This window comes from Bos grunniens, chromosome 10 (genome assembly GCF_055505025.1).
Source record: "Bos grunniens cultivar Pamir isolate PY7600 chromosome 10, Bosgru_T2T1.0, whole genome shotgun sequence".
Taxonomy (NCBI): domain Eukaryota; kingdom Metazoa; phylum Chordata; class Mammalia; order Artiodactyla; family Bovidae; genus Bos; species Bos grunniens.
The window spans coordinates 91,699,198-91,952,851 of record NC_141174.1 but is presented as its reverse complement, the minus strand read 5'-3'; the positions used below and the strand labels follow the sequence as shown (position 1 = coordinate 91,952,851).

General features: G+C 39.2%; 2 protein-coding genes across 10 annotated transcripts; one reads left to right on the top strand and one right to left on the bottom strand.

Annotated features, from left to right (window-relative positions):
• Positions 1-450: 450 nt before the first annotated feature.
• On the top strand, positions 451-77,427 carry JMY (junction mediating and regulatory protein, p53 cofactor). 2 transcript variants are annotated; one of them, XM_086323099.1, is made up of 11 exons: positions 451-2,016; positions 27,851-28,024; positions 42,726-42,876; positions 46,355-46,524; positions 50,432-50,597; positions 51,091-51,278; positions 55,493-55,579; positions 62,879-62,974; positions 64,125-64,722; positions 65,741-66,051; positions 72,154-77,427. In XM_086323099.1, the coding sequence occupies exons 1-10, from the start codon at positions 979-981 to the stop codon at positions 66,046-66,048; spliced, it is 2,976 nt and encodes a 991-aa protein (XP_086179225.1). In that variant the 5' UTR covers positions 451-978; the 3' UTR covers positions 66,049-66,051; positions 72,154-77,427. The 2 variants fall into 2 exon arrangements, with proteins under 2 accessions (XP_086179225.1, XP_086179226.1); XM_086323100.1 differs by lacking the exon at positions 62,879-62,974.
• Positions 77,428-102,366: 24,939 nt separating this feature from the next.
• Positions 102,367-236,172, bottom strand: HOMER1 (homer scaffold protein 1). Of its 8 annotated transcripts, XM_086323102.1 has the most exons (11): positions 228,486-228,508; positions 226,935-226,958; positions 189,236-189,392; positions 182,154-182,285; positions 178,495-178,587; positions 172,229-172,321; positions 170,329-170,468; positions 126,593-126,749; positions 122,602-122,712; positions 121,913-121,993; positions 102,367-105,761 (listed from the first exon to the last, which is right to left on the bottom strand). In XM_086323102.1, the coding sequence occupies exons 1-11, from the start codon at positions 228,491-228,493 to the stop codon at positions 105,573-105,575; spliced, it is 1,185 nt and encodes a 394-aa protein (XP_086179228.1). In that variant the 5' UTR covers positions 228,494-228,508; the 3' UTR covers positions 102,367-105,572. The 8 variants fall into 8 exon arrangements, with proteins under 8 accessions (XP_086179228.1, XP_086179229.1, XP_086179233.1 ...); XM_086323103.1 differs by lacking the exons at positions 226,935-226,958; positions 228,486-228,508 and adding an exon at positions 235,802-236,172; XM_086323107.1 differs by lacking the exons at positions 226,935-226,958; positions 228,486-228,508 and adding an exon at positions 235,802-236,172 and having other exon boundaries at positions 102,367-102,589.
• Positions 236,173-253,654: the final 17,482 nt, after the last annotated feature.

Sequence of the window (253,654 nt, the reverse complement as noted above, 5' to 3'; positions counted from 1 at the left end):
TGACAGTGTATCGCAAGAGTGTTAAGGGGAGAACCCAACTGTCTAGGGGATCCCGACAAAGTTTAGCACACAGCTCACGTAACGTCACGGCGTACTTCTTTCTGAATATGGGAGTTATCCCCCCGAAATGGAAGAAAATGTACACTTGAGGGTCCCTCTGAATGACTGGAGTTCAAAAATGCTCAGTTCCTTCGCCTTTGTCCTTCTCTCCCTGGGTTTGGAGGCCACCTGTCCCGCAGGTCACACCTGCCACTCTCGCTGCGCGGCTCACCGGCTCCGGACCCGAGCCTGAGGAACAGAAGACTCGCGCGCGCGGCCGCGAGCGGGCGGGGGCGGGAGACGCGGAGGGGCGGGGCCGACGCGCGCGAGCGAGGTGTGCGCGCCGCCGCCGCCGCGTCACCAGCGTGCGGCACGTGCCCGTGTTTACGTCCCTCGTGGAGCCGCTACGTCAGCAGCCGAATGGCAACATTGTGGCGATACTGAGGCTCCGCGCTCAGGAGACGCGTCCCTTCGTCAGGCCGGCTCCAGGCTGTCGAGAAGAAGAGGAGGAGGGGCGCGGAGATCCGCCAGGGCGAGCGGCGGAGGCTCGCAAGCCCAGGGCCCCGACCACCCACCCGCCCGCCCGGCCCCGCGCCACCCGCGCCTCACCTCCGGAGCGCCGCAGACTCAGCCCCGCGGCCTCGCTCGGGGGGCGGCCCGGGCGGGCGCGGTTCTTGTAAACAGACCCAGCCGCACGTGACCATGTGAACTACCTGCTCTGGGGACGCGCATTGTCTTTCCCGCGAGCCGCGCCACAAAGGAGCGCGACGAGTCCCAGCTCGGAGAGACAGGCGAGCGAGCGGGGAGAGCCGGCCGGCGCGCTAAGATGGCTGAAGGCGCCCGGCGAGGGTGAGTGGGGGGCGCGGCGCAGCCAGCCGGCGAGTCCTCGCGCGGGCAGGGCCAGCGGCGCCTTCCCCGCGGCCTGGCACCGGAGCCACCATGTCGTTCGCGCTGGAGGAGACGGTCGAGTCGGACTGGGTGGCCGTGCGGCCCCACGTATTCGACGAGCGCGAGAAGCACAAGTTCGTTTTCATCGTAGCCTGGAACGAGATTGAGGGCAAGTTTGCCATAACCTGCCACAATCGGACGGCCCAGAGGCAGAGGAGCGGCACCCGGGATCAGGCGGGGGCGCGAGGCGGCGCGGAGTCAGGCGCGCTCGCATCCGACGGGACTCGCGGGCCGGGCAGCCCGGCGGGCAAGAGTCGGCCCGAGGCCACTGCCTCCGCGACTCTGGGCAGGAGCCCCGGGTCCCGGAGGCGCCCAGCCTGGCCAGAGGGCAGCTCTCCGCGGAGCGCGTGCAGCCTTCGAGGGGACCCGCCGCTGCGGAGTCCGGCCGGCAAAGGGGCGGAGAGTCCTCTCCGGAGCCCAGTGAGGGCCAACCCCAGCCCGGTCCGGAGGGCATCCGGAGGCAGAGATGTGGCGGGGTCCGCCGCTGCGGCAGCCCCGCCGGCGGCCAAGGAGGCCCCGATGTCAGTGCGGGTAGTGAGCGCCTGCGGGACGGTCACCGAGGAGATCGAGGTGCTGGAAATGGTGAGGGAAGATGAGGCGGACCCGGCGGCGCTGGCGCTCTCGGCCGCGGAGCAGCCGCCAGCGGCCGCCGAACTGGAGTCCCCGGCCGAGGAGTGCAGCTGGGCCGGGCTCTTCTCCTTCCAGGATCTGCGCGCCGTGCACCAGCAGCTGTGCTCTGTGAACTCGCAGCTGGAGCCGTGCCTGCCGGTGTTTCCGGAGGAGCCGTCGGGCATGTGGACGGTGCTGTTCGGGGGCGCCCCGGAGATGTCCGAGCAGGAAATCGACACGCTGTGTTACCAGCTCCAGATTTACCTGGGCCACGGCCTGGACACCTGCGGCTGGAAGATCCTGTCCCAGGTACTGTTCACCGAGACCGACGACCCGGAGGAGTATTACGAAAGCCTGAGCGAGCTGCGGCAGAAGGGCTACGAAGAAGTGCTCCAGCGGGCCAGGAAGCGCATCCAGGAGGTAAGGACCCAGACTAGGCTCCACGCATCGCTTTTGGCTCCTCCACGCTGCCGCAGACTGGAGCTTCGGTCCAGGTTGTGCGCATTTGGGACACTTGTTTTCCTAGCTAAACAAGGGGACAGGAGGGGGTCCTGACCTTTCTTCCCCTTCATTCCTCTCAGAGGTGGGAAAAACCATGGCTTTCCTTAATTTGGCCTCTGAAGGAACTTGGGTAAACCTTTAGATTTACGCCTCCTACGTATAATGTAAGTTCTATAAAGTGCTCTGTTTACTACTAAGTAATGGTAGTAAAATTAAAGCCACTCAGAAGAAAGACGTCCCATAAATATAAGCTAAATGAGTGATTCTCTTTGTCCCTAAAGTTCTTTCCAGCAATAATTGCCCGGATCATTAAACTTACTTTCCTGGTGTCACGTTCGTTTATTGAAAATGATTTGTCTTATGAAGTAAAATTGGTCCGTTTTTTGTCTCCAAATGTGATTTGGCAACTTTGGCAAATTTTAAATCATTTTCCTCCAGATGAGTGGCCTGTCCATGGACTTTTATACATACCTTAGGAGTATCTCAAGCCTTTAAGGAGGGCTCGTGTTTCACTTATTTTAGGGAGGAAAAAGGTCTTGGGCAGGAATGTTTATTATACTTTTGGACTTGACTAAAAGTAGTGCAGGCGCTTATTTTCAAACGAATCCTTAAAATTCCAGGAAATAATGGGAAAAGGTCTGAATGGTTATACATAGGGAGCTGTACGATGTGTAGGATGTATAATTGGAGGTCATGTGTACTTAAGAGCCTCTGCCGGAAAACTACTAAAAAAAGTATTCTCGTTCTCAAAGCAATTATTTTTATTATTGGTACCAATTGAGGTTGGAGTTGGGTTGGGGAAATGCCTCTTTTTGTCGTGTTTATATTCTTTGACTGTGTTTACATACTACTGAAATCTTGTAGTATGTGCCGGGAAGCAGGAACCTCCTGATTTCTTCGTAGAATATTCTCTATTCGGGATTTAGGAAATAATTCTTCCTCACTTACTCCACAGTGCTTTCTTAAAACCTGGTGACTCCAGGTTTTCACTTCTTCCTGTTAAGATTACTTGATGCTAAACATCACCCATCATGATGTGATCCCGTAGTTCTAGAGATCTGTTTTTATTTCCATTTTTATCATCTTACTTCTGGAGTCTTTGTTCTATTAATACCTTAAATCATTTTTGGAAGGAAGTGACAAATCTTAAATAGTCATGTTCTCTTTAGAGTTTTCATGGTGACCTGTGTTTCCTTTAAACTGCAAGGACAAAGTTCGTGCTTCTTTTGCTTGTTCTACAGGTATATATTATTATTTTTTTCTTTTTACTGTTCTATTTTTTAATCCCTAAATGTTGAAGATATGTTTGGTTTTAATTTTTTTGATACTCAGAAAAAGTAATTATAGTTTTGTTTTTTTTTTTCATTCAAATTGGGTCAAAAATGAGGACTGCTGAGAAATAGTTTTCTAGAACTCATGTACATTTTGTTATAAAGATTATTTTTCCTAATTAAGGTTATATTGACTATATGTTTTATTCTCTTTAACAGGATATTTAAATTTTTTGTAGAGTTATTTTGGAGGAGGGGGAGCAACTCAATAAATGGGGTTTATTTTAAGTTCATTGAACATTAAATACATAAATTCTGGGTTCTTCACATAGTTGACTGAATAGTATTTGAAAAATAGCTATCAGGAAAGGACAACAGATAGGTTCAATTATAATGCCCACCCTGATTTCTGCTGGTAGGCTATTTTGGAGGAAATTAGGCTCAGTAGGAGGAAAGGGTTGCATGATTAATCAGTGATGTCTACCATGAGTGTGACAGTGCGAGTGTATGGTATAACTGCCGTATATTTCTTCTACCTCATCTGCTTAAAATTTTGCCGATTGAATAGCTTGCAGCAACATTCTTTCAGGTAGAATCTTTCCAGAAGTTGTGTCATTTTTTGTTATCAGTTCTCTTGAGTTAGTAATTATGTCTAAATCAGTGTTGGTTTTTGTTTTTAATTTTCAGTCTCACAATTGTCGAATTAACCATAGGTTTTTTGAAGCTAAGTAATATGTGGTGAATCAGACATAGGTAATATGTGGTGAATCAGGTATGCGTTGCGCGATCCTTTGGTCATGTTTTTTCCTTTTTAAATTTCTCTGAGTCTATTTTCCAGTTCTTTATCTACAGTCTTCCTTTTCCAATATATTTAAAGACCACACCAATTTGTGTTCAAAATGTCAGTAAATTGTTGAAGGAGAGGTTTGTTTTATTTTTTTGATAGGACAGACTGTACAGTGAGATTGTAAACTTCTCAAGGTCACTGGCCTTGACAGTATCTTGGAATTCTCTTCTTTGCCACCCCTAGTTCAGGGCCATAAATCTTGTGAGCACTCTTAATAGTAGTGAACAAAAGACACCAGTTTTTTTAAAAGATTTGGAAGAAGTGTTATTTTAATATAAAGTTGTAAGTAATTTTTTAAGTTGATAAATGTAAATTCCTCAAGGAACCCTGCTATTTATAAACTAGGAGAAAAATCTGTTTAAACTATAAAAACATAACCACCTAAATAAGGAGTGGTTATCTGGGGTTGGTGAATTTCCTGTGAATTGAGAGGAGCTATTGATGGACTTTAATGGAATACCTAAAGTGGTGTGCAGAGTTCATATGCATAGGCATATTTGTAGTTTTGGAGAGAAAGGCTGAAAGGTATTCTTCAAAAAGAGCCTTAAAATCACAATTATAAAGTATCTACTTCATAAACTTAGGACATAACCTCTTTTGGAGTTTAGTTTTGGGACTATGTTTATGGTTTATATGGGGTTGTAAGAAGTACTCCTATATCTGTCTTGTGGAGTATTGAAGTATTTACTAAACCTTACATTTTCTGCCAAAAGTTTTTGTTAATAGTTCACAAATTTGGTCAACTGACTAGTTTGTAAGGAGGTAGTTTATACAATACTAATGAAATTATTTTTAGATGAATTAAGAATTGTAGATTGTATACTACTTCGGCCTTTAATCTTGAGTAAAAATGAAATGTAAAATTTATTCCATGGTAGGCTTGTCTTGAACTTTAACAAGGATTTACTGTAAGTAGTGCTATTTATATAGCAAGCACTCAATCCCTGAATGAATCAAGTGCCATCAGGACCTCTTGGAATGGTTTCAACAGTAGCTTTGGTTGTTGGTTAAAAGTTGAGTATTGTATTATAAGCCATAGTATGGTTTACCCTTTGATGATTTGAAATAAAAGTTTCAGTATAAGGACAACTATTGAAATCATTGTGGTCCTTTAAATAGTAAACCTTAACTATGATGATAGAGTTGATTAAAATCTAAAAATCAGTGCTCACTTTGAAATTTATTATGTTTATAGAATTGCTCAATTCTAACTTTTCCAGTTGAAACCACTGAGAGAAGCATGTGTTTTCAAAAGTAGCCATGTAAGGCACACAGTAGACAGAGACTACCTTGTGTTTGGGGTCAGAAGGATGTGGGTTTAGGTGAGTGCTCATCATTTCTGTGACCTGTTTAGTTATTTAACCTCTTTAAAACAGAGAAATGGGGGAAATACTTAAAGGATTTCTGAAGATTTAAGACATTATGAAAAAGTGCCTAACAAAGTGTGTGGCGTCCAGAAAGTGTTGTTTCAAGGGAATGTAAATATTTATTGGCACTATTTTAGGTGTTGGGTACTTCACATTACCTGTCTTCATCCTCGATACTATTTTTTGAGGCAAGTGATGTTTTACACCTGTTTTACTGAAGGAGAAGTTGATTTGGCCAACTTTAACCAGTTTTTTTGGGGCTCCAAAATCACTGCAGATGGTGACTGCAACCATGAAATTAAGAGAGTCTTACTCCTTGGAAGGAAAGTTATGACCAACCTGGATACCATATTAAAAAGCAGAGACATTACTTTGCCAACAAAGGTCCGTCTAGTCAAGGCTGTGGTTTTTCCAGTGGTCATGTATAGATGTGAGAGTTGGACTGTGAAGAAAGCTGAGTGCCGAAGAATTGATGCTTTTGAACTGTGATGTTGGAGAAGACTCTTGAGAGTCCCTTGGACTGCAAGGAGATCTAACCAGTCCATCCTAAAGGAGATCAGTCCTGGGTGTTCTTTGGAAGGACTGATGCTAAAGCTGAAACTCCAGTACTTTGGCCACCTCATGCGAAGAGTTGACTCATTGGAAAAGACCCTGATACTGGGAGGGATTCCGGGCAGGAGGAGAAGGGGACGACAGAGGATGAGATGGCTGGATGGCATCACCGACTCGAGGCACATGAGTCTGAGTAGACTCCGGGAGTTGGTGATGGACAGGGAGGCCTGGCATGCTGCAATTCATGGGGTCGCAAAGAGTCGGACACGACTGAGCGACTGAACTGAACGAGCTAAGGAGTGACTAAACTCAGATTCAACTTCGATTTGTCCTCATCCAAACATATGCCTTTTCTGCATGTTTCTGCATGCCTTTTCTGCTTTTTTTCCGTGATGACATTAGAAGGGATGTCAGTCTCCACTCCTGAGAATGGGAGCGTGGCGTCAGTATTTTAAAATCTAATTGGTTCGGTAATGCGCTTTTAAGGTAATGCATTTGTTTTATTTCCAGTTAATCGTGACAGGCTGTAGGGCATAGTCCTCACGTTATGTTTTAGAAGCAGGTTGCCTAGGATGCCAGGATGGGTTTATGTTAGACCAGAGTGCCCAATCACTGTTTTCCTTTGTGTTTTAAAATGACTCGTCTATAAACAACTCCTGACTGGAGTTGTTCAGCAGAAGGTCAAGGAGCTCTGTGAAGATTGTTTACTTATCATTTCCCTCCTCCCATTTATGACTTTACTGATTTTCCCAGGAAAACTAAGATTAGCTATAGAACTGGAGCACTGCTAAAATCCCAACTACAGACAGTCCTCGACTTAAGGTCATTCAGCTTTAAGATGATATGAGTGAGATACCCATTCAGTAGGAACTGGACTTCCTCTCCTGGGTTCCATACTCTTTTTTAACACTGGGCAGCGAGTGGTCACTCCCAGTCAGCCATGCGATCACAAGGGTAAACAACCATTCTGTGCTATACAACCTTTCTGTTGTCACGTCAGTACAGTATGAAAATCAAGCACTTGAGATATTCAGCACTTTATTATAAAGCAGACTTTGTTTTAGATGAGTTTTGCTCAAGTATAGAGTAACGTGAGTGTTCTGAGCATACTTAGGCTAGGCTAAGCTATAATGTTCAGTGGGTGAGGTATACTGAATACAGTTCTGACTTAGAGTATTTTCAACTTATGATGCGTTTATTGGGCAGTGACCCCAGTGCAAGTCAAGGAAGATCTGTTATACTTGCTGTATACTTGTTATATATATACATATATCTAATATGTCACTAGAGAAATGACAGTCTTTTAGGAGCCCTAGGATGCTAGTCTTTGGGCCAGTGAGCCACGACCCATGATTATGTATACGTAGTAGAAGCAGGCTGGGGAGGGACATAATGTACTCGGTTGCAGTGGAGAGAGAGCCGTTCCGCCTGGATAGTTACATAGTGCAAACTGCTCTTTTACTATAAAACACAGTTATGGGATAATGAAGCTAAATGAGTTTTGTGGGATTCCTGAAAATTATGATGAAAGACTTAAAAGCTGGAAGTGTTAAAATAATGACTTAAATATTTATCGTTTTCGTCAATCCTATGCCCTAATAAACTTTTGGCCATTTTTCATATAACTGGAAAAAAAAAAAAGATAGGTGTGGGAAAAAAGTTGAATATGTGCTTCTGTGTTAGTCTTTCTGTAAAACAGAAAAATGGAGGCTGGTGGCAGGATGGAAGCCTTCCCAATAAATAATTGATGTGGTGGTTTCTCTGCTTGCTATTTGACATCACATGATGCCTGGCCCACCAGATATTTCACAGACATGTTTCCTCCTTGCAAGAACAAGGCCAGCTTGGACAAATATAATACTTCTGTAACGTGAGTACAAGGGTGTGTGTGTGCATGTGTGTGTGCGTGCGTGTTGAAGGGAGAAGGTGAGTGGGAGGTTTGGTTTGTCAAACATAACAGTTGTTATGGTTAAATTAGCAATCTTCATTCCCCAGATCTTCACATTTAACTTTAGTCTCACTGTTCTCCATTGCTGCTTTATTTGGCCTTTTATTGACTGTAGGGTATTGTTGGAAGTGGTACTTGAAAGCGCAGGGTGACTTTCCATTGATGTTTAGATTTATGTGTGCTTATTTTTTTTGTAATGGGAAATTTCCCTATGGCTCTTTTTATTACTCATTAACAGGCTAGCATTTGCTCCCTTTGAAGCCGCCCAGTTTCCTTAGCTGTCATAGGAGAAAAATTAAGTTTTAAGGGTAAGAGACAGGCAGTGAAGACAGTAGTTCTTGGTGCTAATTGCTTTTTGGTATAGGTGGTGAAGTTCATTTGGCTTTTCAGGCTTCTTATAGGGGACTGTTAATGCCAACTAGGCTTAACACAGAGTGTCTAAGTTATTAAAACTGTGTGGGGCAGAGAAGGATTCATTCAGCAAAAGGCTAGAAAATTTTGTGAGTTGTTTTTCCTAAATATCGGGAACTGCCTTTATCCTTGTCCTTGAATTTTAAATTTTAGTTATAATTAGGTATAATATATAACTTCAAATTATAGTGATGCTTTTGTGTAATAGGCTGTGAAAGAAATATCAACCTTGTGGGCTAGACATTTTTAGAGAATGGTCTTAAGGAAAAAGGAAGTTCATTTAATGATTTATTGTAGCGTTTAAGATTATAGTGAGGGTGATGGCTTGGGACTTAGTTTATTCAACCAGTATTAGTGCATTCATATAATATAGCACAGGGAGAATACAGTGATAAACAGGAATGGTCATTTTCCTCAAGAAAAATGTTTTAATTAAAATTGGTCACCAACTTGCTGCTGCTAACAATTAGTTGAGGCAGGGTATACTTTTAAAGGAATGTCTCACTACACTATCTTAATTAGTGCTTAGTGGGAAGAAAATTTACTGAACATGGCTCAGGAGAATCTGTGTTTTTGTCCTAGTCCTGATACTAGTGGCTTGACCTTATGCTGTCACTTACTCTATTTGGGCCTTAATTTCATGTTTGGAAAATGAAAATACATTGTTCTTTTCCTTAAGGATCCAGGGCAGTTTACAAGCACAGTATGGCAAAAGCTGGGACCTGGTCCACCTGTTTTATGTACTTGTCTCCAGGTTTGGGTTTCTCTGCAGCAGGGTGACTAAGACATAGCACTTTTAATGATGCTAATAGTTTCTTTCAGTACAGCTCAGTTCCGTTGCTCATTCGTGTCTGACTCTTTGCGACTCCATGGACTGCAGCACTCCAGGCCTCCCTGTCCATCATCAACTCCTGGAGTTTACTCAAACACGTGTCCAATTGAGTCAGTGAATACCGTCCAACTATCTCATCCTCTGTCATCCCCTTCTCCTGCCGTCAGTCTTTCCCAGCATCAGGGTCTTTTCACAGGAGTCAGTTCTTCCATCAGGTGGCTGAAGTCCAAAGTTTTGGAGTTTCAGCTTCAGCATCAGTGAAGCTGAATGAATATTCAGCATCCAGTGAATATTCAGGACTGATCTCCTTCACAATGGACTGGTTGGATCTCCTTGCAGTCCAAGGGACTCTCAAGTCTTCTCCAACACCACAGTTCAAAAACCATCAACTCTTTGCTGCTTAGCTTTCTTTATAGTCCAACTCTCACATCCACTACTGGAAAAACCATAGCTTTCACTAGAGGGACCTTTGTTGGCAATAATGTCTCTGCTTTTTAATATGCTGTCTAGTTTGGTCATAACTTTTCTTCCAAGGAGCAAGTGTCTTTTAATACCAAGGCTGCAGTCACCATCTGCAGTGATTTTGCAGCCCCCAAAGATAGTCTGTCACTGTTTCCATTGTTTCCCCATCTATTTGCGAACAAGTAATCTCTGGGAGTTGGTGATGGACAGGGAGACCTGGCGTGGTGTGATTCATGGGGTCACAAAGAGTTGGACACGACTGAGCGACTGAACTGAACTGAACTGAACTGAATGGGACTGGGTGCCATGATCTTAGTTTTCTGAATGTTGAGTTTTAAGCCAACTTTTCACTCCTCTTTGACTTTTTCATCAAGAGGCTCTTTAATTCTTCTTCACTTTCTGCCATAAGGGTGGTGTCATCTGCATATCTGAAGTTATTGATACTTTTCCCAGCAATCTTGATTCTATCTTGTGCTTCATCCAGCCTGGCATTTGTCATGATGTACTCTGCATTTAAGTTACATAAACAGGGTGAAAATATACAGCCTTGATGTACTCCTTTCCCGATTTGGAATCAGTCTGTTGTTCCATGTCCAATTCTAACTGTTGCTTGTTGACCTGCATACAGATCTCTCAGGAGGCGGGTCAAGTGGTCTGGTATTCCCATCTCTTTCAGAATTTTCCACAGTTTATGGTGATCCACACAGTCAAAGGCTTTGGCATAGTCAATAAAGCAGAGTAGATGTTTTTCTGGAACTCTCTTGCTTTTTCGATGATCCAACGGATATTGGCAATTTGATCTCTGGTTCCTCTGCCTTTTCTAAAACCAGCTTGAACATCTGGAAGTTCACGGTTCACATATTGCTGAAGGTTGGCTTGGAGAATTTTGAGCATGACTTTACTAGCATGTGAGATGAGTGCAATTGTGCGGTCGTTTGAGCATTCTTTGGCATTGCCTTTCTCTGGGACTGGAATGAAAATTGACTTTTTCCAGTCCTGTGGCCACTGCTGAGTTTTCCAAATTTGCTGGCATATTGAGTGCACCACTTTGACAGCATCATCTTTCAGGATTTGAAATAGCTCAACTGGAATTCCATCACCTCCACTAGCTTTGTTCATAGTGACGCTTCCTAAGGCCCACTTGACTTCACATTCCAGGATGTCTGGCTCTAGGTCAGTGATCACACCATCGTGATTATCTGGGCTGTGAAGATCTTTCTTGTATAGTTCTTTTGAGTATTCTTGCCACCTCTTAATATCTTCTGCTTCTGTTAGGTCCATATCATTTCTGTCCTTTATTGAGCCCATCTTTGCATGAAATGTTCTCTTGATATCTCTAATTTTCTTGAAGAGACCTCTAGTCTTTTCCATTGTATTGTTTTTCTCTATTTTCTTGCATTGATCACTGAGGAAGGCTTTCTTATCTCTCTCTGCTGTTCTTTGGAACTGTGCATTCAAGTGGGTATATCTTTCCTTTTCTCCTTTGCCTTTCAGTTCTCTTCTCAGCTATCTGTAAGGCCTCATCAGACAACCATTTTGCCTTTTTTCATTTCTTTTTCTTGGGGATGGTCTTGATCACTGCCTCCTGTACAATGTCAGGAACCCCCGTCCTTAGTTCATCAGGCACTCTGTCTATTAGATCTAATCTCTTGAATCTATTTGTCACTTCCACCGTATAATCGTAAGGGATTTGGTTTAGGTCATACCTGAATGGTCTAGTGGTTTTCCCTACTTTCTTCAGTTTAAGTCTGGAATGTGGCAATAAGGAGTTCATGATCTGAGCCATAGTTAGCTCCCGGTCTTGTTTTTGCTAACTGTATAGAGTCTCTTCATCTTTGGCTGCAAAGAATATAATCAGTCTGATTTCCGTGTTGAGCATCTGGTGATGTCCATGTGTAGAGTCTTCTCTTCTGTTGTTGGAAGAGGGTGTTTGCCATGACCAGTGTGTTCTTTTGGCAAAACTCTCTTAGCCATCTTTGCATGAAATATTTCCTTGGTATCTCTAATTTTTTTGAAGAGATCTCTAGTCTTTCCAATTCTGTTGTTTTCCTCTATTTCTGTACTCCATTCTGTTTCCTTCATTCTGTACTCCAAGGCCAAATCTTCCTGTTACTCCAGGTATTTCTTGACTTCCTACTTTTGCATTCCAGTCCCCTATGATGAAAAGGACATCTTTTTTGGGTGTAAATTCTAGAAGATCTTGTAGGTCTTCATAACCATTCAACTTCAGCTTCTTCAGCATTACTGGTCAGGGCATAGACTTGGATTACTGTGATATTGAATGGTTTGCCTTGGAAATAGAGATCATTCTGTTGTTTTTGAGATTGCATCCATGTACCGCATTTCGGACTTTGTTTACTATGATGGCTACTCCATTTCTTCAAAGGGATCTTGCCCACAGTAGTAGATATAATGGTCATCTGAGTTAAAATCACCCATTCCAGTCCATTTTAGTTCGCTGATTCCTAAAATGTCGATGTTCACTCTTGCCATCTCCTGTTTGACCACTTCCAATTTGCCTTGATTCATGGACCTGACATTCCAGGTTCCTACGCAGTATTGCTCTTTACAGCATCGGACATTACTTCCATCACCAGTCACATCTACAACTCGGTGTTGTTTTTGCTTTGGCTCCGTCTCTTTACTTTTTCTTTCTTTAGGCTTTGAAAAAGGTCTAATTCGTTTTTTAGTACATGGGGGCATTAAAGCAGGCAGGAGTGGTGTTTCCGTTTTTTCTGTTTATTTTCTTTTCCTCACTTTGTTACCTGTCTTTAAGGTGGATTTTGATGTGAGTGCTTTTCCCTACAGACTTTATTATTAAAATTGCTTTCCCATCAATGTTTTGATAACTTGCTAAAGTTAAATTTACAAAACCAATGTCTGATTACTACCTGAAAGTCTTTCTTCCCCTTCACCGTCCTATCTAGGTGAGTCTGTCACCTCTTTGCTGACTTTTTGTTGTTGTTTTCTTTACTGACTGTTAACAAGGTCATAACTGGAATGACCGATGTGTAGAGACTTGTGTGAGGCCCTAGTTTTTGATGATCACAGTGAGTGAAGTGAAAGTCACTCAGTTGTGTCCGACTCTTTGTGACCCCGTTGACTATACCTCACCAGGTTCCTCTGTCCATGGGATTCTCCAGGCAAGAATATTGGAGTGGGTTGCCATTCCTAGTGATCACAGTAGCTAACCTTTACTAAATGCTTTCTATGGGTTGGGCACTGTGCAGAGGTCTTTAAATACATTAACTCAGCATGTTGATAGGAGTTAAGAGGTAGGGTTCAAGTGAGTTTGAGTCCTGGCTCCTCCACTTAATAGCTTTATGAATTTGGGCCCACTTAATTCTCTTAAATGCCTTAGCCTCCTCATCTGTAAAGTGAGGAGAATAATACTACTGCCTCATAGAGTGACTGAAAAGTAGCTTTTCTGTAAAGTACTTAGTGTCATTTACTCAATAAACACTTAATGTTAACTCTTGTTAGTATTAATCTTCATATCAACCTGAGAGGCAGGGATTTTACAATAGAGCAAACAGGTTCAAAGAAATTAGATAAACTTGCCTAAGACAACATATGCATATATGAAAACCAGGTTCAATTGCATACCTGATTCTAGCCAGTTTTCTTAACCACTGGACTCTCTTCATTCCTGTAGAAAGGGAATGAGGCTAACTGATAAACTTAGCCTTTGTCAAGTTGAAATACATGGTCAGTGTCTTCATCATTGGACAAAAATATTGCAACAGTGTCTGGCTGATGAGTGTTTCTGCAAAACCTTGGCTATGTTGTCTATCATTGGAGAACACTGTAATCCCAAAGGAAGTGAATTTAAATTTGTACATGTATTATACATAAAACTTTAATGTGAGACAGAATGCATATGTCTCATACAGACTCATAAAAATAATTTTCCTGTAACCACAAGAAGAATAAATGTTATACTGATATTTAATCTATTACAAATTCTGTTCTGTATTAAGCTAGCTAAGGGTGACTTGGTTTAGATGGTATGATAATACTTTTAAGAAAGTTTATTTTCTCCTCTAAACATTTCCTAATACTTTTTCCTTCCACAGTAGTAACAGGGACTTTGGTGTATTATAAGGTAAGACCTGAAATCTACCTCCTTTCTCTTGCTGTTTATTACCATTTCAAACAAGTAGTGCATAACTTTGAGTAGTTAATATTGAACTCCCTTTTCTGTCATAATTATACTAATTTTTCTGGCTACGCAGGGAAGGAGGGCAATTAAGTATGTTGACTCTCTTGATTTATTTTTAGTTGGAAATTCTCCCCCTGCCCCTTTTTTATTAAGTGTTGTGAATTTGGGTGTTGGACTTGCTAACTGAAAATGAAAGGTGGTGACAAGAGGGTTAGAGGGAGTTTGGGATTGACATGTACACACTGCTATATTTAAAATAGATAACAAACAGAGATCTACTGTTATAGCACAGGGATCTGTACTCAATACTGTGTAATGACCTAAATGGGGAAAGAATTTGAAAAAGAATAGACACATGTATTATGTCACTGAATCCCTTTGCTGTACACCTCAAACTGATACAGCATAGTTAATTAACTATACTCCGGTATAAAATAATAAAAAGAAATGGAGGATTAAGAGAGAAGGGAGCAAGAATTACTTTAGCAATATCTAAACTTGAAAAACATGCATTACTTTAAGAAAAGGAAATTATGTGCCAGTTCACAGTGAAGCCTGTCAGAGTACTTGATTTTGTAAAGTGTTAATAAAAGATCTCTGGCTCCCTGAAGAGCCTTGGAGTTAGGTCTTGAGCAGGTTTTACTTTATATGTTGAGTCTTATGAGACCTAAGACTTGGGGGGAAAAGTATTTATTTATTTATTTTTATTGAGGTATAATTGATTTTCAATATTAGTTTCAGGTATATAAAAGGGATTCAAAATTTTTGTGTATTCAGATCAGATCAGATCAGATCAGTCGCTCAGTCATTTCCGACTCTTTGCGACCCCATGAATCGCAGCACGCCAGGCCTCCCTGTCCATCACCAACTCCCGGAGTTCACCCAGACTCACGTCTATCGAGTCAGTGATGCCATCCAGCCATCTCATCCTCTGTCATCCCCTTCTCCTCCTGCCCCTAATCCCTCCCAGCATCAGGGTCTTTTCCAATGAATCAACTCTTCTCATGAGGTGGCCAAAGTACTGGAGTTTCAGCTTTAGCATCATTCCTTCCAAAGAAATCCCAGGGCTGATCTCCTTCAGAATGGACTGGTTGGATCTCCTTGCGGTCCAAGGGACTCTCAAGAGTCTTCTCCAACACCACAGTTCAAAAGCATCAATTCTTCGGCGCTCAGCCTTCTTCACAGTCCAACTCTCACATCCATACATGACCACTGGAAAAACCATAGCCTTGACTAGACGGACCTTTGTTGGCAAAGTAATGTCTCTGCTTTTGAATATGCTATCTAGGTTGGTCATAACTTTCCTCCCAAGGAGTAAGCGTCTTTTAATTTCATGGCTGCAGTCACCATCTGCAGTGATTTTGGAGCCCCCAAAAATAAAGTCTGCCACTGTTTCCACTGTTTCCCCATCTGTTTCCCATGAAGTGGTGGGTATATTCCATTAAAAGTTACTATAAAATATTGCCTATATTCCCTCCTTGCTGTACAGTATATCCTTGTAGCTTATTTATTTTATAGACAATAAATTTGTACTTTTTAATCCCCTTAATTCTATCTTGCCCATCCCCCTTTCCTTTTGCTCATTGGTAACCACTAGTTTGTTCTCTGTATATGTGAGTCTGTTTCTTTTTTGTTGTTATGTTCATTCATGTATTTTTTAGACTCCGTGTATAAGTGAAATCATATATATTTGTCTTCTTCTCTGAGTCAAGCATATTATCCTCCAAGTCCATCCATGTTGTTGCAAATAGCAAAGTTTCATTTTTTTAAAGTGGCTGAGTAGTATTCCATCGTATATGTATTTCATCATGTTTTCAGTCTTCCTAGACCCGGAAGATTGGTATCATTCAGGTAAGGGAAAGGTAATAGACTGGTTATGCATAGCGACAAGTTGGGCAGTGGTTAACGGCTTGAGTTAGGCCGCAAGGATTCACACTTTACCTCAACCTTTCACCAGCTCCCTAACTTTAGGCAGGTTACTGAGCCTGTGCCTCTGGTTCTTATTTCTGTAAGTGGCCATAATAGTTATACCTGCATCACTGATTTGTAAATGCATACTGATTCAGAAATGTTAAATATCAAGTTTAGAACTTTAGAACTATGGAATCATTTATGCATTAGTTTCTGCTTTCTCCTGTTGCTCCTACACCTACTTTAGTTTAATCTCACAATTCCATCCCTGGACTTATTTTAGCTCTCCTTCAATGTCTTCCTTGCAAAGTAGCCTTTGTAATACTTGCTCCCAAGCATTACTTTGCACATCTTCATACCCAACTCTTAGCTGTAATATACACACATCAAGCCAACCTCTTGTATTGCTAACCATTGTCCTGTAACAGAGCCCAAATCCTGGTCTTCAGTATCATCTGTTTTCTGGTTAACCCGCCAGTTAATCTCTTTCTTTTCTCTACATGAACCTTTAATTATTCTAGTCAAGCTCCTTTACACATTGTTCACTGAACTTACCGTACACTATGTATTGTATAATAGGAAGGACACCTTCCTCCCCGGCTCATGTTGTCCTTTTTTGGTTTAAGTTCCTTCTTTCCAGAGCCAGGTCAGGTCCCCCTCCTGAAGAAAGTCATTTATGACCACTTTCAGAAACCAGGACTTTCTGTCAGAAATCCAGAGATCAAAGACGCATTATATTACATATGGTTCACATCATTCATGACTGCTTTTCTGGTTTTTCTCTTTATGGATTCCCTCCTACCCCTTAAAATGCATTGTAAGGCCCAGGAGACAAAGGTGGGTTTGCTGTTATTCTTTTCTAATGCCTCAATTCCCCCGTGTTTCTGTACTCAGTGGATGGTTTTTGATATGTTATAAAGTTGGTTTCTGTATATGACATGTATACATGTACCTAACATTTTAATTAAAGGTACTTCCTCCCCAGAAGTAAAATGAAATTTGCCACTCATCTATGAAATAATCTGAAAACCAGTTTTCAAAATAGTAGCCCTAAATACTTTCCAAAATTGGATTTCAGCATTAATAGTCCCTAATAAATAATCAGTGATTACCATAGTAATAAAAATGATTCAACACTTGTGCAAACCAAGAACAGAGTTGAGCAGTGTGCTCTGTGTGAAAATGTATGTGGTGTTGGTCCTTCCTTGTCATTGGGAAAACCAGTGCCCTAGGCCTAAGGGAAATGCCCAGGACCACAGATCCAGGTGGATTGCTGGGGCAGGCCTCCCTCTCCATCTTAGCACCTCATTGCTAGTTTTGCATTACCCTTTTCCACAAGCAGATAATTATTTGCATGTCTTAATAATAATTTAAAGGAGTGTTCTACTTATTAGGCTAATGTGTTTAATTAATGCTGTATTATTTGTAGATTTTATGTTGCTTCTTAAATATTTTAATTTAAAAAATGAGGCACTCTTGGGTTTGACACATTAAAGTAGGAAGAAAGTTCTGAGACTCAGGGCAGGAGAGAGTTTAGCTTCTAAATTTTATACCCAGGACTTGACAAATTATCTGAGGGTCTTCAAGGATAGTGGCAGTCCTATCCCTTAGAGGAGGGAACAGCTACCCACTCCAGTATTCTGGTCTGGAGAATTCCATGGACAGAGGAGCCTGGCAGGCTACAGTCCATGCGGTTGCACAGAGTAAGACATGACTGAGTGACTTTCACTGTAATCCTGAAGTCAGAGAGCAGGCTCTATAACTGATTGGCACCCTGCGGGAGGGGGACTCAGTTAAGCACAGGAGGTGCTTTCTTCCTTTCCCCTATATTTGTAACTTTTCACAGGGTTAAAAAGCCAAAGTTGAATAGGACTAAAGAAGGGAGTAAATGGCACAAGTTTATTTTGTACTTTCTCTGTTACAATGGTTATAGGGAGTCTTGAAAGAAATTTTTTAAAAGCTGTTGTCACTGACTCCTTTTAGAACCTGATGAAAGTTGTGGGGTCCTTGCCCTAGAGAAACTTTGCAATAAGCTGAGCTTTGTTTCAAATATCAGAGTAGGTTAGGAGCTTAGTTGTTATCAGAATTAGACTGGGGGAAACAAAAAAGGTGTCTGTTAGGGAAGCTGGAAGGAAGGGAAAAGAAGTGTTCTACCTATTAGGCTAATGTGTTTAATTAATGCTGTATACAATTCTGCTTCGTTTCTTTTAAGTGACTCAATAGAGCAAAATGACATTCTAAATAAATTGCATGAGCGATGTGTCAGATTTTGAAACAAGTAATCAGTTTTTTACTTTCTAAGCCCTGTTCCTGTCTGCCCTCCTTTCCACTGCATCCTGTAATGAGTATCTCTGTTTTGTATTGGGTGCACTTGAGCCCTTCCAAAATCACCCTTTGTAGGCATGTTGTATTCTCATAGGTCCATCTGTATTCTGACTCAGTTTGTATCCGTCAGTGAATCTTCTCAAGTTTAGCAAACAGTATTCTCTCCATTTTAAATTCAGGCCTTCTCTATACATCTATCTCAGATATTCTTAATCCTAAGTAAGCTAACTCTCTTTCCAATTTCTTTCTACTCTTTTTGTGCATATTATTTATAGCACCTTTTACATTTCACAATTAATAACCTGCAAATATCCACAGTTCAGTTTATTTAATCCCTGTATTTAGTCAGTTTTGGTTAGCAAAATAGAAAATTAAATGCGTTATTGTAACAGGTTGTGATTATCTTGTACAGTTGAAGTCTTTTATCATGGATTATAGGAAATGGTTTAGACTAAACAGTCTAATGCTTAGTAAGTTGCCTCTTTTGACATTTTAAAATTCATTTCCTTTAAGATTATTTTCAGATACTTACATTAAAATAAATTGCTGATTGAAGCTATAGTTGGTTTTTAGGTAATCTAATGTTGGAAAAACGTGAAACTTTATAGCTAAGAAGACAAATTAATAAATTAGCAGTGTTAGGTGAGACGCCTTGGGCTTCTCTGCAGGAGTATTAGTTGGTGCATAATAGCTTTGTAAAGTACCGCTCTGTTTGTTGATCAAAGGCATTTGGGAAATATCTAACTGTTAATATTTGAGTAGAATAACTGATTTTCTTGTGGTCGCATACCTGTGTAGAATCCGATCGTGATCTAATTAACAAGCGTATGGTGACAGTGTTTTTGTGTCGGTGCTGAATAGTATCTAAACTGTTTGGTGCCTTCATGTACTTTAGTGTCTGTAAGAAGAGCTCAGAGAAGCCCAGCATCTGAGGATTGTCTTACTGTTGAGTCCTCTCGTTCGATTGCTTGTAAATGGCTTGGAGAACTTTTATTATTGAAACATCTTTTTTAACAGTTCTGCTATTCCTAGGACTTGGTAGAAAAGTCAACGTAAGTGTTCTATTTTCAAGTGGAATAATAGAGAAGGGGCTTCTTTCAATGTACATTTTCTTGCAAGGAGAGAATTATTGCCTTTATTAAAACAATAAAAAGATTGTTTAGGGAATTCTCTGGTAGTCCAGTAGTCAGGACTCCATGCTTTGTTTGCTGAGGGCCCGGGTTCAATCCCTGGTCGGGGAACTAAGATACCACAAGCTGTGAGGTGGGGCCAAAAACAAGGATAGTTTATGACTCATTGTATAGTTAGCCACTGCTTTGTTGCTATTACACACTCATGTGAAAACACTCCCCTCCCATTTTATTGTCCTGTCCTTCCTTAATCTGGTTATTTTATTTCAGATATGTTGCAGCCTTGGTGTTAAGCCTAGGAGCATCTTTGCCACTAATTAGAACTGATTTCTAGGACTTGAGAAGAGTGTTTTGATTAGAAATTGATTTTCACACTGCTGCTATTACTTTCATAATCTTCCTTTTCAGCTGTAGCTTAAAATAGATGGTTTAACACATGACTTAGGTACTTTTGTAGGTGAGCAAAGGAAGAGAAGCATGTATCATTTTCATATTTCTCATACTTTAGCAAAAGTTGTATGTGCAGTTTTAGATATTGTGGCAAAGGGTATAATTTAATTTTCCTCTTTTCATGTGTAAGCCAAGATACTTTCGGGGTGGAAAAGAAATAGGCTATAAGACTTTCCTTTTTAAAAAAAGTATATTTACTCCATAGATCATGATTGAAAGCTGGAGTATAAACCCAACTCCTTCCCTGATCTTCTCATCCCCTCAGAGGAGCCACCCGTAAGAGTTTCTTGTGTGACTTACAGATTCAGTTTCATGCATAAGGACACAGACAATACATAGAGATGTGTCCTATTTTCTACTTTTAAGCAACTCAGATGGTAGCATGTTATTAACATCTTAGTTTTCTTTTTCCTGTAACAGTTTCTTCTAATGGCTAAACAATGCTCCATTGAATGGATTTGGTTTGATATATAGGTTTTTTCCTGGTCTTTTGCTGTTTAAATAGTGTATCTTTTCCCACATGTGCATATGTATCTATAGGATAAAATTCTATAAGAGAAATTGCTGGGTCAAAGAGAAATATGTATTTTGCTTAAATTGCTTTTTGTAGAGGATGTATCAGTTCACACTGTTTGAAACAAAAGAAGGTGGTTGCTGTTTGTTTCTGTTGGTGCAAAAGTGAGTGTGGTTTGGGACCCTGAATCGTGGATCATTGTACCTCGGCTCAAGCACGTCTGTGTTCATTAGAACAGGAGCCATTGCAGTGAGCACGCTTCTGCCAATGAGAAATAAGTCTGTTTATTCCTATAGGCTAAAAATCCACGGTTTAGAATTCCTTGAACTCTTGGAAAGCGTTTTCTGCATTCTGCTGGTTGTGGAAGCATTTTCCCTGCAAAAAGTTGTTGAGATGCTTGAAGAAGTGATAGTCGGTTGGTGAGAGGTCAGGTGAATATGGCAAATGAGGCAAAACGTTGTAGCCCAGTTTGTTCAACTTTTGAAGTGTTGGTTGTGTGACGTGTGGTTGGGCGTTGTTGCAGAGAAGAATTGGGCCCTATCTGTTGACCAACGTTGGGTTTAGGCAAGGCAGTTTGGGGTGCATCTCATCGATTTGCTTACCATACTTCTCAGGTGTAATGGTTTTGCCGGGATTCAGAAAGCTGTAGTGGATCAGACAGGCAGCAGACCACCAGTGACCATGACCCTTCTTTGGGTACATGTTTGGCTTTGGAAAGTGCTTTGATGCTTCTTTTCAGTCCCACCACTGAGCTGGTCATCACACTTGTCGTATACAGTCCACTTTTCGTCTCGTGTCACAATCCGATTGAGAAATGATTCATTGTTGTCGCATAGAATAACAGAAGACTGTTTTACATACAGTAATGTATAGGTTTCAGTGCTATTCTGTCAGATCATCCCACCCTCTCCTTCTCCCACTGAGTCCAAAAGTCTGTTCATTATGTTGGTGTCTCCTTTGCTGCCTTGCATGTAGGATCATCAGTACCATCTTTCCAGTTTCCATGTATATGCGTTAATATGTGATATTTGTCTTTCTGGCCTACTTCACTCTATGTAATAGGCTCTAGGTTCATCCACCTCATCAGAACTGACCCAAATGTGTTCCTTTTTATGGCTGAGTAATATTCCACTGTGTATATATACCACAGCTTCTTTATCCATTCATCTGCCAATGAAGATCTAGGTTGCTTCCGTGTCCAAGCTGTCATAAATAGTGCTGCAGTGAACATTGGTATACATGTGTCTTTTTTTCCTGCTGTATGATGCAGGGCACCCAGAGCTGGTGCTCTGTGACAATGTGGAGGGATGGGGTGGGGAAGGAGGTGAGAGAGGGGTACAGGATGGAAGGGACAAATGTATGCTTATGGCCAGTTCGTATTGATGTATGGCAGAAACCATCATAATATTGTACCTCCAATTAAAATTTTAAGAAAAGAATAAGAGAAGATGACACTTCAGAAACGTGTTTTTGTTTTTTTTTACTTTGTAGTCAGCTCATGAGGCACTCACTCACTGAGCTTTTTCACCTTTCCAGTTTGCTTTAAATGCCAAATGACTGTACTGAGGTTGACATTGAGTTCTTGCGCAGCTTCCTGTGTAGTTGTAAGAGCATCAGCTTCGATGATGCTCTCAGTGGGTTGTTGTCAACTTGTAGTGGCCGGCCATCTCACTCCTCATCTTCAAGGCTCTTGTCTCCTTTGCAGAACTTCTTGAGCCACCACTGCACTGTACATTCATTAGCAGTTCCTTGACCAAGTGCTATTGTTGATGTTGTGAGTTGTCTCTGCTGCTTTATGACCCATTTTGAACTCAAACAGGAAAATCGCTCAAATATATTTTTTGTCTAACATCATTTCCATAGTCTAAAATGCATATAAACAGCTAGTAATAATTCATTAGGAAAAAGCATAAAGTGAGAAATGCATATTAAAATGATGTATAACATAACAACATTTATTTAAGAATGTATTCCAGTATCAAATGGCGAAGTTCAACAATGCAAAACCGTAATTACTTTTGTACCAACCTAATATATCCTTTTAAACCCAAGACTTATTTTCAAAACTTTTTTATCTTATCCATGAAAGTTTTATTTATTTTTTAAAATTAATTTAATTGGAGGCTAATTATTTTACAATATTGTGGTGGTTTTGGGTGTACATGTGTTCCCCATCCTGAACCCTCCTCCCACCTCCCTCCCCAACCCATCCCTCAGGGTCATCCCAGTGCACCAGCCCTGAGCACCCTGTCTCCCATGAAAAGTTTTAATTTGTGATTTATTTTGCAGTATGAATGAATCTTCATTTGTTCAAGAGTAATTTCTTAACCTGTTTGTTGTTTGTTTTGATCTTGGAAATTGTGTTGCAAATATTTTTCCCTTTGTCATTTATTTCTTGATTTAGTTATTTATGTCTGTAGCCAGTTGATTTTGCTCTTTGCATTTAAATTGTTGACCCTGCAAGAATTTATTTTGGCTTCCCTGCTGGCTCAGATGGTAAAGCATCTGCCTGCAATGCAGGAGACCTGGGTTCAATCCCTGGATCAGGAAGATCCCCTGGAGAAGGACATGGCAACCTACTCCAGTACTCTTGCCTGGAGAATCCCATGGTTGGAGGAGCCTGGCAGACTACAGTCCATGGGATTGCAAAGAGTCGGGCATGACTGAGCTACTTCACTCAGAAATAAGATGGGGTCCAACTCTTCTTTTTTTCTGGGGAAATGACAGTTTGTCACAAATATTTCTTGAATGATTCTTGCTTATCATGCAGTAAACTTTCATATATCTGAACTCTTTATTACTTCATTGTACTCAATACTTATATCATATATTTATAATACCTGGGTAGGCCATTACCTTTCTCCACATTTACTCTTTATAAGAAAAAAAAATTTTTTTGTGTGCTATTTTGTCCTCTTTATTTTTCCACTTGAACTTTAAAATTGGGCTTTTCCTGTGCCATAGAAGTATCGAGGTGTTTTGTTACCATATGAAATTTATAGATTCAGTCTTCCATTTATTTACATAGTCTTTTGGTACCATAACATTTTATTTACATGGCTCTTAATAGATTTAAGTTTATTCCTAGGTATTTTTCTGTTTTATTACAGATGGAATCCTTGCTGATTGTTTTGTATTTAATATGAAAGGGCTGTTGGTTTCTGCATATAAATTATAACAGCTTATTGAATTCTATTTCTATTGTGATTTTTCAGGTTATTCTAAATTGGATTGTAAATTGCCATTTTGTAAATTAATAGAATTCTGTCAGAAGAACTGGAATATCTTCATTATAATTTCATCATTTCTTTGCAGTAGTAAAAGGCCAAATTATAATTTTTTAAAAAACAAGCAAACATATCAGAATGAAAACAATTAGATTATTTTAATGGCCATCACTTTTATTTTTTATTTGTTCAATATTTTTTGTTTATTCTTACGTAATGTATTTGTGGGAAGTGGGGGGATTGGTTTTAAACATTCAGTTTCATTGAATGGCCCATGTGTTGGAGATAAGATCTGGCCAGTGCTGGAGATAATGCCAGACTGACTCTGTCTCTTTGGACCTGTCTTCTAAAGGTGAAGATCATTCTATGGTTGGCTTCAGTAGTAACTTTTTTTTTAGAATAGCTAAAAATGCTTTAATATGGAACTGAACCATGAGAAATGGGAATTTTGCCTTAATTTTGGTCTGAATAGTGCTAATTGAGCTAAAATAAAATAATAGTTAAATAGAGAAAGAGTGAGGGAAAAATGATTTTAGGTACAAGAAAAAATGTTAATATCGTAATTCTAACAAGTTTCAATTTGAAGATGCGCTACATAATTTGTGTACTTTACTGAGACTTTTGTCTCACATTATAGTTAACGTGGGGGCTTCCCTGGTGGCTCAGACAGCAAAGAATCTGCCTGCAATGCCGGAGACCTGGTTTCCATTGTTGGGTTGGGAAGATCCCCTGGAGGAGGGCATGGCAACCCACTGCAGTATTCTTGCCTGGAAAATCCCCACAGACAGAGGAGCCTGGTGGGCTACAGTCCATGGGGTCGCAGAGACACGACTGAGCGAGTGCTTGGTGGGCATGAATGTGGGCATAAAAGGTGTTTACTGAAGCAGTGCTTCTCAAACTTTGCTGTGCATTCTCATCGCTCATTCTGATTCTGTGGGTCTGGAGTGGGCCCTGAGGTTCTTTATTTCTAACCAGTTCTCAGATGATGCTGGTCCCAGACCATGCTTCAAGTAACCAGGTACTAAATGACCATCACTTTGATATGGTTTTTAGATAAGTTGAACTATGTAAACTAAACATTAAACAGATCCCATTGATCAAATGTATCATTCTTTTTTTATCTATTCCATAGATGGTTTCCCTGCTTATTAGAAATGCTGCATTTACTGACTCAGTGTGGTGTCCTGTTACTAGTGCATATGCCCTACCTCAAGGAGCACGATGACACTCTGCCACCCTCTTCCTCCCATCCAAATTTCAAATCTGTGACACTTCAATTCATGTAATTTCTTAAGACTGGGTGGTGGTTCTTCACCTGCGTAGGTGTTGTTCTTCACCTGTCTTCACTTCCCATCTTTCAAGATCCACTTCAGATCCTAGTTTTCGGACATCTGTTTCAGCTGCTTTAGCCCACTCTGAACCATCTTTTCTCTAACCTTTTACTGTCTTTTACAATCAGTGTTTTACTTCTGTCTCTCGGTTTGCTTCCCTAGTTAGATTGTAGACCAACTAAAGGTAAAGGTCTAGCTTGGGGACATTGTGCCTTCCCTTTATGACCTCTTTTCATGATATCTAAGAAACAGTTTGGACACTGTCTCTGAATTTGTAAACTTTGTTCTAAAAACCTGTTTCTATTCCTGTGTTCTTTGTATCAGTGAAGACCAAAGATCTTAGAGTCAAGGGGAAATCCAGTCTTTTAATAAGTCCAGTTGCCTTTACCTCCAAAGCATTTCATGAATCCGTGCTTTTCTCTTCCTCCAGTCTAAGCTTACCAGCAGCTTTCACAGACCAACCTAGAGGCTATGAACTAACCTGTCTGTGTCCACTCTGTTGCCCCTTCCAGTCCGTTCTCACCACTGTAGTATAACTCCAGTCCATCATGTATGCTAGTGTCTCCAGAATTGTCTTTCATATGCTGCCTTTCTCTGTCTACTCCAATTTATAAACCTTATTTTATCCAGGGACAAGTCACTATGTTTTTCTGACCAAGTGTTCCCTTTACACTTTGCCTGAAAGAAAGTGAAAGTGAGACTCTCAGACCCCGTGGACTGTACAGTCTATGGACTTCTCCAGGCCGGAATACTGGAATGGGTATCTGTTCCCTTCTCCAAGGGATCTTCCCAACCTAGGAATCAAACCCAGGTCTCCTGCATTGGAGGCGGATTCTTTACCAGCTGAGCCACCAGGAAAGCCCACTTTGCCTAGTTAATCCCTTTTTACCCTTCAGAATAACAGGTCAAGATTCCTTCACTTGGGAAAGTATTCCTTGATGCTTCCCTGGAACCAGAGAGATTTTTGAAGGAAAAACAAAGCAAATGAACAAACCTTTGACGGCATCTCTTTGCTTTCAGCATAAAGCAAGATCGGCACTTGGTCTGACCTTCTGTCTTCATCTGTTAATCGTTTGTGTGTTATCAGTTGTTAAAATCACTGATGTTTGAATTAATTCTTTTTGTTTTAGTAGGCCTCTATTAAAAACACAGCAAACAAAACCAGCCTACCAAAACTACTTGTTAACAAAGCAGAAAGACATTGATTGGTCCAATCACTTTAAAACACTAGGACTTAATAGGGGTGAAAATCAGTGTTAATTGGATATTATGGATTTATTTTTAATGATTTTTTGTTTATTTAAAAAATAAAAGCATGCATACAGTGAAATATAAAACTATGTCTTTAAATAGGTTTGTTATCATCATTTAAAAGTTAATAGACTTTGTTTGGAGAAGGCAATGGCACCCCACTCCAGTACTGTTGTCTGGAAAATCCCATGGATGGAGGAGCCTGGTAGGCTGCAGTCCATGGGGTCACGAAGAGTTGGACACGACTAAGCGACTTCACTTTCACTTTCCACTTTCATGCATTGGAATAGGAAATGGCAACCCACTCCAGTGTTCTTGCCTGGAGAATCCAAGGGACAGGGAAGCCTGGTGGGCTGCAGTCCATGAGGTCGCACAGAGTCGGACACGACTGAAGCGACTTAGTAGTAGTAGACTTTGTTTTATCACCTTCAGATTTACAGAAAAGTAATGTGTTTTTATATCTAATAAGTCATCAAACCTAAGGTTACCTAGATTTTGTCCTGTGTTATTTTCTAAGAGTTTTATAACTTTGTATCTTGCATTTCTGTGGTCCATTTTAAATGAATTTTTGTGAAAAGTTTAAGGTCTGTAGATTTCTTTTTCTTTCTTTCATACATGGATATCCATTTGTTTCGATACCATTTGTTGAAAAGACTGATCTCTTCATTGAATTGTCTTTGCTCTCTTGTCAAAAGACTGCTTGACTATTTGTGTGTGGGTTTGCTTTTACATTCTTCCACTGATCTGTTCTTTTACCAGTATTATACTGTCTTGATTACTGTATCTTTTATTTGGTGGGGGGGCACTTTTTTTAATTGAAGGATAATTGCTTTACAGAATTTTGTGGTTTCCTGTCAGACATCAACAAGAATCAGCCATAGGTACACCCATGTCCTCTCCCTCCTGAACTTCCCTCCCCACCCCACCCTTCTAGATCGTCACAGAGCCCCTGATGAGTTCCCTAGTCATACAACAAATTCCCATTGGCTGTCTGTTTTACATATGGTAATGTAAATTTCCATGTTACTCCCCATACATCTCATCCTCACCCTCCTTCCCTGCCCCCATGTCCTTCGGTCTGTTCTCCACCTTTGTTTCTCCATTGCTGCCCTAAAAATAAATTCATCAGTACCGTTTTTCTAGATTCCATATACATGTGTCAGTATACCATATTTATATTTCTCATTCTGACTTACTTCACTCTGTATAATAGGCTCTAGGTTTAGTAACTGGTGAAGTTGAATGGAGAGTGTCAGTCTCCTCACTTTATCGGTATTGTTTTGTAGGTATTTTCTTGAAGAGACCTGTAGTCTTTCCCCTTCTACTGTTTTCCTCTATTTCTTTGCATGGTGACCAAGGCCATCCCCAAGAAAAAGAAATGCAGCAAGGCAAAATGGTTGTCTGAGGAGGCCTTAGATAAATGATGGAAAAAAAATTTATATAAATATGGAGAAAGCTACTAGATACTGGAAAAATTTTTTTTAGAGTTAAGAGTAGGCAGATAGTATGGAATTCCAGAATACCAGAATATGCAGAGAACTGGAATAACCTAGAGACGTAGTTAGAAAAGGATGTGTCAGGCAGTGGTCTTGTAGTAAAACACATGAGTCATGGAGATGAGTGATGCAAGCAATCAGTGCTTCTCATTCTCTCTTAATTCCACATTTCAGAGTCCTAAAGTCCTGAGATGATAGCCAGTTTGCAAATGTTTACAGGCTATTCCAGTTGGATTTCTTTGCAGTGAAATTTTCTTGTTCCACAGCTCTTGGATAAGCACAAGAATACGGAGAGCATGGTAGAGCTTCTGGACTTGTATCAGATGGAGGACGAAGCCTACAGCAGCCTTGCAGAAGCCACAACTGAACTCTATCAGTATTTACTGCAGCCGTTCCGAGACATGCGGGAACTTGCTATGCTACGAAGACAGCAGATCAAGGTATTTTTCTTAAAACCTAAAATGTTACCTATTTCGTAGTTCTCAGTCTGGCTGGCTATGCATTTTAATTATTAGAGGAGCTTTTATAAATGTAGATATCTGGTCCATTGTTCCCAAAGATGCTAGTTTGGTAGTTTGGTGTTACACAGAGCCTGAATACCTCATTTTAAAACCATCTGGAAAGGTGACTGTGCTGAGTGGGCAGGGTTGAGAGGACCTTGTCTAGTCTACTCTTAGACTTCTTTAGCAGGAGTTTTGGGAACATATGTTTTGGGAGGACCTTTTTAAAAGTTACAAGGCTTTAATGGTAGAGCTTTAAACTTCATGACGTTTGATTTTTGTGTGTAAAGTAATACTACATTTTTTGAGGTGAGTGTTAAGGGTTTGGTTTTATAGCTGACTTCAAATCAATGTTGCTGTTTAATTCACATGAAAATATTGCTGAACTAGGATATTAAAATTTTTTTGCATAATGGGTTAATTTGGAGCATTATTTAATAAATTTATATGTGAGAAATTACTAATTATTCTGAGAACCTTATGCTTGGGGGCAAGAATGAGTGTGTATTTGAAAAAATATAACAAAGTAAAGCATGTCTGTGTTTCTTATTCCCTTTAATGAATCAACATGGAGCCATACAGACCATCACATAGTTGGTGTTGTTCGCCTTTATTAATAATTTTGAAAAATATGGGCATTTTGGAAAAAATGGCAGTTTTATCATAAACTTGGCATTTTGGTTAAGTGATAAATAGTAACTAAGAATTTTTAGGCACTACAGTTTCCTTCAATTTTTAAAAATGAACTGTAGAATTTTTGCCCATTGAAAACTTGACTGGAAGGCCAGGGATGAACTAGAAGACATGGAGACCCCATCTTCTTCTAAACTAAGTTGCAGTGCAGAGCAGACATACTCTACACAGCTGAACATTGACTATCAGAGTCTATGTGAATTTTTGCCTTCATATTATTAATATATCATGATTTGTATAGGAGAAGGAAATGGCAACCTACTCCAGTACTCTTGCCTGGAAAATCCCGTAGACAGAGGGCCCTGGTGGGCTGCAGTACATGGGGCCACTAAGAGTCGGAGATGGCTGAGCAACTTCACTTCCACTTTCATGCATTGGAGAAGGTAATGGCAACCCACTCCAGTGTTCTTGCCTAGAGAATCCCAGGGACGGGGGAGCCTGGTGGGCTGCCGTCTATGGGGTCACAGAGTCGGACACGACTGAAGCAATTTAGCAGCAGCAGCATGATTTATATTGAGTATTCACATTAGCAAATTGATTGAACTGCCATGTCAGACTCTGTTGTCCACTAGCATCACTTACTACTCCATTTTTTTCTCCTGGGAAGCAGAATATGGGTGAGGTGGACAAGACAATGTATTTTTTAAACTGATAATATTTTCAGAAGTAAATATGGTATTTTACTGCATTGGTCCTCTGATGCCTCTCAACTATAATGATGAGCTAGAAAGAGAACAGGAACAAATTTGTGCCAAAAATTCAACTACTTAGATATGGACACATTTCTTATAGAAATACAAATTGTCAAAATAGGTTCAAAGGAAAATAGAAAAAATTTGGAAGCTCGATATTAACAAAGTTGAATTCATAATTTAAAACCTTGAGGTAAGCATTATCCAAATCAAATGACATTACAGAGAAAAAGAAAACTACAGATGAATATCCCTTATGAATATAGATGTAATAATCCTTAATGTAATATTGAAAAATAGGATTCAGTAATATACCATGACCATGGTTTCTCTCAGAAAGACAAGATTGGTTTAACATTACAAAAAGTAATCAGTGTAACTCACAATATTACCAAAGAAAAAAAATCAGTGTCTGTGGGTGCATAAATGCATTTGATAAAGTTCATTGCCCATCCATGGTAAAATTTCAGCAAAGTAGGCAGAGAAGGAAACTTCCTTGACCTGACAAAAGTGAAAGTGTTAGTCAGTTGTGTCCGACTCTTTGCAGCCCCATGGACTGCAGCCGGCCAGGCTGCTCTGTCCATGGGATTCTCCAGGCAAGACGACTGGAGTGGCCAGCCATTCCCTCCTCTAGGGGATGGATCTTCCTGACCTGTCTCTTGCATTGCAGCAGATTGTACTGTCTGAGCCCCCAGGGAAGCCCATCCTCCACCTGATAAAGGGTATTACGTAGAGCTCATTTAACATCGTGTGTGATATGAGTGATTGAGTTCTTCCCCCACTAAGATGGGTAACTAGACAGAATTGTCTGCTCTCACAACTTGTGTTCACTATTTCTCAGGCATTGGGGGAAAAAGTAAAGCTTTTTGTAATTCATAGATTATGTGATCATACATGTGAAGAATAAGAATCTAAAAAAACCACTGGAAATAATCTAAGTTTAGTTACAAGGTCAGTACTTAGAAATTCAGTTGTATTTTCTGTCTTCCAGAAATGAAACTGAAATAGAAATTTTTAAAAATGCTTGAAATGTTTAAAGATAAATTTTATAAAATCTATTAAAGGACTGTATACTGAAAAATTATAAAATTTTGCTGAGAGAAATTAAAGCATACCTAAATAAATGGGAGATAGACCATGGTAATAGATTGGAAGAAAATCTATTAACAGTAGTCAGTTATATTCACATGTCAGCTCTCAGTGGATCTGTAGATGCAAATTAAAATTCCAGTAGGGTGGAATTTAAAATAGACCTGTGGTTACATATTCAGTTAGTTTTTCAAAAAGGTACCAAGGCAGTTCAGTAGGGGGAAAGAATAGTCTTATCAACAAATGCTGCCAGAAGTGGATATCTATATAGAAAAAATGAACCCTAGTCTTCCTTACGTTACACCATACACAAAAATTAATTTGAATACATCTTAGACTAAAACGTAAATCTTATAATATAAAACTTTTATAAGCAAACTGCGAAAGGTTTTACAGTCTTTGGGAGGGAAAGGCAAATGTTTTTTTAGATACAATGCAGAAAACTTGGGCCGAAAACTAATAAAAAGAATGATAAATTGGACTTCACTAAAATTAAATATTTTGCTATTTGAAAGATTAAGGAAATGAGAAGGCAGGCCATACACTGAGACAAAATAACTTGTAATATCAATGTATCTGAGAAAGGAACTATGCAACTCAGTAAGATAAAACCCCCAAATTTTCAATATGAGCTAAATATTTAAAAGGACACAAAGAAATGGCCAATAATCACATGCAGAGATGCCCAACACACTCACCAAGGAAATACAGATTGATACCAGAGTAGGACACTGTACACACTCACCTAGGAAATACAAATTGATACCAGAGTGCAACACTGTACATACTCACCTAGGAAATACAGATTGATACCAGAGTGTGACACTGTACACACTGATTATTCAGGTGAGTGTAATGGAAATATTTTGGCCCTCCCAAATAGTAATGAGGATGTAGAGTAACTGGAATATTCATACATTGCTAATAGGATTTTAAAGTGGTACAGCCACTTGGGAAAACAGCTTGACAATTTCTTCAAAAATTAAACACCCTTGGGTGTGGTTCCAGTACCTGCCATTTATACCAGAATTCTCAGATGTTTAATGGCAAAATAGCTTTCCAGATCATGGTTCCCCATCTGTGGATTCAGCAACAGCAGATCTTACAGCACTGTAATATTTGTCAGGGGAAAAAATCTGCATAGAAGTGGACTCATGGAGTTCAAACCTATGTTGTTCAAGAGTCAACTGTACATATCTTACAACTCAGCTGTTTGTCTCCTAGTTACCTATACAAGAGAAATGAAAACATCTGTTCACAAAAGAAAAAACTTGCCAGTGTTTGTGCCAACTGGATTCCTGGTAGCCCCAAACTGGAACAGCTCAAATAACCATCAATAGGTGAATGAGTAAATAAAATGCGGTATTTCCATATGATAGAATAATATTCGACAATGCAAAGGTGGTCTTCCCTGATGGCTCAGTGGTGAAGAATCCACCTGCCAATGTAGGAGACGCAGGTTAAATCCTTGGGTCCGGAAGGTCACCTGGAGAAGGAAATGGCAACCCACTCCAGTATTCTTACCTGGAAAATTCCATGGACAGAGGAGCCTGGTGGGTTACAGTTCATGGGTTCGCAGAGTCAGACATGACTTAACAGCTAAACAACAACACAAGACACAGCAACAGAGACACACCTCAAAGTCATGCTAAGTTGAAGAAGCCAGATACAAGAGAATATATACTGTGTGAAGGGATGGATGGCAAGGTGGTACTGGAATATTTTGGAGGTGACAGAAATGTTTTGTATCATGATTGTAGTGGTTGTTTCTTGGGTTTACGGCAATCAAAACTCATCAAATCACGTACTTTAGACAGATTGATTCACTTGATTATATGTAAATTAATTAAATCCTGATTAAACAGCTTACAAAAAGTTGTGCTGAGCGAAATATGCCAGACACAAAGTATAAACTACGCCTCCATTTACATGGAATTCTAGAAAATTGTTCTGAGGAGTTGTTGCCTGTGGTGGGGCCGGGGAGATTGTCTGAGAGGAGCAGATGTAACAGTCCTTTGGAGAGATTGATGTATTTTAAATCTTGATTATGGTGGCTGTTAACATGAGTATAAAACTTTGACAAAATTTATGTTTAAAACATGGGTACATTTTGTTGTATATAAATTATAACTCAGGTAATTTTTTAAAAGAGGAATGAGCAAAATGTACAAGTTTATGTAGAGACACAAAATGAGGCGATCAACATAGCCTGAAGACATACAGTAAAAGAGGGATTAGTGAGCTTCACTATTGAAGAATAAGAAGTCAGTAGGAAGTGAGTATACATGTTTGTATTAGAGATTGAAATTGAGACTATTCCATATATATATAAGAATAGGAATGGTATAATAAACAGGCATAGTACTTGGGTTTTTAGACCCAGTAAATTATTCAAACCTTATTGAATCACCAGCCCAGCACCATGTGTGGAGGCCAATAAGTGTCATGGCTGGGACTGGAGCACATTTGACTGCAAAGCCTGTACTATTAGTTTTTCCACTGGGTGTGAATTGTTTGGTATGCCTCAGGTCTAAGGATTTGTAGGAGAGAAGGTATGGTCAGGACCTAGAAAGCTGTATCATCCCATGGAGTTTGACCTTTACTCTTTAGCCTCATCCCTTTCAGAAGCTCCCAGACTTTAATGTACTGGTTCTTTAACATGTGAAAAATGTGAGCCCCAGACAGGGAGCGTCAGTATTGTTAGAAATACAGATTCTTAGGCCTTACCTCAGATACCCTTAACCGAAACTCCAGGGAAGAGCTCAGCCATCTTTGTTTTAACAAGTCTTCCTGGTAAGTAGGACACACTGTGCAGTTGAGAGCCGCATGTCTAATAAAACCTGAAACAGCTGAGGCTTGGAGCACACTGAATTCTGAGATACCTTCACTCTGGGCCTCAGCTTTCTCATCTGTAAAACAAAAATTAAACTAGATGATCCTTGGGGAGTTACCTGGGGGTCCAGTGACTAGGACTTTTCACTGCTGGGGGCCAGGGTTTGATCCCTGGTTGGGGAGCTAAGATCACACAAGCCGTACAGCATGCCGCCCCCCGCCCCCCCCTCCCCAAAAGAGAGAGAAGCTTAAATAAATAAGTAAAAGTAAATAAACTAGATCCTCTCTAGATTTTTAAAGACACCCAGTGTCTTAATGAGTCACAGTGAGTTCACCTACTGATAGTCTTCCTGGATTAACCATAAGCACTTCAAACACATTGTCCAACTTATTTTTAATAACTTGCTGAAAGCACATAAGTTAAAAACTAGAAGGCATCCTCAGCTTTTCCCTCCCCTTTGCATCCAGTCATATCATTTTGCAATTTGACTATTTTCTGGTTGTAATTTGAATATACTCTTCTTCCTCTACCCTTCCCCTCCCCCAGGGAAATCTGTAGATGTCTTTGTGTGAAATAGAAAAAGACACCCATCTCCACACTATTCCAACAGACAAGTGGGCATATGCAGCAGTACAGATGGCTTGGCCAACCTCCTGGTTTTGTGCAGCGTGCAATTTTTACGGCATTGGACCACTATATACTCTACTGTGTACATTGTGAAATATATAGTGCTTGCTTGTTTTGTTGTTCAGTTGGTAAGTTGTGTCCAACTGTTTGTGACCTCATGGAGCCCTTTGAGCCCACTAGAATCTGTCCATGGGATTCTCAGGCAAGAATACTGGAGTAGGTCGCCATTTCTTCTCTAGGGTATCTTCCCTACCCAGGGATCGAATCCACATCTCCTGCTTGTCAGGAGGGTTCCTTACCACTGAGCCCCACTATACATTATATGTAAGCACTATACACATAGTGCTTACCACTGTACGTTAAGATACTTATCTCTCACCTGAACTATTTATTGATTTCCTTATCTTTAGATGCCTTTTACCTTCAAAAATGCATCATTTCATACTCTTTCCTGAGGATATTACATTTTACATTTACTTTGAATGTAAAAATGCATGAAATACATGATGCCGAATCTAATTATGTCATCCTGTTAATCAAGAGTCATATAACTCCTAGGCCTGGAAAATTCACATTAAGATCACCACTACATCAGTATACTGACAAGTTTATCTTTGCATTTGTTTTACCCAAGAATCAGAGTGCTTTTTAAAAAATTACTATCTCAACAATAGAAGTAACACTTAAGCATCTCATATAAAACCCAGTATCCAAGCTAGTAATGTACTTTATAATAAGTAATTCCTTGCCAAGAAATCTGTGTTTATAAACTAGTCTCACTATCCTAGCTACCTAAACTGACACATACTTTTTTCCATGTTAAAAACAGACACTGTTTTCTTTCTGGCCCTGAAATTGACAACAGAGGAGTCACTGTTTTTAGCACATGACCCAGCTGACCAGTGCTGTGCATCTTCGGATTCGCCAAGTTAGGAAAAGAACTCAGTATCCTAGCTTAACGTCTTCAGTACAATAAACTATAATCACATTTTTAAACAGTAGGCTCTAGCATTAGCTACTGAGTTTTAGAAGTCAGTGAAAACACAGCATTTAAAAAGCATAGCATGTTTCTCTTCTGTGTATTTGGGTATATATGTGCGATGAAGGTAAAGATAATCCAACAACAAAGTACAGGTTATCTCCAAATACCAGATTTTTTATATTTTTTTATTTCTCATTTCTGTAGAGTGTTTAACTATGCAAGTGAAAGTTTCTATCTTCATGATCTGAGTTAAGATTTTTGAATTATGAGCACTGCTTATTCTGTTTATTACATTTTCTGTACCACAGTTGGGTTCGTTGGGATCTAACTGGAAGATCAAACCAGTTATTTCAACAGAGAACCATAAGGCAGCTCTCAGGTACCAGAGTTAATTGCAGAAACGGCCACCACTCCTAGGATTGGGGGTTACAAAGGGAAAAGGTGAAGGATAGGCCCTATGAAGCTGACCTCTGAGGAAGAAGACTGCTGTTTGAGAGAACCAGATCCCTGGGGATAAAGCACTGATGGACTGGTGCTGCTTTGTCTTGGGCACACACAGTGAGGCCAGTTCTGCAGAGCTTAAAAACTGCAGACTCGTTTCTGTTAACTTCTTGAAGAAGGTACTAGATGCTGAGATTAAAAAGCGAGACTGGAATGATGATCACAGAACAGCAAACAAGAAAGTCAAGTGACAAAGATAGGAAGACGCAAGGTGTCTCTTTCCTTCAACTCTGAAATCTCCTCCAGCCCTTCCTCCTGGCAAAGGATAAATGTGGTTTTCAGAGCCCGAATCCTAGCATCACAAGGCAGAAGGCTGAACTTGGAGGTGATAGAATCCAAATACATTTTGACTTTCAAAGTCAGTGAAAAACTGTAGCTAACCTAAATTACAGTCTTAGGTATAATAACCAGACGGAGTTTAGTCATGTCATTGAAAGGGACTTCTGTCATAACATGCTGAATAAGAATTTAAGTTTTGCTGCAGTGATCAATTTATTAAATCCTTTTTTCATATTTGTGAATCTTTTGCTTTTTAACTTGTTTTAAATTGGAACAAATGAAAGCACAAAACCTTGATGGTTTTATTACAGAAAACAAGTTTTCTAGACTCTTACATGCAAAAAGTCTAAATATGCCACCTACTGCTGAGAATGCCACAGTGGCTTCCAGTTGCTTGTCACGTGCGGCACAAGCTCCAGAGCCTCCTCATGGTGATCATAGCCTACTTGTCTAGGCTTATCTTCCTCTACCTTCATCTGTTTTACCTGAACTCCAGGTAGGCTGGACTGCTCTCTGTCCTTTACCATACATTGAACTTAACTTGCCTCAAGGCTTTTCTCAGGTTAATTCTTATCTACAGCACTCATTTTGGGTGATTCTCTTTTCCCATATCCTCCCCATGTAACTGTCAAAATCCGACCCCTCCTTCAAATCCTTCTGCAATTTATGGACTTCAGTAAAGTTTGTTTGCCCTGATCCAAACAGCTAAATGTGTTCAAAGATTATGGTATCATAAATTCAGTTCAGTTCATTCACTCAGTCGTGTCCGACTCATTGCAACCCCATGAATTGCAGCACGCCAGGCCTCCCTGTCCATCACCAACTCCCAGAGTCTACTCAAACTCATGTGCATCGAGTTGGTAATGCCATCCAGCCATCTCATCCTCTGTTGTCCCCTTCTCCTCCTGCCCCCAATCCCTCCCAGCATCAGAGTCTTTTCCAATGAGTCAACTCTTCGCATGAGGTGGCCAAAGTACTGGAGTTTCAGCTTCAGCATCACTCCTTCCAAAGAACACCCAGGACTGATCTCCTTTAGAATGGACTGGTTGGATCTTGCAGTCCAAGGGACTCTCAAGAGTCTTCTCCAACACCACAGTTCAAAAGCTTATTAGTTCCTCTTCACTTTCTGCCATAAGGGTAGTATCATAAATTACTTTTCAGAAAAGGTTTTAGTTAATTTATAGTTCCACCAGCAGTATATTATGTGTCTCTTGTCTCACCGTGACCTCACTAACCCTAGTTAGTCTTGTTTTTAATTTTTGCTTAGTAATTTTTCTAAATGGTTTGTCATCCTACCATCTAAAAACAATCAGAAGGTTGTGTGTTCATGTCACGTTGGGGTCAGAGTGGCTTTTTTTAGAGGCTTCCCTGGTGGCTCAGATGGTAAAGCGCCTGTCTGCAATGCAGGAGACCCAGGTTTGATCCCTGGCTTGGGAAGATCCCCTGGAGAAGGAAATGGCAGCCCACTCCAGTGTTCTTGCCTGGAGAATCCCATGGACAGAGGAGCCTGGTGGGCTACAGTCTGTGGGGTTGCAAAGAGTCAGACACAACAGAGCAACTCCACTTTTCATCTAAAGACAGCTGTTCCTCCCCTCTTCTCTACCAGTTTATTTTTAACTGGGTTCTTTCTTTTTTACTTGTTATTTTATATTGGAGTATAGGTGCTTTACAAAGTTGTGTTATTCTCAGATGTACAGCAGAGTGATTCAGTTGTACATAATACATATATCTGTTCTTTCTCAGATGCTTTTTATAACTGGGTTCTTTCTTCACAGGAGAAAACATAGGTTCTCCCTCTAACCTGCTCCATGGCCTCCCATTCAAATAAAGCGTAGTGCCTACCCTTAATAAGCCTTATTCCCTTCTCCTATTCACTTACACAGATTTCTGAAAAGAGAGTATTTACACATGTTTCTATATCTCTGTCCTCCTTAAAAACATGTATGGAAGTGGAATTTTATTCACTCTTTCAGGAAATATTTTAGATTACCTAGTTCATGCCAGGCAGCGTGCTAGTGAAGAGCAAGCAAGCAGAGATACTGTTCATTCTTTGCCCTCACGGAACATTCAGAGTGGGAAGCAGGTGATATAAAATAAAATACGAGTGTGATAAGAGGTAAGAGCCAATCTGATCTCACGGAACACAGCCTTGTCTAACTCAGTGAAACTAAGCCATGCTGTGTAGGGCCACCCGAGATGGGAGGGTCATGGTGGAGAGGTCTCACAGATTGTGGTCCACTGAAGAAGGGAATGGCAGACCACTTCAGTATTCTTGCCTTGAGAACCCCATGAACAGTATGAAAAGGCAAAATGATAGGATCCTGAAAGGGGAACTCCCCAGGTTGGTAGGTACCCAACATGCTACTGGAGATCAGTGGAGAAATAACTGCAGAAAGAATGAAGGGATGGAGCCAAAGCAAAAACAATACCCAGTTGTGGATGTGACTGGTGATAGAAGCAAGGTCTGATGCTGTAAAGAGCAATATTGCATAGGAACCTGGAATGTCAGATCCATGAATCAAGGCAAATTGGAAGTGGTCAAACAGGAGATGGCAAGAGTGAATGTTGACATTCTAGGAATCAGCGAACTAAAATGAACTGAAATGGGTGAATTTAACTCAGATGACCATTGTATCTACTACTGTGGGCAAGAATCCCTTAGAAGAAATGGAGTAGCCATCATGGTCAACAAAAGAGTCCAAAATGCAGTACTTGGATGCGATCTCAAAAACGACAGAATGATCTCTGTTCATTTTCAAGGCAAACCATTCAATATCATGGTAATCCAGCCTACACCCCAACCAGTAACACTGAAGAAGCTGAAGTTGAATGGTTCTGTGAAGACCTACAAGACCTTTTAGAACTAACACCCAAAAAAGATGTCCTTTTCATTATAGGGGACTGGAATGCAAAAGTAGGAAGTCAAGAAACACCTGGAGTAACAGGCAGATTTGGCCTTGGAATATGGAATGAAGCAGGGCAAAGGCTAATAGAGTTCTGCCAAGAGAACACACTGGTCATAGCAAACACCCTCTTCCAACAACACAAGAGAAGACTCTACACATGGTCATCACTAGTCAACACTGAAATCAGATTGATTATATTCTTTGCAGCCAAAGATGGAGAAGATCTATACAGTCAGCAAAAACAAGACCAGGAGCTGACTGTGGCTCAGATCATGAACTCTTTATTGCCAAATTCAGACTTAAATTGAAGAAAGGAGGGGAAACCACTAGACCATTCAGGTATGACCTAAATCAAATCCCTTCTGATTATACAGTGAAAAGTGACAAATAGATTCAAGGGACTAGATCTGATAGATAGAGTGCCTGATGAACTATGGATGGAGGTTCGTGACATTGTACAGGAGACAGCGATCAAGACCATACCCATGGAAAAGAAATGCAAAAAAGTAAAATGGCTGTCTGAGGAGGCCTTACAAATAGCTATGAAAAGAAGAGAAGCGAAAAGGAAAGATATAAGCATCTGAATGCAGAGTTCCAAAAAATAGCAAGGAGAGATAAGAAAGCTTTCCTCAATGATCAATGCAAAGAAATAGAGAAAAACAACAGAATGGGAAAGACTAGAGATCTCTTCAAGAAAATTAGAAATACCAAGGGAACATTTCATGCAAAGATAGGCTTGATAAAGGATAGAAATGGTATGAACCTAACAGAAGCAGAAGATACTAAGAAGAGGTGTCAAGAATACACAGAAGAACTGTACAAAAAAGAGCTTCACGACCCAGATAATCACGATGGTGTGATCACTCACCTAGAGCCAGACATCCTGGAATGTGAAGTCAAGTGGGCCTTAGGAAGCATCACTATAAACAAAGCTAGTGGAGGTGATGGAATTCCAGCGGAGCTATTTCAAATCCTGAAAGATGATGCTGTGAAAGTGCCGCACTCCATATGCCAGCAAATTTGGAAAACTCAGCAGTGGCCACAGGACAGGAAAAGGTCAGTTTTCGTTCCAGTACCAAAGAAAGGCAATGCCAAAGAATGCTCAAACTACTGCACAATTGCACTCATCTCATATGCTAGTAAAGTCATGCTCAAAATTCTCCAAGCCAGGCTTCAGCAATATGTGAACCATGAACTTCCAGATGTTCAAGCTGGTTTTAGAAAAGTCAGAGGAACCAGAGATCAAATTGCCAACATCTGCTGGATCATGGAAAAAGCAAGAGAGTTCCAGAAAAACATCTATTTCTGCTTTATTGACTATGCCAAAGCCTTGGACTGTGTGGATCACCATAAACTGTGGAAAATTCTGAAAGAGATGGAAATACCAGACCACCTGACCTGCCTCTTGAGAAACCTATATGCAGGTCAGGAAGCAAAAGTTAGAACTGGACATGGAACAACAGACTGGTTCCAAATAAGGAAAAGGAGTACGTCAAGGCTATATATTGTCACCCTACTTGTTTAACTTATATGCAGAGTACATCATAAAGAAACGCTGGGCTGGAAGAAGCACAAGCTGGAATCAAGATTGCCAGGAGAAATATCAGTAACCTCAGATATGCAGATAACACCACCCTCATGGCAGAAAGTGAAGAGGAACTAAAAAGCCTCTTGATGATAGAGTGAAAAAGTTGGCTTAAAGCTCAGCATTCAGAAAACTAAGATTATGGCATCTGGTCCCATCACTTCATGGGGAATAGATGGGGCAACAGTGGAAACAGTGTCAGACTTTATTTTTGGGGGCTCCAAAATCACTGCAGATGGTGACTGCAGCCATGAAATTAAAAGACGCTTACTCCTTGGAAGGAAAGTTATGACCAACCTAGACAGCATATTCAAAAGCAGAGACATTACTTTGCCAACAAAGGTCCGTCTAGTCAAGGCTATGGTTTTTCCAGTGGTCATGTATGGATGTGAGAGTTGGACTGTGAAGAAGGCTGAGCGCCGAAGAATTGATGCTTTTGAACTGTGGTGTTGGAGAAGACTCTTGAGAGTTCCTTGGACTGCAAGGAGATCCAACCAGTCCATTCTGAAGGAGATCAGCCCTGGGATTTCTTTGGAAGGACTGATGCTGAAGCAAAACACCAATACTTGAGCCACCTCATGCGAAGAGTTGACTCATTGAAAAAGACTGATGCTGGGAGGGATTGGGGGCAGGAGGAAAAGGGACGACAGAGGATGAGATGGCTGGATGGCATCACCGACTCAATGCACATGAGTTTGGGTGAACTCCAGGAGTTGATGATGGACAGGGAGCCTGGTGTGCTGTGATACATGGGGTGGCAAAGAGTCGGACACGACTGAGCAACTGAACTGAATTGATCTGAAGAGGTAAGAAGAAAAGGTATTTGTTACACTGAAGAGCTTATACTGGCTATAACATTGAGCCAGGGAAGACATCCATGAACCAGTAATTGAGCTGAGATCTGAAGATATGGTGGGAATTCATAGGCAGAAGGAGTTTGCCTGTACTCCAGAACTGTTGTTGCCAAGTTCATGCTGTTAGGTCCGTGAATACTGGTGTTGTATCTACTTGACCCCTAAGCAGTGCTTGATAGAGTTGGTTTCTCCTCCATTAACTCTTCCGACTTACGTGTTGTGATTTCTTACATGAGCTGATTCACTGTCATTGCTTTAAATGTCTTCTACTGTGTCAAGGGTGTGTGTATGCTAAGTTGCTTCAGTCGTGTCCAACTCTTTGCGACCCCATGGACTGGAGCCCTTCAGGCTCCTCTGTCCATGGGATTCTCCAGGTGAGAATACTGGAGTGGGTTGCCATGCCCTCCTCCAGGGGATCGTCCCAACCCAGGGATCAAACCCACAGTTCTTATGCCCCCTGAATTGGCAGGTGGGTATTTTACCACTGGCGCACCTCGCAAGGGTATCCAAGGGTACCTAGAGTTAAACTTAACATATGTAAAATGAAATTCTTGACAATTCCATGTACATATTTTTTCTTGGTAATCCTGGAATCATTTTTCCCTCTATTTGGAAGACTGTTTCTTTAAGGAGCAGTGTATTATATACTATATTATATAGTATTATATTATATACTATATTGTTGCTTCGAGACTAAATGAAATCTTATAGACTGTTCTTTTGATTTCTGTTCCTTTAGTTGTACTGTTTAAAGAGTATGACCCTCATTATTTCTACTTTAGAAATTTGCTTACTTGATCAGTTTTTAAGTGCACCAGGGATGGACTAACATTTTTCACTATAAAGTTTTTCCCGATCATCCTAATATTGGTGTTACTAACTTAACTTTAATTTTTAATCTCTTTCTCGGTATGTGGTAAAACACTACAGAGTATACAGAGGGTCTGTGGCTGTTTCCTGAACTGTACCTTTACTCCATATTAACATACCTGTGTAGTGCTTTTCTGTACTTTGATATTAATATTGTTACTTCTTTGACATTCACCTGGCATATCTCTGTCCATTACCTGGTTTTCAACTTTTCCTTTGTCCTTTCATTTTAGCTGTGGCTCTTATAAATAATATGTAGCCAGTTTTTCTCTGTTACTTACTTATTGCAGAGTCCTTCAGTAGGCAGATAGGCTTATTTTTTATATACTGTCAACCTTATTTATTTATGTTGATGATTAAATAAGTACTTTATTGGCACAAATAATTCTTAACCTAAAAATATAATTATCATAAAGGAGGAAATAAAAATTTTCCTGCACCCCAAAATAGTCAAACATTTTGTTCTGTGTTCTTCATTTATATATATATAGAAGAGAGAAGGCTAAATAATCCAATAGAGGAGGAAAAGGGAAACAGGTTTCTGTATTAACTGTCTTCAACATTCTTGTTAATTTAATTGTTTTGTAAATTGATAGCATTTCCTCAAGAGCAGAGAAAAGTAAATATTCTTTTAGTACCAAGAGTGCCTGACACACAAAGTTCAGTAGATGTTTAAGGAATGAATAGAGAAAGAAATTATTTTTTCAGTTTTTCTTTTTTCTCTCTAAAGATTTCTATGGAAAATGACTACCTGGGCCCCCGAAGAATTGAAAGTCTACAGAAAGAGGATGCTGACTGGCAGCGGAAAGCCCACATGGCCGTGCTGTCCATTCAGGATCTTACCGTCAAATACTTTGAAATAACAGCTAAAGCTCAAAAAGGTGAGTTTCCCAGTACAGTTATCCTTGTTAGGTATTTTTAAAGTGAGTGGAGGTTTTTTTTCTTAATGAGTCGTTTAAATATTTTTTGTTCACAATAGTTATAGAAAAGAATATAAAGACCATTCAATCCTAGCAGTTAAAGAAGATCACTATTAAGTTAAGGTGTATCCTTCCAGTCTTTTTCTAGGCATTATGTGTTAACATATACTCACCTGTAAAATAATTAAAAATAATGGGTATTTGTATAACAGATTACAATTCTGACAGTAAATGTTTGCAGTTATAGGGTTCACAGCTTAAAGGCAAAATTCCCAAGAAGACTGCCTTCCCTTCAGACACTACTTGCAAATTTGGGATGTCCACAGGCCATCTGTACTTCTAAACAGTAGACTACAAATTTAGTGGTTCTGCTACAGCCCTTTTAAGTTTGAAAAATTCACTACAGTGACTCAGAGAACTCAGGAAAACATAGTTCCCATTACAATTTATAAAAGATAGAAATCAAGGGTTTCCCTGTGACTCAGTGGTAAAGAATCCGCCTGCCAATGCAGGGGACACAGGTTCTTATCCCTGATTTTTGAAGATCTTGCACACTGCAGAGCAGCTAGCCCCGTGTGCCACGACTGTCGAGCCTGAGCTCTAGAGCCCGGGTGCTGCAGCCACTGAAGGCTGCACACCCGAGAGCCTGTGCTCCACAGTAAGAGAAGCCACCTCAGCAAGTGCACCTCTAGTGCACCGCACAGGAGAGCAGCGCCTGCTCGTGCAGCTGGAGAAAGGCCCGCACAGCAGCGAAGACCCAGCACAGCCAAAAATAAACGAGGAAACTTCTTTTAAAAAGATAGAAATCAAGCCAAATGAAGAGATACATATGACAAGGTCTGTCTGTCTAGGTCCATTTCTTCCAACTCCTTTCCATAGGAGGCCACAGAACTCTTTCCACCACTCTCTGAGAAGCAGTTTGAATTATTCATATTCATATAGAGCATTCTACATTCATAATTTTCTGCATTACCTTCATATTCCTGAGCTGTTGGAAAATAATTTCCAGTGAAGTGAGCAGCAGTTAGGTGGAAAAATACATCTGTCAAGAGATGTTGGTAGACAAAGTATTGACTAGCTCTTATAGTAGGTAACAACATGAGACTGAATTAGGACAGAAACTGCTCTATATACATAGCCCTTAAGTGGAAAGCAGAGAAAAGGCTCCAGACTATTTTTGCTTTTACAGAATGTTTAGCTTTATTAAGTTGTGATTACAGATTCCGGTGAAAATCAGGAGAGTAGCAGACTAGGTATTTAAGTAACTAGTTTAACTCTCCTTGATTTTTAAGTCACCAAAACTCTTCAGTTTCATATATCTGTGTTGAAGGTGTTGATAATGCCACCATGCCTATTCTATAGGATTGCTAGGCAGATAAATAGAATATATGGAAAAAGTACTTTGAAATAAACATAGCATTGTGTTAATCTGAGTGATTGTGGTTGTGTGCATGAGGGAGAGAAGAAACAAAACAGACCACGTATTTGGTTAATATTGCTATGTAAAGTTGAGAGAAACACTTGAGTACATATTATCCTCTCATTTAATTTCCACAAGTCTTCCAAGGAGGTACTGTATTTCCTTATGTTTATCATTCAAGGGAATTTAGCCCAAGAGCAGGTAAGTTTCTGCCTTAAGTTACATGTTGATGGGTACAAGTGAGAATTTAACTCCAAGCTGTCTCCTAACCCACTGCTGCTGTTTTTGCCCCTACATTGCACTGCTGTATTGATACTACGGTTGCATAAATATTGTCATACATTTTTTTAAAGAGATAGGCAGAGATTTAAAATGGCAGAATCATTTGATATGTAGGCAACATAAGTAGATGTTATTTGTTAAACCCTAAAATTAAGGATCAGATTAATGTACAAATATGTTAGCAGTTAAAGGCCACAGAAAAAGAAACCAAACGAACTATATTGAGAGACAATTCTGAGTAAGTAGATTGCTCATTTGTCATAAGAACTCAATAGATTTTTAAGACTAAGTCAAGAAATAGTAATGTTCTTGAATGCAGATAATTACCAGGAACAGGTTCCAAGTTGGTTGCATCTGGTCATTGGGACTAAGGGTGGAGGGAGAGAGTTGAGCCCAAGAAATTGTTCTTTCCACTTTCAGCTTCTCTGTACAATTTTAATTTTTAAGTATGTTCTAGTATCTTGCCTGGAAAATCCCATGAACAGAGGAGCCTGGAAGGCTGCAGTCCATGGGGTCGCTGAGGGTCGGACACGACTGAGCAACTTCACTTTCACTTTTCACTTTCCTGCATTGGAGAAGGAAATGGCAACCCACTCCAGTGGTCTTGCCTGGAGAATCCCAGGGACAGGGGAGCCTGGTGGGCTGCTGTCTCTGGGGTCGCACAGAGTCGGACACGACTGAAGTGACGCAGCAGCAGCAGTATTACTGTAAAAAATTTTTTTAATTTCATGAAATTCTGAGGCAGATGTTATTGAGACACTTTTTGCAAAGAGAGTTATGATGTAGTTGAAATACAAAAGTATTAATCACTTAACCTCTGAGCATAAGAAACTACTAGAGAATGTATATTGACCTAAAGAGTATATTAGATACTTCATAATCAGATTGCCTGCCTCTTTTATGTTAGTTAAAACATGTTTCTGACCTGTTAATCAGAAGGGACATAGAATGGTTGGATTCATTGTATAAGGACCCAAGATGAGCCAGCACCACACTGTTATCAGTTAAACAGTTAACTGATGTCAGTTAAAACTTATTTAACTGGAAGATATTATCTGTTTGAGTGTCAAGAAATGTTTCCTGGATGAGGCCTCTGTTGTGGCAAACTGGAAGTTTTTCTTTTTTTTTATGGTGGCCAGAAATTGGGTGTCTTCCTTGGGGCTTAACTGTACTCCAACAGTAACCTTAGTGGCATAAGTGTCATGATAATGTCTAGACACTTATTTCACCCTATATCATATCATTGAAATACATTTGAAGAACTCAAAAAGGTACATGAATTTAAATAATTTTTAAATAACCTTTAATAGTTATGGTTCTGATTTCAAGTAACATACCTCAGAAAAGGTATGAACCTTCACAGAATAAAGTTTTATAGAAATTGTGAAATTTAATAATACTGGAAAATGTGAAAAGAATATTTTTAAGTAAGTTTTAAAATTAACCTGAAAACTTAAGTTTCATCTTGAGAAAGTTATTTCTCAGGATGATTATTTAAAATTCTTATTGGAGACATTAGAGAAAATCTAAGATAGTATTGATTTATATAGGTTATACGTATTTTATCATGTTATAGGTAATCTGTCATGAACCGGTATAGGTAATTTATCATGAGGGTAGGATTTATGTGCTTATCTTTGAGTGGGTGATCAGTGTGATCTTAAGACTTCCAAATTCTTGAGTATCAAGTTGTTTCATGTCTTAATGTCTCAATGTCCTTTTTAAAATTATCAATAGCTGTGTATGATCGAATGCGAGCAGATCAGAAGAAATTTGGTAAAGCGTCATGGGCAGCAGCCGCTGAACGTATGGAAAAACTTCAGTATGCAGTTTCTAAGGAGACTTTGCAGATGATGAGAGCTAAAGAGATCTGTTTGGAACAGAAGAAACATGCTCTAAAAGAAGAGGTAACAAAAACCATGGGAAAGATATATTTAAAATTATTTTTAATTAAGATGTGCTATATTTGGTACAAGACTTAAATTTTTCTGACCCTCCTGGCAGCACTGTCTTCATGAGGTGATGATAACTTTCACATTGGGGCCTATGATAGAATTCGAGTTATTGCATTTTCATAGCATCTGAGCGTGACTGTAGGCAGCAGTTGTTAACAATTGTTAAAAGAAAAAGGGGCACTCATTTCCTATCTCCCCTTCAACTCTCACCACACCTTGGCAACTATTTTCTCTCTTTAGATTTGCTATTCTGGACATTTTATGTAAATGAAATCATAAGACATGTGATTTTTTTTTAATGCTTTTCACCCCACATAATATAATGTTTTCAAAGTTCATCCATATTGTGGCATATTTCATTGCTCAGTCTACTTCTTTTTCAAATGATACACCACTCTATAGTTACACCACACTTTATGTGTTCATCAGTTGATGAACTTTTGGGTTCTTTCTATTTTTAGAGCTCTATGAATAAAGCTGTTATGAACATTTTAGACAAGGTTTTCCTTTATCTTGGTGTGAAATGCTATTTAACCTATTGAGGAACTGCCAGACTGTTTTCCAAACAGCTGTACCATTTCCATCCTCATTAGCAGTGTACAAAATGATAGAATTTCTCCACATGTTTCTTTACATTATCACTAATACTGTCTTTTTTGTTTTAGCCATCCTGGTGGGTGTGAAGTGGTGTCTTGGGGTTTTGATTTGCATTTCTCTGATGGCATTTATGTCTAGTATCTTTTTGTGTGCTAAATTGGCCACTTATATGTCATCTTTAGAGAAATTTTGATTCAGATCATTTGCCCATTTAACTTTTTTTTTCATGGCCTGTGGATCTACTGGAAAGCTAGGAAGCTTCATAATTTCTTTACAAATTCCAGAGACAAGTCTTTTATCAAATACATGATTTGTAAGTATTTGCTCCCATTCCGTGGCTTGACTGGATTGGCTTCTAATATGTATCTGTGAAAGTTGTACATTCTACTCTAGAGAAGAACAAAATGTCATCACTGTTTTTATTAATATAGCTTTATGTAAAACACATTGCTTTATGAATGTGCATATGCATGTCTAACTCTTGTTTAAAAAAGACTGTATGAGGTAATCTATAATATATTATGGCTCTGATCTAGAAAGAACTTTTGTTAATGGATTTATTTTTCCCTCTTCTTTTTTGCTACTATTGTTAAAGGAAAAGTTAGAACTTGTTCTGAACTTTTTCACACTATTCAGAATCTCTTACAGATTTTAGCTCCATCTCTTCTTCATCTGAGGCATTTCCACTCTAACCTTCTTTTCTATTTAGCTTTCTCCTTTATGTTTCTAGATGTTTCTCAAGTTCTAGAACTTTAAAACTTGAAATACTAGCATTTTATTGACTCTGAAATAGAGTGCTACTCTTTATCACACTGACTAGCTTTATTCTAACCAGGATGAATAGTACTAACAACATAGGGTGCCTAAAAGAGCTGCAGAGAGTTAGGTTTATAACTGTTTGCCATTGCAAGAACATTTCTTACTGGAATTGGTCTCTTGTGGTAGACGAAGGGCGAGGCTGAAATGGGCCAGGGAGTTTGGCATTTATCAGTGGGGTCATTTTCCCTGGGGTCATCCCCGTACCATAATAGTCTGTTTTGAATGTTCTGGATTATGTTTGAGTTCTTCAAAGGATTTGGTAAAACTGTTTTTACCAAAAGAGTTCCAGAAAAAACATCTATTTCTGCTTTATTGACTATGCCAAAGCCTTGGACTGTGTGGATCACAATAAACTGTGGAAAATTCTGAAAGAGATGGGAATACCAGACCACCTGAACTGCCTCTTGAGAAACCTGTATGCAGGTCAGAAAGCAACAGTAACTGGACATGGAACAACAGACTGGTTCCAAATAGGAAAAGGAGTACATCAAGGTTGTATATTGTCGTCCTGCTTTTAACTTATCCTGTCATCCTGCATTTAACTTATATGCAGAGTACATCATGAGAAATGCTGGGCTGGAAGAAGCACAAGCTGGAATCAAGATTGCCAGGAGAAATATCAATAACCTCAGATATGCAGATGACACCACCCTTATGGCAGAAAGTGAAGAGGAACTAAAAAGCCTCTTGATGAAAGTGAAAGAGGAGACTGAAAAAGTTGGCTTAAAGCTTAGCATTCAGAAAACTAAGATCATGGCATCTGGTCCCATCACTTCATGGCAGATAGATGGGGAAACAGTGGAAACAGTGTCAGACTTTATTTTTGGGGCTCTAGAATCACTGCAGATGGTGATTGCAGCCAAACGTTTACTCCTTGGAAGGTTATGACCAACCTAGATAGCATATTGAAAAGCAGAGATGTTACTTTGCCAACAAATGTCCGTCTAGTCAAGGCTTTGGTTTTTCCAGTGGTCATGTATGGATGTGAGAGTTGGACTGTGAAGAAAGCTGAGCGCCAAAGAATTGATGCTTTTGAACTGTGGTATTGGAGAAGACTCTTGAGAGTCCCTTGCCTGCAAGGAGATCCAATCAGTCCATCCTAAAGGAAATCACTCCTGAATATTCATTGGAAGGACTGATGCTGATGCTGAAACTCCAATACTTTGGCCATCTCGTGCGAAGAGTTAACTCATTGGAAGAGACTCTGATGCTGAGAGGGATTGGGGGCAGGAGGAGAAGGGGACGACAGAGGATGAGATGGCTGGATAGCATCACCGACTCGATGGACATGGGTTTGAGTGAACTCCGGGAGTCGGTGATGGACAGGGAGGCCTGGCGCGCTGCAATTCATGGGGTCACAAAGAGTCAGACACGACTGAATGACTGAACTGAACTGAACTGAACTGGACTTAATACAGTCCATGGAATTCAGGCCAGAATACTGGAGTGGGTAGACTTTAGCCTCTCTAGGGGATCTTCCCAACCCAGGGATCGAACCCAGGTCTCCCGCATTGCAGGCGGATTCTTTACCAGCCCAAGAATACTGCAATGGGTAGCCTATCCCTTCTCCAGTAGATCTTCCCAACCCAGGAATCGAACCGGGGTCTCCTACATTGCAGACAGATTCTTTATCAACTGAGCTATCAGGGAAGCCCTGATAAATTATGGGGAGATGTTTTTAAAAATGTTGATATGTTACATCTCCTTAGGTTATTTTAAAAACAAATACTTCTTCCAAATGTGACAGTGGTACATTCCATGATACAAAGCTGAACTTCGAATAACTTTTAAATTAACTTTGAAATATTAAATATCACCCGGGGAAGCAAAATCCTATTTGATTAAGATTTTAACTACACTTTAGAATAAGTACTATTCTTTTTAATTTATCTCCTTTTTAACTGAGTCTTGATTATAATGATTCTCACCTCTTTTTAGGTCACAGACTCTTCTGCTTGTAAATTTGAAAGCTAGAAACACTGTACTCAGAGGAAAAAAATACATGTACACACAGCTTTGTACACAAATTTAGTAGGTTGTCAAGTCATCTGTAACTTAAGATGACTTAGGTCACCAGTCACTTCCCTGGTGGCTCAGAGGTTAAAGCGTCTGCCTGGAATGTGGGAGACCTGGATTCGATCCCTGGGTCAGGAAGATCCCCTGAAGAAAGAAATGGCAACCCACTCCAGTACTCTCGCCTGGAGAATCCCATGGAGGGAAGAGCCTGGTAGGCTACAGTCCATGGGGTCGCAAAGAGTCGGACACGACTGAGCAACTTCACTTCTAAGTCATCTGTACCTGAGCCATTGACCCCAGATTGTCTGCTGGTGTTCAGTTGCTTCATGGATTTACCCTGTCTGATCAGTTAGAATATATTTCCAAACATAACTTGATTTTTTGTTCTCTCCAACTAGATATGTCCTTATTTTTATTTTCAATGCAGATGCAGAGTCTACAGGGCGGTACAGAAGCCATAGCTCGATTGGATCAGTTAGAAGGTGATTATTATGATCTGCAACTTCAGTTATATGAAGTGCAATTTGAAATCTTGAAGTGTGAAGAGTTACTGTTGACAGCACAACTGGAAAGCATCAAAAGACTTATATCAGGTATGATGTGTATCTAACAACACAAGTCCACAAAAATACTTCTGAACGAATGATGGAATTTCCCCATGTATTTGTTTGCTTGCTTAGGAAAAATGTACATGGATACTAGCTTTATTTCTTCTGTTGAGGCTAAAAAAACTTAATGCAAAGTCAAACAATGATTTAGTAGAGGTAGCAGTTCAACTATGATCTTACCTTTGTAAAGTACTTTCTAACTTGCTTTGTTGCTTCAGCCAGAATCTGTACTCTCAAATTTTTAATTTGGGAGACAAGGTTCATAGCTTCTTACATTGAACACTTAACTGTGTGCCAGATAGTGGCACACACATCCCCTCTCTGAGATGTATTTCCCAATAATCACAATTTTACAGAGAAAGTCAAGAGATAATGGCTTTGCTTGAGGTTACAGAATTAGTGAGTGGATCAGAGTTACTCTGTCTGGCTCCATAGCCCATGCTCTTAACCATTGCCCCTTGTTTCTGTTTTGTAACAGAAAAGAGAGATGAAGTAGTATACTATGACACTTATGAAAGCATGGAGGCCATGCTGGAGAAGGAAGAGATGGCAGCGTCTATGCATTTTCAGAGAGAAGAACTACAGAAACTTCAGCAGAAAGCACGCCAGCTGGAGGCAAGACGTGGACGGGTTTCGGCCAAGAAAGCATACCTCAGAAATAAAAAGGTATAATTGCTTGACTGTAACCTTAATTTACATCTTGCTTTTATTCACTACTTAATCCTTGACCCATATCTAATAATTCTAACCTGATTTGTCACTAATACTTGCATATATTTTAAAACTGAGTAAGAATAATGTCTTCTCAATACTCGAGCCATTATATTGACATATGGTTGTTAGAGAATTACCCTCTTAAACATGTTAGAACAACCAGTGGTGATGTGCTGTTTGCCTCAGCCACCCAAAGGTGATTCTGCTTGGGCATGACTACAGGACTCTATGTAATGCAAATCCTGGCTCCTTTTTATTTAAGGAGGCCAGGGGTGCTCTATAATTAAGTTGACTGGTTCTAACCTCACTCTTCAAGGAAATTTTTATTTATGTATAAAAGAAATTCAAAAAGGCAAAATGGTTGTCTGAGGAGGCCTTACAAATAGCTGAGAAAAGAATAGCAAGGAGAGATAAGAAAGCCTTCCTCCCTGATCAATGCAAAGAAATAGAGGAAAACAATAGAACAGTAAAGACTAGAGATCTCTTCAAGAAAATTAGAGATACAAGGGAACATTTCATGCAAAGATGGGCACAGTAATGAATGGAAATGGTATGGACCTAACAGAAGCAGAAGATATTAAGAAGAGGTGGCAGGAGTACACAGAAGAACTATACAAAAAAGATCTTCATGACCCAGATAACCACGATGGTGTGATCACTCACCTAGAACCACACATCCTGGAATGCGAAGTCAAGTGGGCCTTAGGAAGCATCACTACGAACAAAGCTAGTGGAGGTGATGGAATTCCAGTGGAGCTATTTCAAATCCTGAAAGATGATGCTGTGAAAGTGGTGCACTCAATATACCAGCAAATTTGGAAAACTCAGCAGTGGCCACAGGACTGGAAAAGGTCAGTTTTCATTCCAGTTCCAAAGAAAGGCAATGCCAAAGAATGTTCAGACTACTGCACAATTACACTCATCTCACATGCTAGCAAAGTAATGCTCAAAGTTCTGGAAGCCAGTTTTCAACAGTATGTGAACCATGAACTTCCAGATGTTCAAGCTGGATTTAGAAAAGGCAGAGGAACCAGAGATCAAATTACCAACATCTGTTGGATCATCATAAAAGCAAGAGAGTTCCAGAAAAACATCTGCTTTATTGACTATGCCAAAGCCTTTGACTGTGTGGATTACAACAAACTGGAAAATTCTTCAAGAGATGGGAAATACCAGACCACCTTACCTGCCTCCTGAGAAACCTGTATGCAGGTCAAGAAGCAGCAGTTAGAACTGGACATGGAACAACAGACTGGTTCCAAATTGGGAAAGGAGTACATCAAGGCTGTATATTGTCACCCTGCTTATTTAACTTATATGCAGAGTACATCATGTGAAATGCCAGGCTGGATGAAGTGCAAGCTGGAATCAAGATTGCCGGGAGAAATATCAATAACTGCAGATATGCATATGACACCACTCTTATGGTAGAAAGTGAAGAAGAACTAAAGAGCCTTTTGATGAGAGTGAAAGAGGAGAGTGGAAAAGTTGGCTTAAAACTCAGCATTCAGAAAACCAAGATCATGGCATCTGGTCCCATCACCTCATGGGAAATAGATGGGGAAACGGTAGAAACAGTGTCAGACTTTATTTTTTTGGGCTCCAAAATCACTGCAGATGGTGACTGTAGCCATGAAATTAAAAGATGCTTTTTCCTTGAAAGAAAAGCTATGACCAACCTAAACAGCATATTAAAAAGCAGAGATATTGTGCACTGGGACGACCCAGAGGGATGGTATGGGGAGGGAGGAGGGAGGAGGGTTCAGGATGGGGAACACGTGTATACCTGTCGCAGATTCATTTTGATATTTGGCAAAACTAATACAATTATGTAAAATTTAAAAATAAAATAAAATTAGAAAAAAACAAACAAACAAAAAAAAAGCAGAGATACTACTTTGCCAACAAAAGTCCATCTAGTCACAGCTATGGTTTTTCCAGTAGTCATGTATGGATGTGAGAGTTGGACTATAAAGAAAGCTGAGCATCAAAGAATTGATCCTTTTGCGCTGTGGTGTTGGAGAAGACTCTTGAGAGTTCCTGGGACTGCAAGGAGATCCAACCAGTCCATCCTAAAGGAAATCAGTCCTGAATATTCATTGGAAGGACTGATGCTGAAGCTGAAACTCCAACACTTTGGTCACCTGATGGGAAAAACTGACTGATCTGAAAAGACCCTGATGCTGGGAAAGATTGAAGGCAGGAGGAGAAGGGGACGACAGAGGATAAGATGGTTGGATAGCATCACCGACTCTATGAACTTGAGTTTGAATAAGCCCCAGGAGTTGGTGATGGACAGGGAAGCATAGCATACTGCAGTCCATGGGGTCGCAAAGAGTTGGACACAACTGAGTGACTGAACTGAACTGATAAAAGTGTGTACCAATTTAATGTATAGTTTTCATTCTTATATTAACTAAATCTGAGGTAGGGAAACTTAGCCGTATAGATTCTGCACATTTAAACTTAGTCTCTTATCTGCTGTGAGTGATCACACCATATAGTCAGAGGTCTCCAAACGGTCTTGTTCCCTGCCCTCCCCTTTCCCTGCCCCCAGACCCCCAAGTTCAACAGCTGAGGTGACAGAACTGCAGGGGAAAGGAGGAGTGACAGAAGGCTGGCAAAAGAGGAAATTAGAAACACTGTTCTGAAAATAAAGATGAACCACACATACTGTACAGCAGATCAAGATGACTCTCTGTGTAGCAACACCCCACATTCCTTGTCTGCATATCAGCATTCCCAGGGTCACAGGCTCCCGGTTAATCTGGCATCCATGATAGAATTCCACACCCAGGGGTAGTTCTTTTGCTACAAGTAAATCACACCCTGCCTGTCCTCTTAAAAGAACAAAGATGATCTCTGGCTGTCCCATGAGGACTTGAGGTCTGTCCTTTGTGATTGAACTTTTCAGGAAGAATAAATAGAAACAACATTGTTCTTTTATATCTTAATTCTCCTGGTAGCCAAAAAGCATTCTCATACTTGAACATTCCCTTATCCTATTTGCTGTAACTATTTATTTCACTGCAAAAATGTTAGTGATACTTACTATGAGGTATTGCTTTGGATCCTGCCGGAGTTACTGGGCAAACGATGGCATATGCAACATATCACCTTTCTAAAATAAAAATAAATAATTTTGAAACACACCTGAGCTCTGTTCTAGATAAGGAGTTATAGACTTGTATCCTCGTTGTTAGAACCAAGGGAACTAAGTCTGCCCAAGGGAAAGTGGCTAGTATGGCTCAGAGATAGAATTCTATCCAAGGTCTGTGTGACTTGGAAGCCTGAGCCATTGTATCACTACATCATGTCACTTTCCCCTGTGGAGATTGCCTTGGAGAGGTTCATTTCATGATCAATACTTTTTAGGCAATATAGTTAACCCAGTGTGGGTTGAAGATAGGAAAGTGATAAAACAATTGCTTTAAAATATAGCTTCCTGGCTTGAAAGATTACTCATATATGACTTAATGAGGTTAGAAGAGTGATCTTTTGGTATAACTTTGAAAGTGTTGGAAATTAATGTTAACCTTTGTATCTCTATAGGACCAGAGAAAATGAAGACAGCCTGGTACTACTGGAAAGATGCCAGATGATAGGATAGTGCATTATTTTGTAAAGAGCACGTATCTCTTATTTAATATATTTTCATGTGATTAGATTTAGCATATCTGTATTATACTTTCTTATCTTTAAGGTCTCTTTTTAGCTTTGAAATCTACCTATGCCCAGAAGATTCAGATTTCATGATAGCGTTTAAACCAATCCAGGCAAAATCATGTTATTTAATTCATCAGAGAGCACTTAAGAAACAGTTTAAGAGTTATATATCCATTTTTGTTCAGACTATTTTAAAGAGTATAATAATACTTAGAATCTTATGGCCTAAATCTTCATATTTGAAAGAGGCTTTTAAGATTCCTACATACCCTTCCACTCTACCATGGCCATTCCTCCTCTTCCAAAAAAAAAGGAGAAATCAGGAATTCTGTAGTTTAATAAGTCTTTTAAGATACTAATTTATGCTGGTTTATGCTGCTTCATTATTCCAGGTGAGAAACCAGAGGTGGCTTACTTGATATTTTATTGTGTAGGTATATGTTAAGATTAAATTTTAATTTATTCACTTGTATTAAAAAACACATTTCATGTATTTTTAGGAAATTTGTATTGCAAAACACAATGAAAAATTCCAACAGCGCCTTCGGAGTGAAGATGAATATAGAACCCACCACACAGTACAACTAGTAAGTTTGCATTCTGGAAAACTTAGAGTAAAACTTTGAATTTTATGTATCTCAAAGTGAATAAAATCTATAGAGATTAAGAAAATGTTATAGGTAGATGGGAGCATTAGTGGGAAAATTGGTTCCAGGATACCTGCCCTGCCCGCATCCCTCAATCCCCCAAATCTCTAGATGCTCCAGTCCTTTATTTAAGATGGCATAGTAGTTACATGTAACCTGCACACATCCTCCCCTATTCTTCATCTCTAGATAACTTATAATACCTTATACAGTGTAAATGTGATGTAACTAGTTGCCAGTGGGCAAATTCTTTGAAATCTGCTTTTTGGAACCTTCTGTGTATGTTTTTTTTTTTTTTACCTGCCTGCATATTTTCAATCCAAGGATGTTTGAATCCAAGGATGTGGAACCCACAGATTCAGAGGGCCAATTATGTATATACTTCATTATAGCACAGTTTCCCCTACCAGTAAAATCCCACACAAGAATGTTACGTTTGTTACAGTCTGAATCAACATTGACATCATTACCACCCAGAGTCCATACTTTATCCTTAGTGCTTGTCCATTCTGTTGGTTTTGCCAAATATATGATATGAATCCACCATTACAGTATTGAATAACGTATTCACTGAATGTGTTCACTGCCCTAAAAATTCCCTGTGCTGCACCTCTTCATACCCCTCTTTCCACAAACTCCTGGCAACCACTGATCTTTTTGTTTTGCCTTTCGCCAGAACATTTAATTGGAACCACACACTTATGTAGCTTTTCATATTTGCTTATTTAACTTGTAATTCACACTTAAGGTCCCTCTGTGTTATTTGCAGGGCATGGCAGCTTATCTCTTAGCACTGAATAATACTCCATTGCCTGCATGTACCACAGTGTATTTGTCCATTCACCTACTGAAGACGCCTTCCTTCCACATTTTGACAGTCAGGAGTAAAGCTGATAACGGGGGAATGGTTATGTGTGTACATTAAATTTTCAGCTCTTTTGAGTAAATTGTAAAGAGTATGATGGGATCTTACAGGAAAAGTATGCTTACCTTGTAGTGAACTGCCAAACGGTCTTCCAAAGTGCCTACCCCATTTTACATTCTCACTAGCAGTGAATAGAGTTCCTTTTACTCCACATCCCTACCAGCATTTAGTGTTGTCAGTGTTTTGGATTTTAGCCATTGTAGTGACTATGTAGTGATACCTCATAGCTGTTTTTAGTTCGCATTTCCCTCATTGTATGATATTGGGCATGTTCTCACATGGCTTATCTGCCATCTGTACTTCTTCTTTAGTAAGTGTTACTTTTTCATTTTTAATTAGGTTATTTGTTTTCTTCAGGATAATATCCCCTTTCAGATATATCTATTGAAAATACTTTCTCCCAATCTGTGACTTGCGTTTTCATTTTTTTTTTTTTTTTTAGCCTCCCATGCCCTCCCCACCCTCAAACCGTAACTCGCGTTTTCATTTTTTAACAGTATCTCCCAAAACAGAGTTTTTAATTTCAATGAAATCCAGCTTACCAAATCTTTGTTTGATGTACCATTGGTGGTGTATCTAAAAAGTCACCACCAAACCCAAGGTCATAAATTTTCTCCTATGTTATATTCCACAAGCTTTATACTTTCCCATTTTACATTTAATTCTGTGATCCATTTTTAGTTAATATTTGTGAAGAGTGTAGGGCTAAATTGTCTCCCCCCTCCCCATTTTCTTCTTTTTTAAATGTGGATGGTTAGTTGCTCTAGCACCATTTGCTGAAAAGACTGCAGTTATTCCATGGAATTTTCTTTGCTCCTTTAAGGATATGTTGATTATATTTATTTGTGCTCTCTATTCTGTTCCATTGATCTAGATTTTTTTGCCTCCAAACAGACTTTAAAATAAGAGCTGAGATTTTGATTAAGATAGCACTGAATGTATAGCTCAAGATGGGAATAGTTGAAATATTAACAGTAGTGAGTCTTCCTATACATGAACAGAGAATCTTTTTATTTAGTTTTTCTTTGATTTCTTTTATAAGAGTTATATAACTACATATATATGGGCTTAAAGAAAGGAAAATCACTAGTAGGGAAAACCACTAGACTATTCAGGTATGATGTAAATCAAATCCCTTACGATTATACAGTGGAAGTGACAAATAGATTCAAGGGATTAGATCTGATAGACGCTATGGATGGAGGTTGGTGACATTGTACAGGAGGCAGTGATCAAAACTGTCCCCAAGAAAAAGAAATGTAAAAAGGCAAAATGGTTGTCTGATGAAGCCTTACAAATAGCTGAGAAAAGAAGAGAAACGAAAGGCAAAGAAGAAAAGAAAGATATACCCATTTGAATGCAGAGTTCCAAGGAATAGCAAGGAGAGATAAGAAAGCCTTCCTCCCTGATCAATGCAAAGAAATAAGAAGAAAACAATAGAATGGGAAAGACAGAGATCTCTTCAAGAAAATTAGAGATACCAAGGGAACATTTCATGCAAAAATGGGCACAATAAAGAACAGAAATGGTATGGACCTAACAGAAGCAGAAGATATTAAGAAGAGGTAGCAAGAATGCACAGAAGAACTATACAAAAAAATATCTTCATGACCCAGATAATCACGATGGTGTGATCATTCACCTAGAGCCAGACATCCTAGAGTCTGAAGTCAAGTGGGCCTTAGGAAGCATCACTACAAACAAAGCTAGTGGAGGTGATGGAATTCCAGTTGAGCCATTTCAAATCCTTAAAGATGATGCTGCACTCAATATGCCAGCAAATTTGGAAAACTCAGCAGTGGCCACAGAACTGAAAAAGATAGGTCAGTTTTCATTCCAATTCCAAAGAAAGGCAATGCCAAAGAATGTTCAGACTACTGCACAATTACACTCATCTCACACGCTAGCAAAGTAATGGTCAAAATTCTGCAAGCCAGTCTTCAACAGTATGTAAACTGTGAACTTCCAGATGTTCAAGGTGGATTTAGAAGAGGCAGAGGAATCAGAGATCAAATTGCCAACATCCATTGGATTATTGAAAAAGTGAGAGAGTTCCAGGAAAAACATCTACTTCTGTTTTATTGACTACACCAAAGCCTTTGACTGTGTGGATCACAACAAACTGGAAAATTCTTAAAGGGATGGGAATATGAGACCACCTTACCTGCCACCAGGGAAACCTGTATGCAGGTCAAGAAGCACCAGTTAGAAACACATGGAACAACAGACTGGTTCAAAATTAGACAAGGTGTACGTCAAGGCTGTATATTGTCACTCTGTTTATTTAACTTGTATGCAGAGTACATCATGCAAAATGCCAGGCTGGATAAAGCGTAAGCTGGACTCAAGATTGCCGGGAGAAGTATCAATAACCTCAGATATGCATATGACACCACCCTTATGGCAGAAAGTGAAGAGGAACTGAAGAGCCTCCTGATGAAAGTGAAGGAGGAGAGTGAAAAAGCTGGCTTAAAACTCAGCATTCAGAAAGCTAAGATCATGGCATCCAGTCCCATCACTGCATGGCAAATAGATGTGAAAACAATGGAAACAGTGACAGATTTTATTTTCTTGGGCTCCAAAATCACTGCAGATGGTGACTGTAGCCATGTAATTAAAAGACACTTGCTCCTTGGACAAAAAGCTATGACCAACCTAGACAGCATATTAAAAAGCAGAGACATTACTTTGCTGACAAAGGTCCATATAGCCAAAGCTATGGTTTTCCCAGGAGTCATGTATGGATGTGAGAGCTGGACCATAAAGAAGGCTGAATGCCAAAGAATTGATCCTTTCAAACTGAGGTGTTGGAGAAAACACCTGAGAGTTCCTTGAGGTGTTGAAAAAGACTGTTGAGAGTCCCTCGGACTGTAAGGAGATCAAACCATTCATTTCTAAAGGAAATCAGTCCTGAACATTCATTGGAAGGATTCATGCTGAAGCTCCAATACTTTGGCCACCTGTTGGGAAGAACTGACTCATTGGAAAAGACCCTGATACGCGAAAGACTGAAGTGGGGAGGAGAGGGGGATGACAGAGGATGAGATGGTTGGATGGCATCACCGACGCAATGGACATGAGTTTGAGTAGGCTCTGGGAGTTGGTGATGGTCGGGGAAGCCTGGCGTGCTGCAGTCCATGGGGTCGCAAAGAGTTGGACACAACTGAGCGACTGAACTGAATGTAAATAGTGCTGTAGGTATAATAGAAAAGGTTTTTTATTCCAGCAGTTCATTACTGTTTTATTAGAAAGCAGTTGGCTAATAGGCTTTTATACTAGGTTAGCCTAATTTGTGGAGAAGGCAATGGCACCCCACTCCAGTACTCTTGCCTGGAAAATCCCATGGACGGAGGAGCTTGGTAGGCTGCAGTCTATGGGGTCACAAAGAATTGGACATAACTGAGCGACTTCACTTACTTTCATGCACTGGAGAAGGAAATGGCAACCCACTCCAGTGTTCTTGCCTGGAGAATCCCAGGGACGGGGGGGGCCTGGTGGGCTGCCGTGAAGTGACTTAGCAGCAGCAGCAGCCTAATTTGTGGTCAACCCAATATGTCGACCCTATATCCTACAATTTTCCTATTTTTATTTCTAGTCACATTTTTTTTGGTTCTTCTTTCAGATTTTCTATATATACAGTCATGTCATATGCAAATAAAGGCAATTTAGTTCTTTTGAGTGCAATCCGTATACCTTTTATTTATTTTTCTTGTTGCATTCACTAGGATTTCCAGTGTGGTATTGAAAGGAGTGGTGAGAGATTTGTCTTTTCCTGCTCTGTTAACAAGAAAGCTTCTAATTTGTTGTGATTGAATGATGTTAGCTGCTGCTGTAGGGTTTTGATGTTATCCCTCAAGCTCATTATGGCACACAGCTAAAACTCTTGAGTTTAAAACATAAAAAGTAACCAAACTACCCATAAGCTGTAAAATAATCTTAAATTAACAGAAAATTTATTGTATTTTTATTTTTCATTACTGTTTTCGGGTCAAGAGCTGCTTTGTAAGGAAAGTCAGACTATGGGCCAGCTAAAGAATTCAGTGAATAAGAATGCCTCCTGTTATCACTATTGGCACCTACACTGTCTGCTTATTATTAGATTCCACACTTAGAATGGGTTTCTTATTACATGAAGATTGTGGATTCTGATAAAATGCCAATACTTCTGTGAATGGAGTAGCTAATTAGCTTCTTAGAATGAATGAGTGTCCAATCCTTTCTCAAATAATTTTATGTGGCAAAGATGAGTAAAAACGAGGAAATTGATATTTGGGGAAATCTCAAAGATAAATGTCATCTGCCTCATGTTAGTAATTTTGCCTACTACTGACTTTGGGTGGAATACCTCATTGTAGGAGAAAGAATCCACCTTTCTTTAACATGCAAAGCTAGAGGATAATGAAAGTTGGCTTAGATCAAATCTAATTTTAAACCACCTTTGTCAATCTACAGAGGCATACACACACACGTGTATAGCTCATAAGTTTTAACTTTCATGAGATGAACATATGCATGCAACCAGCACCCAGGTTGACACAGTGTTAACAGAAACTCAGAGCTCCTTGTGTCACTATCTAATAAGTATCCTCTACCTACCCCCAAAAGGGTCAACTGAGTGATTAATACACACCACTTCCCGCCCAAAGGGTAGATTATCTTCATTAAATGACTTGCCAGTAGCTAGCAAGGGGTGGAAATAGGGGGTGATATTCAACCCAGGCCTGTTGGTTTCAGTCGCAGTAATACTGTGCTCTATGAAAAGTCCATATAAACCCATTAGTTCATACCTGAACATGTCTGAAACTTTGCATTTGGGGTCTTTTAGATAATAGTAAGATCTGACTCGATATATCTGCTAACAGACCAGCAATATGATTGACCAGTATTATTTCTGAATTTCAACTATTTCTGAAACTCCAACTATTTGTTTATTATGTTTAGAGATGCAGATTCACAGTTTGAAATGCTGAGTATCTTTTAGATAACTTCTCAAGTACTAAGCCCTGTATGCATTAGATCGTACCCTCTAAGTACAGAAAACTCTGTTCATCACTGAGACAAGGCCTTAGAAGACCCTTTGTCCCCAAGAGTTCTGTGGCCTGTATCCCAGTGTGGGAAGGTATATGCCCACTCCCATTCCAGGTGGTTACCACATGTGCATATGAGAGTTTTTCATTCCTTCCTTCTGCTGGCTTAGGTTTGTAAATGGAACTGAATACAGAGTAGGGGTGAGGAGTTGGAATAAGTTCTTATCTCACTGTGTCCCTGAGTCACTTTGGGCTTTCCTCTCTAAAGAAGAGAATCTGCATGGGATCTTTATTTCTTTTAATAAACTCAAGTCATATCTTTTCAAATTTTCCCATCTGGAAACCTTAAGCATTATATATGGCAATCTGGACTGCCTGACTTAACCTACCAATAAATGGCTTTTGCGAACTCTCCCAGTGAGAGCCCTCTAAAGGGAAAGGGTCTACTTGACCTGCCATAAGAAGAGATGGAAGAATGTTCATCTTTACTCACCCTTGCCCCACCCTAATCATGAGTCCAGAGGCTGATTTCTATACAAAGGATCCAAGCCACCTAAGCAGGAGATAAAAGCAGTCTGTCGTGTGTGATAGTGCGCCCCTCTGGGGAAGTGGTTGGCTGTAGTAGCGCTCTTCAGTGCATTCCATCAGTGAGAGCCACGTATCTGTCACTTACTTGACCTTCAGTAGTGAGGCTGTCAGAAACACTCCTTCTAGTCTTTAACCTCCTGCCAAGAATTCCACTTTCTTTCCTCTAGGAAGAGGAATTCATGTTTAACTTGACCAACATTGGGTGGATGATAGTGTATCCCCAGTTTGGGATTAGGGAATGGGAAGGGGAAAAAATGAATGAGATACTAAGACACAGATTTGTAGCAGGAGGAACAGGTTCAGTAATAGTAGACATTATCTGCAGAACACCAGGCTTAACCTATATATAACATCTAAATTACTAAGTGGTTATTTTTTATTTTTAAGGTCAACTATTTGAGTTAGCAGAACATAGCAGCTAAAGCTAGAACCGCAAATGTGAAATATTTTTCAGTTCAGAGAAAATATTATTTTACTTTGCAGAGTAAACATCTTTTAATTGGTATTACATGCAGAAAGTGAAACAGTTTCATTTCTATTAAAGCTAACAGTGTTTCATGCCACAAAACATTGCTTAACATAGCATTCTTTGGAGTAATACAGCATTTATATTGAGAGAACTCTCCTTTTTTTTCTATTAATGGTAAAATACAGTGGGACACATCATAATGGAATTACTATTAATTTTTTTTTAACCAGAAAAGAGATAAATTACATGATGAAGAAGAAAGAAAAAGTGCCTGGGTTAGCCAAGAAAGACAGAAAACACTGGATAGACTTCGAAATTTTAAACAGGTAGTAAAAGTGTGGTCAGTTTATTATTGTTCATTGCTTTTTAAACAGCTACATATATACTCCTATTGTAATGTCTCTTATGAGAAAAACTTGATTTTCCTTTTGTTATTTAGAAAACAGTTACAGTCATGGCAGTCTTGGTTACCATTTCAGTGGTATAAGAGGAATAGTCTGGATTCCTCTTGAGTTTAATAAAAGTTAGCTAGTAACTAACCATCCATTTCAAGCATCAACTTGTTATTAATTCTGTGCACATCAGCCTGTGGTAGTAATCTGACCAGTGGGAGAATTAGAAGATGGATCAGCATACATGAGAAATGCTTTAGAGCTCTGTTGCCAAGCTAACTGTGACTCCAGACACGGACACTACTGCAGCCAAGCATTTCCTAGGAATGTGCTTAAACTCAGTAGTTTTAGTTCTTAGCAGCTACTCAAGAGCCTTACTTCTCCTCTTTATTCTGAAGGATCTCCTTGCAGGAGAAGGAGGCTTTTGATCAAGTGAAAGAGTCAGGTGGGAATGGGGTCCTTAACAAAGGGATAAGCCTTGTATTAAGAAAATGTTGTTTACCAAATGCATTATGGCTATGTTTTACATAGTAAAAAGATTGGAGCTCTGTGTACCAGTACTCCTAACAAATTTTATCATTTTCTTTTTTTTTTAGTAGGCTGATTCTCTTGTCATTTTTTAAATTTTATTGAAGAATAATTGCTTTACAGAATTTTATCATAAAATGCATATATTGTTTTCAGAGCTTTAAAAAAAATACCACTTAACCATTTAAGAACATTAATGTTTTAATTTTTGTCTGAGCATTTGGAAAATACATGTAAGAAACTAAGAATAGTTTTTTAGCAATAAAATAGCATATATATGTTTGACATCATTTGTTTTGGATTTTACATTGCTAATATTTTTCCAATTAAAGTAGTACTTTTATTACTAAAGGTCTTTTTATAGGGATTTGATAAGCAAATAAGAGTTTAGTGATAATTTTTTGTAAGGTATTACATTTTGATGTTTGTTTTTCTGTATATTTTTCCCTGAAAAATCACAAAAGCTCTAAAATAACACCTTGCATTAGATGGAGAAAATAAACAGTCATTTGTTCATAAATTCTAATCTGACGAGTTATAACTTCTGATTTCTTAGAGATACCCAGGCCAGGTCATACTTAAATCGACCCGATTGCGACTGGCTCATGCAAGAAGAAGAAGTACAGCCAGCCCCGTGTCCTGTGAAGACCAGTGTGACAGCCTGCCAGGAGTGCTACAGGTCGAAGAGAAAAGGGAGGGACTGGACGAAGGAAAGGCCAAGCTCGGGTCATCACAGGCAGCAGACGCCCAGAGCCTCACCCCACCTGAAGGTCATCCATCAGCACAACTTGAAGCCACCTCATCACTTCCCAGCGGCTTTACCGCTGACCTGCCTCCCCCTGTGTCTTGTCCACTGTTAAACACTGTTGACTGCAAAGCAGGCTCCGTCCCAGCGGGGCCGCTCCCACCTCCTCTGCCTCCCACGCCTCCCCCACCTCCCCCACCCCCCCCGCCCCCACCTCCGCCGCCTTTGCCTGTGGGTCAGGACAGCGCCCCCGAGACCCTGGAGAAAGGCCTGCCCCAGATGGAGGGGAGCGAGAAGAGGATCCCAAAGTCAGCCAGTGCCCCTTCAGCACATCTCTTCGACAGCAGCCAGCTCGTCAGTGCCAGGAAGAAGCTCAGAAAGACGGCTGAAGGCTTGCAGAGGAGGAGAGGTGAGTTAAAAACAGTTCATCTGTTGACTGAGGCATATAGTTAAAGACCATTTTTGTCCTCAGACATTACAAAGCTTTAAACATTATATTTTTGAACATTATTTGATAGCAAACAGGTTCTCAAGGTCTCACCTTGGCAGAATTCTTACCAAACCATGTGTGCAGATGGGTGCAGACACGAATAAATGTGGGCCTGCTTGAGCTCTTAGGCATGTTTTTAAAATTTTATCTTTTGACTTGATCTCTTTGGTAACATATTTTAGGTGGCTCCTTTTATGTTAGAATCTGATTTTAAATCTCAGAAATATAAGAAAATGGAAGCTGTCTGGTCAGAATAACATTGGAAGATTCATTTGGCTACATATTTATTGAGGACCCTGGCATGTTGTTGTATGAAGAAGCAAAGAAGAAAAGGGCATTTCAGATATGCTTCATAAAGCTGTTTTTCAAACAGTGAATAATTTTGGCCCTTAAGGAGCTTTAACTTTCATGGAGAGATTACTTTATCTGTGTATTAAATTTTAATCTAAGAGACCATCCTGTAGGATATTTCTTATCATAACCCAAGTAGAATATCATATGTGAAAGTTATTTAAAAAAAGAAAATAATCACCATAATGAGCCAGAATTTAAGTTTCTTTAATTAAATGTACAGTCCAGTCACTGTCTGAATTTAGATTGGATTTTTGTATTATGGAAACCCTTTAGGAGTCTCAACCATAATATTACTAAAGATCACCCCGCTCACAGCTCCCCGTCGGCTCTCTCCTCTCACACAGGAAACAATAGAAGTACTAGTAATGCTTGACATGGAATTTGAGTCTTGGAACTTTTTTTTAAACAAACTTACTTAGTGTCCCCTGTGTTCTGACAAAGTTCTGTCCATGCTCAGTGGTCCCTTCTGTTGATGTGCTTTCAGCTTCCTGGGCTGTCACAGTCCTAAAGGCTTAAAAGTTGTACAGTTGCCAGTCTTAAGCGCAGTCCTAACTAGCTGTTTGTTCTCTTCCATTTTCTAAAGTGAGCTCACCTATGGATGAGGTACTAGCTTCCTTGAAGCGTGGTAGTTTCCATCTGAAAAAGGTTGAACAGCGAACTCTGCCTCCTTTTCCTGATGAAGATGATAGTAATAACATCTTGGCACAAATAAGAAAGGGGGTAAAATTGAAGAAGGTACAGAAGGAAGTCTTGAGAGAATCCTTCACACTTCTGCCTGATACAGACCCTCTAACACGGAGCATCCATGAAGCTCTTAGAAGAATCAAAGAAGCATCCCCTGAATCAGAGGACGAAGAGGAGGCTTTGCCTTGCACAGACTGGGAAAACTAACAAGTAAATGGCCTTACTTTTCTTCAGTAGTGTTCAGTATACAGCTTTTATATTGGATGATGAGCTCTGTCAAATTTCATTGCATCTGAGGGTCATTTTTTACTATATAGGTCAGTTAGAGCCTGGATCATAAATTTGTAAACTTTAGGCTTTACTTCTGTAGTTTCCGGAAACATAACAAGAAAAAATGCTTTACAAAGATGTTGCTTTGTAAATGCTGTGTTTTTTTATATCCTGTTCATTAAAACATTTTTTCAGTATAAGCTATAATGCAAGTAAAAAGGATAGTCTTACTCTAGTAAAGTGATAGTTTTACTCTAGCTTCAAAAAAAAAATAGGAAAAGCTTTTTCTGACTTAGATGTTTCAGTTGCAAACTGTTATGCATATTGAATCTTGATATTTTGTTGGTTTCCCACAAAGGAATCTAATTGCATTGTCTAATTATTTAACTTTCAAGCCTTTAAAGTTTATCATTTATGACATCATAATTACTGCATTATCTATATAAAATTGTATGAATATCTTATTGAGCTACCCCTGTGGCTGTTGGTATTCTCCCAAGGTGATAGAGTTTTCCCCAGTACATTTTAATAAGCTAATTTGTATAGTTATTTGGCACAAATTATGCTAAATATATAGAATTGGTAAAGATAACACAGGGGTTTCCCAGGCAGCACAGTGGCAAAGAATCTACCTGCAATGCAGGAAATGCAGGAGACATGGGTTCAATCCCCGGGTCGGAAAGATCCCCTGGAATAGGAAATGGCAACACGCTCCAGTATTTCTTGCCTGGAAAAATCCATGGACAGAGGATCGCAGAGTTGGACACGACTGAGTGACTGAGTACACACACACAAAGATAACACATGCTATAAATCAAATAGTATATTGAATTGGTATGACCAAAACTGAAATGCCTGTACAGATATGAAATATGCACGTATATTCTATTAATCATTATGTTCCCTTGATGGAATGTTTCTATAGTCTTCACTAAAAAGGGGGAAGTAGGTGAGGTAGAGGAATGAGAAACTTATCCGTAGCACAGTTATTTTACAAATCCCGGTGCCAAATCCTAAGAATTACCAAGAGAGTTTATTAAAAATGCAGATTCATGGCCTTCATTCCCAAACATCCTGTCAGAGTAGTACTGATACATACGTAGTCATGCATCTGGATTTTAAAGACTTACTCCAAAAAAAAAAAGAAACCCCAAAAAAACAGAAACTGTCATTAGTTCTTTAAAAAATATATTGATTAGATGTTGGAAGATACTATTTTGAATATGTCAGAATATTACTAAAAGCAGTTTTATCCTTTTGTGCTGTCAGAAAAATGTTCTGCTTCTTCACTCCCAACTCTGGCCCTCCCTACCAGCACCTGCCCCACTCAGCAGCTTGACAAAAGCATGAAGACTCGGACAAGTGGCCGTGTGTAATCTGAGTGTGTTCTAACCAGCATTTGACAGCAACACTGTCCTGCTGTGGCCATGAGTCTTGGGACTGGTGGCATCCTTTTTTCCCTGTTAGGTGTGGAGGCCTTAATTATTAGTCACGTACTGTTTTTGGATCCCCAAATGATTTTAAGCTCTTTGTGCTTGTATGCTGTGCTTTGTAAAGGAATGTGAACATGTCCACTCATTGTGTGAGTGTGTCTAGAGACTCATATGTGCCTGATTGGGAACCATCCCCACACTGGGTGATTACAAATTGTGTCCCACTTCACAATGCTTGCTACCCATTCCCTTGTCCCTTTTAGCATGTAGCCTCTCTCAATAAGCTGCTAAACCTGTCCAGAAACTACCGTGTTGGCGCACTGATGACATAATCCCACAGTTAGAACTTCACATAAGCACGCATTTCACATATTCAAGTGGCTTGTATGTTATTTACAGCTTTGGGCTGCTAATTACCTTATATCAGGTGTTAAGAATATGTCCATAATGAATTTGTTGTTCAGCTGCTAAGTCATGTCCAACTCTTTATGACTCTGTAGACTGCAGCACACCAGGCTCCTCTGTCCTCCACTATCTCCCAGAGTTTGCTCAGATTCAGATCCATTGAGATAGTGATGCTATCTGTTAGGCTGGTGCAAACATGATTGTGGTTTCAGACTGTAAATTTTAAATCATAACTAGGCTTAGACACATTATTAATCAGAATAGGAACCATTACAATCAATACATTTTTGGCAATGAGAAATACGTTTGTTTATTCCTAAAGTGTAAAAATCCTTGCTTTGGGATTCGATGAACTCTTGGAAAGCATTTTCTGCCTCCTGCTGGTTATGGGAGCCTTTTCCCCGAAAAAAGTTGTTGAGATGCTTGAAGAAGTGGTAGTAGGTCCGCGAGAGGTCAGGTGAACATGGCGGATGAGGCAAGGCTTTGTAGCCCAATCCGTTTAACTTCTGAAGTGTCGGTTGTGCGATGTGCAGCCAGGTGGCGTCGTGCAGAAGAATCGGGCCCTTTCTGTTGACCCTTGCTGGCTGCAGGTATTGCAGTCTTCAGTGTATCTCTTCGATTTGCTGAGCACACTTCTCAGATGTACTGGTTTCAGTGGGATTCAGAAAGCTGTAGTGGACCAGACAGGCAGCAGACCACCAAATACATTTTTTGGTGCAAGTTTGACTTCGCAAAGTGCTTTGGAGCGTCCTGTCAGTCTAACCACTGAGCTGGTTGTCACCAGTTGTCATATAAAATCCACTTTCCTTTACACTCTCAATCCAACTGAAAAGTGGTTCGTTGTTATTGTGTAGAATAAGAGAAGATAATACTTCAAAATGTTTTTTGGTTTTTTTTTGGTCAGCTCACGAGGCACCCACTTCTTGAGTTCTTTCACCTCTTCAATTTGCTTCAAATGCCAAATGACTATAAAATGGTTAATGTTGAGTTCTTCAGCAACTTCTCACGCAGTTGTAAGAGGATCAGCTTCGATCCTCTCTGTAAAACTTGTTGAAGCACCACTGCACTGTATGTTCGTTAGCAGTTCCTGGGCCAAAGGTGTTGATGTTGCGAGTTGTCTCCACTTCTTTATGACCCATTTTGAGCTTGAATAAGAAAATCAGTTGAATTTGCTTTTTGTCTAACATCATTTCCCTAGTTTAAAACAACAAGTAATGTCATTAGCAAAAAACATAAACCGAGAAATGTGCATTAAAATGATATATAACATAACCACATTTAAGAATGTATTCCAATACCAAATGGTAAACTTCAGCAGTGCAAAATTGCAATTACTTTTACACCAACCTAATAACCATCCTCATCCTTATCATCCCCTTGTCCTTCTGCCTTCAGTCCTTTCCCAGCATCAGGGTCTTTCCCAATGAGTCGGCTCTTTGCATCAGGTGGCCAAAGTATTGGTGCTTCAGCATCAGTCCTTCCAATGAATATTCAGGACTGATTTCCTTTAGGATTGACTGGTTTGATCTTGCAGTCCAAGGGACTCTCAAGAGTCTTCTCCAATACCACAATTTAAAAGCATCAGTTCTACAGTACTCGGGCTTCTTTATGGGCCAACTCTCACATCTGTATGACTATTGGAAAAACATAGCTTTGGCTATACAGACCTTTGTCGTCAGAGTGATGTCTCTTTTTTTTAATAGGCTGTCTAGCTTGTTGGCAATTTGAGCTCTGGTTTCTCTGCCTTTGTAAATCCAACTTGTACATCTGAAAGTTCTTGGTTCATGTACTCTTGCAGCCTGGCTTGAAGGATTTTGAGCATTACCTTGCTAGCATGTGAAATGAGCACAGTTGTACAATAGTTTGAACATTCTTTTGCACTGCTCTTCTTTTGGGATTGGAATGAAAACTGACCTTTTGCAGCCCTGTGGCCACTGCTGAGCTTTCTAAATTTGCTGACATATTGAGAATGCAGCACTTCATCTTTTAGGATGTTAAATAGCTCAGCTGGAATTCCATCTCCACTAGCTTTGTGCGTAGTAATGCTTCCTAAGGCCCACTTGACTTCACCTCCAGGATGTCTGGCTCTAGGTGAGTGACCACGCCATCGTGGTTATCCAGGTCATGAAGCCATTTTGTTGAATAGTTCTTCTGTGTATTCTTGCACCACTTAATCTCAAGAGCTTCTGCTAGGTCCTTAACGTTTCTGTCAATAGTAAATAATCCTTTGAAAGTTGCCTAGAATCTTCCTGTTTTGGTTGATTGTTCATGACTGATACATAGTATAATGTTGAGAGGAACACTGAAATACTGCCAGAAAATGCATGAGCTGGAACAGCTAAAGACTAAATGTATCCTGCGCCAGAAGCAAACTATAGACTAGTTGTAATCCCTTCCAGTTGAGCAGCCATTGATAAAGGGCTATGTGTTACTGCCTGTGGGTGGTCTTAGTCATTTTTAAAAGCTCTGAATTTTTAGGTACTTTTCTACATATGGCTAAAAGGCTGTAATTTGTATTTCCTATTAATTGGTTTCTTTCCTGTAGATTTAAAATAATATAATTATGTACTTGTTTTTGAAGAACTAATTTCTTAAAACTTTATTAAGTAAAAACTTAAGGTCCTGGACATGCTTAGCTTCAGCCTCCTCTAAAAGCTCATCTTAGATCTATCTAGCCATAGGTAATAGTATCCTTGAAAGGAATTTCTAAACATAAGGAAATATATGTATTTGAATAGATTTTTTATTATTTGCTTTGTTTCCTGTAGGGCCCTTCTTAAACTTAGGAAATAACTATAGCAATGTTGTCCAATAGAAATATGTGAGTCAGATTTAAAAAGTTAAAGATGATGGGCAAAATTGATTTTAGTAATATTTTACATGATATATTCAGTATAAAATTCCACAGTGTAGTTTAGATTTTTTTTTTTTTTTTTTTTGGTATGGCATCTTTAATAATAGCACCATCTCAGTTTGGTTGCCAAGTATTCATTGGTTAAATTAAATTGCCATACCAAAACAACCACATTTTGCTTAATGGAAAAATATTTTATACAAGATTTTCATTTAAACCAAATTAAAATCAGTTTCTCAGTCATACTAGACACATTTCAAGTGCTCAAAAGCAAAGTGTCAGCTTTTATTTGACAAACAGGTCATATATATATTTCTCATGTGTCGTGGATCAGTGCATGAGTTTCAAACACAACTATTTCGAATTTTTAAAAGTGCTGCTGCTGCTACTAAGTCGCTTCAGTCGTGTCTGACTCTGTGTGACCCCAGAGACAGCAGCCCACCAGGCTCCCCTGTCCCTGGGATTCTCCAGGCAAGAACACTGGAGTGGGTTGCCATTTCCTTCTCCAATGCATGAAAGTGAAAAGTGAAAGTGAAGTCGCTCAGTCGTGTCCAACTCCTAGCGACCCCATGGACTGCAGCCTACCAGGCTCCTCCGTCCATGGGATTTGCCAGGCAGGAGTACTGTAGTGGGTGCCATTGCCTTCTCCAAAAAGTCCTGCTAAAAGCATCCATTTAAAGACCAATACTAACGCTGTCTTCTAAATCTCATTATGAAAACTCTCTCTGATGTACTTAAAGATGGCTTTTGATAGTTCTTATTATACTGTCAGTTTATGAGGTAAAGATGTTAAATTTTGTTTTTCTTTTTTGTGTATAAGTTTGACATAAAATGTTAAGAGTAAAAGGAAGAAAAGTGAAAGTGAACCTAACATACAGTCTTTAAAAAATACTCTTTCCCCAGCTTTATTGAGAGTAACTGGCATACATCACTGCGTAAGTTAAAGGTACACAGCATAATGGTTTGATGTACGTATATTGTGAAATGATTACCACAGTTAGTTTAGCTAACCTCCATCTTAAAAGAAAAAGAAAAGTATTCTCCTTGTGATAAGAACCCTTTTAACAACTTGCCTATATATTACAGCAGTGTTAACTATAGTAATCTTGATGTGCAACCTTCTAACAGTGATTAAGATCTGTTATTTTGTTTCTCATTTTTATTTGATGTTTTCTATGCATCATCTGGTATAAATGGTCGTTTATAATGGCCAAATGGTATAAAAAGGCCATTTAAAAGAAAAAACCCATCATTGTTCATGCTGGATTTTGCAAAGATACAAGGGAACATAATACACAATGTCTTTCGTAGGCCATTGTTTTTTAATATACTGTATTACTCTGTACACAGGTAACTCAACGAAAAAACACCTACAGTTGAACATTGGCTCTTGAAAAATTGTAAACATTTGGTTCCACGATTGGATTCTATTAGATCCAAAATGCATTGGCTCAGTGGTGTGAAAAAGGAAGCACAACGGGCAAGTTACCACTTTTCCAGTCATTCCAGTAGATGGTGGTTAACATGAGTTTTAGATGTGCAATGTTCCTGACTGCAACGAAGAAACGGCCTTCTGAAGATTCCTGTTTTTAAGCACCTTCCCCACCTGTCCACCCGTTTACATCCCTGTAGTGGCCAGTAAAGCTCGGGGTCGCTGTGAGTTGGAAGAAACACTGGGTTGACGGATCTACTGTGAGCTGTGTTGAGACTGCTTTAAAATCTATTGTTCAGTGCACTGAATAGTCACCTGCCCAAGATACAGAGCTTGTTCTGTATCAGCTTAAATAGTGTGACCCTCTGAAAAAGAAGTTAATTGTGACAGCTATAGGGTAGGAATTGGAAGAATCAGATGGAAATGCACTGACAGTTCCCACATTATTCATCTCCAAGGGATTTTCATAAAGATGCTTAGCAACATCTGAAAAGATACACGACCATGGAGATACACCTATAACTGTGTTTACCACAACGTGATACATTTAACATGGCATATTTTTAGAAGCCCACACATGTAACAGTTTGTAAAGTTTCAAAGTAAAAATTTCCATGCTTTTAAATAGCTCTTCATAATTGTGAATTTATAATAGTTTGAATTTTATGTGCAGCTTTGTTTATGAGAAGCAATACTTTGTAATTTGATAATATTTCAAATTATTTTTAGCCTTTTCGTTTGAACTATTGCTTGATTACTGTAACTCAACATGACTTTCCTATTGAGAATCAAAAATTAGGATTCAATAGTAGAGATGCAGATCTTAAGTCCTGCTAACACAGACCATTAAAGTTTTTATTTTTATGTTCCACAGTGGGAGAAAAACATGCTCTACAAATGTGCAGAAAGTAGACAGGCAGAAAAGCCTCTTTGACTGGCATTTCACTCTTCACATGCTTTGAGTTGAATTTCCGGAGACAGCCTTCGTTATTGTCAATAAAATTTTAAACGTGTATGTAGCTCTAGGTGCCGATTTTGCTGTAATGGAGTCCTGAAGAATGCATGGAGCTGACATGAATTCTCAGCAGGACTGCTGTGGGCTTGAATGAAGGTAGATATGTTGGATCCCAGTTTACAGTACTCTGTAAGTGTGATTCTGTATAAGACAGGTCTTCACTGGTACGTGAATGGCTAATGTACCAAAATGAACTTTGAGGCAGTTCTCTAGCCTAGACCCAGAAAGCAGTCCTGGAGTAAAAGTCCTCCAACGTATCTGTGTTGGTGATCCTGAAGAAAAATTACACTCACACCTTTGTCACTTGAAAATGCTATTTCTTTTAAAATAATTATGGAGATAATTTTCTGTCAACAGGTTATATTAAAAAAAATCTGTTTAAATGTTGAAAATATATTTATTGATGAGACTATGAGCATTGTCACAATATATTGGCTTTATTCTAGCATCATTCTCACACCTTGTCTGAGAATATTAGAAATACAGACTTAATATAGTTAACTCAGTCTCCTGATTACAGTGGAGGTGGGTTATAGATTTTTGTAACAAACCTTCAGCAATGCATTGAAACATGCCTTTTAACCTAATGATTGATTTGATTGATATATTTGAAAAAAAATATTTTAGCACATTTGCAAATCTTAAATCATGTATCAATTTTATGCCTTTGAATGCTTGTTCATATCATGTTTGGGGGGGGGTTGTTTCATTTATTGACATTTAGAAAAATACAGAAGGATCTGGTGTCATATTAACAGCAGAAGCTCTGGAACTTTAATATGTCTAGAGGGAATTGCTACCCACTTAGTGTTACAGCTGGGGTTCCATCAAGAGGCAGTACTCCCTTTTAAAAGGGTCCTGTAACCTGTTTTCCCGAGCCATGTTGTAATAAATCTCTAGCAGATGATGCAGGGTGTTCAGATCCATGTGAATCCTTGAGGAATGAATCCATGGCTGTAAGCACAAGCCACCCTGGCACTCTGCGAAGGTTGTCCTCATACCTGAAGATAGGAGGTTAAAGCAGAATCTCACTAGCAGCCCCCAATGGCCATTCTCTGGTAACAACTTTCTCCAACACATCTACTTCCCCTCCTCCAGATTCAGGTTCCTCCTTCCACAAAATTCCATGTTACTGGAGGTCATCAACCTTCGGAGTTCTCACCAATAATAGAGTTTCAGATAACTGCAGTCCGTTTGTCCAGTTGAATCCTCATGTTAATTAAAAATCAGTTTCAGAGCCCCCCAAAATTTATATCAATGTAAGTATGGTTTCCTTTTTATCTTTGCCCCTAAAAAAATGAACATCTCTGCCCTTAGTATTAAATTTGTATATATTTAGGTAGGACGGTGCTTATATATGATCATGTTTCCAGTTCCAAATTTGCCCATACCACTAATGTGGTTTATTTGACAGTTATATTGCTGTTAATATATCATTTCCATATCAAAAATCCCCAGACAGCTGCTTGCTTGTACTGAATCAATGTATAAGTTAACTTACCAATCTAGTCTCAACTCAGTATACTTAAAATAGGGAAACAAGTAGGTGGTGACTTAGTTGTTTGGAGGTTAATGTTACTGCTCACTTGACTGTCAATTTTAAATATTTCTTTTACTAATACAACTAAAATTATGTACATATAATCAACGAGGCCTGTATAGAAAAGGTATTCCTAATGATTTAAAACCCTAAGGGTACTGTAGTGTAGCAGCAGTATGTGGAAGAAATATTTGGCTAAAGAATTTTAAAAGATGAGAATTGCTCACTTAATGTATATTTTACAGGCTTACTGAGTCTGTGAGCAGCATAGAAACAATCATTCTTTAGTTCTTCACTGCAGAACTGAGACATTTCTATAAACGCACAGCTGTAACTGTTGATCAGGAGTAAGTATGGAGGAGTATTTCCACAGTGAAAAATACAGGGGCTTCTCTTACTATATGGACACACAGAAAATTTATTACTCTGTATAATGAGGGAGGGAAAAGAAGCCTTGTTTCTACAAAGCTGAAATATGTAGCAGTATTTGTTAACTCAAGGCATGACCTCTCTCTGTCATAAAATGTGTTAGATTTGAAAAGCATACTTTGGCCATAGCAGACACTAAGAATTAAAACTCTTCTATCAGTGGAACAAAAATGAATGGGCAGCACTTTCTCTGTTTGAAATGGGACCAGTATACAGTTAATACATTCAAATTTATACATTTCCTAAGACTGTTTTTAAATTGCATTCATTGTGTATATAAGAAAAGCCTTTTCTTTCACTAAATACAAGGTTTTCTTTTTAAACCTTTATAATTTTTTTTTAAACCTCTATGACATCAACCTGTAAAGTGCTCATTGGTTACAGGCCTTATCAGGGAGTTGAAATTTATATACATAATACCAAATTATTTGTAAAAAGTCTTTTTGAACAGCTATAAAATGTTTAAAAACTGTGGCAGATGCAGTTATCACACATCCACTTGATAGTGAAAGCAGAAACCCAACAAGTTTTACCTAATTCTTGCACTGAATTTAAATAATATAAAGTTAAGTTAAATGTGCATTTTAAACAATTTATTTCTCATTTATTGGTTAGCATAGAACAATGCTTAGTGTTAGAGAGTTGATCACAAGATTGGTTTTAGAAGGAAGACGGTAAGAAAGCAGAAGCACCTTACTGGGGAGCATGTTGCATTCATTTAGTGCTACTGAACAATTCAGTAGTGATTTCTGAACTTTGCTGCAAAGTGCTCTTTATTTAAAGCACATAGAAAGAGTCTCTGCTTAATTGCTTTGTAAAGTGAAGCAATGGTATTTTTTATCCTATAAATATAGTCTAATTTAAAAGTTTTTCCTACAAAATGAGTTTATATTGCTGCCTAAACTATCATCTATGTAAACAAAGGATTTTTAAAAAGGCGAGAGAGGGAGTCTGGATTGTGAGAGTGTGTGTGTGTGTGTTTAATGTTTGTTCATTGAATTATTTCAGAGATATGTTCATTCTAAACATTTCTGTTTTACCCACAGTAAATGTACAGCTTGATAGTGGAGGGATTTAATTGACTGAATTCCAAATCCATAAGTGTCCAAACACACGAAGCGCACCACTGTGAGGTGCGTGTGCATAAAGCGCTTCTGGGGCTGACGCACTAAACATGTTACCAACGCTATACTGACTCTTGAAGCAGCTTGTTGTGAGAGTAAGGAGGAAGTTTGGGGTTTTCTGGTCAGGTGTGACTAAGAGAGGCTCCAATTGGTGAGTTCAGGAAAGTCTCTGGAAAGTGATTTGAGATGTATAGAAAAGGTATGGGTGTTGGTTAAAGAGTTCAATTTTAAGAAGGGAAGTTTTGTTTTTTAAACTTGCATGTTCTATGGTTAACTATCAGCAAGTTATTCTAGCTTTTCCCAATACTAATAATATTGGTTTTAAGAATTCTCCATAATCACAAGATGACGTTATCCCTTCATTTGTGACCAAAGAAGGGTAGACAGTACAACCCATGCAGGTGACTTGCTACTTCCTCAACTTGGACAGGATCCCCACTGCGCCATTGAATTTCTTACTGTACTGTATGTCTTGCCAAGTGTGAAACCATAATATATAATTTATGAAGAACTGAAGGCTACCAATCCTTTTGCATGAATAAAAAGCCCATTTGGGCTCATGAAACTGACATGTCTTTTAGCCATTCCGGTTAAATGAAAATTTTAGTGGCAAACCAGTTCACCACTTACTAGCTTTGTGCAATATTACAACGGCAGAGGCAGAACACTAGCACTTTGTGCTTGGCTTTCAGGATGGCTTTAACACCATTACACTAAAGTGGACACTGTACAAAACGTATTGTAAATGGCAGCTCTTGCAGATTTACAGTACTTAAGTATGCTCAGTTAACATTCTAAAGTATTAAAAGTACAGAGGAAAAAAACTAAGCATTTAGAGCAATACTACGAGATCTTTGATAATGTTCTGACTGTTGCCTTTTGCTCTTTAGTGCAACTTTCTGCATTGTAATGACTGTATTGCTTTGTATTTCATGTTTTTTACACTCATGACTTCAGAGTTAAGTACTTGTACACCAAGTATTGCAATCACCTTTCTCTTCTTGTACATGCAATGTAACAACATACAGTTTTGGTGCTTAACAATATTCTTTTTTTCTTTAATAAAAGATATTTATTGAGTTAAGCTCATTTTGTTTGTTTAAAATTACAGTGGTGGTATATAATGTCACTTCCTTTCTAGTAAGAAGGAGCAAGCTATACATTTGTTTTTACATGATGAGCAGGGTTCAGACTCTCCACCTCTGTATCTCTGCCTCTTCCTGACCACTATTTGTAAGAAAATACAGTTTAGGAATGTTTTTAGCAGTCAGTTTGTGATCATCTAAGTTGGGGATGAAATTAAAAGACGCTTACTCCTTGGAAGGAAAGTTAATGACCAACCTAGATAGCATATTGAAAAGCAGAGACATTACTTTGCCAACAAAGGTCCGTCTAGTCAAGGCTATGGTTTTTCCAGTGGTCATGTATGGATGTGAGAGTTGGACTGTGAAGAAAGCTGAGTGCCGAAGAATTGATGCTCTTGAACTGTGGTGTTGGAGAAGACTCTTGAGAGTCCCTTGGACTGCAAGGAGATCCAACCAGTCCATTCTGAAGGAGATCAGCCCTGGGTGTTCTTTGGAAGGAATGATGCTAAAGCTGAAACTCCAGTACTTTGGCCACCTCATGTGAAGAGTTGACTCAATGGAAAAGACTCTGATGCTGGGAGGGATTAGGGGCAGGAGGAGAAGGGGATGACAGAGGATGAGATGGCTGGATGGCATCACTGACTTGATGGACGTGAGTTTGAGTGAACTCTGGGAGTTGATGATGGACAAGGATGCCTGGTGTGCTGCAATTCATGGGGTCGCACAGAGTTGGACACGACTGAACTGAAGTTGGGGAAGATTGTTGTCTTCACATTTAGTAACAAGACTCTGAACTAGAGCCTAGTAGGTTCCCTGAGCTGATGCTGCCTTGCTGCAGCCATGACACAAGAGGCACGAGTCTAAATGGTCCTTCATTAATGGACTTGGGTCTCAGATTCCACCCAGGGCCTGAATAAGGGCTCCAGTCCCTCTCTCTACCCCACATAGCCCAAGTCAGTTTCATCTCCTTGGATAATTGACTTTTTGTAGATGGCTGTTTTTGTTTATTTTTAATCAGGGCTTGTCTCTGCTTGAGAAGATCCACATTCTTGTATTACATCCTTTTTTCCTTCCCTTCTCCCTTCCCCAAGCCCTCATTTATAAAATGATGGGCCAAGTAGGAAATGGCACTTTTTCCGGTCTCTAGGGTTAAGGGAGCCATTTCTCCCAAGGAAGGACCTCACTCCTTTGTATTCCCTCCATAAATGTGTACGAAATAGAGGGCTTTGATTACTAGATGGTTTTTCTATGAGAGTTTAGAGAATGCAGTTAATAGAAGTGCTTTAGCCAAAATGATAGAATATCACATTCAGCCTCAAATGAATGGACTTAATTCAAGTCTCAACACAGTATATGGCAGTCCATCCTTGTGAAAATCATGCTGTGGCTGGTTTGGAATGGGCTTACTGGGTGACCTACCTGGACAGCTGGAAACCTCTCCTGGAAATCTAGGCCCTATAGAATTCCTTAGTTCTTTGTAATGCTGTCATTCATCCTGACCTTGCTGAGTTCTATAAACTGGTTGAAACTTCATTAATTCTTTGCTGCAGGAAGCTGTGTGGAAGAGGTTTAAAATTCTTTGATGCAAAACCACCGACATTCCATCACATTCTGACAGTTACTGAAGATTTAATCATGTTTCCCAAACACTCTATCCTTCTGCCAAGTGGATACTCTTTTCACAGACACCCACAACTTGGCTGCTCACCAGGAACTTAGTTCTTCCTCACTGCTGACATCTCGTGATCTTAACTAATAATCTTGGTTGTTCACAAGAGTTCACCAGTTTTACACTCTCATTCTCCAAACTCCGCTATTTGTCAACTTCTTAACCTCTGACAGACGGCTGACCCCCCTCATTCTTCTACAGTTCAGACAGGTCTGTCTCTAGTCATGGTCACTTCCTCCTTTCCCTCATTCCTGCCTCTTCCACCTGCTCTTGCTGTTGCTATGGATAACTACTTCATCATCATGTACTCAGGCCAGGAAGCATCTCCACCCTGTCATTCCAATGGCCAGGACTTGCCTACTGCCTCCATGCTGGTTAAGGAAATCCTTTACCAATGCTGCAAGGTTTTCTGTAGGTCTCCTAAGCCTACCCCTAGTATCTACATTTTTATGCTCAGCTCATGCCTTTCCACCTGCACACATGTCTGAAATGTTCTTTTGGAAAGCAAAGATGCAAAAGGAATCTAATCTACAGAATCTAATCTTCACAAGTCATTTGAGGCATAACAAAGGGATTTAGGTATTGTCTGGGTGACAGCTACTAAGTGTCAGGGAGCTTTCCTTTAACCCCACTCCCTCAGTTATTCCCTACAGCATCTTCAACTTCCTCTCCACCCTAACCCTGTTAGGTGCCAGTGTGCTCAGGATTCAGTTCAGACTGAGAAGAGTACTTCATTTTAGGTTAAAACCAGGTCTGAGTCTCCCTGTGTCAAGATGCACTAGAGAAACTCTTGATCACTAAAAAATTTCAAGGATAAAAACAGTATCAAAGACATTAAGATGTGACTTCAAATAAAGTCAGTCCAGAAAAAAACCATTAAGTTCAAACCTCTTGAGAGGCAACTTATTTTAAGACATAAATGAGTTATAGAGCAGATTCCTTTGAAGTGCTTTGAGTACAACACAGGGCTAATATGCTGTGTGGATTTAGGAACTTCATTACCTGGAATGTAGTTCCCACGAGGAGCATCCTGGGGACACACACATGGTCATATATAAAACTCCTAGACCACTGTATGTCTCAGTTCCCATGAGGTCTCCAAGTTGTAGACGCTTTGGTCTACAGCAACTCAGACTCAGCCTCAGCAACTTACCTGTCTTAACGTGCTGTTACAGCTAGAAAATTCCCAGTGACTGCAGCCAGTTTGAGTGGTTTCAATCCTGAGTAAATGTCTTAGTCTACTTATATGGTCATCTGGAGCCCTTTTATATTGAAATAATATTTCAGAGTTCTTTTATCAAATCATTGCAAGTCTATAATACTGGTTTTTGAGGAAAAGCCTTAAGCAATTAAACCTACTGTCCAATTTCTGTCAGAATAGTTTATTATCAAGAACAATTAAAAAGTTATTTATCCCCAAGGGCACTGAACTTCTTCCACCAACGGATGTTTTGTGTAATTGAAGATGATAAATTTGCAAACTACAAAGAAATATTGTTTGTAACCATTTTCCAATGGAGAGAAAATGAAGTCTAGCAGGAATCAATCATACAGTTATTCCTAAAACTTCTTATGAAAGATTTAGAATAAGAAGCCTTCCTCTGAATTTTTTTGCAGATATTCTATAGTGTGTAAGTATATATTTAAGCTAGAATAATAAGTTAACCTTATTGACTTGGGGGAGGAGTAAGATGAGGGAAAGTAGCCAACATGGGCATTTCGCGATACAATCATATTCAAAATTACATTATGCAGAAGCCACACTATGGTTCTACTGGAAGCAGTCCAGTTGGCAACAACAGCCCATAAATGTTTTAGGCCAAGATTATCTTTTTCATGCTTTAAAGACACAAAGCTCTGGAATCTTCTTTAAGTGAATGTTGAAGAGTTCCAGGGGGTCAAATCTCAATTTAAAAATTCTTTGGTCTCACTTATAGGCCACTTTGTGACCCATTTCTTTTCAAAAATAGGATGGCCTGCCCCTACAAGTGTGTGGGTCAGTGCCAAGTTTGTGAAGCAGAGGATTAACTCTTCCAACAGCCATAAGAAGATGCAGCAGTAATTTCACTGTGACGCAGCACTTGCTAAAAGGTTTTTCCATTTCAATTAGGAATTTCAAAGAGATTCTAAGCTTTGGTGTCACAGTAAGGTGAGTCATCAGAAGGTAACGCCTAGAGCATTACCTCCCCAACTCCAGCAGTGCCTTCACTGCACTATATATAAGCAGGCTGATTTTATGTTTTGGTTTTCACAGATGGTTGAGATGAAGCAATGAGTCAGTATTGCTAGACTTTATTCATTGTCTTAGTACTTTCTCTGTCTTCTTATTCTCACCTTTCCTTATGTTTCTAAATGATATTTGTCTCAATGATTCCCAATTTTATCTGTCCCGTATACCTCTTCTTGGGCTTCCCTGGCTGCTCAGCTGTAAAGAATCCACCTGCAATGCAGGAGATTTGTGTTTGATCCTTGGGTCAGGAAGATCCCCTGTAGAAGGGAATGGCAACCCACTCCAGTATTCTTGCTTGGGAAATCCCATGGACAGGAGCCTGGTGGGCTACAGTCCAGAGGGTTGTGAGAGTCGGGACACGACCAGTGACTAAACCACAACCACCACCACATCTCTTCTCAGAATACTAGATCTGCGTGTATTCAACTGCCCAGTGATCTCTTGACTGGATGCTTCATACATTTCAAATATAACATGTCCAAAATGGTTCCTGTGACCCCCACTCTGTTAAAACCTGGACCCAACTTGTAGGGAAAGAGCAAATTAGCCAAGATGGCGTGGTCAGGTTTTCTTGCCCCACGGCCTCTCAGTCTTGCCCCGCGTTTTGTAAGTCATGATTATGTAACAGCTGAGCTCACACACAGCACTGCACGTGTGTGTCACAGGGCTCACTTCATCATGGCTGCTTTGTGCTGTAGGCCTGTACGAGCTCACCTAAAAAGCAATGGCATTCCTGCTGGCTCAGCCACGAGAAGCGAGGAGAGAGTGAGCCTGCTGCTGCGGCTGCTGTGCCAGCCAGGAGAGAAGACGCGCCTCTGCAGCTCCCACGGCTCCTTGAGTTTTCCTGCAGCCTCTTGGCTGGCGCCTTGCCTCCCTTGGGTTCAGAGAACACTGTGCACCAGATACAGCAAGACAACTGGGGGCACGAACAGGATCAGCTGTACACAAGTCTTCCCAGCTTTACCTTTTTTTTGTTTTTACACTTCATCCAGTTCTGCGATCCAGAACCTGTAGGTACTCTTGCTGCCTTTCTCACCTTCAGCCTCCTTATCCAACGTTGGAGTCCCAGCCACCCTGACTCTGGCATTCACCCACTGCGTTCTCTGTCCCTTACCCTCCTGGTCGAGACCATATACCTCTCTCAACCAGGCTACTCCTTCCAACTTGTTCTCCACCCAGAAGTGCTGAGGACATGTGTCTCCACTGTATCAAACCCTCTGTTCCTTCCATTGGACTTAGAATAAAACCTCAACTCTCCTTCCTATGGACACAAGGCCGAATGTGATTCGGTCCTTCCTATCAGCCTCGTGACTTACTCAGCTCCAGCACTGTGTATCACTGTTCATCACCTTGGGGCCTATGCCCAAACTCTCCTCTGCCTAGGATGTTCCTTGTCTTAGTAAGGCCAACTTCTTTATGTCCCTCAAAATTCTTATGTCCTGATTTACAGTATGTGTCCATTTTTGGAGACCTTAAAAATAAGGTCTTTAAGGTGGGCCTTATTCCACTGTGACAGGTATCTTTATGAAGTGGGGAAATTTAGACATAGACACATATATAGGGAACTTGATGTGAAGGGATGTAAGGAAGAGATGGTCCCTCTTTGACCCAGTTGAAATGCGTGTATCCTTGGATCAGGGGAGGGGACACATGCAAGGATGTTTATAGGATGCATTGTTCCTAATAGCCAAGAACCCAAATGTTCATCAGCTGATGAATGGACAGACGGATACACCCCTAAAATGTAGTATGGTCATACGATGGAGTACCGTAGAGGAAAAATGAAGGTAGCTTCACAGAACAGTTTGGACGAATCTCACTGACAAAAAGTTGAGCTAAAAGCAACACTATCTAGTATATGATTCCAATCAAAAGTTTTTTAGAAATAAGCAACACCATAGTGTCTAGGATGTTATTCAGGTGGTAAAACAATAACCCAAAAAGCAAAGGCGACTGGCACAAAGGTCATGAGAGCCATGCGTGTGGGGGAGAGGAGAGCTCCATGGCTAGAAAGGAGCACAAGTACTGCTGGGGGGCTGAGCTTTTCTTTTCGGCCAGAGCAGTGGTGAGGGGGGGTTCACTTTATAATAATTCAGTAGCTGTGCATTTATGTTTTGTATTTTTCTGATTATGTATTACATTTCCAATAAAGGTTTTAAAAAACCCTAGTGTAGAGTTCTTTTCTTAGAATTCTAGAAATTGCTTTTAGAATTCAGTTGCCAAAAACTTCTCTCTGCAAAATAATTTGCATGCTCGCTCTACAAAACAATGAGAACTATGTAATCTAACATTTCACTTTTTTCCATTAGTTGACAGGAAATCAGAGCCAAATGTAGTATTCCAGTGGAAAACCCAGTTTATCTCAGACTTCTTATCTACACAGCTTCTTTTAATTGGCTTTTCCTTTCATCTCTCTAGGTATTTTCGTATTGTAAGGTTCCTCTGGGGAAGTAGGTGGGGAAAATCTTTTGAAACTTCATCAAAGAGAAGAAAAGGATTTTGCAACAGAGCATAGCATCGTGGCTAAGAGCAGGGACTCCTGAGACGCTTGCTAGATGTGCGTCGGGACAGGCTACCCTCTGTGCTCCCGTTTGTTCATCTCCAGACAGTAACGGTGAGAACTTCGTGTGCTTGTTGTACGGGTCACATGAGTGCAGACAAGAGTGCTTCACATACATGCATGTTGGCTATTACTATCTGGAATATCTGATACAAAAACACTTCACAGAGAACTACAAAGATTGGAGTAGTTTAGAAGCAAGGACCTCTGAGAGCAGAACAGATGCTCCTGGATAATCTGAGACAGCAGCCATAACCAATACATTTCCTTCTTCCAGAGAACATAATTTCACTTACATGACACAAAATGTTATGTAACAGGCAACATTTTAAATTAACAAAATCCTTACCTTCATGTTTATGCTTTGTAATGCAGCTGAAAAAGTCAGAATTTCTATTTCCCAACTTTCTGTGGAAAGGCAGACCTAAAGAATCAAAATATAATCCAGAATTATAAAGAAGGCCAACATACTTCTAGTTAAATATGGTGGCTTGAAATGTGTTTATTGATACTCCTAAAGCCCTAACATGGCAGTTCCAAAGGAGTAAACAAAAGAGGAGAAAGTTATGGACAAGGAAAGTCAGTAAGGGTTTGAGAGATGTACGGAAGGTAAACGACCAGCGGGTGGAGGAAGCTGACCTGGACGTGTGCGGGGAGACGCTGGGGGCCTGGCAGCACCCGACGGGCCAGCATCACTGGGAGGCACTGTGCAATCTGAAAGGTATGGATGAAGTGTAAGGTGACAAGGGAGAGTATGGTGGGAGTCTCAAATAGCCCTCCTACCTCTGAGGCCCTCCTCCCCCACAGCAAGAGTCTAGAGGCTCATCCCCTGGATAAACTGAGCCAGAGAAGATGTGGTCTCAAATAGCAGGTCCAAGAGGAGGGCAGAGGTAATGCTGAGCACTGGAGGAGGCAGTTACAACCTACCTTCAGAACTACAAAGCCCCTGGCTGCCTTCTTCAACCTGGTCCTGAGACAGCCCTCAGCTAGGCATCTACACCCACCCTCCCCAGAGGAGTCTGGAAGATCCCTTTCTGGAGAAACAGAATCACCCCAGGGACAAGACCAGCACGTGGTGATATTTGGGTGTGAGGAAAGATGGAGATTTATCAAATGACCAAAGCTGGCCTCCCACCCAGTCAACCTAGCCCCAAAGCCACCAATCCACCAGCTGCAGCCTCTTTGTCCCTTTAGAGCTGCCAGGATCTGCCTATAGAATGTGAACAGACGGCTTTGAGTCACGGACATTTTCAGAATGTCTCCACACAATGGACAGAGACCACAACAAACAACGTTACTCAGAAAACAGAATTCAGGAAGTAGGAGGAAAAATTTTAATTAATTTTGCCAGAAAAAAATAAGGCAAAATACCGCATCCATGAAACAAGAATGTGTTGCAATAGAAAGGAATCATCTGAGAACAAGAAATGACAGAAAAACTATGATAGGAGACGTTACAAAAGCAATACCAGGTTTAAAAGAGAGGCAAGGAACTCTCAGAGCTGAATAAATAGAGAGGGAGATAGAAAAGTTAGAGGATTAATTCCATGGGGTTGCAAAGAGTCAGACACGACTTAGCACCTGAACAACAATATCTGATTAATGCTAGAAGAGAGAAGTGCAGGGGAGAAAATTACTAAAGAAACCATACAAGAAACTTAACAGTTTTGTCTGCCACAATTTGAGTGGGTTTTTCTTTCATGTGCAATAGAATGATTCTCAGATGGTCCTCCAAGGAACATTCCAGGAAGACAAGGACCCAGAAATACTCCGCGGGGTGGACGCTGTGGAGATTACCGGCTATCGTGGAGGGAGCACTTTTTGCAGAGCCGTGGGAATAGAAGCCACAGTGGAGAAATCTGAAGGACAAACAAAAAACTAGGCAATGGAGATAATTCATGAGCCCACAATTCTTTCACAGGTTTTTCAATGAGAAGGGGAGAAATCAACTGACAGTTCTAAGGATTAAGGGTAGATGTTTATTTTTATTTTTTGGCTGCGCCAAGTGGCTTGTGGGTAGTTCCCCCAACAGATTTTGAACCCCGGGCCATGGCAGTGGAACTGTCAAGTCCTAAACACTGAGGGAGAGAGGGTATATTTTAAGGTGAGAGAGACTAGGGCATGAAAAGAGTAAAAGTGACTTGAAATACCAATTGTATTCTTGCCTGTTCAGGTAAGCACAAGCCTACCTTTACAATTAATAAATCAATGGAAAATGGAGAAGAAAATTAATTCTCTACTTCACCTTTGACTTCAATGATGGGAGTGATTTCAATTCGAGGGGAGAACAAGCTTTTTTGTTTTCTTTTTTTCTCAAGTATCCATCTCAGTTCTCCATGACTGTATATAGATTATATATGATCTATAATCTATTGTATATGATCTATTCTCGTCATTGATGATGTTCAGTTGCTCAGTCGTGTCTGACTCCTTGCGACTCCCTGGACTGCATGCAGCCTGCCGGGCTTCCCTGTCAATGGTCATTAATGAACTTTTCTAGAGAAAGTTCCAACTCTTCTCCCACAGTTTTTCAATGATGTCTTGCGTCACTATTACACGGGTTTGATTAGTCCACATTTAAGGTCAGTCCTTGTGCCGTCCACTCGCTCAACAAGTAATTTAACCCTTCAGCGTGCTGACAACATGCCCTGTAGATGCACAGGTGTCTGCGATGTGTCACAGTGCTCAGAGGAGGGGCTGGCTGGGCACAGTGTTTTGCCCACCGCCCCCTGCCCCCCTGCCACCTCCCTAACCCCCCACCACCCCGAGCTCCGAGCCCACACACAAAATTTGTTCGCTGCAGCCAGGGTACACATGGCCCTCAGGACGAGACAAAGGGACCCAGAAAACGATACCATGCGGAAGGGTGGGGCCCACGACTGCCAACAGTTCCAGAAAGCGCTGTTGCTTGGTGATCCAGGAGCCCCCGCCCCAGAAGTGGGGGCCGCTGATGTTGCTTCTTCAGCTTCTAACAATCCAAAGGCTTCCTGTGGAAGTTACCGTCCTCATTCTACCAAACTCTACAACTGACCTTCTGGGGAATCTACGTGAAGAGCATGTTACCAGCACACCAGGCAATCACAGGGCCAAGGCCCCTGCGAAATCACACAGCTCATCTCCCCGAACCAGCAGGGGCATCCCAGGTGCTGTCCAGGCGCCACTGGGAAGCAGTGTGACAACCCCTGAGGGGTCTCAGCCCCGTGAAACCCCGCTCCTGTCCAGGCACCAAGAGGTCAGGTGTGACAGGAGGCAGCTGGGGACGTTGCTGAGACCTGGGCCTGCCAAACTCTAGTTTGGAAATTAAAGCCATGTTAGACTGAGTGTTCGTGGAGCTTCCGGAAAAAGCCTAATTTACTCCCTTGGCCGTGACTGCTTCACTGGAAGAACCTTTAATCAAGAATCTGCTGTGATAAATGTTCTCTGTATGAAGCATCTGCTGTTTCAGTAGCCATCAAGGGGAAATATATGAACAGTAAAGGGAGGAGTAATGAGCAAGAAATCTTTCCCAGTCACAGAAACTGCTTCTACCCAAGAAATAATTTCTGTTCTATTTTTTCCAATGCCAATAAGAATGGAAATGTAACACAGTCCTTTCCACCACGGAACAGGCTTTTGTTATTGTGGCCAAGTTCCACAATAATCCTAAATGCCTCGCATTCACTCCCATGCTGAGGTTTGATCCTTACGTTTCCTCACAGTAGGCCACAGCTGAGAATTTGTGGTCTTTCTCTCAGTTGGAATGCAGCAATTTTACAGCTTTCATTAAAAAAAAAAAAAAAGTGCAACAGGCTAATTAAGCTTAGACTTAGGATCTGGCTAGAGATTTGAGGCTTCACTTTTTTTCAGTAAGTGATAAGCCAGTGCATTACACTGGAGAGACTCCTGGAGAGCGGTGATTTTTAGTCCTGCTTGTGCTGTGTGTGCTTGGACCAGTCCCTTACCCTCTCTGGGCCTCAGCTTCCTCCTCTGGGAATTTGGACAGAATTCCTGAAGTTCCTTCCAAATCTCACATCTGGTGATGCTGTAAGTGGTGCCAACTAAAACTGGTCACTCCATGTAGCCTATAAAGAAGGTGCCCTACAGCTTTCTGCTTTCCGAGTGCTAAGTCACTTCAGCAGTGTCCAATTCTTTGCGACCCCATGGACTGTAGCCCACCAGGCTCCCCTGTTCATGGGAGTCTCCAAGCAAGAAGACTGGAGTGCGTTGCCATGCCCTTCTCCAGGGGATCTTCCTGACCCAGGGGCTGAACCCACCGCTCTCACGTCTCCTGCATTGGCAGGTGGGTTCCTTACCACTCTAGCACTACCTGGGAAAGCCCTCTTAGTTTCTGAGTATACATTCAAAATATAGAAAGGAATCCACCTCTGAGTAGACACACACCACCTTGGACAGAGTAAAGGAAGAAATCGGTGTTGCTAAAAAGACAAAAAGCGGTTCCCCACCATGTACTTGCCTTTGCGGAACCAGCTGGTTCTCAGGACTCAGAGGGCTGCAGAAGGGCTGGGAATAAGCAGAGCTCAATGGCCCTGCACACCTGGCATCGCTCCTAAGGCAGTTCTTTGCTTCGGGCTTTACCTGAAAACAGAAGATAAATTCTTTTCCTACAAATTCACATATGCTGCTCAGTAACTCAAGGGCTTTCCAGAATGTTTAAGAACATTTTGGGTTCATTGACCCTTTTTTGACGATATGGCCATGTAAAACGAATCTGTGCCCATTATGTGTTTTAAGTCTCAGGTTGAACAGTCAAGAGCTTACAAAACAATTTTCCCTGATAACTTTGAGAAACAATTTACCTAAGTTGTAGTCATTTAACGGAGAAGGAAATGGCAACCCACTCCAGTGTTCTTGCCTAGAGGATCCTGTGGACAGAGGAGCCTGATGGGCTGCCGTCTATGGGGTCGCACAGAGTCGGACACGACTGAAGTGACTTAGCAGCAGCAGCAGCAGCAGTCATTTAAAGTGTACATTTTGATTAACGTTGACAGTTGCATCCGCCTGTGAAACTACAGAACAACACTTCCTTCCACGGTCCACAAGCAACCACTGACCTCCCTCTGTAACAGTAATGGATTCGTTTGCGTTCTTCAGAATACATCGTATGTAATCTTGTGTCTGGCTGCTTTGATTCAGCTTAATACATGTTACCACATGCACCAGTTTGTTCCTTTTCATTGGTCAATAATAATTCATTGTATGGATAGAAAACTCTTCATTTATTCATTTACCTGTTAATGGGCATTGGGTTGTTTCCAGCTTGGGGTTATTGGGAATAAAGTTGCTGATACAACACTCTTCTGTGGACATGCTTTTATTTCTCTTGAGTAAGCAGCTAGGAGTAGAATGGCTGGGTCATATGGTAGGTGTGTGTTTCAAAAGGTCTTAAGTTTTTGAGACAATAAAAATGATTTGCAGGCCATCTTTGCCCTTAGATAGTAGAAACTTGAGAGTTTTCTTCAAGGCAATGATTCTTAACCTTTTCCTTCCCTGAATGTATTGAATATCCTAAAGATGGAAGGAGAGGTTGGAAGAAGTTATAGACCATTTTCCTCTTTTGCAAGGGAGGAAACGGGAGCCTGGGGAGGCGAAGGGTCAATAGAATCGCAAGGACTGTTAAAACTGTTGGCAGGTCCTGTGTGTGAATAACACTGAAGGGCAAACACAAGTGTGTGAAATTGTTCACGGATGGAAACGTCATGAAAAACTGCACAGTCCTAAGACCTGGCTCATACTGTCAGAGTGAAACGATCCAGCCATCATTTACACTGGATGACATATCTTCTCCACCTAAAATCTGGTGGAAAAAAATCATTTTTAGCACTAGCTTCTCACCAAACCCCAGAAGCCCCTGAGACTTAACAGACGTGCAGAGATCACTTCTCTCAGGCCAGCACTGCCCACTAAAGGACTGGGCCCTTGAGTGGAGCAGATCAATGCCACTCTGGGCACAATTTCACACCTTCACCAGATGCAAAACCACTAGTAATGAATTCATTCAAGAGGAATCCAGTGTTGAAATATTTGTTCCTTTTTTCATTCTTGTTTGCAATAAAAATGGAATTAAACCATTAATTGACCACATCTCGTTCTTAATCCAAAACATAAGGCTAACAAAATTCTAATTAACAAAAATCAATTTATGTGTGCTTTCTGTTGTCAATACCATGCATAATTCTTGAAGGGATATTTATAAAGTCATCTTTAGCAGTAACAATGAATCTTACTTTAGACAGGATGCCACTGGATGCATGACATTTTAAGTACTGTAATCAGGTAGGTCAGAAAATATGTATTTAATAGAAAAAGCATGTCATATGTAAGTACTTGACCAAAACCCAACAACAAGTAAAATTACTTTCATTCCTCTCAGAAAAAAATACTTTGAGAATATGTGATATGAAAAGAGTGCATTTGTCAAGTCTTTCTTGGTATGACTATTTTTCACAACATAAAAAGTGAAAAGAACTGGAATGAAATTAGAAAATTCTTTGACCCAAACAGTAGAGAGGAGGAAGTAACAGCTTATCGAAAAGCTGTCTCAATTCACATTTACAAATTCTCAAAGGGAGCCTGGGTTCTGCAAAGAGAGCAGAAGCCCCCATCATCATGCAGTTGCTTTCAGAGCTCAGAGATGAAGTTGAATCTCAAAAGCATTTTTGAGCTTTCCATGCTGCAGATTTTCAAGGAATCCTACCTATTCTTGCTCTGAAGAGCTGCTGCCAGCTCTCCAAGTCTGCAACAAACCCTAACCTAGGGTTTAGACAGGGTGGCATGAAAATCTTCATTTAAAATCTGTGGACTCCAGTCAGGCTCAAGTGGAAGGAGTTCTTTACTAGTGACTACATCTGGGGAAAGGCTAAGGAGGCTCTCTAGGCAGTGGAAGGGTTATGTCATCACCTGTGTTACCACTGACCTCCTCATTTGACCCCAACACCAGCAATCCTGGGAGTCTTTCCAGAGGAAAAAGGAGGCAGGAACAGGAATGCTCTGTAGCATGAGTGCCAAGCTTCCAGAAGCCCCAAGGTCTGGTTTTCCAAAAACCTGTCCCTGAGGCTCCTCTGAGTCGACAGGAATTAATCTATCCTGGCTCGAGTGGGAAGCTGTATTTGGAGAGCTGTTCAATCACTGAATGCAAATTTCCTCACACGTATTTCCCCTATTGTGTATAAAGATTTCAGGCATCAAGGCATTAGATGGGAGGTGTGAGCACTGCATGGATTCTTAGCTTTGCTTTCTTTAAAATCCCAAACTGACAGCACAGCCCTGGGGTCAGATGATAAATCAGGCAACAGAAAGGACTGAATGAGTCTTGGTCAGCAATTTAGGAATCTTCCTAAGGACCCTGTTCTGGAGATTCCAGCAGTAGCCACCAAGCTCCAGTCTTGTTACAGCCTCTTAAGTGAGCAGTCACTCCATTTTTTGGATTATCTTTCTACTTCTTTTTCTCTCGTTGTTGAGGTCAGCAAAGAAAAATATGCCTCTTAGAGGAAAAACAGGAGTCACACCCATCAGAATTCAAACTAGACTCCCTCCTTTGCTAGTTATATGATATTGGGTGACCACTGGTTTCCTGGGGTCCCTGGGTGCTTCCCTGTGAAGAACGACAGCCCTTCCCAGGACTGTTGCAAGGACCAAATGACTTGATGTTCAGGGTCCAATACAAGCTCTGTGGTTAATAAAAGCTCTTACTCTCCTCCCTTGAAGTTACTGCTCTTTCAAACAGAATGCTATCAATTAAAACTGGAACTATAGGTTTGAGACATCTTGATTTGATGATCAAATCATTAGCTTAAAGGAAAGTTTAGACCGTTTCCCTCTTCGCAGGAACCCAAGCTAGTGTTCAGCAGGTGCTGGTTGAGGCCCCCAAGCTACATTAAGTCCTTACTGAGTCCTTCCATTGAGCCTTATTCAATGGAGAATCTCAGCCAACTCTCTGTTCAGGTGGCTCAGCACCAACTGAGTTGGGAGAATTAAAGCAATGATGACTGGTGACTGCCTTCTAACCCAGCATATGTGGCTTAAAGATTAAGTAAGTAGCAAGGAGAGGAAAAGGAGAATTGCATGGCGTACTCTTCACTCTCTGAAGAAGGCTGCATTCTCCCCAGGGGCCAATCTTCAGCAGGACTCTTGGGGAAAACTTTGGGCTTGACAAACTCTCTTTCAATAGTTCTTTGGAGGGGAAACTAATACTAATCGTTCTCATTGGTGATGGGAACAGTGGATCCTGACACCTAAAAAAGAAGTGAGAGTCCAACAGACGTGACAAATGAATGCACGCCCACAGTTACGGACTTAGCAGTACAGGGGAATCGATGCTCTTATTTACTTCTGTTGAGTTCTTGCTTGTGATAGGCAACAGTCAGAGTGAGAAGCTTGTCATCAGTTCTGACATGAAATATGGAGAAAAAAAATTATATCAATGACTTGTAAGATTAGCGGACATCATTCTAACCAACATGGCCATGAAAGATATCGGACAGACGAAAAAGGAAAGCTTTTTATCACTTCACTAAGGTTACCTTGTTTTCTTAAATGCTCTATATCATCAAGCAATCACATGCTTAAGTTTTGCTGTTGTTAATATATGAGTTGACTATTGAGAAAAAGAGCTTCCCTGGTGGCTCAGCTGGTAAAGAATCCACCTGCAGTGTGGGAGTCTTGGGTTCGATTCCTGGGTTGGGAAGATCCCCTGGAGAAGGGAAAGGCTACCCACTCCAGTATTCTGGCCTGGAGAATTCCATGGACTGGATAGTCCATGGGGTCGCAAAGGGTCAGACACGACTGAGCAACTTTCACTTCATGAAGAAAAAAGATGCCCTGATTATTCAACAGAATGAACTTTGCAAATAATAAATGAAGACAGCAGTTACTGACAGACCAATGGTCAGCCTTAGACATACAGGTTAAAAAAAAACCCTGAAAAATTATGATGACATATCCTTTCTGCCAAACTAAAAAAATATAAAAAGATATGGAGTAATTTATTATAAAAATATAAGTAACATCAGACCAGTATAACAAAACCAAACTACTGATAAAACAAACAAACAAAAAACAGAAAACAGAAACTAATAAATAAGGGCCAAAAGGAAGAAAAAAAATCTAGAATTCTAAGAATCCCTATCTGAGGAGCCCTACAGCAATTAAGCCCAAAATCTGGTCTTGAACTTTCTGGCAGCCAGGGTGATAAAGGAATAATGGATTTATGTAGTTGTTAATGCTTAGAAATAAGAAGCCCAGGCCAAAAGAACAAAAAAATATTTTAGTCTTAATCTCTGAAAATAAATTGTGAGAGATCTTTTCTTAAAAGGGGAACTGGGTAAGATAGTGGGGGGGAAAATCCTGACAGCTCCTTGGCATAACATGCAGAAATGTTCTCTGCATACATGAACCACGATCAACCTTGCAGGAGCACTACGGAAATAAGTAAGGCTTTGCCATTTTAACACGAATTAGGCCCTGGCAGAGGGAATCTTGACATCTTCAGGCAACGAGAACATGGCCTCAAGTTTGGACATGAGGAAGATAACTTCCTGGATAATAAGAGATATCTCAAAGAATTTTAGTTTGTACCCATGAACTCTCCTGGGCTGGATTCTATTGATTTAGTATTTTAAAAAATGAGTTATCAATTTGATTATCTGGTATCCACTGTTAGTTCTCTATTTTGGACCTTTCCTCATAGGCTCGTCTAACTGCATTTTCTCTGCACACTCGGTTATGTGTCAGTGCTTCCAGGACTCTGGTCCTGTCCTCCTTACCCACCTTCATCCACTCGCCGCTTCACCAATCGCTTGTCTTCTGGTAACTTTCAAACTCATCTCGCTAGCCTGCACTTACCTCCCAAGCATCAGGTCCGTACAGCCTCTGGAGGAGCACCTCAGGGTCACCAGGCACTGCAGTTACCTTTCTCTAGACCCAGGCTAGGAACCTAGCGCTCTTCCAGTTATGAAGTCCCACAATGTGTACTGCTAGCGGATACGTGTTCCCAGGCCACAGCTAGACTGTGCAAACAATATAATGTTATTCTAAAATACCTTCTGTATAGCAGCAGAAACAGTTTTTGTCAACTTAAGATAAACCCAGCCAATCAGAATTCCCCAGCTGAAACCACCTCCTCCCTGCAATTACAATTAAGTTCACCTCATTATCAAGCACTCGGGGGGCTAGGGAAATGCGGGTCCTGGTTACTGAGCCACTTGTGCTGATGCTGCATTTGCTTACACAGCTGGGTCCCTTCTGGCCCTGGTCACTCGCATGCTTCCAAATCAGCATCCACCAGTGTCCATCTGCTCGCTGGTGCCACATCCATGCAGGTGACCTTCTGTCTGATTCACTGGCTCCTTTGCTGGTGGCACGTGACTGCTTAAGGGTGAGGCGGGGAAAATCCTCAGCTCCTCCCTTGGCCACCTTGGACCCCCAAGAAACCTCCAGGCAAAGCATGGAAACTGAGGTAGTTGGATGTCTTCTGCACTTTGGTTCTCCATCCTCTCTGCAGACTCATGTATTTGTTTGCTAAACTCCGATCTCAGGCTGGTGTGTTGGGAGGAGAGGCACCGCTCAGGCCTTCTTGGTGACTCTTACCACCCTCTCCTCACCTCTCTCCCTTCAATTCCTCTTCCTTGTTTCATGGGGACGGGGGTGTCTTTTTAAAAAGGTATCATTCAAGGGGAGAAACCCAAAAGTAGAGAGTTGACTCTCTCTTTACTACAGTAGTGATCCAATCCCAAGGGCCAGAGAAGAGGATGTTTGTGCTGTTGCCTGAACTGGGGGGCGGGGGCAGGGGCAGAGAGAAGGGCTTCCCTGGTGGCTCAGTGGTAAAGAACCCACCTGCCAATGCAGCAGATGAAGTTTGATCCCTGGGCTAGGAAGATCTCCTGGCGAAAGAAATGGCAACCTGCTCAGTATTCTTGCCTGGAGAATCTCATGGACAGAGGAGCCTGGCGGGCTACAGTTCATGGGGTTGAAGACAGTCAAACACGACTTAGCAACTAAACAGCAACGAAGTGGGGGAAAGGAGCAATAAACGCCAGAAAAGAAGCAGAAATTAAAACTTTCAACATACCATCTCAAAACACATCTCTTGAATATCTTTGGTATTTGGTTCAGCTATTTTCACTTCATTTCCATTTTCCTATTTTTTTTTAGTCTCTTACCTGTATTGCTACAATTGACATGTAACATTGTGTGAGTTTAAGGTGTTCAACTGATGATTTGATACATGTATATATTGTGAAATGATCACCACAGTAGGGTTAGTTAACACCCCATCACCTCACATAGTCTTGAATTTGTTCTTGATTCTGTGGCCAGTGACTTCCTTTCTCTAAAATGTAAATCTAGTCCCATTACTTTCCTCCTCTGAGGTTTTGGTGGCTTTTCATTCCCCTTAGGAAAAGTCAGAACTGCAGAGGACACACGCTAAGGTCCCATCTGGAGTCTGTCCACCCATCTGCTCTGGTGCTCCAAGCTAAGCCGCTGAGCAGGAGACTGAATTGGAGCCCACAGCTCTGTTCTTGTGATGAGCCTTTCTGCTCGGCTCTCCACCCATCCACCTGATCTTCGAAGTAGATGGCTATTTCCCTTTTATATCTCGGCTCAAAGGCCCCCTCCTCAATGACTCTATCTCCCTACTCCTTGCATATTCCCCAGAAGTTATAACTCCTTTCATGATAAGGTTCATGCTGTATTGCACCTACTGGCTAACACGCTTCCTTCATTTTAGAGAATAATCTTCTCGAGGTAGGGGATGTGTCTTACCATCTTTGCACTCCTAGGGCCCAGCACAGCTCCTTGCGACATTGCAGGTGCTCATAAAATGTTTGACTCAGTGAGCAGCCACCTGGTAGGGGACGGATCAGAAGCAAAGCCACCATTAAGGTGACAAAGGACTCCTGGAAAAGTGAGTCTTATAAAGTGAGGTTAAAGTGAGTCTTTAAACTCCTGGGACACACCACAGTTTAAGCATCTTCTCATTTCTCCTTTCCTTTTTAAACTTATGTCCTTTTTTCCTGCTTTGAAGGCTCTAAGCAGAGCACTTTGAGTTTTAAACTGTCCTGCACACACCTGGGGTCCTCCAGGCAGACCCAGATGCTGGCCTTGGACAGCTGGTATACCCAGTCACTATGCAAAGGCGAACATTTACACCAAGAGTCCTCTCTTCTATGGCAGTAAGCATGTTCAGTCACTCAGCACATTTCCAAGAGCAACGACTATGTCCGAAGCTTGTTGCTAGGTGTTGAATGTAGGATTCAGAAGGATTTTCATCAAGACCAGTTAAATTTTTTTGTGTGAATTTTAGTTTTCAGGAAAGGCTATTTATCCAGAGTTCATTCTTACTACGGACATGAGAGGGACTGTGGAACGTTTGGTAACTGGGTAGTAAACAATCTTGAATACCTCTAGCACTTAACAAAATAGCATCAGGGTCTGAAAGAAGGGGCAGAACAAAAAAGCAAGTAAATACGGAAATGCTTAAATAAACCGTCACCCATCCATAAACTCAATACACTGAAGGAGTTAGGAAGCATCAGGCAAGCCTATGTGTACTAACCTGGACAGATCTTCCCAAGAGATTAAGAATAGCAATTGTGTAACAAGACATACCATTTGATAAGATTGATGTACCGCCTCCCCTCAAACACAACTAGTTATTTCTATAAGCACATATATACTGTATACAAATACATATAAAAATGCTAAAGGGCTGTACATGAAACAGATGATAGTAGTAATTTCTAGGACTGGAACTGAAAGATCAAGGGTGACTTTTGCTTTATCTGTATTATTAAAGATATTTGCAAAAGGAAAGCATATGTGAACCACTTCCATAATTTAAGTGAAAAATAAAAGTTTTCCTTACAAAGGAGAGAAGCAGAGAGATAAGTATTCAAAAACATAATGTTTTGGAAAGAAAAAATGATTTTTCTCATTAAGTACTACTCGTTAAATATCGTGAGTTGGTGAAGTTTGTACCTGCCTTCTTACAAAAGGTCTGCTGTGCACAGTTCAGACACGATGCAGTGGGAAGGGAGCAGGATGAACAGGCCAAGGACCTGTGCTCTGCTCCATGCTCTGCCTCTTACTTGGTTCATCTCTTAATGGTGCTGCATCTCAGACTCTACAAAATCGATAAAATGGGGATAACAAGAACACTGAAGTCACAACACTGCTGTGAAAACTGGTTGTGAGCTGCTGTGAGAAGGACATGTGCCATAGACAGTGATGTTCTGTATATTATATATAACCCGGGATTTTAATGCACAGGACATAATCTAAAATAAAGGCTCTGCCAAAGGAGACCAGGACTAATCACTACATAAGAACAATATGAACAAAAGTGGTTTAAAAGGAAGAGTTTATTTGACAATTCACAAGTGATTTGCAAATTTTATGGATTAGTTGGAGCCAAATTTGAAAACCAGAAGCTCCTCTTTTCTTCCTGGAATATCTAACATGCTCTAATTTGTTGCCTAAGTAGTGCAAGTCATGTCTACTCAAGGAATTCAAGCTAATTTTAACTCAAACTAGAAATAAAAATCAAATATACCATACAGCATTCTAAAACCAAGTACAGAGAATATTTTGTTATTGTTGTCCTTGTTTGAGATCATTTATACCAGAGATAATTTGTATACAGTGACCTGTTTATGAATCAATATGAAAAAGAGTAAGGATCATTTAAGATTAACAGAAATATTAACTCTCTAAACTTTCTACAGCAATGAAAACACAAATGCCATCTGGTCCTAGTGGTGAATTCAGTATCAAAATAACACATTTAAAAAAGATACATGTAATACACTCAAGCTTCTAGAACTTGACTTTGAGGAGAGGCGGCTCAGCCACAGAAAAGGTAATAAGCCAAGTTCTACTTGGAAAGAGTGACCCCCCTCCCCATCCCTATAGCTTTTTAGAAATGACAGCTTCATGGAAAACCAATATATTAACAGAATGGTATGTAGCATTTAATTTAATAATACGTCAATAAGAAAAGTGAAGCTATTTTCATAAACAGCATTTGAGGTTTACAGAAGACAGATATTATCGTATGTTGATCCTATTTCTATATTTTGTTTCGGTTGCACAGTTTTGAGAAATTTCTGATTCACATTAAGAAATGGTAGTGGTTCTTTATTTAATAGTTCACCTTGAAATACCAAGATGCTCTTCAGTTTACCAGAGATATGTTTATGCTTATGTTTATGTTGGCATCTGCACAAAAACAATTAACCTGGTGCTGATGTTTGCCAGATTTCAACGTTTTAGAAGGTTATAAACTGCATATCTGAGTTTGTTCATTTTTAATTTTATGTTAAAATATATCAAGCAAATATTAACGAAAGGTCTCAGCAGAACATACTTGGAATATCATTGGCTCAAGGCAAGAGTTGATATGTCAGCGTTTTGAACCTCATGTGAAACCTGGCTTTCTGAAACTCCACCCTGGGCTTCCACGAGTCCCCCGCTCTGGCCATCTACTCAGCTCTCTTGGTCATTCCTTCTGTTTCTTTCCAAGCTCTTGTCTTACACCTGGCCCCAAGTAACATTTTCATCTTGTAATCACCCCATTTTCCATGCCCTCAGTTATAATTACATATGCTGACAATCCTCAAATAGCTTATCTCCAGCTCATCAATTTTTCTCCTAAGCCCCAACTAGAATCATATTTCCACTCAGATATTCCACAGGTATCTTACACTTAAAACAGATCTAACCCATCATTCATCTTGTTTTGTCTTGCCTTCACCAAAACTAAGCCATTCCCCATCTTGAATTCACTGTCTCAGTAAATAGGATTGTTCACCTGGTCGTCCAACTCGAGAGAGCTAGGAATCAGCCTGTATTCTCCTTTATTATTTTTTTTTTTTTTTGCCATCTACTGATTCTACCAAGAAGCCGTACTCATTCTATCTCCCAAATACTCTCTGAATCCATTTCAACTTCTCTATTCCAGCAGAGCCACATAATGGAGCCTCTTAACAGAGACTACTGTGATCTCTAGAGCTATCTAGACTCTATTTTCTTTCTTTGGTCATGCCATGTAGCATGTGGGATCTTAGTTCCCCAACCCGGGATCGAACCCATGCCCCCTGTAACGGAAGCACAGAGTTAACCACGGGACCACCAAGGGGAGTCTCAATACCTAGATTTTTAAACCATGTATTTTAACACTACATTACTTCTCTACAAAAATACTCCTTCAATATCTCCAGATTATTACAGAATAAAACCCAAATCTTTCATGTGCTTAAAAAGTCTTTCCTGATCTACCCTTTGCCTACTCTTCAATCGCTATCTTTTGCCATACACCCTTCCCTAACACCCTATGTGTCAGTATACGAACGCATTCTAATTTTCTGAATGCCTCAATGCTTTCATCCATCCAAGTCTTTGCACATGCCACACTCTCGACAATTCCCTCACACCCCTTCTTACACTAGCTAGCCCCCTCCTCCACCAAAACTCGGTTGGGGATCACCTCTTCTGGGAAAGATTTCTTGACTCTTCTTCCCTCTGGTCCCCCTCATACTAGGGCTCCTCTCTATCATAGCATTTATGCTCTGTGAGCTGTGTTCTGCACCAAAGGACAAGCATCTCTCCTTGCGTTTCTATTCCTGGAATAGAGCAGGTGCTTAACAGATGTTTTAGATTATTTATGTTTTAGGTTTAAGAGAGTTGAAGGCACAACTTAAGAGGCCAATGGATCACTTACAGGTCTATTAACAAATACTAACCCCACAACTGTGATTTCCCAATGAGATGGCACCTTGCTCCATAAGACTTTTAAATTATTCTAGTTCAAACCCAACCCTTTCTTAAAAGATTAAAGATAGAGTTACTGTATGATCCAGCAATTCCACTCCTAGGTATATATTCAAAGAAATGAAAGCATGGCTCAAATACTTGTGTATGAATATTCATTGTAGAATTACTCACAAATGCCAAAAGGTGGAACTGGTCCAAGTATCCATCAAAAGATAAATGGATAAACAAAACGTGGTATAGCCATACAATGGAATATTACTCAGCATTGAAAGGGAATGAAATTCTGATACAAGCCACAGCATGGAAACTTTGAAAACATTAAGTCAGATGCAAAAAAGACACAATACAGGATTCCTTTATATGAGGGCTATCCCCCATCTAAAGTACCCAGGGCCGTGAGTTACTTTTGTGGCTGATGGAATGTCTTGATCAACCTGAAGAAGCTTTAACTTATGTGGAACCAGAACTGGCCACAAAGTTCCCCAGTGCTGACTGCAAAACCCACATCCTGCTTAGCTACTAATTTAGTGCTGGGGGAGGAGTTTTACAGGTTTACAACTTATTTTGCTAGGAACTTTATCACGTAATTTGTCTCCCCAAGACCTTCATAAGTAGTTTGCTACTTAAATTTTACAGACTGAAATTCTGCATATGAAAGTTACTTTCCTTGGATTATCTGAAGTCTATAAATTAAAAAAAACTGGAGAGTAAAACATACTGCTAAATATGACACTCACAAAGTATGACCTGCAACTGACTGACAGGCGTTGTGAACACCAAAGGAGGCTGCAGGAAGAAGTTCAAGAAAAGCAAATACAAGATTTATAGTTAGGAAGTGTCCTAACAGAGATATTATAGAGAGGTAAGGCAGGCAAGCTCGAGGGGAAAACTGTACCAGCAACATGAACAAGATCTCCACCTTCGACAGTGGACAGGATAGCCAGACTGACTGCTGGGGAACACAGCAGGTGCAATCATTTGGGCCTTTCCCCTGCATCCCCCCTCCAAAGGAACACCCCTGGCAGGGACCCTATATGCAGAAATGAAATATCAAACAGTTAGTGCAGTGCCTGTCACACAGAGGATATTCAACAAACACCTATTTCTATTTGCTTTCATATTGAAGTTGTTGAGAAAACATTTACTTCTAGCCCTGTTTTCTGAAACAGTCATTCCACTTAAGGTATAATAACCCAAAAAGTCATATATACAAGTCATATAGATATGACTTACTATATATTTATGCATATATAGTAACATAGTTATAAAACACAGACAACAAGATAAAATAATGAATGTAGTTAGAAAAAATACCCACAGAAGAAATTTTTCTAAAAACAGAAAAATTTTTCTATATTACAGAATGGGCTTAATTTTGCATTTACTAGGCACCCATTGTCACTTAATTTGGTTTTATTAGGAGAAAGCAGAGTAATCTTTCTGTCCCTGGGTAAATCTGACGTGAAAATAATTGACAAAGTAGGTCAGAATGCCACAGAATGCTGAGTTCTGAACGTGATGTATCATATTAGGTTATAAATCCTGACAGGCAAAAATGAGAGGATCTTTTGAAAGCCTCTGAAATTCATTAGGGCAATCCCAAATTGTTGAGTTAAAAGCAGCAGCAAGGTAGGAAATAGCACTTTACATTACTCTGGCTATCCTGATGTGTCTCAGATTAAAACGGAGGGCATTATGCTCCTACTCTTTGGCTGGTCCTGGTTTCACGAAAAATATCCTCTCCTCTCCCCATACTCTCCTGGTATCCTCTGGAATGTGTGCTTTAATCTAAAAGATAAAAAGGGTACTTACAGAGATCAATGAATTGACTAGAAATCTATTGGGAGCTTATGGCCTTTTCCTATTCTGGGTGCAATTTCTCTCCCTGGATCACCTGTTTTTGGTAAAAACAACTCCGTTCTTTTTTATCTAGTATACTAAGCAGAAATCACGTGGCAGTGTAGTGCTGATCAAGTCTTTTCTTGAGTAAAATTGTTAGTTATTTGAAGCTATTTTACAATATATAAACAAAAAGAGAAAAACATTCATTTCTTCAATTCATTAACTATGCTTATTTCTGTGACAACGATACATCAGTTTCCCACAGAGAAAAACTGCCATAAAAATTAAAGGTCCAATTGACTATACTCCAGTACAAAATAAAAGGCTAAAAAAAAAGGTAAGGTCCAATTTAACATGAATATTATTAAAAAATACATTCACACAATTTAGAGTAAGGTGAATGATAAATCTGTTTCCATTCCAAAATGATCCCTTTCTAGCAATTTTTAAAATGTTTTCTCACATGAAAATTATCTTTACAGCAAATACTGATTATAGCATAGTATCTTACTGGAGAAATGTTTTTCTTACATGTGTCATTCTCAACCACTTCTTACCTGAAAGTTTTCCTCTTTAAGATTTATATAAATTAATTGACTTCACAAAGGGTAAAGGAACAATGCTAAGAATCCAGAAGAGAAAATTTCAATGAAGACCATTTCATGGCTTCAATCACAATATCAGGATGTTAAAGTCATTTGATATCAAACAAAAGGATTTCTATAAATAAGAAAGACAATAAACCACTGCCACCAAACAAGTATTCCCTCCGTCTCGCCTCCCGATCCAGAGCTGTCAGAGAGGCAGAAAGGAGAGAGCGGCCGAACACACTCCAGGGTTACGTAAGACACGGAAGGCTGGAGCACGCATGCGGAAGAACACATTTAATTTTAACAAGGCAGACAAATGAGTTTTAAAAGGTGGCGGTGGTTCAGTTGTGAGAGTCTCTTTTAGTTCCACTTGAAAAAATGGTGTAAGTTTTTCCTCTAACTGCTTCTCAATCGTTCAATGACAGCAAAACATTAAATCTATGGCGATGCTGGAGTTCTCCCATAGGGACAGAAGGGGTGCAACTTCATGGCCTTTTGTAATCTGCAGGAAGAAAGAGGGAGGGAAAAAGAGAGGAAAAAGAGAGAGGAGAAACAAAAACTAATTTTCCAGGCAGGGAAATACTTATAAAACCTTTTATGTCAAAGTTAGGATTTCACAACGTAACATACTAATGCAAAATCCAGTAGCACCTGTAAGATTTAAGTAAATGCTGCCGTTACTTAAATGCTTCTTTAAAAACATCTGTAAAAGACTGAAGGAGAAAAAGATAAAGTACATTCTTCAGAGAACAACAAAGGTATTTCAAAATAAAAACTGTATTTTTGTTTTTCTTTTTTTCAGTTGTTTTTTTGTACAAGAATTCAGTCATCATATAATAACTTATACACAATGGGATCAATCTCTGCTCTCCCTCCCTGCGTCACTTCCAGTCCACATGTTCAGGCTATAGCCCCCCAACATTATTTTCTGATAAATATATTACCACAGTTTGATCTAAATATAGATACATTATATAATATTTGTCTCTGGGAAAAAAATCAAATTTTAATATGCAAACTTTTATTTATATAATACAGAAATGGAGAAAATGACGGTAGGCACACGGCCTAATTATGACTTGTAGATGATGATCTCTAGGTACTCTCCTACTGTAAATGAGTGTTTAAAATAGTCTTAATAAGATTTTATTTATATGTGCATTTGTGTCCACCTTATCCCATATACTATACATGTCCAAAGACAATCTGGGAATTTAAAGGTGCAGCCCTCAAGAAATTGTTGAAATCACTAAAAAAAAGAAAAAAAGTAGACTCTATTGGAAAGGAAAAAACTCACAAAATTTCCAATTTTAAATTTCATATCAGTAGGAAAATATTAAAAATAATTTTCTGTATATACATATGAGTATATGTATATATTGAATTACACACATGTCTCATATATCAATACAATTCAAGTGGAGACATTTTGGTGACTTATTTTCCCATTAAATGACAACTATGTCAAAATTTAAAAATATCTTATTACATCATTAAAATAATTCACTTACCATTTCAATAGCTAATACTGTTTTTTTTTCTTTAATTTTTTTAACTCTTCATAACTAAATTCCCTGATCCCTAGTGTTAAATCCCCTATTTAAATTAAAATATGGTGCTCTGTACTCAGAAACTGATGGATAAAGTCACATCTACTTCAAAATTCCATCAATCAAATAAATTTTATTACCTGATTTATCAGAGAAATGGCTCTGAGCTTGTGTACCTAAATTATCCTCCCTACAAGAAATAGGTGAGGAAAATACCCTAAAATAGATGGAGGTACATGATATTATAGCACATATAATACATGATGATTAAGTGTCTGATAAAAACTTTTCAGAGACACCTGAAAACTCACTTTAGAAACTAACTTTAGAAACAAACCATTTATTTTTCACTCTAATATAAATTAATATGTATGTATTTATATACATACACATACATATATAAAACAAAATTGTCTGGTGTTGAGTAGCTGTGTGAGTGAAAAAATGGTTACAAATTGATTAATCAGCTTAATTTTGTACTTAACAATTCAATTGTTTGGGGGTACAAACAAAAAGTCAGTGCATTTGTAGACTCCATGGAGTCAATACTCAAGCATACACTTTAAAAAAGAACCCTCCTCAACATCACAAGCATTGTACAGCAAGAATATATGGACTCTGATGCAATTCTTACTCCATAAGCAGACTAGACAGCACTTGACTTACTTTTTAAAATAGCTCCTTAAAAGAAATATATAAAGAAATGCATGTTTGCTAAAAGTCCTTTAAAATTACATCAAAACAACATTAAAACCTGTTCACTGAGGAGAGCCCACTGAATTGAATTCCTCTTTTGAAATGCCTAGTTAACAGTTTAGAATATTGCCTTATGAGGATTGACTAGAGATGTGGTTGGTGTGAAGACCCAGACAGAGTAAACGGCTCCAATCCCAATAGTCCTCTGATTGGCTGCTTGATGGAAATGGATCGCCTTTAAAATAGCTATACACCTTAAAATGATCTATAATAAACAGTTCCCCAACAACCATTAGTATTTGTAAATTGAAATGCATTAATCATTCAGAAAAGATTTCTTGCAAAATATATAAATAAATGTAACTGCATATTCTGTAAATATACTTAACATTGCTAGACCAGACCGTCAGTGACGGGCTGCTATGTTTCAGTACTGTGTGTCAAATTTATTAGAAATTTAAAAAGAAAAATTTTGGAGGGACTCAGCTGCCTTCATTAGTTGGCTTTAAAATGTGTAATAAAATGGGAGACAGTATCTTCTCATAAATACATGGAATCGATATGGAAAAGTAAACTATACAGCAGATAAGATTAGAGAACACCAGAGTGTATCAGAGCGGTCACCAGAGTGAAATATCTTCCAGTATAAAAAAAGGAAGAGCTCTATACACCCAGTTATAGTATGTTTCAATTAAAGATGCAGCTCTCTTTCACTCCTGGCAAGAATTAATTGGTAATGGCACTGCCTTTGGCAGTGCAAAAATATCCTGAGAAATTATTCAGATTACAACAAAAGACAGGGCTTTCATCACTAAGTTTTTGCACAAAACACAGCTTTAGATATCATAAATAAATTAATTTAAAAAGCAGATAACCTTCACTGTGTTGAACACAAAAAGGGGGATGTGACCCAGACATTTGTTAATTCTCCCATTGGCTAATATCAGAAAAAAAGATTGCATTAAGTGTCTATTTATAACTTTCTAGTTAACTATGGCCAATAATATACATGGAGGTAATTTGTAGTTCAAGTTTTTCATCTCTTTTTTTTTCCCCAACTAGCTACAAGCTGAATTCTAAAATTTACACTGAAATATACAATTCCAATTTTCAAAAGATCCTCCTCGTGGAGAAGAGATATTCAAATTTTTTTTGTGCAATCTTGATGTGGAGCCCAAACAATCCTATGAAGAGAGACAGTATCTTTTTTAATCAATTGGCACTGAAATTTAACTTTCCTTAGCTGCGTTCTAGTAGCTTGGCCAAGTTATCTCGTAATTCTGTTAGTTCAAAGATTTTTCCATCAAGGATTTCTAACAGGGTCTTCAGGTTATTGCGAAAAGCTTCTTGTTCATTCTGACTTTTCTCCAGACGTTGCTCTAAGTCAGACAGTTGTCCCTCCAGGTCTTTGTTCCGAATTTCTACTTCCTTTAGAAACAAAAGTGTGATATATATATATGTGTGTCAGTTGAAGATTTAAGAAACAATATAACTTTTATTATTAGAATACTGTGATAAGTCCATGCAGTTTGATAATCAGGATGGGCTTCTGAATCTCAACACAATGTAAGGAGGTTTTCAGATTGTGCCATCTAAGAAATCCATGTAGTTTTACTGACTGGCTGCTCATGAATCCATCTGTCCCCGAGCACAAATTTCCTCCTGCCTGCTTCATGAAGGCAACGTTAGTCTAAGTACTTCAAATACCAAGGTGGGGCTGCTGACCCATTTTGTGGATTGGGTACGTCTCATTTCTATTTGTGCCCACCTCCTTCTCCTCACACACCACTGTTAGCAATCTCAAGTGAAAGCAGGCAGAAAAAAAAGACAAATTAATTTTTTCTCTTTCTTGGCAATGCTGGAGAAAGATGACTCTCTCAAATAAGTTTTAGGATCCTCTGAATATGTTAATTATGCTTCGTTTCACCTCAGTATCAAATGAATGTGTATGGTAGAGAACATAGCTTACCTGTTAAAAACTGTAGTGAATACCTGTACATGTAAGAGAATTAGACAAAAGCAACTCCAGTATACTGAGGATTAAGGGAAGAAAACAACGCCAAAAGGAAAGCCAAAAGTTCATGACAACAAAAATTTTTTAAACTTTAAAAACAAATGCCAGAATTCCTGGCGTACTTACAAATGATTTATAAGTTACTATATACTATATCTAAAGGATAGTAGATTTTTAAACAGTTACTTAAAGCATCTGGTACATGTTAAACGAAAATAACGGAATTTGAAGCAGTGCACTAACGACAAGGAGGCAAAGCTGTGTGTGTGAAGGTGAATGACGGGAACAAAAGAGCACACAGAAAACAGGAAACCCTCTGGTTGTTGGGGCTACGTACACTTCTTTCCAAAATCCACTCATCCTACAATGCCTGCAAAATTAAATTCTAAGAAAAATAACTGGAAAACTGATTTGAATACATATAGGAAAGGAACCATTGAGTTAGCATTCCCAGCACAAAAATACATTCACATGTTTAACCAAGAGCAAGCCTCAAGCAAAGACACCACAGATAAGTCGCAAGAGCCTGGGAAAATATAAAAAGAGGGATAGTGCGGCTGTAACGACTTTTAAAGAAAGAACTTAGAGATTTCTAGTCTAAAGTATTTATTATTAGATGTTAACCAGGTTTCTAATCTTTTCCCTTCAAATCACCTACAAGGTGAAGATAAGTAAACTGACAGCTGATTCTGAAACCAATAAGATATTTATAAATTCAGAAGCCAAGTTCATGAAGTCTCAACCATAGGGGAGTAAACAGACCCTGGGATCAAATGTAAGAATTCCACAGCACGCTCTCTGACCTGCTCAAACAAGAAGCTTAAGATTAGAATGTTTCCAACTGTAAAAATAGACCAAATATCATTCACAAGAAAACACCCACTTTACCAGGCATCGCCCAGTTTGCCCTCTAAAGCCATCCTTAAAAAGTGAAAGGCTTCTTTGTTCTCCTTGCCAATCAATGAAACAGCCAAACATTTTCAGTGGAAACAAGCAAAACACCAAACTCCCCCAGCTATTAAAACTGCACTGTTCTTTTCCAGGACTCTTGTGCTCTAAGCCATTTCTCCGATTGAAGGAATTTCACCAGGCCTATAACAAAAGGGATCCAACATGATGCTGTTGGTGCTGTGGTCTATTCTGAGGCAGAGAATAAGATCCCAGAGGAAGAACAGACAATGTAAGATCAGGATGAAGCAACCTGGTTGGTGGCATGTCCCAGTTCTATCTTCTGTCTATACTTTCCAGCCCTTCTTCGTAACTTTCACTCCCCCTCGCAACTCATTCTTCTGCTTATTATGATTTTTGTGCTCCTATTTCCCTTTCTTCTTTAACTGATATGTGAGTATGTGTCAGGGCACCAAGATAAAGCACTGATAAAACACTGAGGCCAAAACTTGCTAAATCCCTTTGAGTGCTTTCAAAGGCAATAACTGAAAGTATAAAATGCTAGTGGACAGAAGGTCATGCTCAGTATTTGTTAGATATGGAGCCTACAACACTTGAGTGATTAAAAAATTAAACAATTATTACCGCCATCAATGGGACCAGGTCAGGTTCATTTTCTGTAAATTTGAATCGTGCATCATTTAATCTAAGTAAAAGCTACAAAATTTGTCTTTATTGATATCTGATTCACATCTTAAACTCTTACTAGATATATTACTGTCCAATTAGATTATTAAGCTTCACAGAGATCAAACATGATCATACACAGATCATCAAAATAAATATTAATAATTTAACAGAAAAATGACTAAAAGACACACATATTTTGAAGAAGAGTTACTCAACAATTATTTACTGAGATGTCTTCTAAGTAACTAGGCTCTGAGAATGAAAGTCTCTCAGTCGTGTCCGACTCTTTGTGACCCCGTGGGCTACAGCCCACCAGGCTCCTCTGTCCATGGGATTCTCCGGGCAAGAGTACTGGAGTGGGTTGCCATTGCCTTCTCCAACTGCAAATGTACAGTTACCTATAACTAGGAGATATAAGCACCAACTTCTCGTGGAGATACTTCTCAAGTTCTTACTCTAACTCTTTGCAGAGGGCAAAGCAGGGTTGAGGGGGAAACACAGAAGAGGGAAGAGGAGAATGAACACCCAAGACAACTCTAATAACCCAAAGAAGGAGAAAGGCCACTCAAAGTGCCAAGACGCTGGTAGAAAACAAAAGTCCTGGTGGACCAGAGCAGCCTCCACGAGGCAGCCTCAGTGTACACAGGGCCTGAGGAGGCAACCTGGAGAGGCAGGGTTTCTGAGGAGAGAGGGTAAAAGCAACAAAAAGGGGACTTCTCTGGCAGTATGGTGGACAGGAAGAAGAAATGAAGTCACTCAGTCACGTCCAACTCTTTGTGACCCCATGGACTGTAGCCCGCCAGGTTCCTCTGTCCATGGGATTCTCCAGGCAAGAGTACTGGAGTGCGTTGCCATTTTCTTCTCCAGGGGATCTTCCCGACCCAGGGATGAAACCCAGGTCTCCCGCGTTATGGGCAGATGCTTTAACCTCCGAGCCACCAGGTGGACAGGAATCTGCCTCAATTCCTGGTCTGGGAAGATTCCACCAAGAAGCCCCTGCACCACAGCTGCTGAGCCTGTGCTCTGCAGCCGGCAAGCTGTACCTCCTGAGCCCACGTGCCACAGTTACTGTGCCCACGTGCTGAGCGCCTGCGCCCAACAGCAGAGGAGCCCTTGCTCGCCACGACCTGAGAAAGCCTGTGCACAGCAGGGAAGACTCAGATCACCACAAGTTAAAAAAATAAGAGACCCTTAAAAAAATAAGAAGAGAAAGAGACCCCGGGGGATAGCTAATCCTAAAATAAAAGGTCCTTCCACTGGGAAATTCATTTAGAAAGTCCAAAAATAATAACATGAGCAAAGGTATACCAGGCAGGCATTGTGACAGCCATAGAAAAAGCAGCAAAGAAAGATGCCTTCAGTGCTAAAAGCCGTAACACAATGAAGACACAACAATTATGTTTATGTACCAAGAAACAAGTAGCCATCTCTATAAAGTAGAAACTACAGGAGCTGTAAGGATACATAGAAAAAAATACACTGAAAAGAGTTGTTAATATGCTCCTCTCAATATAGGACAGATCAAGAGGAACAAAAAAATGGTAAGGATATAGAAGGCTTAAATTACAAAATCAATAAAGAGCATTCACGAGTTGATCATATGCCAGATTACATTAAAAAAGTGGTAAATTATGTAAAGCAGAAATTACATAAACAAACCCTTGTAATTACAATGCAGTAAAACTAAATCATAAAATTAAAAGACCCTTCCACCAGGATAATAAAACATGTTCCTTTAAACATTTCCAGCATGAAAGGGAAGACCAAATTACAGAATTTCAAGACATAATGACAATGAAAATACTGTCATAATTTATGGGACAAATTAAAGCAATGATCAGAGGAAATCTATAGTTTTAAACACAAATAAATAAAAATGAAAACAAAGGAATTAAATTCCCCTTTCAAAATGCTAGAAAAAAATTAAAAAGTAAATCAAAGCAGGAATAATAAACAGAGGACTAAAAATTCATTAGGTAAAAGACAGAAAAATAGTAACACTGATTAATAAGTCAGAATTTCATTTTTCAAAAAACTTAAAACAGACATGAAAGTGAAAGTGTTAGTTCCTCAGTTGTGTCCGACTCTTTCTGACCCCACGGACTGCAGCCCCCCGGGCTCCTCTGTCCATCTAATTCTTCAGGCAAGAATACTGGAGTGGGTTGCTATTTCCTTCTCCAGGGGATCTTTTGGACCCAGGGATTGAACTCAGGTCTCCCGCATTGCAGGCAGACTCTTTACCAACTGAGCCACCAGGAAGTCTAAAATAGACATACTATTACTAAACTTAAGAAAGACAAGGATAAAGAACTATATACAATAAGAAAGTATAAGAGTTTCCATTGAACATCTGAAAACGCAGATGAAAAACTTACACAGGCCAATATCTGCAGAGGAAATAGAGAGTAATCAAGGAATTAAAAAAGCTCCAGGCCCAGACAGTTTCAAACGGGGGTTCTCTTAAACTTTCAAAGACTAGATAATTCCAATATGACATAAATTATTCCAGAGCATAAGAAAATAAAGAAAGCATCCAAATTATCTTATGAAGCTAGTATAACCTTGACACCCAAATCGTATAAATTCAGCCCCCACCTGAAAAAGGAAAGTTACAGACCAATATTACAAATGAATATCAAGTAAAAACTATAAATAACAGGGAACTAAAATCTGACACCACATTAAGAAAATGATACACCACAGCTAAGTGGTATTTATTTTAGGAACGCAAATGTGGTTCAGTTTTGGAAAATTCATTAATAAAATAAACTATATTAATGGATCTGGGGAAAAAATTATGATTATCTCCATTGGTACTAAAAAAGCTATTAACAAAAGTTAACTCTTTCTTGGTAGAAACACTCAAGAAAATGGGAATAAGCCACTCTCATAATATGATACTGGTAAAGCCAAAATTTCAACTAATGGAAAAGTATTAGAAACGTTTCCACTAAAATCAGGACAAGATAAGTCTGTCATCTCCACTATTAACACTGTACTGGTATTTTTAACAGATGTAACTCAACAAGAAAAATCAACAGAGCCCTAAGAACTAGAAAAAAAGAAGTAAAATTATCTCTATTTGCAGATTATTTGTTAGTGAATAGATGAAATAAATGACAAAACTAGTTCAAACAATAAAATAATTTACTATGGTAGCAGGATATAAAATTAGCAAACAGAATTCAAAAACTTTCATATACATTGATTTTATAAGCAATAATCAAAAGATACAATGGTAGAGAAAACCTTATTTTCCATAGTATATTAGAAGATAAAATAATTACAAACAAACAAGAAACACTCCAAATTCACAGGACGAAAGTTTTAAAATGTTCCTGAAAAACACAAAAGTAGACATGAACAAGTAAGAAGACATCCTCTGTTCTTGGATAGGATGGAAACCTCATGAAGATATCACTTCTGCTAAACTAGCATTCTAAATTTTAAGCAATACCAATGATATTTTTCTTACAGAGCTAAGTGTTTTGTTGACACTAAGACTGGTACTAAAATACATATGGAAAAAACATGTTAAGAATACATTTAGAAAAATGATGAAAAAGAAAAGCTATGAGGGCTGGTTGACCTTATTCAATATTAGAATATACTGTAAAGCCTCTACGAGCAAAGCAGTGCGGTACTAGGATGCAGGAATAGATATGAGTGACTTAGTAGGACAGAAGAGAACGTCCAGATATAGACCAAGATGCACACGGAAGTTGAATATCTCAAATCTCTGGGAAAAGAAGATAAAATTTTAAATAAATGGTAAAGAAATAACAAGACAGACATTTGAAAAAGGATAAACTTAGATCCGTATCTCACACCACACACAAAGGACAAACCCCAAGGGAATCAGAGATCTAAGTGTAAAAAATGAAACCACAGAAGTACTAAAAGGAAATATGGATGGATTCCTATATGATCTGAGTGTGGAACAGAGTCAGAGCAATAACCAGGATTTTACACTCCAGGAATGGAAGCGGTCAATTTTCATTCCAATCCCAAAGAAGGGCAATGCCAAAGAATGTGCAAATTATCGCACAATTGGCTCATTTCACAGGCTAGCAACATAATGCTTAAAATTTTTGAAGTTAGACTTCAACAGTACATGAATGAGAACTTCCAGATGTACAAGCTAGATTCAAAAAAGGCAAAGGAACCAAATATTAAATTGCCAACATTTGTTGGATCATAGAAAAAGCAAGAGAATGCAAAAATAAATCAGCTTCATTTAACTATGCTAAAGCCTTTGACTGTGTGGATCACAACAAACTATGGAAAATTCTTAACGAGATGAGAATACCAGACCACCTTAAATGCCTCCAGAGAAACCTGTATGCAGGTCAAGAAGCAGCAGTTAGAACCACATATGGAACAACAGACTGGTTCAAAATTAGGAAAGGAGTATGTCAAGGGTGTATATTGTCACTCTGCTTATTTAACTTATATGCAGAGTACATCATGTGAAATGCCAGGCTGGATAAATCACAAGATGGAATCAAGATTGTTGGGAGAAATATCAACAACCTCAGATATGTAGATGACATCACCTTTATGGCAGAAAGTGAAGAGGAACTAAAGAGCCTCTTGATGAAAGTGAAAGAAGACTGAAAAAGTTGGCTTAAAACTCAACATTCAAAAAACTAAGATCATGGCATCCGGTCCCATCACTTCATGTTAAATAGAGGGGGAAATAATGGAAACAAGTGACAGATTTTATTTTCTTGGGCTCCAAGATCACTGCAAACAGTGACAGCAGTCAGGAAATTAAAAGACACTTCCTCCTTGGAAGAAAAGCTATGACAAATCTAGACAGCATATTAAAAAGAAGAGATATCATTTTGCTGACAAAGGTCCATATAGTCAAAGCCATAATTTTTCCAGTAGTCATGTATGGATGTGAGGGTTGGACCATAAAGAAGGCTGAGTGCCGAAGAATTGATGCTTTTGAACTGTGGTTCTGGAGATGACTCTTGAGAGTCCCTTGGACTCAAGGAGATCAAACCAGTCAATCCCAAAGGAAATCAACCCTGAATATTCATTGGAAGGACTGATCCTGAAGCTGAGGCTCCAATACTTTGGCCACCTGATGCAAAGAGCCGACTCACTGGAGAAGACTCTGATGCTGGGAAAGATTGAGGGCAGGAGGAGAAGGGGACGACAGAGGATGAGATGGTTGGATGGCATCACCAACTCAATGATGCCATGTTGTTGTTGTTCAGTCGCTCCACAGAGGATGAGACGGTTGGATGGCATCATTGACTCAATGGACATGTTGTTGTTCAGTCGCTCCACAGAGGATGAGACGGTTGGATGGCATCACCGACTCAATGGATATGTTGTTGTTGTTCAGTCGCTCCACAGAGGATGAGACGGGTGGATGGCATCATTGACTCAATGGACATGTTGTTGTTCAGTCGCTCCACAGAGGATGAGACGGTTGGATGGCATCATTGACTCAATGGACATGTTGTTGTTGTTCAGTCGCTCCACAGAGGATGAGACGGGTGGATGGCATCATTGACTCAATGGACATGTTGTTGTTGTTCAGTCGCTCCACAGAGGATGAGACGGGTGGATGGCATCATTGACTCAATGGACATGTTGTTGTTGTTCAGTTGCTCCACAGAGGATGAGACGGTTGGATGGCATCATTGACTCAATGGATATGTTGTTGTTGTTCAGTCGCTCCACAGAGGATGAGACAGTTGGATGGCATCACCAACTCAATGGATATGTTGTTGTTGTTGTTGTTGTTGTTGTTGCTGTTGTTGTTCAGGCGTATCCAACTCTTTGCAACCCCGTGGACTGCAGCACACTAGGCTTCCCTGTCCTTCACTAACTCCCGGAGATTGCTCAAACTCATGTCCATTGAGTCAAGCTAATGACTCAGCTCTTTGCATCAGGTGGCCAAAGTATTGGAGCTTCAGCTTCAGCATCAGTCCTTCCAGTGAATTTTCAGGACTGATTTCCTTTAGAACTGACTGGTTGGATCTCCTTGTAGTCCAAGGGACTCTCAAGAATCTTCTCCAACATCACAGTTCAAAAGCATCAATTCTTCGATGCTCAGTCTTCTTTATGGTCCAACTCTCACATCTATACATGACTAATGGGAAAACCACAGCTTTGACTAGATGGATCTTTGACAGCAAAGTAATGTCTCTGCTTTTTAATATGCTATCTAGGTCTGTCACAGTTTTTCTTCCAAGGAGCAAACATCTTTTAATTTCATGGCTGCAGTCATCATCTGCAGTGATTTTGGAGCTCAAGACAATAAAATCTGTCACTGTTTCCATTGTTCCCCCATCTATTTGCCATGAAATGATGGGACCAGATGCCATGATCTTTATTTTTTCAATGTTGGGTTTTAAGCCAGCTTTTCAACTCTCCTTTTTCACCTTCATTAAGAGACTGTTTAGTTCCTCTTCACTTTCTGCCATAAGGGTGCTGTCATCTATATATCTGAGGTTATTGATATTTCTCCCAACAATCTTGATTCCATCTTGTGCTTCATCCAGCCAGGCATTTCCCATGATGAACTTTGCATATAAGTTAAATAAGCAGGGTGACCATATACAGCCCTGATGTACTCTTTGCCTAATTTTGAACCAGTCCATTGTTCCATGTTCAGTTCTAACTGCTGCTTCTTGATCTGCCTACAGGTTTCTCCGGAGGCATTTAAGGTGGCCTGGTATTCTCATCTCTTTAAGAACGTTCCACAGTCTATTGTGATCCACACAGTCAAAGGCTTTAGCATAGGCAATGAAGCAGTAGTGTTTTTCTGGAATTCTCTTTCTTTTTCTATGACCCAACAGATGTTGGCAATTTGATCTCTGGTTCCTCTGCCTTTTCTAAATCCACCTTGAATTAAGAGTAAACTCCAGGAGATGGTGAAGGACAGGGAAGCCTGGTGTACTGTAGTACAAGGGGTTGCAAAGTGCTGGACATGACTTAGCAACTGAGCAGCAGCAACAGAGCAATGAAAGAAAAGAAGGATACATTTGACACTACATAAAACAATACCACTATCTCAAGCAAAGTCAGAAAACACTGACAAACTGGGAGGAAATATTGGTAACATATAATTGCAGATATATAAAGAACTCTAGAAAAATTTTCAAAGAAGGATCAAAATTCTATAGAGAAAAGGGCTAAAGACTTGAATACACAATCTATACAGGTACAAAAAGATACTGAAACGGCCTCTAAGCTTATGAAAGATGTTTAATCTCACTCATAATATGAGATACACCAATTAAAACTATCGTTTCTCACCTAACATATATTGCCAAAAGATAAGAAGTCTGAGAACACATTTTGTCGATGAGGCTGTGAGAAATGGGCACACGTGCTGATGATACAAGGGAAAAGCAGCAACACCCACGATGGAGAAGAATGTGACAGTGTGAGCTTCTCACTTGGAAATCTTGCTTCTAAGCATCTACCCTATAGATACACCTCCAACAATAACAAAATACCTATGTACAAACGCACTACAGTACTCTCAGAATACTGGAGACAACCTATATATCCATATAAAGGAGTATGTTTGAAAAAAACTATCGCACATACCAATGAAGTAGTATACAGCCAAACAAAGCATGAACAAGATCTCTATGAACTGACAGAGTGATTTCCAGGACATACCTTAGATTAAAAAAAAAAAGTGTGTAAGAGTTAAGAGTGACTAGAGTATGTTACCATTTGTGTAAGAAAAAAGGGGAGGGAATAAAAAAACAGACTTATCTGTTCATTTGTGTAAAAAGAAACACAGAAAGAATAAGTCAGATAATGAGACTGGTTACCCACAGGGGCAGATGGGAATGGGGCTAGACTGGAGTGGACAAGATGACACTTCTTGAAAGATATCTTTCTGAATAGTGCTGACTTTTAGAACCATGTTTCATACACTCAGTGTCTGTACGCTAAAGCACTTCAGTTGCGTCTGGCTCGCCAGGCTCCTCTGTCCATGGGATTCTCCAGGACAGAATACTGGAGTGGGTTTCCAGTATTTCCTTCTCCAGGGGATCTTCCTAACCGAGGGATTGAACCTGTGTCCCTTATAACTCCTATCTTGGCAGGTGCATTCTTTACCACTAGCGCCAATTGGGAAGCCCCAAATGCTCAGTAAATGCATACAAATACAACACAAATAAGAATGGGGAAGAACTAAAATGGAATATAATAAGATACAGATAAACATAAATGTACTTTAAATGAATAACCAATTGAAGAGGGGGAGTGAAAGAATCTAATTAACTTTTGAACACAAGTTAAAAACAAAAAGAATACTCATCTAGTCAGTAGGGCTGTGTTTTTGTTGTTTTGACAGTGGTATGAACTAGAAACTACTTTCTTAAGCAAAAGAGCTTCCCTGGTAGCTCAGCTGGTAAAGAATCTGCCTGCAATGCAAGAGATCCCAGTTCAATTCCTGGGTTGGGAAGATCCCCTGGAGAAGGGATAGGTTACCTACTCCAGTATTCTTGGGCTTCCCCGGTGGCTCAGTTGGTAAAGAATCCACCTGCAATGTGGAGATCTGGATTTGATTCCTGGATTGGGAAGATCCCCTGGAGAAGGGAACAGATACCACTCCAGTATTCTGGCCTGGAGAATTCCATGGACTGTATAGTCCATGGGGTCACAAAGAGTTAGACATGACTTAGCAACTTTCACTTAACTTCTTAAGCAAGCAAGTAAATGTATTATGGTTTCTTAATATTGGGGAACAGAGTTATAAACAGGAAACTGGGGAAGGCTAAAATGAGTTCCATAGTACTGGACTGCAATGGGAGGTACTGATATGCTTTCAGGGTCATTTTTTTTTCAATATAGTTATTATAATGGACATAATGTGATATGTGCATATTTCTATCTCTGATAATTAAGAGGGCCTAGACACAATGACTGGAGAAGGCAATGGCATCCCACTCCAGTACTCTCGCCTGGAAAATCCCATGGACAGAGGAGCCCGGTGGGCTGCAGTCCATGGGGTCACTAAGAGTTGGACACGACTGAGTGACTTCCCTTTCACTTTTCACTTTCATGCATTTGAGAAGGAAATGGCAACCCACTCCAGTGTTCTTGCCTGGAGAGTCCCAGGGACGGGGGAGCCTGGTGGGCTGCCATCTATGGGGTCGCACAGAGTCAGACACGACTGAAGCAACTTAGCAGCAGCAGCAGCAGACACAATGACATCTCAATAGCAAAAAGTATATTTAATGCCCAGAACCTGGTTTCTAAACACCAAACTTTACTAAAAGAAAAATTTGTCTGAAGAAATAGCTAATTTCAAGGCTGGAACTGAGAAATACAAGATGAATCTAGAATATCTAGTTGAGTTAAAACACGAAGTTCTTTAAAAAATGATAGGGTCACATCCAAAGGACACAGAAGCAGGATTAAAAAGGTTCCCCCTTGCCAAATCTGGGACAATTTAACGTCAAAATAAATAGACATGACAACTAAATGCAACTTGTGATCCTGGAATGAATCCTGGACCAGAAGAACAATTTTTAATATTCTGTTATAAAGAGGACAGTTTTGAGAATTAGAATAAAGTCTTTAGATAATTTCTTGATTTTGATGGTTATGTAAGAGACTGTTCTATTCTTAGAAAATACACATTGAAGAGGTTGTCATACTAAGTGAAGTCAAATATCATATGATATCGCTTATATCCAGAGTTTTAAAAAAGGGTACAAATGAACTTATTTTCAAAACAGAAACAGAGTCACAGATGTAGAAAACAAATTTATGGTTACCAAAGGGGAAAGGATAAATTGGGAGACTGGGACTGACATACACACACTACTCTATATAAAAGAGATAGCTAATAAGAAGACTCTTGAGAGTCCCTTGGACTGCAAGGAGATCAAACAAGTCAATCCTAAAGGAAATCAACCCTGAATATTCATTGGAAGGACTGACGTTGAAGCTGAAGCTCCAAAATTCTGGCCACCTGATGCAAAGAGTCGACTCACTGGAAAAGACCCTGACGCTGGGAAAGATTGAAGGAAGGAGGAGAAGGGGACGATGGAGGATGAGATGGTTGGATGGCATCACCGACTCGACGGACATGAATCTGAGCAAACTCTGGGAGTGGGTGATGGACAGGGAGACCTGGTGTGCTGTAGTCCATGGGGTCACAAAGAGTTGGACATGACTGAGCAACTGAACAACTGTAAAGCATGGGGAACTCTACTCAATACTCTATAATGACCTATATGGGAAAGAATCTAAAGAAGAGTGGATATATGTGTATGAATACCTGACTCACTTCGCCGCAAGCAGAAACTAACATAACACTGTAAATCAAATACTTCAATAAAAATTATCTTTAAAAATTATATGCAAGAAAAAGAAAATATACATTAAAGTGTTTAGAGGTAAAAGGATATCAGATTTGGAACTTATTCTCAGCCATTTGGAAAAAAAAAAAGAATACAGAGAGAATTCTATCATAATCAAACAAAAACGAATATGGCAAAAATGTTAACATCTGGTGACATAGGTGAAAGGTACATGAAAGGTACATTATTCTTGCAACTTTCCATGTGAAATTACTTCAAAAGAAAAATTTTAGAAATAAATTAAAAAAAATGAGATCACTTCATTCAGTGATAATTGCTACAAGGAAAATAAGACAGGGTAATATCACACAGCAGTGGGTGGTGGGGAGGCCCGCAGAATAGTGCTTAAATAGGGAGATCAGTGAAATGAACATGTAAGCCAAGTCTTAATTACATTAGAAACCAGCCCATTTGAAGATCTGGGGACTCAGAACTCTAGGCAAGGATATGCCATATACTATAAGGTAAAAACGCACTTCGTGCCTTCAAGATACAAAAAGATGACAATAAACATATTTAAAACTTGTAAGCAAAAAAAAACAAAGGTAATACTAAAAAAAATAATAAGTTCCCCTTGTTCCCTATCAGAAGCAAAAAACGAGATGGGACTAATATCCAGCGGGTGTCCTGTTGTTCCAGACATCAGTTTCTCAGTATAAGTAATTTCGAAACATTGACACCAAGTAATTCTTCAGAAGTTCATCTCAAAGAAATAATGAGAAAGGCAAGGTTTATGTAAAAAGATACATTATAACATTATTACAACTAATGTTGAAAACAAATGATCATCCCTGTAAAAATGTTGGAAGAAAATTATGGTACACCTATGGAGGAGAATACTATATAGCTATATGACATATGCAGCTTATGACATAACATTGTTAGGAAAGCAAGACAAAAACTTGCTATCTATATGTCTCACATAAAGAAAAAGTTATCCACAAAAACACTGAAGGAAGGAAATTCTCAACATTTTGCCTTAGGATGATGGGAGTATTTTTTTTTTCTGTTAAGTTACATTTTTCTAAATTTTTTACAATGAGCATATGTTACATTGATATTTAAAGAAAAAACAACTTGCAAACTAAAAAAAAATCATATCAAAACTACTTAAAATTTTTCCAAACTATGTTTTTTATCCAAATTCATAGCTACAATCCAAACCCATGCATTGCAATTTCAAAGTTCCTCTACCGTTTCAGAAACTAATGATCCCAATTTTTTGGACTGAATTTAAGAATGGAGGTTCAAGAGTGATGGAACTTTTGACATGTAGATGTTTAGGTAGGAGGGACTAGGCCATAAAAGAGGAACTTTCTTCAAACTAGAAAAAACATACAGGTTATTTCGGTGGGTTGGCCTTTTAGAATTCACCCTTGGGTTTTCTGAAAGCTTCCCTGTCCTATTCCAGGTAGGCTGTCTTGATAAGTATTTCTGATATTCAATGAAAAAACAGGTAAGAATTGATAGTCACAATTCTAGGTGCCAGCTGTAAAATTCATTTACTGCTCGATCAATGATGAAACACATTTAGAAGTTTGATATGAATAAATCATTTCTTGGTTTCTCTGAGACAATATAAATGTGTACATAACTGAAAAAAATTTCCCCAAGAATAGTTAGGGATGGCTTGGATGCCTGCCTGCTGAAACGGTGTGGTAATATAGACAGAATAGAGATTTTGGAATCGAAACAAATCCAGTCTTCACTATTTTCTAGCTAAGTGCCTTAATTAAACTTGTAACACCTCTGAATTGCTGCTTTTTCTTTGAAAACGGGGATCCCACACCTGTTACTCTAAGAGTTAGAGCTAATGTATGCAAGTGCTTGGTGGTGGTGGTGAAGTTGCTAAGTTGCTAAGTGGTGCCCAACTCTTGCAACCCCAGGGACTGTAGCCACCAGGCTCCTCTGTCCATGGAGTTTCCCAGGCAAGAATACTGGAGTGGATTGCCATTTCATTCTCCAGGGATCTTCCCTATCCAAAGATGGAACCTCTGTCTCCTGCACAGGCAGGCAGTCTTCTGCACTGCAGGCGAATTCTTCACCCATGAGCCACCAGGGAAGCCCCATCGTGTAAATGCTTAGCAACCACCTATATCAAAGCAAGTAATTAAACAATGGGAGCCAAGCCAAGCCAAAAGAGAAAACCAGCCTGCCTTTCCACCATTTGTTCCAGCCCGGATCATATGTTTCTTATTTTAATTCTACACCAAGTTTTTCTCAAGTTTGGCACTCTCGAAACTTGGGACTGGGTAATTCAATGTTCAGTAACAACTTTGGCTTCAACCTGTGTGTACGCTCAGTTGTGTCCAATTCTTTGTGACCCCATGGACTGCGGCCTGCCAGACTCCTCTGTCCGTGGAATTCTCCACGCGAGAATACTGGAGTGGGTTGCCATTTTCTTCTCCAGAGGATCTTCCTGACCCAGGGACAGAACCCACCTCTCTTGTGTCTCCCGAATTAGCAGGCGGATTCTTCACCACTCGTGCCACCTGGGAAGCCCCAACCTACTAGAGATCAATTCCACCATCTAAGCTGTAAAAATCAAAACTGTCTCCCCACATAGATGTATGTTCTATGTGGGCACAAAACTACTCCTAGTTAAGAACCACTAATCTATGCAGACAGTTAAAATATAGAAACAATATTTAATAGGGCAGATCAAAACAAGCAACTTCATTTTCCTAGACTGCTGAAAGTCAGTGATGGGAGAGAAAGGGGAATATTTCATAGGAAGAACTTGTTTGTTTCATGAAACGTCTCTACTGTCAGAGTTTGTGCTCATTTAACAGGTAGAACAAGTTAACTCATCTAAGCCTTAGTTTCCTCATATGACGCTACATGGATTAAATGCATAAGCAAAGTGCAGTGTCAGGTACACAGTAAGCACTCGAAAAATACTGGTTGTTCTTGTTACAATCTAGGTACTCCTTCCAACCCTAGGTTTTCAGGTCGCACTTGCCAATTTTTGTCCCTAATTCCTCACCCTATACATATTTGCATTTGTTTCTACTCCAAACCTTGAAGTGGTCCTAACTCTTCTTGAGGCTAGGAGGTATAAGAAAAGCATCTGGGCTGACAGCAGGAGAGTCTGGCTGTAATTTTGAAAGAAATCTTCCCTAACTATGGCTGACTACCACTGACACAGGATACATGGATGTGAATTAAGAGTCAGGAAGCGTGCTATTTATGCAGAGAAAAGTGAGTAAAATTAATCAGAGCAAAGAAAGGAAAAGAACACTGCCTTGATTTCCCTGAGGGCACAACTACTGCTGTAATTCATATATTAGTTCAGTGTGAAAAAAGATGCGCAGAATTCCTAAACTATTTGAATATACTCCATTTGAGACATTTTCTTTAAGTTCAGGGCACTTTTATGTTAAAAGTAGACATTTCTAAAATAATTTTACTAAAGACAAAGAATTTATAAATGACCATCTATTATGGTAAGCTACTTAGATGAATCAAGTAATTTTTGAAAAGTCAACCATCAGGCATGAATCAGAAGTTCTAAAAAAGAAAAATGACCAAAAACCTTCAAAACTGAGTTGAAGGGAAAAAGTCATTACTATATGAAAGAAAGATTGATGACTTTCTATGCAGAAATGAATAAAAATTTTATTACAGCTCACCTGTAGTTTCTGAGTCAAAGAGTCCCTCTGTTCTTGTAGTTCTCTGGCATTATCAATTTCTTGTTTTAATCTTTCTATTTCCTAGAAAAAGTAGTGCAATATTTTTAACAACAATATTTTAACTATTTCAAGGAAAGACAAGGCCTTATTTTTCCCTGAAATTACTGTCCAGTCCTTAGGAAAAGGGTGTTTAAAAAATTTCCATTGTACTGATTTCAAGGGATAAATTCATGTTAATGGGTATGCTGTCTAGCACAGAATAATCTGAAGCAACTCAACTCGGTGGCTTTGGTAAAGCACTGCTTAGAAACAGCAATCTGGACATTTTAAGATTGCTTCAAGCTTTGTGGATATAATTCTTTCCTGAGGTATTAAATCTTTTGACTGGAAACTAGAAAAAGCAACAGCTTGTAAAATTCATTTAACTCCTAATGGTTTTCTGTTGATTGTATGAATGCAGCTCTCATACAGAAGAAAAGAGGCAGTATCTCAGTCTGACTGCTTCCCCATAGTTCATAACAAGACACAGCGATGGGGAAAATGTGAACAAGCTGAGTATCACTCAGAAAATTTCATCCTAAAATCACCCCACAACCTTATTGCATAAAATACCCTTAAATTGGATACAGACTCCAGTACTGTACCCATATTTTAGTGAGATTACAGATGAGTGAGAAGTAGCAAATTACCTCTTCCTTCACCTTCAGCGTCTCCTCCAGTTCTTGTATTGTCTGATTTAGTTCTGTCTTATGGGTATGCACTGCATTTGCTTGGCTACTAACACATTCAAGCTCAGTCACCTAAAATCAAATGAGAACATAAACTAAATCGTGACAATTTCACAGGATTTCTTGCTGAAGACATACAGTAAGTCCTTCATAGGTGTATAATGAATTTTGAATCAATATATGAAAATTAACTTTGAGAGATATTAAGACAGGGTAGAATGAGCAGAATTGATTCTTTAAAAATATCAATTTAGGACTAAGGAAAAAGACCAAAGAAGATAGCTACACTCGGTCATGAAAAAGTTAGGAAAACTTAAATTAAGTGATTAATGACAGTAGAAAACCCCTATAATAAAAGTCTTCTTTAAAAACGTTTTCTGAAAACAAATTCAAAACCAGCCATCTGCCCTCCATCTGTAGCCTTTAAATTAAATATGGGTTCTAAAAACTGGCCTTGCAGAAGTGAGAAAATATTCAAATACGGTTCTAAAATGTAAAGGAATCTGGAAGAAAAGATATGCTTAAAATACAACTTAAATCACTTGATACTAGAATATCTTCACATCAGCAGGGTCTCTTTCAGCAAAGGAGAAGAGTTCTCTAGGCAGGACAAATTTCCTGAGGGCCCAGACAGCAGCTTACCTTTCAATGGGCACTTGCTATTTTTTTAAAGAACAGAGAAGGGCACTGTCTCTAAAAGCTATGCCATCCAAAATTAGTCAAAACAGACAGAAGTCAATAGAAAAACACACACCTTATCAAAATCCTCTACATGTCAGGAGCTCACACATTTTGATTGGTTAGAATACAATAAATTGTAGACTATTAAGGAAACAGCAGATCTCTCTCCCTCACATTTTCCAAATGGTGAATTAACACCACATTCTGTCAGTCTTCTCTCATATCATTTTCTTGGTTTCTATTCATGCTCTAATAGCCTTGCACAGACCCTTGTTATACAGGTGTAAACAAAACCAGTGGCCTGCCACTGGACCTAATTATATCCTTTGTCTATTTTTATGTCTTCTGAAAACTGCTAACACCCATCTTTCACTGTGTGACTGCCCCACTAAAAGCCTCTCAACGGCTCATCTTTCTTACAGCATCAAATCTAAACTCTCAGTCCCCCAAAAGCTAGCTGCAAACTATGTAAATATCTCATTGCTCAAGACACCTAGTATGTATGAACTTTCAACAAACCATGCTAATATTCATCTTGTGGATTTAACTAGAATGTCTTCTCTTACCTTTGAAAACCATTCAGAACTAACCAACCCCCCAATACTCAGCTTAGAATGCCCTTCTCTAGAAAGCCATTTCTAGCTGCTCAGTTCTCAGGCTCTCCTGTCTTCTGGCCCACAATTCTGAACATCTGTTCAAAGATCTTGGGAATTTTCCCCTATTGTCTAATATATATTAGTTTTCTTTGTACATTAGGCAATACATTCCTCATGAGCAGTTCCAGTCTTGATAAGGTTGGAGTATTTTTTACTAGATTAACTTTCACCCAGATAACAAAATCATGGGCAAAATGTAAACATCAGCTGTTAGAAGGCCCTGGTGAGTGACCAAATTGGGCAAAAGACCGAAAGGAAGCACCATACAGAGTGAGGCACACATTTACACGTCTTTTTGCCTGAAAGTGCTGTGCAGTTCGGCTGCACTGCCCGACTAGACTGCAAGCAAAAATCTGAGCTCTTATTTTTCCAAAGAAGTCTGAGGAGTTGGGGATGCCTTAGAACAACTGAAGCAAATCCAAATTCAGGGAACTGTATGGAAAAAGGACCTCTTAAAAAGCATATAGACATCCCTCGAATCTTCGGCTGACTTCTGAAGTAAACATGTACAAGTAGGAATCACAGGGGTTCAGGAGTGTGGGAGAAATGCTGGAAGAATGAAAAAGCGTTGAGGTGTGGTAGTGCTCACCACCGAGAAGACACTTTGAGGTTAGTGTCAACACCAAATTAGGTTTCTTAGCAAGCACTTCAAGCTTCCCACTGAAACCCCAGGAGGATCATGCTTTAGAAATAAAGATTTCCAAGGACTCAAAAAATCCCCTTGAATTAAGACCAAAATGGAAATAAACCAAATACTAAAGCAGAAGTTTACACCTTCACAACTTCAAAGTACAGCCAGCCCTCTATACTCATGGTGGATGGGGAACCTATGGATACAAAGGGATGACTGTATTATGCCACTTTACACAAGGAACCTGAGCACTCACGGATTTTACTTCCTGTGAGGTGGGGCAGGGGGTGGCGCACTGGAGCCAATCCCCAACAGATACCAAGGGACGGCGACTCGCTACCAGTAATTTCACTGCTTGCTCAAACAAAAATGGGCACTGAATATTCAGAGGCAGATAACACAATCTATGGGCTCTATAACATCATCTCATTTACCATGATCAATATATAATCAAAAATGACATATGAAGAAATAGGAAAACACAACCTGTAGTAAAGATAAAAATCTCTCCATCTATACACATACATATATACAAAAGCTGAGAGAATTTGTTGCCAGCGCACTTGAAGTACAAAAATATCCTAAAGAATTCTACTCAGACTGAAGAGAAATGATACCTGATGGAAATTCAGATCTACAGGAAGGAAAGAAGAGCACTGGAAATTACGTGAGTAAATAAAAATACTTTGTTTCGTAAATTCTTTAAAATTCAATTGACTACTTAAAGCAAAAAACTCTCAGGGTCGGGGAATACATAAAAAGGATAGCTCCTCAATGAATGTTTTTTGGATTATAAGTCAATTATCCTAAAGTTTTTTTTTTTTTAATTGTGGTAAAAAAACACAATGAAAAACACGGTAAAAATTTATCCTCTTAACCATTTTTAACGTACAGGTCAGTGGTATTTGGAGACCCGGGTTCAATCCCTGGGTCGGAAAGATCTGCTGGAGAAAGAAATGGCACCCCACTCCAGTACTCTTGCCTGGAAAATCCCATGGATGGAGGAGCCTGGTAGACTACAGTCCATGGGGTCTCAAAGAGTCAGACATGACTGAGCGACTTCACTTTCACTTCGGTAGCATTAAGTATATTCACACTGCTGTGAAATAGATCTCCAGAGCTTTCCATCTTGCAAGATGGGACACTATCCTCATCAAACAACAACTTCCCCCTTCCCCTCATGAATTAAGTTTAAACTTAGCATAGAAAGGTATTTACTCAGGTTCTTACTCTCCCTCCTGTCTCTGTTTAACTTCAGTCTTACCTCCCCTGTCATCCTGGTCATCTTATACTCCTCAAATTCTGCTCTGATACTAAGCCCATTTCCTAACGTCTATGGAGTTCACTTCTTTAAAATCATTTTTAAAACAGAAGCTAGTGGCATTGGCTTCCTGTTGGGTGAATACATATACTTTGGATTAAAAAATTCTTTCTAAGAAATTGTTTGGTCTCCTGATATTAATTTTTCTTTTACTGCCCCATATTTGTAGTATTGCCCCATATTTCTAATTAAAGTTTTTATCTTTAACTTTTATAAAGACTTTTCTACCTGTATTTTTCAAATTGTTCTTTAACAAATAAAGTAAAATAATAAAAGCATTATCATTGCTTCAGTGTAATTATATGTCAGTTCAGTATCTCAATTTTCTCAGGAATTGTACAGAGTCTGTATTATTGTTCCTATTTTACAGATAAGAATACTGAGCAGAAAGAGGGCAGTAAGTTACCAAAGGTCAGACAGCTAACAAGTGGCACAACAGGAATGTGACATTGGGTGTTTGGACTCCAAAGCTGTCCAAATTCCTTCATTCTCAGGAAACTGCAGAAAATTGTTTTCTTAACCAATAAACCCACATATAATACAACCCATATATATGTTTTGATAACCAACAAAAGTCTCCAGAAGAGGTCCCTGTGCTGAATCTGCATGTAAATTAAGACACTCTGGGGCTGTCAGTGCTCAGGTTAGCAGCCCCGCACTTACCCGCTTGTGCAGCCGCTCTGCTTCCTCCTGATAGGCAGCGAGCTGCTGCTTCCATTGTTTCACGTTGGCAGTAGACTCCAGCAGCGCTGCAGTGAGTTTGGCATTGTTTCCTTTGAGGGTGGCCAGTTCAGCCTCCCAGTGTTTGCTGATTGCTGAACTAAAGTGAAAGAAAAGAAAATTCCACCCATTACACTGACTGTTGTTACTTCAAAGAGACAGCAGGACTCAGTCCTAAGATTTGGTTTATAATTCAAAAATGTTTCAAAGACTCCCCCCAAAGAATAAAAACACAAATATGTCACTTAAATGCTCCTAGTGAATAAAACCTATCAAATAAATAAATATAAGTATTTCTTTTGAAATTGATTTATTTGATTTATTTAATAAATAAATCAAGTTGATTTATTTATCTTATTCAGAGTTTTTAAATACCCCAAATAGAAAAATCTGCTGCAATAAATTAAACTTGGTACTAACAACTCTGAAAGAATTCTGGTGTCACTTACAGAACAAATGAAGAAACAATTACCTAATTTCACAGAAAAAAAGGTGGTTTCTCTACCTCCTTATTGAACAACTTACTCCTATTAGTGAAATTCTACTAACCTCATCCCATTAACTAACTAGTAATGATAATAGGTTTCTTTAATCAGAATTTTCGTTTTTGAGAAGTTATTTGCATCACAGAGCAAATGTTTCGGTGGATTGATATTTTACAGTAATCTTAATATATATATATAAAAGAAAGCATCGTTTCAATCATCAATATTTCTAAAGCTCATCACCAGTAAGAATACATATCAGTGTATCAAGATCATTTCTGTGGCATTCTTTCCAAACATGCATAACCATCATCCCAATTTTGAAAAAAACATATAAACCCAAACTGAGGAACATTCTACAAAAAAGCTGACTGGCACACTTCGAAAGTGTCAAGAAAAGGTAAGTCTGAGAAACAGAATGGAGGAGACTTAGAAGAAATAATTAAATACAATGTGGAATCCAGATGGGTTCCTAGAACATAAAAGGGACATTGGTGAAAATTAAGATCTGTAGTTTAGTTAATAATATTGTATCAATGTCAATTTCTTGGTTTTGAAAATTATATTCAGATCAGTTCAGTCACTCAGTCATGTCCGACTCTTTGCGACCCCATGAATCGCAGCACACCAGGCCTCCCTGTCCATCACCAACTCCCGGAGTTCACTCAGACTCACGTCCATCGAGTCAGTGATGCCATCCAGCCATCTCATCCTCTGTCGTCCCCTTCTCCTCCTGCCCCCAATCTCTCCCAGCATCAGAGTCTTTTCCAATGAGTCAACTCTTCGCATGAGGTGGCCAAAGTACTGGAGTTTCAGCTTTAGCATCATTCCTTCCAAAGAAATCCCAGGGCTGATCTCCTTCAGAATGGACTGGTTGGATCTCCTTGCAGTCAAGGGACTCTCAAGAGTCTTCTCCAACACCACAGCTCAAAAGCATCAATTCTTCAGCGCTCAGCCTTCTTCACAGTCCAACTCTCACATCCATACATGACCACAGGAAAAACCATAGCCTTGACTAGGCAAACCTTTGTTGGCAAAGTAATGTCTCTGCTTTTGAATATGCTATCTAAGTTGGTCATAACTTTCCTTCCAAGGAGTAAGCGTCTTTTAGTTTCATGGCTGCAGTCACCATCTGTAGTGATTTTGGAGCCCCCAAAAATAAAGTCTGACACTGTTTCCACTGTTTCCCCATCTATTTCCCATGAAGTGATGGGAGCGGATGCCATGATCTTCGTTTTCTGAATGTTGAGGTTTAAGCCAACTTTTTCACTCTCCACTTTCACTTCATCAAGAGGCTTTTGAGTTCTTCACTTTCTGCCATAAGGGTGGTGTCATCTGCATATCTAAGGTTATTGATATTTCTCCCCGCAATCTTGATTCCAGCTTGTGTTTCTTCCAGTCCAGCGTTTCTCATGATGTACTCTGCATAGACGTTAAATAAACAGGGTGACAATATACAGCCTTGACGTACTCCTTTTCCTATTTGGAACCAGTCTGTTGTTCCATGTCCAGTTCTAACTGGTGCTTCCTGACCTGCATATAGATTTCTCAAAAGGCAGATCAGGTGGTCTATGGTTATGTAAAATGCTAACACGAAGGTAAGCTGGGTGAGGGTATATGGAAATTCTTTGTACAGTTTTTGCAATTTTTCTGTAATTCTAAAATTAGTTTTTTTTTTTAATTTTATTTTATTTTTAAACTTTATATAATTGTACTAGTTTTCCCAATATCAAAATGTTTTATTTATTCACCTTTTAAAAATTTACTTATTTTTAATTGAAGGATAATTGCTTTACAGAGTTTGATTGTTTTCTGTCAAACCTCAGCATGAATCAGTGATAGGTATACACATATCCCCTCTCTTTTGAACCCCCTCCTAACTAAAATTAGTTTTAAATGAAAACTTAACATTTTTTCTGAAGTTCATAGAAAAAATTTCATCAAACATGAAAGGACAAAATCAAACAAGTTATTGATTTAACAGGGCTCCTCTGGTGGCTCAAACAGTAAAGAATCAGCCTGCAATACAGAAGACCCGGGTTCAATCCTGGGTTGGGAAGATCCCCTGGAGAAGGAAATGGCAACCTGCTCCAATTTTCTTGCCTGGAGAATTCCATGGGCAGAGGAACCTGGCAGGCTACAGTCCATGGGGTCACAAGGAGTCAGACACAACTGAGTGACTAACACACATTAATTTAACAACCAATTTCTATCTTTAAAGAGAAAGCACTTCCCATTTCTTCTTTTGTGGAATGATTTTTCAGATTCAGATTTTCTGATAAAGTATGCACTGATTCATCTTCTCTAACTGAATATGGATTTTTAAACCATCTACCAATTTTTCCACTACAGACATTAGTTTTATTTAAATAGACTTTACAATCTGACAACAAAAGTCCTATTAAACTAATTTAAACACTTGATATACGCAAGTATCAAACCTCTTAAAAATGAAAGAGCAGAGAAAATGATCTTGAATATTTCTGAAACACATATGTTGAAAATTTCTCAGTTGTAACCTAAGATTATCCTGTCTTTATAAAAGGAAAAAGAACAAAAATAGGAGTGTTATATTTTATTTCTCTGGGTTTTATTTTACAATCTGTAGGTAGAAAAACCCATTAAGAATGTGAAAACTCAGCCTACTTCACCATTATTTCAATCATTATTTGTGTGATATCAGATTAGTCTCTCAACTGTTTTGATCTTCAGTTCTGTGTATGTCAAATGAAGACATTAGTTAACATCTGTACTGTCCAAATGTTAGTCACTAGCTGCATGTGGCCATTTAAATTTAAAGTGCTCAAAACCAAATAGAGTAAAAAATTCAGCTTCTCAATCCCTTTGGGTACATTTCGTACAGTCAATAGCCACAGGGAACTAGTGGCCACCGTACAGGAGAGCAAAAATATAGAACTATCATCACAGAAAGTTCTACATTTCCGTTTTTTGTTTTTTTTTTTTTTCAATTTTTTGCATTCTGGGCTGAACTGTGTCCACTCATGAATGAATATGTTAAAGTACTAACTCCCAGTATCTCAAAATATGTGTATAACTTGGAGACAGGTCTGAAAAGAGGTAGTTAAATTAAATGGGGCAATTAGGGTGATCCTTAATCCAATATGACCTTATAAAAGGTGTCCTTATAAAAGGAGATTACAACACAAACACGCAGAGAGGAAGGTCATGTGAAGACACTGGAAGAAGCCACCTGCAAGCAGCCACCTGCAAGTCAAGGACGGGTCTCAAAAAAGAACGCCACCAACAACTTGTTCTCAGACTCCCAGCCTATAGAAAATAAATGTCTACTGTTTAAGCCACCCTGGCCTGTGCTATTTGTTAGGCCAGCCCTAGCAAACAAACTAACACTATGTATAGCTCAAACACATTATGTATCTAAAGTACTGTGATTCATAATAAACATATATTTTAGTTCTGTATCTGCCTCTTGAGAAATTTGTATGCAGGTCAGGAAGCACCAGTTAGAACTGGACATGGAACAACAGACTGGTTCCAAATAGGAAAAGGAGTTCGTCAAGGCTGTATATTGTCACCCTGTTTATTTAACTTCTATGCAGAGTACATCATGAGAAACGCTGGACTCGAAGAAACACAAGCTGGAATCAAGATTGCCGGGAGAAATATCAATAACCTCAGATATGCAGATGACACCACCCTTATGGCAGAAAGTGAAGAGGAACTCAAAAGCCTCTTGATGAAAGTGAAAGAGGAGAGTGAAAAAGTTGGCTTAAAGCTCAACATTCAGAAAATGAAGATCATGGCATCCGCTCCCATCACTTCATGGGAAATAGATGGGGAAACAGTGGAAACAGTGTCAGACTTTATTTTTGGGGGCTCCAAAATCACTACAGATGGTGACTGCAGCCATGAAACTAATAGATGCTTACTCCTTGGAAGGAAAGTTATGACCAACCTAGATAGCATATTCAAAAGCAGAGACATTACTTTGCCAACAAAGGTTTGCCTAGTCAAGGCTATGGTTTTTCCTGTGGTCATGTATGGATGTGAGAGTTGGACTGTGAAGAAGGCTGAGCGCCAAAGAATTGATGGTTTTGAATTGTGGTGTTGGAGAAGACTCTTGAGAGTCCCTTGGACTGCAAGGAGATCCAACCAGTCCATTCTGAAGGAGATCAGCCCTGGGATTTCTTTGGAAGGAATGATGCTAAAGCTGAAACTCCAGTACTTTGGCCACCTCATGCGAAGAGTTGACTCATTGGAAAAGACTCTGATGCTGGGAGGGATTGAGGGCAGGAGGAGAAGGGGACGACAGAGGATGAGATGGCTGGATGGCATCACTGACTCGATGGACGTGAGTCTGGGTGAACTCCGGGAGTTGGTGATGGACAGGGAGGCCTGGTGTGCTGTGATTCATGGGGTCGCAAAGAGTCGGACACGACTGAGCGACTGATCTGATCTGATCTGATGGTTCCTAGCTCAATACTTCCCCCAAACCCTTTGAATTTCCTAAGCAAGAAGAGCAATGGGAGTATCTTTTTAATAATATGTGGTCTTCTGTCCTTAGTTTCTGAAACTGATCCAGAGCCATAAAGGTGAAATGCATCTTGTTATTCATAAATAAAGCCCTGTTCAGCCACAGCTGAGTTTATGTTAATGAGGTGACTTGGGGGGATGCCCTAAAGATGGGGGTACTGAATGCTAAGGGAACCAACCACATGAAAAGAGTTGGAACTTTCAGTCTCAATCCTAGATTACTAGGGAGGGAAGGGGGACTGGCGACACCAACGGCCAATGATTTAATCCATTATGCCTGTGTAATGGAGCCTTCATAAAAACCCAAAAGGATGAGGTTTGGAGAGCTTCCAGGCTAGTGAACCAGAACGCATCCATGTGCCACTCTGCTGGGCCCTGAACCCCACAGAAGGGGTTCCTGGACAGAAGTTCCAGGAATCCTCGGGTGAAGGGAAAGGCTATCACTATGGAAAAGCCACAAAGCATGGTCAGGACCCTTTTCCTCTATGGAAACAAAGCCTTAAGCCATGGGAGAAGGGGAAAAAATCTTGTTACCATCACCCTCCCAGTCACAGATGAAAACCTGCGGTAGCTAGGGGAAAAGTAGGAGAATAAAACCCTAAGATAGCCCGTGAAAAGGACAAGAAATAGTCTGAGACCGTTAGAGTTCTCCAATCTTGGGGGAAGGGGCAGGAAACTCTTGCATAAGACTCTCAAGTTTACAAGGCTGAATTCATCTGCTACTTGTAGGGACAGGATCACTGAGAAAACCCTACCCTGATACCCTGGGATTCAGTGCCTGCCCAAGATTGAGTGGATGCGGAAAATTGAGACTCTTAACCTATCCTCTACCATCAAGCTGAGAGCAGCCATCTACTGGGGGGAGGTCAAGAGACAGACCCCCTCTGAGGCAAGGGTACACAGGAAATACCAAAAGCTGAGGGAGGAGCAGAAACAGGAAGAAAACCTTCTAGCGATCAAATGCCAACTCTATGCACAAAGAAATGCTAGACATGTTTAAAGCCTGTGATGCACTGTGGTAACCATAGCAACAACATTCCAAATCCAGGTCAACCCCTGAGTAAACCAGCTTAACCTTCATACAAACAGGCTATCAGAAGAGTCAGGCCCATCTCCAGGAGGAAATACTATTTATCTTCATTGAATGCCTTGCTTCTGGCAATCAATTAAAAAAAAATTATAAGACATACCAAAAAAGCAAGGGGAAAAAACCTATTGCCAAGAGAGAAAGCAATCAACAGAGTCATACCCATAGACAACGCCAATGTAGAATTTGTCAAAACAAGGAGTACTGTTGGTGGGAATGTCAACTGATACAGTCATGATGGAGAACAGTGTGGAGATTTCTTAAAAAACTAGGAATAAAATTACCATAAGACCCATCAATCTCACTACTGGGCATATATCCTGGGAAAATCACATTCTAAAAGACACATGTACCCCAATGTTCATTGCAGCACTATTTACAATAGCTAGGGGAAGCAACCTAAATGTCCATTGACAGATGAATGAATGAAGATATTGTGGTACATATACACAGTGGAATATTACTTAGCCATAAAAAGGAACAAATTTGATTCAGTTCTAGGGAGGTGGATAAATCTAGAGCCTGTTATACACAGTGAAGTATGTGTCAGTAAGAGAAAAATAAATATCATACATTAACGCATATATATGGAATCTAGGGAAATGGTACTGGTGAACCTATCTGTAGGGCAGCACTAGAGATGCAGACATAGAGGAGAGGCTTGTGGACACAGTGGGGAAAGGAGAGGGTGGGATCAACTGAGAGAGTAGCACTGAAACATTCACATTACCGTAGGTAAAACAGATAGCCAGCGAGAGTGTGCTGTATGACACAGGGAACTCAGTCTGCAGCTCTGTGACAACCCAGTGGGGTAGGATGGGGTGAGAGACGGGAGGGAGGTTCAAGAAGGAGAGGACATATGTTTACCTATGGCTGATTCCTGTTGATGTATGGCAAAAACCAAGACAACACTGTAAAGCAATTATCCTCCAATTAAAAATAAATTTTCAAAAACAAAGAATATGAAATAGCTACGTTAAAGGTTTTAATGGAAAAGGAGGATACACTATATTGTCAGATGTTGAATTTCAACAGACGTGAAAACTATAAGAGTCAAATGGAAATGCTAGAAGTAAAGAATATAATAGAGACGAGAATTCTTTTGACAAGTTCATCAGTAAACCTGACATAGATACATAAAAGTCAGTGAACTTGAATCCAGACAAATAGAAATTAGCCAAACTGAAACACAAATAGAAAAATGAATGAAAATAAACAGGGCATCTAAGACGTGGGACAATACCAAACTATTCAACCAACGTCTAACTAGAATCCCAGGAGAAGAGAAAAAAAGGCTGAAGAAATACTTGAAGAGCTAATGGCTAAGAATTTTCAAAAAATAATAAAATACATTAAATTACAAATACAGAAAGCTCAAAAACATGTTACACACAGAGGAACAAAAGTAACAATTATATCACAAACTAAGTAATTCAGAAGACAAAGGAGTGACATTCCTGAAAGAAAACAATTCTCAACTCAGAACTTTACACACATAACTCTCTACATGAACGTGAAATAAATAAGCAGCTTTTCAGATAAACAGCTGCTGAGAGAATTCATTATCAGCAGACATATACTATAATATTAAAGAAAGTTCTTCAGGTGGAAGACTATGACAAAAAATCAAAACTTGGATGTCCACAAAGACAGGAAAATGTGTGATAATGATTAAAATGAAGAGAGTTATCATTAAAGGTCTAAGGCGACCCAAAGGGGAAAAAATAGTCTTTTAAACAAATAGTACTGAAACAACCGGATAACTACACACAAAAGGAAAAACAATCTTGGCTCATATCTCATATTCTATACAAAAATTAACCAAAATGTAAACTTATAGAAGAAATCATAGAAAAATCCATGTGTCCTTCAGGTAGGCAAAGGGTTGCTTAGATACAACACCAAAAAGATGATCCATTTTTAAAAATTAAGAAAAGAGAGACATTCTCTTTCAAAGACACAATTAAAAAATGAAAAGAGATTCTGGAATACAAGAGTGGATGAACAAACAAAAACCAATATAAGATACCACCTTAGCAAGAATGAAGGAGAAAACCACGTGATCATCTCAATTGATGTAAAAAAAAAAAAAGCACTGAAAAATTTCAGCACGCTTTTGTGATTCAAAGCACTCAATAAACTTGGACTAGAAAGAAATTTGCTAACATAAAAAGGCCATATAAGAAAAGCACATAACTGATAGCAGACTCAGAGGTGAAAGACTGAAGCCTTTTCCTTTAAGATCAGAAAATAAGAGAAGCATTACTACTTCACCACTTAAAATTCAATATGGTACAGAAAGTCCCAGCCAGAGGAATCAGGCAATTAATAGATAAAAGGCATCTAAACTGGAAAGGAAGAAGTGAAATGATCTCTGTTGTGGATGACATGATCTTATATGTAGATAATCCCAAAGATTCCACAAAAAAAGCTGTTAGAACAAATGAGTTCAGCAAAGCTGCAGGATATAAAAATCAGCACACGAAAATTAGTTGTGATTCTATAGATACTGAACAATGTGTAAAGGAAATTAAGAAAACAATTCCATTCATAACAGCATTAAGTAGAATAAACTACTTAGGAATAAACTTAACCAAGAAAGTGAAAGACCTGTACAATGAAAATAAGTTGTTGAACGATATTAAAGACACAAATAAACAGAAAGACATACCATGGAGATGGATGGAAGATTGAATATTGCGAAGATGTCAATACAACACAAAGTGATCTACAAATTCCATGTAATCCCTATCAAAATCCCAACAGTGTTTTTTAGAGAAACAGAAAAATCCATCCCAAAATTCATATAGGCATCTCAAGAAATACTGAATAGACAAAACAATCTTGAAAAATCAAGAACAAAGTTAGAGGTCTCACATTTCTGGATCTCAAACTTATTACAAAGCTACTGTAATCAAAGCAACATAGTATGGACATAAAAGCAGGCACACAGACCAAAGGAACAGAAAGTGCAGAAATAAACCCTCACATATGGGATCAAATGATTTTCACATCTGTGGTTGCCATGGCCATTCAATGGGAAAATCACAATTTTTTCAACAAACGGTGCTGGGAAAACTGGATATCCATATGAAGAAGACTGAAGTTAGTTCTGTGCTTCACATCATATGCAAAAAATAACTAAAAATGGATCAAAGACCTAAGCATAAGAGCTAAAACTATAAAACTCTTCATGAGAAAATATATATATGAAAAGCTTCATAACACTGTACATGATTTCTTGGATATATCATGGGCAATAAAAGAAAAAACAGATACATTTGGACTATGGCAAAATTTAAAACTTCTGTGCATCAAAGGATACAATCAAGAGAGTGAAAAGGCAACTTACAAATTGGAAAATAAATTTGCTAAACATATATCCGGAATATATGAAGAACTCCTACAATTCAAGAACAAAAAAACAAGTAGGCTGATCACAACACAGACAAAGGACTAGAATAAACATTTCTCCAAAGAAGACACACAAATGGCCAGTAAACAATTAAGAAGATGTTCAACCTTGCTAGTATTAGGGAAATGCAAATCAGATCCACAGTGAAATATCACCTCACACCCATTAGGATGGCTACTATCAGAAAGGCAGAAAATAACAAATGTTGGTGAGAATGTGAAGAAACTGGAACCCTTCTGCACTATGGGTGGGAATGGTAAAGTTGCTACAGAACACAGCATGGCAGCCCCTCAAAAAATCTGGAATAGAATAACCATATGATCTAGCAATTCCAATTATTGGTAAATATCTAAAATGCATTTGTACGACAGTGTTCATAACCGTATCATTCACGATAGTCAAAAGACAGAAGCAACCCAACAGTCCACTGACTCATGGATAAACAATATGTGGTATATACACCATACATACAGTGGAGTATTACTGAGGCTGGAAATGTAAGGAAACTTTTATACATACTACAGTATGGAAGAACCTTGATGACATCACGCTAAATGAACTGTCAGTCACAAAAAGACAAATACTATATGGTGGTTCAGTTGCTCAGTTGTGTCTGACTCTTGCCACCCCACAGACTGTAGCCCTCCAGGCTCCTCCGTCCATGGGATTCTCTAGGCAAGAATACTGGAGTGGGTTGACATTTCCTTCTCCAGGGGATCTTCACAACCCAGGAATTGAACCCAGGTCTCCTGCATTGCAGGCTGATGTTTTACCGGCCGAGCTCTGCAGGAAGCTCCACCAGGGAAGCCCTAGGCAAAACTAGAGGGACAAAAAAACAGATTAACTAGTTGCTAGAAGCTGAGGTACCAGGGACAGGTTGACTACAAATGAGCAGCAGAGAATTTTGGGGGGCGACTGAACCTTTCTCCACCTTGACATTGTTGATGTGTACACAGCTGCACACATTTGTCAGGACTCATACAACTAGATACTAGAAGAGATGAATTTTACTATATATTATACTTCAAATAAAAAACATCACACAATTAAAAGGAAAAAAAAGTCTTTCTAAGCCCTAAGCACTTCTGAGATCCATCCCCTCCCAAACGCTTTCAGGTACAGAACACTTCCTTACTCTGTAAGATGGCCCACCAGATACTCTTTCTGTGACTGTGGGACTACAAATAACAAGAGCTGGAAAGTCAGGTCTTCTTAAAATGGGCAGAATGGCCTCTAAGCTTCTCTGTGTTTGTTGGCGTGGGAAGAGACTGGGTAGTCAGGAAACAACAGCTGTGACAGAAATAAAAGAGCTGGAAACAAAAAGGAAGGAGGTGAGGGCAACTGGAGATGGCGATAAGCAGCAGACGGGAGAGACAGGACCAGAGAGGCAGAGACGCATAAAGGAAAGGAGTGGGACATGGACAAGCTGCAACCAACATGGATCTGTGCAGGAAGAAACCAAAACAACGCCCCTGGAACAGGAAACCAAAAGATGAACATACAGAGCTTTGAAATACTATAACTTGTTGTCACCTCATATCCTTGAACATGTTCTGAACCTCTAATATATTTTAAGTAGTGATGTCTGGCCACAGAGAAGCTGATCAGTGGGTTCCCATTAACCTTTTTCTTATTTCCTCTGCAGAGCCTCAAAGTACTGCTGAGTGCACTAAAAAAACAAATGCTGAAGAAACTGTCACATCCAATATTTGTATGCATATTGCATGTGAGTACAGTAAACTGTAATAATTTGAGATCTGATAGACCCAAAATGAATACCATAGCAAAGCAGTTCAATGCTAAGTTTTTGTGTTTCTGCATTTTTTAATACTTGTTTCCAAGGTAAATAAGTATGTGTCATTAAGGCAGTTTTGCAGTACCAACCAAAATTTATCTTTATTGGTAAATCTGAATCTTTGGGAACATTCTTGCTTCCTGTACTTTATAAGCTACTCCTTTAATAATCTGTCTTTCTAGAGCACAACTCGGGAAATAAGATGTTTTTGATTTTTTGTCAATCTGCTCTGTTTTCTCTTTACAGCTTCTTTATATATTCTGTTCACCATTCAGTATATTAGAATATCTTCCACAATTTCAGCTTATAATGAATTCTAGAGTAAACTGAAGAAGGTCCACATGTGAGCTATCTCAGATGTGATCAGCCCTTACATATAATATTAAATGCTTGGCACATTCTTGCGATTTTGCAAAAACATTGTTCCTTGCTTTAATCTACAACTCTAAGATAGCACATTCCTCCCTGCCACAGACTGATTTTTAGTGGTAATGAATACCTTGCGATTAATTCTGATACCAAAATTTTTAATTGACATGTTACATTTCAGAATACCTGTTTAATAAATGTTGGGGTTCTCTAGCTAGTAATTTGGTCCTTTTTTACAGGTACAATTTTGATAGTTTCACATTAACTGTTCATGAAGAAACTGTTTAGCTGGACACATCAGAGTCAGAAGAGATTCTGAAATACCACTATGATCTCATGTCTGTAGCTGGACTAAGGGCAAAATAATTCTTTATTCTTGTGACTGTTTGGTAAAGTTTCCCTTCAAAAAGGACCAGCTGGTTTCCTGTTGGCTTCAGCTCTAGAAGTCAGATGAGGGAGTTCAAAACACTCCAAAAACATCATTTGAAACGTTCTTTAAACTGGAATTTTACTGTTTTTCTTTATCTAACATCAGAAAGAAAGTAGTAAACTTCATTAAATTAGTTATGTAAAATCTAAAAGAAAAAGTTGTTCAAAAGTACTAACAGATGTAACAAAATGAGAGTCTTAGGCACAAACAATGCACTTGTTTAACCTGTGGAATGAACCCTATACGTGAATGGTTAGTTACAGGACTGAAGAAAGCTGCCTTTCTTCCATACTTCCTGGTCGGCATCCATTATCAATCTCTGAAAAGGCAGTTCTTTGTATATACTTCCTAATAATCATGTTAATTATGTAAAACCATGAAAAATATCCAGAGAAGCTTTCAAAAGAGAATTTAAGAACAGGTTGCAACAGGCTTACTTCCTGACATTAATCTTGGTAGGGAGGTCACTCCCTCACTGTGAGAGTAGGAGGGCTGATGCCAGCACCCCAGACGCTGCTCGGTCTCAGGACCTGCCTGTCGGTTTCTCTCCTCACTGCCCCTCCACGCCCAAGAACACAGAAGCAGCCTATCTGTGTCCCTAGGAGCTCTCGTGCCGGCCCACTGGACCCAAGTTAGTTCCACTGAGAAACAAATGCTTTATTGATACAATATGAGTTATCCTTTTAAAAAAAGGAAAGAAATACCTTTTAAATGAAAGGAGAGTAACTCTGTATTGTTTATAAACAGTATTTAAAGAAACTAGTATACTAAAGGATTTTTCTCCTAGATACAGCTGAAAGCCTAAATTTGCCTAAATGCCTAACAAGTTGCCTCTCCAAGCTGACTGTAATTCTAGCAACTTCCTGACCTTTATGCTTATCCTTGCCAGATGGTCCCATTGCTCCATTCCTACTCTCCTTTAGGCGCCTGCCTCTAGACTGCTGCCTCCTCTGACCCTTGGCTTCAGTGTTTGCCATAATAATCTCCCAAGTTTTACTTTCCAGCTCAGATTCCTTCCCTGTCTCACAATCCATTATCTCTGCACAGAGCCTGGTGTATCTGCATTAACACACAATACAGAATGTGATGGCTTCTGGCAAACAGATGAAGACGTGGTTGCCGTGAAGTTTTAAAGACAGATCTGTCAGGAACCGGAAACCGCATGGTCACACTTAGGAAACACAGTGTTCAGTACGGAATTGGAATTTAAGTATTAAGGCTTTTAATAAACAATGGCTTGGAAGAAAATCTCAGAGACAAGAGTAAAGTCTTTAAAGAAACACTGTATCACTAATGTTATTGACAGCCCCAAAAGACAATACTGGGTTGAAAAACTGGACATAAATTATAGAATCAAAGTGAATCAAACAGTTGGACTCTGAATTTGATGAAATTATAGGAACTTTTAAACCATTTATTTTACATCCATTACATACGTACCAAAATCTTAACATAGATATGTATAAATACATCTGAAAGAGCTGTTATAGTAAATTTAAATTGACAGTGTTTTTTTCCTGGTAGTATGTAAGTAACAGTGTTGTCTTATCAAAGGACTGTGTAGAATCAGCTAAACTACAGAATTTGGCTTAGTTCTGGTAAAGAAACTGAAACACCATTGACTTTTCCAAGGAAATTAATCTGAAGCAAATTATTTCAAAATGTCTGATGCATAGCCGTATCAGTTTGTAGATAGAAATTTCTAAGTTGTGAAGAATTCTGTTAAGACTCTGATGCTGGGAAGGACTGGGGGCAAGAGGAGAAGGGGACGACAGAGGATGAGTTGGCTGGATGGCATCACTGACTCGATGGACGTGAATCTGGGTGAACTCCGGGAGTTGGTGATGGACAGGGAGGCCTGGCGTGCTGCGATCCATGGGGTCGCAAAGAGTCAGACACGACTGAGAGACTGAACTGAACTGAACCAAGAACAAACTGTGAAACAGTGATTAAAAGTTTAGGCTCAGAAACATCAAAAATTAATACAATGTTATAATTACATCTCAATTTTCAAAAGGCACAGGCTCAGAACTCTGTTATTGACATGGTTCAAATCATGGTTCCAGTCATTTGCTAGTTGTAGGACCTCAGGCAGGTAATCAAATCTCACTGCATCTGTTTCATCATCTGTAAAATTAGGATTAATACTAACTCTTCTCATTGATTTTTGAGGAGTAAACAGCCCAAATAAAAGTACCCTTGAAGAAAGCACCTAACGGTCAAATGTTAGTGCCTTTTGTATATGTACAGGCAATGAAGAATCCCGAAAGAATCTTCAGCGAGCTATAAAGCGAAAAAGATTTAACATTAAATATTTCACAGGAGACATTTTTGATTAATGATGTAAGTAACTTAGATATAATGCAAGGAAACCACACCAGGTGTACACGCCATGACTTCTGCTGGCACCCTTGGGTACTGCAGGATACACTATTTATAAGTTTAAACCTTTGGTGTAGACCTAAGAATAAATTTATCACGCTAATGAGGAGTAAGACAGTAAGTTAACAAAAATGATTGTCGTAAAGTGGTACAGTTGATTTCTGACTGTGAAGGGTGAGAAGAGAGGGTATAAGGGAAAGGAGAAAAAGCTATCTAGTGGGCCTACTGCTAGTTCATAAATGAGAAAAGAATTTACTCCAGGTGATACTATGAATTATGCATCTATTACCTTCATGCAAGTCATACTTGTGTTGGTTTCCCTCTTATAAAAACTGATTAGTGACTAAAAACTTCCATTGGAAACTTAGGCAGAACTTGATGTTAGAGTATTCTATTGGAGAGGTGTCTTCAGGGAAACAGACTTATATACTAAATAAAGAATTATGTTTCTCTTATCTCTTATGAATACACATCTATCTTCTACAAAAAAAATGAGATCAATTAATATTAAGCCTGTCCTTTTCTTTATAGGGTAAGAGCATTATAATCAAACTTTATTCAAGAAAGAAATGAGTATTTTTATCTGTCCATCCATAAGTTTTAGAGGCTAATAAGATGCCTTTTTTCTTGCAAAGTAGGTCTTAAAGTCCATCCTAAAAATTGTTCAGCACAATATTTAGTATTGTTGAGGAGAAACATTATGAGTAAAAATCACAGTACTGGCAGAATGGAAAAGACGCTATTAACTGAGACTTTGTCAAAACTAAAATTGAGTAGAAATTATTCAGTAAATATATTTACTGAAAATATAACTTTCAATAAAATCTGATTTCTAATTTCTTGTTATAAAAAATTTCATTCTTTTAGAAACCCACTGTAATCAATAATTTAACTGACCATTACTTGATACTCACAATCAGAGAACTTCTGCATCTCAGTCTGCTGTTGTTGTCTAGGCACTAAGTTGCGTCCAGCTCTTTTGTGACCCCATGGACTGTAGCCCACCAGGGTCCTCAGTCAGTCAGTTCAGTTGCTCAGTCGTGTCCGACTCTTTGCGACACCATGGACTGCTGCACGCTAGGCCTCCCTGTCCATCACCAACTCCCGGAGTTTACTCAGACTCACGTCCATCGACTCAGTGATGCCATCCAGCCATCTCATCCTCTGTCGTCCCCTTCTCCTTCCACCTTCAATCTCCTCTGCCCATGGCATTTCCCAGGCAAGATAACGGGGTGGTTTGCCATGCCTTCCTCCAGGGGATCTTCCCGACCTAGGGACCAAACCTACGTCTCCTGCACTGGCAGGAGGGTTTTTTTAATCACTGAGCCACCAGGGAAGCCCCGCATTTCAGTTTAAATTTGTTTTAAAAAATACAGAGTGAAGTAAGCCAGAAGGAAAAACACCAATACAGTATACTAACGCATATATATGGAATTTAGAAAGATGGTAACAATAACCCTGTGTACGAGACAGCAAAAGAGACACTGATGTATAGAACAGTCTTTTGGACTCTGTGGGAGAGGGAGAGGGTGGGAAGATTTGGGAGAATGGCATTGAAACATGTAAAATAGCATGTATGAAACGAGATGCCAGTCCAGGTTCGATGCACGATACTGGATGCTTGGGGCTAGTGCACTGGGACGACCCAGAGGGATGGTATGGGGAGGGAGGAGGGAGGAAGGTTCAGGATGGGGAACACATGTATACCTGTGGGGGATTCATTTTGATATTTAGCAAAACTAATACAATTATGTAAAGTTTAAAAATAAAATAAAATTAAAAAAAAAATGAGGCCAGAGTCAAAAGACATAACTTCAAATCACTTAAGTTTGAATTGTAGTATGAACAAAATTTTACTTGCAACTATTATTGCTTTTTAGTTGAGGCAGATCATCATTAACTTCATTTATTTAAAGTATATATGAGCTATGTATATCATATGGAAAAGTAAGGGCCCTGATCAAAAGAATTATGCAAATGAACTTTAAAAAAGGGAGATGGTACTAAGGCAATATAGCTCAGAATTCCTAACAGCTTAGTCTGCTCTGATTGACTATTATCAAGACAGACTTTTTTTCTATTTCCCTCTAAAGTCTGCCTACTCAGCCTGGATGGAAGCCAAACTCCAAGAACCAACTTTACTGGCCAAGCTGATGAAGACTGGCTGTACTCCAATTTCAGATTAGTTCAGCAAGGGTCACCACTTTAGCAATAGGAAGATGATACAATTAAAATCATCGTCAGCAGGGTATTTGCTTTGTATTGTTTCTCTAGCAAGTGACAGATTTGAACATATCCATTCCATAAACTTGAATGTCCCTTGCCCTAACACTTCTTCTGTAACCTGTGACTTTGAAAGATTTTTTGTTTGTATGAAGCTATCACATATGATACCAAGATCAGTGACGTGGGCTTCATATGCACCAAGCTTAAGTAACTGAATTAACTGTCTATTAAATGTAAATGTTGTTATGGATGGGGACTTTCCTATATAACAACAGAGCTAAAACTTGAATTAAGAGTCCTGCCTTAATGTTTTTCCAACTAAACCATAATGCCATTTTTCACATGTGCTATTCCTCTGCTCTGTTATTTATAATAGGCTATATGCAGTCATATTTAAGGCTGTTGAGAATGCCATGCAAGTGAGTACCTTTCAACTAGCTTAGAATGTGGATTAATAAAATTCCATAATTATCAGATCTGTTGTTGTTCAGTCACTAAGTTGTGTCCGACTCCGACTCTGTGACCCCATGGACTGCAGCCCACCAGGTTCCTCTGTCCATCGGATTTCCCAGGCAAGAGTACTGGAGTGGGCTGCCACTTTCTTCTCCAGGGGATCTTCCTGACTGAATCCATGTCTCCTGCATTGCAGGCGGATTCTTTACTGCAGAGCCACTGGGGAAGTCCAATTATCAGATTATATCAATACTTGTCAGGAATGAAATGAAAATGAGAAAGTTGGATCAAATTCTTGGAGAGTCTGATAAAGTATGAATTAAACAGATTTAAGTTATTATTCCAAAGGCCTTCAACACCACAGCAGAATTTGCAAAACATATTTTGAAATGGATAATGGTTATAAATATGGACTGGCTGATACAGTAGGGTCTCCATACTTCTTTTTGAGGATATGAAAACAACAGACATCCCGGTCACTACACAACTCAAAATCAAAAGACTTTATATTATAGAGATGTTCTACTTAAGTTTACATGAACATATGAATATCTGTGTAATAACTTCAAGGGCATTCTGTTATTATTTGCTACGCTCTTTTCCACAAATGAATGCAGATTCTACTAAATCTAGGCTCTTGGCACGAAAATATGCCTTGAGGTTTACTTGGTTTATAAACGGCTTTCAGAAAATCACCCCAAATAACTACATAGTTCAGCTTTTATTATATATATTATGTTTCCCAAATTAGTAAAGTTCTTACATAAATAACTTATGGGCTGGTAATGACTGATTTTTTTTTTTTTTTGCTTTTCAACTAGTTAAGTTATATCACTGTGACTGTTACTGATTTTTAAAAAACAAATTAAAGACTTATAATCCCATGGTCACTGCAGCGTTACTCACAATAGCCAAAATATGGAAACAACCTAAGTGTCCATTAATAAACGGTAAAGCTGTGGTATATACACAATGAAATATTATTCAGCCACTGAAAATAAGCTGGAATCAAGATTGCCATGAGAAATATCAATAACCTCAGATACACAGATGACACCACCCTTATGGCAGAAAGTGAAGAGCCTCCTGATGAAAGTGAAAGAGGAGAGTGAAAAAGTTGGCTTAAAACTCAACATTGAAAAAACGAAGATTATGGTATCCAGTCCCATCACTTCATGGCAAATAGATGGGGAAACAATGGAAACAGTGACAGACTTTATTTTTTTGGACTCCAAAATCACTGCAGATGGTGACTGCAGCCATGAAATTAAAAGACACTTCCTCCTTGGAAGAAAATCTAAGACCAACCTAGACAGCATATTAAAAAGCAGAGACATTACTTTGCCAACAAGAGTCTGTCTAGTCAAAGCTATGGTTTTTTTCCAGTAGTCATGTATGGATGTGAGAGCTGGACTATAAAGAAAGCTGAGTGCCAAAGAATTGATGCTTTTGAACTGAGGTGTTGGAGAAGACTCTTGAGAGTCCCTTGGACTGCAAGGAGATTCAACTAGGCAATCCTAAAGGAAATCAGTCCTGAATACTCATTGGAAGGACTGATGCTAAAGCTGAAACTCCAATACTTTGGCCACCTGATGTGGAGAGCTGACTCATTGGAAAAGACCCTGATGCTGGGAAGATTGAGGGCAGGAGAAGAAGGGGACGACAGAGGATGAGATAGTTGGATGGCATCACCGACTCAATGGAATGAGTTTGAGCCAGCTCTGAGAGTTGGTGATGGACAGGGAGGCCTGGAGTGCTGCAGTCCATGGGGTGGCAAAGAATCAGACATGATTGAGTGACTGAACTGAACTCAAAAAGGGGTACACGCTGTCACTTGCCACAACATGGATGGACCTTAAGGACACTTAAGCTAAGTGAAGTACGTCAGAGAAGACAAATACTACATGCTATCACTTTCATGTAGAATCTAAAAACGGTGAATGCAGAGAAACAAAGACCTCAGTGGCAGTTACCAGGGCACTGGGCTGGGGGAAAGGAATCAAGCTGTTGGTCAAGGAGTACAAACTTCTGGCTCTTAGACAAAGAAGTTCTGGGAATCTAATAAACAGCAAAGTGATTATAGTCAATACTGTATTATATACTTGAAAGTTACTAAGAGGTTTTTGAATGTTCTCACCACAAAAAAGAATTGGTAATAATGTGACCTGAGATAGGTGCTAGCTAACACAATCATTTGCAGTATGTATAAATGTATCAAATCAACACACTGCACACCTTCAACTTATACAATGTTACACGTCAATTATATCTCAAAATGGAAAAAATTAAGACTTAGGAGAAGCTCTATGTAAATATAGATCTGAAAAGCTAGGTTCCACGCTAAGTTTTTTTTAAGGATTATATTAAAATGATACGACTTGTGGCAACTAACTTAATAGACAACTTAAAAATGTTAATCTTTTGAGAGTATAAACACACTCCCAGATGCATTTTTGTAAAAGTGAACAGAGAAATTCAAGAAGGAAGACAAATTTAGTTTAGATTCCATTTACTGATACCACTTAGGACTATATCACAGATGATATTAATAAACAGTGCTGAATTATGTTATGAATATATAACCCAGCCAAAAGTACTTCTTTCTTAAAATTTTAGCCATTGACAATCATGTGACAAATTCTATAAAATTTAGGAATTTATATATTTTGGCTCTTGATTTCTATTTGGAGAAAACCAAACAATCAAGGAAGTATTAGTTTGTTTTCTATCAATGCATTGAGTGCGTGCTAAGTCACTTCAGTTGTGTCCGACTCTGTGAGACTCTACAGACCATAGTCTGCCAGGCTCCTCTGTCCATGGGATTCTCCAGGTGGAATACTGGAATGGGTTGTCGTGCTCTCCTCCAGTGGATCTTTCCAACCCAAGGACTGAAACTGCATCTCTTATGTCTTCTGCATTGGCAAGCGGGTTCTTTACCACTTTCTAATTTATTTAGTCATGTGATTTTAGTCATTTTCATGCTTATTGGATAACAAAAAAGGCTATTGGTTTGTGTAATTTCTGAACTTAATTCAAGCAATCAGTGATAAATCAACGGCATTTATTGCTTTATCTAATATTGGGGGATATAAATGTATATGATATTTGTCTCATCCTCAAAAGAATTTCTACCCTAATTAAAGAAAGAAACAAAGCTCTAATACATAAGGGACAATTAGCCGGTCACCTGAGTCAATGAATGTATAAAACACCTATGTGTTTACACTGCACAATAATGCACACCTACTACATGTCAAGCATTCCACCATGTGCACTCAAGGATAAATAACCAAGCTTACGAGCTCTGGAGTGGAAACATCACTATCTTTTCCTATTTGCTTGCTCTCAAAGCTGCAGAGTGAAAAATCCTCTTACTTTCTCCATCCCAGTTTTTCTCTGCAGATTCTTCCCACTGTCACTACCAAGACCTCAGGTGAGGGGACTACACACCCAAAGGGCTCCAGCCAAAGTCAGGCGCCCCTCCCTCTGCCTGGGCTGTTCCTTCCCCACTCTTCAAGGCCGCTTCTGAAGGCTGCCTGATGGCTGACTCCTCAAGGAGGCCTCGTCTTTCGATGCAACATATCCCCACCTGTCCTCTACCTTTGATCTCTTCTTGTATGATACTTTTCATAACAGTAATTATACAGTTATTTAGTTATTTTTCTTGGTCTCCCAACTTAAGTTTAAACACCAGGGGAACAGAGACATCTGTCTTGTACACTGATGTAGTCATAGTATCCAGCACTCAGATATCTCAAAAGAATATAAAAGGAATCATGAGATCAGAGAGTGCTGAAGTAGCTATGAAGACAGTTGGGGCTCTTTGGGCCTCCCAGAGCACTCCATGAATCACTATCTCTGCATCATCACCATCACCACCAAATACATGTTCTACTGCCTCACAAAGATCCTGAGGGCAATCTTAGTCCCTTTGTCCCAACACACAGACAAGGTCAATAAATGATTTCAAATGCACATTTAAAATGACCTATTAAAAAAAATGATCTAAAGATGGGTAACTTCCAGAAATAGCTGGTCAAGCTTAGTTTGACCATACTTTTGCATGTGGCTAATGGTAGTTTTTACATATATAATGTTTTAGCTAAATAATTCCTAATCCATGTCATTATATGTGCATATATATACATACATATAAAAACACTCTGAAAAGACCATTGTGCTTTCCAGGTTTTCCTAATCTCTACACATCTTTAGAATCACTGGTTTAGAGTACAGCTACTTTTAACCTCTTTACCTTTAGATAAAATTTAGAATGTACTTTTCAACTATTCAAGGGCTATGACCACATTTTGCAGAGTACTTTGAAGCTATTTACAAGTTTCAACTCTCTGTTCTCAAGAAATGATGTTTGTTATGAGACCCTCTCTAGATGCTACTAAGTTGCAATACCCGTACAGGAAAATCCAACAACTCTTAGGAAAAGTGTTTCAAATGTTTGATCATGTCATGAAGTCTTTGGAAACATAAAGGTTAGCTCTAAGCAGCATTAAAACCATTAGGCAGCTACCTGGTAAACACCCAGATTATATTCTTTAATGATATTATTAGATCAATAAACTGAAGAGCAAAGATATCACATACTAAGTAAATTTAATTAAAAGATGCTTACTCCTTGGAAGAAAAGTTATGACCAACCTAGATAGCATATTCAAAAGCAGAGACATTACTTTGCCAACAAAGGTCCGTCTAGTCAAGGCTATGGTTTTTCCTGTGGTCATGTATGGATGTGAGAGTTGGACTGTGAAGAAAGCTGAGGGCCGAAGAATTGATGCTTTTGAACTGTGGTGTTGGAGAAGACTCTTAAAGAGTCCCTTGGACTGCAAGGAGATCCAACCAGTCCATTCTAAAGGAGATCAGCCCTGGGTGTTCTTTGGAAGGAATAATGCTAAAGCTGAAACTCCAGTACTTTGGCCACCTCATGCAAAGAGTTGACTCACTGGAAAAGTCTCTGATGCTGGGAGGGATTGGGGGCAGGAGAAGGGGATGACAGATGGCTGGATGGCATCACTGACTCGATGGACATGAGTCTGAGTGAACTCCAGGAGTTGGTAATGGACAGGGAGGCCTGGCGTGCTGTGACTCATGGGGTCGCAAAGAGTCGGACATGACTAAGTGACTGAACTGAACTGAACTGATACTCATATAACGGAGAAGGCAATGGCAACCCACTCCAGTACTCCTGCCTGGAAAATCCCATGGACAGAGGAGCCTGGTAGGCTGCAGTCCATGGGGTCCCAAAGAATGGGAAGCGACTGAGCGACTTCACTTTCACTTTTCAATTTCATGCATTGGAGGAGGAAATGGCAACCCACTCCAGTGTTCTTGTCTGGAGAATCCCAGAGACAGCGGGGCCTGGTGGGCTGCCGTCTATGGGGCGCACAGAGTCGGACACGACTGAAGCGACGCAGCAGCAGCAGCAGCATACCCATATAAATAACCCAAGTCTAAGATTCCTTAATGATTTCCATTTGCTTGCAACTATATATCATCAAGAATATCATAATATCATGACTATACTCACATACAAGCATACACACAAACCTCTATTAAGATATCTGTCAATGTAAATAACTACAAAATCAACAAGACCCTGTTGATTTAACCTGAATACATAATATATTCTCAAATAAATTAAATGCCTACAGACCCACCACTCACTGGTGAATTTCAACTACATATTCAAAGACTATTGTGCCAAACAACAAATGAATTTTAATTGTCATCTTTTTCAAGCTTGGTCTCCACATGGCTTAAAATTTCTTCAGGATGAATTAGGGGAAAACTGGGGCAGAGAAACAGAGGATTAGAATCAAATTCTAATTCTGATATCTATAGATTTTACTAGAAAAACTCCCTATCTTCCTTACACCTCAGGCTTTTTTTTCCCTGGAAATGGAGAAATTACATGTTTTACTTCTCATGAGACAATTGTGAAATAAAATGAGATAAAACTATAAAAAATTAAAAAGTATAAAATATAAGTTTAACTATTTAAACTCACTTAAGGCCCTTTAATGAGGCTTCCCTGGTAGCTCAGAGGTTAAAGCGTCTGCCTGCAATGCAGAAGACCAGGGTTCGATTCCTGAGTTGGGAAGATCCCCTGGAGAAGGAAATGGCAACCCATTCCAGTATTCTTGCCTAGAAAATCCCATGGATGGAGGAGCCTAGTAGGCTACAGTCCATGGGGTCGCCAAGAGTTGGACACAACTGAGTGACTTGACTTCACTTCACTTCAAGGCCCTTTAACAAACAGACTTCTATACACACTATACCTGGAGAAGGCGATGGCACCCCACTCCAGTACTCTTGCCTGGAAATTCCCATGGACGGAGGAGCCTGGTAGGCTGCAGTCCATGGGGTCGTGAAGAGTGGGACACGTCTGAGTGACTTCACTTTCACTTTTCACTTTCATGCATTGGAGAAGGAAATGGCAACCCACTCCAGTGTTCTTGCCTGGAGAATTCCAGGGATGGCGGAAACTGGTGGGCTGCCATCTATGGGGTCACACAGAGTTGGAGACGACTGAAGCGACTTATACACACTATACCACTTAAGGGATTTGATTTAGGTCATACCAAATGGTCTAGTGGTTTTCCCTACTTTCTTCAATTTAAGTCTGAATTTGGCAATAAAGAGTTCATAATCTGGGCCACAGTCAGCTTTTGGTCTTGTTTTTGCTGACTCTATAGAGCTTCTCCATCTTTGGCTGCAAAGAATATAATCAATCTCATTTCAGTGTTGACCATCTGGTGATGTCTATGTGTAGAGTCTTCTCTTGTGTTGTTGGAAGAGGGTGTTTGCTATGACCAGTGCGTTCTCTTGGCAAAACTCTATTAGCCTTTGCCCTGCTTCATTTTCTACTCCAAGGAAAATTTGCCTGTTACTCCAGGTGTTTCCTGACTTCCTACTTTTGCATTCCAGTCCTCTATAATGAGAAGGACATCTTTTTTTGGGTGTTAGTTTTAGAATGTCTTGTAGGTCTTCATAGAACTGCTTCTTCGGCATTACTGGTTGGGGCATAGGCTTGGATTACTGTGATATTGAATGGTTTGCTTTGGAAACGAACTGAGATCATTCTATCGTTTTTGAGACTGCATCCAAGTACTGCATTTCGGCCTCTTTTGTTGACTATGATGGCTACTCCATTTCTTCTATGGGATTCTTGCCCACAGTAGTAGATATAATGGTCATCTGAGTTAAATTCACCCATTCCAGGCCATTTTAGTTCACTGATTCCTAAAATGTCGATGTTCACTCTTGCCATCTCCTGTTTGACCACTTCCAATTTGCCTTGATTCATGGACCTAACATTCCAGGTTCCTATGCAATATTGCTCTTTACAGCATCAGACCTTGCTTCTATCTCGTCACATCTACATCAAGACCATCCCCAGGAAAAAGAAATGTAAAAAAGCAAAATGGCTGTCTGAGGAGACCTTACAAATAGCTGTGAAAAGAAGAGAAGCAAAAAGCAAAGGAGAAAAGGAAAGATGCACCCATTTGAATGCAGAGTTCCAAAGAATAGCAAGGAGAGGTAAGAAAGCCTTCCTCAGTGATCAGTGCAAAGAAACAGAGGGAAACTGTTTCTAGAAATGGTAAAGACTAGAAATATCTTCATGAAAATGAGAGATACCAAGGGAACATTTCATGCAAAGATGGGTTCAATAAAGGACAGAAATGGTATGTTAAGATAGAAGATATTAACGGAAACAGAAGATGTTAAGAAGAGTGGCAAGAATACACAGAAGAACTAAGCTTCACGACCCAGATAATCACGATGGTGTGATCACTCACCTAGAGCCAGACATCCTGAAATGAAAAGTCGAGTGGGCCTTAGGAAGTATCACTACAAACAAAGCTCGTGGAGGTGATGGAATTCCAGTTGAGCTATTTCAAATCCTGAAAGATGATGCTGTGAAAGTGCTGCACTCAATATGCCAGCAAATCTGGAAAACTCAGCAGTGGCCACAGGACTGGAAAAGATCAGTTTTCATTCTAATCCCTAAGAAAGGCAATGCCAAAGAATGCTCACACTACTGCACAACTGCACTCATCACACATGCTAGTAATGTTCAAAATTCTCCAAGGCAGGCTTCACCAATACATGAACTGTGACCTTCCAGATGTTCAAACTGGTTTTAGAAAAGGCAGAGGAACCAGAGATCAAATTGCCAACATCTGTTGGATCATCCAAAAAGCAAGAGAGTTCCAAAAAAAAATCTATTTCTGTTTTATTGACTATGCCAAAGCCTTTGACTGTATGGATCACCACAAACTGTGGAAAATTCTTCAAGAGATGGGAATACCAGACCACCTGCCTCCTCAGAAATATGTATGCAGGTCAAGAAGCAACAGTTAGAACTGGATATGGAACAATAGACTGGTTCCAAATAGAAAAAGGGGTACATCAAGCAGGTCACCCTGCTTATTTAACTTCTGTGCAGAGTACATCATGAGAAACCCTGGGCTGGATGAAGCACAAGCTGGAATCAAGATTGCTGGGAGAAATATCAATAACCTCAGATATGCAGATGACATCAACCTTATGGCAGAAAGTGAAGAAGAACTAAAGAGCCTTTTGATGAAAGTGAAAGAGGAGAGTGAAAAAGTTGGCTTAAAACTCAACATTCAGAAAACTAAGATCATGGCATCTAGTCCCATCACTTCATGGCAGATAGATGAGGAAACAGTGGAAACAGTGGCAGACTTTATTTTTGGGGGCTCCAAAATCACTGCAGATGGTGATTGCAGCCATGAAGTTAAAAGATGCTTACTCCTTGGAAGGAAAGTTATGACCAACCTAGACAGCATATTAAAAAGCAGAGACATTACTTTGCCAACAAAGGTCCATCTAGTCAAGGCTATGGTTTTTCCAGTAGTCATGTACGGATGGGAGAGTTAGACTATAAAGAAAGCTGAGTGCTGAAGAACTGATGCTTTTGAACTGTGGTGTTGGAGAAGACTCTTGAGAGCCCCTTGGATGGCAAGGAAATCCAACCAGTGCATCCTAAAGGAAATCAGTCCTGAATATGCATCGGAAGGACTGAAACTGAAGCTGAAACTCCAATACTCTGGCCATCTGATGCGAAGAGCTGACTTATTGGAAAAGACCCTGATGCTGGGAAAGATTGAAGGGAGGAGGAGAAGGGGATGACAGAGGATGAGATGGTAGGATGGCATCACTGACTCCATGGAGGTTTGAGTAAGCTCTGGGAGTTGGTGATGGACAGGGAGGCCTGGCGTGCTCAGTCCATGAGTTCACAAAGAGTAGGACACGACTGAGCGACTGAACTGAACTGATACCACCTAAGTGTTAGAAGCCCTAAGGATAGTGCACACAGCCTAATATTCAGAGTTCTGAACTGAAATAAACCGACTATTATGAGATGAAAATAGATAATAAGAACCTACAGGGAACTCTTCTCAGTACTCTGTAGTGACCTACAAGGGAAAAGAATCATGTCTAACTGAGTCATTTTGCTGCACAGCAGAAACTAACACACCACCATAAATCAATTATATTCTAATAAAAATTATTTTAAAAATACAAAGGATCTCTTGAGAAAGAAAATGAAGAACAAAGATGATCTTTCTCTTAGCTGGTTCCATTGAACTTCAGTGAATTCAAAGCAAGGAGTATTATTCCCTGGCCTTTTTAGGCATAATGCTTTCCACAAATTAGTCTAGAATTTGTATTAAACTGTGAATTATGACTCACGGATGAGACATCAAACACTATTTGAAGTGTTAAATGCCTACACTATTATTTCCTACTGTGGCAATATATTGTGTGTATGTTTAATTGTCTCTGATTCTTTGTGACCCCATGGACTGCGGCCCATCAGGCTCCTCTGTCCATACTGGAGTGGGTTGCCATGCCCTCCTCAACAATATATTACCTATTAAATTTTTACTTTCTCAAAGGACAGCATATCAGACCTCACCACTTTCCATTGGCTAATATTATGTTTCAAAGTGAGCCACTATATAGAGCAAGCTTCTTTCAGTTTGCTGTTTATGATTTAATACTACTCAAATCCATTTCCAAGTATAGAAGATTTAACTGTTGTTAAGAGTTTCAAAGTATAAGTCTAGTTATTAGATAGTATTACAGTTCAGAAATTCATCCCATTATAATAATCCACCCAAGGACATTACAATACTATGTGATCTCCTCTGCTAGTGTTCTAATTTTAAATGAGTTTATTGTTGAAAAGTAATAACTAATGAATCACACATTTTGAATCCATAATGCCATCTGGAAGGAATTTAAATAATTTTAATTAAGTGTGCACATAATGCAAAAGCACAGGACACTTCTTGTTCTTAATGTTCTATTTAAAGACGAAGATGGCTAATGACTTCCATAGTCTAGTTTTTTATGTAGCACAGTAACATATCAATGTTCTTAATGATTATAAACTCAGTACTAAATCTCACACCCAGCCACAGACCACCACAAGAGGATATCTTACTCATTTCCTGGACTGAGGCAGGATCATTTCAAGACAATCAAGAGAAAGGGCCGTTTAAATCATTACTCACCCCCGCCTCCCTCTCCTACTTAACCAGCTTAGAGTGATGAAGCAGTTTTCTTGAAAGAATACTACCAGTGGCATAGTCAGAAGAACCAAGTTCACCTTTTTATTTCTGAGAGCTATATGACGGTAAGAACACGTTTTATTTTTAGAGACCGACAAATGATCACAAACCATTATATTATTCACACTTCCTCCCAGGAAACTAGTCTCTCTAGAATTATATCAGGCTCAGGATATATTTTATAAACTGTTCCCATAATAAAACAGGCACTGATGCAAGATAGTTTTAAAGATCTTCTAAGTTTTAAAGATCAAAAAAGGAATACTGTTAAGGTGATGACGAGTGCGGTTATCTTTCTTCATTATTTCTGAAGCACGTATTCACCAACTTTAATGTTTACTTTCTATGACAGATTTGTTAGAAGAGCACATACTATATTAGATGCTACCATATCTGAGAGGAAAAGAAAGTGCTCTACTTTTTTAAATCAGAAAATAACTTTTCAGTATTATATATCATTTTTGATACTAAAAAAATCAGTATGGGCAAGAGAAACCAAGTTCAAAATTATTCTTAAAGAAGCTTTTTAAAAATTAATGCTTATATGTACAATTTATCCATAATGTCATAGTTATTCTCAAACTGTTTAGTTTGTGTTCTTCTCATTATTATGAAGTTAGGATTTCCAAAATACTATTCTCCCTGCAGTGTTAAACATATCAAAGGTGATAAAGAGTAATACACCATGAACCAATTTATATGATTCATATCAGTAATTGATCTGAATGTACACATAAAATGCTTAAGTGAGAGCTTATTATGAAAATGTTGAGAAGAGGGATAAAACCAAGTTAGCTGAAGAAAGATCCCTTCAATAGTTAGCTCCCCTATATAAGTTAAAGAGGGTAACAATTTAAACAACATGAGTGAGTGAATTTGGGGGCATGCATGACAGTAGAGAGCAGCAGGCTCTCTGCTAAAGTGAAGCTTACAAAACTCATCTAAAGCTATTACTTTTTTTTAAGTGAGGAGTTCAAAAAATGCAATACTCTGATTTCAAATAATTTCTTGATAGAAACACACTTAACCTAGGACAATGTCCCATTTTTTATAGAATAAGTTATAAAACACACATTTAAATAATACAGTAATTTAGAAAAGATCTTCTAAATTACTTGTTTACAAATGCCAGATTATAAGCCTGAATTCAGAAATTCCCTTTCACTTGATTTGTCTTTTGATACTGCACACAGTGAAAACAAAGGAGCAGAAACATTTGCTAGCAATTATTTGATAGCATTTAAGAATCTCACTCTGGGAGCCATTATCCAATAATCCACATGCTTCATCTAACTTTGATTTGTAAAACTGGGCTGGTTGGTTTATGTGGAAGAGAAAATGTTGTACAACTACTTTCCAAAATATGTTGCAGGCTAACAAGAATTTTCTATGCATGAGTTTTAGCTAATACTTAAAACATTCTTCATTTAATAATGCAAATTTTCTTTCTCTATTTGCTGTGATGTGAAGCAACTGCTTATCAAATCTCGATTCCTACAGTAATCTTATTTTTAATGAAAATATTACTAAAATTTCACTTCTACCTAATAACACCTAATAACTTCTACCTAATAATAACCTAATAACTTCTACCTAATAATAAGAATTTTATTCATAGCCTAAATTCTGGGCACCTCTTATGAGTTTTTCCTTTAAATTATATCTATTTCATTGTACTTTTCATTTTCTACTCATTAGAAATTGATGGTTTGGGTTACATTTTATTTCTCTAAAAGGCATGAGTAATTAAAACTCAACTAAATAAAAGGGGAAACCAGACACTTTTACGTTAGCTTTTCTTTAATTATAATTGTATAAAAGCTCTTTGTTGAAAAAAAATTAATGCAACGTTTCATGCAGTTAAATTATTTACAAGGATGCTCACTGATAAAATCAAATACAACTTCATTATTCTACTTTCATTTTAATACACCTATAAGTACCCATTTGTAACTATTGGGAAGCACTAGGAAATTTTAAAATAAAATCTTATGTTTGTGGACACTACCAACAAAGAGAGAATCAAAAATGATTAATTCTACACTTTTCTTAGGTACATTTAAAATTTGCCTCACAACATCCCTGTGAGGTGGGGAGTTGAGTGTTCTCCTGTGGTAACAAAAGAAAAAGAGTATCAGATTACACACAGAACAATAGCTGCATCAAAGCCTTAAAAGAAACAGCATCTACTGATCAGTTCTATCTTGAAGTCTAGGAAAATTAGGTTGCTTTTTTTCACTATCTTTATCAGGAATAATAGTTATTTTGATTTTTAAGAGGCAGAAAATTTTCTCCATCAAGGGCTTTCAGGCTTCTGAAAATTAGATTGAGCAAATATAATCACATTTTACCAAAGAGGCAAATACAAGATGCCATGCCAAATCATTTCTTTCTTCCGCTACTCAGAGATACCTTAAATGCTACCTAGGCATCCTGGGGAACTCATACATTTAAGTATCTTCATTATAGGTACTAGTTCTTTTGACTCTTCACAGTTAAATCTGTGACGATTAGAACTGTTTAAAGTGTCCTGTTTCATCCGTATCAGTTACTCTCTCTCAGTCAGGGACTATTTGATCTTTTCAATTAGGATAAACTGCAGATCCTCTTCTCCCATGGAAATGGTGACTCCACTATGTTTCAAAACCAGAGATGGTCACAGAACTCATCTACCGAGGAAAACAGGTTGTCTCCATAGTAGGAAAAAAATCTTAATTGAAGGAAAAAAAAAACCCCAAACACCCTTCCAGTAGATATTAGGATGTAAAGAGTCCAGCTTTCCCATAAAAAGAAAAAATGTTCAAGCAGAAACTTTTCTTAAAGTGGGAAGTGGGGGAAAGGCAATTGAGTTCACTTAGATATGTAACTTTTCTTCTTTATTGTTTCTGCCCAAGATACCTATTTCTCTTCAAAACACTAAAATGTGATATTTGTCTAGGGCCTGACACCTCATATGTCCGGTGGGTTATGAGACCTCTGAGATTAAGAAACAGACTTTCTGACTATGTCTAATGGTGACAGGATGGCTTAGCTACACCTTTTAAAAGAAGCTGAAGAGGCATGAAGAGGTATTATACAACAGCACTGTTTGTGGGGTCAGAAATACCCAGTGATATTATTCTTCATGTAACTGAACAAACTACTAATATTCATCTTCCATATCGCACGAGAAAAAAAATCTATTATTTCACAGAGCCAGAGATGCTTTAGGTCACCTCTTTAATAGTAATTTAACTTGTGAGTAAAGCATAACCTAAAATGATCCAATTACAAAAAACTATTACGTCAAAGGATCAAATATACTTCCTAAAATCACTTTTGCTAACATGCTTTTCCATAAACCTTTAGACGCCAAAGCAGCTATGAAGGAAATATTTATATGCAATTGTGTCTAAGGTTTCATATTAAGTATCATGGAGAACTTTTACTGTCAAAAATTTTAAATTAAAAATAATTTTGGTTACCAAAGTAAATGAGAGTAAAAAAATTTGACTACATTTACCTAGCGACTTAATTTTCTACTTTGTATGCACAGGTAGGTTTTAAACTGTCCTGCAGCATGACGACAACATCTTTATGTTGCTTAAAGGTTAGCATACAAGTGAGCTGAAAAATATATGCATCCAGAAATGCAACCCCTCATAGTAAACTAAGTAGAGCACTATCGGCATAAAAGAAGCACTAATCACATAACTGATCACTTAGCACTATCATCAACTAACATTTCTATAATTCAACAAGGAAAAACGGAGGATGAGTCTTTTCTAGAGTAATATTTACACTAGAAATCAGAGCTATTCGCAATGAGTAACTTACTATGTGCATTTCTATTCATATTTAATAAGCACACGCTTTACATTCATTGAAATAACGCTATGATTCATCCAGTGCATGCATTCCTGATTAGTTGCTCAGTCGCCTCCGACTCTTTGCGACCCCATGGACTGTAGCCCGCCAGGCTCTTCTGTCCATGGGATTCTCCAGGCAAGAATACTAAAGTGGGTAGCCTTTTCCTTCTCCAGGGGATCTTCCTGACCCAGGGATCGAATCCGGGTCTCCCCCATTGCAGGTGTATTCTTTACCGTCTGTATCATCTTTATCTGGTATCATTTTTAAAAGATTATTTACATTCTTTCTTTTTTTAAAAAAAAGACATTTTCATCAGTTGTTTTCTCTTAATTAAAAAATATGAAGAAAAGAGTCAACTATATCACTAACAAAATCAGTTAAGAAGCAAATATACTCCCATCCCCTTGTCTATAAAAGTTCTTCATATATTCTAGAGATAAAAAGCTAGAAAACTGGAAGGTTTCCTATTTTTATGTACGAAAACTGAGGCCCAGTGATGGGCTTTTAAAAAAATAACAACAATTTTACAAGAAACATTCCTCCTCTCAAATTGAGGGTTTTTTTCCCTTTAAAATAAACTATTGATTACCTTTTAAGAAGTAAATATAAGAAAAGCATATTGTTATATTTATCAAAGCATAGATTCTTTTTTTTTTCTTTTCTTTTCTTTTTTTTTCTAATTTTATTTTATTTTTAAACTTTACATAATTGTATTAGTTTTGCCAAATATCAAAATGAATCCGTCACAGGTATACATGTGTTCCCCATCCCGAACCCTCCTCCCTCCTCCCTCCCCATACCATCCCTCTGGGCCATCCCAGTGCACCAGCCCCAAGCATCCAGCATCGTGCATCAAACCTGGACTGGCAACTCGTTTCCTACATGATATTTTACATGTTTCCTTGCCATTCTCCCAAATCTTCCCACCCTCTCCCTCTCCCACAGAGTCCATAAGACTGTTCTATACATCAGTGTCTCTTTTGCTGTCTCGTACACCGGGTTATTGTTACCATCTTTCTAAATTCCATATATATGCGTTAGTATACTGTATTTATGTTTTTCCTTCTGGCTTACTTCACTCTGTATAATAGCAAACCATAGATTCTTAAAGCTACCAATTATGGGAAAGAAATCATTATAATCAATCAGACTAAATAGTAATGGAAAAAAAAAAAACTAAGAAACTAGGAATATATATGAAAAGCCACAGTTGATAGCATACTGAATGATGAAAGACTGAGAGCTTTCCCTCTAAGATCAGAAACAAGACAGAGACGTCCACTCTTGTCACTTCTATTCAGCATCGTACTAAGGTTCCAAACAGGGTAATTAGTCAAGAAAATGAAATGAAAGGCATCAGGAATGGAAAGGAAGTAAAATTATTTCTACTTGCAGAGGACATGATTTTGTATATAGAAAATCCTAAGGATGTTACTTAAAAATCTAATAAAACTAATTAGAGTTTGGCAAGTTTATGTTCTACAATATCACTATAAAAAAAATCAACTGTATTTCTATATACAGCATGAAGAAGAAACAAGAAACAATTCCAATAATAACAGCATCAAAAAGAATACTTAGGAATAAATTCAACAAAAGAAGCGCAAAGCTTATACTCTGAAAACTAAACAACACTGTTAAAAGAAACTAAAGAAGAGCTAAGTGGGAAAACATCATTATGTTCATGAATTGATAGACTTAACATTAAGACAGACTTCCCTGGTGGCTCAGATGGTAAAGAAACTGCCTGCAATGTGGGAGACCCAAGTTGGATCCCTGGGTCGGGGAGATCAGATCCTGGAGAAGGAAACGGCAATCTACTCCTGTATTCTTGCCTGTAGAATTCCATGAACAGAGGTGCCTGGACAGCTACAGTCCATGGGGTCTCAAAGAGTCAGACACGACTGAGAGACTAACACACACACACACACCCCATTAAGATGGCCACCCAAATTGCACTACAGATTCGGTGGAGTTCCTATCAGAATCCCAATTTACTTCTTTATAGGAATTCACAAGCTGATCCAAACGTTCACGTGGAAATTCTAGGGACTCATTATAGTTAGAACAATCCTGAAAGGAAGGATAAAACAGGAGAAAACACATCCCAAATTTCAAAACTTACTACAAAGCTGTCATAATGAAGAACTCGAGGACAGATCAGTGAGATAGAACTGAGAGTTCAGATATAAACATTTATGGTCAACTAATTTTTCACAAGGATGCCAAAAAAACTCAGTAGGAAAAAGAACAGTTTTTAACAAATGATCCTGGGACAACTGGATATCCACATGTAAAAGAATAAAGTTGGGCAATCATATCCTATGTCACATATGGAAATATTCAATCCTACATCATATATGGAAATACTCAAAATTGGCCAGATCTAGATATAAGAGTTAAAAATCATAGAATTCTCAAGGAAAACACAGGTGTAAATCTTTGTGCTTATGGGCAATGGTTTCTTAGATATGACACCATAAGCAAAAACAACAAAAGAAAAAAAAAGATAAATGAACTTAATTAACAGCTTTTGTTAGCCCTGGGTGTTCTTTGGAAGGAATGATGCTAAAGCTGAAACTCCAGTACTTTGGCCACCTCATGTGAAGAGTTGACTCATTGGAAAAGTCTCTGATGCTGGGAGGGATTGGGGGCAGGAGGAGAAGGGGACGACAGAGGATGAGATGGCTGGATGGCATCACCGACTCTATGGATGTGAGTTTGAGTGAACTTCGGGAGTTTGTGATAAACGGGGAGGCCTGGTGTGCTGCGATTCATGGGGTCGCAAAGAGTCGGACACGACTGAGCGACTGAACTGAACTGAACTGTGTTGCAAAGGATACCATCAAGAAAGTGAAAAGGCAACCTACAGAATTGGAGAAAATATTGCTATCCACAAATTATTTAACTTATAAGGAGTTAACATCTAGAATATATAAAGAATTACAACTCAACAACAAAGAGATAAAAACCCAATTAAAAATGGGCAAAGAATCTGAGTAGCTACTTCTTCAGAGACGATATACAAGTGGCCAATAAGCACATGAAAAAATGGTCAACATCAGCCATCAAGGAAATAAAAAGCAAAACCACAATGAGATACCACAGCATACCTACAAGGAGGGCTATGACAAAAAAGAGAAACTAACAAGTGTTGATGATGATGTGGAGAAACTGGAACTCTTACATACCGCTGGAGGGATTTCAAAACAGTGCAGCTGCTTTGCAAAACAGTCTGGCAGTTCCTTCCAAAGGTTAAACATTGAATTACCATATGACCCATCAATTCCACTACTAGATATATACTTGGACAGCTGAAAACCTATGTCCACACAAATACTCATACATAAATGTTCATAGCAGCATTATTCGTAACAATGGTGGAACTTCCAGAAAGTGGAAACAAAATCCAAATGTCTATCAACTGATGAGTGGGTTAATAGAATATTATTTGGAAGTAAAGGGAAATGAAGTATTGACATATGCTACAACATGGATAAACACTGAAAACATCCTAAGTAAAAGAATCCAGTCATAAAATACCACGTATCATGTGATTCCATTTATAGACAATGTCCAGAACAGACAAATCTAGAGAGAGAGAAAGTAGATGAGTGATTGCCTAGGACTGGGGGAGGCAGATCGTGTGTGAAGGGCAAGAGGGAAGTGACTGCTAAGGGCATAGGCTTTACGGGTAGGCAATGAAGTGTTCTAAAATTGTGGTCATGATTGTAGAAACTCTTGAACAGTTTTGGTTGTACCCCGAACCGCTGAATTATATACTTTAAATAGGTGAATTGTCTAGTATGTGCACTGTAGCTCAATAAAACTGCTATTAACAATATTAATGAGTATCAATAGCTAAGTAGACCCTGCTAGAATTAAAAGGAAAAGTAATTCTTCTTCATATGGGTATCTCTGTTAGCTCTGCTCAGGTGAATACATATATATGGGATACTTTTATGCTAATGATCAAGCTGCACCAACTTATTTACCCCTTTCTGTCATCTCAGTGACAGTAAAAGTACATGCGTATTTTTCCACACAACACATTTATTCTTTATCTCTTACATGCCCTAATGACTAGAAACAGTACGCGCTACCAAGAAATACAACTCAACAAAGCTTAGCCAGAAGCTAAGACTCTAGACGGGAGTTCAGCAAGTGATGGCAAATATGCGTTGAACAACGACAGGAAAAAAAAAAAGTGAGACAAGGAGAGTCTGAAACATGATAGAGAAAACAAACCCTCTTGGAGGGTTATGTGATTTTGAAGACAATTAGACTAACTCTGTTAAACTCAAGTCTTAAGTTGATTAGAGTGACTGCTGTTCAAAGACCATAACTAGTTCATTAATATATTTTAGCCTTAAGGTCTTATGAATCTGTAGGCGTAACCCCACACTTGAAGCACTGTACCAAGCGCATTCAGAGCATATACTCTATTTTTGGGAGGAACATCGTTCCCTTCATATGTTTAAAGAATGCCTACTATATACTAATCATCGGTGACATAAATGAATAAAGCACAATCATTGCCCCAGGAGAGACTGAGAGGCTAATGTCAACCTGTATATGTCAGTTTGGAGGCAACAGGGATTTAATAGAGGAGACATATAATTCAGTCTGGAGACATGAAACAGAGCTTTTTAGAGGATATAATGCTGGAACTTATAAGGACATACTGGGGTTCATCAGTTGGTGATCAAGTTAGAGACAGAAGTAGGAGGCTCAGTGGTAAAGAATCCACCTGCAATGCAGGAGACTTGCAGGAGACATGGGTTTGATTCCTGCGTCAAGAAGATCCCCTGGAGAAGGAAATGGCAACTGACTCCAGTATTCTTGCCTGGGAAATCTCATGAACAGAGGAGCCTGGCAGGCTACAGCTCACTGGGTCACAGAGTCTGACAAGACTAAGCAACTAACAACAAAAACAGAGGCGGGGTTGCAAGGAAGCACAGAGTGTGTGTGTGTGTGTGTGTGTGTGTGTGTTTGTGTGTGTATGCAGTCACTCCAAAGAAAAGGGATAACATAAAAAAAACCCAGGGAGCAAAGCCTTGCAGACGAGCAGTCTCATGTTTGCTTGGTTGTAAGCGGAGTGCACGTGTGCTCAGTTGGGTCTGACTCTGCGACCCCATGGATCGCAGCCCACAAGGTTCCTCTGTCCATGGCATTTTCCAGGCAAGAATACTGAGTGGGTTGCCATTCTCTACTTCAGGGGCTCTTCCTGACCTAGGGATAGAACCCACATCTCTTGTGTCTCCTGCACTGGCAGGTGGATTCGTTAACCACTGCGCCACCTGGGAGTGGAGGACCAAAAGCAAATGCGAGTAGCTGCTACAAAATCACAAGGTGATGAGGCTGGGGGGGTCTCATCTGATGACCGTGGACTGGTCTACATACATCATGCCACTGAAATATTTTAAGGAGAGAAGGGACATGGTCAGATTTTTTGTATTTGAGAGTAGTAATAATGCCTATCAGAGTAGTATGTCACCAAAGAGTAAATATCCAGGATTCCAAATCTTCAAATCATATCCTTCCAAATACCACCACCAAGAACTTAATAAGGGCATTATAACAACAGATATTACTAGGTGGGAATTTGCTTAAAATCATTACCTTGGGCTAAACCATATATATTAATAACTCATAAAGATTCCTTTTGAAAGTCTAAACTAGAAACCAGATGGGTCACATAATCTTCATTTCTCTGTTTGGCCTTGTGTTTTAAAAACTGTAGTGTCTTTGGATGAACCATGTATTCCCACAGACCTGGCAATTCCATACTGTCATATACCACACACACATCACAAACGTCACACATTCATGCGACTTGCCTGGCCTCTGCCTCTGTTCACACACTGCTATTCTAGTAGGAGGAAAGACAGAAAGCCAAGCCCAAAGGAAGAGTGTTTTCCCCTAAGTCCTGGAATGTAACTGTCGTCATCACACACCTCCCTTCCAACGGAATCCCCACCATGGTCTTCAAAGACCACAAATGGAGGGAAAAAAGAATATTCAAAAGTCCTCCTAGGAAAATTTTAAAAGTCCTAGGAAAAAGGTCATAATTAATCTAAGATACATCTGTTCCTTTGTGAGCGACAGTACCCCTAACTCCAAGGTAGTAACCCTGAAAATACAAACTAACAATCACAAGGGATGGACTGGTGAAAATTCTTCCCATTAATTTCAGTGGTAAGGCAGAGAGGAAGGGGAAGGAACAATCTCTAATTGGAGGTACGTTAGTAATGTCATTATCTCATATGAATAGTACTTTTCTTCTTGCAAATAATCCATATTAAGTGATAATTCCCAACCAAAATGCTTTAGAAAATATTTATATTTTCCTCAAAATCTTTTAGAAGACATTAAAATAGAATGAAGATTAGTTCTTAAAAATTTAAGATAGGAAATTGAACTGTATATATATATATATATATATATATATGTAAAAACCATGTTGGAGAAGACTCTTGAGAGTCCCTTGGACTACAAGGAGATCCAACCAGTCCATTCTGAAGGAGATCAGCCCTGGGATTTCTTTGGAAGGAATGATGCTGAAGCTGAAACTCCAGTACTTTGGCCACCTCATGCAAAGAGTTGACTCATTGGAAAAGACTCTGATGCTGGGAGGGATTGGGGGAAGGAGGAGAAGGGGACGACAGAGGATGAGATAGCTGGATGGCATCACCGACTCAATGGACGTGAGTCTGGGTGAACTCCGGGAGTTGGTGATGGACAGGGAGGCCTGGTGTGCTGCGATTCATGGGGTCGCAGAGAGTCGGACACAACTGAGTGACTGAACTGAACTGAACTGAATAAACACTCTTTTTCACTATACTTTTATTGCATCTTATTCAAAAATACATGGATTACTTCCAAGTTCCCAGAAAAATGCAGACCTATATACACTGCCAAATTACCACAGCACTTCTCACAAAATGCTACCTATTTACAATTAGTAAAGGAAATTCTGCTATCTCCACAATGTTGAGTTGCACTCTCTCACTAACTGTTTTGGCCTTCAAATTAATTTTGAAAAACGAATTCTAATTTTGAGGTTTGATTTGAGGTAGAATAACAATATTTGTAACTGCAACTATAAGGGGAATCCTACAAGTTATGTTTTTTATCTACAATTTTCTCAATGATAAAGCCCTTCTTGTGAAATCAAGCCCCAGCTTTACACAGTTTTATTCAAACAAGAGTTGTCCACAGAAATTATTTCTATTTTACTATTTTTTCTATAACTATAACCCTAGAAGTTATTCATGAAAAGAGAGACAAATGGCACAGCTGTGGAGAATATAGTACTCCAGAGCTCCTAACAGTTTTTTTTCTGTTTGTATCATGTTCAAATATGTACAAAATGTATTCGAGTCAAGATAAAACACTGCTTGTCTTTTTAACGTGTATATTTTCCAATGAAATTTAGTTTCTGAAAATGTACAAAACTCTCTAATCACAGTTTTAAAAATAGTAGCTTTTGGAAACTGATAATAAATGAAGTAATTAATCTATTAAATACGAGTGGAATAAACCCACTCAGATTATGGTAAAATTGTCATTATACTGATTTAAAGCAAATCAACACACTAAGGAGGAATGATTCTGCGTATATCCTTTAATGAATATCTGCTGGAAAAACACCAAGTGGGAGAAAAATCTCTTTAACAGAAGATACATGCAATACCCCCAAATGCATCAACTCTAGCAGCACCATGAGAATACATTATCTAAACTTTAGAAGAATTTAAATGTAATAGGTGCTCAAAATAGCCAATTTTCCAGTAAGATAATCAAACTTTTTAAAATTTATCAGTATAAAAATAGCTTCATGAACTATTGCTATATACACATATCTGCTCTCAACTCTCAAAAATGTAACAGCAGCTATTTATCACTATATTACTATATATCTGAGAATCATCAAATCACAATGAACAAAATAAAAAATTGCAGTTTTCAGCGTTACATTTCAGTATTACCCTCTAACAGCCCTGGAAAACTATAAAATTAACTATTTCTGAGAGAATTTTAGATAGCTTTATATCTTTAAAAATATCCTAGAGTTCATTGAGAAATAACGAGTCAATTCTAAAATTCCATATAGCTGATACTATGAAGAAAACAAATCCCTCCTGGAATGAGACCACAAAACCATCCTCCATATTTTATATAGATAGATAGATGTATATATTATCAAGCATACAGTATTTTATTTAGTATACAGATGACTCTTGAACAATGCAGGGAGTTAGGGGCGTCAACCCTCAATGCAGTCAAAAAGCCATGCATAGCTTTCCAGGTGGTCCTCTGTATCCTGGGTTGCACACCCATAGATTCAACCGAGGATTGTGTGCTACTGTAATTTTTACTATTGAAAGAAATCCACTTATCAGTGGACTCTGTAAGCTCAAACCTGTGTTGTTCAAAGGTCAACTATATAGTTCATCTAGACTACAGCCTCAAAGGAAGCCCTGAACACTTCAGTGGGTCAGTGTATACCTGTTCAGTCCCAAAAGGATATTATCAGTTAGGTTAAAAAAAAATATTTTCTAAGAAAAAACAGCAATTCAGATAAAACTTAATACTATTTCCCCAAAGAAATTAGTAAACATTTTCATCCTCATAATCTTCCTATTTTACACATCTCCAGACTTTAGAAGTCTGGAGCATTCAAATAAATATACTTTTTAAAGTGTTAATTTATCAGAACTTCTTTAATGAAAATATTTTTGCATAGTTTATAACAAGGACACAAAACAGTACTGTAGCACTTGACTAAGGAATACCGAGCAGCTCATACATTTTAAAATTTAGTCCAGCAGCATAATTTTTAAAAAATCAAAGAAAAGAGTAAATAAAGGTAACTCTATAATGCCAGTAAATAGAATTTAGATATAAAAAGTTGTACTGGCTTAGTAAATAATAAAATACAAAAGTAATTTTTAAAAAGTATTTGTGAATGAAATTATATGCCTGGGACTTGCTCTAAAAATACAAACGTGAAAGAGTGGGTAGGATTAGAAATGAAACAAGACTGGCCATTTTTTCCTAAATTTTGAAGCTCAGAGATAGGTTCGTGGGAGTTCACCAAAGTATTATCTCTTTCAAATACATTTGAAACTTAGTGTAAGTTTAAAGATTAACAAAAAAAATCTTGCTTTTCTCTTTAAAACTAAGTAGTACTTCTTAAAAAATAAATAAAGCTTATAGAGTAAATAAACTATAAATACATTACTAAATTTTCAGGACCGAATGAAAACTCAGGGCCTTCTTTTTGGCATGTTAATTAATGAATCAGTAAGATTTAGGCATAAAACTTAAATTTTAAGAAGAGCACAAGCTGGCTTGCTAAATAGCTATTACTATAATCAACTCAATCCACTTGACGGACTAGATCACTGTTTCCCATATCCTTCCATCTTTTAAAACACACACACACACACATAGATGTTCTAGTGATTTTGCTCCTAATTTAGCAATAAAATGATATCAACCAGAACAGAAGAATGTTGGCAGAATATCTTTTTTGCTGTTCATTCTTTCCTGCTGAAATAAGTACCAAGGAAGAAAGGCAAAAATAAACATTATATGCAAGCCTTAAAAACACAGATTTTAAATGTTTTTTTTTTTTTTGCCATGGTTAAAAAGGATGCTGTATCAAGTTTAAATATTTGTGAGTTTCAGATTTAAAGAAAAATTATTTTAATATTCTTTGTGTAATTTATGAAACATTGATCTTATTTCTATATAGTTTTCCTGACATAGAAACAGCTCTTAAATTTCTGACACAACAATGCGCTTGTTTTGGGGATTAGACTAAAATGTACTGTTAACTAACTTGGTAGTACCTACTAGGATCAAAAGTGCTGAGCTGTAAACCCAAAGTTGTTACTAATAACCCAAGCAACCTAGGACAAATCATCCAACTTCCGGAATGTGTCAAAGGCACAGGCTTTCAAACTTTGATGTTTTACCCTAGAATCCAGCCCACGCTAAAATATGTATGTTCCTGAAACACCGTTTCTTCTCCTAATGTTAAGTTTTATTTTGGTTTTTCCTATTTAATTTTACATTTCATTTTTTTCATAATGAAATGAATAACCTAAGTGGATTTCAAACCACTACAGTTTGAAAAATCCTAGATTACACCATCTCTGAAATCTTTAATGCTATTTTGACATTCTAACTTTAGTTGTAAATGATTCAGTTTTCTGTCTCAGGTAGAAATCTTAATTTTAATCGAGTAACTTAGTGAGTATTCATTAATATTGATTGATATAAAATAAAAAGTTCAGAGGATAAATCTTCTAAAATCCTAAAGTACTTTTTAAATAATAAGAAAACTCTAAGATTGCACAATGCCTTTAATATAACCAAAAGCTAAAATCGACCTGTTAAATTTCATTTTCAGAACTCAAATATCTCCTTGGCTAACCTATATATTCCAGTCAAATAAGCTGTATCTTCACATCAAAGAAAGTAACTCCTACTTGACCCCCAAGAACAGAGAAAATCAATAGATGACCAGTCGCAGTTAGTAATTCCAAGCACTGAAGATTAGAAAAGTAATAAACACTCAGAAAATTCTAGGTGCAAAAAGTAGATTAGAAACAGCTTTACCAATGATAAATACAAAAATTCGTATTTCTTAATGCAACAGTATTCAATGCACATGTCTTGTTTAAGTTTTAGCCAAAGAAATCAAGTTTATAATTATGTTCACTGTAGTTACATCTATTTACTAATTGGATGTGCTAAACAGGAAAGAAATTTTTGCTTTCCTCAATACAAATATTTTAAAAACTGCATATGAATCACATTGTTCTTTAGTAGTAATATGGTTTACTATTAGTGTAAACAGACAGTCTTCGGACTAGATGAACCAAAAATGTTCACACGTTCAGTCACTCTTACAGCTATAGAAACGAGAATGCGCTTATTCTGAAATACTTAGAGCATCGCCTCTATGAAAACTCCAAAATGTGCCTCTTTTATGCAAAATTATTTGCATTTTTAGAAACAAACTGGAATAGCCTCATAGTCAGTTTTCCCCCCTTTCATTCCTAAGAAAAACCTTAAATTTCTTCTTCCTTGGGCTGAGTATGAGGTCCCTCAATGCCTCTAATAAGTTTAGGCCTGTACCCCTAATATTCAACCAATTCAATCAAAATTAAAATTCTCATGAAAAGAGTTTGGAGTATCTCACTTCACCATTCTTCTAAATATGCTAAAGAATTTTATTTTTTTGAACTGGTCCAAAAAGAGATGCATGACAAAGGAGAACTTTTTTCTTAATTTTAATTAAAACTACCTAGGTCAAAAGTTTCCAAAGAAGGATAAAAATAAAGACAATGACTAATAGGTATTTGTTTACATTTGCAGATTCTCAGATCTCCTTACATCCTAAAAATACTCCAACATGGCCAATAATTAGTGTAACTGGTTTGGAATATATTTAGAATAAATCGCATCTTTTTAAAGTATCAAATTCTTTAAAATTCAGAAGCATGTGAAGATTTATCTTTTGTTAGTTGATGTGCAAAAGTAAGTCTGACATTAACAAGTTCATGCTGGAAGTTACACCAATAAACCGTTTCCTTGTTTGAAATCATACAGTGAGATCTCCTCTAAGTGACAGCAAAGCTTAATTTCAGAGTAGGAAACCTAATTTTTAAAAAATTTTTATAACTCTCAAGAACATACATGAAAATGGAAACCAGGTTAACAAAGAGGGTCTTTTACAGGCTGGGTAAAGAAATAAATAGGGGGGATTTGCAATAACATGTTGTCTCACTGAAAAATGATTTGTAGTATAATTAGCTCAGTAGCCCTCTTTCTACAAAGGCAGTGGAGATTGCCCACTCCAGTCCATCTAGGCAACTATAAACTATAAATCAGCAAAACTTCTCTGAAGTTAAGAGTTAAAAAAATAAAAAGTCTGACCTGGAATTTTGACTCAGGGTTGTAACTTTGCAAGATTTATCTGAAACGAAGTGAGTTTGTACACGTTACTTAATCATGACGGCTGAGCTGAATCTGTACCTATGTGTGAACGGCAGTGCGTTCTGGGTGGGTTCAGGCCGCGGCTCCGAGTTCTGCGTCAGATCAGGTGTTCTCTCATCATCTGTCCCGTTGATGCTTTCTGGTGTTAAAGGAGACTGAAGATCCCCACCTGCTGATTCCTTTAAAAAAAAAAGAAGAAAAAAAGGCATGGGGATTTAAAAAGTGTTACAGTTTTGTTAAAATATACAAGGTAATCTAAAAGTTAAAACTGACTCTGATATATGTCACTTATGAAATATGGTCATATTTCAACTGAAATTTGAATCAAAGGCTTAAAAAATGAAATTTAAACAGAAAAAATTTTAAAGCAAAGCAATGCACAAGAAAACTATCTGAAATGATACAATTTAAAAATGTAAACATACAATTTAGAAATTATAGCTTCAAAGAACTAAAAAACTTCCAGGTTATATAAGCAATTAATTGGCTAGATGTTCAAATAATTATTTGAGAAGAAAAAGAAAATAAGACAAAGCTGAAAGATTATTATTTATTATTTATGGGAGGATAGGAAGAGAAAGAATGAAATCTCAAGTTTCAATTTTTTTATCTGCCATAGTTTTCAGTTCTAAGAGTCATTCAGAAAGGTAATTGGAAATATTCCTGTAACATTATATACAATGATGTTAGTGTATTTCAGCTTTTCTTGCCTGCTACTCATAATGAAAGTATTTCTCTTTGCAAAATTTCCTGTTTTATTTCTATCTAAGTTAATTTAAGTTATCCCACTGGAAAAGAGATGGAATTTAAAACAAAGCTCACTCTGACACTTACTCTTATGACTGTCATCACCAGATTATCAGAAATCAGAATGAGGTGTCATTTGACAAACCCATTAACCAAGGAAGGTCCCAGCACAAGATGGTTAAAGAGCAGCTTGGTGGACCCCTTACAATTTCAGACCAATAAAACTTCAAAACTGAAATATTAGGCTAAGTTAGGCAAGAAAATGAAAACATTAGTGTTCAACAGGGGAGTGGCTGGGGATGGTCATAATTTGTCAACCTGAAAGAATGTAAGATCTCCTCAAACAGAAACAAGATGAATATGTGTAATATAGGAAATTGCTTATAACTCGAAAAAGAGGATGATATAAGGAGATATCTAGATTATGATAATTTATATACTTTATGTAACAATTATTACTCATGGAGAAGCACTAGAAAGAAATATGGAAAATATTAATGTGGTGAGATCAACTTTCTTTTCTGGGGCTTCTGGTTTTATACTGCTTTATGTGTTTTATTTCACATTTAAATATTTTAACTAATGGTACCATAATGCTATAAATTATACAAACTATCAAAAGATCAAAAGCCTTCCTTCTTGATTCCACATCCTCACCTATTTTTCAATTATTAATGGAACCTCTAGTTTGACATTTAATTTTATTCCTGTAAAATCTTTCTTCTGAATCTATTGTTTCTATTAACCAATAAGTTGATGCACAAATAGTTTCCAATATTGTGACAACATGAAATTGTTCTACAACAAAGTCAAATCCTACTGAGAGAAGAGTAACCAAAATGACTATCTCTTGATCAATCACGGGCCATATCAATTAGCCTGGAAAAGTTTTAAGCAGCCAGTAAAACCATGAGGTATTCATATCTGGTTTCAATAAATCAGGAAGATTTTTTCTCCAAGAAAGGCCAAACTAAAATAATCCAGGTCAACTGTCCAGTCAACTGCATGCTAGGTTGGCCAAAAACTGATTCAGTGAAAATGACAACAGAAACAAACCGCCTTGTTAACATGCAAGAGCACAACTAGTATTAGCAACGAGGACCTGCTGGAGCTGGTTGAGAAGAGTGTGAGAGCGAAAAGGAGATTAGGGTTAAAAGAGAGAGGAGGTCGTCTGATTTCTGGCTCTTACGACCTTCTGGAATGAAGTAAGAAAGTTGATGAGGCATGGGTGTTGGGGAGGATAGTACTGTTGATGCCACTGAAGCAGACTGTTCTCAGAGACAAGCTAAGGAGGAGAAAAGGAAGAACGGGACTCAGGTTGCTTTTCTTCCAGAGGCTCAAATATTCGCTATATTTAACAAAAGGCATATTTAAGTTACTCTAGATGCTATATCTAAAACGAAAACAAAAGCCCTGGGCGTGTTTTATTTTTAAGGATGTTTGTAAAAAAAAAAAAAATCAACATTTGCTCAGGAGAACAAGAAATAGCTCCAACAGTACATGAGGGCGACGAAACTCCACTGCCCTCCAACTGCTCCAACTACCACAGGGGCAGCCTGAAGAATTGTGTGAAACCTTCCAGAAATTTTACATATGCTAAAAATAGCACTGTGACCCTTGTTTTATTTAACATATTCCAAATATCTAGTTGTTTTTAGATTAAATTCTGTGCAGTTTCCTATTCAACTGTGGTTATTCCTTAAAAACTTTAACTTTCATAAAACCTACATTTTATATCTTTAAATCAAATATCAAAATTAAAAGCATGAAGTATATTTGGCAGAAACCAATAAAGTTCTATAAAGCAATTATCCTTCAATTAAAAAATAAATCATTTAAAAAGCATGAAGTATATCTGCTAGACTACAAACTTTGAAAAAGTAGGGTAATTTCTTTTTAGAAAGGGATTCCTAAGCTAATATAGCTAGCACGTCTATAGTAAATGTTTAAGGAAAAATATATCAAATGATATATTCTTTGATCACAGTGACAAAAAATAAAAACTTTGCATTTTAAAATATGAGAGTACCAAGGAAGCCAAAACTAGAAGATATGACCATATTATAAAAAAAGAAACCTGAGCAAGGATGTAAAAGATTCAGAAAGTGCTTAAGAATTCTCTTTCCTCATTTATGAAGTGGCAAGAAAGCCCTCCCCTGAAAAAAGCAAAAAGCCCCAGAAATATCTTGAATCACATGGGAAAGAAATGATGTTGGCTCCCACTGCAGGCCAGGCCTGAAGGGCGCTGCCAGCAGCCTTCTCTCAGGTGTATGTGCCACAGCAGGAGGGCGGGGTGTCAAGGCTTAGCTCTACTTGAAGAAAAACAAATCTTGGGAAATTGTAGACAATCAAATTTGATATGATTTATGTAAGAAAGATTCACAATCAGGATTAAAGACACATATCTGCACTGTTCTTAATTTTGGGCTTCCCTGGCTCAGTGATTAAGAATCCATCTGCCAATGTAGAAGATGCAGGAGACCTGGGATCGATCCCTGGGTTGGGAAGATCCCCTGGAGGAGGAAATGGCAACCCACTCCAGTATTCTTCCCATGGACAGAGGAGCCTGGTGGGCTACAGTCCATGGGGTCACAAAGAGTCAAACACAACTCTAAGAAAGATTCATAATCAGGATTAAAGACATATGTCTTCACTGTTCTTACTGTGGAGAGCAAATAATTATATGAAGAGAGCTCTAGCAAATCTTTCCTAAGGTTGTAAACATTGTTCTTGTAGTATTTGGTTCAGTAAATATGAAACTTGTCAAATGATACTATGACTAAGAAGGTATCATAGTTAATATATAGGCATTCACTAATTCTAAAGGTATATTTTTGGGCTAGATATGTAACTAATATAGTTTAGGACAGTAACAGGTCTAAATGCAGACCACCTTTCAAAAAATCCATTTATACCAAGAAAATCTAAAACACTCAAGATTTATTGCATTTGAAATGTCCTTAATTCAAATCTCTGACCTTATAGATTCAAGAACCACTGCCCAAAGAGATCAACTGACTGTCATAGGATCGAATAGCTAGTCACAGAGGTTCTAATAATCACTTACAAGAAACCAGTGCCATTTGGGCAAATGCAATTTATTGCTAAAATGAGAATTTTTAAAATTATGACATTTACCAAAAAAAAAAAACAAACAAATTGATTTTCTCTGAATACACACACTCACACACATAGAATCTATTTTTTCTATACAGTGAATTCTAAAAAATCTTGAGGAAAAAGTTAAGACATACTAAATCTAAATCAAGATAGCTACTACAATATGTTCAATGCTACACAACCTGACATATTAAATGGAAAAAAATAAAAAGCCCATGACTTTTGCTTGGCTGCAAACAAGTGATGGAATTAAATAGATTTTTCTCAGTTTAAAAGTCTTAGTCAACTGACAGCTAAAAGTTAATTTTTTTCAACTCCAATGAAGAAACATTTGGATATTATTTAATCATATAGCCCCTTTCTCTATTAAGTTAACTGAAATACAGTATTTTGCAACTGTGAACTGTGTAAGAAATTTCAGGTTTAAAGTCAATCATCACTCTTGATTATATATCATTGACTGTTTAAAAGAGTCCCATGGAAACATGAGGACATAAGATCTCCAACAGAGAAAAAGTTTTAAATTAATGTCTATTATTTAAAGAGAGATGTGAGAGAACCTGACAACTAACACATGAGTCCATGTATTCCTAGAGATGTTACCTGGATGAAGACAACACGAAGATTATGACACAACCTCGTATTTATACAGCGTGTACAATCTTAGCTCAAGAGTCCAAGAGGGAATTGGCTAACTCTGCTCTAAATGCCAGACGCCTTTCATCACAAGCCTTTAGGGAGATGGAAGGATTTATCTACAGCAGTGTTGCTCAAAGTGTGATTCTCCAGATCAACAGTCTTCAGCATCTCTTGGAAACCTGTTAGAAATGCACATTCTAAGGCCCTATCTCAGCCCTTCTAAATTTAGAAATGGTTGGGCCTCAACAATTTGTATTTTAACAAGTCTTCCAGGGGCTTTTGATGTAGGCTTTATTTAATTAAGGCATCTGTATTTTTCTAAATAACACTGTCAAGGCTTTATATCATCATCTTCACCATTATAGTCACATTACAACTCAACTGTTAACATTAAGCCCTTACTATACATTAAGCACTTTGTAATCCTTACTTAATTCTCACAACAAGTTTGTAAGGAAATAACTTATTCCCATTTTATGAATTAAAGAAAATACTAATGTGCCTAAGCTCAGAAAACTAATAAGGGTTAGAGTCCAGATCAAAGCCGAGCTCGAGAGTCTACATTATCGCCATTATTGAACGACATTGTCAACATGGCATTATCATTATCATATTTATTCCACCCAACAATCCTGTAAGGTAAGTAATGTAACATTCATGTTGCAGATGTATAAACAGACTTGGATTAAGCAAATTTTTCAAGATCACATAGTGGCAGAAAAAGAATGTATGTCTAAATTTGACCTGAAAATACATATGCCTATCTTGTCTGCAATACAGCCTTGAATAAAAGCAAAAGCTGTGACTATCTACTATTATCAATTATCACATTTAATCTCTTGATTCCCTTTGCTGAATTCCTGAGTAATATTCTATTCTCCAGGCAGAGTGTTATTTTAATAGATTGGATTAAACCAGTGAAAATCAAGCTCAAAATGAATAGAATCAGGGTGGCCAGAGATTACATGATTCAAAGTAAAACAGAAATATTAATGACCTCTGTAAGGGACTGTCATACAAAAAAAGAAAGGAGAAGAAAGAGAAATGAAAATACTTTTTTCCCCTATTTCTCTAGCTTCTGTAAATTAACAATCAGACTTCAAATATTTTTAAAAGATAAATGAAGGTCAGAATATTTTGGTTCTCAAATGCTAGTGTACTTAAGACATTTCTTTACTCATTGTATTTCACAGCACTTTCCAAATATAAACATCTTCGATTCCTCTGATGAAAGTAAAAGCTTAAAGACATTCCTTCCACCAAAGACAAGCAGGGACCTTAGCAGCAACTTGTAACATTGCCCGACTAATTAAACAAAAACAAGTTACGATTAGAGAAGAGGAACTAAGTACAATGGCAAAGTGTAATCTATTACAATTTTATTAGTCTTTGGAGTATTCTTCTATTGAATGTGCTGGAGCATCCTGCGGTGGCACTAGAATCATTCACTTGAGGAACTAGAGCTCCCAATGTGTGCTGGCACTAAATTTTAAACAGGCTTTTATGTTTAAAAGCATCACTACACTATCAGAGCACTTAGGGAGATTCAAGAGAAGTTTCTAAATGATCATTTATGTTATTCCAGGTCTCTGCAAATACAGAGGAAGAATAATGGAGCTTTGGCTTCAATCCAGAGTTCACCTTTAGCCTGTGAGGAAATGTCTACTTTAAGCATACTTAACAGAGCTCTTCTTTCCTCTGAAAACACTCAAAACTCTTTATACCAGTAGGGTTTACCAAATAGAGTTGGGTGTCAGGGGTGGGGAGGAAGGAAGAGCAAAATATTTTCTACAATGTTCCAATCATTTGGCTAGTCACAACATTCCAAGGCAATCACTATCTACTTCCTTAAAAAAGTTTTATGTAAAACAGCTACTTACTGACATAGTCCACAGAAACATTTATAACATCCAATCCTTCCTGTTATAAAATCTCTTAAGAACACTTCAAAAACAATTACCCTAGAGAAGAACCCAGTATAAAGCTGAACCTTACCCATAAGATTTCAACTGAAATAAAAATTTTAGAAAAGTCTATTATTAAAAAGCTAAAAGTTACTGGCCTTCTCTGAGTCATATTATTACATTAAAACCTTTGTAAAAGTACTGAAATGTAGCTATTTAATGAATTTTATTTGGAGATGTAATTAATTTCCAGCTGAAGAATACAACGGACAAGTAGCAGGTATTAACTAACCCATTAAAGGAAAAAGTGATACTTTATAAAAACCTACAACCTTTGGGTCTCAGTGCTGAGATGTAAATGTTCCAACTGTCAGATTTAAACACATCTTAAAATCAGGTAGAACAAACTATATTGTTTATATATTTTAATTTTCTGTATACTGTGATGACATCTTAAAAACCTTTCTAGTTAGCCAGTTCTTAGAGATAGCAGGGGGCTACGATGGGAGCATGCCTTTTACATGTAAATTAACCAGTCCAGGAAATACTCTTTTATCAGGCCCCTGAATTTGGGGAGACAACATTCCAAGGGCCGGGTGTTAGGCAACTGGGAACCGCCCTTATGGTTTAGAGCCAGTTGAAATCATGCAGACTGGTCAATCCTCGTTGTTCACCCTGCCTGCCATTCCCAAGAGAAACCCCAATGCAGGCTCTAGCCTTGGTTCGTGTTCTCCTGCACTCCTGCTTTCTGCCCGCTGCCCAACCTGAGGCGTCCCTGCTGCCTCCTAGAGGTGTGCCATGCCTCCTGTTAGGGGAAACACAATGAAACTAACCAGCCTGGCCAGGCACCATAGTAACATTTGCATGAATTATTTTATGACAGGAGGTCCTGGTAAGGAAAATGAAACTAACAAGCCACTACCAACTGGAAGAATTTAGGGAAGGCCAAAAGGAGATGTCACCTGTCCCACCACCTCCCAGGATCCTTCTCGCTGCATCCATCTTGCTTGAGCAATGCATGGACCACCAAAAAGGACCCTGAGTCAGAATGATTGGCCAGAGACAGCCAGAAACTAGCCTCATCACCAGAAAACCCCAGACTGTGAGTCACGTGACAGAGCAGTCCTCGCGGGTTTCCTTTGCCTGCTGTGCCCCTTCCCAATAAAGTCTCTTGCTTTGTCAGCACACGTGTCTCCTCGGACAATTCATTGCTGAGTGTCAGAGAAGAGTCCACTTCTGGGGCCCTAGAAGGGGTTACCCTTCCTGCAACATTTCTAGGACCTGTGAGTACAATAAACTTTTGTCTCCCCAAGCCTCTCCCACGTCTCCTCTTGCAGCCACACTCTACTGATTATCACGGAAGACAGAAGACAGACAACAGGGCAATCTATGCTCTTTGTGTACAACTGTTTTCAAGTTGTATGCATATTAGAAAACTGACTTTTAATTACTAAACAGATTTCCCCGCCATGAGATTCTTATACACATTAATATATAAGGGGAAAAAAATCCTTTCTCCACTGCTGCTGCTGCTAACTCACTTCAGTCGTGTCTGACTCTGTGCGACCCCATAGACGGCAGCCCATCAGGCTCCACCATCCCTGGGATTCTCCAGGCAAGAACACTGGAGCAGGTCACTTCATTTTCACTTTCTCCACTAGTACAGATTAACTGAAGAGTGCATTTCTATGTCCACTTTGAAAATCACCTTAACTTTGCCATTATTTTTCTAAATTTATCTCTGGCATAAAGCATATCATCTAAAATGAACAAGGAATAGAAACTATATACCCACCTGTGAAGGTGTACTTGTAAGTTCCATCTTTTCTTGTGATTTCTCCTTTGCTAGTCGAGCAGCTTCTTTAAATTCCTGAAACTTTTCTGCAAACTGAATGCAGAAAGACTACATACATTAACCAAATAAAAATAGGTCTTAATGCCCACTTTTACCCTAATTTTCTTCCATTCTACTGAATAATTGACTTGTATACAAGCAACTTAGCTCTCAAATCAATTACAGGCGTAATATGAAAATGACAGGAAAATAAACCTAAAATCAAACATTAGCATACCATAAAGTACTCTGACAAATCTCATTCAAAAACATCATGATACAACTAAGTTAGAATTTGGTGTCAGCTAGCTTTGCTATGTCCCTCCTTGGTTGTGCAGATATTCTTTACTAAGACCAAGGTAGGGGACGGGGGTGGAGGTTGGGAGTGAAATCAGTAAAGATGGGCACACTGTTTATCACAGAGAAATTTAAATCACCTAAGTGTCCACTCCTAAACATCTCTGTATCTGGAGTAGGCCTTTAACTTTTACTAGGATATTAACTCTTGTATTACCTGAGGCATTTTATTTTCAGCAATACAAACAGCAACATTTATTAGTGTCACTGATTGACATTAGTAGATTTTCATTACCAAATATTCCTAAACAGAAGCAGAAAGGAAAAGCAGGTCCCCACGAAGGTCTTTAAGATTGGTAACAATTTAAAAAATTACTTTTGTGAAATGCTAACTCTTAGGAACTTAAGGTAGTCTAGTAAATAAAGGTCAGGGCTACAAACAGTATCTCTTTATGTACTGGAAGTGGAAATTACTGTCCCATTGTTCTCAGAGAGAATAAGCTAAGGCTACAAAATAACCAGATTTTTCAAAAAACTGAAAACCTTTGTGCAACTTTAAACATCTATTAGAGTTGGCAATAAAAACATGAAATTACAGGTCCCTCTCAAACCTGATAAACCAGCCCCAATTTCACTTGTATCTTGGGGAAGGAAAGCTTTGGAAGGAAAGGCTCATGATATTCTGACCTACTGCAGAGAAACGGAAGAAGGTCAAAATTAAAGCCGTTATAATAACTTTCCTTCTTACCTTAAACTTGTTACCCCCCATCTATAACTTGTAGATCAGGAAACTGAATCTGCATTATTATACTTATCTAATTGAAGAGACTATCATATTACTGTTAAAAAAAATCTGAATACAGAGCTAAAAAGGTCACATTCACATTGTTGGAAATGAAATAAAAGAAAAACCATTATTAGTCTTTATGTAATTTGAACTAGTACATAAAGTTTTTCTTATACTAATTTGGCATTCCAAGGTAGTTAATGTTTAAAACTCTCCTCAACTTCACAAAGACCCAAGCTGCTGTTAATTTTTATAGACTTAGGTTTCCATGATAACAAAATACCACTTGGAAAGCACTCTGACAATCCAAGCATAGTTGAAATTTTCCTCATCCGTCAACCTTAGGAGACCACACATTTCTTTTCAGCGCTCCTGCTCTCTGCATTTTGAGAGCACCTTGTCTACAATTGCCTGCAGAGACTTCTCTGATCTCTTATAATGCTTTGTTTCATGGATGGTTTTTAGTGATAAAAACAAGCCAGAATATTTCCATGCTTGCTTCATTTATGTAAAAGATTATATACTCCTCTGGGGCCCCTACAAAGCACCAACCTTAATCTTCAAGGTAGCTTGGAAAATAAGTCATGATTTTGTTATTTTGGGGCCAAAACATTCTGAAGAGATTGATCACAAGCTCCTGGAGCCAAGTCTGGTGAATAAACACTAGGGTTGACTCCAGGAGCTAATGGGTCGTTTCCTAATAGTCAATCCACCTTCACGATACAGTACTAGGACTCACTACCAGTCAGTGTGGTCAGAAATATACACTAACTTTAAAGAGGAAAAACAAATTCTTTAACTATAAACGCCATTCTCAGAAAAAATATCAGATAAGAGGAAACAATATGATTGACAGATTTTAATAAACTATTTCCTTATCACATTAGCTTTTGCCCATAACTTGAAAGATGTAGTTATAAAAAAGAACCAACTTAATAAAGTAAAGTAAAAAATTACTCAGGTTCAAAAATCATTTCACGCAAGTTTGAGAAATTAATCCACAACCTAGTTCCTTTGTTGTCAGGAAATTCAGCAAGTGTAATATAATCATAGTTTTAATGTTTTTGCTATAGGGTTTAATAGACAATTTCAAAAGAAAAGTTCCAAAAAGGTTCTGAGTAATGGCAAAAATATTAGAATAAATGTGTAATTTCCTGAGGGGATTGTTTATGGAGGGGCAACGCTTAACTGGATGCCTATGTCCCTGCTTTGCTGAAATACTTTGAGGCTAAAACTCATACTTTTACCACAGTTCAAGAAATGTATTTGGAGAATATGGTGGGTGTAAGAGAAACGTAATTAGGCAACACTTGTTTGTCTTAATTATCTTACAGAGAATGACTTATAGTCATCAAGATGAAAGTTAAAACTGTTGTAAAACTGAGCTTTCAACTCTAATTTATATTAAAGAAAAGATAACAAAAGCACTTGAAAACAACGTTCAGGAAGTTTTACAACTAAAACCAAAGGAAAGAAAGATTATTTTAACTACTGAACTATCTAATTATAACCAAGTCAATAAATATTCACAAAAGTGTAAGATTTTTTAAAAAGAACTGATTTTTAAGAATCTAAATGATTTCTATAATGAACAGTTGGGGTTTAAGTTAAGTATTAACAGTGTGCATCCAACAAAGCCTGCTCACCCTGCACTTGAGCAATTTCAGTTCCCAGGTCATCGGATCTGACGTGTACCAAAGCATACATAAAATATGGTTCAGACGTAGGGTTATTCTTTTAACTGCATACTTCAAACAGAGAAGTTGTAAACATAACCCTCTGGGTCTGGTGAGCACTAAATGTGAAGTATAAAGGTGAGCAATCATCCCCTTGATCATCTTGCTATCCTGCCATTGTTTCCTTCTTCTTATAAGCTCTTTCTTTGTGAGAGCCACAAGAACTCAAGATGCTGCTGGTATGAACACTTCATGGCTTTTTGCTTCTATGCAGAACAACTGTTTTTTCCCCAATATTTTGCCCAGGTGATGCTCTGTATTTTTTCAGCCATTCTAGCCATAGCAATTTACTTGGTTGGTTCCAAGAACTCCTCAGGGTCTCTTAGATCTTACTCTCTGTTGTATCAGAGAGCTCAGAGTTATTCTCACCCAAACAAAGCATAAAACAGAATTTATATGTCAAAAAGCTGAAATACCACTATCAGCTTGAGTTTCCACAACTCAGAAGAGTTTGGTGTTTACCTATATTGCAGAACATCAATCAAAGGTGCTACCCACCAAGCAAAGTCCATATTAAAGTGATAATTCCCACCTTTTATTTCCTATCATACCTAGTTAACCACACAAATGTCAATACAACACATGCAATCAATGGTGACTGCATTTAATGTATTCAACAATGTTTCCAGTTAACAGTGGAATCTACTGATCTCTCACTTCTTGCTCTAAAGTCACTACAGTCATTCTGAGAATACCAAAGAAATTTCTCCTACATTTTATACTCTCCATTTTCCATTACATTTATAAGATGTCTGACCAGAAGATGTAGATTTCCACTTGGATCTTATGATTTAACTTACTTTCGAAAGATGATGCTCAGAGGAGAACCCCAGTCCATAAACAGTGTTTGCCCTGCTATCGGCCCACTGGCCAAACTTCTGAGATGTTTTAGTAAATGTCATGTTTGGAGTGATGGTGCTGTTAATTATTGCCTGAAAAATAAAATAAGTATGAGGAACCAGCCAAAAATTCGCAAATAGACAATCAAGCACAGGACTACTCAGTTAGATAAAAACTTAGGATTCCTATTGAGCCACAATGTTAAGTATATGAAGAGAGTTAGAGAAACAGTTTTTAACATTATAAGTGATAATGTGGAAATATGGTAATAATAGAACCATAAATACAAAGGTACTCTTTCACAAATTTCAACACTTAACAAGCAAAATAAATGTTCCTGTAATGCAGAGAATTTTAAAGAGTTTATAATGTGGTCAGTGTCTTCTCTTTGAACATTTAGGATTACTACCTATTAATTCTAGGTGATGTTCATTGGAAGCAAGTAAGGTTTTAGCAGTTGATTATTTAAAAGTAAAGTCTCCCTCCCCACAGCGTCTTACAAAAATGAAGACACCAAATTTTATTTGAAAACTATTTTCTAAAAATCCATCAAGAATTTTCTTAAAGCCAACTTACCTGAAATATACTGTGATACAGAAAAGATTTTCAGTCATTTACTAAGTTTTCCTCTACTCAAGAGCAAAACAAACCCTTAAATATATACTTTGCTGATGTATAAAGTGGTATAAAATCATGTTAATGAGAATCACTATCATTTTTTATTATAATATAGTTCCTTAGAAAACTAGTATTGGGCTTCCCTGTTGGTTCAGATGGTAAAGAATCTGCCTACAATGCAGGAGATCCAGGTTTGATCCCTGGGTTGGAAGATTCCCTAGAGAAGAGAATAGCAACCCACTCCAGTGTTGTTGCCTGGAGAGCACAGAGGAGTCTGGCAGGCTAGAAAATTAGCATTATTTTATTAAATATTAACTTTGCTGATCACTTTAATGAATTTCAACTGTCCTTTACCACATTAACTTAAGTTCATTCAGTCCTTCTGCCAGTACTTCTAAAGGGTAGAATCAGTTTTAGTTAAGAAGTCTAGTGCACTGGAATGACCCAGAGGGATGGTATGGGGAGGGAGGAGGGAGGAGGGTTCAGGATGGGGAACACATGTATACCTGTGGCGGATTCATTTTGATATTTGGCAAAACTAATACAATTATGTAAAGTTTAAAAATAAAATAAAATTAAAAAAAAATGTCTAATGACTTTGTAATTGAGATTGAGATTACAAAGTGATCTCAGTGATAATAAAACAGATATGTTATCAAATCCATAAGCAGTTACTTGGTGCACTATAAAATTCTGAATAAAAAGGAAGCATTTTCAGGACATAGCTAAATCTGTATACCACATGAACAGTAAAAATGTAAATATTTATTCACTATGAGGTATTGATGAAGTTATAATGAGTGCCTGATACCTGTCCTACTAAAGTAGACAGTAAGAGTGTAGTGCCTTGCTTTCTCTCAGACAGTAGTCATGTTATCTTTTGCTACATGAAAGCCCTTCTTCTCAATAAGCATTTTTACCTCTGACAAAATTTATATACTAATATATTGCCTTACCCTTTGGTTCAAAAGCTGTTTTTCCTAGCATGTCATTCTAGATCCTATAAAATGTAGCTAACAATTGCTCTAACATGTGGCCTTAGTCACTCAGTCATGTCTGACTCTTTGCGATCCCATGGACTGTAGCCCCCCAGGCTCCTCTGTCCATGTGATTCTCCAGGCCAGAACACTGAAGTGGGTTGCCGTTCCCTTCTGCAGGGGATATTCCCAACCCAGGGATGGAACCCAGGTCTCTTGCATTGTAAGCGGATTCTTTATTGTCTGAGCCACTTGGTCACAAAGGGCATAATGTACAGGGTTGTCATCAAATGAAAGATTAAGTGGGAAAGAATATACTAATAGTAAGGAATTGTTTGAATATGCAACTTTTTGTGTGTGTACTACTAAATGCCTAGCACAATTCTAGGAACTTGAGATACAACAGTGAGAAGCAACATGATTATGCATTACATTCTAGAGCAAGAAGACTTGGCTGATGAACAAACAAACCAGTAGCTGAGCAATGAGATTTCAGAGAGTAGTAAGTGCTGAGAAGACCACAGACCAGGATGGGATAAAGCCCGAGAGACAGGAAGACCAAGGCTAATTTGGTGGTCCCTGAGGGTTCACCGAGGAGGGTACTTGTCAACTGAGATCTGAGGGTTTCCAAGGATACACACAGGTATCTTACAGCTGATCCTAATAACTCTCACACAGTGAGGCAACCACAGGATTTATAAAGCATGTAAGGGACGTGACCCGTGTGCTGCTGATTTGTTGTTTAGTCGCTAAGTCTAAACTCTTCTTTGACCCCATGGACTGTAGCCCTCCAGGCTCCTCTGTCCATGGGATTCTTCAGGCAAGAATACTGGAGTGGGTTGCCAGTTCCTTTTCCAGGGGATCTTCCCGACCCAGGGATCGAACCTGCATCTTCTGCATTGGCAGGAGGGTTCTTTATACTGCTGCTGCTGGTTACTGACCTATTTTTTGCTATTTCAAATTAACTTCTTTCTGCTTTTATGTTTAAGAGCTCCATTTTAATTTGCTTTCTGAATCTTTCCTTGTCTGCATATGACTTGTTTTGGGATTCTTTAATCAGTGAAGAAAATTCTAAAATAATAGATGATTCTGCATTTAAAATAATTTATTAGAGTTCTTAGAATAGAATACCATTGTAAATCCACTTTTTAAAAATTTAGTTTTTTAAAATTAATACCTATGTCTCTCAATCCCATAGTTCTTTTTTTCAAGGAAGAGTAGTAGAAATGCTGGGTCGCCACTGACATATAGTGCCCTGATTCTGGCCCCCGGCCATGCCGATGTCGGCAGCAGGATTAGAAAACCTTTGAGCAAACTTCACATGCACAGTAAAGGCCCCACGTGAGAAACCAAGGGACGTTTTCTAATCAGGAGCACCTAAAAGTTTTCCCAGCTCACTGTGCTGTGCAGAAACAGAAGCGAGGGTACAAAGAAGAAACTCGTTCATTTGGCTACATCAAATCAACTACCAGTGCTTAACCAAAAAGCTACTTCTATGGGGAACTGTAGTAATTCAACTGAGCTCAGTTCAGTTCAGTCACTCAGTCGTGTCCGACTCTTTGCGAACCCATGGACTGCAGCACTCCAGGCCTCCCAGTCCATCACCAACTCCTGGCGATTACTCAGACTCATGTCCATTGAGTCGGTGATGCCATCCAACCTTCTCATCCTCTGCTGTCCCCTTCTCCTTCCACCTCCAATCTTTCCCAACATCAGGGTCTTTTCAAACGAGTCAGTTCTTCACATCAGGTGGCCAAAGTATTGGAGTTTCAGCTTCAGCAGTAGTCCTTCCAATGAATATTCAGGACTGATTTCCTTTAGGATGGACTGGTTGAATCTCCTTGCAGTCCAAAGGACCCTCAAGAGCCTTCTCCAACACCACAGTTCAAAACCACCAATTCTTCGGCAATCAGCTTTCTTTATAGTCCAACTCTCACATCCATACATGACTACTGGAAAAGCCATAGCTTTGACTGGACGGACCTTGGTAGGCAACATAATGTCTCTGCTTTTTAATAAGCTGTCTAGGTTCGTCATAGCTTTTTGTCCAAGGAGCAGGCATCTTTTAATTTCATGGCTGCAGTTACCATCTGCAGTGATTTTGGAGCCCCCCAAAATAAAGTCTGTCACTGTTTTCATTGTTTCCCCATCTGTTTGCCATGAAGTGATGGGACCAGATGCCGTGATCTTTGCCGTTTTCTGCCGTTTTCTGAATGTTGAGTTTTAAGCCAACTTATTCACTCTCCTCTTTCATCAAGAGGCTCTTTAGTTCTTCTTCACTTTCTGCCAAAAGGGTGGTGTAATCTGCATATCTGAGGTTATTGATATTTCTCCCAGCAATCTTGATTCCAGCTTGTGCTTCATCCAGCCTGGCATTTCACATGATGTACTCTGCATATAAGTTAAATAAGCAGGGTGACAATATACAACCTTGATGTACTCCTTCCCCGATTTGCAACTAGTCTGTTGTTCCATGTCCAGTTCTAACTGTTGCTTCCTGACCTGCATACAGATTGCTGAGGAGGCAGGTCAGGTGGTCTGGTATTCCCATCTCTTGAAGAATTTTCCACAGTTTGTGGTGATCCACACAGTCAAAGGCTTTGGCATAGTCAATAAAGCAGAAGTAGATGTTTTTCTGGAACTCTCTTGCTTTTTGGATGATCCAACGGATGTTGGCAATTTGATCTCTGGTTCCTCTACCTTTTCTAAATCCAGCTTGAACATCTGAAAGTTCGTGGTTCATGTACTGTTGAAGTCTGGCTTGGAGAATTTTGAGCGTTACTTTGCTAGCGTGTGAGCTGAGTGCAATTGCGCGGTAGTTTGAGCATTCTTTGGTGTTGCCTTTCTTTGGGATTGGAATAAAAACTGATCTTTTCCAGTCCTGTGGCCACTGCTGAGTTTTCCAAATTTGCTGGCATCTTGAGTGCAGCACTTTCACAGCATCATCTTTTAGGATTTGAAATAGCTCAACTGGAATTCCATCACCTCCACTAGCTTGGTTCGTAGTGATGCTTTCTAAGGCCCACTTGACTTTGCATTCCAGGATGTCTGGCTCTAGGTAAGTGATCACACCATCGTGATTATCTGGGTCGTGAAGATCTTTTTTGTATAGGTCTTTTGTGTATTCTTGCCACCTCTTAATATCTTCTCCTTCTGTTAGGTCCATACCATTTCTGTCCTTTATTGTGCCCATCTCTGCATGAAATGTTCCCTTGGTATTTCTAATTTTCTTGGAGAGATCTCTAGTCTTTCTCATTCTATTGTTTTGTTAATAGCATCAGTTTAAAAAATAACTAGATAATGGAAAATGTGATAGAAAACATAACTCTGGTATAGCAGGTAGATTTTGTTAAATGAAACAAACCAAAAAAAACAAAACAAACCTTTTCACTGAGTTATATAAGAGCCTCATAATTACAAGCTGCAAAGTACATTCAAAAATGGAAATGACAGAAGCAATAGTTCATACTGCTTCAGAAAGAAAAACACATGAGGATTATTTAATCACAATGGACTTGGGCCTACTATACTTTTATATACCATTTAACTGCCCTCTCTAATAACCACATCTCATCTGTTATTTGGGCTGAGAGACAAATACGAGTTACACAGAACTGAAGGTTCAAGTCAGGGAAAAGAAATGCTTTAACATTCTAGGGTCTGAGATTATAATAATTAACATCTGTTAATTTCACTAAAGTTCCAAAATGTTGCAAAATTATTCATTAAAGAAAACTTCACAGAAATTAATTGCTGCTATTTCCCAAGTCCTATAAATCCTGAGTAAAAATGAAAAGAGGACCAATTATTCAAATAAATACATGTTAGTTACTTACGTACAAGACAAAGTACAAACAGCCCTGAGGTCCTATAACCCAGTTAAGGAGATAAGGGATGAGCACACAGACAAAACAGACTGAAAAGTTGAGCATTAAATTAAACTATCTTTTATTCCCTCAAACACTACACAGTATGTAATTAAAAGCCTAATACTACTAATAGTAACAATAGCAGTGTTTGTATAGTGATTACCATATATACGTTAAGTGTCTTTGCCTAAATTAATTTGTTTAATCTTCACAATAATCCTATGGTGTAATGATGTAGTTTTTTATATTAATTCTTTTCTTACAGATGAGAAAACTGAGACATGAAGACGCTAAATACCTTGTTCTAGGTCATGTGGTTAGGAAGTATTAAAGTAAATATTCAAACCAGATGTTCCTGCTCCAGATTCTGTGGTCTTATCTGTACACTGCACTGCAAAAATTTCCTAGGAATGGAAAGGTCTTATGACATCAGGAAAGCTTGAAGGAGAAGAGACTCATGGCATTAAGAAAGCTTGAATGAGAAGGATGGAGGCCTCATCTTTTTACAGACTATATCCAGGAATTAGTGTCTGGTATTTATCTATGTGTATTATTCAAAATTCACTGAGGAAAAAATGGAATTTCTCCCTTTTTGAAGGGTATACTATCCACCAGGCACTGAGCTACCCAGGCACTTTGCAGATACTAACTCAATCCTTACAACCACTACTGCGGTGAAAACAATGAAACTGAGAGAAGTTAACACACAATTTGCCCCAAATCAAAAACTTAGTAGATGGTAGATTTGAGATATAAACCTAGGCAGTCCATGCTCTTAAACATTTTACTATCTGTCTCTCCTAAAAAATAAAAAGAGGTCTTCTCCCTTCACTTCTCTTCTGAATAATGGATGTTGACTTTATTGTTGAATACTGAATTTAATATAGAAAGACTTCCTATGATTGAGGAATTTTGAACTGCTATTAGATTATAGAAGTATATCTAAAAAGAAGTCTAGTTCCTCATTAGATTACATGCTCAAGAGTAGAAACTGCGTCTATTCCAAGCACTTAGCACAGTGTCCAACAGAACAGATATGCAATGAGTACTTACCAAATATACTGAAATCAAATTTGTAGAATATTTTAGCGTGTAACTCAATATATGCCTGCATGCATGCATGAGTGCTCAGTCGTGTCTGACTCTTTGCGACCCCAGGGACTGTAGCCCACCAGACTCCTCTGTCTATGGGATTCAGCAAGTATATTGGAGAGGATTGCCATTTCCTCCTCCAGGGGATTTTCCTGACCAAGGAGGGATCAAACCCATGTTGCCTGTGTCTCTTATACTGCGGGTGGATTCTTTACCACTGAGCCATGGGGGGAGCCCTCAACTCAATATATATATATATATCAGGTGGTTAATCGAAGTAATTTAGTAGATGAAAAAGTTGCTACCCTAAAAGTTGCTACCCTACTGATCGATTTTGTTTTTTAAAAGGTAGGTTTTAAAAACTCAAATGAAAATGTTTTATTTTACTGTAGATAAAAATCTTCTGAATAAAACTAAAGTGAATACTGTATAGTGAATACTGTATAAAGCAAAACAGCAAGGTTATTTAAAGTAAATGGAACTTACCTTTGAGCCGTCTAAACTGATTATCCTATACACGTTTCTTGTGCTGTCATAGAAATAAGACACAGTAACTGCATGCTTGCTGGTGGGCACCCAGTTCTTCTTTGTGTTTGGGTCGATCTGGAAGACATGAGCTCGAGTGCTGAAGATGGGTTGTTCCCTGCAGGGGAGAAAACAAAATGACGGGCTGAAAGCAGCCAATTTGATTCCACTGGACAAGAGAACATGAAAACTGTGAGGGTGATTCGTCTTAACCAAAAACTCCCACATCCTTGAAAATATAAGAAACTTTCCTTTAGATCTGAATACTCTGGAAGTGTGCAACCATACGCTTCTTTAAAACAATTACAGTCAATCCTTATTGTTTGAAGATTCTGTATCCAAGATTTTGCCTACTCCATAAAGTGCATCTGTTACCATAAACTCCTTACTTGGGGCAGTTTCTTGGTCTTTGCCAGTGACCTCACATGCTCCACCTGAGGCTGATCAAGGCACTACTCAGCCTTCTTGTTTCAGCTCTCATACTATAAACAAGTATCCTTCTTGCAACTTATTCGGCACCCTGAAGTCCGCATCTCTGTGCTTTCTGTTGGTACTTGCACTGTTTCAAACGGCCCCCAAGCACAGTGCCGAGTGCTGTCTGTTCTTAGGTACAAGCAGACTGTGATGTGCCTCATGGAGAAAAAATGTTACATAAGCTTTGTTCAGGCATGAGTGCTTTTGGCCAAGGGTTAATGGTAATGAATCAATGATATATATTAAATAGGATGTCTTTAAATAGAAACATAATCAAAGAAGGCTATTGATTGGCTGATGAAAATGTGACCTGAGGCTCACAGGAACCTAACCCTGTGTCTCCCTCAGGACGATGGTTCAATATCACTAATTCAGTGTTTGTGGTGTCTTTGCAGAACAAAACCATTACAAATAGAACTGACGATGTGCTATTAAAATACAAGTATCTTATATGTGGCTGTCACTAAGCTAAAAGTTTTTACCATTTAAAATTACCTAATTCTGGGGAGGAATTTACTGGGAAAGTTTACACTCAATATAATCTCTACTACATTGAAAAATACAAGGAAAACAAACTAATCCATCATCACAGAATCTTTTACCTAGATCAAGTAAGGCCTTAAATAGAGGTTTTTATAATTACAATTTCAAGAACCAAAACTATTCAAAAATATATATTCAAAATATGATCATTACAGATTTCTTTTACAGTCTGAAAAAAACAAGCATAAAAAAAACTGCATGTAATAGAACCATTATAAAGCAAAATTTTCCAAGTTCTCAGTAAAAATTCTCTTGTAACAAGCATTGACCAAAATTTGGGGGGAGTCCAATTGTTTCTGTCACTTACATAACACTTTTCTTTCCTAAAGCAGCTTAAGGTCCTAAGGAGAATTTTAACTGGTACTATGTAAAGTTAAAATTAAGTATGTTTAAATTTTTCATTTTAAAGAATTAAAAAAAAAATCCAATTTTAAATTTAAAGACACGAAAAGAGAGTATCGAAAACAGTGAAATTAGAAAACAGGCAAGGCAAATTTTGGTCTTTGGCAAAATGACTCTTCAGATTAGTAATAATGGGCTGGGTGCTACATATGCCTCCTGTGATTTACTTTAGCCCTCAGACAGCTGTTATGAAAGGGAGGTACTTTTCCTGTATGTAACCAGGCTCTTCCCAGTTTTATTTCTGGAAACCTCTATAACAACTGTTCTTATGAAAGAATCACTTCTGAAAGGAAGTGAGTGATACATTTTATGCCTCTCCCTAAAAAAATGAAGCAGGAAGTCATCACTTCTGGCTTAACTGCCATTATACACAGGTTCACTCGAGAAATAATTATGAATGATCTGGCAACACACTACACCAGTTGAAGTCTTCCAAACTAGGAGTAGGTCTTACTCCCTTTCCCATCCTCAAAATCTCTGACTTTCACAGTGAGGCTGATGCTACATTTGGGTTATCGTCCAGAAGTCCTGCAACCTCTGATTCTCTTTTCTCATCTTGTAATTAAAGTTTAGAGAGTGCTACTAGTTTTGATTCATAGAGAAATTCATTCACACAGAATTCTATTTATTAAGAAACATAAAGAAGGGAAATAGGCCACTTGTTCTTATTGACTTGATAGTTCTTTTTTTCATTTGACAGGGGGTAAATTTCTAGATAGTGTAGGCTGATATAAGCATGTTTTCTAATACATATGTTTTCCAAAAAAGTAAAACTGTTAAGACAATGATATTGCTTTTGCAAGCCTTATATGACTAATCATCAAATCCTTGTTCAATGGAAATGCAGTTTGAGTCCAACAAATACTTTCACACTATATTAATTCACACAGTGTAATTAATCTGCACAATTATTCCACTCAATTTAATCCCATTCCGAATAAAAGTCTTTAGGGTAAACTAGCTATTTTTACAAGCAAATGACATCTGACATCAACTAAACACACTGCTTTCTTCAATTCTTCTCTGATTTCTTAAAAAGATTTCTGTGATCAAAAGCCTAGCCATCATCATCTGGATGATAAAGACTAGGAAAATAAGTTTACAGCTGATAAACAGTGAAGAGAATTTCAAGAAGTAATGAGGGTGATACCATATGTATCAGGGCACACAAATAGGTGATACACACTTTTACTGAATATCTACTACATGCATAAAACAGAGAGAGAGAGAGAGATGGTCTTTGCCTTTGACATGTTCAACCTGGTGTGGGAAGACGGATACGTTAAACAAATAAAATACTCTTCAGCATGATAGAGACTCTGAAAGTAAGTGGGTAAGGGCTACTATGGAGAAGCTGATGCCTAAGAAGAGCCTGAAACCATGGCACAGTATCTCAGCAAGTGTAGCATGAACCTCAGTGAGTGTGAGTAACTTTGAAGAATGAGGCTAGAGATAGAGAAGTCAGTTCATGAGGGTACCTGCTGGGAACTACTGAGACATGTAAATAGGGAATAGCTTTGCATTTTAGAACAGTAAATTCAGTAGCACTGAAGACAGTGGGTTGGCAGAAGCAGAAGATATTAAGAGTGGCAAGAATACATAGAAGAACTATACAAAAAAGATCTTCATGACCCAGATAATCACAATGGTGTGATCACTTACCTAGAGCCAGACATCCTGGAATGTGAAGTCAAGTGGGCCTTAGAAAGCATCACTACAAACAAAACTAGTGGAGGTGATGGAATTCCAGTTGAGCTATTTCAAATCCTAAAAGATGATGCTGTGAAAGTGCTGCACTCAAGATGCCAGCAAATTTGGAAAACTCAGCAGTGGCCACAGAACTGGAAAAGGTCAGTTTTCATTCCAATCCCTAAGAAAGGCAATGCCAAAGAATGCTCAAACTACCACACAACTGCACTCAGCTCACACGCTAGCAAAGTAACGCTCAAAATTCCCCAAGCCAGGCTTCAACAGTACGTGAACCATGAATTTCCAGATGTTCAAGCTGGATTTATAAAAGGCAAAGGAACCAGAGATCAAATTTTCGACATCTGTTGGATTATCCAAAAACCAAGAGAGTTCCAGAAAAACATCTACTTCTGCTTTATTGACTATGCCAAAGCCTTTGACTGTGTGGATCACCACAAACTGTGGAAAATTCTTCAAGAGATGGGAATACCAGACCACCTGACCTGCCTCCTCAGAAATCTGCATGTAGGTCAAGAAGCAACAGTTAGAACTGGACATGGAACAACAGACTGGTTGCAAATCGGGAAAGGAATGCATCAAAGTTGTATATTGTCACCCTGCTTATTTAACTTATATGCAGAGTACATCACGTGAAATGCCAGCCTGGATGAAGCACAAGCTGGAATCAAGATTGCTGGGAGAAATATCAATAACTTCAGATATGCAGATGACACCACCCTTATGGTAGAAAGCGAAGAAGAACTAAAGAGCCTCTTGATGAAAGAGGAGAGTGAAAAAGTTGGCTTAAAACTCAACATTCAGAAAACTAAGATCACGGCATCTGGTCCCATCACTTCATGGCAAATAGATGGGGAAGCAATGGAAACAGTGACAGACTTTATTTTGGGGGGCTCCAAAATCACTGCAGATGGTAACTGCAGCCATGAAATTAAAAGATGCCTGCTCCTTGGACAAAAAGCTATGACGAACCTAGACAGCTTATTAAAAAGCAGAGACATTACATTGCCTACCAAGGTCCATCCAGTCAAAGCTATGGTTTTTCCAGTAGTCATGTATGGATGTGAGAGTTGGACTATAAAGAAAGCTGATCGCCGAAGAATTGATGGTTTTGAACTGTGGTGTTGGAGAAGGCTCTTGAGGGTCCTTCGGACTGCAAGGAGATTCAACCAGTCCATCCTAAAGGAAATCAGTCCTGAATATTCATTGGAAGGACTACTGCTGAAGCTGAAACCCCAATACTTTGGCCACCTGATGTGAAGAACTGACTCATTTGAAAAGACGCTGATGTTGGGAAAGACTGAGGGCAGGAGAAAGGGATGACAGAGGATGAGATGGTTGGATGGCATCACCGACTCAATGGACATGAGTCTGAGTAATCGCCAGGAGTTGGTGATGGACAGGGAGGCCTGGAGTGCTGCAGTCCATGAGTTTGCAAAGAGTTGGACAGGACTGAGCGACTGAACTGAACTGAACTGAACATTGGACATAGGGATGCTAGTCAGAACCTTACAAAGGATCCCAAGTATTAAAAATAAATATAAAAAGGATAGGAGGTTAGGGAGTGGAATTAAGAAATGAAAAGGGATTAAAGGTAAGTTAAGAAAGCAGAAACAGTATGATTAAGTAACAGTTTGGATATAGGGCAGTGGTTCATCAAACTGGAGTGAGCTGTCTCTCAGGGGACATTTCTCAAAGTCTGGAGACATTTTGTACAGTCATAGCTGAGGAAGACTGCTACTGGCTTCTAATGGGAAGAAGCCAGGGATGTTGCTAAATATTTATAATGCACAGGACAGCACCCTACAACAAAAAACTATCCATCCAAAAATGTCAAGGTTAAGAAATTGTCTCCTGGGTTTCTGGTCTGGGTAACTGAAAAGAAGACAGTGCCACTAGGCAGGACGGTAAACAGAAAATATAGTCAGGAACTGGGGGTTGCTTGACGAGGGAAAGATGAGCTCTCAGTTTTGACCAAGTTCAAAAGCGTACAGGGTTTGCATTGTAAAAACTATCAGGAAGGAAACTCAAAATGTTACTTTCGGGCTCAACAGAGAAAACCAGGCTGTAGTGAAAAGTTTTGAGAATCATTAAGAGAGATTATCACTAGTCTATTTAAGATACATATCAATATTAAGCATGTGGATAAATTTCATTTTAGAGAAAAGCTGCAGAAAGCAGTAGAGAAGCTATACCTGAAATTTCAAAACTCTTATCTCTTAAAGGATCTGAAAAGCACTTGACACAGATTATCCCAAGTGTTCAAGTGGTAATACTATTTCAAATAAACTGGATGGCACTCGTAAATAAAGGTTAGACACACTACTTCCTTAATAACAATTCACACAAAACCAACTGCATCAAATACCAGCATTTTCCAAAGTATGGTCTATGGAACAAAAGTCCTAGAACTGAGTGTTCCATGTTTAAATAAGTACTGCAAATATCGTGTGTGTCCCACTCTGAAACATTTATAAAGCATGTTAATATAAAGTTCTAAGAAGTCCTGCAGTAAAGAAATCCATTTAACCCTGAATAACCAACCCAGCATGCAGCAAAATGATCTAACCCCAGAATTCTTCATGGAACACAGTAACATCTCATAGGACTTAGATTTATAACTACAATATGAGAATGGAAAGATAAATTTTGGGGTAAATACATCTCACCGAAAGCCAATTTATATATTCTACCATCTTTATTGACATTACTGTTACTAGAATATATATATATAAAGCATAACACAAAATCGAGGCCTTTAGTCCTATATAACACCACAGAGTAACTCTCCTAAGAAATTAAACATTAATCTAAAAATCAACTTTAAAAGCAAATAGGTTTTGGCAGGGAATGCTTTAAATGAGCTTAGAGAAACAAAACTAAACACAGACAAACATAGAGAGAGACACACACACACATTTTAATCTTAGAGAATCATCTACTGTGTAATTTCTTCCATCAGTAGTTCACGACCCGTTAAAAGAGGTTACTTGAGTATTTTCCAGAAGGTTCATAAAATAACTCTAAAATTTGGTATAATATAATACATATTATATATAATATAATTCTGGAGATCCTGGGCTTCCCTGATGGCTCAGGGGTAAAGAATCCACCTGCCAATGCAGGAGACATGAGTTTGATACCTGGTTGGGGAGGATCCCACAGGCCGTGGAGCAACTAATCCACACACCACAACTATTGAGCCTGCGCTCTAGAGTCCAGGAGCCGCAACTGTTGAGCTCGTGTGCTGCAATTCCTGAAGCCCGCGGGCCTAGGGCCTGTGTTCTGCAATAAGAGAACCCATGGGGATGAGAAGCCCTCACACTGCAGCCAAGAGTAGTCCTTGCTCGCCACAACTGGAGAAAAGCTCGCAGAGCAAAGACAACCCAGCACAGCCAAAAATAGACAAATAAAATGCTTAAAAAAAGAATTCTGAATGTCGTAATCATGGGCTAAAATTCTATAAGTACTACATACAGTAATGAACTCTACAATTTGATACGGATGTAGAAAATTAGAGGAATGTAAAGACTAGATGGCTCTGAGGAAAATGTAGTGAAATCAGAATTTTGTTTCAGAAATAAAGTTTATTTACACTCATAAAAATTAACATAAACAATTATTGCATTTAACTCTCAGGCATCTATCTGTATGATAAGAAAGGGAGATCATGAAAAACTGAAGCAAAACAAAAAAACTATTTGCCAAGAAAAATAAAAGCTCTAGATCTAGGAATAAAACAAAAAGCTAACATTTGTCATTTGGATAGCTTTAGTTGAAAAGAAAAATCAATGATGATTTTTTTTTTAATTACTACTAAAGCTTATACTACTGCAAATATTAAGAGATTGCCCAATGGACTTTTGTTCTAAGGAAGTGTAAAAGTATGGGTCCAGTAAATACAACCAAGCTCAAGGGAACAGAGAGTAATTATACATTTCCTAGTCTTCTTTTAATACCTAGCTTACAAATATCCTTTTCAGAAATTTAAGTACAATTACATATTGTAGCAAAGTGGACATAAAGAAAGTTATGATTTCAAACAATTCCCAGACTTTCTACTTAATTTTTCAAAAGAAAGTAGCCTGGCAGAGAGATAAGAAACAAGGTAGATGATACCTTCCATGAAGAGTTTGATGTTACAGACACTGCTGGCTAACTATCCACGAACTGTTCCTCCTGGCTTCTTTCCAGCACACCTCAGACGGTGCTCCCTACCCTCCTCCACACGTCTGTGAGCTTCACTAAGATCATCAATGCAATTCCATCCTCCTTGCCAGAAGTCTGCTTAGGAATAAATCCCTTAAGTAGTTCTGGATAATGAGATAACCAGAGAAAGTTTGCTGGAAGCTTCTGGATACACCCACAAAAAGATACACACATAAGAAGGGATGTTCTCTTGAATAATACTGCATTTGCAGTGACACCCAGCCTTGAAGAGTCATTTTAGGACCTTGAGGGCAGCTAGTGCTGTGCTAAGTCGCTCGGTAGTGTCTCTTTGTGACCCCACGGGCTGTAGCCCACCAGGCTCATTTGTCCATGGGATTCTCCAGGCAAGAGTGCTAGAGTGGGTTGCCATTTCCTTCTCCAGGGGATCTTCCAGACCCAGGGATTGAACACATGCCTCTTGTGTTTCCTGCATTGGCAGGTGGGTTCTTTACCATGAGTGCCACCCGGAAACCTGAGGGCAGATAACCTGAGAAGAAAGCCAACATTGTGAAGCAGAGTAGATGGAAAAATCAAGAATCTGGTTCCTTGATTATGTCATTGACTCAATGAATCAGCCTCCAGGCTTTTTATGTGATAAAACAAGCTTCTAAGTTATTCCAGGCAATTGTCATTTTAAAAATCACACAAATGGTAACTGAAGAAAGAGGTGTACATATAGTAAACTCTGAAACAACATGTTCCCCCATAAGATGTGACTGGTGGTCTTCCAGTTCTCCTGGCTGTCTAGCTACACACTGGTCATTCATTAACTTTGCAACACAGACCCACAGTACACACAATTACATTTTTAGGGCCCCATTTAATACTGTAGAGGTAATCAATGGGAAAATTTATAGGACTGACTGAGATGGGTGGAAGAAATATGGAAATCATAAAAGTTCATTATTAATTGACTTTCTGCTATAAGGATTTAGTATCCAAATCTTTTAATCAAGAAATAGCAGTATAACAGCATATTAGAGCTACATAGGCCACTACCAAGAGAAATAAAAATCAGAATTTGTAAAAGCAGCTGCCCATGGGGATGGGGCTAGATGAAGGAAGAGATGAGAAAGCAAACTACACCTTTACAAACTTTTAAGTACTATTTAACTTTTAAAACTTGTAACGAACTGGACTAAAAGACCTTCTTAAGTGGCACAGTGGAGGAAGCTACACTTACATCTCAGTTAACACTAAGAAAGGAATGCTTTAGGGATCACTATCGAAGACTGCCAAAGAATCACAGAACAAGTGACAATTTTTAGCTTGGAACTCAACGAACAGTACATGCATGAAAGCATTCTTCTTATTCATACAGAGAATAAAGGGAGAGAGGAGAGGAGCAGAAACTCAAGGGTGCCTGACTACGGGTCTGCAAGTGCTGAAGGAATGTCCACTTCCCTCCTTCATTGAAGTAAATACACCGGAAGTAGGACAAAGAGCATTCCACCTTTAGCTTGATTTTTGGAATTTGAAATGGAAGGAAAAGCTGTACAATACTTGCTAAGGCCAAAAGGATACGGGCAAGGAGTCGTTGGACGCTAATGACTATTTAACTTCAAATGTGATGCCTGAAGAATTTGGTTTCAGCACAGTATGTCTTCAGACAAGCTGGAGCTCAAGCACTGGAATTTCCTCAAAAGCACTGTCCTATGCTAGTTAATAACATAAACTGTAATTCCACTGGGTTATCAGGTAATTGGTTTAAACCCTCCCCAACCCCACCACCCAGTTCTACTTACAACACAATGCCTCTAAGAGAAATCTTACTAACAGAGTTGATGCTGCTCAAAGATTATGACTGCATATTACCAACTATGTGTTTCTATTACCTGTTATGTAACAGGTGATTACTTACCCATTTTTAATTTTCTCTAAAACACAAACACCACAGGCTTACTCTGAAGTAAAGCCAAGTTTATTCTACTAATGGCTACCCGCACAGTTGCACCACAACAGCGCCATCTAGTGATGCACCCAAAACAAGGCCGCTGTGTTGTTTGGTTTTTTTTCAGGGCTTCCCTGGTGGCTCAGATGGTAAAGCTGAAGCCTCTGCCTGCAATGAGGAAGACCTGGGTTCGATCCCTGGGTCGGGAAGATCCCCTGGAGAAGGAGATGGCAACCCACTCCAGTATTCGTGCCTGGAGAATCCCATGGACAGAGGAGCCTGGTGGGCTACAGTCCACAGGGTCACAAAGAGTCGGACACGACCGAGAGATTTCACTTTCGCATGTTTTTTTAAACTTCCAAGTTTACTACAAAGCAAATACAGAATTGTAAAGGACATTGCTATAACATAAGTATACTGACTTAAAATGTGACACCAATGACTACAAAATGGCTTTTCTGGAAGAATCTTTTTTAAAAGTGTATGATCTGAATTCATTGGTCTTTGAACCGGTTAAGTACACGTTCAAATAAAAGATTTTTTAAGAAAATCATTGTTATCATAAAAATTGTGCATCAGAAATATTTTCATGACATCAAGTATTTGATTTAATTAGCATATCTAAAGAAACTATAATCAAATAAATTAACATTTTCAATTAAGAGTTTAAGATTACTAAATTATATAATTATACTTCAACAGTAACATTGTTTTATACTCATACACCAGCCATCATTTTAAGAGGTTTTTTTTTTTTTTAATCAATCTCAGCCCTTTCATTAAGCCACAGCACTAGTTATTAAAAGATTATAGTACTTATTTTCTTTGGGCACTTCAATCAGTAGCTACATTTAAAAGATCAAAAGTATGTGCTCAAATTCATAGGAAAAGAGCGAATAAACCCACTCAATGTATATATTTAAGCAACAGCTTCAGTACTCAAAGAACCTTAATATTTATTAAATAACTTCCAAGTGACATCATCCTGTCCCACTTGCGCATTTAAAATCCTATTCATTTCAGATAAAATACTTGGTATTTTAAAATATACAGTAACTCAATTACATTTAAAAGTAGCACTGTACTTTCAATTACACTAGACTTTAAATATTCTTCTTTCCCCAGATGATTTCCACTAAATAATGCTATATTCTGAGAACTCACAGAATACAGTAGGGAAATCTAAGGAAATAGCCTCTTGGTAATGAGAATTTAACTCTTGTTAATACATGCGGCACATTCTTAAAAACTCTAAATAAGTAATTTTCTAGTAAACATTCAAATTTAATTTTTATATTTTTGTACCAAATTGTTTCTGACATACTTCAAAATGGAGAAGTGAGGAGGAGAGTAGCAATGTTTATTAGTCAAACTTTTAACTGGGGAGTCATTAAAAATTTTTCCTGGCTTATCATCAAAAAATGATTTTAACATATAAAACATGTTTAATGTTGAACTAGAGGTCCAAAGAAACAACACAGTTGTCTTCTCAAATATGTTATCCTCCTTGGTGCTTTCCAGATAGTAAATGCCACCAGTCCATTCCCACTCTATTTCTCTCTGCAATTCTCATTCCAACAGCCCTTAGGCTTGGAAGTGACTCTCACTTTCATCTGATCAAGTTCCCTCTAGTCACAGCTAATAGTTAGAGAGCCTGTTAGGCTGCAGTCCATGGGGTCGCTAAGAGTTGGACACAACTGAGCGACTTCACTTTCACTTTTCACTTTCATGCATTGGAGAAGGAAATGGCAACCCACTCCAGTGTTCTTGCCTGGAGAATCCCAGGGACAGGGGAGCCTGGTGGGCTGCCGTCTATGGGATCGCACAGAGTCGGACACGACTGAAGTGACTTAGCATAGCATAGCATGAGTGGTCCTCAAGTAGTTCAGCTACAAATCTACCAATGAGCAGCATCCGGTGTTGTATGCATGGGGGCCGCCCATTCCCAGGCTCTCAGAACTAGCTTTGTATTATTTTATTTTTCAATTGAAAAAGGCTGAATTAAATATAACTAAAAATGATTTATGTTTCCAATTTTTGTCAGCTCTTCAGGTAACAAAAATCATAGGCAAAATTCTGTCAGATGCTATGTCCCACTGTGGGGTTTTGCAAAAAACAATCCCTGTAACGATGTGATGCTTTGCTCACATGCATCAGATCTATTTCCCAACAATGGCGTAACAGTTCAGTCGTAACAGTATCGCAAAAGCCCAAATAAATACATTCGCTTTTCACTGACCAAAAATTTGACTCAGCAATACAATAAGCTAGATTTGGTTGGCTGGTTGGTTGTTTACTACTTAGCTTTTCTGAAAATGAATGTACTAGAGGTAAACTTGGAGGAGGAAATGGCAACCCACTCCAGTGTTCTTGCCTGGAGAATCCCAGGGACGGGGGAGCCTGGTGGGCTGCTGTCTATGGGGTCACACAGAGTCGGACACGACTGAAGTGACTTAGCAGCAGAGGTAAACTACTAGAGACAGCTGACTTCTGAACTACCTACAGGAGATAATCACTAGAGATAAAAGAGAACCTGACATGCATTATGTACTCAGAGCTTATGAGAAAACACTGGGTTACAGCCAGAGGGTTATGATCAATTTAATGGGTATTTTAAAAAATGACTGAAAATGTAAAATATCAGAGTATATCACACTTGGTAAGGGTATACTCATTGTTTCATGAAATTCTGGCTAAACATATTTATATTAATTTGTCACAAAGTAGGACTTTTTTTTAAAATTGTGGGTCATGGTCAAAAAGTTTTAAAACTTAGAGCTACAAAATGTTTTTATTCAATGTTCATGAAAACCCTGTGAAGCAGGTATACAACACCCATTTCACAGTACAAAAGCAGAGGTCCCAAGTGACTTCTCCAAAGTCACACAGCTAGAAAATGTTATGAATAAGCATATTTTTAAAACTGCAAACGGAAATGAAGGTCAACCTCACTAGAAACTGAAGAACTGCAAATTAAAACCACGAGTTATCATTTTTTCACCTGTCAAAACAGGAAACCATTTTTTTTTTAATGAAAAAGTTCAGCAATAGAGTTTAAGGAAATTTGATACTTTCAGAAGCAGCTGGTGGGAGTATAAATTAGTAAAGTCTTCCCAAAAACACTTTGATAATGCATATCAGAAGCTTTAAATATTTATGCATATCCTTTGACAGAGCAATTCCATTCTAGGAATTTACCTTAAGGAAATAATCATGAAAGTGAAAGTGGAGAGTGAAAAAGTTGGCTTAAAGCTCAACATTCAGAAAACGAAGATCATAGCATCCGGTCCCATCACTTCATGGGAAATAGATGGGCAAACAGTGGAAACAGTGTCAGACTTTACTTTTTTCGGCTCCAAAACCACTGCAGATGGTGACTGCAGCCATGAAATTAAAAGACGCTTACTCCTCGGAAGGAAAGTTATGACCAACCTAGATAGCATATTCAAAAGCAGAGACATTACTTTGCCAACAAAGGGTTCGTCTAGTCAAGGCTATGGTTTTTCCTGTGGTCATGTATGGATGTGAGAGTTGGACTGTGAAGAAGGCTGAGTGCCAAAGAATTGATGCTTTTGAACTGTGGTGTTGAAGAAGACTCTTGAGAGTCCCTTGGACTACACGGAGGTCCAACCAATCCATTCTGAAGGAGATCAGCCCTGGGATCTCTCTGGAGGGAATGATGCTGAAGCTGAAACTCCAGTACTTTGGCCACCTCATGTGAAGAGTTGACTCATTGGAAAAGACTCTGATGCTGGGAGGGATTGGGGGCAGGAGGAGAAGGGGACGACAGAGGATGAGATGGCTGGATGGCATCACTGACTTGATGGACGTGGGTCTGGGTGAACTCCGGGAATTGGTGATGGACAGGGAGGCCTGACGTGCTGCGATTCATGGGGTCGCGAAGAGTTGAACACGACTGAGCGACTGAACTGAACTGAACTGAACTGATATATGCAGAGATTTAGCTATAGGGATGTATCACCACACTGTTTATAAGCAAAGATTATATCCAATGATCTAAGATCAAACCAATCATGGTGTGTAAAGTGTTTAGTTGCTCAGTTGTGTTGACTCTCTGTGACCCTATGGACACGGTCCATATAATGGACCACATAACGGATCCATATAATGGAATCCTATGTAGCTATTAAAAAACAAAGTTGTTGAATATTCAGTGACATAAGGCATCCAGTATAGTAAATAAAAATAGTTTATATATAACATTGACACAGTATAATTCAATTTTTGTTTAAAAATTTATCTACATTTGAACCTTGCACAACATGGGGTTTAGGGACACCAATTCTTTGCACAGCCAAAAATTCAAGTACAACTTTACAGTTGACCCTCTGTATCTGTGGAGTCAACCAACCTTGGATTGTGCAGTACTGTAGCATGTATTTAGTGAAAAATAATCCATGCATTAAGTGGACCCTCACAATTCAAACCTGTGTTGTTCAAGGGTCAGCTATATATGCATAGAAAAAATATCCATAGAGGATATACTTATATTCAGCCTTGTCCTGCCTTCCCTTCTCCCGATACATAAACCAGAGTGATCCTTCCAAAAGTCCAAGCTAGTATTAAAATATTTCAGGGGGAAAAAAAAAGGAAAGGTTGAGAGGTCAGGACAAACCAAGTAAGACAAAATGAGATGGCAGCTGAAATGGGTATGAAAATGGTGGTACAGGAGACTGTACCATTTTCTACTTTTTTTGGTATGTCTACAACATTTCATAACGTAGAGTTTTAAAGTAATAAAACCTAAATCAGATGAGTCATTGCTCAAAACCCTCCAATGGCTTCCCATCTCACAGCAAAAGCCAAAGTCCTGAAAAGGTCTAATGCCCTTCCATCGCTGTGTCTCCGCCCTGGCTGCATCACGACCACCTGACCCGAAGCCCTAGACTCAGCGGTCTGGCAGGCAGCCCCACTTCGAAGCTGTTCCTCCCGTGGAATCACATCTCAGGTCAGGAGGAAGCACCACTCACAGCATGGTCCCTGCTCCTTCTCCAACCTGTCAGTAGCTTATTGGTGTTTGTCCCAGCCACAGTTGGCCTCCTTGCTTCTTACACGAGGCCAAGCACCTCTTCCGTCGGGGTCTTTGCCTGAAGTACTCTTTCCCCTCAGATCTAGCAACTTCCTTTCCCTCCTCCTGGTGCTTACTCAAGTGTTCCTTTCTCAGTGAGACCTTCCTGGTTGCTCTGTGTAAACACTATGGCCCTTCCTCTCCTCTCCCAGGACTCCCCATTCCCCTTCTTCACTGTTCCCCACAGCATTTATCATCATCTGACATACAACGTATTTTCTTATTTATTATCCCTCTCCCCCAGCTAAAGTGTTATCTCCTTAAGGGCAAGGAGTTTGCCACTTTTTATCAGGGCTGTGGTCCCAGCAACTCAAATACCTGGCACATATTAGGCACTCAGAAAATACTTAATAAATGAATAAATGATTATATATCAAGACATTTAGACTTCTTGGTGGTGGGATTACAAATGACTTATTTTTTTATCACAACTTTTCAATATGTGAACATGTACTGTGTTTATAATTAGGAAAAATTTAAGCAAATACTTTTAATGCAATGTATTTTCTTGCTTTAAAAAAGCACAGCTAGTGGAATGTTGTCTTAGTGATTACACAAACAAATACATATGTAAACATTCACTGAGCTCTAGAGTTGTGCACTTTACTGAACATAAGCCTTAATTTTTTTTTAAAAAAAAGTGAATGACAGTTCACAGTTAAAAGTATTACAGCCAAAGTGATAATGGAGTCATGTAGCAAAGAGATTTGAGGACAATCTTGCCTACAGAATACTTCTTACAAATCATCCACAAATTTCCAAGGATGTAAATTTTTTTCCATCAAATAGGTCTGCTCAGAATTCTCTTTATGGTGTGTAAAAATACCTAGAGTTATCCTGTACAATGATAACCTAAAACTATTTGTGCATCTTTAATTGTGAACCAGCAAGCCTGTCCTAAGAAATCCTGCAAAATATCAACTCTAAGAAAGCCAGTCACCTAACTGGTTCTCCAGCTAACACAGCATAGATGATGATGGATTAACTAAACATTAAGTCAACTATTGGGGCTTCTCTGGTGGCTCAGTTGTAAAGAATCTGCCTGCCAACGCATGAGACACAGGTTCGATCCCTGGGTCAGGAGAATCCCCTGGAAAAGGAACTAGCAACTCACTCCAGTATTCTTGCCTGGGAAATCCCATGGACAGAGGAGACTGGTGGGCTACAGTCCATGGAGTCACAAGAGAGTCAGACACGACTGGTGACTAAACAACAAGTACAAATATTAGCTGAACCAATCGATAAAAGAAAAATATCGATCCTACTAAAACCTTTGTGTTTGGCAGACATTCCATGCTAAGTGGATAATACCAGAATTCCAATTAAGGCGGCCTCAGCCGACTAGTCAGTGACCACTTAGGAAGCAGTTATCTTCAATTCGTCTATAAATGTCATACCCTGGACAAAGTGGTAAAATCTACTCTTAAATCTTTCCTACTCAAAAACAGCCTCTCACCATATGAAAAAGAGCTCTAGAGTCTCAATCAAATGCTCTTTTGAGACATTTGAGAGAAACAAGTTAGTCTTACTTCTCAAAAAGAGAACAGTGCCATTAACAGCAAGGGTATTACAAACAGCATGTGAGCACAGCACATCATCATACGACAATTTTACATCATGATAATAAAAAGAAATTGCTTCAGAAATAAATATGACTAGACAATGGAGGAAAATGCAAATTTTCTATGAATTTATAAGCTAAGACATAACACTTTAAAAAAAAATCACATCTTCCTATCCCCAGCATCCTAAATGCATTCATTCTCTTCTATTATTTTCTACTTTGGCAGAAACGTCAAAGGTATTTAAGAATTCTGCTAACTATCATACATTATTCAAGACTAAAACTTCCCTCCCCTCTATATTATTAATCAGTCAGAAAGCAAATTTCTGCTTATAACAATTGCTTAGAAGAAAGCCTTCACTGGATTAAGATTTAAAGTTCTCCCCTGAATCTCTCAGCAGATTAACAATAATAAACTCCTACTAGATCCCTATAATATTCATTATTTCGTATGACACTGCTAGGGGAAAACCTGCCTGCTTGTTATGCCCAAGCAAGACTACAACTCAACTACTGAAGCTCAGCCACGTTCTCTTTTCTGCTAATACTGATCTCATGTCAGGAGTCTACTGTATTTACTCCTGTTTCTTTTCAACACTATCTTTAACCATCCTGCTTTACCTTGTTCCTGATTTTGCAAATTATTGGAAATTCCCTGTAGTAACTGAAATATTACAGGATATAATAAAAACTGAATAGCTTAAACGTTAATGAATTTTAAAAAGTGATAGTGACCCTCAAAAGTTGAGATTTTAGCCTTTTGCAGTCAGAATGATGTAATAACCCAGCTGTTTCCCTTTTATAAATCAATGAGCATATAAATTAACAACAATTTCCACCATTTGTGCCAAAAGAAGAAACCCATATACTGGATGATTCAAACTAAGAAATTCAAATATGCTACTCTTAAACTTGAAAACAAAAGCTTAAACTTACAAAACAGATGTGTGGTAAAATTTTTGGTTACTTAATCCTCTCAACCTTTGTGAAGTAGTTACTATTATCCTTCTTTTGAACATGAGGAAATTGGAGTGTATCATTTTCTCAAGATGATACATGGCAGAGCCAGCATGCAAACTCAGCCTGGCTCTACAGCCCACATTGTATTCTATACTAACCTCTCGGATGGGAAAAGAACCCTTTTGTCAGGTAAACCCAAGTTCATGGCTGTAAGGAAACTCTTGCCTGGCCCCTGGGCTGAAATTTTGTTGACAGAAGTGGGGTAGTATCGTTACACAACTGTGCTTACTATGCACGTTAAGCACTATTAGAGTGCCTAAGTGTTTTCATGGGATGTATCAATATGTATGGGCATTGGCTCCACTTACCTTTTATTTGTATTTTGAAAACAAGTTGTATTATAACACTCATTGGAATGACAGTGTGGTTTGGAAGAATCTAAAAACTTATTTCTAGTCATGCAAATTACCATAGTTCCTGATCTTTCCTTCTACAAGTTAACTCTCTCATCTGTATTTTAATACAAGGATTTCACCTCTTTAACAAAATACAATAATAATACCAATAGTGATAACAGTGTTAGCCTATCTGAGGTGAAAACATTGATCTTTGAAACTAGAAGTTATTAATTCCAGTGTATCTTGTATCTGCTTCAGACACCAACTAGACTTCATCACACAGGGCAGTTCTGAAAAGGATTATATGACAGGAATAATATGCATATTTTGATAAAAGAGGAACTATACCCTTATAAAAATACTTTCTCCTTTCTCATTGTTTTTCCTATCTTGATTTGGTTTCTTTCTGGCAAAAATATTTACGAATTTAATTCTATCAGCATTTTACTGAACACTTCACCTCTGATAATGGAGTTTTTCCAGGAAAATGTTTCCCTTCACTTTAAAAATGTAATTCCCTAACTAGCTGTACTTGTGGGAAAGTTCTATATACTTTCTGTGAAAGTGCTCTGAACCATTACAGGATTCCTACACACACACACACACACACACACACACACACGACTCCATAAAAGTAAGTTTATAAAGTGGGTTGTATGAACTGCTTTAGGAAATATTAATTCTTTGAAAATGATATGACATCAGACAACCTTTTTCTTGTCAATCATCACCACTAAGTATTCGTGATGTGGACGTAGTTGGGACAAGCACCACAGTTCACTAGGTGAAATTATAAATAGTCAATATAAAATGGGAGATGAATAGAAGACTTCAGTAAACTGACAGATCTTTTAACTTTAGGGCTGCAAAAAAAATTAAACCATTTGAAAAACAGGATTCGGTATCCTCTTGAAATGACTGTGGAAGGTTGAATAATGACGTCCAGGTCCTAATACCTAGAACCTCTGAATGTTACCTTGTTGGCAAAAGGGATTTTGCAGCTGTGACTGAGTGACAACTCCTTAGACGGAGAGATTCTTCTGGATTATGCTAGCGTTAGCACTGGTCGCTCAGTCATGTCCAACTCTTTGCAACCCCATGGACTGTAGCCCTCCAGGCTCCTCTGTCCATGGATTATGCTCGTGGACCCTAAATGAAATCATATGTGTCCTTAAGGTGGCAGAGGGAGATTTAAGTAAAGAAGAAGGTTATGCGACAAAGGAAGAAGAGTCAGGGAGACAGGAAGATGCTACACTGCTGGCTCTGGAATGAAGGAGGCCATAAAACATGAATGCAAGGAAGGCAGCTCTAGAAGGTGGAAAAGGCAAGGAGACCATCCTCCCGCAGAGCTTCCCGAGGGGCCGCAGCCCTGCTGACACTTGCTTTTACCCCTGTGCGACTGCCTTCAGACTTCTGACGTCTAGAACTGCAGGAGAATAAATGTATGCTATCTTAATACCAACTTTGTGGTAATTTATTACAGCAGACATAGGAAACTAATACACTAATACAAATCTTCATCCAGTTAAAACATATTAACCCTCTGCCATTTATAGAATTAATTTATTCTAAATTCAGTTAAAAATAAGTTTCTCCTCATACATCTCAAATAATATATTTACTTAATAAGGACAGAATTACTGAAAAACTAGCATAAAAATCTTAATAGAAGCAACTTTGAATTTATTAAAGCAATTTTAGGCAAGCTGTTTGCCAACTGAATATCTTCAACTGCATGTAACTGGATGAAAATTAAAGCTCAAGAATAACTCTTTCCATAGAAAGAGTTACAGTAATTGTTCAAGGGTAACAAAATAGTTAGTATCCCCATTTAAAACCAGCATGTGATTCAAAGTAGGACTGTTGCAAAATGAAATAGCTAAAAGGTAGAAAAAATGGTAGAGGAAGAAAGTATCAGTAACATTTTGTTGAATTCTGATTACATGTAAGTACCCTGTATAAATTCTCATTTCTATCTCAAGAGAGAGAGAAAAAAAGAGAGAAAAGAAGTTCGGTTAAAAAAAGACTTGGAGGAGGGGGTAGTTTAAATAATTGGCCAAATGTCACAGCTAGTATTGGTATTTCTGATTCGCATCCAAGACTAGCTCCAAAACCCAAGAGCTTTCACCATTCCCTAAGATAATGGAGTCTGACAATGAAAACTAAACTTACGTTTCATTTTTCTTTATTCTTGAATTGCTCACTGACCAATTCAAAATCTCCTAAGCTGTAAATCTTTGCTACTGTCATGCTAACAAAATACATTCTACTTCCTCGTTCCCTCTGAGATGAGCATTATAACTATACAAGTTATTATCTCCATATAAATATTAGAAAATATCCTACTTCTTTCCTTAGGCCCTTCTACAAGAATATTTAGAATACAAAAATTTTCAGCACTCAACAGACAAAAATTCTAAATATCTAACACTCAGAAAATTAAATCTGTAAAAGAGCAGAAAAATCAATCCACAGAAACAGACCCAGAAATGACACAGATGACAGGACTTGTGGACAAGGACATTAAGACAGTTATTATAATGACATTCCACATATTCAGGAACGCAGAGGAAAGTATAGCATGTTAAGGAGACACTTGAAGATATATAAAAGCCCCAAATCAGTTTTCTGGAGATGAAAAATAAACTGGATGAAATTAACAGCAAATTAAACATTGCAGAAGGAAAGAAAACTAGCTAATTTGAAGGCACAGAAATAGAAACTACTTAAAATGAAGCACAGAGGAAAAAAGCACAAAAAATACAGCACCGATGTAATTATTATGGAACAACTTCAAGTAGCCTAACACACAAGCAATTGAAATCCTCAACGATGGGAAAAATAGAAAAAAAAATTTTTTTTGAAGAAATTACGGTTGGAAAATTTACATACTGGATAATACCCTAAAGCCACAAACCCAAAAAGCTCAACAAATGTGAATCACAAAGAAACATGAAAAACTCATACCAAGGGACACCGTGCAGCAAGGAAAGCAAAACAGCTTTCGCAGAACCAAGGCTGAGTTCTCAGTCAAGAGCCAACACCATCTTGCCAACCATACACATGACCCATTTAAAAGTAGAGCTTGCAGCCCCAGTGAAGCCATCCCAAACAGTACCGCACAGGGCAGGCATGAGCCATCCTCACCAAGCCCCACCCAACTTGCATGTTCATGAGCTAGGTAAATGATACCACTGTTGTAGGCCACTACATTTTGAGCGGTCTTGTTATACAGCAAGAGATAATCAAAGCAACGTGCAAAGATCTTGAGTCTGACAAGAGCTTGGCCGTTCTAGAAACTGAAAAACACAGAGTGGCTGCAACACAGTGATAAAAAATACCACCACCAATGCCAGCAACAAACAACAGCTAACATTTGGCATTTTATTTTATGTGCATCGTTCTAAGCAATTTATATGAATTATTTTATCATTAGAATCCTATTGGTATATACCCTTAAAACGCCAACTTTCAAATATGGGGAAACCAAGGCACAGAACAGTTAAATGAGTAGCCCAAGATCACACACTCACGCAGTCTACTCAAGAGCCTACATTATGAACAAAGTCATACTTCCTCTCAAAGGACAGAATGGCATAAAATTAGGTGTAGAAAGACAGACCAAGCCCAGGTTATGTAGATCTTTATAGATCATGTTACAAATTTAACTGTTCATGAGTAATCAAGCACTACGGAAGAGCTCTCAGCACAGTAGTATGTGATCTAATTAATATTTAAAAGATCATTCTGGCTGCATGTGAAGAACAAATTAGAAGGCCATAATGTTTGACACCAAGGTACTCCTTGAGAATAAAACTAGAAATAACTACAATAAAACGGTTTCATTGAAAGAATATGCTGGATGGATCAAGCCAATAATACTGAGCCCCATGATCAAGGTCAACATACAGAAAGACTAAAGCCAAGACACTGCCAATGTGCCTTCTGGTGTACTGTGACAGACAAAAAAAAGAAGTAAATCACAGCCCCCTACGACATATGCTTTGGGGAAAAATTCAAACCTGAACCCGATCAAGCCTAGGTCTAGCTACTAGTTTACCAGAGATAGGAGAACAGAGGAACAAGTTAAAGAACATGACGAGGACTAATATTGCTGTTGTTGTTCAGTCACTAAGTTGTATCCGACTCTTTTGAGACCCCATGGACTATGAGGATATAGCCTGCCAGATCCTGAATGCAGAAAATTCTAGATGGCAAACAAATAAACAGCAAGAATAGGGTAGGTGCTATAATAAGAGTAAAAGAAACTCAAGAAACGTACCAACCAAATGCAGTGTGTAAACCATGCTTGGAGGCTGATACGAACAATCCAGTGGTTAAAAAAGACCGAGAAGGCAACTGTGGAGAACTGGTCACTGATTAGATGTTAAGAAAGTATTAGTGGGGTTTTTGGTATGATAAGGGTATTGTACATATTTTTAATAGTCCTATTCCTTAATGATATATATCTTAGTATTCATAGGGATAATTACATCATGTCTAGAATTTGCTTTAAAATAATGATAAGAGGGACAGGCAATATAGATGAAACAGTATGTGCCACATGTTAATAACTGTTGAAGCTGGGTGATGGATGCACTGGGGTTAATTATACAAACCTCTTTAGGTGTTTGTATGCTTAAAACTTTTCTAAATACAAAGTTTAAATTTTAAAAATGTATGAGTCTATATAAGCTCCCCAAATCCAACCAAAGTGAGGCTGTAAACTCAGGCAGAAATGACAGGCTAATGACCAAGAATAAAACCTCCAAATGTTCTGCTTTTTCCTTTAGGAATATGCAACATAAAAGCAGGTAACTATGTAACCTGTAATTCATGAGAGGTGATTAGGCAGTGCTTCCTAACACTCTCTGGGGGAGAGGGGTCCTGACAACCCCAGTAGAAGGTAAAGATGATGTACAAGGCTACTGTAGCACTAAATAGCCAATCAATTACCCTTACTCATCAAGCAACCTCCTGAGTGCAAGGCTTCGACTATGGCATCTTTTTCTATGAGGAGAGAATGTACTTCTAATGTTGCCATTCCAGTTCATGTATCAGTCCCTTTTACGTTTTCATAGGGTAAATCAGTCAATGGAGCCCCAAATCAAACATGCTGAACAACTAGTAAGCCATTACAATCTGATAATCACAACAAAATATTGTCAATTTTTCGTCACAGAACTTTCTCTAGGTTATTATAAATCCTTCATATAGTAATAGAGCTGTTACTAAAACATACACATTTATAATAATAGACAGTAAACTTTAAATGTAAGAGTTATCACTTACTGAGTGGCTATTAGTACATCAGGCCCTAGATCCTTTGTATACTTTTACTAGATCTTTTGTACACACTTTAAATCTGGATGGGGCACATACTACTTTCCATTCTGAGATGAGGAAAAGGACAGAAGTGATGTATTTAAGATCCCACAGCCAAGATGAAGATGGAGCCAGAATTCAAACCTAGATATGAGGCCAAGTCAAAGAGCCTCTAAGATTGTTAGAACGAAACAGATTCTTGTGGGTTTTCCATGGTTATCAAAATATAATATAATTACCAAATATAATCTCTGTAAGTACAATCACAGAAAACTAACCAAACTGATCACACAGACCACAGCCTTGTCTAACTCAATGCAACTATGAGCCATGCCGTGTAGGGCCACCCAAGATAGACGAGTCATGGTGGACAGTTCTGACAAAACATGGTTCACTGGAGAAGGGAATGGAAAACTACTTCAGTATTCTTGCCTTGAGAACCCCATAACCCCATGAACAGCATGAAAAGGCAAAAAGACAGAACACTGAAAGATGAACTCCCCAGGTCGGTAGGAGCCCAATATGATACTGGAGAAATCACTCCAGAGAGAATGAAGAGTCAGGGCCAAAGCAAAAACAGTACCCAGTTGTGGATGTGACTGGTGATGCAAGTGAAGTCTGAAGCTGTAAAGAGCAATACTGCATAGGAACCTGGAATGTTAGGTCCATGAATCAAGGCAAATTGGGAGTGGTCAAACAGCAGATGGCAAGAGTGAACATCAACATTTTAGGAATCAGTGAACTAAGATGGACTGAAATGGGCAAATTTAACTCAGATGACCATTATAACTACTACTGTGGGCAAGATCCTTAGAAAAAATGGAGTAGCCATCATAGTAAACAAGAGAGTCTGAAATGCACTACTTGGATGCAATCTCAAAAACAACAGAATGATCTCTGTTCGTTTCCAAGGCAAATCATTCAATATCACAGTAATCCAAGCATACACCCCCAACCAGTAATGCTGGAGAAGCTGAAGTTGAACAGTTCTATGAAGACGTACAAGACCTTCTAGAACTAACACCCAAAAAAGATGTCCTTTTCATTATAGGGGACTGGAATGCAAAAGTAAGAAGTCAAGAGATACCTGGAATAACAGGAAAATTTGGCCTTGGAGTAGAAAATGAAGCAGGTCAAAAGGCTAACAGAGTTTTGCCAAGAGATCGCACTAGTCATAGCAAACACCCACTTCCAACAACACAAGAGAAGATTCTACACGTGGACATCACCAGATGGTCAACACCGAAATCAGACTGATTATATTCTTTGTAGCCAAAGATGGAGAAGCTCTATACAGTCAGCAAAAACAGGACCAGGAACGGACTGGGGCTCAGATCATGAACCCCTTATTGCCAAATTCAGACTGAAATTGAAGAAAGTAGGGAAAACCACTAGATCATTCAGGTATGACCTAAATCAAAATCCTTTACGATTATACAGTGGAAGTGATAAACACAAGGAATTAGATCTGATAGAGCGTCTGAAGAACTATGGACAGAGGTTTGTGATAGTGTACAGGAGGCAATGATCAAGACCATACCCAAGAAAAAGAAATGCAAAAAGGCACAATGGTTGTCTGAGGAGGTCGTACAAATAGCTGAGAAAATAAGAGAAGCTAAAGACAGAAAAAAAGGAAAGATACACCCATTTGGATGTGAGTTCCAAAGACAGCAAAGAGATTTTAGAAAGTGTTCCTCAGTGATCAGTGCACAGAAACAGAGGAAAACCATAGAATGGGAAAGACTAGAGATCTCTTCAAGAAAATAAGAGCTACCAAGGGAATACTTCATGCAAAGATGGGCACAATAAAGGACAGAAAAGGTATGGACCTAACAGAAGCAGAAGATAATAAGAAGAGGTGGCAAGAATACACAGAAGACCTATACAAAAAAGATCTTCATGACCCAGATAATCACAATGGTGTGATCACTCATCTAGAGCCAGACATCCTGGAATGTGAAGTCAAGTGGGCCTTAGGAAGCATCACTACGAACAAGGCTAGTGGAGGTGATGGAATTCCAGTGGAGATATTTCAAATTCTGAAAGATGATGCTGTGAAAGTGCTACACTCAAGATGCCAGCAAATTTGGAAAACTCAGCAGTGGCCACAAGACTGGAAAAGGTCAGTTTTTATTCCAATCCCAAAGAAAGGCAATGCCAAAGAATGCTCAAACTACCGCACAATTGCACTCATCTCACACACTAGTAAAGTAATGCTCAAAATTCTCCAAGTGAGGCTTCAACAGTATGTGAACCATGAACTTCCAGATGTTCAAGCTGGATTTATAAAAGGCAGAGGAACCAGAGATCAAATTGCCAACATCCGCTGGCTCATCGAAAAAGCAAGAGAGTTCCAGAAAAACATCTACTTCTGCTTTATTGACTATGCCGAAGTCTTTGACTATGTGGATCACAACAAACTGTGGAAAATTCTGAAAGAGATGGGAATACCAGACCACCTGACCTGCCTTCTGAGAAATCTGTATGCAGGTCAAGAAGCAACAGTTAGAACTGGACATGGAACAACAGACTGGTTCCGAACTGGGAAAGGAATACGTCAAGGCTGTATATTGTCACCCTGCTGATTTAACTTCTATGCAGAGTACATCATGTGAAATGCTGGGCTGGATGAAGCACAAGCTGGAATCAAGATTGCTGGGAGAAATATCAATAACCTCAGATACGCAGATGACACCACCTTTATGGTAGAAAGCAAAAAAGAACTAAAGAGCCTCTTGACAAGAGTGAAAAAGTTGGCTTAAAACTCAACATTCAGAAAACTAAGATCATGGCATCCGTCCCATCACTTCATGCCAAATAGATGGGAAAACAATGGAAACAGTGACAGACTTTATTTTGGGGGGCTCCAAAATCACTGCAGATGGTGACTGCAGCCATGAAATTAAAAGACACTTGCTCCTTGGAAGAAAAGCTATGACCCACCTAGATAGCATATTAAAAAGCAGAGATATTACTTTGCCAACAAAGGTCCGTCTAGTCAAGGCTATGGTTTTTCCTGTGGTCACGTATGGATGTGAGAGTTGGACTGTGAAGAAGGCTGAGCGCCGAAGAATTGATGCTTTTGAACTGTGGTGTTGGAGAAGACTCTTGAGAGTCTCTTGCACTGCAAGGAGATCCAACCAGTCACTCCTAAAGGAAATCAGTCCTGAATATTCATTGGAAAGACTGATGCTGAAGCTGAAGTTCTAATACTTTGGCCACCTGATGCGAAGAACTGACTCACTGGAAAAGACCCTGATGCTGGGAAAGATTAACGACAGGAGGAGAAGGGGATAACAAAGGGTAAGATGGTTGGATGGCATCCCGGAGTTGGTGATGGACAGGGAAGCCTGGTGTGCTGCGGTCCATGGGGCTGCAAGAAGTTGGACACAAATGAACAACGGAATGAACTGAGTGCATATTTAACAGTTCGAGTACCGAGTGAACGCCAGGCATTCTGTTAAGAGCTATGGGGAATTTACAAAGAGGAACTACATATACATCCTATTCTCAGAGAGGTTTCAACTAGAAAAAAATTTTTGTTTCTAACAGAAGACAATTATGTAAGAGTGGAAAGTGACAAATGCCATCGGACAGGTAATAAAAAGTGCTAAGAGGATTCAGAAAAGAGTTTTCAAAATATGACACATGTATAGGAACTTGCTAAACAAACAAGTTTTAGGTTGGCTTATACTACGGGATGGTGTACTGGGTGGTTTATATGTCTTTCTAGAGAAAAGAACACAAGCCAAGCAATAGAAGGCTAGTTTTACCACCACCCAGCATGCCTCAGCTGCTTCACTTAAAAATAACACAGGGACTGACTGACAAGGTTACTTCTGCATCTGAAAACAAAGGGAAACAAAACATTAATTAAAAAAAAAAAAGGCAAAAAAATTCTAAGGCTCTTTCCTCTATGTACATGAGAACTCTACTTGAAAGAGGTTAATATAATACTTTAACTTACATTCAAGTTAAACCCAACATTCTAAGTTACTAAAAGAGGAAAAATGGGCCCTCTGGTGTCAAACAAGTATTTCTAGTGCATAAATGTGACACTTGTGAACTGAAATTTCACTCTACTGCCTAAAATCCTTCAGGGACCCATAATCTCTGCAGCCACATCCATGGAGGGGACATATGAAGCTCCTTAGCATAACTTGACTTGTAGCCCCTAACAGTAACTGGCGAGGGAAGGGGACTATTTGCACCTTTATACTGAGTCTCTGGGACAGCTAAAGGGTGTAGCGGAAACTTCTTGAACACAGTTTACATTAAAATAATCTCATGAGGACTGGAATTTTTGTCTATTATGTTCACTGCAATATTGCCAGCACTTGGAAGAATGCTGGCACATGGTAGATGCTCAAGAAACATTGCTTAGATGAATTAACAGACAAGGCAGCCCCTGCCTTCCTGACACTTATGGTCTAAACCAATGCTATTGTAAGAATTTAGAAACATATTTTTAGGTAATGAGCACTTCTTTTGTGTTTTTTTTGGTACTTAACTTTTCCAAAAGTTATTTAGTAATATTTGGCTTTAAAGCTTCTTGTAATTTGTGAGCATATCTAATAAAAAAGACCCAATCAGATATTTAAATATTCTTCTGTAGACCTAATAAAGATGACCAATAAGATGGCTTAACTATACAGAAGAATTTTCATTAAAAGTTTTATTTATGTATATCTTTTAGAGTTAATTATAGTAGAATAGGTGATTATTCCTGTCATATATAATATTTAAACATCAGCTTCCTTACTGAGAATTAGTATCTTCATGGTTCCATCAAAGGCTCCTCAAATCAAGATATTTCAAGATAGTCAATGAAATCAGAACATTAAGCAAATTAAGTTCTTTGGATATAAAATACAAGAGGAAGAGGGATTCAATGGATACTTTACTAGGACAGAATAAAGTACACAAACTTATCTTTGACCTTCAGTAGTGGTGGCGGTGGCTTGTGGTGGCGGTTGCTAAGTCATGTCCGGCTCTTTTGACCCCTTGGGCTGTAGACTGCAAGGCTCATTTGTCTGTGGGATTTCCCAGGCAAGAATACTGAAGTGGGTTGTCCATTTCCTTCTCCAGGGGACCTTCCTGACCCAGGGCTTGAATCCAGGTCTCCTGCATTGCAGGCAGATTCTTTACTGGCTGAGCCACCAGGGAAGCCTTTTGGTAGTACCAAAGGTTAAAAATTTTTCTCATGCTCTTTATTTATAAGCCAAAAAAAAAAATCCCCAAATTGAGTTTACTACCAGAAAGTTAAACTGTATAAAACTACAGTAATAATAAGCTGTGATTTAAGTAGTTCCTATGTGCCTGAATGTGTTAGCAACTTGCTTGTATTTGATCCTTTAACATCCACACTTTCATCCCTATGTTACAGATGAGGAAACTGAGAAACTTAAGCAACTTGCCGAAGATCACAGAGCTAAGAGGATCAATAATTTAAATGCAGCCACTGGCTGGCTGAAGAGACCTTGCTTGATTTCTAAACTGCTCCGCCTGGATTGTGCCATGCCACTCTGTATCATAGCTCGAGCTTCTGCAGCCTAAATCCATCTCTCAAGGTCAAAAAAAAAAAAAAAAACAACTTTGAAAAATGATGTAAGTCTCATCAATTTAGAGCTTGATGATGAAATTACACTTTATAGAACAAAAGATGAAGTAAAATTTCATTTCAAAGTCTCTGTTTCTTAACTGATTCTTACTACTACAAGAAAAGAAAAATGCTGTTCAATTTGCTACTTAAATTTGATGCTCAATTGTCTGCTTCTGGAGACATATTCCTCCAGCAGGAAAGTTCCCATAAAAAATGAAATGCTACCCAAGTTGTGATGATAGTAAAATCAGAACTAGTCAAGGAGTGCAGGTACTTTGAGTGACTAGAAAGAAACCAAAGCCCACCTGTCCAAAAGGACTAAAGGAATATTTACATTTATCAAGAGTCAGAAAAATAAGTTGGGAGTTGCAAAGCTGCTTCTGAAATGGTAATATTATAGACTGAGTTCTCAGTAGGAATCAGAGTAACCTTCAAGTGGTCATGACAACGAATGAACCTCTGTGACCTTCCTGATATGACAGAAGAAGAAAAAATTCACTAAAGGACCCTTCTACACTCTAGTTCACCATGAAGGCATTGGGCTGTGAAGGTAAATATTAAATGGAGTCCCAGAACTCAGGAGCGCTCCAGGACTTTTCACAGGACTAGGATGCTTCCCAGAGAAAAGACTTCAAATGTTAACAAACTGGTGGCATTCTGGCAACTTAATACTTACTAGGTTGGTTTCCTAAGATAAGAATGTTCTCTACAGAAGGAAAAGGGCCATTTAGGATGGGGAAAGGCGGCATACGAAAATACCTCTGAACAGAACACCACCAAAATCGGACACACCTCTTTTGTGCTTCCGTTTTAACAGAATGGAGGCCAGGAAAGCCCTTCTAACACACAGTTCTCTGCTCCCAGGCACAGCAGCAGCCTGGATTTAGACTGTTTTAACAGGAACACCAAAACCTGTGGCTATACCCCGATATGGGCCCTCCCAACTCCTCACTGTTCAGGGTCAGTCGTCTCTCCCATTGCTCACCTCTCTTCCCAAGGCTCCAAGCAAACTTCATCCTCTACAGATGGCCTTTCGTCATTTTCTAGAATGCACACCCATAAAGGCAGGCTCTTTGTTCACGGATGTATCTCTTACACTTACAACTGTGCCTGACTCACAGAAGCTACTTAGAATAAGTGTGTGTTAATTCATGAATCAGGGAATGAATTGATGAGATGGAGTCCCCCAGCTAAGGAGCTCCCTTCCAGTGTCCTGCCCTTTAATGTACAAACTTAACCCAATCATAACCTTCCACATATCTGTCCCTCCAGTCTACGAGGAAGGCATGCCTCCTATTTAAGGTAATGGCAACCCACTCCTGTATTCTTGCCTGGAGAATCCCATGGACGGAGAGGCCTGGTGGGCTACAGTCCACGGGGTCGCAAAGAATCGGACACGACTGAGCAACTTCACTTTTCACTTCACTTCTTCCTCCTGTGCTTCACATGGCATTTTCTGCCATGACTCTCCTCAGTCGTTATCCCTCCGTACCTTTATTTTCAAATACCCTTAGCTATGGACTCCTTTCTCAGCGTCTAAAAAGAATGCTTAGTCCCATTTTGAAAACAAAACCACAACAATTTCCTGAATGCTACAGCTTGCTGAAGCTCTACCCTATTTCAGAGAAGCTTAGTCTTAAAGGAGAAGCCTACCCTCCTAGCCTCTGCTTCCTTACCCTTCATTAGCATCACCAACCCCTGGCAATCTGGCATCCATCCCAGGCTGCTCAAACTTCTCAAGGTAAGGTCCTTTTTAAAGGACCACTACTTAGCCAATCTGATAGATACTGTTTGCCTCATTTGAAGTTTCCGTTTCCGCCACACTTGATCCTGGCTACTCATTTCTGGAAACTCCCTTTCTTGTTTTTGAGACTGTTCTCTCACGGTTTTAGCTTGATTGCTCTCTCAGCTTCTTTGCTGCCCCTTAAATGACTATTCCCCCAGAGAGGCCTAATCTGCTCTTTTCTATAAATACCCTGAATGACCTCATCCACATTCAAAGTTTCAACCAATGCTTATATATCCTAAAGATTCCCAAAAGCCTAGATCTCTTTTCCTGAATACCAGACCTGGATATTTGACTATAAAACATTCCTACGCAGATGGCAATAAATACAACAGTTTTTATGCAATTCATCATCTCACCTCACTGCAAACTTGCTTTTCTCCTGGTTCCCTACCTCAGCTAATGGCCGACCAAGCCAATCTTCCTGCCCCTCTGTATCGACAGAGTTCACTGTCAACTCCTACAGACAGCACTACTTAAATCTCTTTTAAATCGTGCCCATGTCCTTCTCTACCTTAATTCAAGCCATTATTCCTGACTAAGCTGCTGCAGTTAACTTATTACACAAATTTGAGGATCTCCAAGACCTCCATTCATTTCTCTCTCACGCATATCTCCCCAAGTCTAAAACTTCCTCCATACTGTGACCTGATTAGTTCATCTAAAACACAAGTTGGTATTAACTCTACAAACTTAACGTTGTTCCTTTGCTAACCATCGTGTAAAGCAGTGACTTCTAAGGAGGGGCGGGGGCAACAGGAATATATTATTTGCTCCTCTTTCATTTCTGTTTTTGTTTTATATGTCTATGTGGGTTCCAGAAAAACATCTACTTCTGCTTCATGGACTACACTAAAGCCTTTGACCATGTGGATCACAACAAACTGTGGAAAATTCTTAGAGATAGGAATACCAGACTGCTTAATCTGTCTTCCAAGAAACCTGTATGTGAGTCAAAAAGCAACAGTTAGAACTGGAAGACATGGAACAACTGACTGGTTCCAAATTGGGAAAGGAGAGCATCAAGGCTGTATATTGTCACCCTGCTTAATTTATATATAGAGTACATCATGCCAAATGCTAGGCTGGATGAATCACAAACTGGAATCAAGACTGCCGGGAGAAATATCAACCACCTCAGATATGCAGATGATAACACTCTAATGGCAGAAAGTGAAGAGGAACTAAAGGGCCTCTTGATGAAGGTGAACGAGGACAATGAAGCTGGTTTGAAAGTCAACATTCAAGTGTGGCACTCCCTTCTCTGTGCTCATAAACACAGCATACGTCTCTATCACAGCACTTAAGTCACAGTAATGGAACTTGTTTTTTATGTGGCTGTCTACCTATCTTTGTATTGCCAGTGCCTAGTGTGACTCATGAAACAAATGAAATTATTTAATATTTGTTACAAGTGCTCAAGAGGCACTGTGATAGGGGATAAACTGTGGCAACACCTTCGCTACCTGACACAGTTGAAAGAGTTAAGTGCTCCTCTTTGCTGAGGTTTATTTAGGCTCAAGATAAACTTTAACTGTTAAATTTTAAGATGTGCTTACTTACATTAAGCACTGAGTTTTCTGGTGTTGGTAACAGGGAGAGATTTTTAGAAAGCCAACACTTCATCACCCACCAAATTCTAATCAATTGTCAACAGTGTCAACACATTCTGAAAAATGCCTTATACAAATTCAAAAGCTAAGGCTCAGTGATTCTGGTCAAACACAGCAAATTAATTGCACATATTTATCTTGCTTTTCTGAAACTACACTAAAATGAAAGGGAAGGGGATAAACCCATAACCACAAAGAACAGAAGTGACACCAGTGGATAAGTAATTTTAATACAATTTTCAAAGAAGTAATTTGGAAGAAGGAATAGTACATGACGTGGCAAAGTCAAGGAAACTACTGAGTGAACAACTTGCTGGCCAGAATTTAGAGACAAAGGAGCTGCAGGAGAGAGTGTGAAGTATGGATCTGAAATTAGGGAACTGATTGAAAAGTTTAAGTAACAGAGCAATGAGAGTTTCCTTCCCCCTTCCCACCACCAGAGAAAATTACTTTCCCCAGTAGCAGAAAACAAGGGTGGAGCATTAAGAAAAATGCTGCAAACCCTCCCTTCATGGTTTTCAGTTTACAGTGGGTATATGCCTCCTCAGAGAAGGCAATGGCAACCCACTTCAGTACCCTTGCCTGGAGGATCCCATGGATGGAGGAGCCTGGTAGGCTGCAGTCCATGGGGTCGCAAAGAGTCAGACACGACTGAGAGACTTCACTTTCACTTTTCACTTTCCTGCATTGGAGAAGGAAATGGCAACCCACTCCAATGTTCTTGCCTGGAGAATCCCAGGGACGGGGGAGCCTTTGGGCTGCCGTCTATGGGGTCGCACAGAGTCAGACACGACTGAAGCGACTTAGCAGCAGCAGCAGCATGTGCCTCCTAGATATATAATGGTGTACACTTCGCTCTCAGAATGCCAAAAGGTATATATATTGGAAGACCGTCTTTTAGAGAAACTGAACGGTCTTCAAGAAAAGACCTACAGCCTCAGAGACTAGATTTCTACTTACTGACACCTGGAAACCACCCAAGAAGCTGGCCTGTTCACCACCTAAATGCCTAACATGAAGCCCACTGGTGACAGGACTCACTGGGTCACTGACAGCTTCTAACGGGCTTTCTAGCATCTTACTCTTAATCACACAGATGGGGATCACCAGATACTCTAGGCAAGTTTAGGATCATGAAAGAAGAAACCAAGCAAACAAAAAAGGAACCCCAAAGAAAACTTAGGGAATAGAAAACAAAAGAATCTCAAAAAAATCTACTGCCTCCTGGTGGACATTCTCTGCATAAAACTCCCCACCTTCAGTGTGCGAAGAGTTGAATAGGATGGGATGTCACTTAGGTAATTAGGTCACTAATCAGTTGACTTTCAACTAATCAAAAGGAAGGTTACCCTGAGTGGTCCTAACTTATTTAGGTGAGTCCTTTAGAAGATGATAAAGCACCGAGAGGGGCTCCTCCTGCTGGCCTTGAAGACAATGCCGCTGTGAGTTCTACTTGTTGCTGTTGCTGTTTAATCGCTAAGTTGTGTCCAACTCTCTCGGACCCCATGTACTGTAGCCCACCATGCTCCTTAGCTGCAAGGAAATGAAATCAGCCAACAACCATGTGAGCATTCAGGGAGATACTGGTCCACAGATAAGACTCTTGCCCCAGCTGCCACCTTGACTGCTGCCTCGTGAGACCCTGAGCAGAAGATCCCGTGAAGGTCCCTGGACTCCTGAGTCACAAAAGCTAAGGTAAATCAGTGTTGTTTTACAGCCACCAAAATTGTGGTAATTGTCACACAGCAATAGAAAACTAATACCATAGCATGTGGACAAACTTAAGGGTATCTAAGTAGGATAAACAGACAGAAATTACACTTCCTCCAAAAGCATAAAAAGTTCAGGAGTCAAAGCCCTGCCAGGTAGTTTCAAAAATAATACATTCAGAAATGCCAGAAAGCAGAACTCACTCTGCACAGGGCTAACTGGTAAGCATTGCCAGAGGTAATCAGGTTTAAAGACACAGAGATTAGTTTCAAGTGGATCTTTTAGCTTGTAAAAAAAAGAGAGAGATTAAAAGGTTCAACCAGAGTTTCTCCCTTTAGTTCAAAATTACAATTTCTTACAGCTTGCAAGCAAAGAACAAAAAGGTTTCAAGAATCACTGAAGCTTTTGAATGGACAAAAGTTCTTCATGTATATGCTTCATTTTTCAAATGACACTACGTAAGGTCCTTGGACCAGCAATATCAGCATCACCTAAGAATTTAATAGAGCAGCAAATTCATGGGCCCCACTTACAGACCTACTGAATCAAAAACTCAGGCTGAAGTCTAGCAGTCTGTCTTTAACAAGCCCTCTAGGTGATTCGAATGCAAGTTCAAATTGAGAACCACTAATCTAGTGTTGGAGAAGACTCTTCAGGGTCTCTTGGACTGCAAGGAGATCCAACCAGTCCATTCTAAAGGAGATCAGCCCTGGGATTTCTTTGGAAGGAATGATGCTAAAGCTGAAACTCCAGTACTTTGGCCACCTCATGCGAAGAGTTGACTCATTGGAAAAGACTGTGATGCTGGGAGGGATTGGGGGCAGGAGGAGAAGGGAACGACAGAGGATGAGATGGCTGGATGGCATCACTGACTCGATGGACATGAGTCTGAGTGAACTCCGGGAGTTGGTGGACAGGGAGGCCTGGTGTGCTGTGATTCATGGGGTCCCAAAGAGTCGGACACGACTGAATCTAGTGTTCATTTCTGCCAATGCCCTGCCATGCTCTCTGGTCTTCCTTCTTGAGTCAAGAGTTTTCAGCACAGGGTTTTGAGAACTCTGGATATGAATGCCTTCAGGCAGGACACACTCTCTTCACTTTGCCACGGTCTCCACCAGTCCTTACTGACTTCTACCTTATACATTTTCTGCTCAGCCAATGATAACATTAGAGTTTGGGACCTCGGGGGGAAAAATTCAGAAAGAATAACCATTTTAAAACTGGGTATGATATGGCCCAATGGACTTCTATGAATTCTAGGGAGTTAAACAACTTACAGCTGTCTCATGACTCAGAAATTGTACTGCAGCCTGTAAGTGACCCTTGCACTTGCAGGTCTCATGGTCCAACATTACGTTCTAGGAAACATGCTTTAAGATAACATCCCAAGCGCTCTTATTCCAGACTGAGCTTCTCAGAGAAGTAGACCCTGCCAACTTACGTGGTCTTGAGGCTCATTCGTTCAACAACTATAAAGGCAGTTAACAGGGCTCTGACTGATGGAATTTACACTTTAGAATCGACTTTGGAAATTATACAAAACACATGTAATAACACTTCAGTTCATTCATGAGAAAGACGTCAGTGTATTCAAAACAAAAGGCATTGAGCAGAGATTTGAGTACACTAAAATCAGAATATAGTTTCTTTCAGGACCATCTAAAAGGAAAACAAGATATGTTTAATTAAAACTCATTGTCAACTAAGATACTAAGCCTACATTAGACTCTTTTCCTTTTTTAAAAAAACTGAGGTGGAGAAGGAAATGGCAACCCACTCCAGTATTCTTGCCTGGAGAATCCCATGGACAGAGGAGCTTGGTGGGCTACAGTCCACGGGTCGCAAAGAGTCGGACACGACTGAGCGACTTCACTTTAAAAAAAACAAACAAACAAAAAAAAAAAAACTGAGGGGTTAGAAACCCCACTCTAAATGAGTCTTGGGCTTTCCTGGTGGCTCAGTGGTAAAGAATCCACTTATCCTCAATGGTAAGTAACCACTGCACCATCTTTGAAAACACTTTTCAGGCTAGCTTCCTACCACATGAATAGCCTATAGTTTACCCACAGATCATATACTAAATACCCCCAATATACTAACATGCCACCAAGTAAAACTAAGTAGCAATATTACCATAATGTCTTACTTCCCTCACATTAACACAGGCATAGCAATAAATATCAATTCAGCATTAATAAAATACTAAATGAAAGCAACAATGAAAATAGACAACTAAAATCCCATATGTTATCAGTTGAGTAAGGAAAAAGACAGCCCACAAAATCTAGAACCATTTTTTTTCAATCAACAGAACCTCAAGAAAGATAAAAGGGTGATTTGGGAGTCTTCCCATTCAGCTGAATGTATACAGATCCCTGATTCTGTAAACATCAAAGGAGCTGGCAGGGTGATTAAGCAAAGCAAAACACATGAATTTTAATGTTAAAACCCATGTGACAGAGATTCATACCTACAGAGTAAGACAGAAAATGGCAGTTTTAAAAGATAAGCAAAAGGGAAGCACAGAAAGGTAAAGGGATAGGCTAAGTGTTAGTTGCTCAGTCGTGTCCAACCCTTTATGACCCCATGCACTGTAGCCCGAGGGGCTCCTCTGTCCATGGAATTCTCCAGGCAAGAATACTGGAGTGGGTTGCCATGTCCCACTCTAAGGGATCTTCCCAATCCAGGGATCAAACTTGGGTATCCTGCTTTGCCGGCAGATTCTTTACTGAGCCACCAGGGAAACGCAAAGGGATAGGCTAGGCTCACTTGAATATTATTATACAGTTGGTTCAAATTAATAGTCCTAAGCTTAGTCATGTATAGATTTACCTTCCACGAAGGAACACGGACAGAAATTTTCTAATGTGAGTACTTTAAGCTCTTTGATAGTCAAATCCACTTAAGATAACTTCCCAGAGACCTTTATTAAGAGCCTAATGAGGGAAGCTGAAAGCAACTAGGGCAGAGAATTCCAACTCACAAAAAAGCCTTATTCAGAATAACAGTTCTAGATCTCTTAAATGAAACAGAAAGAAGGAAACACAACTTAAGACTGAGGCATGCTTAGAACTAAAGATGAAAGGGTCCAACAATTTACCATGGAAATTTATTAAAAAATAACTGGTACATCCAACTTATCCCCACCTGCTAGGAATCAGGATTTTCTGTACACTAAAAGTGGGGTCTAATTCCCCAGAACCTCTCAACTTACACTGTACATGTGTGCTTTGCTATGATCTAGGTGCTTAGGACAGAGAAGGCAATGGCACCCACTCCAGTACTCTTGCCTGGAAAATCCCATGGATGGAAGACCCTGGTAGGTTGCAGTCCATGGGGTCGCTAAGAGTTGGACATGACTGAGCGACTTCACTTTCACATTTCACTTTCATGCATTCAAGAAGGAAATGGCAACCCACTCCAGTGTTCTTGCCTGGAAAATCCCAGGGACAGGGGAGCCTGGTGGGCTGCCGTCTACGGGGTTGCACAGAGTCGGACACGACGGAAGCGACTTAGCAGCAGCAGCAGGTGGTTAGGAAATGCAATGCACAGTATCCAGAGAGACATGAACTTGGGCTACGGCTATCACGGCCCTCCTACTAAAGACAGGGACAAATGAGGAGCAAGTCCTGCAGATGGGATGGCAGTCAGAGCATCCTCTCCTCAGCCCTCTGGACCCTGCGGCACGTGACCACGTGCATCTGGACGTGCATTAGACATGACATAACAAACACGACTTAACCTCACAAAGGAGCAAAAGCTGCTTTGATAGCTGTTTAATTTCTGTCTAACTCTTGTTCAGTAATTTTTTAAAAAGTCCTCGGTTCTTAAAACTGCTCTGCCTTGAGGAACTGGTGCCAACTCTTTTCAAAGGTAACATGCAAAAGCTTCATGTTTTATGAAAGCACATTAAAAGAAAATGTCCAAAAAGCAAAGCGATTTTTTTAAAGCTAATATTAGGTGTTAAAGGATTAAAGCGATTTTTCAAAAGTGAGAGAAAGTGCAAAAGTAAACTGTACTATGAAGAGAAAGCATTGAGTAGACTGCTAATTTTTCGGATTTTAGAATTTTATCTTCCGATACAAAACAGAAAACTGACTTTTTGCCATCTGCCAGTAGCTTACCGTTAAAGAGAAAAGATAGTTATGTGTAAATGAAATCCAGATCCCAAGTCAAACGTTTGTTTTACATATTTGAAATTTTTTTAGCTACACCAAAGCCATATTGGGCTCACAATTAGTCACTGGGGAGAAGAAACCTCACAAGAAAGAATACTTTGTTTTTTTTTCTCTTTGCAAGGTCATGAAAAAGCAATTCAGTTTTGTGCCTGTAAAAGTAATTATTAATTATACTTGTCCCTGTAAAATTAATTCTAAATTATACCTACCAGGGAAATGAGATTTTTAAAAACCTTTAAAAAGAAAAAAAAAAAAAGAAATCAATAAAAAATACAAGTGAAGGGTAATGACAAATCACACAATAAAATATAACACATACACATGATTAATTTCAATCTCTTCCCTAGAAAATACTGCTTAAAACAAGCAGCACCAATTCTCATCAATTTCATCTTTTTTATCAGACATTTTATTAGGGAGCACAGAAATGACCAATAGTGTTAGACTTACAATGAAGAAAGGAAAATCAACTGCAATTAAGAACACAAGTTCACTGATAAATGTCTCTTTTAACAGTGATAATGGATGTCCTAATTTTATAGTATAGAGACAGATGTTGTAAAAATTAACATTTTAACCTCAAAGACTCAGTCTTATATGATTGTATTTATATGTTAAAGACCACCGAATGATTAGCCTTTAAAATGTTAATAGCGCCACCCGTGTGCTCCCAGTCTCGGGCAGAGTCGGGGTGGGGGGTGCCTTCAGGGCCGGTGTTTGCCCTTTGCAGCCGGGGAGGAGACAGACGCTGTTTCTTTTTGAAAAGCACCCAGTCGCAGGCCTGAGGTGGCAGCACCTCAGGGTGGCCGAGGGCTGGGGTCCGCTTGGCCTGGGGGCCCTGCTGGTCCCTTCCTTGGAGTCTGGACCTGGGAGGCTCCCGACTGTTAAAAGCGCCACCCGTGTGCTCTACTTGAAACGCCCATTAAGTAAGGTTCAGAAACTTCATCTCAATTCTCATAGATGGGCTAAAATGAATATAAATACTGCCTTGCCACATGGATTCTTTTGAAATGAAGGTACTTAATGAGCATGAAACCTTACATCATCTTAAAAAGTACTCAACTTTTCGAACCTCAACAGAGAAGCACTTTGGATTTCCAGGGAAATCTCAATCATTCCACAAACACAATGAATCTTGTGTACTACAGGGCCACTTTCCTGTGTGAGCCACGGGTCATTACAAATGTGCAGCACAGCCAGGAACTGCACAGTTCACTCAACTAAACAGAGCCCGAGAAATAAAGCTATCGAAAATGTCTTATATTCAGTCGTTTAAAAATTACATCAAGAAACACTTAAATATTTGGAACTCACTTTCCCTACTCTTCCATCCAGTGCGTCTGATTAATCAAAAATGACAAAACACCATGGATTAACTACAAATAAATATTTCAACTAAACATCATAGGTTTGGAAAATCAAACCCACGGCAATAGCAATGCTGGACCTTTTGAGACTCAACCACCTTTTCATCTGAAACATTTAATCACTTAAAACTAAACTCGGTGTACAACTATGTACAAAGCCACTTTTGTCCATCCCTTAACTGCCATGAACAACGCTCCAGGTAATTATCCTGAATGCGCTTTCACGATTCTCCAAAACCCTAAAAAGAAGTCACACTAGTCAGATTTATAGAGTGCCTTCACTTCAAAATTATTAAATACACTATTGTACTGAATCAAAATGAAGAGATTCCCCTAAACACACTCTTTATACATTTACATTTTGAAAGGGATTTTTTTAGTGTATACACTTACTTGTCCATGATAGGTTTGCAAGTTGGTTGTGAAAGTTTAGTAATTCTAGAGTCAAGGGAAAAAAAGAAAATTACAAGTGAAAGACATAAAAGAGGATCAATAAGGATATTTTTTAAAAAGGATTAATGGCTATATAATGTAATTAATCAAAAATGAGACACCTTGTTGGGCGTTTTTTGGGGGGGTGATGTTTGTGATTCCTTGTTTTTTAACTGAAGCACAGTTGATTTCCAGCGTTTTGTTAGTTTCAGGTGTACAGCAAAACATCAAGACAAACCCCAGCGGAGGGATGTGCTACCAAGACATGTGGCCGTAAGCGTGCAAAGGTTAAAGACCAAGAGAGTCAAAGGAAGACTTTCCATTCAACGGGCTTGAGGAGGGAAGGCAGGGTCCCTGTTGTTTATTAATTACATAACCACATCCTAACATGCCACCCAATCAATAGTCTCTCACTAGTGTCTGACTCTTTGTGACTCCATGGACTGTAACCTGCCAGGCTCCTCTGTCCATGGGATTCTCCAGACAAGAATATTCGAGTAGGCTGCCATTTTCCTCTCTAGGCTCTCCCGCATTGCAGGCAGACTCTTTACCATCTGAGCCACCAGGAAATTCCTCAAAAAAGAAAACACCAAATACATCATCTTCCACTTTCATTCTGTCTCCCAAATGATCCCAGCTCTAACATTTGCTCCCCTCAAAAGTCAATTTCCACAAATATGTAAAGTAACCAAGCTTGGCTTGCTGATACCCTCTCACTAACAGCTTCGTGCAAGTGCTCAAGTACCATTATCTTGATACTCCTACCCTCAGCTTTGTACTCTGCTGAAAATGTAACTATTGAGAAAGTTTTTGCTTTCATTTTAAAACTCTAGGATCTAGTTTTTGACAAGACATTATATATCTTATTTATAAGTAATAATGTCCTACATTTTGGAATGATAACACAATTTGCTATGCCATACAGAGATCATGTTACCTGTCAGCTGAGAGTGGATGTGCTAACCAGCCCATCACCACAAACCTAGAAAATAAAATTTCTCTTCCTCCTTCAAATCTTGGGGTGGGGCGAAGTGGGGTGGGGGAGGGCGGTGCTCAGATAAGCATCATCAACCCCAATACTGAAGGAAAGAGAAGCTGGGAAGCAGGGAGCAAACTGCAGAAGCAAAGTTAAGCAGATGGTAGGATTGGAGGTGGAACAGACTGACATTTTTTCCACTGCCTGGAAGTGAGTAAATGTCTGTGGGCCCTGGAGGAAAGCCCTGAGGGTCCACGGCTGTTATCTGTGCCTGCATCATTAGGCCAAGGGAAAAGGGGATGGAGCCACAAGAATGAAAGGAAGTAGGAACAAAAAGGAGCCAGTTAAAAGTCCTCACTATGCAGAACAGGTGGTTAGAGATTAGGGTAAAAGAAACAGCAAGAGTGGTCTCGTTCATGCATAACACGCTACCTGGAAAAACCCCGAAAACAGAAAAGGAGTTCTTTCAAATTTCAATCAAGAGTGAGGGCTCCATTACTCCATTAATATATTAAAAGATAAACCTATTCTCATGGAAGTTCTCATTACAAGAAAAACAGGCTTTAACAATATGACGGGATGGATGTTAGCTGGATCTATGGTCATTTCACAGACACAGGCTCCCACATGCTCACGGTTACGCTGTACATCTTACGATAATACAATGTTGTCAATTATACTGCAATAAAACTGGGGGGGGAGGGAAACCCATTCTCAAAACATGCAAACTCTTCTACTCTTCTTATAGTGGATAGCCTCCCAGTAGGTCGATACATGTAAAATTACAATTCTGTTTAATCACAAGTCAAATAACTTTTTAGCATACAAGGCAAATCTTACCAGCAACTCCATGTACCCTTTAATTTACTTCTTGGGGAATTCCAAAACATTCTCCTTATCTCCATGCAATGTGTATGCCAGCAAGAAAGCCCTTTTTAAACTCCCAAATTCACTATTCCATGGCCCTTCTGAGTGTGTGGCTCTGCTGGGAACATACCGTGCTGCTTCCTGCATTTTGACCTCTGCACATAAAATTCACTGCTCCTTAAAAAAAATAGTCCTACTCAGACAACCACACACCACCCAACACCATCCCGCCTCTCCTAACACCCTGGAATTTTCCAGGCCTGGCTGGCTATGCACTTCCCCTACCAAGTCATGCTTCACTGTCCAGCTTTGGTGTTTTCACAGGATGCAATGTACAAAGCCAAAATGTAAATATTTAAAACTGTTTTCTCAACCTACTTCCCTGACCCTTCACATAACTATTTTTCTTAAAACACTCCAGTGGTTCCCAGAGCTAAGAGCAGTGTTTTTCAAAATACCATTGCTAGTCCTGGGATGTTGGCTCAATTTATTGCGTTTCAACCATTGCGCTTTCTTAGAAATAGAATAGAAAATACCAGAGTGCATCACACAAAGGGTGTTTTTTCATGATATTTTATCATTTACATATGTGTGGACTAGGTTGTAAGGTGAAAATGTATATCTTACTATAACGGGTCACTGTTCAAAAGAGCTTGAAACAGACCAACTTTTGTTTGGTCCACAAGGCCTAACCTGAGCCCTGTGTAAGACTCTGGGCCTGTCTCTTGCTGTACCCCATAAAGCCAAGTTCACCACGTCAAATTATTTTGCAGTTCCTTGTCTTAATTCCTGGACACTCAGAGGCAAGTCTGGGTCAGTCCCTTGTGGGGTCACTGCTTCCTTCTCCTGGGTCCTGGTGTGCACAAGGTTTTATTTGTGACCTGCAAGAGTCTGTTTGACTCTTGAAAGTCCGTTTGAGCCATGAAATTAAAAGACGCTTGCTTCTTGGAAGAAAAGCTATGACTAAACTAGACAGTATATTAAAAAGCAGAGACATTACGTTGTCAACAAAGGCCCGTCTAGTCAAAGCTATGGTTTTTCCAAAAGTCATATACGGATGTGAGAGTTGGACTATAAAGAAAGCTGATCGCCGAAGAATTGATGCTTTTGAACTGTGGTGTTGGAAAAGACTTTTGAGAGCCCCTTGGACAGCGAGGAGATCCAACCAGTCCATCCTAAAGGAAATCAGTCCTGAATATTAATTGGAAGAACTAATGCTGAAGCTGAAACTCCAATGCTTTGGCCACCTGATGCGAAGAACTGACTCATTGGAAAAGACTCTGACGCTGGGAAAGACTGAAGGAGGGAGGAGAAGGGGACGACAGAGGATGAGATGGTTGGATGGCATCACTGACTCAATGGACATGAGTTTGAGCAAACTCTGGAAGTTGGTGATGGACAGGGAAGCCTGGCGTTGCAGTCCACAGGCTTGCAAAGAGTCGGACACGACTGAGTGACTGAACTGAACTGTCTTAATGCTGTCAACCACACCGTTCCCTCTGCCTTGAAGGCTATTTGTCTACAAGGCTCACCTGTACCCAGTTTTCATTATTTAATATGGATTACCTCCTCTATAAAAGCTTTTTTATGCTTCCCTCAGCAGTTAATGCCACACACACACTTACTTTGTATCTCTATGATATCTACGATTCAGTCCTCTAGACATTCCACTGTACTTATTAATTTTAGGCTTGACCGTTGACCCAACTTCTAAACAATAAACTCCATCCATCTAGTCAAGGCTATGGTTTTTCCAGTGGTCATGTATGGATGTGAGAGTTGGACTGTGAAGAAACTTGAGCGCCGAAGAATTGATGCTTTTGAACTGTGGTGTTGAAGACTCTTGAGAGTCCCTTGGACTGCAAGGAGATCCAACCATTCTAAAGGAGATCAGCCCTGGGTGTTCTTTGGAAGGAATGATGCTAAAGCTGAAATTCCGGTACTTTGGCCACCTCATGCGAAGAGTTGACTCACTGGAAAAGACTGATGCTGGGAGGGATTGGGGGCAGGAGGAGAAGGGGACGACAGAGGATGAGATGGCTGGATGGCATCACCGACTTGATGGACGTGAGTTTGAGTGAACTCCGGGAGTTAGTGATGGACAGGGAGGCCTGGCGTGCGGTGATTCATGGGATCACAAAGAGTCAGACACGACTGAGCGACTGAACTGAACTGAACTGAAAGGAAGGGGCACATTTTACTAGTCTATGTATCAGCAGCACTGAGCTGCTCCATATGGCACACGATAGAGGTTCAAAACAGGTAAAATGAACAAATAATTAAGACTTCCATCTAACTTCTCTGACGTTAGAAATGTCTGAGTGGTTGCCCTTGCAACAATGCCCATTCAGATTGCAGTGCTGGATCGAGACTTCTGCATCTTAGCTACAGTTCCCGGAGAGCAGCACCTAGTAGCCTGAGACAGAAAGAGATGTCCGCTTCGCTCCCGGTAAAGAAGGTTCAGATTACAATGTGGCAGCACCCACTTCCATGTTTCAGGAAGTTATCTGGGGAAGGCAGAGCAGAGGGTTTCTCCAGGCGTCCACCCACAGATGAGTTAAGTCAGAAACAGTATTATCAACCTTATTGGCACGGAAAAAAATCACATTTTAAAAATAACTCACTCTTAATAAGACAGGGGAGGGGATTTTCCCTTGTTGAGGTCAATAAGCTGGCAATATGAGCTACGCAAAACAAAAGGTAGCATGAAATACCTCATCGAAATTGTATGATCTCTGTTGCCTACTCTAATCATTCCAAAATAGCTCCTGACTCACTGCTCTATTTAGGAGATACTACATGGAGGACTGGGGGTCATACCTAATAGGGACTCCTCGCTGGGGCTTGGAAGCTTTACCTAGACTTTACCTAACATACACGCTTTCATTGTTGGGGGTTCTGATACACCTGTTTCACAAACCAATCCTTCAACTGTCTTAACTGTAATAAAACAGTTCAGGCAGCATCCAAGACACTTTGACAGATTCTGCCAACTGTCAGTTTCAGCTGTTCTTTTCCATTTCCACCATAGTTCATAAACTCCTATTACAAGAGCCTTAATTTGTTTTTCTGCCTGAACTAATCACTCATTTTCTTTAAAAAAATTGTTCCTTTTGTTTCAGTTTTGCCCCTAGACTCGCAATTATATCCAAAATTAAGGCAAACGTAAACTTCTATTAGACCTAACATTAGTCAATAAATATATTCATAAAATGTGAAACTCTTCATCCACAGTATTAAAGTTTTAGATACCAGAGTAAGTACTTTAGGATTGCCTAGGTAAAACTTTAAAGGCCATTTAAAGCTCTGTTTCCTTTTGGTTTAAGTAGGTGCAGGAGGCTATGCTTATTCCATACTTACTAGGTACAAACACCGACCAAGTGTGGAAACTTCCACAAATGCCTTTCTCGACAACTCAGATGAAACAAGTCACTGTTAATGAGAAAGCCATAGCCCCAGATACAGACTTGCAGAAAAATTATGCCATAAATATTTGTTCTTTTGCCTCTCCAGTCAACTTTTAAGAATTTATTAAGGACAAATAAGCTAGTTTATAAATATATTTTATTACACTTTAGTATGTTAAGTGTGTGGGACTTATTTTCATGCTTTAAAGACCAGTGTTCTTTGTATTAAGTTCCTCTCAAGCTTCTCTTAGTAAAACCATGGACTTAGTAAAATCATGGAGCTTAAAGGTTGTGGAAAACTGATTTTCTTTCACGATGCTACCACTCCACAGCCTACAGAGAACTCAGCCTTCAGCATGAAAAACTGCCACTTGATTTTTCTTCTCTGACACATTTTAAACAGAAGGGCTGCAGACTCTCAAGGGAAGCCATATTTCAAAGATTCTGAACAGTAGTATTTTTCAGTATTTTCTCTTATTAAAATTGGTACAATTCATCCAAAACATTTTTCAAATGTCATTATTTTCCAGCTTACATGCTTAACAACTGCTTAGAGAAAGCAATCTCTCCATCTGAGAGATTTGCTTTAAGAAACAAACCAGCAATTACAAAAACAGAGGAGAAAGAAATAATTCATTTTTACAGACTGGGAAAAAAATGTAAAACTCACCTAAGACTTTCATTTTACAGATAAAAAAACAAGAGTCCACAAAGGTCAAGCAATCTGCCTCAGATCACCAAGCTACTAATAGCAGCACTAGAAATAGAATGAGGTATTTTAATTGCTCTTCGTATCCCAAATCATGCAAGTTATATATATTCTCATCACTTTGTCATTGAAATTTTACAAACAAGTATTGCTCTTTCTCATCAATTCCTGATGAAGGATTCCTACCACACATATTCTTAACACTTTCAAACTTATTCAAGTTAATAAACTTCAAGTTTTAACTCCAACAAAAAGGGCAGTACTATTAAAAACTTTCCTCTGAACATTTTAAGAACGAAACTTTAGATATGCACACCCCTAAACTCTCAGTGCATTTCCATGTCTATCTTTTCAATCTCTGTCCTTTAACTACACTTCAGACGTCTTTATTCAACCATTAAAAAAAAGAAAGAAAATTCTGGAAGTTCCTCTTTGACAAAAAGCATTGGAAAAAAAAATCTATCAATGAAACAAACCAGATCATTACTCCATTAATATATTACAGATATCTGGCTTAAATTAGGGAATATCACAAGCATTTTATCAAGTTATTGCGTAAAGAGTTAATAAAAGGCTGAAAAAATGCACTCTTGTTTGACTTTGGATCTGAAAGAAGGTGCAGACCTGACACTGTTCACACAAACTGAACAGCTGATCCTAAAAGCCAAAAAACAGAGAAAGTGAACAAGTTCTTTCAACAAAAAGCTGTTTCCTATTCAGGCTCTGACGTCCAACTAAGTGCAGGGCACTGTGGAGTCCTTCTAAGACTCTCAGATTTTCATTTTAATGCCCCCAGTAAATCAATTCTATAGATTTTTGCTTTGGCTACTCAAGGGCAAAACAGAGGGCACAGTGAGAACAACAATTTACCCTGGATCCTTTTCAAGGACTAGACTCTAACCTACCCATTACTTTATAATCGTCCTTTGTGCCCCTGATTATTCTCAAAGTACTGAGAGAATGCGGGGCTTCTCTTTAAAGACACCGGCAACAAAACCTAAGACGACACGACTTTGTATTACAAACTGCTGCGGCACTTCGACCAGGAAAGCGCAGAACGTGTGGTCTTCTTAAATATCAGTCATAAAACTATATTCTGGTTACAGTAATAGACGTATGTTCCTTAATTACGGCCTCTGGTGTCACGCTACAAAAACAACTTTTTAAAAGGCTAACACACCTATATTTTTAAACTACAACTAGCTTAGCAAGGTGGCAAATATGTTTGAAAAACTAAAACAAAGACAATTCACCACCACCGCTCAATAACACACAAACATAAACAGACTCCAAGGGGGTTAAGCACAAAAATCCTTACCCCATTTTGCCCAATGAAAACTTGCTTGTAAGTTCCTGCTCTTATGCTACGGAATAACTTCCAAATGAATTTCTCCGTCTGTTGTTTCGCAGTTGCTTTTCCACCCCCGAGATCCTTTTCTGGAGGTATTTCAATGTAGCTGAAAATTCAGTTAGTTCCCTTAGGTAAAATTATTTCTCTCTGGGAAATACCAAAACGTTCGAACAGAGGTGGCATTTGCTTATTAGAGTTAAAATGCTGCGCGGAGGAAACAGCGGTGAACTTTATTCCACAAAACGAATCTACGTGTCGGAAAACGCAGAATCCAGCTTCACGGAGTCCTGTAAAACATGAGCTTGGTGGTAATTTCGCTCATGTCCTCCTCCACACTCAGGGAGAGCCCAGGTAACTCGGCCTTTTCGGTGCTACTAAGGCTGCGGGTTCAAATTTCTCCACCACACCAGGTTCCTGGGGGTGGAGCGTGCAACCCAATGCGACGTGCACTTGAGAGATCCCTACGAGAAAATAATCCTAAAAGCAGCAATGCCACTGCTTCCCTGCGCTGACATTAGAAAAAAGCTATGTAGAAAAACCTCTTCGACGTGCAAACCCGGCAGCTCGCGACGCGCTCGGCACTCCACATTGGAATCTGTCTTTAATTTTTTTCCCCTTCCTAAGACTGGGAGCAGAGAGGAGGCGGGGAGAAGGAAGAAAAGGCTGGACAGGATCGATTCACTCTCCCGAGGAGAACACACGGAGCCATTTCCAGGCTGGCAGCAGGCTGGGGGCGCAGCGCACCCGGGGAGCAGCGGGAGGGGGCCCGATCCCACCCCCCTCAGCCCCTGCCCGCCCCCCGCCGCCGAGCACAATGGAGCCTGGCTCCCACCCGGCCCTTCATTCGCGGCTGTCCCTTGTCCCTCCGTTCCTCGGAGCGCTGCAGGTCCGAGCTCCGGCGGCGGCGAATGAATGAATCAGAGAAGCCAAGCCCCACGCTGCCCCCGGCACGCTGTTCCCCCAGCTCGCGGGCGGGCCGAGCAGCCGCGGAGCACGGGGCTGACGGGTCGACCGGCGCCCGCCCGAGCCGAGGCGGGAGGCTGGTCCCGCGCCGGGGTCTGGGGACAGGGGCTCGACGCCGCGAAAGAGCCGCGGCTCCAGCGCCCCACCCCTGCTCCTCTCCGCTCCCGCTCCGCGCCGCTGCCACACGCCGCCTCACAGTGCCCGGGCCCCGCCGCTGCCTCCTCACACTCCCATCACCACCCGCCTCCGCCGGACTCCAGCTCCCGCTCGGCGGAGCAGCGCTGGCCCGGCGGCCCGCAGCCCGCCGCCGCCTCCAGCCGCCGCTTCCCGGGTCAGCGCCGCCCGCGAGAGGCGAGCGCGGCAGCGGAGCGGGCTGCGGGGGGCGGGGAGGGGCGGGGAGAACGGGGAGCAGCGCGGCCCCTCCCCCTGCTCGCGGGAGGGGGCGGGAAGCGGCGGCCGCCGCGGGGAACGGCCGGGAGCTGGGGCGCGGACCGGTCCCGAGGAGCCGGTGGGGCCCTGCAGGGAGCAGGAGGAGGCGGCGGCCGCGAGGGCGCCGGGACGCCGGTCGTCGGGGGTCGAGCCGGCCCTCGTGGGGAGCCAGGCCGGCCCACAGGCCCGGCGGTCCGTCCTTCCCTTCTTTCCACCCCCCTCCCCTAGGGGCCGGCGGCGGGCGCTTCGCTCCTCTGCTGGCTCCCGGCCCGGCTCCGGGCCTCCACCGCTTCCTCCGCGCCCCACGCCAGGTGCTCGCGCTGTGTCTCCATCCTCCCCGCAGGAGGACCTTTAAATAGCGACGTCAGCGCGCTCCTCTGCGCACCCACGTCACCCGCCGCTCACGTCACCGGGGTGCGGGGGATGATGTCACGCGGCCGGAAGTACTGCTAAATTAGGGACGGAGCAGGGGGAGGAGGACTCGGCGAGCTCTTCTGTGCCCACCTGCTCTCGCTTCTCCTTAAAGGCCAAAGCGCAGGAGATAGCCGAGAGGAGCGCCGGGAGGAGGAGATTTCCTTGCCACAAATGTGCCAAACACGAGTGAATCATTCATAGCAACAGTGCCGAAGTGTCAAGCGGGTGATATCCTATCTCCCACTCCCACTCCTGTTGCAGCAGCCTTCCCGGGCTTCTCAAGTCCCCACCAGCGCGGAAATGTGGGAGGAGAGACTGAGCACAGTGGTAGATGTGTTTCCAGCAAGACTTGGGGAAAATAACCTTAATTTTCAAAAGAGTTATCAAATGCCATTCTGGACTTAGTAGTCTTTAAGACTTTTTTCTTTCTTGGTACCCCAAATCACGAAAGAATAAAGAGCGATGTCATGAACAGTATTATAATGATAAGAAAGCTAATAATGTAGGGGGTATCAAATGATGTAAACGTTTTCATTGAGAAGCAGCAGTGTTTTGGCATAGAATAGTGAGTCAGTCTTGACTTCATTCCCTCGTAATTATCGTCGTGGACATAGCAAATCCCAGTGTACTTTTTCAGTTCTGATTTATCAAGAATATGATTTTAACCCTATGGAAATTGAAAATATCACCAAGTGCTTTTTATTTAAGTATTCGCACAAGTACATTTAGACTATTTTTGTCTTCCTTAGTTTTGACCCTGTAACATATAACACAGTATCTCTTATTATCTCTTGTTTTCATTTCGTATATGGCAATGGGTTTCCCAAGTGGTAAAGAACCCGCCTGCCAATGCAGGTTAGGCGTAACCCAGTTCGATCACTGGGTTGGGAAGATCCCCTGGAGTAGAAAATGGCAACCCACTCCAGTACTCTTGCCTGGAGAATCCCATGGACGGAGGAGCCTGGTAGGCTACAGTCCACGGGGTTGCACAGAGTCGGACACGACTGAGCGACTTAGCACACAGTAGGTGGGAAGGATGAGGGGCCATGTGTCTGTAGGTTTACTGGCTATATGTGTGTTTGTGTCTATAATCATACTATGAACGCTCTTCAAATTGCAAATGACTACAGAGTTTTTTAAATGTCCCCATTATTTCATAGTTTATTATTAGGTTGACTCAAATAATGAACATTGATTTGATCTGATTTAACATGATAATCATGGCCCAGAAATAGAATCACTACATAATGCCAAAGGCTTTGCTATTTCCAAACCCAAATCCAAACACATAGTTTAACAATAGATAAAATATTTGGAATCTGAAGTGACCTGGAAAATCCAGGACAGGATTGTGGTTGTTAGGAGAGCTGTAAATGGATATCGATGCAGTTTAAATAAAAGAAGCTAAAACGCTATAGAACTTGTACCATGTGTATTTTTTAAATGTTTTTAATATTAAACTACTCACATGATTTCTAATTAAGGAAAAGTGGGTTTTACTTCTTTCTGTATGTACATTTTCTTGATCATGTTAGGAACCCAGAACTGAAGGATACTAGCCAAAAGAATTCAGACCAAGTTGTAACTAAATCAGGCTTTCTATTATCTTCACATTATAAAATCATGATCTTGCTTTTAAGTTGAAATCTTGAAAGTGGTTTTAATTAAGGTTAAAACAAAGGTTGATCAAAAGCAAACCCCTGCTTGCCAGTTTGTCTAATATACAATTAAGAGTAATAGAAACTTGTACTAATTTATGTTTCAGATAAATGGAACTTAAGTGTATAAAATATTAAAACTATCATTCTTCAAATAATATCATCCGTTGGCCCTTGCAAATTAAAATACAAATTATTACTCCCCTTAACTTTCTCTACAAGCCATTTCCCACCTAAACTAAATCACTTTTGTCTTTTGTGCTCCTTCCACCAATATTAATTAAAGCTCTTCCTTTACCATTTTCAAACACTTCATTCCATCCTTTCGTCATGACTTGCTCTGATTTACAATCTTTTTTCCCCTCATCTTTACTCAGCTGTCAAAACGGCATGTTAGCTGCCTCATGCTTATACAATGCTGACCCTTCATTAGCGTTTCTGCTTCTCAGAGCTACATAGTCTCTTCTCAACTGCTCTTTTGTCAACTGAAAATTGAGAGCAACTGTTTTTCTATATAAATCTCACGGTGCAGTGTAATATAATTACTCCCAAAGTTTGTGTGATTATTTTAACTCTGTGCTTAATCTGGAAAATTCTACCAATGGTGGGTTGATTTTTCTTCCTAGTTTATGTGGGATTAGCATATAAGGTAATATATGTGTTCATGTACCCAGTGGTGCTCAGTAACTGAGTCATGTCTGACTCTTTGGGACCTCATGGATGGTAACCCACCAGGTTCCTCTGTCCATGGAATTTTCCCCAGGCAAGAATACTGGAGTGGGTTGCCATTTCCTACTCCAGGGGATCTTCCCAACCCAGGGATTGAACCCACATCTATTACATCTCCTGCTTTGGCAGGCAGATTCTTTAGCGCTGTGCGGGATGGGAAGCCCTCGTGTAAAGGAATAAATAAACCTTTGTAACATTTTATCATGGTATGCTTGGAGGTATGCTTCACAGTATCATAAAATGGTGAAGTAAAAAGCTTTAACATAGATGGCAAATACACAAAAGAGAAAAGTGATTTAGTTTAGACAGAAAATGGCTTAGAAAATAATGATGTCTTTCTTATCCCTTGAAACAATTCCAGTGCAATTTTGAGAGAAATCTGAGACCCATTCTATATGGCGTTCTATCTAAAAGTAAATGTCTTCTCTCCTAAAACTGAGTGATGTAACCCAAATGCTAGCCATGAATTTCCAATCCTGATTGCTTTGTTTTTTAAAGTAGTGAACTTCCTAGAAAGTAATATATTTTCTTTTACCGGAAGAGTCAGAAAGTACTTTAATAGAGTTTCAAATTTTTAACAGTTCCCTTTTCCCACTATGCTCTGAAAATTTGTGGTGAGGTTTATGAATACCCACTGATTTTAGAAGCTGTGGGTGGAGGCATCTGTTTTAGTTACAGAGTTTACTTCCATGCCCTTAATAGGAGATGGTGATATTCAATGGGATGTTCATAGATAGGTCAGGAGATATGTCTTTCTCAATGAAAGACATCTAGGAGATATAAAATCCTTCCCTGAAAGAGGGTTGAAACCAAATCTTATTTTTAATTGCTTAACATCAGATAATCGCAACTCCCCTTCCATGTTCCCTCTTTTTCATTACCAAAATACCACTATTGTTTCAAAGTTATAGGTAGAAATAATAGATTAAAAGGTATCTCTACATACTATAGAAATCTCTAGATTCCTCATTTATGCCACATGGTTATAAAGAAACTAATCAGCAAAGACTAAAAGTAATAAAAGAATTTTTTATAGTTGTAGGGAAATAGAATTTATCCAGTTGATCTCTAAAGTTATTCCATCGCCTCTGTAACGTAACAGGTGCTGTGTGCCAGTAATTTGTTTGAACTGTTTAAAACCACCTTTTACTATTATCAATAAGGTTCTGAATAGAAACAAAGTACTTAACAGCCTTAAGAGGGGAAAATCTAAGTGTTTGGTATCTCAAAGGCAGTGGCTTGAGGACAGTTTTTACTCTTCTGAGCATCAGCACTATTTTATAAGAGGGTTTGGGAGTGGTGAAGGAAGGAAAGTCAGAGAATTATCCTTAGGAAAGACATGATATTAAGCTCATGGGAAATGATCTCATAGAACTATCTCCTGCTCTAATTTTTACTGTAAATTCATTATTTTCTAAACATGGTTAAAGAGGTACAGCTAAAATACCAGACAGGTGAAAAAACATACCAGAAAGTTTTTAATTGGTGCTGTTAGAAAAATCATTGTACAACGGTTTATGTAAATTTTTAAAATACTCAGAAGAGAAGGGGATATGGTGCCTTTGAAAAAATTATCTGGCTTAACTCTAGGTTGTTTGGTCAGCTGATTGATTGTTCTAAACAGCAGTCAGAGTACAAGCTGCAAAAATATGCAGATCTGCAGAGAGCTAGGGCAAAGAACGAACGCAGAGGAAAACTTGTGCTCTACCTGTGCAGTTCCTTGGAATGGAATGCTGTGGAAGCTATTGCCATGGTAACCAATAATCTTCCTGCTGAATGGAGGAACACGACAACCATGAGGAAAATGTTTTAAATGATCTACCTTAATCTGTGATGTTTTTGGTGCCAACTAGGAGAAAAACACCATCCATGGCATTTAGGACAGCCATGCTTAAATGAAGTTGCCTTCTTTTCAAAGAGACAAGACAAAGGAAAAAACTGGGGGCTCTTTCAAAGAGAGATAAGGATTTGAGGTGGCAGTTGCAAACTCTCTGAAGAAGAACATAACTGGTAAAGACCCTGATGTGGCTAAAGAAGACTGAAGCAATACCTAGAAACTAGGTTGAAAGTTCTTCCGAGCATAAAATATCAGACATTAGTAAGTTCTCAACATTTGGGAATTTCAGTCAAGATAGTTTGTAAGTTACTTGTGAGACTTTTTATTATTTCTTTTTATCCGGTTCTAAACAGTACTTTCTATAAAAATTAAAATGGAAAATATATTTTTAGTCAATACCTATAATTTTAATACTAAATAATATTCTTATCATATACATGATAAATATGTATAATGACATGGATAGATAGCTAGATAAATCTTTATTATATGCCTGTATGCACTGAGTCCGGAGAAGGCAATGGCACGCCACTCCAGTACTCTTGCCTGGAAAATCCCATGGACAGAGGAGCCTGGTAGGCTGCAGTCCATGGGGTCGCTAAGAGTCGGACACGACTGAGTGACTTCACTTTCACTTTTCACTTTCATGCATTGGAAAAGGAAATGGCAACCCACTCCAGTGTTCTTGCCTGGAGAATCCCAGGGACAGGGGAGCCTAGTGGGCTGCTGTCTATAGGTCGCACAGAGTCAGACACGACTGAAGCGACTTAGCAGCAGCAGCAGCCTGCACTGAGTCGTCAGCAGAAATCTCTTGCCTTTGGAATAAAATCCAAATTCCATGCCTTGGCCTAAGCGACACTGTGATGGACCCTGGCCTACCTCTCTTATATCGGTTGCCTTTCCTCACCCTCTACCTTGCTACTCTGTGAGCTGGTGCATCAACTGCAAGGAACAGAAACTCCACCTAACGGTGACTCAAGCTAAGATTGATTTTTACTTGCTTATTTACTTACCAGGGAGTCTGAAGGCAGGTGATCCTACAGATGGCTTGGAAGGTCCAATATGTTACCAGGGTCCAGGTTCTTTCCAACGTTTCACTCTTCTACTTTCATATGTTGTTTTTGATCCTGCCCTTTGTCTCATGGTTGTCAAAAGACTATACATTTCTAGGCATCATATTCTCACAAAAAGCGTCCAAAGCAGAAAAGGGGAGAAAGAGGTAGGAATTTTCTCCTTTATATCTGCTTTTTTACCAGAGAGAAAAATTCTCAAGAGGGCCCTAGAAAACTCCCTCTCATGTCTCATTGGCTGGAACTGGGTTACAGGCGCATTCCTAAATCAATCAGGGATTGAATTGGGATAGAATTTTCATGATTCACTTAGACAAATGGTGGTTTATCCTTTGAATCTTCCCATGATGTCTGAACAAAATTAGAGCTCTCTCAGAAAGGAATAAGAAGCAATGGCTCTCAGACAAACAAACCATATACTTGCCTGATGGCCCAAAGCCACTCTGGTGTTCCTGCTGCTCTTCAACTATGACGAGCTTGTTCCAAAAGCAGGACCTTTTCCACCTGGAACACATTAAGCCTAAGATCTTCACACTCCTTCTCATCATTCAGGTCTATGTTCAAATTGCCTCTCTTACGAGATACCTCCTAAACATCCTGGGGAATCTCTCTAGGTCAAGCTTTCAGGAACAAAAGCTGGCAGGAAACAGAACATTCAAATGAGGTGCTTCAAGGCATGCTTTGGGGCTTCCCTCATAACTCAGTCAGTAAAGAATCTGCCTGCAATGCAGGAGACCCAGGTTCGGTTGCTGGGTTAGGAAGATCCCCTGGAGAAGGAAATGACAATCCACTCCAGTTTTCTTGCCTGGAAAATCCCATGGATAGAGGAGCCTCGTGGGCTCCATGGGGTCGCAAGAGTCGGACACGACTTAGCGACTAAACCACCAAACCACCACTTACAAAGGTAGAACAGGATATAGGAAAACCAGGGCAGACCAGCCTTCTATGCCTGAAAGGACAAGAAAATGGAGACAGATTTGTGTGGACAGAAGCTGTGTCCTTGACCTTAAGGGTCACAGCCAGTCTGCAGAGACCCCACAAGGAGAGAGTCCAGGAAATAAATATGTTAACTTCATCAGTAAATACCTCTTCCCCATCTTCAACTGGTGCCCCTGTTTCTAAATCTGACATAGAAGAAGCGAGAGGGTGCAGGAATCCAGTGATGTAGTCTGTACAGTATCTGTGTACAGCAAAGAGCTGGGAGAAGAGCGCAAGGTGCATCTGGAGGGGCAAACAGAAGGTATCCCGCTGAAATCATAGTCCATTTGTCAGCTTTTAGATTAACAATTATTTTAAAGTTTGGCATGTGGAAAAACAAGTACAGTTGACCTTTGAGCAATAAGAAGGCTATGGGCACCAGACCTCCAGCCAGTGGAAAATCTGAAAATAACTTTAACAGTCACCACCCCTGCCCCTCCCACTTAACCAACCACCAATCACATAAAAGCCCCTGTGTAAGTGGACTGCGCATCTCAAACCCCTGTTGTTCAGGAGTCTACTGTACTCCACACACTATAAGCAGGAGTGTAAATTGGTGTACCCTTGAAGGCACATAAATTTTGACATAGCAGGTCTACTTCAAAGAAATTATCCTACAGATGTGCTTTCTCATGTGTTCAAAGAAACACAAAATTTATTGTATTGCTATAAAATTAAAAAAGGAGAGGAAACAACATCTATGTCCATCCAAGGGGACTGGTAAATAAAAGATGGTATAACCATGTAATAAAATACTATGCAGCTATTAAATAGAACAAGATAGATCCATAATGTTGGTAAGGAAAGATGCCCAATATAAGAATATTCTGGATAAATACAGTAAGCTAAACTGTGCTTTAAGAAGTGGGATTAAAAGTTTGAGAGTAAGAGAAATTTAAAAAAATTTTTCCCTATTACTCTTTGTATTGTTTGAATTTTTACTACTAATACATATTATTTTCATAATATAAAACAGAAAAAAGTTATTTTAAAGTATTATTTTAAACACACAAATATGTTAAAACATAACAGGAGGATAAGATATTAATATACATTTTATTTTCCTATTTCCTTCATATCCTTTTTTGAAAAAGACTCTAAGTTCAAAAACATATTTATAGAAAGAGGAGAAATTGAAATATTTTATTGGCAATAGTGATTTCATTATCCTCTTCATTAACACAACAATATCTGGATATTCTATTTTAGGAAAGATTCTGATGGGATAGCAAGATATTAAAGGTGGTGAGAACTAAGACAAGGCCCCATGAGGTGTGGATGAAGGAAGATGTTTAGTTTGCTGAAGCCAAAACCAAGGAGAGACATGATGGCTGACTTCATAGCATGTCTGTCCTAAACAATAGGTGATGGCTGTGTGAATATGTGTTCCATAGGATGGAATTCCTTGGCTGTCCAGTGGTTGGGACTACGGTCTTCCACTTAAGGGGTATGGGTCCCATCCCTGATCGTGGAACGAAGATCCCACATGCTACGCAGCCTAGCCAAAACTGTGTTCCATGAGGTAGTAAAAAAATCAATGGAAAGATTTATTAAAAGGTAAATGTTGGCTCACTATGAGAAATAGTTTAAAAACAATCAGATTTATATCAGTAAAATTGGTTGCCCCAAGAATAATTGGCTTACCCTTCCTTGCCATGTCTATTACAGCGCAGCCTGGCTATTTGACCAATTGGGGATGATGCTTATATTAAATATCAGGTAGGAGTGTGGATGTAAGACTCGTAATTTTTTATTCAATGATTTTTATGACTACTCAAGTCTGAGCTCATGCCAAAGTCATCCTCCACCATTAGCTTCTCTACACTGCCTCCTTCAGAAAACTCTTCCTCTCCTCTGATGTCACTCACTCATTGTCACTGCAAAGCTGTCAGCTCCTCATGTCCCTTGTCCCACCGGACAGCACGGAAACAAAAGGGGCCAAGCCACGAGCTGTGGGACACCCTATTGCTGAGGAGCTGATTCCATGCTGCAGAAAAGCAGTTTGACAGCCTGCAGTGATATGCTAAGAGGGGTGGTATTATATAATAAAGGATTTTGGCTGACATTTTTATTTCTGGTTTCTAGGAGGTAAACTCTAAATCCTTGGAATTTCCCAAGGCATAGAAGTGTCTTTGATATTCATGGTGGATATTTTGGACTATACCTGAGTCTTTTGCTAATGTAATGACTTGGGACAGAAACTTGTCATGCCAGAAAAACCAACCTTATAATTAGAGGGCTGGGGCTTTGAGCCAGGTGGTATCATTCCCAATCTCTGGGGAGGAGAGAGGGACTCGAGATTGATCCAATTATTCGGTCAATGAGTTAATTAATCCTGGCTTTCTTCTTAATAGCTTTCTTCTTTATACTTTGTAGAGGCAATTTAGGGAATAGTTCAGTGTGGACTCTGGGAATATCCTGCCTGAGTCTGAATCTCAGCTCTGTTGTTTAGCAGCTGCACGTCCTAGGGACCCACTACCTTTCCTCTGAGTCCCAGGGTTCAGATCCAGATTCTCCTAGGTGTGTGTCCACCCTCCCTTTACCTTCTTCATCTAAAGAGCATCATGTGGAACTTGATCATTTTCTTTCCTAAAACAAAGTTATAATATATGCATGGCAAGGCTCTAATTCATCAGCTTTGTTTTCTCATGAGAAAACTCAATGAACAAATTAAAACCATGCCGTTTGCCGTGATTGTTTTCCTAGTAAACCAAGACTTCAAGCAAATTACTTAGCCCCTTGATGCCCAAGATTCTCATTTGTAAAATAAAGGCAGTAAATAATCGTCCTTACTTTATATTATGATTGTGAGGATTAAATGAGTTAATATAAATAAAACCCTTAGAATAGTGCCCGGCATATAGAAAGCATTCAACAAATATTAGCTATTTTTAATCTCTTTATGTGTCATTTGATTTGTATTTACTACATATTACACACTATATATATTATATATTACACATTATACTATACATTTACATATATATTATCTTCGTAAATAGAAAAAAATAAAATTAAAACATGCAAAAATTCAAATTTTCTACTGTGTAAAAATCACGTTAATGTGTTTTCAATTCTCATCTAGACAAACTGGCCAAATTTTTGCTTAAAGTCTTAACATCTCATAGTCACCATATAGAGAAATGGAATTAACTTTACAGAAAGTATTTGAAAATTTCAATGGCTATCTTAGATGAATATATACGTATACAAAATAGATATATGTATATTTAAAATGTACATATATATATAATTTTAAATTATTTTAAATTCTTCAACCGCCTTCCAAATAATCCACAATTCACATTTTGTTCTCATATACATTTAAAGGAAGAACATTAGATGCTTATCATGTTTTATCTGTGGAATTCTGGATACTTTTTTCTTTATACCTTTATTTGTGTGTGTGCTAAGTCACTCAGTTGTGTCCAACTCTTTGTAACCCCATGGACTTAAGCCCACCAAGCTCCCCTGTCCAGGGAATTTTCCAGGCAAGAATGCTGGAGCGTGTTGACATTTCCTACTCCAGGAGATCTTCCTGACCCAGGGATTGAACACATGTGTACTGCATTGGCAGATGGATTCTTTACCACTAGCACCATCTGGGAAGCCCTTATACCTTTATACATGGTCTAAATTCAGTTAAGTCATCATATATTACTTTTTGTAATTAGAAAAAAAAATTATACTTAACTATTAAATTATTTTCATCAGAATCCTCTTTGCATTATATGTAGAAGAAAGCAGAAACAGAAATCACTTGAGAATTCAGTGACATGAGAGATTGCTTTTAAAACATTCTGAAATTATATTTTTATTGGTTTTAAAAAGATTTACAGCCTAATCAAAAATGCAATAGAGAGGGCACCACAAAACAAATTTGTTCGAAATCACTAGAACCAGCACATGAATAGTCATGACATTCAGTGGCATGTCCCTTGTTGAAAAATAGTTTTTATAATCTTTAATGGTGGATACTTTACCAACAGGGTAAGCTGCAATATAGAATAAAATGAAAAGATTTTGAAGATTAAAGATATTAAAGATTAAAGATGAGAAAGTATTTTAAACTTCTTTCTACTGTGTTAATACAAATTGCAATCCTATATGGACTTGAAGAATATCAGCATTTATATATATGGATACTAAGAATATGGACTTTAGAATCAAACAGACTTTGAGTCTTCTTGGCCCTGCCAGATAGCCTAGATAAGTTACTAAATATCTCTGAGCCTCAATTTTCTAGTCTCTAAAATGTGAATAATAATACCTTAAGAGCTTGCTATAATAATTAAATGAGTATAAAACACTGGTACCTTGCAAATGCTTAGTAAATTCTTTTTTTTTTTTTTGTATGAAAGACAACTGTCAGTTTTTTGCTTCTTTTACTGGCATGAAAATTAACTGCATTCTTCCTACTCCTTTTATAATCAGCTGCATAAGAGGAACTGTATAAATGGAAAAGCAACATTAGACTATGTAAGAATTAGAGAAACTGACTTCAAAGTTGTTTCTAAAATGCATTCCTTTCCTTTAAAGCATCCAAGACCTTTGAGAGTTTTACACAGAGGCATACTAGGCCAACTCTGTGATCTTATCAAGTGTAAAAGGAAAGCAAAAACAGAGAATCTAACATACAAATACAAAATGTTTTCTACTTTGCCCAGTGATCTCCAAATCCTTCTGGACTGCAACACTGCAGTCTCTTCCATCCTTAAACTGGTCTGCAGCTCATCACTGACCTGTGGATTTATCACACAAGTACCAGAGTAAACTCCTAGCATTCAAAGAGCGCCTTTTCTTGCACAAAGGCTCACGTCAAACTTCAAAGAGTTTTGAAGATCTCAAAATTGACCTCAAAGGTTGCTGCATGAGTTAACTGAGGCCTTAAGAGCACATTGGGCTTCCCGGGGCCGCTAGTGGTAAATAATCCATCTGCCTATGCAGGAGACACAAGAGATGGGGGTCTGATGCCTGGATCAGGAAGATCCCCTGAAGAAGGGAATGGCAAATCACTCCAGTGTTCTTGCCTGGAGAATCCCATGGACAGAGGAGCCTGGAGGGCTACAGTCCATGGGGTTGCAAAGAGTCGGACACAACTGAGTGAGCACACGCACATGGGGTACCTATTACAGTTTTTAGCTTAACTTCCACAAAACATTTTTCCTTAAGGGGAAAGTCTCTCTTCATTGTTCTTCTGCACTTCTCATTCAAGAAGACTTCTCTGGAAGGACAGAACATCCCACAGTTTGGAGCCAGAGAGAAAGTGGTCCGCCTCTACCCTTTGCCCAGTATCTACTTCAGGGTGAACTCTGGGACTGTAGCTCTATGGAGCATTCCTCTATGACATTTCCTTACCTATCAGCATCTCGCTGAGACTTACCCCTCTAAAAAGGAGGTCAGCACTCCTGGATGTGAAGTGTACAGAATGAGAGTTTCTTCCTTTCTGCCTACTTACGCAAACTCTTCGGTTTTTCCTATCATTTCTCCCACAGTTATTATATTTTCTACTTGAAGGAACTTAGTATCATCTATGAACCTGATATTCTGTCTTCCAGATTGCTTAGACAAATTTCAAACAGGTTTTCCTCAGCACAGAGGCATCTCTGAAACCCTTCAGTTTATGCTTTTCCACCTTAAGCCATGTTTACTGATTCATATACTGTTTACTCATTTTAAACCTGGTCCCTATCCTTATTTTATTTTTAAAGTAGTGCCATTGCAGTGTTGACCTCATCAAAATTTCTTCTTAGATAGTAGGAAATGTCTCGGCATTTAAGGATTTGAGGGAAACCTTATAATTATAAATCTTACCCACTAGTTTTCCCTTTGGCACGATAGTCTTTACTTCACTCAAGACCTCAGAGTATTTCTTTGTGAATTTCCCTTGCAAGTTATGGTGCCTTTTCCACAATAGATTGTTTATACATTTTTCATTGGTCCTATCATTTAATTACAGTTTCAACTGGTTTATTCAGTATGGTGTGATAGTATCTATAAGTTTCCACAGCTATGCCTGCAATTCTTCATTTAGATAGAATTCAGATAGGCAATCCATCAGTCCTTGGAAAAGTTTGCCATAGCAGGGTACACAATTCTGCCAGCAGCTGCACCATTTAACCCTTGATGTTCTTTAAAAACTAAGTAGCTCAAGTTCTGTTGATTCATTTCTTTTTGGTGTGTTAACCAGGTCTCGGGCACCTCAATATTTATTTATAAGAATACCACCTTGTATCTGCGCAGAGCTTTATGCTTTTCAATTATTTTCAACTTTTCAGTCGGCCCAGTAGTACTAATCTCTGTGAATCCAAAATAAATGACTCTAAAAAATAAAGCCTATTAATAAAAAAATTTTTTTAAGTGGGAGTCTTGGGCATGTTTCCTTAGTAAAGATGAAGGAGAAAAAAGAAAACCAATTCATTTACTGTTAGGACTGTCTATTGCATTCATTTCCACTCCAATTTCCCTTATTTTCCACTTTACTTCTTCTGATTGACTTAAAGTTTCTTTTCTTTGTTTAGAGTTCCCTGAACAGTGCTTCTCCAATTCTTATTGATCATCATCTATAAATAATTATCAACTGATTTTCAAAGAAAGCTACTGTATAGTAGCTTTTATTTATTAGACAAGTACTGATGCCAGGCATTGTACCGAACATTTTATATTTTTTTAGTCCACCCACAACAATTCTAATGGGGTGGATATTCACCCCAGCTTTATAGAAGAAGGAACAGCAGTTAAGTAGGAATTTATTTGTTATTTGCCTACAGTCTGACTGGATTTAAACACAAATCTACCTAATTCCAAACCTTTGCCTTTAACCGTTATTTTCTTTTGCCATTTAATTGGAGCTAAATCGAGCATTTCTTGGTGGCTCAGAGGTTAAAGCATCTGCCTGCAAAGCGGAAGACCTGGGTTCGATCCCTGGATTGGGAAGATCCCCTGGAGAAGGAAATGGCAACCCACTCCAGTACTCTTGCCTGGAAAATCCTATGGACGGAGGAGCCTTGTGGGCTACAGTCCACGGGGTAGCAAAGAGTTGGACATGACTGAGCGACTTCACTTTCCACTTTCACTTTCCTAAAAATCAAGCATTTCTAGAACTATGGCCAGATTAGAATGTTGACAATCTGCATTCCAGGCTGGTTCTGCTGCAACCAACTATTTGGTCAAGGGCAGGTGACTTGTGGGAGCTTTTTATCCGTTAAAAGTGTCTGCAGATTACAAGACCTTTAATGTTCTATCATTCTATTTATGCAAATATTCATTAACCCTATGTGGTCATGGGTGGGCACCAAACAAAAGGAAAAAATGATAAGATGTGACTCATAAATTTAAAGAGAACAGTTTGATATTATTCATAATAATTCTTCCACACAGGAGGATCATTTGTGTTTTATTATTTTACTTCACAGCTACCTCCCTAAAAAACCCAGAGGCACTCTCGTTAAGTACACCCCCCACTTTTGAGTGTAATGGCAGTTATTTAGGCAAATGAATTTTATTCATTGCTATGAGTGATGGATATATGCATTCATTGCTTGACTTGAAACTGCTATAATTGAAAGTTTGAATGTAACAGAGTGTTTATTCTCTTATTTAGATTGTATTCAGAGTGATCCAGTGAAGAAAATTAACATCAGGACTTAGTTTTTCCCCACGTAATTTTTAGATTTCTCAGCTTCCCTTATTCTTTACATATAACTGAAACTTTTTTCCTATTTCCACGTATAATGAGAACTTTCTATGGGGATTATTTAGCATAACTGCCCTCCTAACCATGCCCTCCCAATCCTGCCAGTCTTTGCCACACAAATCTTTCTCCACTGTTCTCTGCCCTGCCTAGCAAATTGAAATTTGCTGACTATATTTCCATGACTCCTTGTGAGCTGGAACACATAGGAGATTTGAGGGTGGAAAGCAGGGTATTTTTCCCTGCCTCCTGCTGTATTTTTCCCACCTCTTGCTCATCACTCCTCAATCACGTTTTCTGCCAGACTGGTCTTTTTTTCCCAGCTCCACTTCTCACTAGGTTCTGCTAACTCTACTTCCTTTCTTTGCTTCTTCATCCCAGGGAGAAAATGGCTCATTCTCTGTAGTTGACTCCAGGTGCCTCACCATACTTTCTTTCTTTTCTTATCCTTGCCTATATATAATTGTTTTTTTGTTGTTGGTTTGTTTTTAATTTTCAAGTCTTTATTTTTAGGGCATGCCATGTGGGATCTTAGTTCCCTGGCCAGGGGTCAAACCTGTACCCCTTGCATTGGGAGTATAGATTCTTAACCACCAGAGAATTCCATCCTTGTCTGTATACCTTTGAAGTAGTCTTTTCATTAAAGTCTCTTCATCTGAACTACCTAGTGTGATTTTACGTTTTCCCTAGGACCCCAGCTGATTCACCATCTCTCACCTAATACCCATTGATTTGGAATTTAAGCACTCCAATCTAAAGATGCCATTGACTTCAGTGAATATGTATTGAACATCTCAATATGCTCAGGATTATATTAAGTGCTATGAGGGGTACCAGAGTCATTGGTGATATGATTCTTATCCTTGAGAAGTTTATAATCTAGTCAGAATGTCTGTGGTCAATGTATTAAACAATTAACTTGTAACACAGGACTTTAAATTTTAAATTAGGTAGTTCATAAGACAAGATAAAATTATCACAGGATATGCTCACCCTCCCGATATGCCATACTTCTTGTATGTTTTAATTTTCTGCTTTGAAAACATTAAAAAAATTTTTATTGGAGGATAATTGATTTACAATATTGTGCTGGTTTGTGCTATCACCATGCTATCGCGTCACCATGAATCAGTCACAGGTGTACATGTGTCCCCTCCCTCTTGCACCTCCCTCCCAAGTCCCACCCTATCCCACCCCTTTAGGTTGTCACAGAGCACTGGGTTGAGCTCCCGTGTCACACAGCAAATGCCCACTGGCTATCTCTTTCACCCACGGCAACGGACATGTTTCCTTGGTCTCTCAATTCGCCCCGCCCTCTCCTTCCCCTGCCGTGTCCACAAGTCTGTGCCCTCTGTCTGCGTCTCCACTGCTGCCTTGAAAACAGGTTCATCGGCACTGTCTTTCTGGATTCCATACATGCATTAATGTACAACATTTGTCTTCCTCTTTCTGACTTATTTCACTTTGTGCAATAGGCTCTAGGTTCATCCACCTCATTAGGACATTGTATTAGACTGATAAAGGATATTATTCTGAATGGGAAAGTATTAGTGGAATTTTAACTAGCCATGGAATATTCATGCCTGAAATATCCTGAGTAGGTGAAATGTAGTCAGAGGTACCTGCTGTATAAACACCATGAGGGCCATGAGGTCATTCTTGTGTACACAGGAGGGATTTGTTGGTCAAGTAAGAACATGGTAGGGTATTTGGCACTGATCAGTTTGAAACTGTCCCCTATTCCCATACACTAATTGGGTAAGAAACGGATCGACTGCAGCTGACTCTGACTCTCAGTGGGACTCCTCTGGCAGGTCCAGAGGTCTGTACCAAAACCCAGCTTTGCTCATTGGTGTATCTCCTGAGTTGGTTCAGAGAGAAGGCCCCAGAGGTGGGAGAATGTACTTTGGTGTCTAATATGATTATTGCAATCCAATAAACAGGTTCCTATTTTAAGAGCTTGAATGTCAAAGGACCAACTTGATATTTCAACCACAGGTTGGGAAGGGAAAGACAGAATGTGCAGATAGGTGTTGAGTTTCTCTGGGT

What these genes read in the sequence shown, in the direction of transcription:
- JMY (XM_086323099.1), top strand. Translation starts at nt 979, where the DNA reads ATGTCGTTCGCGCTGGAGGAGACGGTCGAGTCGGACTGGGTGGCCGTG. An exon ending in TACGAAGACAGCAGATCAAG is followed by an intron (nt 28,025 to 42,725) that starts GTATTTTTCTTA and finishes TTCTCTCTAAAG; the next exon opens with ATTTCTATGGAAAATGACTA. An exon ending in CATACCTCAGAAATAAAAAG is followed by an intron (nt 51,279 to 55,492) that starts GTATAATTGCTT and finishes ATGTATTTTTAG; the next exon opens with GAAATTTGTATTGCAAAACA.
- HOMER1 (XM_086323101.1), bottom strand. Translation starts at nt 230,405, where the DNA reads ATGGAGATAAGGAGAATGTTTTGGAATTCCCCAAGAAGTAAATTAAAG. An exon ending in TTCTTACTTCATTCCAGAAG is followed by an intron (nt 170,469 to 172,228) that starts GTCGTAAGAGCC and finishes TTTTTTTTAAAG; the next exon opens with GAATCAGCAGGTGGGGATCT. An exon ending in CTTTGACTCAGAAACTACAG is followed by an intron (nt 105,762 to 121,912) that starts GTGAGCTGTAAT and finishes TTGTTTCTAAAG; the next exon opens with GAAGTAGAAATTCGGAACAA.